Raw genomic sequence first — 288,358 nt, forward strand, 5'->3', positions numbered from 1 at the left:
CAGGTATGCTGATATTGTGTGTAACTTTCTGGATTTAATTCTCTCTCCAGATTCAAGGTGATGATTTCCCTATGACAAACAGTTCTGAGTTTAAGAAGTCATTGATTTTCAATTTGCTCAACTTTTTTTCTTGTTGTAAGGATGAGAGTAATGACTTCCATGATCTTCTCACATCAGAGCCGAAACCAGTTCATCTCAAATATGCTTTTCTGCCACTTTCTCTCCTTCTGGGACTCCCATTACATGTATATTGGTATTTTATGATTTTTTGATTAGTCTCTGAGTCTACATTATGTTTTCTTTAACCTAATTTCTATTTAGCTGGGATAATTTCTAGTTTTCTATCTTCAAAATAATCAATTCTTTTTCCTGCTGTCACAAAGCTGTTGAGTCCATCTGGTGAATTTTTCATTTTTTATTACATTTTTCAACTTAAAGATCCAAGTGGAAATTTTCATACTTTGTGCTTCTCTAGTTAGATCCCCTGTTTCCTGAGTCTTATTATCAAATTTTCCTTCAAAACTTTGAATATAATTTCTTTTAATTCTTTGGACGTATTTATAAGCTGCATTGAAGTTTTTGGCTGCTAAATCCTACATCTAGTTCTACTCAGAGTCAGTTTCATTGAGTACTCTTTTCCTCAAGTATGGGTAACATTTTCTCTCTCTCTCTTTTTTTTTTTTCCATATACTGTAATGTTTTGTTAAAAACTGGACATTTTAGGTGGAGGAAGTCAAGATGGCAGCGGAAGCAGACTCTGAACTCACCTCCTCCCGTGGACACAGCCAATTTACAACTACTCGTGGAAAAATTACCCCTGAAACAGAACTGAAAACTGGATAAGAGGAACTCCAGGAACATGGGACAATCCTAACTGAGGTAGAAGAGGCAGAGACTCCCTTCTGGAAAGGAAAAACACCGCCTTCACAAGCCGCAGCACCTCACGCCACCGGGAACAGCTCACAGGTACACAGCCTCCCTGGAGGCGCGGGGCCCTGAGCCGGGGAGCGCCCCCGCTGTGGGCATTTTGTGGACCCAGCACAATCGAGACCAGCGGCATAATATCTGACTGTGCCTGCTACTAAAGCATTGGCGAGTAACCCCAGAAAAGCTGGTTCACAAAGAAATTAAAACCAGCTCTTAAAGAGCCTGTGCGCAAACTCACCCATCTCAGAAAGCATCCTAAAATCACCAGAAAGAAAGGTACACAGTGCTGTGGTGAAAAGAGACTCACCTAATAGGCCCTGAGTGCATCTCAGTGAGAGGTGAGACCTCTCCAGGGACTGGGACATTGGCAGCGGCTATTGTTGTGGCCTGGTGTGGGCGTGCTGACACAGACGCCATTGGAGTGCTCCCTGAGGCCTGCTAGCCCAGGGTCTGCCCCACCCGCTAGGGCACCGATTTAATCCAGCTCAGCCAGGGCAGGCAGCCCACCCTAGAGACTGGCCCCACCCAACAACAAGCCCTCAGGCAACTTGTGGGCCTGCATAGATTGGTGACTGGATCCTCTGCAGCCTGGCAACTGAGCTGACTTTAGTGGGGCAGGGTGTGCACAAGGAGCAGGTGGAGAGTGTGGGGCGATGGTGGAGTGTGTGGGGCTCCTGCCGTGGAGAGACTGGGTCCACTTCGGGAGGTTGGGGTGCACACACGGGGCAGGACTGTGTTGACTGTGTGTGTGGACCTGTGGGTGGCAGGGCTTGTCAGCTGCAGAAGACTTGTGCTTCTCAAAAACCCACATAGGGAGTTTGCCCCACCTTCCAAAGCCTGAAACAATTGGGTGCTCCTGTGCCTGAGGCCAGCACCACCCAGCTGCAATCCTCAGAGAGCTGACAAGAGACCTAAAGGCTGGAGGCTTATAGCAATTGTAAGCCCCTGAGCCTAACAACCTGCCACGCTGAGGGCCTACTCACTTAAAAGAAATACTGCAACACGAATGTGGTATTAGAACTTGCAGCCAACTGTGCTGGGGCTCCCCACACCTGATAAAGAGACTGAAGGGCCCACAAGAACTAAAAGCAGCTGAGCATTACAATAGCTGGCCAGGAGCATAACTCGGCCTCCCTGGGCACCTACAGGGAGAGCAAACAGGCCTCAACAGAAGGACACACGTAGCCCACATAGGGGTCTCCCCTGGAACATTGAGAACTGAGGGAAGCACACTGGAAGCCTCCTAAGGCATCACTTATATAAGGTCACCTATCCAAGAGCAGGAGACGTAGCTGACCTACCTAATACGTAGACACAAGCACAGGGAAAGAGGCAAAATGAGGAGGCAAAGGAATATATTCCAAGTAAGGGAACAGGACAAAACCCCAGAAAAGTAACTAAGTGAAACAGAAATGAGCAACCTACCCAACAGAGAGTTCAAACAAAGAGTGTTAAGGATGCTCACTGATCTGGGGAGAAGAATAGATGAACTCAGTGAGAATGTCAACAAAGAAATGGAAGATATAAAAAAGAACCAATCAGAAATGAAGAATACAATACTGGAAATGAAACATTCATTAGAGGGACTCAAAAGCAGAGTAGAGGATACAGAAGAACGGATCTGTGAGCTGGACGAAAGACTAGAAGAAATTACCCAAGGTGAACAGGTAAAAGAGAAAAGAATTAAAAAGAGTGAGGACAGTCTAAGGGACCTCTGGGACAACATCAAGCGCACTAACATCGTGTTATAGGTGTCCTGGAAGGAGAAGAGTGAGACAAAGGGTCAGAGAATCTATTTCAAGAAATAATAGATGAAAACTTCCCTAACCTAAGGAAGGAAACAGACATCCAGGTACAGGAAGCACAGAGAGCCCCAAACAAGATAAACCCAAAGAGGCCCACACCGAGACACATCATAATCAAAATGTCCAGAATAAAGATAAAGAGAGAATCCTAAAAACCACAAGAGAAAGTCAAGTTACATACAAAGGAAACCCCATAAGGCTATCAGCTGACTTCTCAGCAGAAACCTTACAGGCTAGAAGAGAGTGGCTGCTAAAAGGAAAAAACTTACAGCCAAGAATACTCTACCCAGCAAGGTTATCATTCAAAATGGAAGGAGAGATAAAAAATTTCCCAGACAAGAAAAAATTAAAGGAGTTTGTTAACAAGAAACCAGTGCTACAAGAAATGTTAAGGGGACTGATTTAAGGGGAAAAGAGAAGACCACAAATAGGAAAAATTATCTATTTCCATGATAAGAGGGCAATGGATACAAATGCACAAAAAAGAGGTTAGATATAATATCAAAAACATAAAAGGAGGGAGGAGGGGAATTAAAGAGTAGAGCTTTCAGACAGAGGTCAAACTAAAGAGACCATCAATTCTGTATAGAAGAAGAAAGGAACAGAGAAGGACTACTAAAACACTGACAAAAAAAAAAAAGTTAAAAAATCGCAGTAAGTACATACTTATCAATAGCTACTTTAAACGTCAATGGACTAAATGCTCCAATTAAAAGGCATAGGGTGGCTGATTGGATAAAAAAACAAGACCCATATATATGCTGCATACAAGAGACACACTTCAGACCTAAAGACACTCACAAACTGAAAGTAAAGGGACGGAAAAAGATACTCCACGCAAATGGCAATGAAAAGAAAGCTGGGGTAGCAGTACTCATATCAGACAAAATAGACTTTAAAACAAAACTGTAAAAAGAGACAAAGAAGGGCATTACATAATGATCAAGGGAACAATCCAACAAGAGGATATAACACTTGTAAATAGCTACATACCCAATGTAGGTGCACCTAAATATATAAAGCAATTATTAACAGACATAAAAACAGAAATAGACAGTAACACAATAATAGCAGGGGACTTTAACACTCCACTTACACCAACGAATAGATCCTCCAAACAGAAGATCAATAAGGAAACATTGGCCTCAAGCGACACACTAGAACAGATGGACCTAGTAGATATATACAGAGCATTCCATCCAAAAACCAAAGAATACACGTTCTTTTCAAATGTACATGGAACATTCTCCAGGATTGATCACATATTAGGCCACAAAACGAGTCTCCATACATTTAAGAAGATTGAAATAATACCAAGCATCTTTTCTGACCACAACGGTATGAAACTGGAAATCAACTATAGGAAGAAAATCAGAAAAGTCACAAATACATGGAGATTAAACAAAATGCTACTGGGGCCAGCTCCGTGGCTTAGCGGTTAAGTGCCGTCCGCTCTGCTGCTGGCGGCCCGGGTTCGGATCCCAGGCGTGCACCGACGCATCGCTTCTCTGGCCATGCTGAGGCCGTGTCCCACATATAGCAACTAGAAGGCTGTGCAACTATGACATACAACTATCTACTGGGGCTTTGGGAGAAATAAATAAATAAATAAATAATAAAAAAAAAATGCTACTGAACAATGACTGGGTCAACGAAGAAATGAAAGAAGAAATCAAAATATACCTGGAGACAAATGAAAATGAAAATACGACATGCCAGAATTTATGGGATACAGCAAAAGCGGTTCTAAGAGGGAAGTTTATAGCAATACAGGCCTATCTCAACAAACAAGAAAAATCTGAAATAAACAATCTAACAATGCACCTAAAGGAACTGGAAAAAGAAGAACAAACCAAGCCCAAAATCAGTAGAAGAAGGGAAATAATAAAAATCAGAGCAGAAATAAATGAAATAGAGACCAAAAAAGCAATAGAAAAAATTAATAAAACCAAGAGCTGGTTCTTTGAAAAGATCAACAAAATTGACAAACCTTTAGCTAGACTCACCAAGAAAAAAAGAGTGAAGGCACAAATAAGTAAAATCAGAAATGAAAGAGGAGAAATTACAACAGACACCACAGAAATACAAAAGATTTAACAAAATACTATGAAAAGATATATGCCAACGAATTTGACAATCTGGAAGAAATGGATAAATTCTTAGAATCATACAACCTTTCAAAATTGGATCAAGAAGAAGTAGAGAATTTGAATAGACCAATCACCAGTAAGGAGATCGAAACAGTAATCACAAACCTCCCCAAAAATAAAAGTCCAGGACCAGTCGGCTTCCCTGGTGAATTCTACCAAACATTCAAAGAAGACTTAATACCTTTCCTTCTCAAACTTTTCCAAAAAATTGAGGAGCGGGGGAAGCTCCCTAACTCATTCTACGAAGCCGACAAAACCCTGATAGCAAAACCAGACAAGGACAACACAAAAAAGAAAATTACAGGCCAATATCACTGATGAACATCGATGCAAAAATCCTCAACAAAATACTAGCAAATCGCATACAACAATACATTAAAAAGATTATACACCATGATCAAGTGGGATTTATTCCAGGTATGCAGGGATGGTTGAACATTTGCAAATCAATCAATGTAATACATCACATTAATAAAATGAAGAATAAAAATCACACGATCATCTCAATAGATGCAGAAAAAGCATTTGACAAGATACAGCATCCATTTATGATAAAAACTCTGAATAAAATGGGTATAGAAGGAAAGTACCTCAACGTAATACAGGCCATATATGACAAACCCACAGCTAATATCATCCTCAATGGTGAAAAACTGAAAGTTATCCCTCTAAGAACAGGAACCAGACAAGGATGCCCACTGTCACCACTCCTATTTAACATAGTACTGGAAGTCCTAGCCAGAGCAATCAGGCGAGAGAAAGAAATAAAAGGGATCCAAATTGGAAAGGAAGAAGTGAAACTCTCACTATTTGCAGATGACCTGATTATATATATAGAAAACCCTAAAGAATCCACCAGAAAACTTTTAGAATTAATAAACAAATATGGTAAAATTGCAGGATACAAAATCAACATACAAAAATCAGTTGCATTTCTATACACTAACAACAAAGTAGCAGAAAAGAAATTAAGAATACCATCCCATTTACAATTGCAACAAAAAGAATAAAATACCTAGGAATAAACTTAACCAAAGAGGTTGAAAGATCTGTACACCGAAAACTATAAAACACTGCTGAAAGAAATTGAAGAAGACACAAAGAAATGGAAAGATATTCCGTGCTCTTGGATTGGAAGAATTAGCATAGTTAAGATGTCCATACTTCCTAAAGCAATCTATAGATTCAATGCAATCCCTATCAAAGTTCCAACAACACTTTTCACAGAAATAGAGCAAAGAATCCTAAAATTTATATGGAACAACAAAAGACCCCGAATAGCTAAAGGAATCCTGAGAAAAAAGAACAAAGCTGGAGGTATCACACTCCCTGATTTCAAAATATACTACAAAGCTATAGTAACCAAAACAGCATGGTACTGGCACAAAAACAGACACACAGATCAATGGAATAGAATTGAAAGCCCAGGGCCGGCCCCATGGCTTAGCGGTTAAGTGTGCGCGCTCCGCTGCTGGCGGCCTGGGTTCGGATCCCGGGCGCGCACCGCCGCACCGCTTCTCCGGCCATGCTGAGGCCGCGTCCCACATACAGCAACTGGAAGGTTGTGCAGCTGTGACATACAACTATCTACTGGGGCTTTGGGGGGAAAAATAAATAAATAAAATCTTTAAAAAAAAAAAAAAAAAAAGAAGAATTGAAAGCCCAGAAATCAACCCACATATCTATGGACAGCTAATCTTTGACAAAGAAGCCAAGAACATACAATGGGGAAAAGAAAGTCTCTTCAGCAAATGGTGTTGGGAAAACTGGATAGCCATATGCAAAAAAATGAAAGTAGACCCTTACCTTACACCATACACAAAAATTAACTCCAAATGGATTAAAGACTTGAATGTAAGACCTGAAACTATGAAACTTCTAGAAGAAAACATAGGCAGTACGCTCTTCGATATCGGTCTTAGCAACATATTTTCAAGCACCATGTCTGACCTGGCAAGAGAAACAATAGAAAAAATAAACAAATGGGACTACATCAAACTAAAAAGCTTCTGCACAGCAAAGGAAACCATCGACAAAATGAAAAGACAACCTAACAATTGGGAGAAGATATTTGCAAACCATACATCTGATAAGGGCTTAATCTCCAAAATATATGAAGAACTCATGCATCTCAACAACAAAAAAACTAACAACCCAATAAAAAAATGGGCAAATGACCTGAACAGACATTTCTCCAAAGAAGATATACAGATGGCCAACAGACACATGAAAAGATGTTCAAAATCATTAACTATCAGGGAAATGCAAATGAAAACTACAATGAGATATCACCTCACGCCTGTCAGAATGGCTATAATTAACAAGACAGGAAACAACATGTGTTGGAGAGGATGTGGAGAGAAGGGAACTCTCATACACTGCTGGTGGGAGTGCAAACTGGTGCAGCCACTATGGAAAACAGTATGGAGATTCCTCAAAAAATCAAGGATAGAACTACCATATGATCCAGCTATTCCACTGTTGGGCATTTATCCACAGAACTTGAAAACACCTATGCGTAAAGATACATGCACCCCTGTGTTCATTGCAGCATTATTCACAATAGCCAAGACTTGGAAGCAACCTACGTGCCCATCAAGGGATGAATGGATAAAGAAGATGTGGTATATACACACAATGGAATACTACTCAGCCATAAGAAACGATGAAATCCAGCCATTTGTGACAACATGGATGGACATTGAGGGTATAATGCAAAGTGAAATAAGTCAGAGGGAGAAGGTCAAATACCGTATGATTTCCTTCATTAAGTAGTAATAATAACAACAATAAACAAACACATAGAGACAGAGATTTGATTGGTGGTTACCAGAGGGGAAGGGGGGAGGAAGGAGGGCGAAAGGGATAATTCGGCGTATGTTTGTGGTGATGGGTTGTAATTAGTATTTGGGTGGTGAACATGATGTAATCTATGCAGAAATAGAAGTATAATGATGTACACCTGAAATTTATACAATGTTATAAACCAATGTTACTGCAATAAACAAAAAATTAAAAAAAAAAGAAAACTGGACATTTTAGATAATATATTAATTTTATATTCTGACTTGACTTTTCTGTGTTGTTGTTTTTGTTGTTTTGTTTTCTGTAACTTGCCTGGACTTAAACTGTAGAATTTATTTTGCCTGCAGTGTGTAGTTTCTTGTGTCTCTGCTCAGATTTTTTATCTTTTTGTTGTTTAGCCTGGTTTCCTAGGAGTCACCCCAGTATCTGCATAGCTTAATGATCAGCCAATGATTTGGGAATAGGTCGTGCTCAAATACCTTAAGCCCATAAATCTTCCTCCCTCTGCTGATTGATCTTTGTGTGGGTTGGAGAGCACATGCCATATTCAGCCAGTTCTCAAGTCTTCTTTGGCTTTTACTTTCAGTTCAACTCTCTTGGGTATGTCCCACACACGTGCATAGGTTGCCAGTCAGCCAGGGATACCTGAGGAGTTTATCATGTCTTCTATGACCTGCTCACTTCCAAGATCTGTTCACTGAGTTTATGGCTGGTTCACCTCTTGCTCCAACTAGGACCACAAACTTCGGCTAGTAGAGCTGTCAGTTTCCCATTTATTTCCTACTAACAATGTTGCCTGCTGTGGATTTTTGTGCTGGTCCTGAAATTGGGGCCATTTTCTCTGGCAGCAAAGCTATTGGTATGCCGGCCAGCCCCACACTGGCAACACTGCCATTATCACTGACCAAGCTGGAGGTGGGGGGTGAGTTTTAACCTCAGACAAGAAGGCTACATACTGTCTTTAGTTGAAGGACTAGCAATTTTTCATAAATAAATACTTAATTTGTCTGTGTTTGGTCAATTTTTTCAGAGTCCCAAAATGTTGGGTTTTGACAAATTTGACCAGTTTTATCCCTTTTTTGAGGGATATGGAGAAGATTTGTTGACCTGTTCACTCACTCCTTCATAGCTGTAGGGCCTTTATTGTTGGTTCTTTTTAGTAGGAAACTATACTTACAGACCGTCATCTTGTTTCTGGGAGAACTGGTTGCTATCAGTTTAGTTGCTGTTTGTATGTATGTATATGATAAAATATATCAAGTTCACACTGATCTTTCCAATTCAATTTAGGATTGCAGGGTTTTAAAAAGTGTAATCTTTTTGATCTTACATCTGTATGTTCTTTCTCCCATGCTAAAAGTCCTGGTTCTTAATAACACCAACATAATTATTCACTTTATCTCATAATATACATGTACCTGTCTCAGAAGAATACTAATGTGATCACAAATATGGTTACATAAAACAGTTTAAGTTTTTTTGCACTGGACTCTGTTTTATTATATAATGCTGATGCTGATTTTTTGCTGCTATATATTTGAATGGTATTTCCTACATGAGTCAGGATATATCTGCTTGTCCTGGAAAAAAATCTGTGTATTCTACCCTGCCAAATCCTTAAACATGCTGTGTTTTATATCCATGATTGATAATACAACACATTTCAATGAGATTCAGAGAGCTATTCCACTGTCCAGTTCTGCTGCACATTTTTATGACACCATAATTCTGCTCAAAACCTGATGCAGTTTACATTCCAACTTGATGTCAGATGTACTGATGTACTTTTAAAATATTGAATATTAAAGATTTTCAAAAGCAGCTGTAAAATTTGGTATTTTCTGCCATTTTATAGCTTCTTCCCATTTATGAGAGAGCCACATACTGTCGGGATATAGACCATGAAGAGTGTTCTGGATATATCATGTCTCTGTGATTCCAGGAAGGCAGGTCATAGAAAAATTTCTCCTTCACTGTATACACATGGCAGTGGTAAATGGAGGAACCTAGCTAGAGAATTTTACTCAAGAGTGCATTATATCTTGTATATTCTCTAAACCCAAAAGAATAAAAATAAATAATAAAAAACTTCCAAGTCCCCCCCCCACCACTTAATTTTTTTTAAATAATTAAGTTATTTTTCTTTAAAAAATCATTATGGAAAGTTCAATCATATCAGAAGTAGAAATAATTGTAAAATCCCCATGTACTCACCATTCAGCTTCATAAATTGTAAACTTATGACAATATTGTTTCATTAATACCTCCATTCACTTACCCCCATCAAGTATTTGTTTGAAGCAAACCCCAGAAATCAAATTATTTCTTCTATAAACATTTTCAGTGCATATTTACAAAAGATAATACTTTAAAAAGTTACTACAATTTCATTGTCACAAGTAAAAAAATAATGAAATTCTTAATGTCAAATACCTAGTCATTGTTCAAATTTCAAATTTTCTCATAAACATCACTTTTAAAAAACTTATATGACTTGTGTCTGAAAATGTTAATACTTTGTTTTGTTGAAGGAACCATGGCATTTGTTCTGCGGAGTTTTCCACAGTCTAGATTTTGATGGTTGCATACCCCATGATGTTACTTAACATGTTTATCTGGTCTCTGTATTTCCTATAAATTGGGGATTGAGTCTAGTGGTTTAAGCAGATCCAGGTAGGTTTTTTTTTGGCAACGCTACTTGACAAATGTTGCCATGTTTTTCCATTACTGTTCTTATCATCTGGTCAATGACTAGATCCATTAACTAAAAGTTGCAAAATGGGGCTTTCTAACTCTATTGTTTACACATCTAAAATTAAATATATAGATGTACAAATGGATATATTTTTGAAATACATCTATAGATAGAATTTTTAGAAACCGAATGGTAGAGTTTGTATAGGAAATGCAGGGTAAATGCAAAATGTTACATTTCAGAAAAAATGCATAAATATAAAATCACAGTCTGGAATGCTGTAGGAAAAGGCACCCAAGGCAATATCCCCAAATGGTTACTATTCTCCTCATACTTAAAAGTCCTTTGAGATCCTTTGTGTAAAAGATGTAATCACGTGTTCTCATATTTAAAAAACAATGTTTATATTTTTCTGTCCAAAAAGTTATGCATCTTTATTTCAGAAAATATAGATCGATATAAAGATTAGGGGAAATCATCTTTAATTCCATTGTCTGGAGAACACCACTGTCCAAGTGATTTCAAATGTGTCTTTTCTATTGCTTGGGGTTCCAGAATCTATTAAATAGTAAACAGTAATACCTGCACTGCAGAATGGAAACACAAATAATGTTAAAAAGTGCCTCACTGAGCTTTTTTTTTTGCATTTTTTTATTGTGGTAAAATACACACAGCATAAAATTTGCCATTGTAACCATTTTAAAGTATACAGTTCAGTTGCATTAAGCACATTCACAATGTTGTACAACCACCACCAGTATTTAAACTTGGAACTTTCTCATCATACTGAATGAAGACCTCGTGATAGGTCTACAACTTAGTGACTAGACCAAGAAAAGTTGAGTTGTGTACTTTAAGATAGTGAGTTTTAGAGTATATCAATTATGTCTCAAAGCTGTTTTTAAAAATGGAAGACAGCAGGAAACAAAATAGAAAAAATCCTTGACCTCATGGAGCTTGCATTCTGGTGATAATCATTAACAATTTGGAGGTACCAATAAAATTCTCTAATACCTTCAACAAAAATAAGATGGGGCAGATTGCTCTTAGGAGCTAAAGGATATGGACGTGTTGTTCTTGAAGACTTCCTTAGATTTATTGAATGTAACCTCAAATTTTTGGTATGTGACTTACAGTTCTCATGAAGAGATAGTCAAAGGCTTCAATGGAGGCAACCAATTTTGTATTTTCCTGCAGATGAACAAACCCCTAAATTACAAAAAAAACTACAAGATTAATCTAAAATAGATCAACATCCTACAGAGTGATGGAATTTTAGATTTGGAAGCAATCTTAAAGATGATAAAGGTCAACCTAATTATTTTACAAATAGGCAACTGACACTCATAGTAGATCAAGGATTTAGTCATAACCAACCAGGCACTATCTGAATCTATAAAGCAGTTATGCCTAAAGGCAGTGCTGTTATGTTTTATTTTTGCTTTTTTTCCCCCAGAAACATTGTCCGTTTGACAGCTTACTGAGTCAAATCCTCTATTTGTAAAATGTACTTGACTTTACTATCCTAGAATACATGGAGGTTGGGTTAATATTGCATATCAAACACTTCCAGTTTAGATTTTTTGGTGTCAATTCATAATAGTCAACAGCAAAACTACAGAAGAGGGAGATCCTGAATGAGAAAGCTTATGATTTATCTGGCTTATAGATGGCAGTCCCAGGGTTTGGTGGGCCCCAACATGCCCCTGAGGAAAAAACTCACTGTGAAAACTTTAGATTTTTGTCCAATTCTCTCAGTAAAACCTGGAGCTGTAGAGAGAGTGATGTCCCTGAGTGCGAACCTCTTCCTCTTGTTCTTAGAAGCTAGCTGGTGGCAGAGTTGAGGCAGATCTTCTAGATCCTAGTTGTGTGCACTTCTTGGCTTTGATGCTTTATGATAAATATCCTCCCCAATTGACCCTTTCTCATGCCTCAGTTAGTCTAATCTAGTGAACATGACTGGATGTTTGGCCAATTAAAACTCTTGCCAAGTCACAGTGTCCTATTTCTGAATGTAAATTTCTGAAGGTGAATTCTCATTCACCTTCCAAAGAGTAGATTGTGGATGGAGAGAAAGAAGAGTGAAGAGATCAGGCTGAATCTATCAATACTTAATGTGAGATGTCTCAAGTTCCAAAAGGACCACTGGGTGGCTTTCAGGGATATTCCCTGTCATTGTGGGTCACACAGAAGCTAAAAACAAATTTGCAATGGGTCAATTTGAACAGAAAGAAGTCTGCCAAAATTTTCATCTAGGGGCTGGCACTCTAGGGCAGAGGGATAAGAATATAAAGTTGTAATTGTTCCCATCACATGCAGAGTTGTACAACATACTGTTTAATGTGAGATTATGCAAATTCAGGAATGGAGAGGAAGGGGGAAAGTAGAGGCGGTGGTAAAGTGGGGGGTCCATAATTACCACTGGGAAGAGGCCAGTTCTTTTAGGGGGGTGCTATGTGGTATCTGAGTGGCTGGCATGATTTAAAGGGAACAATTCGGAGGTACCATATAATTTTTTTATCATCTAAGCATCATAACAGCTATGCGAGATAAGTAAGGCATATATTACCCTCGTTGTAGGTGAGATGGTCTAGAGATGGGGTGGTTAGCTTTCATAAGATCATCCATTTATTCATTCAGGAAGGTGAGTTGAAGTGGAACAAGAAGTCAGATCTATTTGTGAGCCAGTAGGCCTTTCTTCTATACCACATTGTCTGCTTCATCATGCCCATTATGGGGCCACCTTTCTTCTAAGGACTCTCATATCAGTAAGGAAAATCCTTTAGTCAAATATAATGCTTTTGCCTACTGTCTTTGCAGCAGAAACATCAGTCTGAGAATTTGCTTCAAGGCATCCATCACTCTGATGGTTAGAACATAAACATGATTTGGGGGAAAGGATTTGAGTTGCCTACAATAATTTGTGGTTAATGAATTGTCTTAAGGGTTTTATGTGTCCCTCTCCCACTCACTGCTTTGCATGGTAGTGGTCCCTTCCCCATTAAAAGGCTTTTCTCATTTGAACTGTTTTTATGAATAGAGGGCTCTTTCCTTTTTCACAGCCGATTTCCTTTCATTGTCTTTATTACAATTTAACAGGGAGACAAATGACACCACAAACAGAGATGAGGGAGACTGCTCCTGCCTTTCCTTTATGTGTTCTTATTAACCTTTGTTCATCCCCTAGCTCAGGGTTGGGGATATAGTCCTTTAGGGTGGGTCGTAAACGAACAGCCAGATCTGAAGCTCTATGGAAAAGCTCTCTAATGGGGCAGAGTAGTCCCTGAAACAATATTTGTTTTCTAAAGTTGTGTCTGAAGTTATGACAATGATAGCAATGGCAGTTATAATAATAAAAATTATAGCCCTAAGAATAGAGGTATATTGACAGAAGAAAACACTTATTTAGTATCCACTATATGCTAGGCATTCTAAATTTTTTTTATTATAAAAGTAATATAAATGTATTCGTACAATAAAAAGTTTAAAAGATAGGTATATAGAATAAAAGGTGAAAATTATCTTGATTTTCCTCTTCCGCCAAACACCAATGGCCTCATAAGAGGCTTCGTAACAATTTGATCTATATATACACACATATTTATATTATGTTCTGTTTTGACATAAACGGGTTCAAAACTCCAGTCCACATATTATTCGATGGGATTTTTTAATTTGACATGTTTCAAAAGGCTTACCATGGTCACTTTATACAAAATCTATCTCATTCGTCTTTTAGCATTTCCCTCTTGATAGAGACTTAACTATTGTGGTTGTTGTTATGGTTAAAGCTTCAGTGAACATACATTTGCCCATAGGATACACTTCTAGAGGTGGAATTCCTATGTTGAAGGGTCTGTGCATTTTATAGTTTGGTAGACACTGACAAATTTTCTTCTGGCAGCTGAACTGCTTCATGTACCCACCATATTGTGAGTGTGAGAGTGACTCGGGGCTCTTTGCATGTTACTTCTTTTAATCTTCAGAATACTCTGACAAAAAATAACTTTAATCCTTACTTTCATCAACTGAGAATAACAAGTTTCAGAAATGTTAAGTAAACTTGCCTGAGGTTACACAGCTACAATGTGGACGATGAGTTTTATTTATCACAAAGGCCCACGCTCGTTCCAGAGTCAGGACTTTTTACGCACAAAGTCTTTATCAAGCTTGCCATAGTTGGTATTATGTCTTGGAAGTCTCATCATTTCTGTGGTTCCATTTTGCTTTTCCATAAGGTGAAGTAGTTGGACCAGATGATTTAAGGGATGTGTTTGGCATTAAATTTAAAGTGTATTTTGGGGTGTATTTTATAAATAGTGGTGAGAGTATCATTTTGGCTAGATTTTGATCTTGTTTCTTCTACTTGGAGTTTCACTTTATAAAGGGGGAAAGGATTTGAACTCGGGTTAACCTTAATGATTAACCTTTGACAGTAATGCCAAATTGTTGTAAAGGCTACAGAACATTTATATAAAATTTCTGGCATGTAGTAGATGCCTTATGATAGTAGCTCCCTCACAGGCTTGTTGAGAAGAATGAAGGTCAAGGGCTTAGTAAGGTGATTGGCACACAACAACCATTTATTGCCTGTTAACATGATTATTGTTTAGGCTATTCACATCCTGTTGCTGTAATTGTGTCTGTATCAGGCTGTTCCTTCCTGCACACTTTTCTTAGCTATTTCTAGTCTGATGTGGGCTGGGAAATGGGTATAACCAATTTATTAGTATTCTGGAAAACTTTCACTTCTTGAGTAAGACATATATAATTTTTTTCACCGTACAAGTTTTCATCTTAACTGCTTCAAGTATCACCTCTGACTGTGTCAGTGACCTGAATGATAAACGTTATGTGATAGTTGACCACTGTATAAGTGCATTCCCAAGCACCTATACAGCCATAATCTCATGATATTTAGATGAAAATTTTTGTTGATTCTATGTATTGGAATATTATAGGTTGGTTGATAGGTGACTTTTAGGTATTAAGGTAGTTTAAATCAAAATTAAATTTCCCACCAATTTGCAAGTTCTCTCCAAAGCAGTGAAATGGGGTATACGAGACTTTTATAGCATGTGATAGTGAGGTAAAGTCTTCTAGACTGTGAAGGGCTAAACAACCTAATTTCTTCCCAGGAACACAAGATGTATGTATAATTAAGAGGGAAATGAACTTAGTGGTCCTTTTTACATAAGGGCAAAGAATTATGGGAATGTATAATATGCTTATAGTATCAAAGAGACATGTAGGGTGAATTAAATGCTATTGTAATTATTCCTTGTAGTTTAAAAATATAACTATAAGAAGTTATTTTCTATCTTCTCCACTAAAACAGAAGTAGAGACCACATCTGTCTTACTACTGTAGTGTATCCCTAGAACCCCACGTGGGCTCTGGCATGTAATAGATTCTCAATATATAATAATTAAAAAAAAAACTTGAATGAATGCATATTGATGATGCAATTAAAGTGTAAATAATTACAATCTGATCAATTGTTTACTCTGCAACAATTGTGTGAGAATGCACAAAGAATAAATTTTTTTTTGCTTTTTTCTGTCTTTTTCAGATGAACTGTTGACCTGTTCTTAATAGAGACTGATTATTTTGGGAAAATGGAGACATTACTTCAGTATAAATGTGTAAAGAGTAATAGTATTTAAACAGAGCAAGAAAACATGTACTCAAGTACACTAATGCTCCTCTCTGTTCTGATTTCTTTTACACATACATCACTTCCAAGAACTGGACCATGTATGAGGCACAGATGGAGAAGGAGAGAGAGTGGGTGAATGAGGTACTTCATAATTTTTTTTCTTTTTTTTTGGTGAGGAAGAGTGGCCCTGAGCTAACATCTGTTGCCAATCTTCCTCTTTTTGCTCGAGGAAGATTGTCCCTGCGCTAACATCTGTGCTAATCTTCCTCTATTTTGTATGTGGGTCACCGCCACAACATGGCTTGATGAGTGGTATAGGTCCGCGCCTAGGATCCGAACCCAGGCCGCCGAAGCAGAGTGCGCCAAACTTAACCACTACGCTACTGGGCTGGCCCCAGGTACTTTTTTACAATGAGTTTTTTTACAATGAGTATGAGTTTTCTCTTACAAAAGCAGTTACTAAGCATATGCATAAGGTTACTGAATTTCTTTTATGTGTGTGTGACAAGATGATAGCCATTGTCTTTGTTGTCCCATGCTTCCCATTTCTAGTTAAATTACTGAGATTTTTTGTTCTGCTCCAGGAAATGAGAGTATTTTGTGTCTTCTCCCTGAAAAATACCGTGCTCTCTGGACAGCCATAGTAAATGACTAACAGAAACGTGGGGACATCCTCTTCATTTTTGTCAGTTTTTGTTGTGTTTGGGTGGGAATGTTTGCAAATACACCAGCTCTTAACTGTTCTCATTAATGCTGATGAACAGAATGTGGGTAGGCAAACTCAGTAGCTAAACATTCACAGTGTGCTTTTTGGCTTTGAAACATGGTCAGACACGGCACCAGCCAGGCTGCCTCTCCTTCCTCCTCTCTCTCTCCACCTCCTTTCTTCTTCTCTGTAACCCCCTCTTTTGTTCCTCACTCTTCTAAACTTTTCATACCCCTTTTGTTGGTCATTTATTCCACAACCATTTGCTGAGCCCCAGCTCGTGTTAACCACTATGTCAGGGACTATGGCTATAACTGTGGTTTCTGGGCTTAAAAACCTCATAGTCCAATGAGGGAGATAATAGCTATGTGAATGTGTTTTATTAAAAACTTGTAAGAAATTGTAGAATCCCCAAGGAGGGATTGATCGTGCACTCTAGGGAGTAGGGAAAGGATTCATGTGATGGGAAGTAAGGCAATTAAGAGTGGACATCAGGGCCCTGTCATTTCCTGACCATTGCAAGCCGTGTGTTAGGACATTTAGGTTTAATTCCAGGTCTTTTGAAGAACTAAGTGAATTTAGGAAAGTAGAGCTTCAGCTTTCTTATCACTAACAAGTGGATAAGGATCTTCAGTGCTGTGAAGACAGAATAAAACAATGTTTGAGAAAGCTCTTTGACAAGCTTCGGTAATTATAAATGTTATCTTTTGCTGGCATGGAAATAGTCTGAGCCATTTCACTGAAGTTCCTTCTGAGACAGCTCTTTTCCTTACATCTCTCTGGAGGAATCCAGGCAAGACCAGAACCTTTCCTGAAAGACACAATCTAGTGACACACAGAATCTTGAATTCCAGTCCTTTGAAAAACTAGAAGTTTTCAAAATGGTGATAATGATGGCTTTACCTTACCATTGTGGAAAACTTAGAGCATTTCCAGGCGCTTATACAGCCATGATCTCATGATATTTAGATGAAAAAAATTTTTTTTACCATCTTTGCTTTATAGACAAGTCCGCTAAGGGACAAAAAAATAAGAGATTTCTTTGTGTTATGGCCAGAACTAGAATAATTGAATGTCAGAGTTCTAAAAGGAAAGAAATCTTAAAAATAAAAGTGTGACCATGTATGAGGGAATTGAGGCTGGGAGAGACTGAGTAACCTGTGCAGGGTCACATAGTGAATGAAAAAGCAGAGCTGAATCATGCTAGGCTGCATCTTCATTTTGAATTCGTCTTCAGTGGTCAAGCTCTTTAATATTAACTCTTCAATTCCCTGATGTATAGTTCCCCTTCCCACCCTACTCTATCAACTGATTGATAATCTAAAACTAATACTTAATTGTGTTAGGGAAATTATCTAGATGAAATAATCTACATTCTGCAGATGAGAAAACGATGGCTTTCCATCTATATATCTTCCCCCCTTTCACCAATTTGCCTGTTTTGTAAAAAAGTTGAATACTCTGCCCTGGACTTTACCTCGGCGTATCAGGAGTTGCTGCAGCCTTTGTGGACCTCAGACCTAGACCTTGGCTCCATCTTGAGCTCTGAGGACCTATGGAGGGCAGGGCATTGTCAGAGCTCCAAGTACTAACTGTGCCTGTGTCCCCAAACCAATCTCAGCCAATTGACCCCAAACCCTAGAACACCAGCAAACATGACAGGTGAAATCAAGTCCAATTAACTTTCTCTCCTTCAGATTCCTGAGCTGACTCTTAATAATACCAGTGTTGCTTAAGATGGCTTTTGGCACTGTGGTTGTGTTCTGAGATTCTTCTGCAGAGGTGGTAAATGGCTAGATCTTGGGTAGCTTTAGATCCTGGGGAATCAGATCTTTACCTGTCACTCCCCTGCTCCTAGCACAACTGGTTATAGATAACAGGAGACAGTGGTGGTTAATTTTATCTGTCAACTTGACTGGAATGCTCAGATAATCTGGTTAAATATTATTTCTGCATGTGCCTGTAAGGATGTTTCTGGAAGAGATTAGCATTTGAATTGGTGGACTGAGTAAAGCAGATGGCCCTCCCCAGTGTGGGTGGCGTCATCCAATTCCTGCCGTCATGCTGGGACTTGCACCATCTGTGCTCCTGGTTCTCATGTCTTTGAACTCAGACTGGAACTACACCACCAATTGTTGACTATTGATAAAGGATGTAATGTCAATAAAACAGAATGAAGATCATTAGTGTATCAGATGGCATGGCCTGTAGGCGGGGTGGACTTCATCCTGTGAGTTGGCCATAGAGTTGCTGCTTGCCGTTCTCTTCCCCAAGTCTGAACTCTCAATGAAACTGACAATACGGAATCTTCAATCAGTGAGGACCTTCTGCAAGCCTGGCCCTGATTATAATATTGCAGGTTGCAGGTTGGAGGTTATAAAGAAGAACCCAGTCCTAGCACCCAAGGTGCCTACAGTCTAGTTGGAGAGAAAAAGCAACATTAAAAAAGCCAGGAAAGTTTCCTGGAAGAGGTGACACCAGAATAGAGCCCTGGAATAGGCAGAAAGAAAGAGACATGGGATGGAGGGGAAGAACTAATTTTGTTTGAGAAGACATCAATGAGATAGTCAATGATTAGGAACAATGTGATATAAAACATGCCAGATAACCTTTGTGCATCATAACTAAAACACTTTCTAACAGCACTATCTTCCTCATTTTTTTTTCCTTTGGCTGACTAAACATTTTCATATAATCATGAAGAGATAATTTACAGAAGAGAAATAAATTATTAATGCATATGGAAAAAACACTCATTGGTAATTTAAAAAATCAAGAATAAACAACCAGGACTTTTTACCCATCAAATTGGCAAAGATTTAAATACCAATAAAATACACTGCTGGTGAAAAGTGCAGAAAGATAAACAATCCCACACAAGCCTGGTGGGAAACTTAGTACAATTACTGAGAAGCTATTTGACAACATGTATCAAAACCTTAACAACCTTTATATCTTTGAAGGTATATTTTAGAGAAATAGTATTTTTGTAAAAGTAAACAAAAATTTACATTTAAAAAGATTCATTGCAATGTTATAATGTTTTTAAATAGAGAAAATTAGAGAAAAAACCCTAATATTAATAGCTGATTAAATATGCTGTATATACTTAGAATATTAGATTTGTATTAAAATAAGATTGTAAAAGTAATGTACAGTAAAGCTACTGTGTATTGAAGATTTACCAGGTGCTATGCTAGGAACTTTGAATATAAGTCTTTTTTTAACTGTTAATAAAATAAATTGGTCCTTTATTGGATTTTACTATTGTTATAGAAGAAATTTTGAATTCTTAATTTGAACATAAGGACATTTTCCAAGCCAACCCAGACCTATCATCCTGACCTCCATATTTTTCTAATTTAGAAATGAGGAAAATGAGGCCCAGAAAATGTATGTGAATAATTTAAGGTCAAAGAACAAATCAAAGGCAAGGTTATGAGTGAAACCCCCAGATCTGATGCCAATTCAATGAACTTGTCATTCCACATGATCTTGAATAATTATATCCTGCCTTAAACATTTATTGAACATCTAATATGTGTCAGGTACTGGTCTAGGCAGGGGATAGGGACACAGTAAAACATAAGATCAAGCCTTTGCTCTCCAGGAGTTCACAACCCATGGAAGATGAACTCACCTTAATATAACTTTAAAAAATTAATAATTCAAACCATTGAACTGTATCAAATTAAATCCCTTTTGGATTGAAATAGAGTATCAACTGACAAAAATTTCTGACAGATGTGATAATGTGGTGGCAGAGAAGAGTTGATTATGAGCTCATCCTAAGTGGGTTAGCAGAGGCATCCCAGAATCATGGCTAACATTTATTCAGAACTCATAAAATCCTATGCACTCTATCAAATGCTCTATGTGGGTTAACATATTTAATCCTCACAGCAACCCCATGAAGGAAGTTGTTATTATTATACTATTACTTCTCATTTTGTAGATGATGAAATTGAGGTAATAAGAGACTAACTTGCCCAACCAGTGAACAGGAGCCAGGATTTGAGCTCAGGTGGTCTTACTCTATTGCCCGCATCTCACTATATCCAGGATGCAACACTTGAACCTGGAATTGAAGGATGTAGAGGAGAAACTCATTCTAGGCAGGGTCAATGGAGTTCAAAGGCTGGGAGGTTGAAGAGTGCTTAGTTCATCTGGGGAGCTTCCGAAATTTCACTGTGTGATGGGGTGGGGGTCATCCTCACTCAGGTGGGAGGTGGGTGCAAGGGATGCTCAGCTGTGAGGCCTGAGCCCTGAGCCCTAGCAGGCCACACTGAGGAGCGTGGCTTTTATGTGTCATGCAACTGGAAGCCATTGAAAGCTTAAGTAGGGAAGAAATATGATCAAGCTTGCCTTTTAGAACGATCATGTATTAATCAGTCAACAAAATGACCGAGATGGGTTCGGTTGGCTTCTAGACCTCTGACCCTCTGACCATGGTTCAGCCACACTCTTCCTCCAGCAAAAAGAAATTGCCCTCAAATGGAAACCACTGCTTATTGCTACAGGGGGTTAATAAAATCTCCTGAGGCCAAGAAAGCCAAATCACAATTTAAAAACCTTCCTTCCCAGCTGGCAGCTGCCGTGAGTGACTTGTGAGTGTGGGCGTCTGGCAGCACTGCCTTCACTGGCAGTATATTGCTTTGCCTCCCCCTCATAAACCTTTCTGTTTATTTTGTGGGAGGGTAAAGTGCCTGACAGACCTTATCCAGGAGGAAAATAAAGAAGCAGGAGACCTTAAATCTTCATCAAGTTCAAGAGACCTCTAAACTGAGACAACTCAGACTTGAAACTTGGAAAAGTGGAGACCTTCCCTGGGCATGCCTTTGGCTGCCCCCCACCTGGCTCTAGTACCCCCTTCCCACTTCCAGGACACCCTCTCCCTGTCTCATGTCTCATCTCTGTATCCTGCTTCCCAATGGATCAACGTTCTTATATTGCCAAAACTTTGCACTGCGTTTCCCTAGGGCAAGCCTGCCCTTTCCAGAACTGCCCACCTTTCAAAATTACTTCCTTACATTTCTAGTTACAGCTGTTAAACTCCTCCTGGGTCTGAGCTCAAATATGTGTTAGGGGGAGAGCAATTTAATTAAATAACATCCCGCTAAGGTATAAATAACTTATAGCCCCAACCCCATCCCTCCAATCATTCCCGGTGTGTTAGAAATGTAATGAAAGAAACGAATCTCTTATTGAATATAGCAATGTAGTAATAACAATAGCTTCCAGTGGAGGTCATATTTCAGGATCCCTTAAAACATGCTTCCTTTGCAGCCACCCCACTTCTGGCTAAGGCCAATCCGTTCACTGTGTACTCTGGTCTTTATTCAGCAGCTTTTGAAACATTTGCGCTCACTTCTTGCTTCTCAGCACCAGCTATTGTGCCTTTCCCTCTACTCGGGGCTCCCTGGCTTGATTTGCTACAAGCCTGAGCATGTTTGTTTTTGCTCTGAGGCTCACGTTCAGTCTCAGAGCGAGGAAGCAGGAAGGGCAGGCAGATGATTAGGCGAGAGAGGTGTCAGTGAGGAGGAATTAGCTACATCCAAAAGAGAAATGCACTTTGTTTTAAGCAATTATTAGCAATGATAGGAAGAAGTGGCGGCAGCAAATGGGAGACAAAATATCCAGCAAGTTCGTGGTGTAATGCAAAGTTTGAACGAGGAGATGGGGATGCTTTTTAATTCTGACCTTTTGTGAGTTACCTAATGTCTTTGAGTCTTCGTGTCATCGTCTGTAAAACAAGGGGGTTGGACCAGATATCTTCAGTTCCGTTTAGATCTAATCAGTAGTTACCAAGTCTTGGGCCTCATGTGGAGACTTGAGACCTGCGTGTTGTAACATTGACGTGCTTTACATACTGTTCTGTTGACCACTGATTTCTCTGCTGTAAGGTAGAAGAAAGGCCATCCCAACAGTGAGATAGAGTAGAAAAAACACCAAACTTGGAAGCAAGAGACTTTGTTTCTAACCCTGGCTTCTTCACTAAGAACAGCTGAACTTTGGCCTACTAATATAACCAAATTGCATCTCAGTTTCCTTGTCTATAAACTAGAGTTAGTAATTCCTCACTTGCTTTCTTTATAATATTGGAAACCACACAGTTACATAATTGCTAACTCTTTTTTTCAAAAATGGCCCTCGTGCTGAAAGTCATGCATAACCAGAACCTGTGTTACCTCATGGCTGCTGAGGAAGGTGGGGACAGATGGGGTAGGAGGATAGAGTTTCCTAAACTTGGGTTCAGTAGAACTTAGTACCCCAATTACACATAACTGGCTTTCTCTTTTGTAAGTCACACCATGGGAAATCATATGTTACATGCCCTGGACTATCAATCGACTGTGTCAACAGGAGGAGGATGGAGGTGAAGTTAATGGCATTAAAAAAAATTCAACCTATTCCAAGCACGGATGATCTTTGATCTTTTAGAGTTTCATCCATCAATGAAAAGATTCTCTTGGGCTACGTGGGTTTTCGTCTCTCCCTTGATAGAACACATGATTGACAAGCATATTTCCCCTCAGGGACCAAGGTGCTGATTACAGGCAGGAATGAAAGAGGCTCCACCTCAGCCCCCTTAGAGGGCAAAACCCCAAGAGAGACCAAGTTTGCTTTGCATGGTTGGGAATTGCTTACTGGGGCTTTGGCTTCCTTCAGGCTTCATGTTGCAAAGAGTTTGGATGTCATCTTGATGTTACAAAAGCCACTCAGGTCAGGCATCTCGTTGCCCGCATTTGCACTGTTTGCTCTCCGTGTTTACTCGTCTTGGCAGAAAATCATTTGTGATCTTATATTGCTATCTTTTCATGTGGGTGTGCCTAATATACTGAAAGAGCTTATAAGCTTTTTTGGATCAGGAACTCTGTTTTTATACCTCTTTATCCCTTGCATGTTAAGTTCTTGAATCAGTGCATAAACCCATTCCAGGTTTAAATTTTGTCTTTTTCTTTGTACTTCCAGTACAATTCAATATTGGACACAGAGTAAGCAATTTATGAACTCTTATTGTGGAAATTAATAAATATTTCTTGGATTTAACTGTAGCCCTTAATCTGTAAGATCATGGCTCACTAATAATTCAGTCAGCAGCAAATTGGGAATCTGATTTGAGAAGTGTAAACATATTGGGAATATAACATTCTTTACGTCCCTAACATTAGCCTCCCGTGAAGATGAGGTCATATTCCTTGGGAGACTCCAGGAAGGATAGAAAAAGGAAGTAACTGGAAAGTTAGGTTGGTGGTGGTGGAGACACGGCTTGTGGCCAACAACTCATTCAATACAAGGCACATTGAACTATAGCAATCTCAGATCCGTGCATTTGGTGCTTGGAAGATCTTTAGAAAAGACCTAGTTTAATTTTTTTTTATGGATAAGGACGTTGATGCCAAAGAACTTAGAGTGACCAATTTTGAAGAAATTGTTCTGGGAAGTAATTGTATTTTTAAAAAAGTAACACAATCCCATAGCTTAACAAAAATGGTTTTATGTGATCAACTTCAGTGTTTGAGTGGAGCACTTGAAGTCAAGTAACAGCAGAAACACAACAATATCTCTCTGTGTGGCACAGCCCTCCAACTATCTTCCAAAGATTCCTTTTTTATTTTTTTTAAACTTCTTATGATTTTTATTGGAATTGCTTTTCATCTATGTAAATTTTTTTATGAATTCTTTTTTTGAAATTGAGGTGTAATTGACACATTAGTTTCAGGTGTACAACATAATGATTTAATATTTGTATACATTGCAAAATGATCACCATAATAAGTCTAATTAACATCTGTCAACTTAGCTACAAAATTTTTTTCTTGTGATGAGAACTTTTAAGATCTCTCAGCAACTTTCAAATATATAGTACAGTGTTAACTATAGTCACCACACTGTACATTACATCCCCATGACTTATTTATTTTATAACTGGAATTTTGTACATTTTGACTCCTTTCACTCCCTTCTGGCAACTGACCAGTCTGTTCTCCATATCTATGAGCTCAGTTTTTTGGTTTGTTTTTTTTAGATTCCACATGTGAGATCACACAGATTTATCTTTCTCTTTCTGACTTATTTTACTTAGCATAATGCCTTTGAGGTCCATCCATGCTGTTGCAAATGGCAAAATTTTATGCTTGTTTTATGGCTGAATAATACTCCAGTATCAAAGATTCTTTCTTACCTTCCATGACATAGGATTGCTTCTGGAAGTGTATGCTGAGCTGGGGATATCATTTTCTAGCTGTCTTTGCATTTCCATGGGACCTGTGACTAGATCTGGACCATAGAATGTAGGTAAAAGTGATGTACACCACTTCCAGAACTGGATCCCTGAAAGTCTTTCTCACCATCCTCTATGATCTCTTTCCTCCACAGACTTACTCATCATCCTCTATGATCTCTTGCCTCCACAGACTTATTTCATCAAGGGTTACCATCACTAATAAACTGAAGTCAAGACAATTGTGAAATAAGGATCTAACCTCAGATGAAATTTACCTGTCAGATCAAATACCCTATAAGATAATATAGCCTTGTATATATCTATGTAGCTCAGAGAAATATTTTTTCATCTTGGCAAATATTGCCAAGATTGGCATTCAGATTGGCAAAAACTCACAAGTTTGATAATTTTTTTGGTATGACTGTGTAGAAATCATACATTTCTGTTGAGAGTGTTAAAAGGTGCACTACCTTATAAAGACCAGGAAATACTTATCAAAATTAGCGTCACTTAATCTTTTATTTATTTTATTTGGTGACGAAGCTTTGCCCTAAGCTAACACCTGCTGCCAATCCTCCTCTTTTTGCTGAGGAAGATTGGCCCTGAGCTAACATCTGTGCCCATCTTGCTCTATTTTATATGTGGGAAGCCTGCCACAGCATAGCTTGATAAGCAGTGTGTAGGTCTGCTCCCGGGATCCGAACCTGCAAACCCCAGGCCTCTGGAGTGGAGTGTGTGAACTTAACCACTACACCACTGGGCTGGCCCCATAGAGTCACTTAATCTTTGACTTAACCCACACCTGGAATTTACTCTTCAGGCACACCTGTGTATGTTTGAAATGACATGTGGACCGTTATCCATTTTAGCATCCTTTGTGATACCAACATGTGGAAACATTCCCAGTATCCATCAATAGAGGGATGGTTAAATAAAACATGATCCACACAGTGAAATACTACACAGATGAACAAAAGGACAAGGAAGGCCTCTATTTATGAAAATGGAAAGATCACCAAGACATTGGCAAGTGTGGAAAGCAAAGTTCAGAACAGTGTATATAGTGTGCTACCGCTTGTTTTAAAAAGTAGAAGAGATAAAATACATTTTCATATGTTCTCTCTCATTTGTATAAAGAAACCATGTAAGGGGAGTTGAGAATGGAGTAGACAGGAACAGAAGTGAGAAGATTTCTTAATCTGTACCTTATTATATTGTTATTTTAATCCAAGTGAAGGAATTGCCTATGAAAATACAATTAAATTAAAAACAGAAAAAATTATGGAGGCCATCCCTTATGGCTTCTACCAAAAAGGCGTAGAAGTAGGAGTTACTGGGTAATTAAAATTAAAGAACTGTTATTAAAGAAAAGTCGAACTTCACTTTGGAGTGATTGATCTAGAATAGCTATGTGTCTGTCAGCCCCCACTGGGTCAGCATATTGCAGTCATCGACTTTTGTTTTCAACTCTAATCATCTACTTGATTGAATGAAGATCTCCTGTTTTCTTTAGATCATTGGTGCCTTTCAAGACATGATGAACTTGTTTGTTGAACTTCCTGCCTTCCGTAGCTGCTGTTTATTAAGAGTCTCCTACGTGCCAGATGCTGTGGTAGGAGCTAGTGATACACAGACAATGAGACAGACCTCCTCTTTTAGAAGATTGTAATTAGAGAAGAGCGAGAGATAAATATCTTGGAATGGGCTGAATTGTGTCCTCCTCAAATCCATATGTTGAAGTCCTAACCCCTAGTCTCTCAGACTATGACTGTATTTAAAGAAAGGGCATTTAAATAGATAATTAAGGTTAAATGAGGTCACTGAGGTGGGTCCTAATCCAATATGACTGGTTTCCTTATAGGAAGAGGAGGTTGGGACACAGACATACAGGGAGGAAAGACCATGTGAGGATAAAGGGAGAAGACAGCCGTCTACAAGTCAAAGAAACAGACCTTAGAATGAAATCAACCCTACCTATACCTTGATCTTGGACTTCTAGCCTCCAGAATTGTGAGGAAATAAATCTCTGTTTAAGTCACCCAGTTTGTGGTACTTTGATATGGCAGCTCTAGCAAACTAATATATATCTATAAGACAGTTCATTTATAGCTGTGATGAGGAAGTTAGACCTGGGGATAGAGAAGCACAAAGTAAGGTCCTCAAATTTATCAGTTCACATAAGGCACAGAGGTTGCATCCGAGCAGAATCTATGAGGCAAATCTGTTACTATCCCTACTTTATAGATGAGGAAACTGAGGCACAGAACAGTTATGTAAATTGTCTAAGATTATACAACTAAGAAGTGCAGAGCCTGCATTCAAATCTAGGCAAATTTCTTCCACTCAGTGCTTTTGTAACTATTCTGACTCTGAGAGAAGTTATCAAGGGGAAATAATGAATGGGGAAAAGAATACGTAGAGCATTTGGGGAGCTACATGTATCTGGCTTGAACAGAAAGCATATGTTAGGTGGCAGCAAGTGGTGGTGGGGGTTTCCATACTGATTCTGGATTTTATCTGGAAATCAGTGGAGCCTCATTTTTGCATTTTAGAGTAGTAACTTAAGGGATTTATGCCCAAAGCATAAATGTTGAGCTCAATGAATTTTCACAAACTGACACACTTATGTAACTGGCATCTAGATCAAGAAACAAACCACTGCCAGCCCTGTAGAAGTCTCCTCCTGTCCTCTTCCTTCACTACCTTCTCCAGTGATAACTACTCTACCGACTTCCAAGAGCATAGACTAGTCCTACCTCATTTTGATCTTTTATATGAATGGAATCATGCAGAGTGTACTCTTTTGTATCTGTCTTCTTTTGCTCACTTTTATAAAATTGATCTTGATGTATATAGTCATACTGAGTTCATTCTCTTTGCTATATGGTATTTTAGGATGTATCTTCTGCTATTTACCCATTCTATTATTGGTTGGCATATGAGTGGTTTCTAGTTTGAGGATAATATAAATAATGCTGCTATGATCATTCTTATAAATATTATATAGTGAACATATGTACCTGGGAGTGAAATCATTGTATCATAGGGTATGTGTATATTCAGCTATAGTAGATATTGCCAAACACACATATATTTAATGGTAAAATATTGAAAGCTTTTCCCTGACAATGAGAATAGCTTTTATTCATTTTACTGGAGGTCCCAGGCAGTGTAAAAAGGCAAGAAAACAATTTAAAAAAGCTTGAGGATTGGAAAGAAAGAAATAAAACCATCATTTGTACAGGAGATAAAATTATGTGTGAAATCAAAATTTCAAACTACTAGATTAATAAGTGAATTTAGCAAGGTCTCTTAATTTATACTGATATAAAGTAAATATATCAAACTTGATTGTATTTCTATCTACTGGCAAAAATAAATGGAAGACAAAATTTCAAAAATGATAGCATTTTTATAGCTTCATAAAGCATCAACTAGGAATGGAATGACAGATAAGCAGTATCTCTGTAATGAAAATTACAAAACGTCATTAAAAAAATTAATAGAAGAATATACCATATTATTAGAGTCCAGTGTTGGAGGACTCAATACCATAAAGTTTATAGGTCAATTCTCAAATTCATCCATAGATTCAGTGCAATCCCAAACAAAATTTAGCAGGTTTTTTGTAGACTTTGACAAACAGACTCCACATGTATATGGAAAAGTAAAGAACCAAGAATAAAAGCTTTGTCGTTATTCTTTAAATTGGTACCACTGATTGGGACATAGTGTTTAACAACATAGAAAATTATTCTTTTCTCTCTAGAATTAATGCACTAACCTCTTTCTAATGCCTTCATTGTTACGATCTTTATTAACACAATGGCCATGAGAGACAAGCAGAGGAGAGAAATTTGTACCAATCAAAAGAGAGAACCAAGCCCAAGAGAGGCAAATATTTTCTTCAAAGTATAAGTCAGACAAAATTAGGATAAGTACTCTTTTTTACTTCAATCTCCCTTTTCTTAAACTCACACTGTATAAACCCCAAAAGAATTAATGTGTTTCTTTTTCTTTTGTGGGACATTCATGGTGACAGCAATCTACCAAATAACTTGATAGGATGGAAAACTTGACAACAATAAACCCCAGTCAGCCATGTGAATTTGAGCAGTATATATCAGAGCGGTTACACGAAGGCACCATTTTGGAAGAGCGAGAACACCATTTCTTGCTAAATACAACACTGCCTGTCTTTTCTCCAGCATTGAAGCATGTAGCTGTTTCCTTTGTTGAATACCAGAAGAAGTGGTCATCTTGCTTTTAGGGTCATATTGTAAAAGACATACCTGTTCTCACTAGATTTTCATCCAAGTGGTGAGAATTTCACAGTAAACTGTGAGAACTTAAGGAAACTGAGACCAGACGGAGAAAGAGCAGATTCATGGCTCCCACCTCAAACACACTCTGAGGTGTATGTCCACAGAGGGAACACAGAGCTGCGTGGATCACCCAAGCTATTTAAATTGTAAGTTCTTTTTCTCACTTTTTTTGTTTGTCAAACATATGTGGTTAAATTGCAGATGTTAAATGCCTGTGTGCCGAGATTTCACTGTATCTGATTACATAGTCTTTCTTTAACCCTTTCTACTGTATTGTGATTGCCAGCATCTCAATATCTCCTAACTACAGCAGATTAGAATTCCTTTTGGTTCATGATTTACATGGATAAGTATCCCATTTTTGGATCACAATGTAGTTATTTCCCCCAAATTCAAGAAAGCAAGCTGCTGGTAAGAAAAGGAAATAACTAATTCTATTTCTTTCATGAAAATAACAGGTTGCGTCCTTGTTAGTTAAACATTTTCAATAACTTGTCAACAAAATTACAGTATTTTTCGCCCTCATCCAACAGATTTTTACACACTACAGTTACAAACAAAGGCTCAGTTTCACCAGCAGAACTCATGCAGTCGTCGGCATATCTTTAAGTGTATTTTCCATTTTAGTCCTTAGATTTTTGAAAGATGCTAGTGCGTGTTCCATAAATCGCATCTTTTCTAATTACATTTCCACTAATTCTAACTTTACATAAAACAAGGAAGTTTCTAGACTCCTCATCTTCTTGGTTGCCTGGCATGTCCAGGAGAAACGGACTAAAGAGGAAACAGCTAATGGAGCTGAAAAGACAGAAGGAAGAAAGAAGAGAGACCCTATGTGAGAGGAAGAGAGAGAAAGTGAGTAAGAGAAGAGGTTGGATACAGCTCTTCCTCCTAGTTTGAGGAACAGAGGAATTGTAAAACTTAATTACTAGATGAGGACTTAAAGATCATTTACAATGATAAATAGATTGTATATTAACAATTAAAACCAAGTAAGATTTAAGGCTTCAAGTTTTTGAAATTACCCAAAGCAAAGAGTTGTATAACAGTTTCTTTCTGTGCTTTTTTTTGGCACTGTGTCAATGTTATATATTGACAAATGCACTTGATTCAAAGGACTGGAAATTTAACATCCTCTCATTTGCTGTTGCCTCAGTTAGGAATGATCCATTACTTCCAAGGAACGTCTTTCTCCACTTAGTGCCAAACATTCTTTCAATTATTTTATTCAGAGGGACATGAATCACCAAATTGGTTACTTGTGTATTTCTGTAGACTGCATAAAGGTTTTTATTGAACTCAACTATTTGGCAATTAATGTCGATGGATACTTCATTATACCTTTCAGATGAATTGATACATTTAAAAAAAAAATTGGAATTCAGCAAAACTGTCCCTGTCTTCAAAGTGCTTTCACTTTGAGTAATGAATCTATATATCATATTGATTTGTGAAATAGTTCTTCTTAATATATAATCACACTGAATAAAGTATGTATAAAATAAGTTTTCAAAGGGACATTTATTCAGAAATTTTTAATTATTTTATGGTGCATAGGAAAATAGTGTAATAAATGCATTAAAGTCTTTAAATCTACCATCTTAAAACTCGATGGGCATATCCAGTTATTCATCTATTCATTCATTGATTAAAGAAATATTTAATGAATATCTACTAGATGCCAGGCACTGTATTAGGTTCTAGTGAATAAAAATACCATCATGAGACTGATAGGACAGAATCACACACAGTAACTGCTCAGTCCAAAACCTTGGAAGGGCAGGAGTGTAGTTCCTTGTGGTCAAGAACAAAAAACCCTGACCTCATAGAGCTGGCAAGTGGGAAAATATGTCAGATGTGGTTGGAAAAAGGTTGGGGCCAGACGATTGCAAAACCTTGTAGGTCACGTTAAAGATTGTGGTCTTTGCCTAATGGCATTGGAAAGGGCTTGCAGGGTTTTATGTAGGTGATGATATAATTTTTTTCCAGTTTTATTGAGATATGATTGACATACATTATTATATAAGTTTAACCTGTACAGCATAATGGTTCAACTTACATATTACTGTGAATAAGTTTAGTTAGCATCCATCATCTCATATAGATAAAATAAAAAGAAAAATCAAAAAAAATTTTCCTTCTAGTGAGAACTCTTATAATCTACTCTTAACAACTTTCATATGTATCATACAGCAGCATTAACTATAGTCACCATGTTGTACATTACCTCCCTAGTATTTATCTGATAACTAGGAGTTTGTACCTTTTGACCACCTTCCTCCAGTTCCCCCTCCACCCACCTCCCACCTCTGGTAACCACAAATCTGATACGTTTTTCAATAAGGTTTTGTTTTTGTTTTTAGATTCTACATATAAGTGAGATCCTGCAATACTTGTCTTTCTCTGTCTGACTTATTTCCCTTAGCATAATGCCCTCAAGGTCCATCTGTGTTGTTGCAAATGGCAGGGTTTCCTTGTTTTTTTATGGCTGAATAATATTCCATTGTGTGTGTGTATATTTTCATCATCCATTTTTTTTTCAACACAGAACACTTCTTTATTATAGCAACATAAAAAACAAATATGACTTTAAACGTTCATAACCACACTAACCAGACATTATCATTATAACTGATGTTATTCAGCTCACTCAAATCTGGGTGAATAGCTTATAAAATTCTTGAAATTCATTGACCTTCATAAAAACATAGGATTGAAATGCATGTATGCGTTTTTGTTAAGAGTATGTAAGTTTTCAGTCTCCTGACTTTATGCATAGTTTCAGCATTTTCATACATCCTCGGGTTAACCAAACTCAAGGCCTTTTATTACTAAGAGAACCAGCAGAGTTAGATTTTCCAGTGGCAACAGCCTTAAAAGTTAATAACTGATAGGTCAAGGACAGATTTTTGACCTAGTTCCTTGTATGGTTAGAGCAAAAAGAACTTTCACCAGGCCATCCAGTCCAACCCCTCAAGACTGACAATGTCCTTCAAACAGCTCCTTTAAAAGCACTCTAAACAGCCATTTCCATTTTAATAGTCGGGTGTGGATTGTACCCTTCAAGCTGAAAGACTTCAGCCTTGAAGTCATCAATTTTCTCAACTTTTCGAAGGATTTTGAGCTTTGGGAAAGGCCTCGGTTCTCGCTGAAACTGCATTTTCAGTGGGTCAACGTGATTCAGGTAAATATGTGCATCTCCCAAAGTATGTACAAAGTCACCTGGCTTCAGGCCGGTGATGTGTGCGATCATGTAGGTGAGCAGGGCGTAGCTGGCAATGTTGAGGGGCACACCCATCATCTGTGGATGCATTTAGGTTGTTTACGTGTCTTGGCTATTGTAAATAATGCTGCTACGAACAAGGGGGTGAAGATATTTTTTTGAGTTAGTGTTTTAGTTTCCTTTGGATATATTCCCAGAAGTAGAATTGTTGGATCATATGGTAGTTCTATTTTTAATTTTTTGAGGAACCTCCACATTGTTTTTCTTAGTGGCTATACCAGTTTGCAATCCCACCAACACTGCACAAGGGTTCCCTTTTCTCCACATCCCTGCTAGCATTTGTCTCTTGTTTTTTTGATGATGGCCATTCTAACAGGTATGAGGTGATATCTTATTGAGGTTTTGATTTGCATCTCCCTAGTGACTAGTGATGTTGAGCATCATTTTATGTACCTCTTTACCATTCCTGTATCTTCTTTGGAAAAATGTCTATTCAGTTTCTTTGCCTATTTTTAAATTGGATTGTTTGTTTTTACTTTTGAGTTATGAGTTCTTCATATATTTTGGATGTTAACCCCTTATCAGACACATGGTTTGCAAATATTTTTTCCCATTCTGTAGGTTGTCTTTTCACTTTGTTTCTTTTCCAGTGCAGAAGCTTTTTAGTTTGACGTAGTCCAACTTGTTTATTTTTGCTTTTGATGCTTGTGCTTTAGTTCTCATATCCAAAAAATTATTGCCAAGATCCATGTCAAGGAGCTTTTTTCCTATGTTTTCTTCTAGAAGTTTCATGGTTTCAGGTCTTACATTTAAGTCTTTAAGCCATTTAGATTTCATTTTTGTGAGTGGCATAAGACAGGGATCTAGTTTCATTCTTTTACATGTGAATATCCAATTTTCCTAGCACCATTTATTGAAGAGACTGTCTCTTCTCCATTGAGTATTCTTGGCTCCCTTATCAAATATTAGTTGACTATTCTTGAGCTTATTTCTGGGCTCTCAGTTCTGTTCCATTGATCTATATGTCTGTCTTTATGCCAGTACCATACTGTTTTTATTACTATAGCTTTATAGTATAGCTTAAAATCAGGAAGTGTGATGCTTCCCGATTTGTTCTTCTTTCTCAAGATTGCTTTGGCTATTTGTGGTCTTTTGTCATTCCATATAAATTTTAGGATTGTTTCTTTAACTTCTGTAAAAAAAGAACACCATTGAATCTTGGTAGGGATTGCATTGAGTCTATAGAAGGCTTTTGGTAGTACTGACATTTTAACAATATTCTTCCAATCCATGAACACAAGATACCTTTCTATTTATTTGGGTCATCTTTGATTTCTTTCATCAACGTCTTATAGTTTTCAGAGTAGAGACTTTCACCTCCTTGGTTAAATTTATTCCTAAGTATTTTATTGTTTTTGATGCTATTGTAAATGGAATCATTTTCTTTTTTCCTTTTTCAGACAATTCACTGTTTGTGTATAGAAACACTACTGATTTTTGTATGTTAATTTTGTATCCTGCAACTTTACTGAATTCATTGATCTAACGGTTTTTTTGGTGGAGTCTTTAGGATTTTCTGTATGAGGTGACATAATGTTATGTTCATTTAGGAGAATAGATAGGAGGGACCTAAGGTTTTCCTGGGAATCGGCTGGTAGTTTATTTTAGTGGTCCAGGTGAGAGATGAGGGGAGGGTGTTTTGAACTAGAATGGTAGCTTTGGAGATGGAGGAAAAAGACATCCAGGAGAAAAATCAAGAAGGCTTAGTGACTGATTGGTTCTTGGGTAGGAGGAATGTGTCAAGGATCACTTATAGGTTTCTGCCTTAATGATTCTAACTTTCACTGCTGAGAAGTCTTTCGTGTGTCCATATGGGGAGATATGTAATCAGCATCACTTTATCCCTGGATAAGTTTTGTGGCTCACTGAATCACTAGTATAAATACACAGGCTAGGGCACAATATCAACAAAACTTGAGTTATGAGTTTTATTTGACCCTAAATGCTTCAGTTAACTTTACTGTCTTGACTAACCACAAATTCTATTCCTCATTCCAGCTTTCTCAAAAAGCATTTTGATCACAAACAGCCCTGGGAGAGAGCATGGAGCCGTTTCACGGCAGATGAGTCTTAAACAACTCAAAGTGTTTGTCCTACAAATAGAGATAATAAACTCTTTCAGGGAGACTCTTACCACAGTGGCTGGCATACCGTGGTTGCTAAATACTTATGGGTAGACATTGGATCTTTAACTTTGCCTTTACATATGAGGAATTTTTTACTTCCGTTTCAGGAGGAATTAGTATGTCTTGAATATCCTAAATGGAGAGGGTTTGAGGTGAATGCACATTATAGATTTTCCCTCTGTGCCCTCCTATGGACATTTAATAAAGTATCTCAAGTGAGAGGTCATATGGGAACTCAGTAACACAGCCAGGGGAAAGGAGGAAGAAACTTGGTATCATGAGATGCTCATAGAGTTTGGGAAAGGCCTGGATTGACTGTTCTCAGGGGCCAAGCCTACCAATAGAAAGTAGTCTGCTCTCTGATTGTGTGGTGCACTTGTAATTACTGAGGAAACCATTATTCTCCTAACTGGACTGTAAGCTCAGTGATGGAAAGAACCAGCTTCATCCCGCTCACACTCAAATCGCCAGAGCCCAGTCAAATGCCTGGCATGTGGTTGATGTTTAATAAATATTTTATGGGTGAACGAATAAAAGTGGTCCCAACTACAGTGCCCAAGATGAGGTGGAATTCAGCCGTTGGTCAGTGCTTGGGGTCCAATCAGTGCAGAAGAGCTACAAACTAAATTAGCAACCCATATTGCGGTGGTTGGAGTAATTTTGGGAAGTTACCTTCTTAGGTTGCAGGGACCCTTCCAGAATTAAATATGAAGATGAGGCTCTAGGAATAGATGTGAAGGGCTAGAAGGGTCTAACTAGCTACTGTGGTTCCAGCCATTGCCTGGGGTTTCAGGGAAGTACCCAAATTTTAGAAGGGGATGGCTATTACAGAGGCTGATATAGTAAATTACTGGTGTCCCCGGTCAAAACAATTGGAACAGTATATCGGATAGAACTGGGATTTCTGTGACTTAGAGGCTATGCCTCAAACACAAAGATATGTGTTTATTATGACACATTGGGGCTACACAGATGAACTAGGCACATTGTGGCTCTTGACATGTTCATGGTCTAGCATGGAGGGGACATGTTACAGCACTGACATCTTAAAGGTGTTCTCCCGGAAGTACACAGAATATCCAGTGGGCCACAAAAGAGAGTAGTCCACTCTACATAGGTTGAACAGGCATCGAGACATGGCTTTTCCAACTTAAGAAATGATCCTTAGGTTGACTGTTTAAGAACTTGTAAAAATGATGCGTCCTTTTTGTAGGAAGAAATGTGCAGAGAAGGTTATAAAAGTTATATGAAATCCACCCTCTCAGAGACAATCATTGTGAATATCATGGGGAATACCCTTCCAGACATCACTCTATAGATATATACACGTAGAAATACGTTTATACAATTCTGAAAGAGTCATACCATGAATAGTAATTGTTCTGAAAGCTGCTTTTTCAATGCCATTGAATTATTTTAATGTTAATGACTTGAGATAAACATCATCAATTTAAATTTAGTCATTTCACGTGTATATCATTATATACTTACCCATTCCCTACTGATACATATTTATTTCTAATTATTCCCTTTTGTAAGTAACACAGCAATGAATATACAAACAGTAGTGCATCCACCATTTTACATTAACAAAGGTTAAAAACATGACTCTCAAAGACTGAACGCATGACATGCTTATTTAACTCAATTATGAAAAAACCATCAGGATAGTAAAGCTGGTTCAATAGGCATTTGAGGAACACATATTTAGTAGGGAAAGGCATTCTGATGTAAATTCACTAATTTGGAGACAACATTCCAAGGCAATACAACTCTAATTTGGGGTTTATCTTATCTACCAGATAGAAGTCCACAACTTAACAAGTAACTTAATGCCTGAAATGTAATCAATAATAAATTCTACATCAAAATAGGAACATTATCTTAGAGAGTTAAATAATCTTTGGGAAGACTTATTAGACAGTGCTCTAATATATAATATTATAATGACTTGCCGTCCTTTTTCCTTATTTCCAAGTTTTGGATAATTTTTCTTAAGATATGTGTATTGCCAAACTTGGCTTCATTTTGAAAGCTGTGGATTTTGAAAGAGGAGAGAGAAGAGGCTGGATGGACAGGGGTGAGAAAGACTGAGGGTACCTAGAAGGGTGACAGATTTCTTTGGGCAACCTATGGAGAACAGTGTCATTACCTTTGTTGTAAATTGGCTGATATTTTATTTCCAACTAAGTTGTAAGCTCCTCAAGGGTATGGACTATGTCTTAAATTTCTCCTGTATTCTTCAGAGCACTTAGATGGGCCCATCAAAATTACCTAGTTGAACTGAAGAGAAGAGAATGCAAAACTAATTGAGAGCGTGCGTTTTAATGGAGGTTAGTGTGGTGTTGCCTCTCTACACACACTTATGAAATGTTGTAGAGGGCATTGGGCATACCAGGAACCTTGGAAAAGGAAAAACTTTCTTTTGAGAATGTTTTAGTCCTAAAAGAATGATGGCTGTATATGTGAGGGGTTAAATGCTGGGCTGTGAAATCCTGAGATGTAAGGCATCACTTTGCTACTGGCTTCCCAATCAATGCTTAACCTGGACCTTTCCTCACTTCCTGGAATATGGAGGTCACTTGTCAGCCTTTGATCTCCTGTTTCTCATTCCAATTTTTCCTTAAGCTTGGTTTCAAAAGAAGCGTCTGACCAGGTTGCTGGCGGGAGCTAACATTGCTTTTTTGAATTTCTGAGTTCCTGATTTCTGTCTGACAGCTGCTTTTCACATTACTGCTTAATCTGATTAAGTCTGCTCACTGGTGATGACCAGGATTTCATTATGCCTTTATCAATAGCATCCCTTCTACCGTGTTAAACAGGATATATTCTTTGTCTCAGTGCTTGTAATTTTTCCAATTGGGTAAATATTCACAAGAGAGTTTCTTGATTTTAGTAGCATTAGTGTTGCTCACTCAAGTGTTTTTCTTTTTGGGTTAAGACATTTAGGAAATGAATCAGTGAGTACAATAGGAGGGGAATGTCCCTGGTTTGTTACCTGCCTCTGTCTCCTGCTGAGGGCTCCAGTAGAGGGTTCAAGGAAAGTTTTCAGTAGGCGCAGCAATATCTTTGCTCTGAGTCAGTGATGGCATCATTGGTTTTCTTTTAACATTAAACATTTTATTGGGTAATTCCTCATGCCTAAGGGAGGATGTGTAACTCCTTTTAAATTAAAGGAAAATCACATGATGAAATTGACTTGCCTCATAGAGCCCTTCTCCTGAAACCACCTTGAAAGAGAAGAAGAATAAATGTTTTAAAGTTTATTTTAGGGCTTTATTAAGACAGAAAACATGCTTTATGGAAATGCCTTAGAGGTCAATATAGATTCTGGCCAATTTGCAATCCTGTCTCCATCTCTGGCCACACAGAGAAGCCTATTTATGAAGAGCATTTTCTGGGAGGCTCTATGAGCAAGGAAAACCCAGTTCCATCCTGTTTTGGACTGAGCAAGGCAAGACATTTTAGAACTACAAATAAAAAAAGAAATACAATATCAGAGATCAAGTAATTTGGGAGTTTTGGTTCAAACTATGTGACATGGGAAAATAAACTCTCAGAATTCCAGTGTCCTATTGTGAAAAATAGAGATGGAGGATTATATGATCTCAGGAAAAAATGGAATTGATTTGAGAGTCCTGGAAAAACTTCTGGCTCAGAATTCCTTTCTAAGCTACCGTCTAGAATTCTTGCATTAATGATTCCTTTCCTGGCTTAAATCCACTCTCCTATAAAACTGAATACCCTGTTGAAGGGTGTGGTATGAAGTTGTGAGTAGGCTTCCGTGTGAATAGACTTTTCAGTTCATTTATGCTGTCAAAGGTTCATAGATAACAGAAGTAAAACCAATGAATCACCGAAGTAATAATTAGTAAAAATTTATTGTGCACACACCATAAAGACAGTTTGCAAACTGGGAGCACTCAAACCAAAACGTGAAATGAGGCTCAGGGGTATATTGTTACAAAGCAGCTTATACAGTGAGAAAGCAGGGACTGTTTATTCTTCACAGTGATTGGTTTTAATATTAAATTTTTCAGTGGTTACCTCATATCAACCTTGGGAAACAGTTCAAATTCTGTTTATGATTTCCAGAGGCATAAACAAGAAATGACCCAGGTCAAGTTAGTCTTGCAAAATAAACTAAATTAAACTTTGTATGACTAAACTGGTTCTGTCTGCTCAGGGAACTTTCAAGGTTGGTCTCTGTTGGTTTTTGATTTTAACAATGCCAAAAAGTTGTTCAACAAAAGTAATTGAGCACCCTGAGGTGGGAGTGGGATGTGCAATGATGCGAAAGTAATGGAAAAGGAGGGAAAAACTCAACATTTCCTCTCTTCACAATTTGCATGAGTCTGAGAAGGCTTTCCCTGTCTCAAAGCATATGAGTCTTTTAAAGTCTGGTTTGGAATTATCCCATTTCCCCCTGCTTCTAGGGGCTCAGATTTTCTGTCCCACTGCTTCTATTTAGTTTTCCAACAGTATTGTTTAACTTGGTAAAGCACTTAGAATGCTGAATTTTACTCTTGAAGACACATTACAAAATACAGCCACAGGAGATTGCATTATAAGTGAAAACGATGGGAATAGCTCAGATTGAATCTATAATGTACTCAAGGTAGAGTCACGGGAGCCTCCCATCGCATTGTGCAAAGTGGAGGATGCACTGTTAATGTCTGTCGCCATAAGGTAATACTCCCAGGTAACTTGTAATGAGAGTCTCCACTCCTGCTATCAGGTCACACAGCAGAGCCAAGACCAGCCAAAAAGTGTGTAGCATGCTGGGTGCTATTATATCAGACTTCATTGCCTCAGGCACTTGAGGGGAGATAGAGAGATGTTTCCGGAGACATTTTATGAAGAATAAACTCAGGATGAGGAAAACAACGGAAATAGATTTTTTTTCTGGCAAGTTCTTTATTAATGTTTAGTATTTTCAGTATTAGCACAACAACTGTACTTTAGCTGGGAAGACAATCAGGGCATGTGTTTAATGAAATGCAGAAAAACCAAACCACCTCACAAGTTTATTGTTACTCATAAAAATTATGTTAAAACCACGTGTATGCAAAAGTGTTGCAGCAATAAAAATGAATAATAACATCTATGAAGAAATGGAATCTCTTATCGCAAAATGTACCTTTAAATGTTAGGATATTAGAGCTGGGTGGTTTTTTTTTTTTTTTTTTAACTGTTTTTTACCTTGTATTTTGAAACCCTTAGTGTCAGTGGTCAGAGAAAGCAGTAATATTTGATTTTTCTTGCATTTGAGACCAGCTATTTCTGTGAAGGAAGAGGTGGAGAAAGAAGGGGGGATACAGAAGAAAGAGGAAGAAAGGCAATCTATAAATATCCTACTTTTACTGATATTTACAGTTTTTCAAAAGACTTTCACAACTGTGTTATGTTAAAAGATAAACTGAGGCATATTAAAAAATAAGAGTTTATTTAAGCAAAAATTGATTGAATGGGGCAGCCCAGAACCAGAAGTGGTTAGGAGTGCTCCGCTAACAGGAGCTCAGGGAAAGACTTGATGGAGCAGAGGTGGAAGCAAAGTAAGGAAATTGTTGATTGTTACTTAAATCCTAGTTGGCTGTTTGTGACTGGTTGTCCTTAGCATTTTGATTTTGAAACCTTGAGGCATTTACAGGCTTAGATTTTGGTTTGCTTATGTGGCTGCCACAGTATTAGAGCCACATCAGTCTAATGACTTCCTTATTTAGTAATTTGACACAGCCCTGTTGATATTCCAGGGCCACAGACCTGCCTATATTTTGCATATCACCCTGCTTTCCAGAACTGGAGTAATCCCTCCTCCTAGACCCCCACACTGCCTAGGCCACTGTCCTCTGAGCTTTGAAGGGCATATGAAGATTGCTTGAATTGATTGAATCACGATTCACTGTTTCAGCTACTGCCTCTATACCCAAGCTTTCTTTCTCAAAAGTGGCAGCCTCCTAGGACCAGAGCACAAAATGTCTTCCCAAAATCCCCGAGATGTTTTAGACTCTTAGTTATATATGCAGAGAAACAACCATGCAAGGAGTCATGAAACCTAATCCAAGATTGTGTGATCTAGCATTTCCTTCGCAATTTATAGTAGTAATATTGTTAATAAGGATAAAAAATAAATAATTTACCTGCTCAGATTTAAGTGCCAGGAAGAGCACTTTAAGTGTCAAGACCTTTATATACATTATCTCTTTTAATTCATTATGACATCATGTATTAATATTATTTCTATGAGGAAATTAGGCTCAAAATGGAGATAAGACTAGAACCCGAGTCTCTTGGATTCTAAAGCTGTGCTCTTTACTTCAACAGAATAGATCCAAACATTTTCCCCACTATCAGCTAGTAAAATTTATCCACTGAATCTTCAGAGATGCCTTAGTCCCATTTCTCATTTTCATCTCTGAAAATGGCATTACTAAAACATTCCCTGAGACATGGTGACAAGGGAAGTAGTAGGGACTGGCAGTTAGGGAAGTTGTTCTTGAGGAAGTGGGACCAGAGCTATACTGGGTGTGGAGGGAGGGGTGAGGATTTGTGTGGAAAATAGGACAAGGGAAGGTGTTTCTGGTGGAGGCAGAAGGAAGCACAGATTTAGGGAAATCAGGCTGAGTGATGACAAAGAAGATGTGTTTGTCTCTTAAAACATTTTTTCTTGCATCTTGCAATGACGAAAATAATTTCGTTATCTTGGAATGAATATAAAGAGAAGTGTGCATGTCTTATTTACTTAGAGACCAAAGAAAACAAAATTTTAATAACCCATAAGTGAAGCATCAGCACAAAGAATAAGAAAAGATGCAGTTTTCTATGAAGTTTCTGATCTATTTAAAATGTATGACTTTTACTTTTTTCCTTTAGTCACAAATACCCACTTAAGTGAAGTCATTAACTAGCCAATGTTTGAAAATACTTTGAAGAGAAGGAGACAACTCATCAATGAATGGCATGATTATTTCTATTCTATTTCTCTTTTTTGGCGACTAGAAACTCTAGAATTAATTCATAACATCAATTGGAAATTACAGCTCAAGGAATAATGAATTTAAGGTGAAACAAGGGAAATCTATTTGAAGTGTCTTCATTATTTGTTTTCACTTTTTAATTAGCTTGCGTATATTTACAGTCCCTTTGGAAGATTGTGACTAATATATGAAAAACAGCCAGGCAATGATGTTACTTCAGAAAAGTAAAGATTAAGTAAAAGATTAACGAGTGTTTTTGATATAAAGGAACATAAGTCCCATTGGAAGATGATTTATAATTTGGTGAAAACATTTACTATAGATCAAAGCTGAAGTCTTTTTTTAAAAAATTCTAGGTTCTGTGTGACACAGAAGACAGCAGAGTTTAGTAGTAGTTATGGAGGGGAATGTAGGAAAAAAATATATCATCTGAAGAAAAGATGAAATTTTAGCTGTTTAGTCTAGAAAATGTAAGACTGGCAAAGAGAGACCTGAGAGCCATGATCCAATCTTTGAAAGATTATTATGTTAGTGAGGGTCATGTGTGGTTTTGCAAACTAAATGTTGAAAGTTACTGAAATTTTCTAACAATTAGAGCTGTCCAACAGTGGGACTTGTGCTTCACGAAGTCGAATGTTTCTCTTCAATGAAGTGTTCAGACACAGGCTGGACGACCATCTGGCAGGGTTGTCATAATGCTGAGTGCGCCTCCACTGCCAGTCACAGTGGGTGGATCTAGGAGGGTTGTGTTAGATGACTTGATAGTTCTTCAAAATGTGAGTTCTCAGATTTTGCATTGGCGATAGGATTCCATCAAGGAAGGGAAGAGTAGGGGCTGGATACACTGGACTCTCTGACAGTTTCTTTTCATCACTAAGATTTCTGTGGTTCCCAAGGACATTGGCAAAGAGGATAAAACTAAAGAATTCTAGAAGGAAATTCCATTATGTTAGGAAGATTATTTAATAGAAAGAGAATACATATTTACGACACCTTAATTTTCAGAGACATAACACTTCTAGAAACATACAAAGCAGGCTAAAGTTGTCTTTGGATCCTTCTGACCTGAGTTTATTTCTCTCTCCAAGTTTACCTTTTACCACAACCACAGATCCCCTGCCTAAGGTTATCCTGTATCCCACCAGGTCTGCCCAAGAACCAGATGACCTCAAATCCCAACTTCATTAACTGTGTTAGGCAGAATTCCAAGATGTAACCCGATATTTCCACCCCCAGGTTATTAAATTAAACTCTAATCAAGGTACTTCTGTAAAGGGCCTTTGCAGATGGAATTAGGTTATGAATCAGCTGACTTTAGGATAGAGATTATCCTGGGTTATCTAGATGGCCCCAATGAAATCACCTGAGTCCTCAAAAATGGAGCTTTCTCCCAGCAGAGGACATGCAGAGGAAGTCATAGAGATTTGTCAAAAGGGGAAATTAGAGAGATTCAAAACATTAGAGAGACTCTTCCCACTCCTCCTGACTTTGAAGATGGAGGAAGAGGCCCACAGGTCAAGGAATGTGAGCAGCCTCTAGACGTTAAGAATGACCCCTGGCAAGGAAACAAGACCTCGGTCCTATGATTGCATGGATTTGTGCCTACAACCTGAATGAACTTAGAGGAAGATTTGTTCACAGAGCCTCCAGAAAGCAATACAGCCCTATGAACAGCTTGATTTTAGCCTTGTGAAACCCAGAGCAGCAAAACAGCTGAACTTGAGTTATAGAACTGTGAGATAATAAGTGTTTGAATTTGCCCAATTGTGGTCATTTGTTACAGCAGCAACAGAAAACTAATACAGCAATAGAACAGTATTGCTGGTGGTCCTTCCTAATCTTCAGCAGAAAAACTTAAAAATTTTTTAATGTAATTCACATAATGAGTGAATTATATTAAACCTTTCAGGAGTGTTGGCTTTTTCAAAAAGAGGACCCATTAGTCAAAATGGTATTTCTAATGGTGGAGTGCACAGGACTGATATTTTGAGAAGTAGGTCCTTCCTGGAACTCCTTGCTTACTCAGGATACCAGGGATCTTAGTCCATGCCTTGGCATTCTTTATGCTTACATACTACCTTCACTTCTACCTCTACACATGTGGGTGTACACACACACACACACACACACACATATAAGCATACCAGGGAAAAATCAAAGATTCTGGACACCATATTCTTAAAGCCTACTGACTATCTAGTTCAATAAAGAAAATATACTTATTTACATAAGTATTCCCTTCAGAGTTATAGCCCTTACAATGGGCAAAACTTATTGATGAGAAATGTGTGTGTTCACTGGTTTTGTTGGAACCTTGTCTATAAGTCCTTAAATGGTTGGAATCTGAAATGTGATTATTAGCATGATGGCAGTGCATGTGTAGTACGTCACAGTCAATACTATTAATGTGAATTCTTTTGATTTGTTTTTCTCAAATCCTTCTATTTTAAGATTATCTAATTTTGTGGCCATAGTTCTGTGTGGAAACCTGTTGAACATTTTGACTGAATTAACCAATAAATTCAATAACCCATTAAATCAAAGTAAATAAATAAATGGCTAAATTTGTTGGATTAAGATGTTTAATGAACTGACACCTTTTTTGTTTTGTTTTTTATTGAAGTGTAATTGACATATTAGTTTCAGGTGTACAATATAATGATTTGATATTTGTGTATATTGAAAAATGATCACCACAATTTCCAGTTAACATCTATCATCATATGTAGTTACAAAATTGTTTTCTTGTGTTGAGAAGTTTTAGGATCTACTCTCCTAGCAACTTTCAAATATGCAATACGTAGTGTTAACTATAGTCACTATGCTGTACATTACATCCCCCTATTTTATTACTGGAACTTTGTACCTTTTGACCCTCTTCACCCATTTCACTTACCCCCCAACACCCCCTGCCTCTAGCAACCACCAATCTATTCTCTGTATTTGTGAGCTTGGTTTTTTTGTTTTTTAGATTGCACATATGTGAAATCATACAGTATTTGTCTTTCTCTGTCTGACTTATTTCACTTAGCATAATGCCCTCAAGGTCCATCCATATTGTTGCAAATGGCAGGATTTTCTTGGTTTTTTTTATGGCTGAATAATGTGCCATTGTGTGTGTATATATCAATATAGGTGTGTGTGTGTGTGTCTACACACCACAACGTCTTTGTCCATTCATCTATTGATGGACACTTAGGTTGTTTCCATATCTTGGCTGTTATAAATAATGCTGCAGTGAACATAAAGGTGCATGTATCTTTTCCAGTTAATGTTTTGTTTTCTTCAAATAAATACCCAGAAGTGGAATTGCTGAATCATATGGTAGTTCTATTTTGTTTTTTGCTGAGGAAGATTGGCCCTGAGGTAACATCCATGCCCATCTTCCTCTATTTTGTATGTGGGACGCTGCTACAGCATGGCTTGCTGAGTGATGTGTAGGTCCATGCCCAGGATCTGAAACTGTAAGCCCTGGGCTGCTGAAGCAGAGCACGTGAACTTAACCACTATGCCACGGGGCTGACCCAAAGATAGTTCTATTTTTAATTTTTTGGGGAACCACCGTACTTTACCATTTTAAATGGCCATTGCCATTTAAAGTAATAATTGATAGGTACATATTACTGCCATTTTGTTAATTTTCTGTTAGCTATTTTGTATGAACTGATACATTTTGAAAACTTAAACTGTACATACAATTTATTCAAAACAAAGAAATATCATTTGGAGACATAGTCTAAATGAACTATCATCCGCAATCTGTGAGGATGATAAGCCACCCTGACTTTCCATTATGTATCTTAGTCTAATTTAAGTCACATGACATATTAGTAGAATTAATATTAGTATTGTGACATATTAATAGAATTTGAGAGTTTCAATGTTTTTCTCAAAGTTGATAGCAAACCATAAATTTTTGAGTTCTTTTTTTTTGTTTTTTCTTTTTGAGAAAGATTGGCCCTGCACTAACATCTGTTGACAATCTCCGTCTTTTTCTTTTTTCTCTCCAAAGCCCCAGTACATAGTTGTGTATCATAGTTGTAGAGTTATAGCTCTTCTATGTGGGACACCACCTCAGCATGGCTTGATGAGTGGTGAGTAGGTCCACGCCCAGGATCTGAACCAACGAACCCCGGGCTGCCAAAGTAGAATGTGTGAACTTAACCATTACACCACCAGGCCGGCCCCTGGAGTTGTATGTATTGTATTAGGTGATAGAGGAGGACACTTATAGGTAGGGGTCACAATTCCTACTCTCCAGAATTTTTAGTGTACTGAGGTAGATGGTTTTATATTTAATGCAATATATGAAATGAAATAATCTCACCTTATTAAAATGTTTATCAAAAATTACATAATTTCAAAGGAAACTGCAGAGTGAAATACAAACTATATTCACCTCATGGTGGTAATATTTCAGCTGGTAAATGGAAATTTCCACCATGCTTGGTCAAAATGTATAGTTGATTCAACAACTTTGATGTGTTAACAAGGTCTTTGGGAATCAGCTCTTTGCTATTGAGAAGACAGTCATAACACAAGGCAGTATTAAGTGCTGTGAGATACACAGACAGTATACGCCCCGGAAGAACATTGATGGAATACATTGTGAGCAGAAATAAGGTTTTCTGAGGCGCTGATGTTCAGAAAGTTATCGGATAGACAATGAAGAAGCCAAGTTATTCCAGTGGGATCAGGGAAGAGAAGGGATGTTAGAATGTATAGGTGAGTTAGGAGGAGGTTTGGAGGCTAACCTGACCAGAGTAATTTTTGCCAGTTTATGGACCTCCTCTGTGACCTGAAAAATGGGTTTGACCTTTTCCTGTGCACAGGAGGCTATGACCTGTGTAATGTCACAATCCATTTATTTCTAGTCTTCCCTGCTCATCCTGCCCCTGCCCCACACCTCTCATTACTGCTAATCCTGAATATTGGTATGTAGTGGAAATCTAATTAAAATGAACTAGGACAGCCTCAAAGGAGAGATGCAGTCACAAAAGAGCTGTCACATCAGGGGTTATATGAAGGGGAAGGAGGTGTTCCTGCTAACCTCTGGTCGGCAGGAATGTTTTTGATGATGGTGAAAACTAAGTTTAAACCTTGACTCACTGTAGGTACAGAAGCACTTCACTTATGCTATAAGCTCTGTGTCCTTTTTACCTGAAATATCTGCAAACCACCCAACCATTACACTAATATCTGTGAAAGATGGTGACAATAGCAGAGTGATTCCTGCCTCATACCACAGGCAACTTGACCCTAAGCAGGGAGCAAGGGCTTCTGCCCACAGAGTGGGAATGGTCTGAAGGACAGATTAAGCCATAAACATTGAACGTTTCTGTGACAGGAAAACAAGATGATCTCTCGCAGCTTCCTATTCTACCTGGGGTGCCATGGTTGGTATTAAACAATATGAGATTAAGCTCTTGTCAGGCAAACTAATGAATTTTGGATTGATTTCTGTCTTCTGCAATGCTACTGACATTTTTGACGGCTATGATTTATAGGGCCTTCATTGGGTCTATTCATGAGAGGAGCTGTTTATTTTGGTTGATGGGCAAGGTTTCTAATGTTCCCAGTGGGAAATGCAGAGGGCCAACAGGATGGCTGTCTCGAAGGTGCTCTCTGGCTGTCTGGGGCAGGTCTGTTATAAATTTGTAATCAAGACCTCAGAACTAATGAGGGCAGGTTGGCTTGGAGATTGTTTTGGTGACATTTGACCAGTGGAATGCTCCTGGAAAATATATAAGTCTGCTGTTCAGCTACAGATCCTAAAGGTAAAATTTCTACTTTGTGTGATATTTTATTTGCTTTTTTTTTTTTTTTTTTAATGGCATTACAAGTACCTGCAGAGTGGGGCAAGAATTTTGGTCTCCCAAAATGGTGGTGGAAAAACAATGTAATTCAAAGACCAAAATTGGGGTCTATTTTATCTTTAAGAATCTTAGAGCTCATTGTAGAAAACTTTTCTAACAGGAAAGATTTGAAGGTTTGCAAATGTACTGGATGCTGTGGTCAGCCTCCTAGATTTCCCTTTAAGACCAAGACACTCATTCCCACAGTTCCTGGGAGTGATGGCTCCTGATAGCTCCCAGATGGGTCCGTTTCTGGAAATTGCCCTCTGTTGAAGGAAATTGCCTTGCCTAAGTTTGTGTCTCCTCCCTGGGTCAGTCTACATTCAATGACCGGTAAAGACTGGGGCAGAAAGGCCTCTTTCCTCAATTAAGGATATCTCTATTGGGCCATCCCAACTCCAGAGCTCCCTATGTGGTCGGCCAAAACCTTTGTTGCAAGTGCAACACGGTTCAACTCTCTCTGCCCAATCCAGTTTCTCTCACAGATGTTGTTCCTGAGACCACTCCTCAATCAACTTCCCAAATACAAATCTCAACTTAGTGTCTGTTTCCCAGAGACTCAGCCTACAACCAGGAGGTAATAATTGGGAGCGGTGGGTGTAATGGAAGAATATTATCAGAGGTTAGCTACAAATGTGGTTTCAGGGATAAGAAAGGGAAGGACATTAGGGATATCTTGGAGCTTCCAAACCTGGGGATCTGGGAAGATGTTGTTTCTTTAGGCTGAAGAGAATCTTCCTCTCATCACCTATTGAGGCACATAGCTCAAGAAGATTGCACAAGAAATCAGCCCCACACCATCTTTTCCACTAGCGAGTGCCTGGCTGCTGGCATTTCAGAGGTAGATTCAACCTATAATAATAAATAGAGAAGAGAAGAAGGTCATTGTTGAAGTGATAAGCAAAACAAAATAGGATAAACATGACCTTATACTTCAAATCTTTTGATAGTGTTCCTGAAGAGTGGAAATGGATGGAAAGATAGGATGTGTGATCAGAGTGGAATCAACAATAAAATCAATAGGCTGGGTGCATGCTGCTTGTATGTATTCGGGCGGCGATTATTGGGTAGCACAGGCAGTGGCAGCTTTCACGAACCAGGAACTAGCCTTCTGGAGATCCAGAGGGACATTCTCCATGTCTCTGGTGTATGTTAACAGAGTGACAATTTGTGTTAGGACTCTTCCCCTCAAATAATTCTTAGGAATTCCACATTATTGGTTTTTTCTTTAAATAAATACGCTAGGTCTTGATTTTGCTTCTTTTGCCTGAGCTCAGTGCAGTGTAGCTATTTTACTTTAATTTCTCTTTCTTATTATAATACTAAAAGATCATAATTCCAAGATGTTGACTGAAAATTCATCAGGAGGAAGAGCCTCAGGGCTGTAGAACAATAATCCACTGAAATGCCTTCTCTCAAAATGAATAGTCAACAAAAATAGTGGCTAAGATTTATTCAATAGTTGGAGAGTGATTTCCTTTATAATGAAGGGTTGGGCTTCCATTTCTAAAACATTAGGAAGTACATGTCCCTACCTAGAAGGGGCTTCCCATGTAGGCCAACAAGGGTAGCCTCTTGGGGGGGTGGTGTTCAGGGGTTCTGAAGAGGTTCCTTGTTCCCAAAGTTCTTTTGTTAGAGGTTAAGCTTGAATATGTCAGAACCTCAGTGACAGTAGCTTATATCAATGAATAAGATACATCATTCTGAAGAGCTGTTCTTTCTGAGGAGGCAGGAAAGATGAGCTGGATATGTAATACCTAAAAGGACAAAGAGAGGATCAGAGGTGTGAATGAAAAACTACATGGGGTGAGGGGGTGAGTGGGGCACAGTGTGAGGAAGAGAAAAGAAGACTTCAAAGATCAACATTAACTAGTGCACAATCTTATCTAACTAACCACCTATCGTCAAATGCCCGGGACTTCAATCAAATAGGCCTCTTTGAAGAGCGTTTTAGCTGCTCCTTTCTCTACCCTTAAGGGTCTGCATATACTTCTATGCTTGGGACATCTGACGTTCCCTGCTATTAAAATATTCTGTTTTCACCTTCTTCTTCCTTAAATCTTTCTCTAGGTTAGTCAACTTGAATCCATACTAATGAACCACGATAAAGGGCAATCTCTCCTCTTTTGGTATTGGCCTAAGTGAACACGTAAGCTGAGTCCTATCTGTAGTCAGAGTTGACTGGTGCCATGAGCAGCCCTGGTTCCCAAATATCTCCCCTGCCAGCTACTGTAATTGACACTCCTTGGGATGAAGATAGCAGTTTTAGGTCTTAGGGGGTGGGCCCACAAGTGGGTTGTGACTGAATATGATGTGTTGAAATTATGTTATCACTAAAATAACAATGCACCGGAGTTTACTAGTGATGTACTTTGTAACAAATTAGAGACGGCTCAAAATTATATCTTTAGAAGCATTATTTTACTCACCCTAACAAAGTGACTTGGGCTCCAGGAATGGTGCACCTGCCTTGGGACAGTCATATGAGAGTGAATATACTCAGTCAAGTAAGTACAGACAGAACATTTTAAAACCATATGATTAAAACACTATGCTATTTAAATGCCATGATGTCTCTTGGGAAGTGTTGTGCTTGATGCAGGTGTCAGCTACCTTTGTTAGTTAGAATGACAAAGCTCAGACACCTCTCCTTCTTGTGTGTCTGACAGGGCCCACAGTGGGATGAATCTGCCCTGTTGACTAAGTGGTCCCTCAGAACGCTCTAGCCAGTAACTTTTTCATTCAGGTGGTCAGGAGCAACGAGGAGAGTTCTCATGAACAAGTTGGCTAAGTCTTTTCAACCTGTAATGTGCATATGAATCACCTTTGGGTCATAGTAAAACATAGGCCTCAGACATACCAAATCAGAGCCTGAGAGTCTGTGTTTCTAAAAAGCTACCAGGTGATACTAAGGCTGCTGGATCACAAGCCACACTTTACCAGGCTACAAGCACAATAAGTAGTAAGTAAAATAAGTAATAAAGGGTTGCGTGTTCTCTTTGGCAGACATCTTGGAAATCACTGGCTCTTTCTATCACATTCACATAATTGGTTAATCAGATTACTCAGAGGTTCTCTCTTCCAGGTCTGAAGTCTCAGGAAGTAGCTTCCAGACTATTGATGAGAAGAAGGAGAGCATTCCCAAATAGGAAATAAACGGCATAATAAGAAAAAAGCACTGACTTAGGAATCATAAAACCTTGTCCTAGTTTCGGTTCTACCACTTACTAGCTGGGTGACCAAAAGCCAAGCCCTTAACCTGAGCTTCACTGAGTAACAAAGCCAGCCCAGCCTGTCTCCTACGAGCACTAATCAGGTAGTGGAGCGGACAGAGCCAAAAAAGTGTGAAGTGTTCTCATGAGTGTTTTGAGATAAGATCTAGTTAGGACAGACCTAGATGGGATACAGAAGTGGAAAGACCTAAGGAAGATGGCAGGAGTGGGGTGGGCAATTTGAAATTCCTTTGTGTCTTCCTGAATCTCATGAGTTTTTCTGTAAGATGGATGCGTTCTGCAGGCCAATCCATGCACAGTGGGAGGCATGATCAATGAATACAGTCAGGTTTCTATGCCACCCTTCAGAGAGGATGGCAGAAAGATAAACGCGGTTTATTTTCTGCAGCTCAGCATCTCGTTTGCATAACATGCAGATTGGAGAATGCAAAGGTAGGAAAATATTAAGTGGGGCAGAATATGCTAAAATAGGTCAAGGGAGATAATGAAAGAGTATTATTTTGTTCAGAAAATGCTGTTAAAATTAGACATGCCACAGACGACAAAATCAGCATGGTAAACATTTTTTTTTCAGCCACCAAGGGCTTTGATTATTCGATAGGGACTGACTAAAAATGTGCACCATGTATCGGGAAAGACGTGTGTTGTGCTGGTTTTGAGGGGAGAGGGTGCCTATGTCTTTAGTCAGGCCAGGTCCTTGGTAAAATGAACATGTAGGCAAGCTTTGCATCAGCCTCACTTTCTATAACTCCTTCTCCATTTCCTCCTACCCTTTCACAAGGACGTATTTCTCTTTCTTTAAATTAATTCACACTAAGATATTAATGGCATGACACATTACCTTTCCTAGCGATGTTTGTCTTACTTTCTAAAACTGTAAACCAATTTGCTTTTGCTATGATATTCACTAATATTCTGAGGTGAGTAATACTTATCCCAAAATACTAAGGGCAGACTCTCAGGTACTGTGTTGGGTAGTACATTGATTCTGCTGGTCTGAGGGTCCTTCATTCTCAGTGTTGTAAAATCACCCCTTGTGTCTTTCAAGGGGTGCTTGATGGGTGCTCTTGCCTTCACACACAAAAGAAAATCCCCGTCTGCCATCTTAATGGACCACAAAAGGGAAGGTTATGTAAAACTCTTGGACTTCATGTTCAAAAGACAGTTCTGTTGTATCAGTTCACAGTCTTCCCGTTGGTTTTCCTTTTATCTGCATGTATGTCCAGCCCCCTTCCCCTCCAGGAAGCCTGACAGCTGGACAGGTAGGAAAGGGTCCCATCAGACTCAATCTACATTTCAAATGAGACGAGGTTATAGTAAAGTTCAGTATAACACAATACACCAACAATATTTCCTGCAAATGGGATGGTCAGGAGGTAGTACATCCAATACCATGGTTCCCTGCTGAGTTTGTCTATTTTTAGCTTTTGCCCCATTTCCCTGGAAATGAATGAAGGTGACATCACCATGATTTCCTCACACTGAATCTTAGAGCTAGAGTGGGGCTGGCTGAAGCTTAAATCTTCCTGATGAGGCTGGGAGAGGGAGGATGTGGACTTGAATATCAGTTGGGGCTGAGGGACCCCCACTGGGGTTAGAGACTAAGAATACAAATGTGGCTAAATTCCAGGTTTATAGATGAGTAAGCAGAAATTAAATCATCAGCTGGAACAACACAGGTTTACTGTAGAACTGAATGTGCCTTGATGTACCCTTGATTGCTCTGAGGATAGTTACAATCCAGTAATAGGATAACTCAGGTAGAAGCATCTTAAGAGATAAGTGGTTTCCTCTGGAGGGATTTCTCCTTACCCAATGCAGTCATGAGAAGCAGAAAGATGGTCCCTGCTGGAGGAAGCATCCTTTGACTTCATTTCTTAGAGATGTGAACATTGCTTCCTGGTGGGACTTAGAGTCAAGAGGCAATAGCTCTGTGGTCATTTAGAGGAGCCTTGTACTATGTTGCTGTCCCAGATGCAAGTCTTAGGCCCCTTTTACACTTGGGCTTTTAAAAAATATTTTCCTCCCAAAGACATTCCTCCCAAAGACTAAAGCAAGCTATGAGTCAGCTTGCTTTAGAACTGAAAGAGAAAATTCACTTCTGCTATGCTTAAGCAATAATTATTATTTTTTCCTCTGAGGGAGGACTCAGGGAGATAAACAACTCCCAGAAAAATAAGGCTTAGAGACTGTGGGCCAAGGCTTCTATTGATTCACAATATATTTATCTCTTTCTTCCTCCCAAATAAAAAAAATGATAGTAATTATTTTTAAAAACGATTCTCTTTTTTAATCATTTAAAATTGCTACTTTCCACTCTACTGAAATAGTACTTGTTTTTATGGCCCTATTGTAACTTGTGGGGAGGAGGGAGATGGAGTAAGCAGCTGAGAAAGCCCACTTGCTCCCTGGGCAGCATCTCTAAGGCACAGAGCAGATTGGCTCACCTACCAAACCTTCAACCCGCGCTCTGGATTTTATGCAGAGTTCTGTGGTAGCAGACAAAGGATTTGAATCTGCTGAGTGTGTTAGATGCAGTAGGGGGAGAGTATTTTGGGAATAGATATTTTAGGTAAATAGCTTGGAAGACAATTGTATGAGCTGACCCTGAACTTGGTGTGCAGAAGGGGCAAGAGGGCTGGACTGGGATATGAAGACCTGGGTTTTGCCACTTCTTACCTTCTAACTTGTAAGTTTGGTTGGAAGTTCACTTAATTTCTTTGTATTTTGTTAAACTTTCAACAAATGATTATAATTCCTAATTTGTCTACCTCATTGTAGTGGTGTTTATCTTAAATGATACATATGCTAAGTAAAAATTGCTGTAAAATGTGTAGACTTGGGATCGTGGGACTTAGGGATTGGAATACTCCACAAAGTAAATGTTGGCCCCAAATATTTTTATACTTTACAATTTCCTTAAGTGGGAGACAAAGTAAACCAATGCTGAAATGCCTTCCTGAGGGAATTTGGAATTGACATTTGTTTGAATACAAAAAGAGAGAAGGGAGTCATCTGAAGTTGAAAACAGCTCTTGAGGTTTGTATGTTATATGCAGCTCTGCCAGCTCTTAAGTGTGGGGTTAGAAAGGAGCTACATCATGTTTGGGTCAAAATGGAGTAAACTGCCAAGTTGTCCATTAGAGGATAAGGTAATAGGTTGTAGTGGTTAAGCAAGTGACCTGGAGGGTCAGTAAGTCCACATTTTACTCATTATCTGGGCATAATGTTAGAATATTTACCTAATATGCAATGGGAATGAAATCACATAGTCCAAGAAAAGTGCTTAGCATATTGTCTGGCACATGAAATATATTTGATAAATGGCTTATGGAGATGGCTATCTTAATTTTGGAGGAAGAATATTGCTGACTTCATTGTATAATTTCAGAGGCATTGAAAAACCTGCTGATTCATGTAGTTTTCCTTTCAATAATTCCCAGTATTTTCCTCTACTCTCTTTTGTTATTCAGAAGCTTTCCATTCTCAGAGAATTAGATATCATTCTATCTACTGAGGTCAGGTTCTAAAGCTCTTTTGCTTACCACGGCACACTCAGCCCTTCAAAGTGTACTTGGCACATAGTCATGTTCAGTCAACTTGTGCTTAGTAACTTTATGGAAGCCGTGATCCATGCGGTCCAGTCTCAGAGTGGTGTCAGAGTTAAAGAGGTACCTAATCCCAAAATAACTGCAAAATAACTCAATGTCTTTACGTGCATTTCTCCAACACGTGGAAAAGGATGCAAAGTCCACAGTAATTCATCTTATAATGCTAATTTTTCCCTCAATTAGCTTCCCTCACAAAAGATAGCAACTCCTGTATTTTTCTCAAATTTCTCAAACTGAGCTTCCTTCATCCCTAATCTCTTTTCATCTACTTCTGTTTCTTTCCTACTTTGTACCATAAACCCCTAGCAGAGCTTGTCTGACAATGCAGAATCTTCCGTGGAGGGTGTGAGAGGTGAAAGAAACTGCAGATGCAAAGCTAAAACCTTCTTTAGTTGGCAGTGGGGGAAAGCTGGAAACATCTACATATTAACTTATTGCTGTTAGATTTGTTAACTGAATAGTTTGATTGAATGGAAAATCCTTTAATAAACTCCTTTGGTTTTATACCCCGGGAGCAACTGCCATCTGTGAAAATCACTTGAAAATTATTCACTGCTTTTTGATCTATTTTTGTCTATATATGCTATTTATATATTTTATCTTTACCTAACATTTGTGTTTTATATGTTTTATGCCCAACAAGTTAATAGGCATTTTTAGAGAATTGATTTCATGAGTAATACCTAGCATAGTGTTTTGTATACAGACCTTAAAAATATTTGTGGAGATGATTGGAAGGCCCTATCTAGAAGAAAAATTTTGTCTAAGAGGTATGATATTCTGAGCCATTATTGGCCATTATACTGATAAATTATTTTATAATATAAATTCAAGATACTTAGGAAGGGATGCATGAGGCTCAGGTCTTGGGGCAATAAGAAATGAAATAGGCTGGGGCATCAGTGAAGGGACAGACCTGGTTGGGAGTATGGCTGAAAGTTGAGCAGCAGGAGAGCCCTGGGCAGGAACTTGACGGAAGGAAGATAGTGCTAGTGAGGAAAAGAGGAACCCATTGGAGTAACGTAAATTGTATTAGATTGTACTATTATTCCAAACGATTTTCTCCTTCCCCCGCCCTGGTGAGCAAATAATAATTTCCCACTCAATTGCCTTTTTCATATGACTACTTTGGCCAATGAAATGTGAATGAAAATGGTATGTTTTACTTCTAAAAAACTTCAAAAGCCATTGTTGGATTTCTCTATTGGTCTTTTCTTTCTACTATAAGCCTAGCATGTTCCATGTGGGTGCTGCTCCTTCAGGCTGGGCTCAGGATGAAGATGTGGGTAGAGCTGAAGCTACCCAGCAAAACCTTAATAAATTTTTTTAAAATTTAGATTTTCTTTTTCTAGAGAGAAATTAGTGCCATGCATCACCCCATTGGTCTAAGTAAATTTGCTTTACAAAGATGGAACCAGAGATATACATAGCATTCTGCAACATCCAGGGATAATCTGGAATGACCCGTATTAAAGAGTAAGGAAAATAAAGTGTTGATTGAGTATCTATGATTAAAGAAAATTTTCTCATGAATTATGAAGATTTCTTTTGAAAGTATTCTACAAGTTATACATGGAAAGAACTATAAAGTATTATCTAATAGATTCTGAAATGGGAAGTGGTCAAAACAGTAAATTTTTGGGGTAATGATATAGTATCTTTCATCTCTGAACAATTTTGAATTTTAAGAATAATCAGGAAAAACTTCCTGCTTTTGAACCTGTATAGAGTTTTATATATGGTTTTCATTTTGAGAAAATCATATTTGTCTTTCACAAGCAGAAGATCCCCAGTCTGCACACGCAGATTATTCACCGGAAATCAGAACAGTAGCTGAGACTGGGGAGCTTGCCTTGTTGCAAGTAGTGGAAGGAGAGCCATTAGAATAGTTCCAGATCCAGACAATTGTCTGGACCTTGTGTAGTATTTCTGCTCCCAAGTTTCTTTGGGCTTTGGAGATATCTTCTGGGCCAGTAGAAGGAGCAATATCATTCAAACTAGCCCAAGTGGTCTCTGGCTGTGTCTCCACAAATGCAGACTTATTTTTATGTTCTCTGTTCATCTTGACTAATATAAACCAGGAGAAATAAAGCTTCTTGGTAGCATCTAATAATTACTACAATTTTAATTATAATGGCTAATATTCATGAAGCATTTTCCATGGGTCAATGTATAAGCCAGGATTCTTTTGGTTACAAGTGACAGAAAGCCCAACCCCAGTTAACTAAGCCGAAAGGGAAGTTTATTGCATCATGTAATCAAACATGAGTGAAACAGAAGAGTAGCTGGCTTTGAAAATAATTTGGACCAAAGACTGGAAGCCCAGCAGCACTCCCTTCCTCTCCCATTTCTGCTTCTCTCTGTATATTGTCTCTGTTTTTCCTACTGTAGACTGGCTTCTTCCACAGGATGTTTGGGGCCCATATTTCTCTAGCTAGGGATCAAAATTTTCAATATGCCTGAAACTTTCCCCATTTTAACGCTGAAAGTCTTGCATCCTGGGAAACCCCTCAAATCTAGGAAAAACCTGGACAACTGGTCACCAGAGGGGAGAGAGGCTCTTTCCTTAGGCTCTAGTTCTCTAGATACTCTAATTTGGTCTTGATTGGATCATGTGTCCACCCTTGAGGACAGTCACTGTGGCTAGGGAGGGAGGCACTATGATTAAATCAGCTTAGATTAGGTGCCACCTGGAGGGCACCAATCACTGAGGCAAGGGAGGCAGGTTGAGTAACATGATGGAATCTTCCATCTAGACACTTGCCAGGGAACAAGTGCTCGGCAAACCTACCATTCACTACCAAGTAGAGTTAGACACAATGCTAAGCACTGCATCTAATTTAGTCCTTACCAATCCTATGAAGAGAGTATTCTTATCTCATTTTTACAGATGCAAAGGCTGAGACTTCAAGAGGCACTGAGACCCACAAGTGAAATCTCAAATGCCCTCACAGTTCATTTCTGTTTGCCTGATTCTTTTAAGTCCCAAGTTCTAGTTTTTTTGTTTGGTTTTTGATCGTCTCTGACACTCCATTCCATGCTCATCTCTTTCTCTCTTTACTTCTATGATACTAATTTTTATTTTTAATTATATTTTTTTACTCACGTGCTTTCTTGCATTTAAGAATAGTGTTTCCTCACGAAGCTTCTGTTCTAAGTTCTTTGAGGGCAGATGCCACATGGCCCGCCTCTGTGAACATCCAGATGCTGGTCAATTTTCATCCAGTGCTTTACAGCATGACTCTGGATTTTTTTTTAACCTAGTACCCAATTTTTTTCAGGGGTGTGTTTGTGTGTGTGTTTGTACTTAGAATATTGTTGGAATTTAGCTACTTTTAAATTCAAATGATCTTTATTTTTAGCACTTGTTTTTGGATATGGTAAACCATCAAATATATTCCTAAATGTGTACAATTGCAGAAAAGGCCTGACATGATCATAAACATAGAGTCAGTACTACTTATTCTGAAGTCAAGTAAGTGAGAGGGTATAGTCCCAGCCAGGAATAAAGAGTGCACCTTAAGAAAGATATTTAAAGGCTACTTATAAATACTTAAGCAAATGATAAATCTGAAGACAATTTTCATGCTAAATATTTGCAGAAATTAGAACATTAAAGGAATATTTGTTGAAAAGTCATTTAGCAGAAAACTGATTTACAACTTGCTTACAATATTTTTTAGTGTCCTCTGAATTATTTTTAGATGACATATTTTGTTATTAAATCTAAAAAGCAACTGCTTTAAAATAGACTTGTGAAATTTGAAGATGCATAAAAAATATAGTAAGGATTGTCAATTACAAGTTGTTTCTTTGGGCCAGTCACTTCACTCCTCTGGGGCTGAACTTTATTTGCTGTAAGATGGCAGGGATGGAGTTGAGCCCAAGGATACTAGGGTTATGTCTTGCCACTCTAATAGTCTTTGGTCTTATCTTATTTGTATGATTGGATTCTATTTCTATCATATATTGATCAAAACCTTTATAAGAATATTAAGCCCTGTTTACTGCAATCAAAATGTTAAAAGAAAAAAAAGAGTTGGCAGTTTAGGCCTTGACTAAATGAAATTTATTGATTTTTATCAAATGTGAATTACAAATGGTCATACCTATAATTCAATTAAAAAGAAATGATAAATTCCATATTCTCATATAGATGAAGCCTAAAACAGAGGCAAAATTAATAAGATCAGATTCTGTGGGTAAGGACAACTTGATGGGTTTTTAGTTCCATGGTTCATAGTTCCCACCCATAATTAAGGATTGTGGGAATAATTCTTAAAGTATTAAACCTGATTCCTTGATTTATTCTGTCAAGAGATGTTTACCCGTATACAAGGTGCTGACTTATCTCCTTAGTTTTGTTGTACCCAGGATCTTTCTATATCTTACACAAGTTTAGTACAACATAGAAGAATTTCACTGTTCTTGGGAAGGTAGCTCATGAAATTCAGCATCTTTCATGACATAAATTTTAAGCCCTGCACTGAGTCTAGGGTAGTGCTAGGCCCATATGATATGTACTTCAATGTGGTTGAACCAGTTATCCTTTATCGCAATGTGTCAGGCCTGCCCCTATCATTTACAGCATCCAGGGAAGAATAAAACTGAAGGCTCATATTCCATGTGTCTAAATTCCAGTTATACGTCAAGCTAATGAATTGTTAATTCTAATACATTATATTCTCCCTCCTTGGCTAACACATCTTCATAATGATCTGGAAAGACAGGTTTGAGCTTAGATCCTTGAACACACCCCCTGGTCCAAGGCCATACTCTTTCCCTTCCCACTCAGGCCTCTGTTCTTCACTGTGAGAGACGTTACAAGGGCATAATTAAATGTCCCATTTCAAGCTTTACCTACAACCTTGCTACAGCTTCTCTGGACCCATCCCTTGGGCCCAGGGGTGTTCATACTAATGACTTGGTTCGACTTGGGAGGACAGGCCAAGGAAGAGGCCCATGCAGGGGATTTTGGGAGATGCAGGCTCCATATGGACATATCGCCTAGGGTTTCTATGGAGGGCATGGCTAGAGGAGGGTCAGTGTGACTGGAGAGGTGCCTCTGGTTCAGTTTAGACTCTAACACAAGGAACCCTATTAGAGGAAGCCAAAAGGAGAATTCATTTCAAATTGACTGGGAAGACTCAAGGACACAAATGTGCTGGATGTTGGGACTAAGGACAAAGCCACTTTTCTCTTGTTGCTGTGTCTCTGCTGCTTTAATCTGTTTCCCTGCTTACAGGCTTTTTCAGCTTCTCTAGTCAACACATCAGGAAATCTGGGCACAGACTGTTCCTAGCTGTGCATGTTTTAGTCTAGGCAACCAGAGAATGCTTTTCTTTCTCCTTCTAAAATTCTCGGGACAATGACATGGCTCTTCTTGGGTCAGGCTCCTTGTCCTTGACTAATCAGCTATGGACAGGGAAATTGGGTACTGCGATAACAGAGAATTGCATGGCAAATAATGAAGTTTCATGAGAAAAAAAATTCATGAAAAGTGCAATTTGAAAGTATAAAAAGTATATTTTATATTATAATTGCAAATAGGAGCTAATTCACAGAAGAAAAACAAAGATATTCAACAATCTTGTAAGATAAAACAATGAGCCTCCTTTGCTTTACGTTTGGCTTTGATATCACCATCATGAGGAAAGTCCTCTTTACATAAATATTTGAGGGCGTTCTCAAGGGATTTCCTTAATCTTTTGATATTTAAATCACACTCTTTTGAAGCACCTAGTCTGTCATCCTCAATTTCTATTTTTTCTTTGTTGTTAACTAGTCTAACTCTACTTCATTCTCATTTTTCAAGGGTTTGTGTGTGTTGTAAACAGTTTTCCATGATCACTTCCATGGACCTCATGAAATCTTGAATCTTCTACAAAATGTGTAATTTCAGTTTGCAGTCATTTTGCATTCCATATTCATGTTAATGCAGTGCAGATAAATGAAACACAACTGCCAGAGTTGTAGACCAGAAAGGATGGGAGAGATAGAGGCTAAGTTTAAGAACTATGAGGAGATATGGGCTAGTTGTTTAGATAGTTGACTTGTTAGTAAATATTTTTATGTTTTAAAGAATTTTGCTTTGCTGTGAAATGTCATAACAGTGGGTAATCAGATAATACATTTTCAGAAAACGAGAAGCCCTGAATAATGTAGTGAATAAGAGTGGAGTTTTGAGGGTGAGGTCTTACAGATTTGGGTGTGGCTCTGCCAATCATCCTGATTTTCTTCTGGGCAAGTAGCTTTTCCTCTCCAGTCTACAGCTTCCTATCTTTAAAATGAGGACAACAATATCTTTCTCATTGTGTAGCTGGAAGAACTACAAGAGCAAATTATGTGGTTCTGGTCTTTTTCAGTAAATGGAAGCTATTTGATTGAGACACAGTCTCTGTCCCCCAGGAGCTCCATTTTTTCAGGGGAGGAGGAATAGAAACATGTACAGTTAATTATTATACATCCAGGAAAGAGCAATGACAGGGATATACAATGGGCATTCAACAACACTAAGGAGCAGCAAGTCACCCAGGACAGGGGAGTCAGGTAATTCTTCCTGCTGGAGTCACATCTGAGCTGATTCCTAAGGCTCAGTGAGAGTTATGCAGACTAAAAAGTGAGGGGAGGTGCTAGTGAGAGGAGGGAGCCAGACCAAGCCCCATTATGAGCAAAGGCACAGGTGATAGATAGAACTGCACATTCAGACAACTGCTAGGTGGTCCATGTGGCTAGAGTCAGAGGCAAAGGCAGGGTGCTGCAAGATTTCTTTGTAATTCTGCTTCTGGGGAGAAATGAATTCCAAATTTCAAATATCCATACACAATCAAACTTGCAACTCAGCCACCTCATGAATTACAACCTCTTGTGTGACCATTCAACATCTTATTTACCCCAAAATATTGGACTCTTGGTATGCAGTCTGGTATGGTTAAGTAGAAGCATTCATAAATATATGTATAGACCTTTTTTCTTCCTGTGTAGATTACATCATGTTCACCACTCAAAGACTGATTACAATCCATGACCATACTGAATAGGCCTTTATAGTTTTCCAGGTACACTTGTATCATCAAATATGAGCTTCACCAAAACCTTGTCATGCAGGTGAGTTAACTATTAGCTTCATTTTACAGATTAGAAAGCTTAAACTTAGAAATATTAAGTGATTTCCCCAAGGATATATTAGGTGGTAGAGCTAAGACTGGATTCAGGTCTTTTGAGTACTGGTTAAGTGTCCTTCTCTCTTTCTCTATAACAAGAGTCAGCAAACATTTTTTGTAAAAGGCCAGATGGTATCTATTTTAGGCTTTGTGGGCTATATGGTCTCTGCCACAACTACTCACCTCTGCTGTTGCAGTATGAGAGCGGCCATAGACGACATAAAAACAAATGGGCATGGCTGTGTTCCAGTTAAATTTCCTTTACAAGGCAGGCTGTGGGCTAGATTTGGCCGTGGTTGTAGTTGGCCAACCCTTATTTTGTAACACGCTACAGACTTTTTCTTTAACAAATAGATGAAAATTTCAGGTATGTGAATCCATTACTTCTTAAAGAATATTCATCCCAGTGTCTACTCTCTGGATAGCACCTATTTTATTGTATGAGAATCTCACCTTTGGTGTCCCCTTTGACAATTGTTTTTTTTTTTTTTTTTGGTGAGGAGATCAGCCCTGTGCTAACATCTGACAATCCTCCTCTTTTTTTGCTGAGGAAGACTGTCCCTGGGCTAACATCCGTGCCCATCTTCCTCCACTTTATATGGGAGGCCACCACAGCGTGGCTTGCCAAGCAGTGCGTCGGTGCGAGCCTGGGATCTGAACTGGCGAACCCTGGGCCGCTGCAGCGGAGCGTGCGCACTTAACTGCTTGCACCACCAGGCCGGCGCCTGGTCTCCCCTTTGTAAAGGTGACCTACCTCTGGAATAGACAGGATTTTCCTCTCATCAGTTCCTGAGACAGTTTATACTGAAGCTGTCTCCTCTCTTCTCGTTAGTATCCTCATGATCTTTTGCAGCTGCCCCTAGCGCTCCCTACACCTTGCTGCTGATCATTGCTTAGAATTTGGAGGTTTCCATTCTCCCTATAGCTATTGCCATATTCACTTCCACAGGAAGAAGATAGAAACACTAGCCTTGGTTCCCCCATAACACTATTGACACAAGTCTGTCTTGGGCAACAGATTTTACTGAAGGTTTAGGAATAGCCAAAGGAAATTGCAGCATAGAAAAATAATTATTCCCAGAGAACAAGGAAAGAAGTACAAAGTCATCCCTCGCAGGGCTCAACTCACTGGCACATCTCAATTCTTGTCTCCTTCCCTGTCGTAATGTCTTCCTTCCTTCCTTGTCTTTTCTTCTAGAGTAACCCCTCTCCCCGGTCCTTTGTGATACAAACTGATCATATTGGGAAATCCCACTTCTCCTGTAGGAAAACCACTCATAGGGGCTGTTCTCACCATTGGGCCTATTCATTTCCTGCCTCCAGGACAGGCTGTGGGCAGAACACACCCCAGAGCCTGTGTTGTTCACACCTGGGCACATCCATGGCTCCTCCCTCCATCCCCCACGCTCAACGTCTAATCAGTCACTAGATTCTCTTGCATCTGCCTCAGAAATGTCTCTGGGATCTGTTGCAACTGCTTTACTTTAGCCTCCATTCTCTCTCACTTGGAATACCGTTTCCTCCTCACCAGTCTCCCTGCCATTATTCTTTCATCATTCCAGTCTTCCCCTCCCCCCGACCTGGGTCATAGTTCCTAGAAGCAAAAGTGGTTACATCACATTTGTTCAAAATTCTATTTATGATTCCTTTTACCTATGGGATAAAATACAAATTCCTTAGCTTCAGTCAAGGTCTTTCAAAAACTGGCTCCATCCTTCCTTCCATCTCCCAGCAATAATTGAAATAGGCCCTGCCTTCCTGCCGCACTGAATGTCTAATAGCTTCCCATTTGGGAGAGGCGTTTTCTCAACCTTATGCCTTTGAAAACACTGTTCCTATGCTGAAAACAATCTATGATCAATCTATTTTCTTCACCACCACAACTAAAGTGTAGCATAGATGCTGTTTAGTAACAACCTGGATATGATGGTGATATTAGGGGAGGTGTTCATGCCATCCCTTCCAAACACACCACACACACACTCTACGCACCACCGTCCCTCCCTCCTCCCCCCTCCCCCCCTCCTCCCGCTCTCTCCCTCTTCCTATCTCTCTCTGACAGATACACACACACACACATATATATATATCAGGTTTAACTAGAATATATTAACCATAACACATGATATTTAGAAGGAAAAATGGCTTATAGACATGATTTGTACAGATCGACTATTAACTCTCGCCACCTTCATTAAATAATTCCTCAACTCTATTTTAACTGCCTAGAAACAAATTATTTCCATTAGGAAAATGTTTTCTAATTACTCAGTCTGTGAAGTTGGTCACAAAAAAGGATTGTGTTGGCCGGGTGGTTTTCCTCCCTCTCTTCTTCACTCTTTCCCTTGTTTTCTTACTCCTTCCCTCCCTCCCTCCTCCCCTTCCTTCCTTTATTCCATCATTTTCTAGTTTCTCTCAGATGTACAGCATTGTTCTATGGGTTGTGAAGGATTCTAAAAAGAAGACATGGTCTTGAATTCAAGGTTGATATACTACTTCTGTGGTGCTCAGGTGCACAAAGATAACGAAAGAATGAAAAAAGCTGCTATATACATGATAGAATAGGGTGATAGAGGTTCAGAGATGAGAAAGAATACTTCTGAGGAGCAATCATGGAAGACGTGAGCTTGAAGCAAGAGGCTAGGGAATAAATAGTAGTTCCATCGGTGGAAAGGAAACAAGTGTGGTCATTCCAGGGAAGGTGCACCCCATGGAAAGCAAGTCAGCAACTCGGGGTGTATTTGGGGTATCAATTTAGTAATGTTTGGACAGAGAGGTAAATTTGAATCAATCTGAAATTTGTATTATAAAAAGTAGATGTGGAGTTCAATTTCTCCATACATCAACAGATCGAGAGACTGTTTTTCTTCCTTTTTAAAATTGTACTTACAGCTCATTCCTTAATCCAGTAGTAATGAGTAAAACTTTTCCTTTTGTCTTCCTTTGTTCATCAAGCCAGTCTTGGTTGAGTGCCCACATTTATCAAATGCTGTGCCAGGCTCCGTGCACTGAAGATCATGCATCAGACTTCAGTATTTATGAATTGTATGAGAGATTATAGATCAAGTCTCTAAACCTATATTTTACTCTATTTTCACATTTTGACAGCCTCCTAAATGAGAGCTTCCTATTCCCTCTATTATTAAGCTTACCACTGCATTGACGAAAGGTATGGAGAAGAAAAAGTCAAAACTTGGTTTAACTATGTTAGTCATACTAATTGAATCTATATGTGAACTTATTTAACATTTATTTTAACCATTCAGGATAGTGGTTGTTACAGTGTCACATTTATTTTGTTATAGGAGAGCACAGAAGTAAACTGACCTATTCAATCTCTCTAGAGTTTTGTACAAGGACATAGTCACCTGCTCCTAACTGAACTATATTAGTGGATCATTCCTTATATGAAGCCTAGCAACATTCAAAACAACTGCCCAGTTGTCCTCATCAGTGGACTGTGCAGTTTTCCCTGTGTTCACAGACACAATCTCAAGGTCATTGCCAAATCACCAAATGACTGTATACTGTTCAAAACAGTTCAATTACATTTCCCCAATTAAAAAAAAAAAAAGGCAAAATAATGATCTGGAAGTAATCGTGTGTCCTAGGAAATAGTATGTGGGGAAGATTGCAACAGAATATTTCAATTATTATCTTGTGCTGAGGAGGTTTGATCCAAGGTTAATCATCTTCTGCTTAGCTTCATCCTTCCACGTGGCTAAGTGCCTGTCTGGTGCTAGAAGACCAGAGAGAGCAGGGGACAAACGAGACTGGGATGATTGAGTGCCGGTCTCCTCTTGCTACTTTTTTCATTTATTTGTGGAATGGCACCTAACAGCATCTTTAATCAGAATGACTAAAAGTACTTTCCAAATAGCTGCATTATCCTTATTTTATAAACAGAAGGAGAGAGAGAGAGACAATTAAGTGACTTGCCCAAGGTCATAGAAGTGGCAAAAGAGCTGGAAACAGTCCTTGGAGAGCCCTGACTCCTTGCGAAACCTCAAACTGAGGGGCCTTCGTTTCAGATCCAGTGGCGGTCAGAGAGTCTCGGACTGGTTAGCTGCTAGCTAGCTTGTGAACTAGAGCACTTCACTGATGCTCTCTGCCTTTGGTTTTGAAAATTAACTGGGGACCAGATTTTCTCTTCTATTCATGGTAGCAATAAATTTCTATGTCATGGTTTCAGAAATGTTGAACTCTTAACTTTTGAAATAACGGTAATTTGGGCAGAACTCAACTGAAATTTACCTCTTCTGTTTTTGATAGAAGAATTTTCATGTAAATGACAATTCTAATTAAAGGAAAAAAACCCACTTGTTTTGAGCCTTTGGTGTCAACTACTTACATGTAAGTGGGTATGTTCAGCAGTCTCCTAGGAGGTCTAGTTGATGTCCTATTGATCATACATTTTTATCCTCTTGATACATTTTTATTGAATCTCTACTGTATTCAAAGCCCTGTGCTAGAAACTTCTGGAATACAGAAATGAATAAAATACAATACTTGCCCTCTAGGTGCTTACAACCAGTAGCAGAGGACCATAAGAAAACCACTTTGTAGAACCCAAGGCAAGAGTTTGTACACTGCTGTTGGGAATGGAAACTGGTGCAGCCTCTATGGATATTAATATGGAGATTTCTCAAAAAATTAAAAATAGAATTACCATATGATCCAGCTATTCCGCTTCTGAGTGTTTATCCAAAGAACATGAAAATACTAATTCAAAAAGATATATGCACCCCTATGTTCATAGTAGCATTATTCACAATAGCCAAGACTTGAAAGCAACCTAAGGGCCCATCAACAGATGAATGGGTAAAGATGTGGTATATATATGCAATGAAATACGACTTAGTCATAAAAAAGGATGAAATCTTGCCATTTGTGACAACTTGGATGGACAATTACTACATGACCTCACTCATATGTGAAAGATATACACAGAGATACGGAGAACAGATTGGTGCTTACCAGAGGGGAAGGAGGCAAAAGGGCTAAAGAGGCACATATGTATGGAGATGGATGGCAACTACACCTTTTCACTTTTGGAGGTGAACATGGTATAATCTATATAGAAGTTGAAATCTAATGATGGACATCTGAAATTTATGTAATGTTATAACCAATGTGACCTCATTTAAAAAAGAAAAGGACTAAATAGCAGTGAAATAAGGTAAAACAAGAGGATTGAGGCAATGCCCAGATGAAAGAGCATGGGATTTTGGAGTCAGGAAATTTGGGTTCGAATCCTGACTCTACTATTTTGGGGGGCAGTACGTAGCAGCTCACATAGCTTCTCTCATCCCTGGTTTTGTCATCTGCAAAGTGAAACTAATAATAATACCTGCATCACGCAATTAAATAATATAAGTATGGTGAACATTTTTATACCAGAAAAATTCATGTAAAAAAGGTATTAGGGCCTGAGATTGGGAAAAATCTAGGAGGGATGGCTTTTGAGTGGAGACTTAATCTGAACGTAATGTCAATATCTAGAAAAGAGGCAAGAAATAGCACATAGAAAAGCAACACAGAAATGAGCAAAGGCCTGGAGACCTTCAAGAATCTGGAGCATGGTAGATATAGCTGACACTTGGGGCAGAGAAGGTCAGAAAGCTGGGAAGTGTCAGTATGGATGGCACTAACATTGTGCTACAGAGTTGGCATCTATTCTACAGTTGTTGAGGCTACATGCATTTAAAATTAATTTTTCTTGGTTTTTTTCAAATATTCCATAATTCTGACCTCTGACTAGCTCAGATTGACCTCTTCTTTAGAATGAGTAAAAACCTGTGACATTTTATTATATTTGTTGTGACTGTAAAGTAATAAAATTAATTTTCATGTGTAGCCTGAGACTCCACTGACAACTTTAAAGTCACATTCAAAAGACACTATTTGTTATCCTTGTGTAGTTATTTACTTTGTGGGGTTTCCATTTCAATGGTTTATTTTTCTTGTATTTTCTAGGCCTGTTAGGACTAATTTACTGTGAGGATTTTGACTTCTTTGTCTCGTCTTTGCCGCATGTAAAGTGAAAAATGATGCATGTGTTTTTGGAGTGCTTTATGGTGAATGGAATTTTGACTTAGTATTCAAAAAGGTATTCTTTTAAAAATTTTCCATGAGGAGCTTAAAAATCTATCTAGAAACCCTCATGCATTACTAGTGGAAATGTCAAATGGTACAGCCACCTTGGAAAGCAGTTTGGCAGTTTCTTAAAATGTTAAGCATAAATTTATGATGATCCAGCAGTTCACAAGTATCTACCCAAGAGAAGTGAAAACATATGTCCACACAAAGACTCATACATAAATGTTCATGGCAGCATTATTCCTAACAGCCAAAAAGTGGAAACAATTCAAATGTCCGTTAACTCGTGAATGCATAAACAAAATATGGTATGTCCATACAAGGAAATATTATTCAGCAAATAAAAGAGTGAGAACCAATACATGCTACAGCGTAGATGACTCTCAAAAACGTTATGCTAAGTGAAAGCAGACAGAAAAGACCACATATTGTATTCCATTCATATGAAATTACCAGAGAAGGTGACTTTATAGAGATAAGAAGTGAATATGTGGTTGCCTAGGGTCTAGGGGTGTGACTGAGAGTTACTGCAAATGGTCATGAAGTTTCTCTTTTAGAGTGATGAAAATATTCTAAAATTAGGTTTGATAGTTGCACAACTCCCTATATCTACTAAAAATCCTTGAATGATACACTTAAAATGGATACGTTTGATATGTAAAATTTACCTCAATAAAACTGACAAAAAGCTATCTGGAAAGATGAGATATGTTTGAAGCAAAATATAAGGGAACATTAAAATTTACTGACATGCATATAGTACAGACCATAATTTAATACTGAAGAGATTAGAAAAGAAAGATAACACTTTTGATTGGGGTTTTAAAGAATTCTTTATGGAAAAAGTAGGTTTCTGAAGTGACTATGAAAGACTTTGCATTTGAGTTGAGTGTTGAAAGATAAATAGAATTTCTTATTCTATTTATCCTATAATGATAATAATAAAGATCCTTTAATAGTTTGACCCAAACTAAATTCCCTAAATACATATTTCTTTATTTCCTTTAGGGAACTTTAGTTTTGATGAGGATTCTCCACTCACTGTTTGTTAAACACGGTTTGATATGTCACCCTATCCCAGAATATTACTTTTCCTTTTAGAAGTCCTTTCATAGTAAGAATGGCAGCTTATTTCTTTGTGTTCCTCCACAAGGCACCTAGCTCAGGGCATGGCTTAGTTGATGCCCAATACAGATAGCCTTTGACTGCCTAACTGATTGATACCAAGCTGGGGGTGGTACAAGCAAGGGCATACTGATGGAGGTATTCTGGGATGATAAGCCTGGTGCTTGAGAAAGGGCCGGATAATTAATTAGGGCTTAATTGGGAGGCCCTTGAAAGCCAGGTAGGGGAGTTTGACAATTGATGTAGCTGGTTGGGGAGCAAAAGAGTGTCTGATGTAGGTGATATTTTGGAAGACAGACCTGTCAGCAGTGTGAGGGTTAGTTTGGTAGGGGAGAGCCTGGCCTCAATTAAGACATGATTTTTTTTCTTTTTATCACCCATTTAAAGCTCAGTTCACCTGTGCTGAGCATCTGGAGATTGTTTGCCTTACTTTAAATTCTACTTTCTGTAAATCATTTGATTCTGTATAGTTCTCTTTAGCACTGACTTGAGGCTGAGTTATTTTGAGAAGTTCCTCTTGAGCATGCTTTGGAACAAGGCAACAATTTTTTTCCATGAACTTTACTCCTGTTCTGCTATCATTGGTTTGAGAGGCAGCAAGAGAAAATAAAATTCTTTTAAAAATACTGACCCAGACTAGATACTGCTTTTAATTTTTTTAATAAGATATGCTGAAGTTGAAAGCTCCTTTGTTGCTGCAATACTTAATCACATGTGAGACCTTAATATCCTGTGTGCAATATTTGGACTTTTGCTGGCTAAAGGGGCAGGTTCCTCAGCATAGCAGCAACCCACAGATTCCCACTGTTAAGAGCAGCATTGTAACTTAGTGCTTTTCAGTCTGACTTGTAGCACATCTGACATCCCCAAAAGCAATGCCTTGAGCTCTGTGGGGCCCGAGGACCAGTGGGGAGTGTGATCTTGAAGTCCGTATCAATAACCATAGCACATAAGCTCACATCCAAGTGTACATTTTCCTTCATTCTCCGTATGAAATGGTGAGTTCAATACTGCTCCATTTTGAAGGGAATTGAAGTTCATAGAACAAAAGGGCTATTAATGCTACACAAATCACACTGACGTTGCAGCGGATAGCTCCCACAACTCCATCTGGAGCTCATAAAAATCCGGAAGCCGTCTGCTCCCTGAGACCAAAAAGTGGGAAGATGCCCATTGACCTCTTTCAAAGTGAAGAGAAAAAATGCTTCAAAACAAAAAGGATATAAAACAGCTTCCATACATATACTCCTCATCATTCAGTGAGAGCTGAATTTGAGATGGACTCAAATAGCCTATTGCAGAATTGGATTCAATTAAAATTCACAGCAATGACAAAGATACATGAGCAGACTTTTGAGGAGTGAAGGCACTTACATTGGTCGAACTTTTTTGCAAATCATTTGAACTGATATATTTGGTCAAACAGATTGACCATAGCTTTCTTCCCCTAGTGCAGTTTGGCAAAACCACAGAAATTGGGGCCAATTTCTCAAAATGAACTGTCATATAGGAGGATTCAGGTAGATCAGTTTGACCTACAGTATAGAGTAGTTCTTGAGACACTCAGGGTACCACTCACCCAACACTCTCTTGAATTAGTCAAAGAAAATTCTAGTGGTTTAGAATCCTGTTGAAAGGCCAGTTGTCATTTTAAAAATATATTGTCTGGTTGTGGTGCCAAGCAAATATCAAATCAGGTCTACACTAGTGCATCAAAAGCAATAATTGAGGGGTGAATATTGGGTGTGTAGGCTTCCAGTACAGAAATAATGTCCAGGGAAATTAAGCCTATGATACAATAGTTCATGTTAAATTTTACCTTGAGGGGATTACATGTACCTAGATGTCACACGGATTTCACTGGAGGATTAAAGAGGGAAGGTTCATGAAGCTCAACTGAGGAAGGGAAGAAATCAATAACTACTGAAACAAATGAGGTGTGTGGGAGTGTGGAGAGGTTTGATGGTTAGGAGACTGTTGTTCTAGAAAGGGCAGCACTACATTAATCAAACCTCAAGTAGCCTGGAAGACCCGTGAGAGAGCGGGTGTACAGAGCGATCACATGGTAGCAAAAATGTGGTGGGAACTGGGGTAATACAACCTCTGACCATCTACTTCACTGACAACTGAACATTTACCACAAATAATTCATCTCCTTGGTGTGAGCTTTGCCCTGTAATACTTCTATATAGGTAAAAATACGTCTGGGAGGGGTATGAATAGAAAGTTAGAACTCCAAGAGACTGTAGATATGATTTAGTCCAATGTTTCACTTCACAGAAGAGGAAACTGAGGTCCAGAGAGGTCAAGGGTCTATCTTATAGAAAGGTCACTGTGATTCCAGTACTAGAACTCACTTCTGGGCTTTGCTGTTCTATTGAATTCACTGTATATGGCACTGCATATTCACTAACCTTCAAATAATTGAACTTCTGATCCCCTTCCTGTGCAACTGGGGTTCTGATTCAAAGATCATTTCTTGAGATCCACATAAGAGGTTATTGACTCATGTTTCCAGTTACTGCTTAAAAATAACACAATCATTTGGGGAAAAAAATAGCACCAAGAGTTTTGCAGAGGGGTCTACTGTTGAGTTTGTTGTAATCCCTACTCTGGATGTTTCCCCCTTGCTTTAGAACTTCTTTGTAAAAGATTTAAGGACTTTCTGGCTTTTTTCTTTTTTTTTAATCTTCCTTTATCCTGGAAAAGAGTAGAGAGAATATTGGTACATAATGAGTGTTGAATGATGAGAAAAATGTGATTTTCTCCTAAAGTCATGGTTAGCAGCTGGTCACTCACTGAGTGATAATAGCAAAAGAAAACCAAAGCTAGCATCGATTGCCTATTTACCATGTGCCACACACTGTTCAAAACACCTTATTTGGTTCAACTTACTTTATCCTTACCCAACCTCTGTTGGAATCCTAGTAATTTGTTCAGCTCTTAAGGGTCACATCCAAGATTCTATCTCCAGCATTTTGCTTTCAGAACATAAGGTACTAACCACTGAACAATATAGACCGTTGCTAGAGAACATAGCCTATTTCTCTGCCCTTTCTTCTTGGGTGTTATTAGAGTTGCAGCTTTCAATGCTAAAAAATACTTTTGTGACCCAGATCTCTAATACTTTAGTATGAATTACTTATTAATTGCTATGCTCTGATGAAGGAGATACTTGGATAAAGGAGATCCTGGGGTTAGAGGCTTGACTAGGATAGGGTGATGTAAAAAAGTCAAGATTATCACAATGTCAAAAAATTTTCTTATGGCCAGTGGCACTGCCCTATTTTGTGATGAAGTAGCAGGTTACAGTGAGAAATCTTGGCTAAGCGGCTAGATACTCAGCTCTGCCACTTATGTGCTGTATGACCTTGGGCAAATTACCTTCTTTCTGGGGACCTCAGGTTTATTATCTGTGCAATCATCTTTATGTTTTCCTCTTGCTCTAACCATCTAGGAATTTCAAGGTTGTTTCTCCCACAGGACTAGTGTTCCGGGAAAATAGCATAGTTAACTCCATCTGTGGATGGCAGCATGGGCAAACTTGGACTCGCACTGCCATGCTTCAAGCGAGCTCTCCTTTCCTGTTTTTATGTTGAGTTATTTTGAATGGCAAAGCATCAGGACTGCCTGCAAGCCAGCTCATAAGTGGCAGGAAATCATTATGGTGCCTGGCATTACTCCTACCCATTCTCTTTGATTCCTTCCTTCTCCACTCTCGGTCATAAGGGATGGCATTTCCCCATTGGCCTACTTGGATAGAGAAAGTGTGGGGAGTGGAGCAAAGAGGTCACAGAGGTAGAATGAACTATTAGAGCTGTGCCCAGGCCTCTGCACAGCCAGAATTGATGACCTTGGGTTCCCACTTATGCACCTCTCCTTAAACAACTGGACAAAGAAAGGGGACTACTTTATAGCCGGGGAAGCTACATAACAAGGTGCTCCATGGGATAAAAGAGAAAAAAATCATTCTCAGCTTTCACATACATGAAAACCATCACTCACCTCCGAGCCTCACCACCAAAGACAAAAACATGTCCCACTTCCATACCTTGCGCTGTATGTTGGTTCTCCCTCTCCTACTTCTTCCCCTATTAATCTTTCTGTACATTTTAAATAAGTTCCACCAGTATAAGTATTAAAGCAAGAGAAACTATACTGTACAATTTGCTTTGGGCTGTGAGAGATGTCAGGACTGTGGAAGTAGATGAGGGATGTTGAGATGGACTTGGGTGAGGAGTTACCTGAAGATTGGAAGAGGAAGGGGAAGAAGGGAGGAACCGTAAACACACAGATCATGATCAAGACACCCCTATTTTAGGTAACTAGAGTCTCTCCTATTTTCCAAGAAGGGTATAGGGCCGAGGAAGTCACAAGAGTGTATTATTTTGGCTATCTTAAAGTTAAATCACCTGGTTGGGCTGAAAAATCTGCTTCCAACATGGTTTATTTGCATGTTTCACTGTCGAGATGTACAGAAATCAAAACTACAGAACCTCAGGTTTCTAGTCAATACAGATGGTGAGAATGAAACTTTGTCCCATTTCCCTCTCCTCTGTCTCTGTCATTTGATTCTTTTGGTATGGATACTTAGCACATGGAAGACGATCAATTGATGTTGGTTAAATTGACCTATATAATTCCCAAGAATGAGAATTTTAAGAAAAGATAGGTGCAACAAAAATAAAAAATATGAAGGTATCGTGCAAGAAGCCTCCCCTCCCCAACCTGTCTATACACAAACATAACACACCAGAAAGTCAACCAAAATTTCATGATGTATTTTGCAGTTTGGTGAAAGGATTGAGTGATTTGCAGTGAATTTTGACCAATTTGTAGAATTCCCAGACCTAATGCTGCTTTCCTCAGGCACTGCTGTTTGAAGGCAATGGGGGTGGAAATTTCCACACACATGAGCTCCCTGGCCAGCAGATGGCGATGTTTCTCAGTTTTACAAGAAGATGTCAGGCCAGAGGCCATTAGAGATGCAGGGTGTGTTTATCAGATGGCTGTTAAATCAGCTCAAAATCTGTAAAAGCAGGGCAGGCAGATCAGCTCTTATTTATTTATTTTCACTTAGAGTTGATGAATTCAGTAAAATTACATAGTGGGCAAATGAACACTGTGTGTGTGTTGGGGATGGGAGTGGAGGAAGACCTGAATCTGAGATGGTTGGGTAGCTTTGTTTTATCTCCCTCAGTTGCTTTTTAAAATGAGATTCATCTAGTGCTGCCTTCTGGCAGCCTGGATTTAGTCAATATGGGACCAAAGGGCACATTGACAGCATCTTTGTTCATTTTCTTTCCCATTTCTTCAGAAGTGGGCTCCTCCCCCAGCATTAGCCACTTTGGCCCCCAGCTCCTGGGATGGAAGCAGCATCTGTGTGGGGCTGGGTCAGGGAGCCAGAGCAAGGCTGTTCAGCACTGAAGCAAGGGGGAGGGAGAAGAAGGAGAGCACCCAGACGGCCTCTCCTGGGCTGCATCCTCAGCTACATGAGAGAATTGGAGACAGACCCACTCCTCCCTGCCCGAGACAGCAGCTATTGCACTGAGGGCCAGCTTCTGCCTAGGGTGAGACAGATCCATTTTAAGCACAGTGAGAGAAATCTGGGGAATAAATTGTTCTTAAAATATTGTTTGTTCTGTGTGCTGTCCCATTAAGGGAAATGGTACCACCTGGGATCCAGGACATTTGGGTTTTAGGCCTGGAGGTTTCACTATCCCACTGTAAGCTGTTGAACTTGTTTTTTCATCTGTAGTCTGAGCCCTTGAAGAATATCTTTCAACCATATTTAAATTATATTCTTAGGACCTAGCAACCCTGACTATACAGGGGAATTTTCAGATGCCAGGGCTTACTCTCCCCCAATTTAATCAGAATCTGAGGGATGGGGCCTCAGCATTCAGCTCTTTGACAAGCTGCCCAGGTGATTCTAATGTACAGCCAAGCTTGGGAACTGTTGCTCTTACTAGGGGTTCTCAAAGGGAGGTCCCAGGACCAGCAGCATCAGCCTCACTTGAGAACTTATTAGAAATGCACCTTATCAGCCATCCCCATCAGAATCAGAAACTCAAAGGGTGGAGTCAGAGATCCAATCTGTGGTTTAACAAATCCTGCAGGTGATTGTGCTACAAGCTGAGGTCTGAAACCCACTGTGGCACTTAGGAGGATGAGGCTTTCCAACACTTATGCAGTTAGATGGGGGCAGCGACGACTACTGGCAATGGGCTGTGAGCACAGGTGTCCATGTCATTTCTTAGCCTCGGCTGTTAACTGCTGGCATTTGACCTTCTATTTTCTTAACCACATAGGCTGTGGGATTCTAACAGACAGGAAGGCAGCACATCAGACCCTCTGTTAGCTTGGGTTCCTGAGTTGCAACATAGGTGTCTTGTGAATGAGAAAAAAAACACAAAACTTTGTTGCATTAAATGGCTGAAATTGTGTGGCTCTTTACTGCCTTATAGTCTACCCTACCTTAATCCTAACTGTATCCTTAATACAGTTATTAATGCTGTAGTCCCAACTATTTGGTTGGATTGGTGCTGATAGAGAAGTGAAAGAAATGGGATACGAGATAGTTACATTTAATGGGACTATGGGACTGTGGGAAAGGTCTTCAACGTAGGGGGTACACAGAGGCCTGGCAACTGGAAAGAACGTTGGGGCTGACCAGGAAGAGGAGGTGGAGTGTAAGCAGGACCCCCACTTTCAGAGTTTACAAACTTTATCCCTTTCACATTTCTGCTAAGAGGATATATCTGGGTCTAAAATATTAGGACAACTTGAGAAATGTTTCTGTATCTGGGTCTGAGTTGCACATGCTAGAAAAGGGACTGAAATTGAAAAAAAATTCAGCTTCATCTTCTGAGGTACCTAAATATCTATATTTGGTGTTATAGTATCCAAACATTGGGATCTGGATTTACATCCTTTCAAATTCTTCTTAAAGCTCTGGGTTGTCATGGTGGTACTAGGAATTTGGTGGTGTTCCTCTTCCACTGTAAGAGCCTAAATCTGGGAGGGCATTCTCCTTGTTTTAGACCCTTTCCAAGCAGACTACGTCATCTCTCAATGACAGAAACTACACAAAATTTGCATTCTTTCACTGAGGCAAGTGTCTTTGGGGTTGATCTCTGTATTTGTCTGCGTGGGATGACATAACAAAATAGGAAATACTGGGTGGCTATTTTTTCTGGAGGCTGGAAGTCCAAGATCAAGGTGCCAGCAGATTTGATTTCTCCTGAGGCCTTTCTCCTTGGCTTGCAAATTGTCGCCTTCTCTCTGTGTCCTCACGTGGCCTTTTCTCTGCGTGCATGGTCCTGGTTTCTCTTCCTCTTCTTATAAGGACACCAGTCCTATGGCATTAGGGCCTCACCCTTATGACCTCATTTAACCTTAATTATTTCCTTAAAGGCCCTCTCTTCAAAACAGTCACATTGGGGGTTAGGGCTTCAACATAGGAATTTTAGGGGCATACAGTTCCATTCATAACCATCTTTCTCCACAGTTGCTTTTTCCTTTATATATTTATACTCATCACTCTAGATCTTGCTTCACAGGTCTGGTGGTTATCTCTAATCCCCACTTCATATTCACTGACAGAAACTTTCCCAGAGCTCTCTTTTGTCATTTTTCCATTGATCTTTTTTGATTATTATTCTCTTGCCAACAGATTACATTATTGTTGTTATCAAAACCATCACCACCATCATTAATATTGTCATTGTAACCAACATTTATTGAGACTTTTCTATGTTGCTAGAGTCTGAGCTAAGTTGACTATACATTGATCAAGGCATCATCCATTTGACCTTCCTCTTCCCCCATCAGTTTGCTCATCTTCTCTACTTTGCAACTGTCTATCACTTTTTTATACTTCTGTGACATGGACATACTGCTCTGGTCATAAATGTTCTTTTGATCCTTTATGTGTATCTTGCTCATTCCCATCTTTGTCCGTTTACTGAAAATTACAGTGTTTTCCTTTTGCTTCATTAAGATATGGCTGTTAGTATCTTTGTTTATACACAATAAATTCTTGACTCTGATTCCTCCAGGGATCTCTCTTTGACTTAGTCCATCATTAAATTAGGAGAGCTCAACAAAAGCTGCTGTATGTCTGTGTATGAGTTTTTCCCTCTGGGGTTGGTGTTGAAGATCTCCCAAGAGTTGATCTGACTGGGTCATTAAGATGGATGAAATAACCATATTGACTGTTTAGTGGGCTGGTTATTTCAGTCATCTTAATGAGAGAATTAGATCAACCCTAAGGCACTCAAATCCTTATTTGATGATTGACCTAGAAGCAATCAATCTGCCCATGTTGCTCTATATGAATCCTCTGCTCCATTTAACTAGTCTCATTCTACACAACCCCTCTATCACACACACACACACACACACACACACACACACACACACGCATTCTCTCTCTCTGAGCTGTGGGGCAGTTGGTAGAGTCAATTCTGACTCTGTGCTTGACTAGCTGCAAGATCATTCCATTTAACTGCCCTAAGCATAAATTTCCTAACAATCCTGTGTAAAGAACAAATTTGGCCATTTTTGATATTCATAAACTGGAGATCTTAACAAGTCTTAAGGCTGCTTCCTGTCTTCATACCTTTGCTTGATCTGTGTCTCCTGTACGGATGCCCTCCCATATTTTCTGCATGTCCAAATTCTATCCCTGTGGCAGTGCCAGCTTCAGCCCTAGCTCCCTCTGAAGATTTGCCTGGCTCCTCCGTGACTGACTGTACATTATCTTTCTGTCTGACTGTGTGTTCCCTTACTGTCTTATCTGATATGTGGATATGGAGAATGCTAGAGCTGAGAAGGACTTTATATCTGCTCATGGTCCTGACCTTTCATTTTTCAAAAGAAAAAACCAGGCCACAGACTGATCAATGACTTGCCCAGGGGCACAGATCAGACAGCCTTAAACAGTGAGACTTTCTTTGGGCCCAAGAATTCAGTACTGGCTACTGCCTTTTCTAGTAATCTTCATTGGGTGTGCAGTGAGAGAGAGGTGACAGGAGGGTTTTCACTGAAGCAGTGTGCCATGCCAGGTCTCTTGAAGAGTGTTGTTATTTGTATTTTGGAGGAGAGGGAATAAATAATGACCCTCTCTTCCCTTCTACAGGTTCATGAACCAACTGAGAATGAGACATGGGAGTCAGATAGATGGATATTATTGGTAAAGCTAGATTGAAGAATGCAGTGCAGACTTATGGTCAAAACTGGATATCTTAACGGCTTTTCTCACATTACATCCTGGTATGATTCCCCCACCCCTCTAAACACACATTTGGTCTCTGTAAGGGAGAGTGTGGGCATGTAAAGCAAATGCTCTTCTGCAGCATCCTTGTCTCATCTCTGTGAATCCTGAGAGTGGGGACAGAAAGAGAAGGACCTCCCAACTCCTTGCTAGAAGGTAGATTTGAGCCATTGTCCTGTTGAGCTCAGCCCATGGTGGGTAGGAGCAGAACAAACACCTGTCCGGCATGCAGGCTGGCTTGTGAGAGATTTCAGGAGATATTGAGACTGCTCTACTCAGTTCCTTCTTCCTGACCTCACTTCTCAATCCCTTGGCAAGGAGTCACTGAGGTGGGATTCTCCTTATAATATTTCTGAAAGTGTAGAAGTTGTTAATTTGTGACTAAGCGAGAAACACTGGGGGAGGGGCAGCAGAGCACAGTTTCTCTGTGTTTTCCTTGCCTCGTCTGAGTTCTCTCTGCTGTGCTGTGTAGAAGTCAGCCTATTGTGCCTATTTCCTTGTTGCTTTGCATGCAATTTTGCAGCTCTGCAGTTCGAGGCATCTACCAAGGCAGGAAAATAATCTTGATTCTTCCGCAGATGTCTGACAATACTCTGCCCAGACTCAGAAGTGAGGTTTGAATGTCAATCTGTCTCTTTATTTAATGTTGAGGACTTTATAAAAGGTTTTATTTTTTTCAAGGATATTATAGAGAAGGAAAATTATATTTCCTGGAGGACATAGACTGATTCAGTTGCCTGCTTATCATAACCTAATTAACTTAAATGGAAGGACCAGATGGAAAGATCACCATGGATTCTGGGTTCTGGAACTCCGCTCTCTCCCTTATCAAGTCCCAGCTCTTGGTTACCAGAGTCCTTGTTTTGTAAAACCATAACTAATACTGCAAAACCAATATTTCCCACCTCATGTTGCATTCCTCCAGAGAGCATGTAGTTTTTTGTGTAAATGTCACAGAATGAGAATCACAGGAACCCTAGATCATCCCAGCAGTATTTATTGATCCAGTCACTGGCATAGGATTTTGGGTCTTTGATATTGAAGGCTATAAGGAAGATATCTATGAACTAATAGGTGTCATTCTTATCCTTACAACTTTTTTGGATAGCCAGGACAAACACTTTGGCGCAGCATTAGCTAGTGGAAAGAGCAGTGTCCTGTGAGGGATTGTTGTCAGGAGACCTGCATTCTATCATAGCTCCACCATGATCTTGCTCTGTAACCTCAGGAAAGCCACTTCATCTCTGGGCTTCATTAGATTATTTCTAAGTTCCCTTCCAGCTCTGAGTTCTATGGGTCTGAGGTCTCTGACTTTGGAGACATGGCCATATACCAAAGAAACAGGTATATATGTATATGAACACCGAAAGCAGCTGCATTTACAAATGGGATGGTAAAAAGGACAGATTAAGCCTAAGGAGACCAGGGTTGGGGGAAGGTCTTGGTTTAGTCTAGACTTTCATAGTAAATGTTTCTGTCTACCCTACCATGCCTTCCAGATGCCAACTAATTTACATTTCCTGTAGTCCTTAGGCTTATTGCAATACAAGAGCTGACATGCATGTGATACAGGTCAGCTGGCCTAATGATTCACAGGAGAGGAACATCTTGTACTAAAAAGTATAAACCAGAGTTAGGAGAGCGAGTTCCACAGCTGTCACTAAGTATATGCTTTTATTGCTTAGGAAAGACATAAATAGCAGCTACTTTTCCATGCTCTAGTGATCTATATCTGCTTTATGCTAAATATTTCATATTGGAAGACTGAACTGCTGAACTAGCCATGGCATTTAAATAAACCCCCTTATTGTATGTTTTACTGTGTTTAGGCACAGTGAGGTTAAGTGCTTTGCCCAATGTCAAACCTGTCATTCATGGCAGAGTCAAGTTCTAATCCAGTTCTCTACCCAGTACGCAAGTTTAGTCCTATTGTGCTTCTCTTCATGATTTGTCCACATCATCCACCCATTCATTCATCCATCTATCCATCTGTCTATCTAGATATACACATATATCTATGAGTATATATATTTGTATCTATATCTTGTTACATTGGATATTTTCTGAAACCTCTGTATAAGTATTATTCTCTATTATTTACTTAATGTTCACTCTGTGCCAGCCTGTGCTAGCGTTTTACATATATGTCATCGTGTAACACTGTTCTCAGAAGCACCTTATGAGAACACATTTTATTATTCCCCAGTAGAGCAGCTCAGATTCAAACTCCCATCTCCTAAATACAAAGTCCACACTCTTAGTCACTGTACTACATGACCTGTCATTCATTTATTCATTCACTTCAACAGATGTTTATTAAACACTTACTATATGTCAGGCATTGTGGGTCAACTGTAGGGAAAAAAAAAAAAAACAAATCAAGCATGTTCAACTTTACCAAGGCCTCCTTATTAGAGAACTTTTTACTGGGAATTCCAAACAAAGTTCAGCTTTGGTTGCTGGAGAGCCTGCAGTTAACAGCCACACTTTGAGTGTTTTAAGTATGAGGTTTAGGGGACTATATGGATATACAGAGGTTTATTTGCACTAATTTTTGGTGGAAGGCTATGTGGTTTATGTAGAAGCATTCAAGGCTCAGTTATTTCTGTCTTATAAGGACCTAGGATTGTGTCCACATGACCACAAATCATGGGATGACCAGTGAAATAGGAAAAGTTATTAAAAAGTGCGCATTTTATTAACCACAAAAAAATCCACTCATTCCACCTTTTCATCTCCCACATTTTGAAAAAACATTTTATTATAGAAGTTTAAAACATACCAAGATAGAATAATATAATGAACCTTTCTGCATGTATCACCTTGGGTCAAAATGCATCGACTTATGGACAATCCTGTTTCATCTATATCATGACCTGCTTCTTCTAGAAATCTTGTCTTCTCTTCTGTAAATATTTCATTATGCATCCCTAAAAGATAATAACTTTTAAAAAACATGACCACACTATTATCACATGTAAAAGAAGTTAAAATAGTTTAATATCACTTGATAGGCAGTCAGTATTCAAATTTCTAATAGTTTTATAAATATCATTTTCCCCTACTTATCTTTGAATTAGGATCCAAATAAACCCCATGCATTGTTATTGATACCTGTATCTCATGAGTGCCTTTTTACTTTACAAGTTCTCCTTCCATCTCTTTTTATTTTCTTTGCATATTGTTTGCAGAAGAAATTGGGTCATTTGTCCTGTAGAGTTTTCCACAGTCAAGATTTTGTTTGTTGCAACATGGTGATGTCACTTTAACACCTTCTTCCTCTTTTATTTCCTGAAATTGGTAGATGGATCTACAGGAGGCTTGACCAGATTCAGGTTCAGTTTGTTTTTTGGCAAATAAACTCATAGATGGTGATGTTTTCTTTCATCAGGAGACATTTACTCTCTGGTTATCTCTCTCTTTATGATATCAGCAGCCACCAAGGCTTATTGCCTTGATCCATTAATTCATTAGGGGTTTCACAATGATAATATTCTACATTCTCTTTTCATTTGTTACCTAGGTACTTCTATGAAGAGGAGCTTCTCCTTTTAACTGTTTGGTAGTCCAATGGTTCAGTTTGTATAGAAAATTCAGGATAGATGCTTAACTCTTTCCCTTTATTGACCAGTTTTCAAAATAATGATTTAAACCACTATCATCTATTTTAATGGGATTCTGATTAGTTTTTTGTTTGTTTGATTGGTTGTTTATGCTGAGGAAGATTTGCCCTGAGCTAACATCTGTTGCCGGTCTTCCTCTATTTTGTATGTGAGCCTCTGTCACAGCATGGTCACTGATAGACATGTGGTGTAGGTCCACGCTCGGGAACTGAACCTGGGCCGCTGAAGTGGAGCACACCAAACTTAACCACTAGGCCACCAGGGCTGGCCCCCAATTAGTTTTTTAAAAAATATATATCATTATGAGCTCATTGATTTAAATGCCTATGATGTTTTGATCCATTTCAGTTATCTTTATCAGTGATCAAAATGTCTTATTGCTGGCCAGTGAGAAACTCTGCAGTCAGTTCCTGTGTCCTTTTGACAAGACCCTATTTGTCTTTGATAACGATATTGTAATTTTTTATGACAAGTTTTTCTGGGTCCATCTTGTACATCTCTGGCTCTAGATCTAAACTTAACATCTTTCCTGGGATCCTTTGTCTCTTTAGTGGGGAATAGTATTTAGAGACCACAATCTAGGTATTAGAGGTACTCATTGGAAGAAGGTTGATTTTTATTCTTAGGCCTTTTCTGAGGACAGAGATGGAATATTTTAAAAATATAAAATGTAGCAATTCTAATTCAGAACTGTTGGGATTTTACAGAACTTCATTCATTTTACATCTGTAATCTCTTTTCTCCCATGCTAAGAATCCTTAACTTTCTCGCTCATTATACCAATCATTGTCTCAGCATAACGATATGATTGATTACTGGAAACAGTTTAAGATTTTTTTATTTTATAGCTTTTTTTGTCTTTAGGATATATCTCAATAGGGACATATGGCAAAAATACTGTGTTTTAAAATTCATTGGACTATTTCCCTTCTGTGTCATTATGATACCAACTGGATATACATTTTGGCTCATTTGTTTAATTGTGTTTTCAATTTTTAGGAGTTGCTTTTAAAATTTAAATTTGTTGTATTAATATGTAGAATATTTACATGATTCCAAAGTCAAATCAACAAAACAAAGTATGTTTGAAGAAGTTTGGCTTCTTTCTTTGCCCTTTCCACTGGATTCCCTTTGTATTTTGTAAGTAACCATTTCTTTTTAATACTAGGAATTTTAAAATTATGAACAGATTATATATAACATATATGTGTTACATCTATATTTTATATATATATATATTTGTATTTCACTCTTTCTTATATAAATTGAAGCATACTTTTCCCACCTTGGTTTCTTTATGTACAATATTCCCTGGATATCACTCCATAGTAGCACATAGAGATAATTCTCATTCCTTTTCACAGCAACATAATTCTCCATCATATAGCTGGCTGTTCCACAGTTTATTCAACCAGTCTCTTTTTGGTAGACATTTCCCTTATATCTAGTCTCTAGTCTCTTGCTACTACAAATAGACTGGAAATGAATATCTTGCATATATGTCTTTTTGTATTTTTACCAGTGAATTTTGGGATGCATTCCTGAAATTGGAATAGCTAGGTCAAAAGGTAGATGCACATTTTGCCACATTCTTTTCTGTCATCTTTGTGCTATTTTTGATCCCCACCAAAAATGTATGAGAGTGCTTGTTTCCCCACAGCCTTACCCACAAAGTATGCTGTCAACTTTGAATTTTTTCTAATCTATTACGTAGGAAATGACATCTCATTGTGGTTTCAATTTGCATTTCTCTTTTTGTGAGCAAAATTGAGCATCTTTTTATATGGCTAAGAGTCATTTGAATTTCTGTTTCTGTGGTTGTCTGTTCATTTCTCCAGCCCATTTTTCTAGGGGGTCATTGGGCTTTAGAAGCTATTAACATATCAGGAACATTAATCATTTCTCTGCTGTATAAGTTGTAACTATATTTTCCCAGATTATCATTTATCTTTTTGCCTTTTCACTGCCCTCATTTTTTTTTTTTTGAGGAAGATCAGCCCTGAGCTAACATCCATGTCAGTCCTCCTCTTTTTGCTGAGGAAGACCGGCCCTGAGCTCACGTCTATTGCCAATCCTCCTCCTTTTTTTTTTTCCCCCCTTTTTCTCCCCAAAGCCCCAGCAGACAGTTGCATGTCATAGTTGCACATCCCTCCAGTTGCCATATGCGGGACGCCGCCTCAGCACGGCTGGACAAGCGGCGCGTTCATGTGCACCTGGGACCTGAACCCGGGCCGCCAGCTGCGGAGCGCACGCACCCAAATGCTAAGCCACGGGGCTGGCCCCTTCACTGCCCTCATTTTATCCCTTGATTTTCAGAAACTAACCCACCTAACAGGTATGACCAGAACTACCTTCTTTATTTTCCAGGACCAAAATCATAATGATGATAACAATAAAGTGGATTAGTACAAAAATAGATTCTCAATTCCTTTTGAGTTCAGATTCAACAATATTATAATACTTTAGTTTTATTCTACCCCAATAGTTTAAAAACATCATAGGTTTAGTTAGGTTTAGTCAGAACTGCCTCATGAAAAACTCACTTAAACGTTTTTCTAGTTCAGCTAAAGGTATAGCTTACAGCATATTTATATTTATTGCAAGTTCAGTAAATAACACTTTTGGCTGGGTTCCATCTGTATCAGTGATGAGAAGAACACATTTGTATGGCTCTAACTGGTTACACCAGCCAACTCTTCTTGTCTCTGAGAAGTTTATCTATAAACTGGGAATCATGATCCTAAATCTACCAACCTTACAGGACTTTGTGCTCATTCAGTAACACCCAGATGAAAAAAGCTTTGAAAAGCATAAAGCATTTTAGGACTGAATCACAGCCTAATACTGGTGACCAGGATGAGCTCAAATATAGGAAAGAATTTGTCAGTATTGACTGAATAACTTAAAAATGATTGAGTTTCTCTCATGTGTCAGTAACTTTCTCAAACCTGTCTTACCCAGGTGATGTTCTCCTATCTCACGCAAACTTTTATTCTGCCAGTGTGCTTATATCCTGAATTTCCCTGAAAAAATAAGGAAAAAGAATGTGTGTGTGTCTGTGTGTACACGTCTGTCTCTGGTGGAGAGAATTTGGGCGTGAGTGGAATATTGGAAAAGGAGAACCTTCACCTGAATGACCCAATTTGGCTTTGAAGGCTGTTATAGGGCTCAAAGCTCTAGATCTCCCTGCTGAGATTCTAACAGAAGAAAGAGGGAGAGATGTCCAGAAAGATTTTCACTCAAAACATGAAGGAGAAAAGAAATGCCACAGGCTATCAAAGAAACGACTATTAATGTTGTCTTTCTCTAAAGCCCTACAAAAATTAAACTACTAAAATATAATTTTGATCTTTTCTCATCGCCTTTTATAGTTGTCTTGCTTATATGTGGATTTGTTCTGTTTCCACAACCATGTTTTAACATACCTCTTGACTACTATTCTCTGTTCCCCAGAACCCGTCAATTTGAACATGGGCCTTGGCTTTTCTTCCTTACACACTTTCCCTAATTAATTCAGTTCGCCTTAATACGTTTCTTTTACACAACTGAATTATATCATGGTTTTTAATTAAACTGTCTCTTGGTGGAATTCTTGACAGATCTGTGAATTAAGAGGCCAGAACTGGAGGAAACCGAGGAGGTTATCAAGTTTAAAACCTCATTTCACTCATGAGGAAACTGAAATCCATAGAGCTGCAGTCCTGTAAGTTTACACATATTTCTAGCTTGACAGAACTAGGAAAAGAATCAAGTCTGTTGATCCTAGCCCAGGGTTCCTTCCATTATACCACTTACCCTCAACTCTTGCTCTGACATAAACCTGCTGTGTGGCCTCAGGCAGTTCATGTGACCTCTCTTTGCCTTGGCTTTCTTGTTTAAAAAAAATAGGGCTAATATAAATTTCACTTCTTCCATCTCAGATATGCTTTGTCGATCAGAGGAGACATATGAATTCACATTTACATAACTGGACATAAAATAACATCACTTTGATATAATAAAACTCTGTCCAAAGATAATATATTGTTCTATTGAGATAGCCACGGACCAAGCTTATGTGGAGTTGATATTGGTTGACAATTATGATATTGGTAATGCAGCAAAGATGTCTGTGTATGTGTGATCCTGGCGCTAGCGAAGCAAGGGATAAAGCTTTAAAATTGGAATATGACGGCAAAATAAAAAAAACAGAATACAACCTAAACACCTCAAAATGATCCCCTAAGGACCTGAGGATATGTGTGAGTTAAGGAGATTCCATTAAGGAGAAGTACAGGGACTTGTAAAACAATAGCCAATATGTGGTGGATTAAACATCTGCTACAGGCATAAATCGAATCCCACTCAGAAACAGCCATATCCCCTCTAGAAATAACATTGTTCATAAGAACATAACATACAGTACAACCATGGTAAAGAGAAGACACATTAACCCATTAATTTAAAGAGTTTCAACTTCATTTTTATTTATATTTAAGCTTTTAATCCTGGAATAATTAGTCATTACTAGTATTTAATGACTGGCTTGTTAATTGTGTATCCCGGGATGGAGCTGAGAGCAGTTAACACTAACAAACTGGTCATTAACTACATTAATGATCAAATTCTCTGGGATTATGACTATTATAAGCTATAATTAACAGTTTATAACCATTATTTTTGCATTTTTTTCTTTTTAGTGAGAAAAAAAAAGAACTATTCTTGAACCTCAGACAGAAACAATGAATGCTGGTCTCTCTGGTATTTCTTCTATCAAGAAGAACAGCTTCTGAGGCAAGTCTTGTTTTCTTAATCATTGTTAGGGCTCCTCAAAGTAAATGCCTTTCTGGTTGCCTGAGTAAATAGTCTCTGTCTTCTCTTCATTAGAGCATCACGCAGGGCTTTCTCCTGGACAATACAACCTTCCAAGTGCTAGAAGGGTGTCTATCAATTCTTATTTGGGAAAAAGGAAAGAATTAAGGATGGTACTGCAGATTGCAAGCTTGGGCAGAATTTACCCCATGGAAAAGCTCCTGGGCCTCATGAAGGCTTGCAAAATTTGGGCTGTGTTAGTGAAGTTTGTCCTCTTCACAGGGCACCCTTTCTTCCCCATGTGAAGTATTTTATATCCTCTCATTCTCTCTTGCTCGTTTCAAAAGCCTTCTATCCAGAATGAAGCTAATGGACTTCAGCACAGGTGAATCACTGGAGCTTTTAAATCAGTGACAAAGTCTGAGTAGAAGGACTGGCTCCACCCCCTTGGCCTGGGAGACCAGCACTCACCCTGCTAGGGATGAGGGCAGTGTGGGTGGGAGGGTGTGGTTTTCTTCTGGAACATCATCCTCACAGGTTAGGAGCCCACTGCACACCGAGAACCTTTCTATTAACCCATCACAGTTATACCACCTAGTTATTTCTTTAGGCTCTTCTTAAAACAGTTTTTATCCTTGGCATACAGTGAAATGAGGGGGAATAAACTATTTATTTTTAAAAAGTCATGATCTTAGCTTTAAAAAAATCTTTATTGGAAAACAAGCATTAGTGTTATGGTTTTAAGTTTTTCTAGAGAAAAATCTTCCAGATAGAAAAATATTTCCAAGATAGGAATCAGATTAGAAATTTCCTATGAGAGCTGAAATTAAGATATAAAGTATATTATATAACTTATAAAAATATATAAAAAGATCACATTTAATGTAATATAACATAAAATATGTGTAACATATAAAAAATGTGTAATGAACCCTATACTTTATTTGACATTCAACACATATGTATGGACTGCCGACTCTGTCCCAGGCACCGCTCTGAGACTGTGGTTACAGCAATACACAGCACTGGCACCTCTCTCATGGTACAAGGTGGGGGATCAGTATGGACAAGCCATGATGAACGAGGAAGCTCTGGGCTTTGTGGGAGTGTCTTATGGGTATGGGAGTGTGGGGCGAACCTGGACTGGGGACCAGAGAAAGACTTCTGAGTTTTCAGCCAAGAGGTGGGCCAACTTTCTCTTTTGGTAAACACTCTTGAACCTTCAAGGAAGGCAGGGCCTCTACTAAGCAGCCCCGTCAGCAGTACTTTTCCAAAAGAAATAGATGGCTGGATGCTAGAAACAAGCTTAAAAGTGACTGCAGACATAAAAGGAGTGGTGGGGGTAGAAAAAGGGAAGAAAAAGATATATTTGAGTAACAAAACTGCTATACTCATATGGCCTGAAAATTAGAGCACAATTTTGAAATATTAGAAATTCAGATGGAAAGGTTTTCATACAATATACTTCTAGAAGAGGGGAGGTTCTTGTTGCTAGCCTCTTCTTAATGCCATCAGAGAAGAAACGTCTGATTAACATTGCATTGTATCATTCTTGGCCATGAGCTCATGGTAGGATAATGGGGACCCTGTTGAACTTCATACATTGCTAGGAATATAATGGTTGATAGAAAATGGCCAAAGTCTTTCTTGTGAGTCATATATTAGTAGAAGCCTCTCCTTCCTGGAATTCATTTTTTTAATTCGAAAAATTTTTAATAACTTCTGCACAAATTTTCACTACCATAGTTATGCCCCTATTAAGGCATGCTTCATAAAACTTTCTAGAGAACATTTTCCTTTAAAATAAGTATATGTGGTTTTTTGAGGGTCATGAAGGAGTGGTTTCTTTATGTTTTTCCCTCATGTCCTTGGATCTCACATGCTCTGACACCTAATTATCTGACTTCTGAAAACAGCTTTTATTTACTAGGCAGTAGAACAGTGAAAAGTCCAACTATGGTACCTAATTAAGAAAATCTTTTGCTTTGGTCAGCTGAAGGGAATGGAAAATTTATTTTTCCTCTATTATAGCTTCTTTTCATCAGTTTCTTGACAAGTGATATCATTAATCCGATGATATGTCTTTTTTTTGATATTGAGATGATAGACTGAATTTTAGAAACTTTTAAGAAAAGTACGTAATTGGATTTTTTTTACATTTCTCTAGTTTTATTCCCATATATTCTGTATTTCATGGCTTTGCTTTTTACTGCCTTCATTCTGAGTTAAATATACAGTCAGCTTTGTATGGAATTAATATTCAAGATGCTGGGATAATGTAAGCTGCTCCTAACAGTTGATCACAATTCATTTTAAATTAGTGAGTTCATTTAAATGAATTAATTGGGTCATTATTTATATATAGTTGATCCCAAATTTTATTCGAATAATGTAATAATAAAGTTGGCCCTGATAATTTTGGCATCTTTATAACGTAGGACAAGAGATGGCCCATTTTCTCTTTCCTCATATTGCAGCCTCATAATTTCTCCAATTACTGCTGCATAGGAAAATCAACATGGTGTTAAGTTGTTGGCAAATAAATGAGGGAAGTTGAGTTGTAGCATTGCACAGCCTAGAGACAATTGTCTTTTATCATGTGGCAAAGGGGTATGTATTGTTAGAGAGAGGGTGAGCCGAAAATATTAACCCCACCCAGCACACTCCTTTAAGAAAACTTGTGTTTCTCCTTGACTTGACCTCCATCAGCCTCCCTGATCACTCCAAGTTTTTACAGTTCCCCTTGGATCTGTATTCATAAGGCATTTACTATGTTATTCTTTATTTAGCCTACGTGGGTTGGTCTTTATTTTTCCCCAAATAAACTATTTAAAAGGAAATACTATTTAAAAATATTTTCTTGTATCTCTTACAGTCAGGCTCAGCTAAATGTAGGCTACGGTAATGGCCAAATAATCTAGTACTCAGCATGTGGTGGCAATGGCACAGGCTCTAGAGGCCCCTAGCTGTGTCAGGTTAACCTTTTAGTTGCTGGATTGTGAGAATGTCCTAGGGGTGCTTGGGTTGGGTCTGGAGTAGCCAAGGAGGACAGTCACTATTTTTCAATCAGTTTGGAAGAATTTCAATATCTTAGGTGGGCTTTTAACCCTAGATATGGGAAAGTATTGTTGCTAGAACTCAATGGCTCAGACTTTAGAAGCCTGTGACTAAAGTCATGTCTCCTTTTGGCATCCCATTCATTATGACACAATCCCCCATGTTGCAAGCCTGCAAAAGCTGAATTTTACCCTGTTCTTCTCCCCAAATGTCTTTGGACATGTCCAGGATAGCTGATGGGTTTGGTTCCACAGATCCTTCCAGGTCATGGTTGCTTACTGCAGCCAGCCGTTGGCTTCAGACTGCTTGCCATTCTTCTGTAGTCATTTCTGCCACTGGGAAAGCAGCTTTCCTTAGAAAGCTGCTACTCCCTCTGCACCTCTTTACTTAAGGTGTAGGCGAGGCCTTGCCTGTAATTCTACACAATAATGTCTGAGGACAGCTTCTAGTGCTTATAAGACTTTACAAAAAGAAACTGAAATGAAGAAACTATAATCTGGAAAATGATAGGATTCTTCCCAAAGTTCATTGACTGTGGACCTCCTCAGCAGAATCTCCAATGGTTCCCATTTCCTTATCTCTGGCTTGTTGTAGGGACCAACCATATCTAATAGTAGCTTTTGAACAGGATTATTCTCAAAAACTAGAACTCAATTCTCTAAAGCCCAGAGGGAGGAAAATATTTTTATTCTCCTCCAGTGCTGGCATATCTAGCTCCTTTACTGACCTCTTCCCACCAACCATAAGACCATTTCCTGCTTCTATAATTTCCTGAGTCAGGACAATTTAGTTCTGGATCACCCCACAAGTGGAATGTTAGAAATCCACTCCAGGTTGCCCTGAGCTCAGCCCTGTCAGCCCTTTTTTAAGCCTTTTCTCTCATTTGAAAGGAACAGAAGATGAGAACTGAATTACCTTCTGCATTATTGTCTCTCCCAATTTCCTATTAGCAAATACTGAGCAAGAGCAGATGTGTACACATCTCAGGAGACAACAATAACTTTTGGTATGGGGGAGTTTAAATCCTGATTTAGGGGGAGAACATAATAAGCAGATATGATGATTTGTATACTTTGGCAAAATTATGGCCATTTTACATCACCCTAATAAACAGGACATCTGAGTCTGAAGTGCCTGTATTCAGATTCCTTCATGGCCTTCAGTTCTCCAAAATCATAGGAAGAAAGTAATCTTAGATGGGAATAACTATAAGACCATCCATCAGAAAGACCTCTCTTGGAAAAACGGGCTGTTTATATCAGCTAAAATGGCTCTCTTTCCCAGCTTCTAAACCACATCTCCAACAAAAATAAGTTCCACTCTTTACTAGATATTTTATGACAATGATGAATTTGATTTATTATTAAAGAAAGCTAGAACTGTAGAGAAAATTATTAATAGAATTATTGTCTCCCTGAGTACATTTAGCCTGAAACTGTGGTGATGAGACACAGATGGCCCCTCCGAGTGAAAATGTCAGAGTCATGAAAGCTGTATAACCATGATGGGGATGGAGGGGCAGTTGTGAATGGGTAATATCAGGGTGTGTGTGTGTGTGTAGACAGTATGACAAGCCTGTGCTGTTTTACTGCTCAAGACATATTTTATCACATATATCAGGGGTTCCTATTCCTTAATTTCTTTAATTCCTTCCCCATCCCCTAGGCAGCAGGAACAGCTTTCTGAAGGCACTGCCATCGGGATATGGTGGGAATAAGGAATCATTGGTCAGCTTTGACTTTGTACAGCCCACAACAGAAACAACAGAATGGAAATCAAGATTTTCATTTGCAAGAAGCAGGATTTTTGAAATTTAAAAAATAAATATGTAGGTTTCATGTACACAGATTATATGTTTGACTGGACCTGAGAGAGCTGATGTAGCCACAACCTGTGAAATTCTTTCTCCAGAGAAATTTCAGGCTGGAACCACATCCAGTCAGCTTCTTTTCCTCCAATTTAGCCAAGAAGAAAACAGCCTGACCGAAAAAAAAAAAAAAAAAAAAGGCACAAGTCAAAATGACAGGCAAGGAATGAAAGAATCAGGCCAGTAGTGATGTATGAAATGTCCTACTTTTGATTTTCCTTGTAAGAAACACTTAAAATTGATTTTCAATATTTCCATCAATATTCTTAGCCACTATTGCCTATTTCCTCTGACAGGATGGATGTCCCATTTCAGTCTAGTATCCCTCCTCCTTTTTCCTTCCCTCCTTTCCCATGTAGTTAACACTGGCTGTCCTTTAAACAGTCTAGTAGCCTATTTACATATTAATCCAGCAACTGCAGAAGACGTCAGAACTCCCAAGGATGAGTTTAGCATTCACTGTAACACGGGCCTTTGAGTCTTAGACCGTGGTAAAATGTGAAGTGACATTTCACAGAAGGAGAAAGCTTCTGTTTTTACCTTAGTGTTTTAGAGATGGCCCTTAAGAGGAATTGTTACTGTGTCCCAGGGCTTCCCAGATGTGTCCTGGAATCCTGTCAGATTAGACACCCACCCACTGGAAACATTTCAAAAAGTCAGTCAACCACTCCCTGGGGCCTTCTTAATGCCTGGCTCCCCTGTCTGGGCTGGTTAACTCAGTTGGATTCAGTGTGTAGGACTAATTCAGTAGTCTAACTAGACCAGAGCCAAAGGTTTGATTTTCTTGTTTTTGTTTTTTTTTCTCAGAGAAAAACCATTTCCAATCCCTTATCAACTAATTTAAAAATACATACTATTGGCCTAAGGAGAACAAACTAACACAATGGAGATATAGGTGTACAAAATACCCATCGCCCCTCCCTTCTGGAATACAATGAGTATTTCAGCATGTGTGGTGGGTCAGGGCTGTCTTCGTATATAAGTGTTAGCTTCAATTTATTAGGATGGAGTTAGAAAAATTTGCAACAAGCTTTGACATGCTTCAGCTACTGCTGTGCAGTTGTCAATGGCTGTGTCGCTGAGCCGTCCATTGCAGTTCCGTGTTCCTGATCACTAAATGTGATTAGGAATGGTCAATCAGAATTCTCACAGGATAATGTCAGCCAAACCAGATTCTCCTCTGGGTGGCGCTGGTTGGGTCATCTGCTTCGGCAGGATTGCAGACTGTGGTGCGAGCCTTCTCTTACTTCATTAGCAGAAGGCTATTTCCTGTCCAGCAGGCCTTTCTAACTCTACCAGAGCATGACCTTGACTGCATCTACTTCTAGAGTCAAGCCTGCTGAAATGCCCCTCTGAAAGCCTTTAGACCTTGAGAAGTGCCACAATCTATAAATTAATGTTACCTCCTTCTTTAGTGAATGTAATATGGCATTTCTCCATGTTTTGAAATTTTCATCTGTGTCATGAATAATTTGATTCTAAACCTAGAGTGGGTACAACCCAAAACAATTAGCCAATTTCCTCCCATCATTTACCATGAAACCCTCATGAGAGGATGACAGGAAATACTTAATAAGTACTAACCTACACTGGCAAGGAGGGCTTTGCCACCTCAAGTTTATGTCCTCCTCTTACATTCCTCTCTGTGTACTAACACCACTGTACTTCTGACCTGGACTTATTGTTAGAGACCATTATGGCCAAGACTTGTGTCTCAGTGAGTGAGTTCACTTCTCTGGAAGCCAAGGTTATTTTTAAGAGCTCTTCACCCATCTGTTGGCTTTATATACCAAGAAAAACACATACACACACACAATAGGAGTGATGTCAAGCAAAACAATGAGTGTGATGTCACACATACCAATGGGAGTGATGTCACAAAAACAACTCTGTTCTGTAGTCATAAAACTTCAGGACACAACGAGGTCGCTTAATGATATTTGCAATCCGCCGTTAAGAGAATCAGTGAAAGGAGTGCTGATATCTTGTCCTGGGCAAGGGTGGGTCAGACTAGTGAGTCAAGGGTAAATACAGTAGCCTAGAGATCAGGAGTCTGCATTTGCCGAATCTTTCACACTTTTTTGTGCCTCACTTTTGTAACCTGACTGATACATATAATAATGAAAGAATCAGACAGGATGATGGACTCTTCAGGTCTCTTCCTTAAAATGGTTCAAAGTACCCTGTAGACATAAGGTACGATTATATTTGCCGCTTGCCTTATCAACAGGACCACCGGCAATGCCTATCTGATCTCATTGGCGCTTTGCTCTCAGCAAGTGCTCTTCTGCAAGGACAGTGACTTCTCGTGCTCCATTGCCCTGTGCGCCTTTTGAGGAAAAGGCTCCCATAGATTCTAGAGACACCAGCCTACCTTTCTCCATCTCCCATACTTTCATTAAAGGGAACAAGAGTTTCAAATAAAAGCCTCTACCCACTTCCTTCTGGAATACAATGAGTATTTCACTATGTGCGGTGGGGCGGGGCATCGTCTTCATATATAAGCATTAGCCTGTATATAAAGCCTTACACATAATTCCTAGGCGATCTATTTGATTAATTTAACAATTAATTTGATGTTTAGTTTAACCTAATTTCACTTGCTTAAATAATGTTGCAGAGAGGTGGCATAAAGTATGAAAAAATATGAAGTTGGAGTATGGAGGTAAAAAGAAAATGAGAAAACGGGGGGCTCTAACTTGCAGCATCTCTTTGCCAAAGCTTCTAAAGCTCCTGGAAAGCCTATCACATCTCCAGGGAATACTGAATTCATTTTAATGCTTCTAGTGACTTTAAAAAATGTCAATCAGCTCTGCAGTGGGACTAGTCTCTCGAGCTGTGCTGTCCAGTCAGATAGCTACTAACCACATGTGGCTGCTTAAATTAAAATTAGATAGAATTGAAAATTCATTTCCTTAGTGGCACTAGCAACATTTTAAGTGCTTGATAGACACACAAGGTTGGTGGGTTAGTGGCTACAGAATTGGACAGAAAATTCTATTGGACAGCGTTGTTCTAGAGAATTTGAGAATCAGAGCCTTCACTCAGATAATAAGTGCACATTAGATAAGTGCCCAATACTTTTCTGGAAATTTTTTTTTTGCTTGTGGTTGGAGTAAGCAACTGCTACTCAGATATTTGTGATTATAGAGCATGGCAAGGAAATGTTTTCTCATCAAATTGATAAGAGAAGTGGGAAAGGGAAGGATGTTGATATTAATGGAATGCATCTAATGTGTGTTAGACATTGTGCTAGGCATATTTAAAATCACCTCACACACAAAATCACCTCACTTATGACACAATGGAGCTATGAGAGGTTTTATAATTATTGCCATTTTTACAGATGGAGAGAAGGCCAGGGTCCTACAATTAATAAGTGGAAGAGAAGTAGTTCAGATTCAGCTTTGTCTGATACCAGAGTTAGTTCCCTAACCACCTTTTACACACACACACACACACACGTGCGTGCGCAGGTTATTCTGTGTTATTGGGAGTAATGTCACACACGACATGGGAGTGATGTCACACATAACAGTGGGAGTGATGTCTTACATAACAACAGGAGTGATGGCACACTTAACAATAAGAGGGATGTCATACACAATTGGAGTGATATCACACTGTATCATAGTGAAGTCACACACAATGGGAGTGATGTCAACTAAAACAATGAGTGTGATGTCATACATAACAATGGGAGTAATGTACACACAACATAGCAGTAATGTCATAAACATTGGGAGTGATATCACACGTAACAATGGGAGTGATGTCTCAATCACAGTGGGAGTGATGCCAAATACACACTATTGGTTTGCTGTCACACAATGGAAGTAATGTCACACATAACAATGGGAGTGATGTCACACAAAATAATTGGATTGATGTCACACAAAGTGGGAGTGATGTTACATACACCCAATAGGAGTGAGGTCACACAAACATTGGGAGTGATGTCAAAAACACACAATGGGAGTGATGTCACAAACAATGGGGGTGATGTCACATCCTATCAGAGTGATGTCACACAATGGGAGTGATGTAACCCATAACACTGAGTGTGATGTCACCCATAACAATGGGAATGATGTCACACACACAAAAAGGGAGTGATGTCACACATAATGGAGTGATGTCACACACAATGGTATTGATGTCACAGACACCATGGGAATGATGTCACACCCTATCGTGGTGATGTCACACACAATGGGAGTGATGTCACTCATAACAATGAGTGTGATATCACACATAATAATGGGAGTGATGTCAAACGCACACAATTGGAGTGATGTCACCTAAAAATGGGAGTAACGTCACACACAACATGGGAGTGATGACAACACACCATGTGCTTGTTTTCACACACAACGGGAGTGATATCACACATGACAAGGAGAGTGATATCCCACAAACAATGGGAGTGATGTCACACAACATTAGGAGTGATGTCACACAAATGGAAGTGACATATCCCATTGTGTGCATATGACATCACTCCCATTGTTATGTGTGACTTCACACTCTTTGTTATGGGTGACATCACTCCCACTGTGTTTGAAATCACTATGATAGGGTGTGACATCACTCCCATTGTTATGTATGACATCACACTCATGTTATGTGTGACATTACTCCCATTATGTGAGTGTGACATTATTCACATTGTGTGTGACATCACACCAATTGTGTCTGACACCGCTCCAAATTAGCATATGACATCACAACCATTGTTATATGTGACGTCGCTCTCAATGTTATGTATGGCATCACACCAATTGTGTGTGACATCACTCTGATAGTGTGTGTGACATAACTCCCATTGTGTGCATGTGACATCACTCCCATTGTTATGTGTGACACCACTCCCATTGTTATGTGTGATATCACTCCCATTGATGTGACATCACTACCGTTGTGTGTGTGACATCACTCAGATTGTTTGTGCTACATCACTCCCATTGTGTGGATGTGATATCACTCCCATTGTTTTTATGTCGTCACTCCCATTGTTTTGGGGACATCTTTACCATTGTCATATGTGACATCACACCCATTGTGTGTATGACATCACTCCAATTTTTGACATCATTTCCACTGTTATTTGTGACATCACTCACATTGAGTGTGATATCACTATGATAGGGTATGACATCACTCCCATTGTGTGACATCACTCAATTGTGTGTGACATCACTCCTCTTGTTAAGTGTGACATCATTCCCATTGGTATGTATGACATCACTCCAATTTTGTGACATTGCTTCCACTGTTATGTCTGACGTCACTCCCATTGTGTGTGACATCACTCCCATTAGTTTGTGTGACATCACTCCCAGTGTTATGTGTGACATTAATTCCATCGTGTGTGACATCAAACCAGTAGTGTGTATTTGGCAACACTCCCGTTGTGATTGAGATATCACTCCCATTGTTATGTGTGATATCACTCCCAATGTTTGTGACATCACTCCCATGTTGTGTGTGACATCACTCCCATTTTTATGGGTGACATCACTCCCATTGTTATGGAGATGGGTTCTTTCTTTAAATCTCATGAACTAACCTCTGCTAGCTGTAAACTTTTCTTCTGCAGCTTCCTCACCTCTCTCAGGCTTTATAGAATTGAAGAGAATTAGGGCCTTGCTCTGGATTAGGCTTGGTTTAAGGGAATGTTGTAGCTGGTTTGATCTTCTATCCAGACCACTAAAACTTTCTCCATATCAGCAATAAGGCTGTTTCACTTTCTTATCATTTATGTGTTCACTGGAGTAGTAATTTCCTTCAAGAATTTTTAATTTCCTTCAAGAATGTTTCCTTTTCATTCACAACTTGGCTGAATTTGGTGCAAGGGGCCTAGCTTTTGGCCTACTTCAGCTTTCAACATGCTTTCTTCACTAAGCTTAATCATTTCTAGCTTTTGACTTAAAGTGAGAGATATGCGACTCTTCCTTTCACGTGAACACTTAGAGGTCATTGTAGGGTTATTAATTGGCCTAATTTCAATACTGTTGTGTCTCAGGGAATAGGGAGGCCCAAAGAGAGGAAGAGAGACAAGGGAACAGCGGGTCGGTGGAACAGTCAGAACACACACCACATTTATCTGTTAAGTTTGCTGTCTTATATGGACATGGTTTGTGGCATCCCCAAATAATTACAATAGTAACATCAAAGATCACTGATCACACATCACCATAACAAAGATTATAATGAAAAAGATTGAAATATTGCAAGAATTACCAAAATGTGACACAGAGACACAAAGTGAGCACATGCTACTGAAAAAATGGCACGATAGACTTGCTCGATACAGGGTTGCCACAGACCTTCAATTTGTAAAAAACAATATCTGTGAAGTGCAATAAAGCACAATAAAATGAGGTATGTCTGTAATCTCAAAAATTCATCTTTATCTTTATTCAGTCTTGCCTCTTTCCTTCCTGTCTCACCTCCTCCATTTTCATAACCAGAACTATATTACACCTCCTGAGGCATTCTGTTCCTCAGTTAACTCCACCCTTGTGATTCCTCCACTTCTTTCGAGAGATGTTTTTTTCCTCCTTCAGCTAAAAAACAAATGCATGGTAGCGTGATATTCAAGACTTCCACAAACTAGACTCAGTCTGTTCAGCGAACCTCCTTTGCTGCTCTCTGCCCCACGTTGATTTCCATCTCTGTGAAGAGCCATTTGCCATTCATTGAATATACATGATTGTGCCACATCTGTGTGCCTTTGCCTTGATGGTATCTTCCAAGGGAATTTCCTTCCCTTGAACCCCCCACCCTTCTCTGAGAAGTCTTCCAATCTCCCTAGGCAGAGTGAATTGATTCTTCCTCTACACTACCATTATACTCTTCACATCAGTCTATTATATGAATCTTTGCATCCTATTATAACTGGAAATTTATGTTTCTATGGTCCCCATTTGATTTGAGCTACTCAATGTCAGAGTATTTTATCCATGTTGTGTGCCCATTCCCACCCTCACTACCTCTAAACTTCTAGTCAAGAGTTGGACACACACAATGAGCAAAATAATTGCTGAATTACTATGGAAAGAATAAAACAATTCATGAATGATTAATGACAGCATTTCAGTTATCATAAGGGGCAATGTAGGAGAGAATTTCTGGTTAGGCCACTGGACCTTCTGGGAAATTGCATCAACCAGTCGCTCTGCTATGTAATCACAATGGCTACAAGAGAAGTCAATTGCACAATAAATATGCTCTCTCCTTTTTAAATTAAAATCAAACAAGCTTGCACTTTGAATAACAAACTATAAAATTTAAGTTAAGTGCTGTAATTAAACAAACATTACAACAAAATTAATCTGAACTATGCAGAATATTTATTGGAATGTAGTGAATTGGGAATTAATATTGCTAGCAGGTCACATAGAGGAAAATAGGGCTCAGGAGTCTAAAAAATTACCATTTATCATATTTCAGGTTTATCCTCACCCAATCTGTGAGAGGAAGTAATAAATATAGGAAATTTAACATGAAATTAAGCACGTGGAAAACCATTTTCCAAGCAAGAAAGAATTGCATCATGGTTAAGATTATGATTTGACCAAGCTAGAAAACTATGTGACCATTTCTGACATTTGCATCTCCGTAACAAATGTAAATGTAATTAAATCCTATTTATTTACCTATGCTCAGAAATGATGATGGGCATAAAGAAATATATATATATATTTTAGTTCTTGGCCTTATGAAATTTACCAAGTCCCTAAATATAGTGGAGGGGCAAGACATGTGTTCTCTCTCAATTCCAGAAACTAATTAGTGATGAAAACGAGATCTCAGACTTAGGAGGCTAATAACCTTGTCTGTTTTGAAAAATTTAATATTCCTGTGTATTCCAACAGACTTTTTCTCCCCAGTTCAGTTTAAGAAACAACAGAATCATGCGTCATTAGGCTGGACAAGGAGATGATAAACAACATTGTTATGGTTCTGTGGTTGCTAGGTTGCTAAAGGCTCTAAAGTGATAACTCTCATTATTTGACATAGACAAGTTGCTAAATGAGTGTCAAGGCAATTGTTGATGCCTGAAGTGGTTGAAGCAACCTACAGCATATTCGCCATCACAAGAACTCTATTCTTCTCCAAGAGCGCAGTCTGTTTCACTGTACTCTCTGCTTGCAGATTTTCCTTATTCAAGCACATCCAGTTTTTTTCCTTTCAGTACCATTTTCATCATACCATTTCTCTGTCCAAGCAAAGGCACAAAATGTTTCCCAAAATACATAAAAATAAAGTTCAAACTACACAATATGCCTTTTAAGCAATAACGCAATCTATTCACAATCAGCTTTCCAATATTAAAGTCCCAACTCTCCCAAAACAACCCTGTAACCTGGACAGACTTATCTCTGATCACAGCATGTGTATTCAAACTTCCACCATTCCTAAGCCTCACATTTCCCATTTCTCTTACCATTCATTTCCCATGCAAGTCTTTCCCATGAAATTTTCTGGCTCTTCTTGATCTTCGTGATTATCCCATCCTCTTAACTGGATATCATGCATTCTCCAAAAGGCTTATAATACAGTAGATGGTCATGATTTTATATTTTGACTCCTGAAATGGAGTATAAGCATTTTAAAAAAGATACTTCACTGTACACTCCTTTTTGAAACTCCACACAATCTATCAGTGCATTTTACGTAGTAGGTCCCTAGTAATTCCCTATTTTAGCACCTAAGTTGGGTGAAATGTAAAGGACATCTTTCCTCAAAAGACATCTTCTCTGCTCTAGCCATGCCAGGCATTCTGGCCTTTATTTGAAGCATGGAAGCATTCTACTATTGGCAGATTTACTTTTTAAGAAGTTCTTCCTTATTTATACTAAGACAAATTCTGCTTTCCAGAACCTTCCAGCTAAGGGTCTTCATTCTCTTCTCTGAAGTGACACAAACTAAGTACAACTCATTTTAACTGATAGTACTGCATTTACCTAAAGCCAGTTACCATGTCTCTCTCTTAAGATGTTTTTCTTCCTAGTCAAATATTTGCCATTCTATGTATTATTCTTCATGTAAGATGGTTTTGAGATACCCTAGTCGTTCTTTAGGCCTCTTTCTGGACTCGAAGGTATTTATCAAATTTTCTCTTTAATGTGCTCATCAGACCAAAGCTTAATACTCTAAATGTCGTCCCACTAATGCATAGTTTAGCAGAAGAGCCAATTTAATTAATCCTGACGCTATATTCCTAGTCAAAAACACCTAAGTTTGTTATTTAACATCACATCGTAATCTCGACTCAAATTAAAGAAATATCTACAAATATTTTTCTCACAAATTACTATTTACTCAGGCGTTTACATCTTGAACTTGCATGGATATTTGTTGCTGTTGGTCTCCTCATCTTCTCGTAGCAAACTTTCAAAGGGGGACAAGATGTTAGGTTGGAATAATTTCTCTCTCTTAGAGAAAAGTTGCTGAAAAATACTGACATGATAGTAACAGGGTTTTCTCCTAATGAATTGTAATCTGTCCTCATGTATTTAAGAGACTACTAGTTGGAAAGGAAACTAAATTTATTCTGTGTATCTCCAGAGGATAAAATAAGTAAAGAGTTGGATTTAAATGACAGAAGTTTACTCTCAAACAATTAAAACTGTCCAACAACACGTATAGCCCCAAAGAGACTATCTCATCACTGATTGTGTTCAGGCAGAAGTTGACAGCCATCTCATTACTAAAATTTTCAAACTGGAGTGAAATCTGTCAGGTGGAGAGGGGTGTCAGCTGGAGGTCCCCAAGTGGAGTTTCCACAGCTCAGGATCATGGACTGCCAGAAGGTTTGAGGGTAATTTGGAACAGCTCAGGATCATGGACCGCCAGAAGGTTTGAGGGTAATTTGGAAGGATGTTCTCTACTCCACCAGAGAAAAGGCTACTGTGTACACAGTGTTTGATAAGCATTACAAATGGCTCTCAGTAACTTCCTTGACCTTGCTGAACTTTGCTTTTCTTGGCTCTGAAATAAGAAAAACCCACCTGGATAGTTACTATGCCCCTTTTTGAATAGAAGACTCTACCGTCTCCTTTTATGAGTACATTCAAGCCATCTCTTAAAGAATTTGTTCTGAATGTTGATGCATCTTGGTGTTAAATAAATCAATCTAAGGTTTCCAAGAGCTATGTTTTCCTCCATTGAGAAACAGGAGCAGATTTGGTCTCTTTTTTATTGTACCAGTGATTAAACAATGACGTAATTTGATCATCAGCTTCCATGAGAAAGGAAAATCAATTCTGGAGCAAATGAATGCCTAGCAAAACCGTAAACATTTGCCTTAATGCACCTTCCCTTAGCCACTCTGACACCATATTCCTGGACCAAATTGGCTCCACATCCGATTCAAGCTGAACCTGAACAGAAGCATCTTGAGGTGTGTGTGTGTCTGTGTCAATCACAACATTAAATCATCAGAAACCATGATCTCACATCCCCCTCCTCCCTCTCAGTTCAGATTTTGGATTTGTCAAGTGACTGACTAAGTGTTAACAACCAGCAGATGGACTAGAAGGGCAGATGGGGCTCTCAGGAAAGCAGCTAAGAAGTGATTAAAATCAACAAGGACTGCACTCATTATTCCTCCTTTCAAAAGATGCTATATTTTTCTACTGTTAAATCTGATTAAGATGGCAAAGCAGACAATAGAAGTAAGGCAATCCTTGTTATTCTCTTTTTAAGCAGTAACACTTTTATGGAAGCAAGGTTGTTGGGAAATATTTCAAATAGAATTCATCTGCTTAAATATTGATATCATGGCCTTCCTTGAGATTTTGGGATGCGTATTCAGATATTTTCAATTTTTATAAAATTTTCAGTCTGTCAACTCACTTCCAGCTATATTGGGTGCTACACCATAATCTTATCTAGTCAATCATTTGGCGTGTATGTATGAGTCAGGCCCTGTGCTAGGTGCTGGTGTTACAGTGAGCAGCTGTACAACCTCCCTCAAATCATGCACTCCACTTGCAGTGGTAACGAACACATCCACGTGACTATGCCATTCAGAACATTCAGTTTAGGATGTTGTACACTTACTTAACAGCACTGCTCTTTCCGATGTTTCTGGGTGACCTTTTTATGAAATGCTTTCAGAACCTGATTAGTAGCGCCCAAAGAAAACCTCATTATTTTGTAGGTAAACCTTCACCCAAAATAGTTTCCAAGTTTGATCATCAAACTTGATTATGAAAGATATTTGAGTGGTTATAGGACATATATTTCCATTATTGAGGATATTTAAAAGAATGTGTAATGGGAACTAAAGAACATATAAAAAAGGTGTTCTGGAAAACTTTAAGCACCTGTGGAAGGAAGAATAATACCCTCCCAAAGATGTCCATGTTCTAATATTCAGAATTTGTGAATATGTTACCTTACATGGAAAGGGGGACTTTGCAGATGTGATTAAGTTAAAGATTGTGAGATGGGCTGAGTATTCTTGATTATCGTAATGGGCCCAAGTGTAATCTCAGGAGTCACTGTAATAAGGAAGCACAGTCAGAGAAGGATATGTGATAATAGAAGCAGAAGTCAGAGATTTGAAGATGCTACACTGCTAGACTTGAAGATGGAGGAAGGGGCGACTACCAAAGAGGGTAGGTGGTCTCTAGAAGCTGGGAAAGGAAAAGATGATCTCCCACAGCCTCCAGAAGGAACACAACCCTGCTGACACCTTGATTTTAGGACTTCTGACCTCCAGAATTATAAGGTAATAAATTTGCATTGTTATAAGCCACCGAATCTGTGGTAAATTGTTACAGCAGCCAATGGGAAATTAAAAGAGCAACTACAATATTTAATTAATGATATCAGCATTGAAGTACACTTATCACCTATGAAACCAGTATGACAGTGATTTTGCCCTACATTCCAGCTTAGATTGAAGAGTAGAAGTCTCTTGTGTGCCGTGTTGATGATTCCCGAGGCTGCATCCTGATTAGTGGGAAAGTATGTAGCACTTCATTAATGATGGCTGCAATAGGAGTAGGGCTAAGAATGGTGATGTGTGTCTGTCACACATCTGCCATCTTCGGCTATTGAGAAGTGACAAATTAAATCATTCTTTCAGAAGCATAGGATGTTAGAACTGTAAGCTTGAGCTTCTTATTTAGCAGAAGAGGAATTAAAATTCAAGTTCAGTAGAAAAACTTTTCAAAGTCACTTAAGAAGTGACTGATGGAATCAGATCTAAAATTAAGGGTTTTTTACTTTTATCCGGAATTCTTCTTAATACATTTCAATGAGTTTTGGTAGCTCAATGGTTTGGGTAGAAATAATACTGATGAAAATAACTATGTTCCCTCCTCTCTTGATGACACCTGTCCCTCATAACCCAAGGCTGCAGTGTGCTCATGCTACTCTGTTAGGGTCTATCCACATTCACCCCTGCTGGAGAGTATCCAACTTGTATAAACATCCTTACACTTCTCTACTTCCACCCCATAACCACCTCATCTATTATCTCTATCAAATCTTAAGTCTCAACTAGCTGTCTCAAAAAAAAAAAAAAAGAAAAAAGGTACACAGCAACCTAATGAAGTAATTTATACCTAGAACTGGCTTACTCATTGAGTTTCTAATAATACTTTTGAGAATAATTAGCAATTTTTAAATATACTACAAAAACACAAGGTTTAAATCAAATGCTTGCATCTTTCATTTCATGCAACATGAGATCAGAAGTAATAATAACTGGTAATAAATAATAAATATTTGTTAGAAGTCTAACAGATGTTCTGCTAGGCACTGAGAATGCTACTTTGAACAAGAGAGGCAGAATTCATGTCCGTGAAGAACTCACAGATTTTGAGGACCCCCTCAAATCTCAGCAATTGATTTGCACATAGATTATCTCTGTTCCTTCTGCCAGGTTCTTGCTCTGGGGAATAGAGAAGCTTAGATACAGCTTGTGGAAAGAGAACAGCTCTTCAAGCAGTCAGTGGGAGTCCTATATCCCTTTCTAACCATTCTAGCCCTTTCATAGAGGAGAGAACCACCAGTTTCTTGGATGAATACAATTGTTTCACAGAGAAGTAAAATGGTAAGTCATTAGGCATTTGTAATCTGAAAACTGATTGCCTGAGTTTGAATCTTAGTTTCTCCCTTTCCATTTGAGAGATATTGAACAAATTACTTCACTTTTCTAAGTCTCAATTTTCTCATCTATAAACTGAGATGAATTATATTTGCTGTCTCATAAGATAAGGATTAAATGATATAATCCACGTAAAGAATATTAAGTAGTACAGTCACTAGTACACAGTAGATGCTGATAACTGGAAGCAATTAGTATTATGATTAATATTGTCATTAACATTAAAACCATTCTCCTCATCTACTTCGCTATGATATGATACCTTCAAAATAAAGCCTAGAGGAATATTAAAAGATCACATTATTTTGCTCAGTCTTGGTAAATATGGCAGCTACATTTTTTATCACAATTCTGCTTGCTTTCTTTCCTTGTTGGAAATGCCTAAATCCACTAAAATACTGGCATGTAAAATACTGGCAAGGACCTGTAGCCCAGTAAGATCTAAGAGCAATTCTGCTGAAGATTTCTTGGAAATATATTCCTCCCTGATAAATGGAGTGAAACATATGGAGATCTCCCCCCTGCCACACCCCTCCTCCCCCTGCTTCCTACCTGAATTGAACATTATTTTTTGAGGAGATGATGCTTGCATCAACCATCCTCTAACCATGAACCATGAAGGGAAAGTCAAAAGAACTTCCAAGAAGAGAAACAAGAAACCTGGTACAGTAGAGCTGCTAAATTAGCCAGTCAGAAAGCCACCACTTTGGGACTTTTTGCTATGAGAGATCTTGTCAATTGAATTCTATTATTTAAGCCACTTTTAGTGGAGTTTTTATTACCAGCAGTCAAATGTATTCTAATCTAGTAAAAATTATTGGATCATCTCTGTTCCCTCTGCCAGGCTCTTGCTCTTGGGAATAGAGAGGCTCAATCACACCTGTGGAAATACAACAGCTCTTCAAACTAGTCAGTGTGGACTTTATACCCCTCTCTGAATACTCCAACTACTCAGAGAGGGTTGGTTTTTATTCGACAACAAAATAGAGTACAAATATAAAATAAAAACAAATCCAAAATAAAATTGATGGATTTTATTCAGATTAAATCTAACAATCTAAACTTAAGAAAAGTACTGATTTTACCCTAGATACGTATGTTTTGAAAAATTTCACTCCAAATTATTAGCACTCAGTTACAGTACTGAAGAAAAACTTCATCACCTCGGGCATTATGCCCCACCTGTTTTCCTTACTTATGAAAAGCCTAAACATATAGGTTCTTGCTGCTATTAACCAACATAGCCTCTTTCAGCTGGTTGAAGCCCCCAGAATTTTAGATTTATTGTCTAAGTTGGCTTTAAACTTGCATGATAGCTCTGAGGAATTTATAGGGAATGCCTCAACGATCTTGTTGAGAAAGACTCTGAATGGAAGAGAGGCCTATGATGGGGCTAGGAGAAGGAAATGGAGTTATGTTGACCATTGATTTGCCCTTTCTGACCTAAGATAAAATTGACAACTGCTGAAGCCATAATCCCATAGTCCTGAAAATCTCCACCTAGAGAGAGTGGCCGATAGTACATTGACCTACCACAAATGACTCACTGAGAAATCAACATGACAACTCACCTGACTATGGATATTAGGTCTTTGCAGCATATTCTGGTAATAGTTTATGCAAAATATGTTATCGTAGGACAGTATCCTTTGTGCTGTCTCCAAATCTCAAATTTATATTAAGGATTTATTGTGTTCTAGACCTAAAATAACTCTGCAAGAGAATATGGAGAGATCGATGGAGAAATATCTAAATGGGGATGCATGGGTTCACCATATTTCTAATAGTAATGCAGCCAAAGTCATATCTGTAGTAAACCAAGGGACATAAGCTATTTCTAAATATAAGGTCATTATTCATGGGGTACATGTCAAGATGCCAATCTTGTTTTGAGGTCTTCATCTCCTGTCCACCATCTATTTATAGCTTACTCATGCACCAAGACCTAGAGAATGTCATGTCTTGCAAAAGCACTTCCTTAAAACTCCAGCCAACACCTATCTGCTTTGAACTTCTGTGTTCTTGATGGACATTTTACCCAATGACCTTTCTTGAATTGTCTTATATGGAAATATTTAAAATTGCAGATTCAATTTCTTTAATAGTTATATGAAGTCATATTTTTTTATTTCTTCTTACATTAATTTTATTAAATTGTACTATTAAAGAATTTTTTTTCATTTTATTAAAATGTTTAAATTTATTGACTTATAGTAGTTCATAAGAACTTTTTATTATATTTGTAATAAAAAATGCTTCTACACTAATATTGGTTATTTGTGTATTCTTTTTTTCTTGATCAGTGTCACCAGGGCTTTATCAAATTTATTGGTCTTTTGAAAGAACCATATTTGGCCTTATTGTCCCTCACTGTTTTATGTTTTCTGTTTCATTGATTTATGCTATCTTTATTATTTGTTTACTCCTACTTTCTTTGGCTTCACTTTGTTTTAACTCAACCCTCAACTACTCTCAGAAGATAAGTGGTCCCAACTATCAGGCTTTGCATTTTGGCCTGATAATTCTTTACTGTCTTGTTAGCTCTTCAATATCTTCAAGCAGATGTATTCAAATTTTAAAAGTCTTTAGCTTTTCTAATTGTCCTGAGGGAGCATTCGTACAAGTTATCTAATACACTATTACCAAAAGTGGAAGTCCTAATTATTTATTTTTTGACATTTTTTTGGATAATGTGTCATCTTATGTTTTTTCTGAAAACTCTCCCAGTGGCTCTTGGATAGAATTGAATTCTCCAGTTAAAACTTCATTAGTCAATAAAATAAAACCATCTAGAGGAAGCATAGAGTAGGGAGAAGGAACAAGTACCTTAAACAGGCTAACTCCTTTATTGGCTTGCCTCTGTTCTTATGGTCACCATTAGAGTTCAAGAGCGCATCTAAAATCCATTAGTAAATAAGTGCAAAGTGTGATGGAAGATATTGTATATGGAGTGGAATAACATTTCTAAATGTTCCCCACACCTTCCATACCCTTCCTTCAACGTTTCTTAAACTCCTCTTTTATACACCAGACCAAACTGTCAGACATGAGTCACCCACTGTACACTATAAACAAGAGCCAGAAATACTTGTACATTAAACAAACTAACTCTTGGCTTTAGTGTGAGAGGAAAAGCTTAGATGCATACTTGCTAGATAAAAAGACACCAAGACTGAAGTGAGGACAAAGGAGCCTGGTTATATGGATAGCAGAGGGTGGGATTGAGAAATCTCTCTTAGTCAGCTTGGGCTACTATAACAATATACCATAGACTAGTATAAACATAGGCTTAAACAATAGACATATATTTCTAACAGTTTTGGAGACTGGGAAGTCCAAAATCAAGGTGGCAGTCATTTCAGTTCCTGGTGAGGACTCTCTTCCTGGATGTAGATGGCTGTTGTCCTCACATAGAGAGAAACAGAGAGCACCTTCTGCTGCCTCTTTTTATAAGAGAACTAATCCCCTCATGGAAGCTCCACCCTCATGACCTCATCTAAACCTAATTACTTGCCAAAGGACCCACCCTAAAATACCATCAAATTGGGGGTTAGGGCTTCAACACAGAGTTTTGAGGGGACACAAACATTCAGTCCATAATAGAAACTTTGAGATATGCTGGACCAAGAACCACCAGAGCAAAGGAGCTTCATGGAAAGCTGGGTCAGCATGAATGGTCTCTTCCATTAGCATCTGGTGGGACTGCCTGGTTGCCCTGGGTTAGCATGTTGTTTGCTGCATTTGAAATAGTTTTGTCTGCACTATATGATTCTGCCTTACCGTGGAGCAGTGCATGTCCCATTGTTTACTATGGGCATTTATAAGACTTACCCCCTCCCTCACAACAGAAGATAGAGGTCTTGCATCCTTTGAGAGGTATTGCTGGCATTAATGTAAAACCTTACCCCTGACCAAATTATGCCACCAAAACTAATTTGTAGAAATTTGCAGTGGTAGCAGCAAAACATACTGCTTCCATTCTATATATATAAAATGCATACTTGAATGATTATATATGCATACTCTTGTGTTCATAACTCATGGTTTTTGCCCTTGCAGAATTGATGGTATAGTTCAGGAGGGAAGACACACATACACACACACATGCATGCACACAATGGCAGAGAAAGGTCATTGGGTAAAATGTCCATCAAGAGCACAGAAGTTCAGAGCAGATAGGTGTGGGCTGGAGGTCTAACGAAGCTGTTTTTGCAAGACATAATATTCTCTAAGTCTTGGAGCATGAGTAGGTTATAAATAAATAGGGGACAGAAGACGAATAGCTCAGAACAAGATTGGCATCTTGACATGTACCTCATGAGCAATGACCTTTTATTCAGAAATAACTTATGTCCTTTGGTTCACTAAAGATATGACTTTGGCTGCTTCACTATTAGAAATAGGATGAACTCATGCATTTCAGTTTAGAGCTTTCTTTACCAGCAAGATGTCTTTACAAGCAAATTCTCCCAAACATTTAAGGTAGGAAAAATGCTGATAATATACAAATTATTCAAGAGAATAGGAAAAGTAGGAACACTTCCCAATAATTTAAGAAATTCTGTATCATCTCCCCATAAGTAGAAGATAAAAACCACAACAAACAAACATGTAGAGACAGATTGGATTGGTGGTTATCAGAGAGGAAGGAGGGAGGGAGGAGGGCGAAAGGGATGATTAGGCACATGTGTGTGGTGATGGATTGTAATTAGTATTTTGGTGGTGAACATGATGTAATCTATGCAAGAATAGAGGTATAATGATGTACACCTGAAATTTACACAATGTTACAAACCAATGTGACGGCAATAGAATAAAAAAAGAGAGAAAATCTGCATAACTTTCATAAAAAGTTTGATAAGTAAACCAAGAAAAAGAATACCAGCCAATCTGATACAGGAATATAAATGCAAAACTCCTAATCTAAATATTAGCAAAATGAATTCTGTAATGGATAATTACCAAAACAAACAAGGTGGGTTCATTCCAAGAATGCAAGGTTAGTTAAGCATTTAAAAATTAATCAGTATAATTCACCACATTAACAAATTTAATGAGAAAAACCATACCATTATCTCAATAGATGCAGAAAAATCTTTGATATAATTAAACACCCATTTGTGATTTTGAAAGCAAATTATGGATAGAAGAAAACTTCCTTAATTTGATAAAAGGTATTTATAATAAATCTATAGTAAATACCACAGTGAATGGTAAAATAGCGAAAGCTTTCCTCTTGAAATCAAGAACCATGCGAGAATGACCACTAACACTTTTCTATTCAATATGGGCTGGAGGGTCTAGGCAGGAGACTAAGGCAAAAGAAAAATAAATTCTATAAGGATTGGAAAGTTTAGTAAGTGCTGTTGATGCTTTGTCTATACCACCTCACTTTTACACTTCAGTACACATCAGCCATCTACCAGCACCTTCATTCCTTTGCTCAGAGGGCTTTCTTGTACTCTTGGAGTCACTTCTTCTGCCCCCATGGCAGGCTAGAAGTGATTTGTCCCTGGGAATTAACTCACCTCTGGGAGTATCCCTCAACCACAGATGCATAAGACTTTAAAAAACAAAAAACAAAACTTTTCTTACTCCTTGAATGTGATAACTCTAATGCACATTTTCTACATGATTCATGAATTCTCCAGTGTGGTTAACCTTTCAAGGTAATTTGCTTGATAGGGAACTCTTTATCAGCTGTCTTGTTTCACTTTTTTACTCCCCTACCGGTGTTTCCTGGGATCAACTCCCAAATAAACCACTTGCATTGAATCCTTGTCTTAGGGTCTGCTTATTGGGGGATCTAAACTTCTAGACAAGGTGAATAAATCTGTCATTATTTGTAGTTGATATGACTGTGGATATAGAAAATCCAAAAGATATACAGATAAATTATAATTAATAATTGAGTTTAACAAGGTTGATGGATATAAGATCAATAAACAATTATTGTTTGCATTTATAAATGAAATTTTAGAACAGATAGAACAGCAACACATCATGGGAATGAATCTATTAAATGGGTGTAAGGCCTCACAAGTATAAAATAATTTGAAGTAAAACAAATGAAAACCTGAATAAATGGAGATATATTCTATGATCATAAATTTGAAAATATTTTTATGTGAAACTTGTCAAGCTGATTCTGAAATTTACATGGCAATGTTAAGGGCTAAGAATAGCTAAGACACTACTGAGGAAGAACAGGATAGAAGGACTTACTTTACCAGGTAGCAAGAATTACCATAAAACTACAGTAGTTGAGACAGTGTGATATAAGCACAAAGATAGAAAATTAACAGATAAAATAGAAAGCCCAGAAAGAGACCCACACCTAAATAAGCAATTGATTTATGACAAAGGTGCTACTGTGAATAAGGCTGTCCCTTTCAATAAATGGTTCTGGGTCAATTAGATAACCAAGCAAAAAAAAACTAATAAAACTCGACCCCAACCTCATACCATACAAAAAGTTATCTATATGTGAAATGCCAAAACAATGTGGCTTCTATAAGAGAACATCTTCATGATCTCAGGGTGGCAAAAGATGTCTTGAATAGGGCATAATATCATCTATTAACTATAAAAGGAAAGTACTGACACATTGTACTACATTAAAATTAAAATTTCTATTCATCAAAAGATACCTTTAAAAAAGTTAAAAGGTATCCATACAGTGGGAGAATACATATTTGCAACACATATATCTAAAGAAATGTTTATATCTAGAATATAAAAATAACTGCTATAAATAGATAAGAAAAATAAGAATCAATAGAAAAATAGTCAAGAGACTTGAATAAAGCCTCTCTCCCAGTGGTCAATATATGGATGAAAAGGTGTTCAACTTCCTCCATAATCAGGAAACTATCCACTGGGGGTAGTTACATTGCAAGAATGTGCCTCCATGACCAGCAGGTATAAGAAGCACCAGCTGAAACCCCATTTTGGGCTCCCTGATCCAAAATATTCCATGCACACATTGATGGTTCAAGAGAGAAAGTGTGTCCAGTAAGGTCCTGCTTTGGTAAGACAAATGGGGCCTGTATCTGGCCCCTCTGGATGCCTTGCTAGGAGACAGCCTTTGGCTGTGATGCACAGCCTTACTTTGATGCCACAGTGATGTTGTACCCTTTTCTCTAACAAACTGTATTTGCAAGCATTGTCATTTTGGGTCCTATGAGAGTTTTAGTAATTGAACTCTGTCTAATGGCCACTATTAGTGCATGAGTTCACATGAGGTAAGTAGAGAAATTGAGAGGAAACATTAAGAAACTTTATTTGACCAAATAATTTTATATCTTTTGAAGGGGTCAAAAGGTATAAACTTCCAGTTATAAAATAAATAAGCCCTGAGGATGTAATGTACAGCATGATGATTATAGTTAATAATACTATATTACATATTTGAAAGTTGTTAAGAGAGTAGATCTTAAAAGTTCTCATCACAAGAAAAAATTTAACTGTGTATGGTAACGGATATTAAATAGACTTATTGTGATCATTTCACAATTTATAGAAATATTGAATCATGATGTACATCTGAAACTAATATATATGTCAATTATACCTCAATAAAAAACAACAACAACAAAAAGAAAACACTAAATTCCTTCCCACCTAAAAGTAAATTAAATAAATAAAATTTAAAAGTTGGATGTTGATTTTGTTTTTGTTTTGTATTTTTCTTTTATTTTTCTGCAAATTCATTTTTACTGGTTTTCCAAAAGTATACATTTTTGTAAAACTATATCTTTTCCTTTCCCTTTTAGTATTTCATTTTAATTGTAATTTTTAAACTGATGGATTAGGGAAAAAAACTGGTCCTGTACCTCAGAGAGTTTGAGAAACACTGTTTTGTTTTTTTTTTTAATCACTTATTTATTTATTTATTTTCCCCCCAAAGCCCCAGTAGACAGTTGTATGTCATAGCCGCACATCCTTCCAGTTGCTGCATGTGGGACACGGCCTCAGCATAGCCGGAGAAGCAGTGCGTTGGTGCACGCCCAGGATCCGAACCCGGGCCGCCAGCAGGAGCGCGCGCACTTAACCGCTAAGCCACGGGGCCGGCCTGAGAAACACTGTTTTACATGAATGTTCACTTTGTAATAAATCATCCCGTGGTGCATCTTTGTTCTTCACGCTTTTAAATATGTTATATTACATAACAGAGGTTTATAACAAAAACAAAACAATTCCATGAGACTTGTTTTGCTCTCTTCTATGAATCTTTTTCCAAATCTCCATACCATTGGCTTGCTCTGTATTCTCTCACATTCTAGTATAGCTTCCACCATCCTGGGCCATAATTATTTGTTCATCTGGGTGTTACTACAATCGACTCTGAGCTGGATTTCAGTGTATGGCTTAGTACCTGACACACAGTATATACTCAGTAAATATTTGCTGAATAAACACAAGTTTTTTGGTCAATGTTTGTTATAAACACTTTAGCATCTACATGACAGCCCCTCATTTTTTTCATTAGACCTGTCTAAACTTGTCATCAAATTTACTGAGCATCTAGTATCTAGCATGTGCAGAGATACAATGCAGTATCACGACAAGCATTTAGCTAGGCTTCAGAAAGTATATTTATACCCAGTTACAAATACATAATATGTTTCATGTCTCTCTTCAGCCAAAATAACCTCAACTAGAATTTGGACATAACTTGGCTCCCCTACCAGAAATGAGAAACTTGATAGGAAAGTAGCTTCACAAGTTTTAGGTATCACCCAAGCAAGGCACAGGTGTGAAGCCATGGTGTGATGCAAGTTAGGAATCTAGGGGTCACAAGAAACTACAGCATGGCTTTACTTTGTGTCAGACAATCTGTAGTTATCAGCACCTTTATTTTTTTTTTATAATTTTATTTATTTATTTTTTTCCCCCAAAGCCCCAGTAGATAGTTGTATGTGATAGCTGCACATCCTTCTAGTTGCTGTATGTGGGACACGGCCTCAGCATGGCTGGAGAAGCGGTGCGTCGGTGTGCGCCCGGGATCCGAACCCGGGCCGCCAGCAGTAGAGCGAGCGCCCTTAACCACTAAGCCACGGGGCCGGCCCTCAGCACCTTTAATATGAAAGTCCTGTGCCAGATAATGGGAACATGATGATATAGAGGTTAATAGTCTAGTTGACGCAGACCTCTGAAGACCCCTTCCTCTTTCTCACCAAAACCTCCTGAAAGCCTTTTGCTCAAATAATACCAAATCCATGAATTTTGCCATAATTCTCCATTTATACATGAAATCGTCTCTGGCTTTCTAATTAAATAGCATGCATTATTCCCCTGCAAATATTTAAAAATCCTATAAATCTGAAAAATCTTTCAGTTTCAGCTGCTTAGACTTCCAGGTCACATCCTGAGCCCTCCCTCTCCACCAGGGCTCTCCTTGTTATGCCTGCTGGGTACCGGGGGCATTATCGACAGTGCTATATTGGTGTTAAATGTGATGCAGACCTGCTTCCTGATGGATTGAGGCCGAGAGAGAAAATACCAAAAGTCTGAAGCTCACCACATAAATCAGAAACTACTTCAAGTTGTGACCATGATAAATAGATCCGAAAATATCTACCAGGAAAAGTTTAGACGAGTCTTGAGGCACTGTGTTATACCTGAATTAAAAGACAGCTTTGCTAAAAATGAACTTTTCTCCAGGGCAGTATGCCTGTTGTTTTATGTTTGAAAATGAAGTGTCGCAAAAACCCTATAAGGCATTAGAGAGATCTTGCAGTTGAAATCCAAGATGCATTTTGCTGAGGAGTGGCCATCATATTAGGTAGATAGGACAGAGGGGTTATTTTTCATAGATCCAACAGATGGTTTTAAAGGCCCCGAGCGTTACTTAATTTCTTGCTTTCATGGACTGTACAAATTTTCTTTTACCTTTTCATTTTGACTGATATCCCTTCTCTGTCAGATTCTGAAAATAGCCCATTAAAGATTATTACTCAGTATTGTTCAATATCTGAGAAGTTAAATATTTTATTCTTTGAGGTTATTATTTGAAAGTGCTATACAATATCCGTGGAATGGTTCTGATGACCTAAAATTATGGTGGCAAGTGTGTTAACTGAAATGACAGAATATTTGGATTTCACTGTGTCACAAAATCATAGATCTATTCCTGCATTGATATTATTTTGAACTCATTTCATATTTTGATCACAAATTGGTCTCTTTTTTAGTCAAGCTGAATTCATTTTGCTCCTCAAATTACTGATTTTGAGTTTGTGGATGAACCTGGTAAGTTGAGATGGTTCTACAGATAACAGCCTCCAGAGAACAAAATAGTCCCTTCCACTACAATAATCTAGAGAAAGACTGTTTGTTGTGTTAGAAAACCCACATCAGGACTGGAAATAGTCTCCTACCAAACTTAAAGAGTATCCTTAACTTCCTTATTTGTTAATAATAGTATAACAGTAATAGAAACAACCAACATAGGCATTCAGCTATACTCTTAATTATCATGCAATAGTGACTGAGCTTCCTGGTTTATAAAAGAGGAACAATGCTCTCTTGAATCCATTTAAAATAAGGTTGGTGACTAAATAGAAACTCTATCCACTTTACAGTAGTATGGCAACATAGCTAAATATCTCTGGAGTCAAAATAGGGCACTCTACCATGTGAACATGGGCAAGTTACTTTCTTCAACTTAGTAACCCTCAGTTTTCTTTTCTGCATTGTGGATGCAAATAATCTATAATCAATCTATAAATCAAAATTGGGGTGAGTTTATTATGAGCCAACTTTTGAGGACCGTATAGCCCAGGGCCTTCCTTCCCCAAGGAAGGAAGGACACCAAAAGAGTGGGGTGTACAGAGCCGTTATATACCATAAAAGAGCATGTATCACATGTGATTGCAATGTCACAATGACAATAGTCACAAGATTGCCCTGTCATATTGCCCTGTCAGCATAGCTACTGATGGACACAGCAGGTAGCAGGTTTGCTGTCTCAATGGGTGTGGCAGGTAGCAGGTCTGTTGTTTCAAGTTGGGTGGTCACAGGATGAGCATAGCAATCAAAGCCTAGCCTAGGGAGAAACTCTTATCCTTAAGGAAATGCCAATGTGGGGGAAGTTGCATCCTTATCTTAAGGGCATTTACTCTTCTATTTGGGACATGGTAAAGCAGATGCACAATGCATGTTAAAAGGCGACAGGCCCTTTTGGAAAAACAAACTCAGGCTGAATTAGTTTTACACCAAATGGGCTCCTCATATGCTCCAATATAGCCTATTGCTTGCCATTTAGTTATCAGGATAATGGATATATACATAGTACCTATTTCATATGGTTTTAGGAGTCAAATAAAATAATGTATATAAAATGCTGATACAATTCCTTATATAATGTAAGAGCTCAGAAAATAGCAAATTACATTAACATTATTGTTATTATTATAAACTGATGTATGTTACAGCAGTAGAAAAAAGGTAAAAGGATTATACATGAATAATCAAGGTGAATACTCAACAGTAACATAATTGAAAGCTATCACCCATTCCCTCCAGTGCTAGTTCCTGATACCAAAGATATTGAGAAGAATGTATCATTCTGTAGTTGGGAAAACGCCAAAGCAAATCCCAGAAGAAGTCAAGTAGCTTGGGGGTGGGTGCAAGAGAAAACCTTCCTGCCTGTTAGGCGTGAATTGCGTTGGAGCCAAAGGAGGTAACAAAAAGTCACACTGAGAAACATTTAATAAAATGAAACTTTACCCAAGTGATATAAATATTGCTTAAATAACTCATAGCCTTTTAATATTTAGCTATAACTTTATTGGGGAGTAATAGAGCATCAAGGCAAGGAAATGCCCAAATTTGTGAGGATCGCCTTGAATTCAAGATGCACTATTCTAGAGGGGAAGCTGTATCTTGACTGGGTGAATTACAGAGCACACAACTCCTGTTCTAAGAAAGGCCTGTGCAGATTCAGGTAATGTGAAGCAATTATCTAAATTCACTTGAAAATCATTGGAAAATTCAAGTCTTTTTGAAACATGAACACTTCAAAGTTGTTTAATTTTGTTTATTATTTATCTGTACTTGGAGAAACCATCCTATTCTCCCAACACCACCACCACCACCACCTCACCATCTTCACAGTCATATTGGATTTTGAAAAGCAAAGCCTCAAAAAGCCCTGGGCCACTAACGATTTGAGCTCTATTTTAATTGACTATTACCTCTCTTTGAAAGGCCATTTGAGAGCAACTGTGAAGAAAAGAAGGGAATGTTTTGAGAAAGGAAAGAATAAGTTAATTTGGCCATGGGGTGGAATACGTGCTATTCTTGAATGGAAAAGCCCAGAAGTCCAGAAATCAATCCAGGAAAGTTTTCCTGGAGTAGAGTCTATAGTCTGGAAAGTGCCTGGACAAGTAGACTGAGTAGAGAGCATGTATGAAGGACGTGTTTTAAATACCCAGGGAAGAGATCAAACTGAAGAGAACTTGCTAGCCAGTATTGCCATTTTTGCTTAAGTGGGAATCAGTGCCTCCACCCAGAAACTCTCCCACTCAGCTGAGAGTCTCATTTTGTTCCAAGTCAGAACAGTGTCAACTCAGTTGAATTGTTTCTCACCACCTCATTTGACCACCTAATGAGGATGCTTCCCCACAAAGCCCCAAAGTTGCGTGTTAGGTTGTTGGGGAAATATAATTAAAAACAAAATCTCCCAACCCAGAAAATCTCTCCCGAAAGGTGATAGAGAAAAAAAAGTGTAATTATTGAATAAGCGTAAAACCAGAATACGATGCACATCACAGGCAATGCACTAAGAGATTGCAAAGACAGAAAGAAATCTTACCTTTTTACATAGCCAGGCAGATACAACCCACTACCTGCGTGTTCTCTAGATAAACAGTAACTAGTCCTCCAGTAAGAGGACTCAGCAGCACTGGTTATTACATATAGCTTATCCTAAATTTACTTGGTAATTGGGGTGACCATCCATATTAGTTAATTGGTTTTACACAAAGGAAAAATAAATTTCTCACATTTTTGTAAATGGGAGGTAGTTTTGTAACTTGGAGCCAGGCACCCACTGATGTTAGGCTCCTACCCTCCCACCTCAACTGGGAAGTAGGGAAGCTATCTCCCTTTATGTTTACATCTCAAAGAGATGGCTCTCAGGTCCTTAAGAAAGCCATTCCTGGGTCATAAAGCTGGCAAGAGGCTTTTTTAGTTTCTAGAAAGATTTACATACCTTCCAAAGAGACAAAGAAAGAACTTACATGTTTTCTAAAGTAAATGCTCTTAACAAAAGGGACAAGGGAGAGAAGTCTCCTTATATTCAACAGGGGGAATTAAGCTTTTCATTTTTAATTTTGTTTATACGAGGATCTCTAGACCTTAACGCAATGGTGGAGAGGCGTTCCCGGGCTAGCTCACAGGTGAAAGGAGTGGGCATGGCAGAGCTCTCCCACTTGATAACACATGTTCTGACTATTCCAGAGAAGAGAAAAGTGCCTGTAATATTTGTTCATTAAAATGTTGTTGAAAAAATAATAAAAAGAAAGCCTGACATGTAGCTTAAATAAAAATATACATGTATAATGCATTTAATGCGCAATGCCATTGTCTGGGTCATTAAGAAAATGATAATGATGTGATTATTCTTCTCTTGCTGGCCAACATGCCTTTTTCTCACGTCATGGATTCTCAAACACTTCTTTCCTGCCTGTATTGGATTCAGAGACTCTTTTTTGTCCCCCACCAGCACATGGGAATTATAACTCTATCCCACAGCACCTCAAGTTAGTTATGAAAACCAAATGAAAGCAAAGATGGGAAAGTGATTCTAAAGTTGAAGGGAAGTATTACTATTCCTAGAAATGAAATGGCTTGTGATAATTCAAAGAATGGTCACTCTAAAAGATAAATTAGGCTTTTGAATACATTATACAGACATGTATTTAAGCTGAACATCGAAATAGGTGCTGTTGCCCAAGAACATTGAATAAATAGGCTTGTAAGAGGCAGGCTGGGAGAAAGCTGGAGAAGCATTTCCTCTTGTAATACATCTCTCTCTCCCTCATGGATAATACATAAAACAACAATAATTGTTTACATCTTGGTGTCTGGCCTTGGAAAACTTTGTGTTTACTATCTTTCATAAGCACTTATAATCATCAAAGAAGGCAGTCCCTCACATGTTGTTGTGGGGGCTCTGGTTATCATCCAAATCATCTATATCTTAAGATAAAGCTGAATTTTTCTCACATCATTCTCTCTGCCTGACCTAGAATTCAAATATTTGATTCTGTTCTTTCATAGCAGTTCTTACAATCAAGTCACAAACCTGACCTGAGAAATTTATTTAAAAAGAGCAATTTGCAAGATATGTCCTAGAATAAGTAAATACAACCCAACTCCCACATCTGCCCTGTTTCTATCTAAGATTCTGGGTAATTAAATTTATGTTTAGAATGGTGATCCTAAAGTTTTGAAAGGTCTTCAGATTATTACTCATGCTGTCAATGATATTCAACAGAATTTCAGTGGATGTTGATTTCATTGTACCCCATTTCTTTGGAAACTGATCATCTAAGTATAAAATAAAATTCTGATTAAGCAGAATATTCGCTTCATTGGAATGTTCTTTTTCCTAAATGCATTCCTGGAGAAATGGGTTTGCTATTCATAATGTTTTTTGTTACATCAAAAAATTATATAGATGTTGTTGGTTAGGCTTTTCAGCAAACTGATGTCTGGGCACCATACGGGTGGATCTGATAGGTCCCTAGAACCCACACACCACACACAAATACTCAAATGCTGTGATTTATATAAGGACAGTCAATCAGTTTGCCTGTTACTTACAAATTGTAAAGATACCTATACGTCAGCCGCTAAGAAAAACTTAAATATTTTTCCTACTGATTCATTACACCAAATGTCGACAAAGAAGAATGCCATATTGTCTCCCAAATGTTTTAATGAAAATAATCAAGAGAAAATATATCTACGTTATTCCTAAAATATATTCCGGTGATAAAGAGTGTGTAAGTTTGTAAACACACCAGCAGTCATCCAGTTTCTAACAGATGGTGGATACCGGGCTTACTTAGCTCAATTTTAATAATAAGCTCCTTGAGAACAGCAAGGCTGGGCTTCACAAAAGAGCAGTTGGCAGTTAGCAAGGATTGAAGGATTCAGTGTGTGTTCAAGGTTGGCCCAAATGGGTCTTCCAGAGCATTTCTGCATGAATGGCTTTGTGGATTCCCACTGGACCTTATCCCACAGACAAACTGTAATGTTTCACATGGTCCATCGTGTTCCGAATGCACAAACAATGCCCTGGGAATAAAAGTCCTCTTGTGACAAACGCCCTTTCCAACTTGTGTTTCAAAGAGAAAGAAAAAAATTAAATGCATTCCACTGAATATTGCATTCATTCCTATGTTAACACAAGTCTGCTCAGAAGGTAAAGGCATCTGTCTTAATTCAGGAAGAGCTCCTCCCAAGAGGGAATTCAGGCTTCATGTTTGTTTTTAAGTAAATTAATCAGATATCAGTTATCAATTGTGCTACTTCCATTTTACTCTTGATGCTCAGTCTAAACACGAACTTGAGCAGATTTGCCATGTCTAATGTCAGTGGGACAATTATGGAGAAATCTCTGTAAGGTTCATGGTGAAACCTGGGAATGCTACAGCCATAGATGCCAGCAGCCACTCAAGACCAGGTAACATGGGTACATGACAGAACAGGAAGAACTCAACACCTATTTTACACGTCTTTACAGCATCCTAACAAGAACGTGCAGGACACTCATTGAAGGGTAAATAAAGCCCAGGATAGAAGACATAGAAAGATTATCCAGTTGCTTCCAGGGAACTTAATGTCCATTGCTGGCAAAATTCTAGGGCTGGTTATTAAACATGTAGAATTTAAACTGGAAGAACCAACATAAATTAATTAAGAAACATCAGGCAAAACTCAGACTAGCCGAGACTAACACACTGCCATTCAGTGCCCAAGAATGGCGGTGTGTTCTCTGAATTAAAAGCCTTTTGTCTCCATGAGAACTGCATCTGAATCCTAGCTCAGCCACATACTAGATGGCTGACTCTACAAGTTGTTAGCTTCTCTGAGTCTCAGTTTTTTCATATGTGACATTGCTATAGTAACTGTAATTGTGTTCAGGATTAATATTTCAATGAGTTATGACTGTAAAGAGTATGACACTATATCCTTTCACTATGTGGGAATAATTATTATTAATATGCAAAACAGTTCAAAAAAGGAGAGTCTAGAGTTAGGAATAATTGTGAAGGAATTTAAGGAAACCTTAAACCATCGGGGGGCCTGATTAACATTTATACAAAGTCATTCTCAGTCGAGGAAAGAAGGGATGGTGACTCACTCTGTTATTCCTACTTCACAGAAGGGCTATTTAGACACAAAGGGTTTTCTTAGCTCAGCTATTCCACGAGGTAGGGTGCTATTTGCCTTTGCCTGCTCTGAAATTACAATCATTCTATAATATCTTGACCTATACGATGAACCCATTATTTAAAATGCCACTTAAATGTCATTACTAAATAATCTCTCTAGCTATAAAACCTGACGAATCTGGGAACAAACAAGAAAAAACAATAGAAACGACTGATAAATTTTAAGCCAAGAGTAGAGAGTCTAAGATTGAGGGTTTTTCCCCTGTAACCAATAATCCATTTTACTAGGATTGTTCTGTGAGAGCTGCTTTCCAAAAAAGTATCAAGGTAAAAAATCTATAAAAGTAGCTTGGCTGTGTTTATTTCTCTCATTATCGGTAGAAAAATGCTCAGTTCAGAAAATCATGGGCTTGTAGTGGCTTGCTATTAAATCCAGTTTTATCCGCTGATAATAGTTTCCTCTGCTTAAAATAGGGGAGAGCTTTGGTGATCATGGTTACACCATATAAATATTGAGGCCACGTGCTGTCCCCTGCTGTCATTCAGGAGTTCAGTTGTTCACAGCTCACCTATTTGCAACATCTGATTGCCTCAATTACCAGCAAACAGTAATTCCCTGAACACGAATGTTCTTCCACTAACTTCTGAAGGAAGGAACTTGCTAAGAAGCTCCACCCAATCTATCAATCATAATGAGCCAGATCTCTTTTCAAAGGCATTCCTGCAGTGAGAACTCATTCAAGCATCAAAGCACACTTCTCATTGCAAAGTTATTTTTACCCTTGTAGACCTGAAAGTTCAAGGATTAAATTTGATTCCCAGATGGTACTAAAATGTAAAAGTCCAGACTGTTTCATGAATTGTAGAGAAACTCTTAGATGGGGGATAATATATAACATATTAGGAGACCCTCAAACGAGTCAAGAGAATCTGAAAAAATCATTGAGATGCTCTCAAGGGTGGGAATCCAAGTACTGATTACAGAGCAAGTGGCTGATGTTCATAGTAGAACTGCCTCTGTCCCCCTAAAGATGGTGAGGAGTATTTGCATCTTCCTTGAGTAAAAGAATACAAGAGATAAACTACCCATGGTAGAAAAGTCACACAAACAGGCTGCACCCTGGGTGTCGGTTATCTCTAGAGTGTTCTTTTCTCAGTGCAGAGAGAAGGCATGGTGTGGAGAACCAGTCACACCTGCTGGGGGAAGGGAAGCATCCTGAGTATGTCAGGTCTGGAGAGGTACCTGTGGAACAGAAAAGAAGCTACTCCCAACAAGGCCGATCCCCCAGTTCAGGGGCAAAAAGTAGATATGCCGGGCTCTCCTTAACTCTGCCCATTACCTAGGCCTGTCCCCCCTAACCAGGTCTGTCACCTAGGCCTGTCCATGCTAACCTGGCCTGTCACCTAGGCCTGTAGCCATGGCAAAGCACCAGTGCCAACCATCAGAAAAAAGACCCTCTATATTGATGGGGTTCTGGATACACTACCCCAAAATATGGCTCCTTAATATATTGACTATTTCAAGCCGAAGGAATTTGAGAAATGGTATGTGCAGGAAGGACTTTCTGAGCTTCCCCTGAAGTAAGTCACAAAATCCTCCTGTGAGAGGTGCCCTCACTCCCCATACCTGGAGAAAAGGAACATCCTTATCTCCCAAGACAAAGAGACTCAGAGAGGAAGCAGAAGGAACAGGCTTTGCTAAGTGTCCCCTAGTTTATTACACTTAGCTCATACTCTTTGCCCTATCATATCTTTCCACAACTTTACACTCTTTGTCAAACCTAACATGAAAACACTGACTTAACCATTTCTTTGGGTCTTCATTTCATTATGAAGACTCTTGGGTCACATAAAACTTCCGTTAAATGAATTTGTATGCTTTTCATCTGTAAATGTCTTGGTCAGTTTAGTTTTCAGACCTGATCAGGGACCCTAAGAGGGTCAGGGTCAGGGTCAGGGAAAACTTTTTCCTCTCCTTCACTCTCAACTCCCCAGCCCATGTGACCACTCCCTGCCTTCTACTCTAACCCTTATCACTGCTTGTAGTTTCCTAGCTAACCAGGCTGCTTCATGACTCCACATCTTGAGTTACACTGGTTTCCCCAACTCTACCACCTTGGCATACCTTTACCATGCTTCTTCCCTTGGCAAATGTCTACTGATTTTTTTAGGCTTCCATGCAAACATTATCTCCAGAAAGCCTTTACTGACATCTCCCTGCCCCTGCACACTGGGGCTGGACCTCCATTCATCCTTATCACTGCCACATTAGTTTAGTTGTATGCCTCTCCTTTGACACCATGGGCTCTTTGAGGGAAGGCAGGGACTGTACGTTATCAACTAGTACCTCCAGTGTCTGGCATATGAGAAGGTATGAAAATTGAATAGTCTGTTACTTGCACCACATTAAGTGGCCAGGGAAGCATTTGTCTTACGTATCAGTGGGATCTGAACTGTTTTGATTGTCACAATAGTTTCCAAAAGCACATGTCCTCTAGAGCCCAATATTGTAGACTCAATCAAGGAGCTCCCAAGAAAAACAGATGATTTTTCCCAGTGAGACTGAAGTCAGTGCAGATGGAACCAAGGAGTTGAATCTGTCCTGGCACTGGAGCTATAAAACATGTAAAGAAATTTTAGTGAAATGGGGGGTCTAAGGATCCAAATTAGAATATGGGTCCTAATCATCCTAGAAGAAAAGTCTTAAAACCTTGAGAGCCAGGCTCACAAAAATCCAAAGTGCAGTGATCAGGAAAATGAAAACCCAAATTGGCAAGTCCACATAGACATTTGATTTAAGTCAAGGCCCCCCAAGGGTCCTTCTGGATAAATCAAACAACAGAATCAGTCAACATCATTCTATCTTTGATATAAACCCAAATGGACTGGGACCTGGCCTCAAGAAGGAAACACACAGACTCTCTCGCTCTCTCTCTCTCTCTCTCTCTCTCTCACACACACACACACACACACACACACACACACACACACACACTCATACATATTTATATACTCTTCTTCAGGAAACAGGGGACTGAAAAATATAACTCAATCCAGGCTTAAAAAAAGAATAGATTAGGTTAACCAATACGCTAGCTAACAAGAACCACCACCAGGAACCACAAATGTTACTAACACTGACATCAATTCAAGGCCAGAAACTTGATCTTACAACCACTGATGACCCACAAAGCCAGGCTCAGTAACCACTCTTGCCAACAAACAGAATCCTCCTGTAACCTCCTTCCTTAAGCTACTCCTTTCTAAATCAGTTTCAAGAATGCATATAATTGATAGAACTTGTGCTTTTGCTGCCATGATGGCTGGGGTGCAAGTTCCTCTCTTCTTCTGTGGGAAGAGGGACTGGTAAGGCTGCATATTCCCAAAGCAGAGTGAGGGTGTTTTAAAAGTTCTAGAAGCCAGAATATATGACACATAAGACAAATATCCACTGCACATACCTAACTTACATATTCTTCAAAGCTACCTAATGAGGAAGGTATTACCCTCGAAACTTTCCAGATGAAAAAAGTGAAGCACAGCAGGGCAGGAACTTTCTCAAGGTTATAGAGCTGGTAAGTGGCCGGTAAAAGAATCCAGTTCTTTTCACTGCGGACCTCATAGTTCTCCATGTGGTGTGTGCTATCTCCCATGGGGAAGGCCCAGAGGCTGAACTGAAAAGTGATCATAGAGAGGAGAAATCAAAGAGAATGCCAGAAAGATCACGCCCTGTCTTCCCTAAACTCCCGAGAGATCCAGGAAGCCAAGCATCCACCTACCTTAGAGCCATAGCATCATGTAACTCCTCAGTTATGCAGCAACTTTGTGGCTGCCTGAACAGTGGGCATTCACATGAGCACTCCCTTCCACCACACACATCCTTATGTATTTTTCCTTTCATATTTTTGGACAGACATTTAAAAATGCAGAAGGATGAAATGTTTTTTTCTCTACAGAGGGGGAGGGATGTGTGGATTAAAATCGTCTATTGAATTTTTTCAAAATATAGAGCTATCCTCATCTTCCTTGTCTGAGATTCTGAAGTCTCCTGTTATGGGCTGAATGTTTGTGTCCTCCACAAATTCTTATGTTGAAACCGTACCCCTTAATGTGATGATATTGAGAGAAGAGGTCTATGAGAGGTAATTAGTATTAGGCAAGGTCATGAGGGTAGAGCCTTCATTAATGGGATTAGTGCCCTTATAAGATCAGGTGAAAGCTTGCTTTCTCTCTCTGCTCTTCGCATGTGAGGATACAACAACAAGACAGCCATCTATAAGGCAGGAAGTGGGCCCTCACCAGACACTGGATCTGCCAGTGCTTTAATCTTGGACTTCCCAGTCTCCAGAACTGTGAGAAATAAACATTTGCTGTTTAAGCCACTCAGTCTATGGTATTTGTTACTGCACAAAACTTGGGTTCTCTTGCCCAGTGCACATAAAGAGCCAATTATTACAGCATCAGCTTTTGGGAAAAAGAAAATGGTTTTATTGCTAGATTCATCTGCAACGATACAAGAGGCAGATTCTCTCAGATCTGTCTCCCTGATCCAGGGCTTCAGGAAAAATTTATGGGATGAAGGGCAGGGTGGTCTGAAGTGTGGAGACAGATGAATGGAGGTAAGATGTGAGGTAATTGATGATCTGTGCAAGTGTAGTCAAGCTTCATATCTCTTCACAGGACGCCTGTTCACAAAATGGTGGTGTTCGTATGATCTGAGGGTGGAGTTTTCAGCCCCTTGACATCAAAAGGGTCACTTATTGGGCATTTGCACAGGCCCAGTTGATGGGTTGGTGGTCTCAACTGGCCTGAATTGGACAAGGTTACATTTTTGTTACAGCAGCTCAAACTAAGCCCCTTTCTCTCTACCCAATTAACCACCTAACTTAATTACATACATATGTTGCCTGCCTGTTTTCTGCTTGTCTGTCTATCAGCTTTCAATGGTAACAGCCTGAGCTAAGAGTTGGGAGATCTGATTTCAGTCCTGTCTGCCTGACTTCAGGAGGGTTACTACCCTTCTCTGTCTCAGGCTCCTCAATAAGCAGAAGGGAGTGGTGGATAAAGGATGATGATCTCTACTCATTCTATCCTTAACATTCTATCATTTGTTTCCTATCTTGGCTAACTCACAGAGCCATTGGGAGGAACACATGAGATAATGCATTTGGAAGTGCTATGAATAACATAGCATCTGAGCAATGTAACGTTATTTAAATTTGCAACCAGTTAGTCCATTTTGTTTTTAATTCCCAGAACATCATGGGCCTAGCCAAGCACTCTCACGCCCCCAGTAACTATATTAGATGTTGATGATGGGAAAAATTCGAGAGATGAGAACACAGGTGAAGTAGAGAGGGCATGTTCGGAAAAGCCCCGTGATTTGAGCTCTTCTATTCCAGTTCTCTAGAGATGATAATTGGGCTTCCAGCTCCAGTAGGGGCAATCCTTCTTGTGAGATTTGAAATAAAACTTCAATGCTAGGAGAAAAATCACATTTGTGTCTTTCGTTTCAAATGCCCAGCTCTGAGTCTATCCCACACTTTAGAACTTATGGAGAATGATAAGAGGGGGCATATAATTCATTTCACCAACAGTGACAATGTGGGCCCTCATCTTAATCATCAGGATTGACAGGGTTTTTTTTCCTGGTAACACATCATCAGGCCCTTTTGCCTGTGCTCGTTTTACACTAGATTAAGCCCCACCATCCTTCATGCTGCATTACATCCACACCTTCACAGAGAGAAAACCCAATTTCTTTTGGATCATTTGCACACTTTGCGTTGAGAGTACCCAGTTATTTTCCAAGGCAAACTCTGTAAATATTTGGGGACTGATTCTGTTATGTGTCAATTACGAATTCCATTTGAGCAACGCTGACATTTCTAAAACTTGGGAAACCTACTAACACTTTTCCAAGAAAACAAATCACTCTAAACAAAAAATGTTCCTGTAATGAAGAGTTCATAGCCCCCAAATACACATAACTACTTTTTTTCTTGTTCACCCTAATACAAAGGCATAAAGCAGGGCATGTGGCTCTCTGAACAATTCCTATATGTAGGAACAGTTTTGAACAAAATTGTGAATTAAGAAAAGATAAACTGTTTTAACCAGAGGTGACTCTTTTCCTTACCTTTTTGGATCCTCCTACTCCCATCCCTCACTGCCAGTACTCTGCAAGCAACAAGCCTCAAGCTATGGGAAGATCCATCTGTGTTGTGGATAGAAGAGTCTCTAACTCATGCACATATGTATTTTAAAAGGCAATCGCCAAAAGATGCAAGTGCTTAGGTCAAAGGAATCAATAACTAAGGGTGAATTTTCAGGGGTCAACTGGTGAAGAACTTTCGTAGGTATGGAGGACTTCCTGCTGCCCTTCAGATTGCTCTTGATCAGCAATCGTTTCTTCTTCATCATTAGCCCCATGTTCTGTCCAATGGTAACAAGAATTGGGCATAGTTCCCTTGGGGAACCTGGATCTAACTAGAGGCGCGATAGTAGCAAGAGTCTTTGGGCTGAGGCCAACATTAATCTCTTGGAATAAGTTGCTTCTCCAAGGTTGTAAGTAGTGGAAAAAAGTTTAAAAGTTCAGATTAGACACTGAAGTTCATGTTTTTTCTACTATACTGCATGCCCTCACATGAATGACAGAGAAACATCTTATCAATGTTATGTGATTCACCATTAGTTGCCCTTTAATTGACTCATAAATCTTAGACTTCCCTCACAGAAACTTGTAAATTCCTGGAAAGAAGGACACTGTCTTACCCTTTCCTTCTGTCTTTCCCTACAAGGCATGGTAGAGACTGACATGAAGGCAAAAGAACACTCACAAGTAAGCACGGAGGGGAATCCAATATGGATGAAATAGCTACGGAATGTGTAGGTATGGGGTGCAGGAGCTAAGTAAAGGAATTATGAGTCAGTTTAAGGAAAATGACTGTCAAATGTGGGTTTGAATAGGGTTGTGAAAGACAGAAGAGACATGAATTGGTGAAAAGAGGGAAGGAGGTGATTATAGGCACAGAAATGACCTTGAGAACCACAAAGAGGAAGGGGGGAGTAGATGCAGAGATTCACATGGTCACTAGCTTCACAGAGGCGTCATCAGGGCTGAGGGGGATGGGTTTACCTTGATTCCAGCTCCAAAGAAAATGAGATACATTAGAATGACGTGAAACATTTTGTGAAACATTCTTGTATTTGAGTGGATCCCGTCGAGCCGTTCAGAATAGAGTGTGTTTCTTTCTTTTTTTTTTTTTTTGTGAGGAAGATCAGCCCAGAGCTAACACCCATCCATGCAAGTCCTCCTCTTTTTGTTGAGGAAGACCGGCTCTGAGCTAACATCTATTGCCAATCCTCCTCCTTTTTTTCCGCAAAGCCCCAGCAGATAGCTGTATGTCACAGTTGCACATCCTTCTAGTTGCTGTATGTGGGACACGGCCTCAGCATGGCCGGTCAAGCGGTGCGTCAGTGTGCTCCTGGGATCCGAACCCGGGCCGCCAGTAGCAGAGCGCACGCGCTTAACCGCTAAGCCACTGGCCGGCCCCTAATGTGTTTCTTGGTAAACTTTTCTATCCACCTGTTAGAAGGGACTCTGAGAGCATCTGCTAACTATGCATGATGTGTTGTCACGCCACACAGAATGTCACCATCAAGAACAAATGGCATCAGCTGCCGCCACGCTGTGGCATTCCATTTTACAAAATGATATGTCGCTATTAAGCGGCGAGGGATATTGATTCCTCAGTATGTTTCCTGCCTGCTCAATTGCTTTGGTTACAACAACATCGCTACATGTTAAAGACACTGAGGAGACACAGGTTTTTCGCTGGGTCCCCAATAATGTGGGACTTTCTCTTTGCCCTGGTGAATAATCAGATCCCAACACCCATCTTGATTCTGTTCTCTTGAAAGGAACCTGGGTTTTTTTTTTCTTTTCGTCAAGAGGTTTAAAAGGAGAGAAAGCTCCTTGTACGGAGTTGGGATGGCCATGTGTGCAGGGCATGGTCTGGAAGTCAGACCAGCAGGGTTGAGTCCCAGCCTTGCTACTGATCACTGAGCTACCTCAGAGGTCACACCACCTCTCTGATCTTCAATTCCTCCCTCTGTAAAGGGAAAGGATTGCACCAAATTACTTCTAAGATCTTCTTGAGCACTAAAAATATATTTTCTAGCGCCCTAGAGGACTTTTTCTTTTTCATTCTATACATATTTATTTAGTGCCTAATATGTGCCAAGCAGTGTTCTAAACCCAGGGGATAGTGCAATTTAAAAAAAAAAAAAACTGGGTCAGGCCCCATGGTTGAGTGGTTAAAGTTCTGTGCTCAACTTCAGCGGCCTGGGTTTGCAGTTTCAGATGCTGGGTGCGACCTATTGCACACACCAGCCATGCTGTGGCAGTCTCCCATGTACAAAAAAGTAGAGGAAGATTGGCACAGATGCAAGCTCAGGGCTAATCTTCCCCAAGTGAAAAAAAAAAGAGGAGGATTGGGGCCAGCCCAGTGGTGTAGTGGTTAAGTTCATGCACTCTGCTTGGGTGGCCCAGAGTTCACGGGTTCGGACGCCAGGTGTGGACCTACACACTGCTCATTAAGCCATGCTGTGGCAATGTCCCAAAGACAAAATAGAGGAAGAGTGGCACAGATGTTAGCTCAGCAACTAACTATCTTCCTCAAGCAAAAAGAGGAAGTTTGGCAACAGATGTTAGCTCAGGGCCAATCTTCCTCACCAAAAAAAAAAAAAAAAAAACCACCAAAAGAATAAAAAAAAAAAGCCTTACTCTCCCCTTCTGGAGCATAGCTTCTAATAGACAGACATAGATAATAAAAAAAATAAGTAAATATATATTATGTCAAATGGTGGTTAAGTACTGTGAAGAGAAATTAAGTAGGGTAAATGGGATACAGTGTGGGATTGTGGGAGTAGGGGTGGGGTGGGAGGTGGGATGCTAATTTATTTGGCGTAGCCAGGAATGTATTGCCTGATAAGGTCACATCAGAGCAAAGAACAGAGTGAAGGGAGAAAGGAAACCACACAGGTATCTGGAGGAAGAATATTCTACGTGGAAGGAGCTGCAAGAGCAAAGGCCCTGAGGCAAGAAGGTGCTTGAGGTGTAGTAGGAGTCTGTTCCCAGGTGCTCTGGCTTGGAGGGACATCCAGACGCTCATCCGGATGTTGCTGTGTGCCTTGACTTGCCTTCTGCTACTGATGTTGGATCAACACAGACTTGAGTAATGTTCCGGGCAGCATTGGGAACATTCTGGAAAATGCCTACCGTTGAGTATATGGAAAGTCCACCGTTGCCTCCTCTGACACTGGTGCACATGTGAAGAGGAGAAATCTTCCAGGGGTACATAGGAAGCTGTAATTTTCCCTCAAGTAAATCAGTTCTCCTCTTTACAAATAGTAAACATTATGAGAGCTTTTCTTTTCTTTTTTTTTTTTTGTGAGGAAGATCAGCCCTGAGCTAACATCCATGCTAATCCTCCTCTTTTTGCTGAGGAAGACTGGCTCTGAGCCAACATCTATTGCCAATCCTCCTCCTTTTTTTTTTTTCCCCGAAGCCCCAGTAGATAGTTGTATGTCATAGCTGCACATCTTTCTAGTTGCTGTATGTGGGACGCGGCCTCAGCACGGCCAGACAAGCGGTGCCTTGGTGTGTGCCCAGGATCCGAACCCGGGCTGCCAGTAGCAGAGAGTGTGCACTTAACCGCTAAGCCATGGGGCCAGCACTTTTCTTTTTTTTTTTTTCCTGAAAAAGGCAAAGTCGACACTTAGGTATTTATATTTGAGAGAAAAAGCTAAAAGCAAAATCTGCTTTGTGAAAGTGGAAATGGTCCTCTGCCTAAATGTCTGCTACGAAAAGAGCATTTGTAATTACAGCCACACAATCACCTTGTCGACACTTAATAGCTTAATAAGATTTTTAATGAGTGTCTTAGAAAATGAGAAACCCCACTGTATAAAATGGGCCCATAAAATGTTACGCAGCTGTGCTGTGGCCTCAAACTAATTGCAAAGAGACCCCATGCAGTACCCTGTAATATTAAATGCCAAGTCTAGGAGACTGTAGGATTTGGGCTACACTTGCCTGCAAGCATCCTTAGGAAAGACTTCACATGCCTCCAGACACAACCCTGCAAACAGGGAGACTGGGTGGCTGACCACATGAGGAATCCTGAAAAATCCAATCTCTTGTTTATATCTCTCCTGATTACCTCAACTTATACTCACGGTCCTCTCCTCGGAATTCCTACATTTTGAAAATCATTAATTTATTTAACATTTCGTTTTAGAATTTACCTGTCACTGCTGTTGGGAAAAAGATACAAAGAACAACACTTTATCTTTTCCCTTTGGGTATTTACCGTCTACCAGTGTCTATACATAAGGCAACATGAGGTTAAGTGTCGTGAGCCTTGCCAACCAATTGCTGTAGCAATTTAGAAATAGGGGGAAGAATTGCTTTTGTATGTAATCAGGAAAGGCTTCGTGGAGGTGGCAACATTTTTGATGAGACTTGAGATGAAGATTCTCCAGAAAAATGAGAGGGAAGGTGTTGGCATGTTGGCAGAACGTGAGTTATCTATGATCAGAGGAATAAACTGAGTACAAAGCGGTACCAGGTAAAGGCTAGAAACTGTGGAGAGAATCAGGTAATATAGACCCTTGAATTAAAAGTGTTAAGAATTTGGACTTTGAACTATGGGTAACTGGGTAGCCTTTGAAAGCTTTTCGACAGAAGTTACATGAAGACTCGTATCATGGCAGCATACATATATTTTAAAGTAAAAGGAAACTGTAAATGGAGTCTACCGACTTCAGAAAATCAGCACTTAAACTAGAGTGGTAACAACAGGATGCCAGAGAACGGAGATTAAAAACAACTGAGCTGTAGCAGCCATTCTAGCAAAACATTCAAGTGTTTGCCAATTGTTTTGTGTAAAATAGTCTGGGTCAGGAATTGTTTCTTAATTTTTCCTTTAACTCCCACATCTAGCACAGAATTGGTCACAAAACTGAAGCTCCATAAATAACCTGGATTGGGTAACAGGAAAAGCACCTGTCTTGTACTTAGCCTCTTCTACTAGCAATAACAGAGAGCATTCCTGGGTCCACTGAGTCAGAGAATGGGCTAGAGCTACAGCCTCGTCTGCTGCATCAAGAGTCACAGCTAGAAAATTCCCTCCATGAAAACTCCAAAATATTGGCACACGCAGATGAAAAAAGCACTTCAACAGTCATGATCCTGCTTCCTCCTCTGTGAGGAGGCAGAATGCCAGGATCCCTTGCAGCACAGAAGCCTTCTGAATTAAATTTCAGAGCAAGCTATGTGCCCCGCTCATGACTATGGTCACAGAATGCCAGATAAGAAGTGGAAACATTCATTTAACATCAGCCTCTTTAGCCTACTCTAGCATTTCTCAAAGAGAACTACATGGTCCTATTAAGAACTCGCAGAGTACCAGTGCTCTGCAAACTCCACAGGGAAAATGGGGCTCATTCACAGGACTGAGCAACCTCAGTAAACTGAGAGGGTGTTGTCATCCCACGTTAGCGTCTCCTCCGTAATGACTGCGAGTATATGGGGTGGAGATGCGGGCGTATAAGGTCTTCGTGCTTCTAGTACATTACAATCTATATACCATGAACAGCCTTGAGTGAGGAAGAATTTCGTCTCTAAGTGGTTGAAAACAGTATTTTAGGCCATGTTTGTGAATATGATTCTAGTCTAGGTTCCCTTGAGAATATGCAACAATCACACTTCACATTCATTCCGTCTTTGAGCTTCAGAATTCTCCTGAAGTACAATTTATAAACCCATTTTACAGATTCTCTTGACAGAATGAAACAAAAACATTGCTTAAGGTCTAAGTAAAAATTTCTGTGAAAGACTGGGCTACACTGATGGAAATTTTGAAGACTGACAAAATCCAGTGTTCTCAGGCATATGAGAAATGAGTGATATTATAAATGGATACAACTTTTTAGGAGGCGAATTAATATTATTTATCAAAATTACTTATGAACTTATCATTTGATCCTGAAATTCTGCTTCTAGAAATCTATCCTACCAAAATACTTACACATGTACACAAAGACATATCTGTGAAAATGTCTATTATTGTGTTGTTTGCCACACAGGAAAAAATGGTGGCAAGCCCAATGCTACATCATGTTTCATTCATACTATGGAATACCATATAGACATTAAAAAACCAGATGATTTTAACTTTTTATTGTGTATGCCTCTCTGTAGCTTGAATTTTTTTATAATGAGTATGTATTCACATATTAATTTAATTTTATAAATGTTTTAATATAAAAAAAAACTGGGATAGAATCCACAACTCTGGACTCACTGCCAATGCTTATGCCACGGTGCTATAATTTGTAAAGGGCTTTATTTTTTCTGGTTTTATTGAGATATAACTGAAAAATAACATTGTGTACACAAGGTATACACAAGTAGTTAACACGTCTGCCATCTCAAATACTGAGCATTTTTGGGGGGTGTGTAGTGAGAACATTTAAGGTTTACTTTCAACAAATTTCAAGTATACATTACAGTATTGTTAGCTATAGTCACCACGCTGTACATTAGATGCCCAGAACTTACTCATCTTATAACTGCAAGTTTGTACCCTTTGACCAACATCTCCCATTTCCCTTACCCTCCAGCTCCTGGTAACCACCCATCTACTGTTTCTATGAGTTTGGCTTTTTTAGATTCCACATATAAGTGAGATCATGCAATATTTGTCTTTCTCTGACTTATTTCACTTAGCATAGGCTTTTTAGATTGACATATCAAACAATTTAGTTCTCCTAGGATCTGCAAGTCACATAAAGTTCAATTTTAGAGTTTTCTGGGGCAAATGTGTTATAAAACTCACAGGAGTGTGTTTATAACAGTTTTTCCCATAGGAAGTCTGACAGTGCTGTACCGAACTTGATGTTACTGGCAGAGAACAAATAAATTGGGAATCAAGAGATAACAGGTGGGGCTAATGCAGATTTCTTTTTTTTTTTAAACAGTTTTATTCATTTATTTATTTATTTATTTTTGTGAGGAAGATCAGCCCTGAGCTAACATCCATGCTAAGCCTCCTCTTTTTGCTGAGGAAGACCGGCTCTGAGCTAACATCTATTGCCAATCCTCCTCCTTTTTTTCCCCAAAGCCCCAGTGGATAGTTGTATGTCATAGTTGTACATCCTTCTAGTTGCTGTATGTGGGACACGGCCTCAGCATGGCCGGAGAAGCTGTGCCTCGGTGCGCGCCCGGGATCTGAACCCGGGCCGCCAGTAGCGGAGCATGCGCACTTAACAGCTAAGCCACGGGGCGGCCCTAATGCAGATTTCTTATTGGCCTAATAATTACTCTAGTCTCTCCGTTCTGCCATCATCTCTTCTATGAAGTCTAATTTAGAACTCATATTCACTCATTCATTGATATATTTGAGTGCCTATTATACACTAAGCTTCAGAAGAATAAGATATTGTCCTTTTTGTCTTTTTTTTCAGGGAAGATAGAAAAGGACACAGACTTATAAGCAGCTATTCAATGAGGGCAATAATAGGGGCCCACATGGTTCCTTTCGTGGTCTTTCCATTATGGCCCACAAACTAATTTAAATTATATATTGACAGTACATACCTGTAAGAAGCTAAAGGAGATGTAGTTGAATGAGAAGCTGGCCTGTGGAATCAGAAGTTGGGTACACCAGACAATTTCCAATGATGTGACATTAGACTAGCTATTTAATTTCTCTGAAACTCAATTTCCTTATTATTATGAGTAAACATCCTGCCTCCCACACTGATTTTTCAGGGAAAATAGTTGATACAATGTATATGAAAGCACTGCATAAACTACAAAGGAGTATATCAAAAAATGATTTATTTTAAATTAATTTTCTTGCTGTGGTTTAGAGGGCTTTGTGGAAAAGTCCTCAAGTTGTGCACGTTTCCGCTTTTTCAGCCGTGACATATTTTAAGGATGCCACCTCTGGGTCAAGGGTGCAGTAGAAATAACGTTTCTGAGAATGGAGTACTATGAGTAGAATTATGAAGTATGAAATGACTTATGTTATGAGCCAAAATCTATTATATGCAAGTAGGTGTATGCGTCTCTGAAATAAAGATCACCTCTATAAAGTACCAAAATGATGACACAAGAAGATATTAACCAAAATGTTAAGCTGAGATCAGACCCCAAAACAAAATTACCTGTGATATCAAGTATAAACCACCTGTAAAACCAAGGAACCCAGAGCTCCAAAAAGGATAAGGAGGAGGCTGCGAGGACAGGTGATAGAAGGAAAGACCCTGGTCAGGGTTTGACAGCTGGGAGTGATGATTCATGCTCATAGTTACTGCTTTACACAGCAGTCAACACTCAGATGAAGGGAGAAAGTTCCAGCAAGCCACTCACATCAGACACCACAAGATAGAATTTCTCTCTTTCTGAGCCCCAAAAAGCCTACTCGGAACTGCCTGTTATATCATCTATAAAGGAAGATGGCCTTTCAATCCAATAATCAGCATTACACGTGACCTGCCGCCACCTCCTCCCCTCAATTTCTGCTGCCCTGTTCTAGGTGAAAGGAACAGACAACCTTCTAAAGAACGCTCCTTCTGTCCCCTGCTCCTGGAACCTAGGAGTTCCTAGAGGAAAAACTGTCCATATTAAGAAAATTGAAAATAAAAATAAAATAAAATAAAAACCTGAACTAATACTTTGAAATCCGAACCTCAGATATTTGCAAAACTGAGACGTGACGCATTTCCTTTGTACCACCTTGAGAAAGGTGCCTTCAGAGGTCAGAGGAAGCTCCATCAGTGGTCTCACCTTCATGGTGCCTGCTGCCCCATCGGCACCTCTAGAGGTCTCCTTCCCCTATTTTCCCGGATGGGGTGCAGGGACCCTCCCCAGAGAAGCACATCCTTTTTCTTCAAAACCTGGAATCAATCCTGATTATTCTTCAGTTTACCTCAAAGGCCCGAGACTCACACAAATTAAACACAAATCCCCCATCTGCTACATGAATTTGGTTTTATCTACATGCTTTGTATTGTTTTATTATGCTTATTTTCTAGTTTTGCTTTTCTTTTTTTTTTTTTAAGCGTAGAAATTTGGAAGAAACGATCATTTGACTCTCCTGATAAGAAAGAAGTTTACCACAACCCTGATAGTTTTCAAGTCAGGCTTAACGAAGATCAGAAGCCACTGCCCAAGGACTGTCTCTTCTCGGAAGAACAGACGGTGAAAGCAGATTTCCACTTACCATGTGATGCACCAGAGGCTGGGACAAGGTGCTGGGTTTGGTACTTGGGGAGAATGAGCAGGCATGTGCTTCAGGGCTGAGAGTGAGGTGCTCAGCAGCTGTCACTTTCTTTTCTCCCTAAGAAGACTCTCGGCAGCCTGAGGTAACAGCTCAGTCTTGGAAGAAGAGGCGTCACACTGGAGTGACTGTTGTCTCTTCAAAGAGTGAGACTATTGAATTTGTCTGACGCTTAAATCTAGGAGACACTACTGACCTAGTCTGAAGTGTTTATAGAGTGATGTTGCCTGCAAAAGGGATGAGGCAGAGTACAGGAGTGGAAGAACATCCCCCAGTCTCTATCTTTAAATGCAGCCTTCTAAAAGCCACCATGGACTAGCAACAAAAGTCAGTTATGAAGCATAAGCTTGGCTGTGGAGTTGACTAAATAGAATAGACGGTCAGGATAGGTCTCAAACTGCAATGAAAGGTAGTTGTAAGTACCACAGACTCAGCCATCGAAGGGGACAAATCATGGCCCCCAAAAGCTTCTAGATGCCAATATGAAGACTCCACATTGCTGGCTCTTCAAGTAGGTCCCGCCACCTAGAATGGCCAATTCCAGAGTCTCAAGGAAGGAGGGATGCTTGCCTACAAGTCAGCTCCCTCTTGCTTTACTTATGCCTGAGTTTCCTTTGTCGAGGGAGCCAAGCCATTTCTTCCTGAATTAGAGATACTGCTGAAATGGCAATTGAGCTGGGGGCTAGAAACACAGGAGACTAAATGCAGCCTCCAAGTACATGACTGGTGTCACCGTTTGCTGAGCGATAGATTTTTAAGGAGGGAATGAGGGAAGTATGAGGACAATGAGGATCTGAATTGGTGAAGGAAGGAGTCTGGCACACCAGAAATATATCCCACCTAATCAAATCTTGCATTCGATTTGACACAATTTTATTGAGGACTTTTGTGTTGAAGTTCATGAGAGATGTTGTTCTCTTTTCGCTTCACATGGTTTTTTATTTTTTTGTGCTATCTTTGTCTGGTTTTGTTATCAGGGTAATACTGGTCTCATAAAATGAGTAAAGTATTCCCTCTTTAATTTTCTGGAAGAGATTATATAAAATTCATGTTACTTCTTTATTGAATATTTGATAAATTCTCCATTGAAACCATATGGGCCTAGGGATTTCTTTTAGGGTAGCTGTTTAATTACAAATTCAATTCCCTTAACAGTTGTAGGGCTATTCAAAATATCTGTTTCATATTGGGTGGATCAAAGTAGTCTGTATTTTTTGAGGAATTGATAGATTTCATCTAAGTCATCAAATATTTGTAGAGATGGTCATAGTAATCTTATTATCCTTTTGATGTCTTTGGGGTCTGTAGTTATGTCCTCTGTTTCGTTCCTGATATTGGTAATTTACGTATTTTCTCTTTTGTCAGTCTTGCTACAGATTTGTCAATTTTATTGATCTTTTCAAAGAACTAACTCCTCGTGTCACTGGTTTTTCTCTATGGTTTTTCTGTTTTCAATTTCATTGATTTCTGCTCTTATCATCTCCTTCTTCTTGCTTTGGATTTATTTATTTTACTCTCCTTATTCTAGATTCTTGAGGTGGATGCTTAAATTACTGAGATATCTCTCCTTTTATCTAATGTAAGCATTTAAGGCTAAAAATTTTCCTCTCAGCCCCGTTTTAGCTGTGTCCCACAAATTTTGATAAGTTGTATTTGCATTTTCATTCAGCTTAATATACTTTTTATTTCCCTTGAAACTTTATTTGACCCATGGATTATTGGGAAATGTGTTTAGTTCCCAAGTGTTGAGATTTTCCTGATACCTTGTGTTACTGATTTCTAGTTTCATTCCATTTTGGTCAGAGAACACATTGTGTATGATTTTAATACTTTAAAATTTGTTGACATTTGTTTTATAGTCCAGGATGTGGTCTATGATCTGTGGACACTTTTTTCTCACTGGGTGGAGTGCTCATAAGTGTTAATTAGATCATTTTGGTTGATGATGCTATGGAGTTCTTCCATATCCTTGCTGATTTTCTGCCTAGTTATGTTCTATCAATTGTTGATAGAGAAGTGTTGAAGTACAACTACTATAATTGTGGATTTGTTTATTTCTTTCAGTTTTGGGGTTTTTTTAACGTATTTTTGGACTCTGGTGAAAACATGTTTAGGATTGCTCTGTCGTGTTAGTGGATCATCTGCTTTATCAAATACTAATATAGCTATTCCTACTTTGTTTTTATTAATGCTTGCATAATGTATATTTTTCCATCCTTTTACATTCAACCTGCCCATATCCTATACTTGAAGTGAGATTCTTGTAGACAGCATATAGTTGGGTGATGTTTCCTTAATCCACTCTGTCAATGTCTGTCTTTTAGTTGATGTACACACATACATCACTTAACTATGGGGATATGTTCTGAGAGACACATTAGGTGATTTTGTCATTGTGCGAACATCATAGTGTGCACTTACATAAACCTAGATGGTATAGACTACTACACACCTAGGCTATGTGGTACTAATTTTATGGGACCACTGTCACATATGTGGTCCATCATTGACCAAAACATCATTATGCAGCACATGACTGAAATTTTATCATTTATCTTTAATGCATGATACATCCTTGGCTAGGAGGGGTAAATGTGCTTTATTACCGGTCCCCATACTGTCTCTGCTGACACCACAGGGTGGAAGTGGAGGTGGCCTCATTACTGCTGGGGCATGGTGAAAGTTTTGACTCTCCACTAGGCCTCCCCTGACATCATGCCATCCCAGCAAGTTGATGATATGACTGAATGCTTGTATCCCCCCAAAATCCATATATTGAAGCCCTAACTCCCAATGTGATGGCATTTGGAAATGGGGCCTTGGAAATGTAATTAGGTCAAGAGCATGGGGACCTGGTCTGTTGGAATTAGTGTCCTTATATGAAAAGACACTAGAGAGCTTATTTTCTCTCTCCCCTCCATGTGAGGACACAGCAAGAAGGTGGCCCTCTGCAAGCCAGGAAGAGAGCTCTCACCAGAATCCAACCATGATGGCACGCTGACCTCAGACTTCCAGCCTTGAGAACTGTGGGAAATAAGTTTCTTCTGTATAAGTACCCAGCCTATAGTATTTTGTTACATAAGCCCAAGCAGACTAAGGCTATGGGAGAAGGGTCCTTCATTGTCATCCTGGTCCTTAAGCTAGAGAGAGCAGGCTTTCACTAGGGTGTTTTTTTGGTCTGCACCCTTTGAGATACAGTTGTCCCTCAATATCTGTGGGTAATTGGTTCCAGGACTCTCTGTGGATACTAAAATCTGCAGATGCTCAAGTCCCTTAGTCAGCCCCCCATATCCACAGGTTCTGAATTCAGATTTTGTTCAAATTTTGTTCTGAATTGGAACCCATGGTTATGGAGGGCTGATTGTATATGAAATCCCAAAAAGAAAGCCCAGGGAACTCACCACTTTGTCATTCTTTGAGTCTCAATTTCACTAGTTAGTCTACCTTCTTCTCTCCACTTTCAAGAGTTTTTTATTTTTTTTAATGTTTCTTGTATATATAATGTCCAGGATTTTTAATCATACTGGGAGGAATAGAGAAAAGTATGTCTACTCCATCTTCCCTAATGGGGAAGTCCTGTGATGGCTAACTTTTAAAGGAACTAAAGTAACTTTGTCATTATCAAAGGTGTTGAATCTAAATCCCAGAAAATTATGATCCCATTGTACTCTGACATAGTCACACTGTATCCGAAATGCTAGATTCCATTTTTATCACATCTTTTAAATGAACTTTAATCATTAATGTACAAAAAAAGAAGTACAAGTATTACCCTAAATAGTATCACTTTAGAAAATCTTGTCATGTGGGGAATGGTTGAGAGACCTCGATCTAGTTGATGCATTGGACTGGCTGCCATGTAGTAGAGTAGGTTTGTTATTTATGAATTCTGAGGGACAAATAAGGTTAAAGGGTGCTAGCTAAATGAAACAGTTCAGTCTCAAGAAAAAGGACGTAATAATAATAATAATAGTTAACCCTGAGTATTTTATGCAGCCAAAGTGACAAATGCTTTACGTGAAGCATCTCACTTGGTCCCTACCACTACTCTGTGAGGTGGGAACTGTAGAGTCTCCATCCTTGGAGGGGAAGGACTAAAGTTTAAGGAAGTTGACTGGCTTATCCACACCCACACAACTAGTATGTAGTGGAGTCAGGATTCAAATCCATGTCTGTCTGGCTCCAAAGACAAGGTCATTAACCACTCTAATCTACTGCCTCTCAGACAGAGCTTCTGAGCCATCAAACAGGCTGCATCCAGACTCTGTAAAAAACTCTGCTACTGCAGAAATAAGTCTTTCTTGGTGAGCTATGGCCTGACATCTTATGGTAAAAGGATCTTTTATTACCTTGTTCATAAGAAAAGGCTTGACTAGCTACATACTTCTCTTCTTCGCATCTCAGCCATTTAATCATTTGAAATTGAGTCTGTACACACATCTGAGATGTGCTGGCCTTTCTTTCCCTCATGTCCCAGCTGGTTTATTTGAGAACTGAATTTCTCAAGCTGTGCGTGACAAGCACAGGGAAGCTCCTCACTACCAGGAAATTAGAGCAAACTGTTGATTGTTTTTTTTTTTTTGCTGTTTTCCCTTTTACATCTTTCTTGTTCTGATCTCTTTGAAGACTGTATTAATCTACGTGCATTTTACACTGAATGTTTTTCATCTTGTTCTGAAGGGAAGATTTTCCAAATGGAAAAGGGAGTTTTAATCATGGCAAATTTTGTTCAACTCCTGCCTCAATAGCAGATCTTTTTAATCCAGTCTTAGGTCCATACAAATCATATAAATGCGAATCTGATACTTCACACACACACAATGGTAGTGATGTCACACCAATGGGAGTGATGTCACATATAACAATGGGAATGATGTCACAGAATGGGAGTGATGTCATACATAACGAAATTGAGCCTGAAGATGTGACTGAATTGCCACAATCTCATGATAAAGTTTTAATGGATGATGAGCTGCTTCTTATAGACAAGCAAAGAAAGTGGTTTCTTGATGGAATGCACTCCTGGTGAAGATTCTATGAAGATTGTCGAAATGACAACAAGGGATTTAGAATATTACGTAAACTTAGTTGATAAGGCAGTGACAGGATCTGAGAGGATTGACTCCAATTTTGAAAGAAGATCTACCGTGGGTAAAATGCTATCAAACAACATTGCAGGCTACAGAGAAATCGTTCCTGGAAGGAACAGTCAATCGATGTGGCAAACCTCATTGTTGTCTTATTTTAAGAAATTGGCACAGCCACCCCAACCTTCAGCAAGTGTCACCCTGATCAGTCAGCAACTGATCAACATTGAGGCAAGACCCTCCACAAGCAAAAAGATTACGACTCACTGAAGGTTTAGCTGATGGTTAGCATTTTTTTAGCAATAAATTATTTTATTTTTTAAGGTAAGTACACAGTTTTTTTTTAGACATAATGCTATTGCACACTTAATAGACTACAGTATAGTGTAAACATAACTTTTATATGCACTAGGAAACTAAAAAATTCGTGTGACTCACCTTATTGCAATATTCCCTTTATTGCTGTGGTCTGGAACTGAACCTGCAATGTCTCAGAGGTATGTCTGTATAATAGAGAGAGATTATTATTTAGAAATTTGTTTTCATGCTCTTTAGCAGCACTCTATCAAAAGGCAAATCCTCTTTGGGTATAATGGGAAGCTCTTTTCAACTAATATCTTAACAGGGATTCACTTAGGAGCAGCTCAGAGCAAGGCTCTTGAGAATGGTGATGGGGTTAACTGCCTGGAGCAGAAAGGGTGACGGGGAACTAGGGCCGAGGATGTGGCAGACAAGAGAGGGCCCTGAAACGAAAATTTGGAGGACTTGAAGGATAAAATTCATTTCTTAAAAATCTTTTAAGAGCTGGTTCTAGTCCATAAGATGCAACATTGCCTACCAAGTGCTTAGGATCCTGATTGCCCCTTAAGCCCCACTGGGTGGTAGGAAGCCCAAGAAGATGTTTAGGCACTGAGAGACTTTAATATGCCCAGCTTGCCTGAACTGTATCTTCTACTGATACTGGGTATTTAAAGGGTTATACTACGATTGGGGAAGCCATTGCAGAAATATTTTGGGTTTTGATGCAACTTGGATTGTTATAGAACTATGAGCAAACAGGACTTAAGAGACTCCAGGTGCCTCTACATCTTATTGTGAATCCTGGGACTTCATGGAAAGGAAGAAAAATCCTCACTTACTAAACATTAGATTTTGTATGGTATCAAGAGGGAGGAACAGTTAGTATGACTAGGATAATTGTGGTGAATTTTTTTCCTGAGGAAGATTTGCCCTGAGCCATCATCTGTGCCAATCTTCCTCTATTTTGTATGTGGGTCATCGCCACAGCATAGCTGACGAGTGGTGTAGGTCTCCACCAGGATCTGAACACATGAACCTGGGCTGCAGAAGCAGAGTGCACCAAACTTAACCACTAACCCATGGGGCTGGCCCCTAGTGTGGTGCTCTACATTTTACATGAGGTCTGAATTGAGATCCTAGTTTTGTCAACTGCAGCCCTTTAATTTTTTTTGAAGTAGTAAGAACCGAATAAGATAACATATCTGAAAAACCTATGCAAACATCAAAAAGTTGTCCATATATAACACAGTGGTAACATCGTTTTTGTTTGTGAGACACTGAAATATCATGTGCGACGTCTAACACGTATGTGCTAGAAATTGTCAATCTCAGATTTAAAAACAAGAAAAATTCATATTCCATATTTTAAAAACCAAGTTTATTTTTATTATAAAAGTAATGCCTGCTTATTACAGAGAATTTACTACATAAAAAATAGAGCAAAAAAGTCATGTTTCTGTCACTCAAAGCCAACACATTCAGATGTGTTTTTCTTGAGAGATTTCCTGTGAAAATGTGTACTTGTTTGTTTTACATAGTTTTGATCATACTTTATATAATGTTGAAGTCTGACTTTTCCTTTTACATTGTAACATAAGGGTAGCCTCATGTTGTTTTAACCTTAAAGAAAGATCATTTTTAGTAACTTCATAAAATTTCAACCATTGAATATGTCATAGTCTGTTTATAAGTCTCACGAGAAATTTAATGGTCTGTGATTTTTGCCATTATAACTTGCTCTTACGTTAGAGTATTTTAATTTATTTTATGTTAGGGTGTATGTGACTTTACAAGAACAAAACTCAGAATGAGGTGGATAATTATGGGAAGTGTATGAAAAATGAGGCTTAGTAAAAATACTTTTGTCCTTGTTATCTTGATAGCGTAGAAGAATTTCTCTTATTAAATGAAATTATCTAGACCAGGGATCCACAAACTTTGCAAAGGGCCAGAAAGTAAATATTTTAGGCTTTGCAGGTCATATGGCCTCTGAATAAAAGTAGCCATAAACAGTATGTAAATGAATAGGTGTGGCTGTGTTCCAATAAAACTTTATTTATAAAAATAGACATTGGGCTGAATTTGTCCCCTGGGCAGTAGTTTTTTGGACCCCTGCTCCTGATTATGGTCTCAGTTATCTATATTTTGAATGTGCTATATAGCACTCAAAATGTGGACTTCAACGAGACAGATGTATTGTTTAAAGGCATAACTATGGCAAGGTACTTAGAGTGACAGCCTTGTTAGGCATTTTCCCTAGAGGAGTGCATATTAGAGGTAGGGGCATTCTTCCCATATTTATTTTATATAAGTACCTAAATAGCCATTTTTAAGTGCTGGGTAAAGTTCTAAGTGCTTTAAATATATTAATTCAAAGAAACTTTCGTAAAACTGTGATTTGTCCAGTGTTGTCAGGTTTACTCATCTATTCTCTTTGATTCCTTGAAAATCCTCCCTCCTCTGCTTCATTACTCCAGTATACTTACTTTCTCCTTTTTTTCCCAAACCCAGGTTGTTGTTAGAGAAGATGTCATAGGTCATTTACACCAACTGTAGTGGTAAGAAGCATCAAGAAATAGTATCTTGTGGCATACTTTCCCACTAACAAGAGATTTGGAACAATCTCTCTTTGTCCCTGATTCTCATCTATAAAATGGAGGACTTGATTAGATGAATGGTTTTTATTACTCACCGCAAATCAGAATCACTTTGGAGGTTTATAAAATATCTTTACTTCTTACATATCTTTAGGGCCGGGATCTGGGTATCTATGCTTACCAAGCTTGATAGAGTCTCATGAAGTGGTCCCAGTGGTGCTCAACCTTGCTCCATGTTGCAATCATCTGAGAAGCTTTCTAGAGACTGATACTTTAGTCACACCTCTAGAGATTTCCATTTCATTGGTCTGGGTGCCAGCATTTTTAAAGCTTCCCAGGTGATTCCACTGTGCAGCCACAGAGCTATACTGAAGCTAGTCATCTGACTAGTGTTTGCAGATTGGTTTGGAAGAAGGTCAAAATATTTTCTTTTCCTCATTACTAAGAATCTGTGAATTCACACTATTAACTCAACACACTACAGTGGAATATAGCATTTATATCATGAATAACAGTGGTTATCAAAGGTCATGTTCAAGTTATTGTTGCTTCTGATCATACCCAAACTTACCCAAATGACTTTGAGAATATTGTGTAACTTTTCAGGGCTTTAATAAATCACTCTGAAAAATATTTGGAGCCTAATAGAATCCATGATTTAACTTGAGACCTTCTCATGAAAATTAAATTTAAGTGTAGCATATTAAATAACTATATTTTTAGAACAACTCAAGTAATGTCCTAAGACCATATTGAGGAGCAGAGTCTGCTTCCGTTTGTTTGAAACTGAATTCAGTTAGAAGATCTGGGTTTGTGCGTTTGAAGCTGGAAGATTCGATGATCAATCTGTCAAAAAACTAATTTATATCCTATATTGTAAAAGGCAATATTCTGTGCTGTGGAGGATACCAAACTGAAATCTCTGTCTTTGAGTAATTTATAATCTTACTTGATGATAAAACTTAAACATGAAACATAAGGCAGTAAATGCCAAGTGCCAACTGATGTGGGAATCCAGAGCAGCAAAGCTGATCTGTGTACGAGTGGTAACTAGAGATTGCTTAGATAGAACAGTGCTAACTTACACAGTGCAGGCCACCTTTCTAAGAACACCTGGAATGTTTGTTATAATGCAGAGTCCTAGGACACATCCAGTCCTACTCAGTCTCTCTGGGCTGGGGCATGGGAATCTGCCTTTTATACAGAGTTTTCAAGTGTTTAGTATGTACAGAAAGCTTGAGTACTGTGGATGCAGTAGATGCAGTATGAGATAGGCCTTGTAAGATGGGTTGGAGTTAGGTAATAGTTGTTAGCATTTATTGAATGCTAGACATTGTTTCTGATGGTTTAAGTGTATTACCTCATTTAATCCCCACCACACAAAAAAACTGAGTTAGGCACTTTTATTATTACTCCCATTTGACAGATGAGGAAACTGAGGCACAGGGAACTTCAGCAGCTTGCTCAAGGTCACACAGCTAGTAAGTGGCAGAGTCAAGATCTGGGGACAGGCAGTCTGACCCCAGACCCTGTACTCTAACCCACTTTTTCTCTAAGCAAGAAGGAAAAAGAGCACGTTAATCCTGAAAAACTCATCAATCCATAGGAGCACATGGATGAATTACATATAAACAAAATTTGTGAATGGCCTGGAAAGTAAGTAATTTTATTGAAGTTTTTGTTAAAAGCAGGAGAGAATTTGGGTCCAGGTCCCTAGTGAGTTCAGCTCACCTGGGGTGCCACTGAGGGATGGAGGAACCATGGTAGGGAGGTTGTAGTTCAAGGCCCTGATCCAGTGTTAAGGCTTCCCAGGGACATAGAGGTTAGCAGGTCTGCCCCAAAGGGTCCTGTGTCCAAGGAATATTTGACAAGACTACAAATTATCCAGAGGCTGCGGCTACCTATATGACTAGCTTACAGTGGAAACCCAGATGTAAGCACCAAACAAGAACAATTTAGTTAGCCACCCTTCCCTCTCTCTTTAGAGGCTGGGATCAGGTAAATTTATGGTGAAGAAAATGCAGTTTTCTTCAGAGGGTAGAAAGTCAATGTTTGGAAGATATTTTTAGCTTGAACAAGTTTTATATTTTTGTCGGTATTTTGGGAGCCATCACGGGAAACAATGAGGGGCTGGTACAGGCAGGGCAGAAACAGTCTTAAAGATGGTAAGTGGGGCAGAGCGGCAGCTGGTGGCAGAAGAGGTGCTGGGACTTTGCCAGCTAGATCAGCACTGCCTTCTTCCTGCACCGTGTAGCAGCCTGCAGCACTGGCCACATAAGTAATTTCTCAACAGGCAAATGCACCAGAGGTGAGACAGAACCAGTCAGCCTTGGCAATGTAGTGGGCACATTAAAACCTCCTTTAACTCATTGGTTGCAGAGACCCTTCCTTCTTCTTGGATATTACCACTGGCCTCTCAAATAAACTCTTCTCAACATTGAAGAAAAAAGCTGTTATTAAGTCCATATTAAACTTGAAGCGCATCAAAGAGAAATTAGATAACATGACCTTTGGCATTGCTGCTTCCTTCATCTCATCTACACAGGACTCATCGATAGATGCTATCTGTAGCCATCTATTGTTTTAAAATGTAGGTTTTATTGTTATTCTAGTATGGCAAGACCAACAGATCAAGAGACTATTGCTATTGAAAAGATAGTTTGTCACTCAGTTTCCAAGAGGAGGGGGCACACAACACCGTGTAGGGTCATCCAAGGAGGCACCAGGGTGAGTCAGGAGGCAGAGGGAAACAGAGGAAACATGGGAAGAGCCTTCATTGTGGTTTTGAGGGAAGGAAAGGGCAACTGACTTAATGGATAATTTCAGCAGGCTCTAGGACACACAGCATGTTCCTAGTTGCCTGATGCCTGGTCCTAGGGTGATTAGGGCAGGGCGATATTGGTCTGGAGTGTAAGAGCCCCGTAGAGGAGGATGGGGGTGGGCTCTGGATTAGTTAGTTTGCATATGAAAGGCATTCTCCTTGTGCAAGTTGTTTACCCTCTCTAGAATCAGCTAGCCCTGGAAGGAGCCATCTTTCCTGGATCAGCAGGGCTCCAGATGTCAAAACATCAGAAAATACAGAAAATAAAAAGTCATGATGAATGCATATATGGTGGGTGTTTTATTTTAGAACCTAATATCAACAATAAAATTATTTGTTGAGCACGACTGAACCTATGAACACCACTGTAGAACTTGGCTTTTTGCGTGGATTTGAATCAATTTATGGAAAGGATGATTTGTCTTGTGTGCTGATATGAGTGAGAAGGCATAGCTGACCACTCACTATCCACATTTCAATGGAACCGTGTTGCTCTTTCCTTCTCTTTGCATACAGTACAGTTGGAAGAACTTGGATAAACTCCAGACATCTAATTTCATCCTGCTATATGCTCCAAGTTGTCACTGTGAGTTTCTTGATCATAAACATTTATTTTGAATACTAGAGCACTGATGCAGTATGGTTTGTTTTGCTCACTATGCATTTTACTAATTTCATAAACTAATTTTAAAGTCCTATAGAATTATTAAGATCGGAAAGAGCCCCTTAATTTTTTTTATGTATAATACTCTTTTGTATTATAAGAGAAAAATTAATTGGCCAGGATGCTATTCATAAATTTGTGAGTCCTCTAGTGTCTGAGGACATGTACTTTGAGAACATTAAGTATCTACTATCCATAGGTTTTACTACCAAGTTACCTTAAGAGTCATTTTGTAAAACAGACTATGAACATTGTAATGTGGGGTTCCTTTTTAGAAATCCTAATTTAAATTGTATTACAAAAGAAATATATACTTTTTGTAGAAAATATTGACAAATAAAACAAACCCCAAAGATAATTACTTCTAAAAATTTGAAATCTATAGTTTCAGATATAAAATATTTTTATGGAATACTGAATCAAACCATGGGTGCCTACTATTTGTAACTTGGATATTTCATTTAATAAGTTGTAAATATATTTTCATATCTAAAAATAGTTACTACATGATAATGGCTAATATCCCATTATATGTTTACACTAAGATTTACTTAAGCAATCCCCTATTTTATGGTGTTTAAATTATTAAATATGTTATTAATTTCCTTAGGTTAAATTATTATAACCAGGAATGATGAGTCAAAGAAAATTCATGTTTTCAATTTAATACATACGGCAAAAATAACTCTTAGAGAAATTGCTATAGTTTACATACTTTTCACAAGCATCAATTTGATAAGCAAGAGGTTTTTGGTTGTTTTTGTTTACATTTCTTCCATTACTTATAAGTGCTACCATTTTTTGCATGTAACTATTGTTAGTTTGTATTAATTTTTTGGTATAATACTCGTCTATGTCTTTGCCCCTTTGTCTTTTGGTGGGTTTATAGATTTTTTCTTTTATTTCCTAGAACTCACTGTATTTATAACACACTAATTGTAACAGTCCTTTTGATGCCTTGCATCACATACCCTTGACCTATCTCTGATTTCAGCCATAGCTGTGGACCACAGTTCCGTACAAGGTCAGATTCTCGGACTTGCACATCATGTCTGTCTGCCTTCTGTTCTAGGTAATTCTTTAAAGTGTTGCAGCCTACCTGGATGGAGGAGTTAATCCTCACCCAATTGGGGATGGGAGGCAGTGGAGCAATGCTCCAGTCTCCCTACACTGGATGGTTAATTCCAGGAAGCATGTTGTATGCATCTCAGAGGTCCCAGCGGCTACCATGGCCTTTGGCAGTGATCTTGATAATGTACCTTTCTTTTGTTTCCTCTTCCTTTCCTGTTTCACTCTTTCTTACTCCCTCACTCCTACTTCCTGGCATCACCTTCTACATAAGCTACCCACACTCAAGTCCTTGTCCCAGGCTTTGCTAGAGGAATTCAAATAAAGACATCAACTCTCTCTTCATGTAGTCTCTGGCAGTCATTTTAAATTTCTCTCCAGGTGGGCCAAGAGAATTGTCTTTTATCTAAATTGTTTTTTCATATCTGTTGATATTTTTTCTCTAGGTCTCCACCTGTTCTTGTTCTATGCCAAGTATATTAGTTTCCTCTTGTTGATGTAACAAATTGCCAAAAATTTAGTGGTTTGAAACAACAGAAATTTCTTATCTTATAATTCTGGAGGTCAGAAGTCCAAAATAGATCTTATTGGGCTAAAATACAAGTGTTGGCAGAGCTGTATTTCTTTCTGGAGGCTCTAGGGGGAAATCCATTCCCTGCCTCTTTCATCTTGTAGAAGCCACCTGCATTCCTTGGCTGATGGCCCCTAACTCCATGTTTAAAGCCAATGTTAGGTTGTTAGTGCTGTCAGGTTGATGCCAACTCCTACCGACCCCATGTACAGCAGGGCAGAACCCTGCCCGGTCTTTTTGTGCCATCCTCTCACCTTCTGGTGCTCTATCAATCAGACAATGCTCCACTGCTATTCATAGAGTTTTCATGGCCAATTTTTTTGGGTGGTCAGCAGGTCCTTCTTCTAGTCTGTCTAGTCTGGAAGCTCTGCTAAAACCTGTCCACCATGAGACCCTGCTGGTATTGGGAATACCAGTGGCATAGCTTTCAGCATCATAGCAACACACAGCCACGACAGTATGACAACCAACAGACGGGTGGTGTGGTTCCCTGACTGGAAGCCAATAGCATAACATTTTCTAACCTTTAATTTTGACTCTGCTCCCTCCTTCTTTTAAGGACCCTTGTGATTACATTGATCACACCCATACAATCCAGAATAATTTCCCTATCTCAAGACCCTTAATTTAACCACAGCTGCAAAGTCTCTTTTGTCATGTAAAGTGACATATTCAGAGGTTCTGGGCATCAGGATGTGGACATCTTTGAGGAGCCGTTATTGTGACTTCCATACAAAGGTATGCTGAAATTTTAATTTTTGGTATCAAATTTGAGATTAAAATTTGTGATTAATTCCTAATTTGTGAATCTATAATTGCCAAAATTTACTCTGTGAATGGAGTTCTTTCCAGTGATATTCTTAGAGATCCCTTGATCATTTCAACATGCTCAGCAAAGTGCCTGTCTCTAGTTGTGGAGAAAGTGCTCATCTCTTTACGTGGGACCTACCCTACAGCCCAGCTCTGTGCTGGGTGCCAGGTCCTCTGCAAGAGTCAGCATTTAGTTCTCTTTTACATTCTGTGGCAGTGGGAGTGTTTAAAATTCACCCCTTTGGAGGGAAAATTAACATCTTCATTAGGGTCTAAAGTGGCAAGGCATGCTCCATGGGTGGAGTAGTAGATGCTGTGATGCTTTGTGAAAAACACCATTGAACATCCTTCCTGAACACTTCATCTCAGGTTTTTCAGCTTAAATATTTCATATCCATGTCAGGTGCACTTTAATGATGGGCTAGGGTGGGGTTTGAGTATCACTCGCTGACTTAGCTTCCTGAAGAAAGTTAGTTACTAATTTTATAAGGTAGAATCATGTTTTGCCTTAAGCAGTACAATAGGCTTAGTCTGTGGAAAATTCAAATCAGTAACAAAGTTAGGTGGGCTGGAGTCTTAGGGAAAAAATCTTTGGAGTCAAAGATAAGTTTGAAGTCTAGCTCTTCAAAGTCCAGCTCTCCACTGGCTGTGTGTCCTTGGGTAATGTACTAACCTCTCTGAACCTTACTTTTCTCATCTAGTAATTAGAGATATAAAATAATTTGTTTCTTAGGGAAGGAGCAATTAGGGAATTCATGAAATAGCATATGAAATATGTAGTCCATCATCTGACATATTGTGTGGGCTCAGCAAATAGTTGCCATTTTGGAATAGTTACTCAGCAATTCTCTCCTTTTCTTTCAACACCATAAATTCTTCCTTCTCTACTGCATCATTTAAACTAGCATACAAAATGACATTATTTCTCTCATCTAAAAACTCTCACTTAAGTCCCACTTTCCCCTTAAGATACCACCCATTACCATCTCCTTTTCCCATTCATGCTAACATTCTTTTTCCATTTTCTGTCTTCAATTGTTCTTCTCTCTCTATTTCTCCATTATTGATGTATAATTTATGTATCATAAAATTCACCCCATTTCACGTGTACAACTCAATGATTGTAGTGAATAAATGTTCTTGGAATGATGCTTTTGAATGATGTAGAGGACTCTCTTGTTGCCTTCCCAAATCATGTCAGATCCCTTTTAACAGATCTGGGAGCCCACCTCCCAGCTTCAGTGATATTTACTACTAACAGCTGGCACCTGCAACCTTGAGAGTTACCCTTGCGTACTGAAGACACCTTGCTTCTATGGAGAACAGGAAGCACTTGAGAATTCATGTCACCACTCCAACCCTGAAACCAGCAGTGAGCTATTGTGGGAGTGCCAAGGCCAAGCTCCTTCATCTCAAGGTGGGACAAACTGTGAGATGTGATTTACACTCCGGAGCTGCCTGTGGGATCAGACTGAGGTTGAGATGTGCTTGACTTCTTCCTCTCCCTTATCCTGGTTCCCCCACTCCTTTACTGCTTTCTCCTGGGAACACTTACTTAATAAATCTCTTCCACTTAAACCCTTAGCTCTGGGTTGGCTTCTGAGAGAACCTGACCTCGACAGATGGCCAAATGTCAGAACTTGTGACAGCCATAGGCAGGATTTATGTGATAGGAGTGGAAGGAGCAGGCAGTCATCACAGCAGGCCTGGAAGCAAAGAAAGAATCTGAATCAATGTGGCATCCTGGAGTGGGAGACATTTAGGGAGAGATGGGAAGACCAGGGGTGGCGGGCAGTGTGAACAGTTCCTCTGAACACGGATTAAAACCAACAACCACTGGCCCTGCATGTCATCCAGGTCCACTTTCTCTCCCTAGACCCCTCATTTCTATCTCCAGGGCCGGGATCTGTTAGTGCATGTCTAGGTCACTGATGTAAGGTGCTCTGCTCTTACCTACCTGGATACAATTGGGTCTTCTCCAAGGGCCACATTTTGGCAATATGGGGGGAGGGGCCTTGTTCTTAGGTCTTCTTCCTTAAAGTCCTCTTCTCTCCCTCAAGGCCTGTACTTCCTGACCGTGGCCTAAAGAGTTGCCTGGTTTCACATAACTTAAGAGTAATCAGTGAGATCTTTAGTTCAACCTTGTATTACATGAGACAGTACACACAATGGAAGATGAAGAGCCCTGTGGGAGAAGCTCACCCATGAGGGAGGTGGGGAAAAAGTATATACCCACACAGCAGGTCAGGCCCTGCCCATCTCCATCACTCATGAGGATATCCTGATTATAACTCAGTGAAGGTCAGGTAGGGCTAAGGTAGTTAGCAGGTTTTATTTAACATGGTGGGAAAGCATATGCCTTTAAAACATTGCCAATGACATTGGATGGGTAGATATTTAAGGGATTAAAATTCAGTTTTATAGAACACTTATTCATGGTGAAGAACTAATTTTATTATGATTTTCACCATTTTCTGTCTGTTGAGTTGTACCCAAAAGTATATTAACAAGAGCTGGCCCTTTAAGGACTTTATATTTTTGATTCTCTGCACTATTCTATTTGCATTTGATAATTGTTCAGTACATCCTTATTGTTAGTCTGCCTGTGTATAAGTAGCATCTTATGTTCATAAATTGTCAATCTTTAGAGGCAGGGCTCTGTCTGCCAAGTCTCTCACTTTGCCAGTTAATAATCATTTGTAAGGATTTATCAGCAACATTTTCAATAGTGGCCGATACTTGTTATCTTACACTGACACCCCCGTTTTTTGTAAAATCCCTCATTTCTCATGAATTATTTGGCTATTTAGTGGGAGAAGAGGGTCAGATATAGCTCAGTGGTACTGACAGTGTCATTGTACTATCCAGGCCATTCCGTTTACTGTTTAAAAAGAGGCTACATGGGTGCAAGGGTGGGGGTGTGTCAGTGGCAAGGCACAGGGAGACAGGGAGCAGGCGATAAATGATACATCAGTGCTGGATTAAATCACAGCCACCGGTTTCAATCAAGAAAACCAACCTGACACCAGCCAAGTGACTGGGCAGCATCTTCCCTGCTATTTTCCTGCTGTGCCTTCAGATTTCAGAGCAGTAGCTGCTCCAGCTCTGCCGGCTGCCGGGAGACAGGACAAACTCTCGCCTCTGTGGCCAGGGCCCAAGACATCTCCTTGACAGACTAGGGCTTTGCGGTGATGAGCGAAGGGTCTTCTAAGCTCCAAACCTTCTTTCTGTAACACAACATCTTTCTGGAGCCTATAGAGGGTATTGTGAAGGGGCAGAAATGCCCGACAAGGTCAGGACCAAGGGGAGGGAGGGAGCGCGTCTTGTCATTGCCACTGTACAAATAAAGAGCCCTGAAATGCCGCTGTTCTCGTTAGTGGTGCACGGAATCAGAAGCCGCCCAGCTGCTTCCTCATGAGCCTCAGCGCTGCCCTCCTCAAATGACAGGGTTATTTGTTTTGTTGTGTCGCTTGTCTGTGAAAGGCTGCACTTCTCTCTGCCCCATCATATCCATTCTCTCTTTTTACATTGTTTTTGTCCTTCTTTCTTCTTGGCAATCGTTCCCCACGTGCTCTGGACTCTGAATGGTGCTAGGGAAGGAACATAAGTAAGATAGAGCAGAAATAGAACTCTGTTTTTGACACTCAGAGAAAAATGGAGGAGGGGAGTTTATATCTTTGATACCTCCTCTGTTGCATACTAGGCCAACATTTTACCTATGTTAACTCACCTAGTCTTCATAACAGTTAATATTATATTCCCCATATATATATATATATTATATTATGGGCAAATAAACCATGGTAAGTACTTTGTCCATGACCCTACAACCCCAGGTCTTTTTGATTGCTAAGCCCCTTCTTACCTACTATTTCCTGCCATCACCTATGCTCGTATTTCATACAGTCTCATGTAGAGGGATTTCCTGCCTAATGCTCAGGCAGCTGTGTGCTGGGAAACTTCAACTGCGTTGTACTGAGCAGCAGATGGACCTAGGATTAGAAGACTTGGGTTGAATTCCAACTCTGGCACTTTTTAACTGTGTGACACTGGTTAACACAAAACAAGATAAATCTGAAAGCAGTGGGTGCATGTAAGATAATCGGTAATTGAAAACAGTTTGTTTCTGTGTTGCCTTGGGTAAGTCAGTTAGCATCCTTAGTTTCAGCGCCATCACCTAGAAAGTGAGGCTTGTTCTACTCCTGAGCAAACTGAGAGTCAGAGATGCTTGCATACTTAGCCCTTGGCCTTCAGCAAGACCATAGAGTGAGAAAAAGTGAATGTTGACTTCTCAATCTTCCTCTTTGATGGTGACATGCTCCTAAAGGCTCAAAGATCTCGTGTCGTCTTTCTTGTCTTTCTTTTCTTTTACAGAAATTTAGTTTTAGCTCTTTAATTCCCACTGAAGTTTGACTTCTTCCAAGGATTATGCATTTGAACAAGGGTTATTGTAAGGAAAGACGTTAGTCTTTAACAGGCAGTGGGGAAGATGCTCTTAGGAGCTGCAGGCCCTTCTTTGTTTCCCTGAATTATTCCAGGGGATTTAATACCATGTGTAAGATTGAATCTTAATGGTCACTATTTTGGCATCAGGCTGAGAAGCATTGTGAGCTGGATAACGACGGTACCTAACCCTTTTGGTGCTCACTGTGTGCTGGGCTTTGTTCTCGTGCATCACGCGTGTTACCTCATTTAATTTTCAGACATTCCCATGCGATGGGTACCAATATTTATTCCCGTTTTTCAGAAGATGAAACTGAAGAATGGATAGGTTAAGTAAGTGGCTTAAAGTCACGGAGCTAGTTAGGGATGGAGGCAAGACTTGATCCAAGTAGCCCCAGTGTGTGCTGTTCACATGCTGCTCCTCTGTCTCAGGATAAATCATTGTATTGCAGTTTTTTATTTTTGTCATCAACAGATAATGGAGATAGGAACATTGAAGAAAGGGATACTTAAAAGTGAGTAATTTCCCTTTAAAGAAACTTGTAATATAGTATTAAATGCTCCCTTTGTTCATCATCCATTTCAGAGTATTAAGAATAATACAGTTCTGCAGTCTTTTATCCATGATACCAAAATACCCAAATCTCCAAAACTCAAAAATTTTTGTCTGTTTGCAGCAAAATGGTTTGACAACCTAACCTGATCTGAACTCGAATGAGACTATTTGTAGTTCTTATACCCCTTAGTGTGAACATGTATATTTTGCTAAAGAAAATCTATGTTTGATTATGAGTTACTGCTCCAAATCCAATGGTATATTACATAATATATAGTATATGCACAGTATTGTCTAAAATTTACAAAATCAGAGTTTGAAATATAAGTGGCCCAAGGAGTTCAGAAAAGGATCAGTTTATCTGTGTAAGATAGCATTAATAATACTGGCTAAAGGAGCTCACTGCTGTCTGTGTGTGGCTGAGGAGGTTATAGTGTATTTTGTCCTTGCCTGCAATGGAGTGGCCTGGCTTGGAATCACTGATCAAATCATATTAGAAAATGATGCTTACTCTATCGTAGCATAGTTCCTGCCATACTACAGTTCACAGCAACCTTCATGGAGCTGCTGAAACGGCAGGTTGAAAATGTTGGTAGCATCTGTAGTAAAACTGGGAGCATTCTCTGAGAGTTTCCCTTTCTTTGTATGCACAAAGTCATGTGTAAATCATTTGTTCTAGAAATTTACTAGGGGTGGATGTCCAACTCAAGAATGTATAATTTGGACTTTTCCTTTTTGAAAATTGGTACCTTTACCTCTGAGTTATTTCCTCTCTCCTGTTTCTATCTATCCTTATCCTCTCCTTGCCTCTTACTCTTTTCTGCCTCCTCCTTCCCTCTTTCTACAATCTTGGAGGATGGGAAGAGATGCCCTGCTTTATGGGAGCCAGATAAAACCTGGAACCCAGAGGTAAGAGAGAGTCTAATTCCAAGACAGACCAGGGACGGCAGGTAGGAGATGAAGGACCCGGAATGAAAGAGAGCATCACCCTTGCCCACACTCCCTTCTCAGTGTCCTGTCTTTTGAGCTAATTCACTAATTCCTCCCCAGCAGAATGGAGACATAGACCTGGAATGGCAGAGGCAGAGGTTTATTAGAGATTGGGTATAAGCACAGGGATTTTGGCAACTACATGATTGAGGAAATCACGGGTGAAGAAAGTTTCTGAGTTTCCACAGAGAAAGAAGGATCCTGGCCTGAAGACAGAAAATTGAGCACCATGCTTCTCTGAAATCCTTCAGAGTGGTGCTCTCGAGGAGGGGTATTCAGCCTCTCTTCCACTGCTCTTCTTTATTCCCGACGCATGCATCTCCCCAGAGATTCCCTCTCTATATACTTGCAGTTTCTTAATAGGTCCTTGTATACTTGCTTCAACCACGTTGTGAGTTAGGGTCCATATGCATTGCTTCACGCACAGGCAAGCATGCAGACGTGTATATACAAGTCCTGATTTTTATATCAAGCTAGTACAAAGCAGGGGCCATTGTTAGGCGAATATATCTGGATTATGAGCCCAAATATGTTTATTCTGTGTAAGTGTGGTGAAAAAGAGTGGATATGTTATTTTGTGAGTACCCGTGGGTCTAATGGCCTCTTGGCTCCATGTGTGGGTCTTCATTTTGATAAGTACAACTTCTACTCACGCATCATGGTTTGACAAATGAGTTCAGATGAATGTGATAAGGAGACAGACAATGCCATAACTTTCTAGGTGCAGAGTGGCTTTCATTATCATATGCAGTGACTTGGAAACACGGGTCCCAGGCTCTTACCTGAACCAACAATACCAGAAAAGACTTATCTTCGTCATTTTGCAGTTATATAGTAGTTAACAAAGTTTCTTTCCTTCTTTCACCTTCATTTGTAAAATGGAAAGATTATGCTATTTGAGCTCTAAAAATCTGTTTTGCTTATTCTAATATTCTAAAAGGGCTTGGAACCAGATCTATCAGTCATCTGGCAAAACTAGAATAAATCTCTTGCCAACATCTTCATCGCTATGGTGACCATATACCTTGATTTGCCTGGACCAGTCCTGATTGATATCTGCTGTGCTAGAATAATTATTGAGTCCCTTTTACATTCCAAGGGGCCTCAGTTTAAATGATAATTTACATGGTCATCCTACCGATAGCAAACATTGTTTCTAGTCAGATTCTCTTTGTATTCCTCACAAATGTTCTCTAAATAAGTGCAAGTTGTGGATGCTTTACTGAGTCCTATATGCAATTTGGTTCCCTTTTCCTTCTGCCCTGACAGGTGATAAATAAGTAAAACAAATGGCCTCTCAGGAGCTGTTGTCAACTTTGCTCCTATCCAGCCCCAATTTGAGGTGTTTTTTTGTTCCTGTCCCCATCACTCAGACCTTGAAAGCTGATAGATTTCTGATTTCCCCCTTGAAACATGACATGATGAATAAGACTGCATGCTTTACTGCAAGGGCCAGGAGAGAGAACTATAAAAAGGGATTGTCTTGTACAAAGGGACATTATTTAACAGGGTTGGTCTTTTGCATGGGGAGAAGTAGCAATGTTCATATAATATGGTTTTAGGAATTCAGGAAATTTTCTTCCTCACAGTTCTGATGGTTGGATAGTGTTTAACATTTCCTGAACTAAGGACAAAACGTTTACTTCTGCAATAAGAGAACTGGTTTAAATTATAAACAATTCTAGGGGGCAGAATTCAGTGACATCCAAACTGAATGTTTACCCACAGCAACTTAGGACCCATAAGTAGAAATAGAGTGTTCATATCTGGGGAGGTGACAGTTTCTCTGTGCTCTGAGCTGGTTAGGGACATACCTGAAGTACTGTGACCAATTCTAGCTGTCTCATAAGTACTAAAAATGCCCAGCACCAATTTGTTACTGTTTACAATATCATCTCTTTGTTAAGGTGTGTTTTAGTTTTCTAGTTTTACTAGTTAGGTTGGTTCCCTCTCATCACCTAGCAGATCTCAGCATACTGAGGACCAGGGAGTTTTGAAGAAGCATTGATGGAGAGGGGAGATTAGGAAAAGGATGAGAATGTTAGTTTGAAACTTGAAGAAAGAGGGTTGCCTTAGTTATGCTCTAGTGACAGAATTCGGTCATCTGGGAGCAACAGTAGTAGAGCCTAATCCAGTCCACAGAATCTCCCACTATTGCCTTGGTATATCTTGAATCTATCCACTTTTCTCTCTATTCTATTGCCTCAATGTTAATAGTAAATTTATTGTGCATTTTACATGTAATAGCATTTAATTCTCATAAAAAAACCTAGGAGGGAAATCCTATCCACATTTTATACATTATGAAAGTGAAGCTTGGACAGATTAAGTAACTTGCCCAAGATCATACAGCTAGTATGCAGGAGAGCCAGAATTCATACCCACACTTACACATTCCAAGCCCACACTCTTTGTTTTCCTTTTATTATTATTTTTTTCGGTTACCTTTTTATTTTTATCTAATTTCAGACTTAAAGAAAAATTGCAAGAAAAAAAATCGTGTATGCTCTTCACCCAGATTTTCCACTGCATTCCTAAAAGTGAGGACAAGGTCTGGTACATAGTAAGAGTTCCATATAAATTTGGTAAATGAAGTATGTGCTATCCACATAGAGGCATCGATTGATTTAAATACTTCTACGTTGGAAATGCCCAGGTTTAGTCTCTTTTTATTATTATCTTGAAATAACCATGTAGTTGTTATGAGTAGTTCCAGAAATATTTAAAAAATGTAACTTTTTTATCAGGAAATAGAGGGAAATCTGATGTTGTGTATTTTCAATAATAAGGCAACAGGAATTTAGCTTAAACAGGCTTTTAACTTTAAAGAGATATTGATATTTTAAGTGACAGATCTTTGAGGAAACAATTTGTGGTTCTAAGATGAGATTTATAATGGAAATGACTTCTCTCTCTTTTAAACATAGTTGAAGATACCACTTTGGCTGTCATTGATATTAGATCCCCAGAATTATTGTTAGAAGGATCCTAGTACTATTTTTGAATCAATAGCACCTTGATTAACAGTATAATATTCTAAGCAACATCAGTGTCCAAAAATCATTGTGAGCTCTCTAGTTGAGTAATTTTTTCCCTGATAAAATAGTTATCAAGCTACGTTCATTCTCTAAGACCCATTTGTTCATTCAATGTGCTACCTTGCCCAGCATGATGCCACAATTACTGTCAGTTCACCTTAAAACTGGTAGAAAGTGAGGATGGTAGGTTTGTACTACACTTAAAAAGGCGTGTTAAGAAACATCTTATTCCAGCACTATCACTTTCTAAGGATTTTTAATTTTCTTCTAGACTAATTTTTAATAAACTAGCAATCCACAGATGAGAAATAAAACCCATATGAGAGGTGATTAAAATATAATGGAACATTATTCATTTTAAGAAGTATCTTGAATTCCCATGGCAAATTACCAAATTTTATAGTTTTAAAACAGGGAAATGGAGATGAAGTGAGTAAAGAAAAATTTGCATTGGTGATGAAATTTATACATATGCATAATACCCATAAGAAAGACAATTACTGCAGCTTTATTCATTGGCCAGTAGGCATTTGTCTGATAGGAATTTAGGTTCTGTGAGAAACCTGGCTCATTAGCCAAATGCCATCTGATGATGACAGTTTAAGGATTAGGAGTGTGCTGAGGCAGTTGTTTCCAGGTGTTGTGACTGGGGTCTTTGTCTTTAAGAGAATTTTAATTATTCTCCCTAATTTGAGATTTAGGCCTTCAAAGGAAGCCGCTAAGCAAAGATGGGAGGTTAGTATGGATTCTACTCAGTTCCTATGTTTAGAATTTCTGTTACCTTCAGACACTTTGTAAAAATTGTGGCATAACAGTATGTGGTGTGCATGGTAAATTACGTAAAGTACGCTAATATTATGAGAATTTTTATACACGCATGTATCTACTACCCAGAAGATATGGAACATTTCCAGTGCCCCAGAAGGCTCTTTAATGTTCCTTTCCAGTTGGTAGCCCTCTCATCCCACCCCACACACCTGCCCCGTAAACATTACTCTGGCTTCTTTCATATAATGGAATCAGACATTACACATCCTTTATGTCTAGCTTCTTTCATTCAACATACTATCTGTAAAAGTCATCCATGTTGTTGAATGTATTAGTCAAATTTTTTCCCTGTATAATATTCCATTGTATGGAAATACTACCATTTATTTGTCCATTTTCTTATTGATTGACATTTGGATTACTGCCAGTTTTTGGTTACTATAACTCAAGCTATTACGAACATTATTGTACATGTCTTTTGGTGGCCATTTGTGTTCATTTCTCTTGGGGATATATCTAGGAGTGGAATTTCTATGTCAAAGGATAAGTTAATGTTTAGTTTAGTAGATACTGCCAAACAGTCTTCCAACTTGGTTATACCATTTTACATTTTTGTAGGCACTATGTGAGAGTTCCAGTTACTTCAGTCCCTGCTGACATTTGGTATTTTTAATCATTTTAATTTTAACCACTTTAGTGTGTCTGTAGTGGTTTTTTTGGCGGGGGGATTTTCGGGTTTGGATTTTCACTTGGTCTGTGACTCTCTCCTCTTCATCCTCAGATTTTGGATCTTGTTTTGCTATCTTCATATCTGGTCTTGGCCACTGTCTTTGATGTTGTTTATTCCAATGTGCTCCAGTGTGTGTTTGTCTGGAATTGCATTCTACCTACAACACCACCATGGTTTTAATTTTATTACTTTATTCCTAGGCACTAAAAGCTTTTAGTTATTTGGATATAACTCAAAAATAAGATATACAATAACCATAAAAATGGTCACTGTTCACTTCTTTATTTAAGTCGTATAGTAAACATAGAATAATATATATAGAGAAAAAATACCTAGAGAAAAAAATTGTGCTACTCCATGCCAATAACACCTGCTCTCGAAACTTCCAAGTTGAGATCACTGGCAAGAGTTAGGCTGATACTGTTTGTATAGAGCTGAATAGAAAAGGAGATGGTCCTTAAATGATGGCTAGGCTTTGTGTCAGTGATCTGAAGTCTCATCTCAATGAGAGGAGATGGGATTCACTTGGTATTTTCAGTTCTTGTAGCCAAGTTAGAAAAAAAATATAGAAATGACAGTAAAAACTAAGTTACCCAGGACACACAAAGAATAGGAAATTTTGCCAGTTGTAGCTCACGGAGAATCAAGAATCTAAACCAGATTAGCACATTTCTGTCAAACTTTCTTGTTGGGCATTGTCTTTGTGTCCAGATTTGTTTTATGTCTCAGTTAGGAGAACCTATTGAATGTGATTGATTTTGTCTCTGCAGACTGGAGATCTTAAAGAGCCTTGGCGACATCTTAACGGCCGAGAATTCTCAGTGTTCTGTACTAAAGATAGAGATAGAATATGAGGAGTTCGCACTGAATCTATAATGACTCAAGGATTTGCACTGGATTTTTGAAACAAAATTGCTCCATTTGATTTGCTTGCCTTCTGCTTTTTTCTCTTAGCCCATTGAATTGAAGAAAATACTAAGTTTGTCAGCTCTGGTTATTTCAGTTCCATTTAATTGAGGCTTTGCCATCACTTGCTAATAAATGTACTTTCTCAAGGTGGGAGACAGATTAAAAAAACAGAGAAGAAAATCATAAAATCATGCATGAATGCACAAAATTATTTTATCTTGACTCACTGAAGTCCACTTTATTAGATAAAAGCAACACGTTCTGAACTTGTCTTGTCCTGGGATTGAAAGAATTGGCTTGACCAAGGAAGTATATTGTGGAGAAAATAACACGAGATTTGAACTCCAAAGGACACAGTCTAAATTCCAGACTAAGAGTGATATTGGGCATGACATTAACTTTTTTTGTGAACAAGTTTCTTCATCCTAAAAATGGGAAATAGTAATAATAACAAAGATTATTATGATAATGAAATTAGAAGATATACATAAAAGAGATGTGTGACCTATGAAACCTTATGACAACAGGAGATATCATTATCCAGGGTATAAAATGGAGGGAAACATGGAGTGTATGAGGGAGTGGTATGGGATGTGGTGGGGGCAGTGTCCTTACTGTGCTCATTTGACTGATCATATGTATGGAGGTGAGATGACATATCTGTAAGTAATTAGTGAATTACTCAAAGTCTCCTTGAACTGTTTGATAGGAAGCAGCTGGGCTCACCTTCCCACTTTTCATCCTAATTGCTTTGGTTATAATAAAGAAACTGAAATTCACCTGTGTAGGGTGTTATATCTGATTTGGGAAACATTATCTTTAAGTTATCTGATTAAGCATAATTTGGGTGAGAAAAACTGTCCCTTAGTGACTTGTTCCAAGGGCTGGGAGAAGCCCCTCGGTTATGCTTATAGCCTGAAACAGATGAAGATCTGAGCTGTGCAGATTTCTGGGAGAGGAGAGAGGAAGATTTGGTGCACTGGAAAAATGCTGGCCAGAAAATCTGGAAATCTGGATTTAAGCAAGAAGGAAGTAGGTGACCTTGGCAAAGAGGCCTCTCTTCTTTGGACCTCATTCTTGTGTGTGAAATAAGAGAGTGGTCCTCACAGTCTCCATCCTTGTCTACTTCTCCATCACACAGTGCCCTTATGATGTGTTATTGCCCTCTATTAAAATCTACCAGGAAAGAATTTAAAGCCATCCACTCTAAGGAGTAAATAACTGATGGGGCATCCACCGTAAAGAGTATGGGATTTTAAGCTAAAGGAATGAAGCGTCAGCTGTAGAATTCCAGGCATTAATCAAAAGTGGGGAAATTATTTTGGAAGCAAAAAGGAACTTTCTGGTAGCCTACAATCATCACTTGGCGGTAGTTACTTTCTTCCCCATGCTGTCATCTGGCACAAGCAGGAAGATAAATATGGGAGAAGCAATGAGCCTGGGTAATCACAGTGTGCAGGCCCTGAATGAATGCCAAAAAAGGCAGGTGAGCATTAGGGGAAAAGAACTCATCTTTCTGCCCTGCTTGTCCAGTTGGTCCCCCAACTCTCTGTATGGGTTCCAGGTTGCTTTACTTAGTCTAAATATCCCATTTTTGAAGCTCAGTGTATTCTGTAATTACATAAAATTGTACAATTCTAAAAGAGAAGAGGCTTGACTAAGTATGTTTAGTCTGGACCACTTGCGAGCTTGCTAGAGATGCAGAATCTCAGGCCCACTTCAGACCCACCGAATCAGAATCTGCATTTTAATAAGATCCGCAGGTAATTTGTATGCACACGAAAGTTTGAGAAGCACTGAATTCATATATCGGGACATTTATTCCCTAGTAATTAAAATCCCTGGTGAGTGTCACCAAAGGCCCTTTCCCCTAATTTAAGTGGCTCTTCTTGCAATGCTGTTTTCATCCTCTGGCTACTAATATACTGTTGTCAGATCCCCCAGGCCCACTCTGAATCGCTGTGGAGTCCAGCTATACATATTTAGTTCTTTTAATGTTTGCTCATAAATCAAGTCCTACATCCCCTTAATCAATCCAGCAACTCTCCGCTGAATTTGCAGCAATTTGTCAACATCTTTTCTATATCTGAGAAGCTATAGGCCTGAATGTAATTTTCTATGAGGGGACACAGGTATTATTTACAGGATTTAAAAGTCCTTTAAGATATGTGATCAAGGCTAATAATCAAACAAAGTGAAGGCAGAGTATGTGCAAAGACTAAACAATCAATTAGAAACCCATTTGATAGTAGCATCATCATGATCATTATTGTCATAAACTACAATGCAAAGATAGATAGCTCTTAAACTCTTACCATATGCAGACTAGGCGCTAAGGATAGGAAGAGGTATAAGACAGAATCCTATTTCACGGAGAGGTGTGAGTCTAGTTGGAGAGATTGGTTTGCAATAAAATAAGTAATAGAAAGCTACAAAAGAGTATATACCATGTGTGAAATAAGTGGTTGAGACCCAGTGGAAGGAGAGGGCTTACTGCAGACCAGGGCTCTTAGGAAACATTTCAAAGAGACCTTAAAAACATGGAAAAATCTAGATTAGTAGAGAAAAGTAGAAAGGACATTCTGGGAAGAGTAAATAAAATAAAAGTGTGATTCTAAACAAACAAAACTTTGACTTTTTTCTTTATAGACTCACCACCCACCGTGCGCTAATAAATGTTTCTCTCTCTACATTTTCCGTATCCTCCAAATGTTCTTTAGTAATCATACGTTACTTTAAAAAAGATAAAATAAAGGATATCTTATGAAGCAGAAGGAAAAAAACATATTTTTTTTAAATCATACTATCTTTTTTCATCCAAAAAAAGGAAGAACTCAGCAAAACAGTGTGCACTGAGAAAAAACAAGTTCTTCTTAGCTGCCCTTCTCTCCCTTTTAATCTGGCTGCAGGGAGGAAGAAGAACAACACAAGTGGCCTCCAACAACATTTTCTAGTGAAAAATTTTAAATAAGACTCAGACCTGAATTCTACAGTTGGTCCTGCTGGACCAAGTTGTATACAACTTTGGGTGTCACATACTCTCTCATATGCCAAATGGGGATAGTATTACCATCACCCTATACTTTATAAGGGCCTTATTGAATGATAAGACTTTTCCATGGGACTTCCAACACCCTGATTTAAATCTGTGATATATTATTATCAAATGACCATATAATTTATTGTTCAAATCCAGACACTTTTGAAGATGAAAGAGGCCTGCGTTAATATTCACACCAGAACAGCTGGTATCAACTGGGAGTGTCCTGGCCCATCAAGCTGTCTGGTCACCCCAGCTAGTGCAGACCAGACCATCACCAGAATGCTGTTTTTGAGGAAAGAGGAGGAATTCTTTGTCTACATAGGAACAGATTGTGAGGCTGAGAATTTTATTCTCCAGTTTAAGCAGTTCTGTTCAGAAGCCATGTTTTGCATGAAGGACACGTTAGTGTGTGGAATGGGAGATGGGGATTTGCTGGATGTAATGATTTTCCGGTCTCTCCCTCTCACCTCTGCTCTCACAGATTGAGTTAGAACTGCTCTCAAGGCTACAGAAGAAATTGATGCATATTCTAATTCCTAATGCCTGCAGGGCAATAACTCAGGCCAATTCCTTTAGCTACAATAACAAGGTTTATTTTATGGCAGTTTGAAGTCTGGTTGGGGCCTCAGTAGGAGAGCATGTCCCTGACTGAAATAGGCTAAACATCTGCTAAGTTCTCCCCAACTTTCTCCTTACTCTACTTTATTGTTATTACCCTCAGGAGGCCACTAAGCAGGAGTTCATGGGAGGAAGAATGGAAGTGACATTTGTATCGTTATTCAGTACATTTAGGCAGTTTATTATCTAGGAATTCATTCCCCCCCAACCCCTAAGGAACTTAATATGAAATAATATTAACTCATTAAGCACATAATGTGAGGCTGCATTAATTAATATAGTGTTCTGCTCTCCTGCAAACTGTAGTCCAACTGTGTTGCTTTTACTGAGATTGAACATGGAGGTGGGTGCTACAGTGTGAGAGGGAACGTGGTGGTCCAGAGGGTGAGTAGGCATATGAGATGCCTAAAAACAGCCTTGTTCAAGGTAAAGAAGAAGGGAAAGGTGGAAGTTATCTTCTAGAATTGAAAAGTCTGCTATGGGGAAAACGAGTGCATTTGTATTAGTGACGATCCAGAAGACTGAATGAAAGCAACATACAACATAACTTCCTGACAAGTAGACCTGAGGCCAGCCTATGCATATGGGAGGTATTTCAGAAGAAGCTGGTTATTAGGAGTGGAGGGGCTTCACACTGGGTAAGTGCAGATCTGTAAGGAAACACTAAATCTAGGATTCTGTGGTGGTCTGTAATTTGTAGACTAACCTGAAGTTATCTAGTTCTCCTCAGCTGGAAACACATTTGAACCTATAGCAATTCCTTGTTCTAGCTATTAAGTTACTATTCTTAACATATGAACCTCTACTCTGTACAGCAAAACTTCATCTTTTATATTCAACAGTGATCTCTTTCAAATTTCAAGAACATTTTTTCTCATATAATTGTAGTGAAGTTTTTTGGTTGCTTCCCAAACAACCTCTGTTCTTCCTGACAGAGATCTGATTTTCCTCAGGTTTCTGTCTCTCCTTTATACAGCTATGATCCTCAAGAAAAGCTAAGTCTACTCTCAGTTTCAAAGATGGACTCTGATTAGTTAAGCTAATCATGGTGATCTCTTGCCAGTCATTGGTCTAGGAATGCACATATAATTCAGTTCTGGCCTGTGAGACTCAAGGAGAAATAGGTTGGAGTTCTTGCAAAGATTCTTGCTCTTATGAGAAAGGAAAAAAGAGTCAGTTTTTCCCTCTTTCTCAGAAAGCAAATGAGGAAGCTTACCTCAGTGACTGCTAGAATCCATCACAAGGCTGTGTACGAGGAAATCCAGCCTGAAGAGAGCTCATCGTGAGAGGAGGAAAGAATAACAAAAATGGAGCCAGAGTCCCATTCAGACCAAGCCAGAAAGCCATCTTTCTCTGAACTTCCAGGAAGTCAATAATGTTCCTATTTAAACTAATTTGAGTTGGATTTCTAGTGCTTGCATCTAAAAGCATCCTAACTGATACCCTAATCCTGTAGGAGTTGATGACCAGGGACTTCATTCACTTCCCATCTTTACTTGTTATTACTATTTTACTTTTATTTTAGACTGACATGAAAGTTAACAAAAATAGTGAAGTTTTCATAAAATCCTCACACAGTTTTCCCTCAAGTTAACATCTTACATAACCATAGTATAATTATTAAAACCGGGAAAGTAACTTTGATACAATACTATGAACTAAACTACAGAACTCATTTGAATTCCATCAGTTTGTCCACTAATGTTTGTTTTTTTTGGCTCCTGGATTCTACCCAAGATCCCATATTGCATATAGTTATATTTTCTCCTCAGTTTCTTCCAGTCTGTAACATTTCCTTGGTCCTTCTTTGTCTTTCAATATCTTGACACTTTTGGAAAGTGCTGATCAGTTATTTTTCATGATCATTGGTTACAGCTCTAATCAGCTCCGGTTCTCAACTAAAGAATCTTGTCATTTTTGGTGTATTCACAAATGTAAGTTATGCAGTGTTCTTGGCTTTGATAGTAGACTCTTCTGGAAACATTGTCCTTTACAAAAGGGCTGGCAATCAACATTGCACAAGAATTCACTTAGAGGGGCCGGCCCAGTGGTGTAGTGGTTAAGTTCGCACACTCTGCTTCAGTGGCCCAGAGTTCGCAGGTTCAGATCCCGGGCATGGACATATGCACCGCACATCAAGCCATGCTGTGGCAAGCATCCCACGTACAAAATAGAGGAAGATGGACACAGATGTTAGCTCAGGTCCAATCTTCCTCACACATACACACAAAAAAAGAATTCACTGAGGAATGTCCTCTAGTGTTATAGACAAAAGGGATGCTGTCATAATTATTTTTTTAATCTTATTTCCAATCGTCTTTTTGAAGGTTTTCAGTATTTTGTTGGACTTTAGGCTACAAAAATGATATCCAGCAAATACATATTAAACATTTACTATGAGCACGGAATTGTACTCATTGTGACGGACACAGAGTTGGTATGACATAGCTCCTGCTCTCAAGAAAAACAAAACATTGGGCTTTAGCTTCAGAGGACAGTTGATAGTGGTCCTTAGGTCTCCTTTACTAGCTGTGGCCAAAAGTCTATATTCTGTTACTTTTAACAAGCCTGAGGTGTATCTGGGCCAGTTGCTTAGGAAAGATATATGAAGGAGGTCTGGAAGGGGAAAGGGTATCTTTCAGTTCATTCTAGAAAAAAATATAAAAGAGAACAAGTATGTCTTGTTCTCCAAGGAAGATTTGCCTATCATGGAAAATTTAAGCAGACAAAAATTTCTCCGTATAAACTCTCCAAGTCTTGAAAATTCGGTGTCTGGTATCTGGGCTGTCAGATTCTCTTCAATGACTGTTTACTATGAGTCATCTCCAAACCGTTGAAATAAATGTGAAATCAACTTTGTTATAGCCTTTGGAAAAGCAAGGTATTAGTAAAATATTCCTTGCAGTAATGTTGAGCATTCTAATTATTTATAATTAAAATGAACACGCTACTTTCCTAGAAACAATTGTCAGTCTCTGAGGCTCAAAAAATATGTAGTTGGAAAAATTATAATTTGTTCTGAAAAGCTAAAATGTGTGAAGCTTAATCTGTAATGCCTTGTAGCCAATGAAGCTGTGTTGGGTTGCTGCCATTGATTAAATGTAGTAGCAGAGCTGGTGCATTTAATCAATCATAAAAGCCACTTTAATGCATTGTATCACTCCAAAGCTGGAGCGATTAGAGCAGTTGCACTGCAAGCCGGAATGCAAAATGTGGAACAAGAAAGGAAAGGAAAAAAGAATGACTTCCTTCCATGTCTAGGTCTTCATGTCTCAAAATGAGCGAAAAGGATAAAGTGTTGTATGCATCATGTGGATATGACACAGCTGCATAGATATGACAAACCAACCATCATTTGCAATGTGTAAAGCTATGCCCGCACATAAGTTAAGTTAGTATAAACAAATGTAGTTTGAGATAGAAAATAATGGATTTTTGAAGAATAGTGAATATTTTGTAGTGTGTCATTTCTCTTGAAAGTTACTTAATTCCTGCCCAAATGAGAATTTCTAATGTCACTCATGCCACAACTACAGCAAGGGAAATAAGCTATTGCCAGAAGAAGGCAGAAGAGGAGAAAGAGGCACAGAGAACAGAAGGAAGAGGAGGAGGAGAAAGAACTGAGGTGCTAAGTTACTGGTATTTCAGATTTGCTATAAAAAACTGGTCAGCCCTGTGAATCACCATGTGGCATGGAATGATCTGGGACCAAGAGAAGTAATGATGACATGGAATCTGATAAAAGAAGATACAGAGATTGTCTATTTCGATAGGTGGTTGGGGGTTTTTCTTGGTCCATTCTGAGGAATAATTATAGTTAATGCCATAGCCACACAGTACGCATCAATTATAATTTGTATTACTTATGTATACAACATATGTGTCTGTGTGTGTGTATCTTCAGTTAAGAATTAATTGGTGTGTTTATATCATAGTGTATGTTCAATTAATTCCTTTGTCATCTTTGTAAAGTTTTGACATAAAAGAACCATTAAAGTGCTTACTGAGGAGGCATTTCTGAAAGAGCTGGATCCAAATGACATTTGAGGTTGAAACTATGGATCCCAGAACTGGCAGAATAGGCAAATATTACCCCAGACAGCGGTTCCTTCTTGTATCATTCTGTGGCATTTACTGCCAAAATGTTTACCCATCTGTAGAACCAAACTCAAGGAGAATCTGACTTCTCATTGCTTACACAAAGCCTTTTCCTTACCTCCAGTTGGTGCTCAATGTTCTCCTTCTTGCACACCTTTTTGCTTTAATGTCTTGGGATATATATAGTTCCTGATTATTTTTTTAAACCACTTTCTTGATGTGTGATTGACATACAAAAAGCTGTACATATTTAATGTATACAACTTGATGAGTTTGGACATAAGTATACGTCTGTGAAACCATCACTGCAATCTGTGCCATAAATATATCCATCACCTCCAAAAGTTCTCTATTATTTTTCATGGATGCTAGTTTTGATTGCACAATGATAGTCATACAGTAAGAACCGTATAAATACTTTAAAAATATCAATTTATCAGGTTTGAAGTTTGGAGCTGGTACTGAGCATGATAAATGGCCACTGTCTTCCAGGAATTGATAATGTTATTGAGAAGGCAATGTTAATGCACATGACATTACGTGATGTAAACATCTTGTGTAAGAAAGCATATAAGTGTAAATTGTGGGATATAATTAAGAGCTGAGACAAGTTCAAAGGAAAATGCAGTCAGTGAGGCCTACAGCGGTCAAAGTAAATTTCAGGGAGAAGGTGGGATTAAACCTGTGCCATCAAGAGGGATTTGATTAATTGAAATAAACGGAAAGATTGATTACAGAATCCATAGAGGCATCATGAGCTAAAGAAGCTACCCAAAGTTTCCTGTGAAACAATAGAGGGAATAGAGATTTTTAGGGGTGATTGGGAACATTTGAGAAGGCAATGCCCTGAGCATAATAGCCCTAGAGGCCATTCTTTTCCGAAAAAGTTTCAAAGTGAGTATTCATGGTATAGTGTCTGTTAACACATTTCTGTTGATGACACAGGGTATCGATGCTGAGGAAAATCCCAAGAGAATGGTGACAGGGAGGACAGTTTTTTTAGAACAAATTAAGGAGTGGCTCTGAAAGCAAAAAGTGTTAAAACAGTGTGGATCATGGGGTTGGGCAAGGAGAAGGATTCAGGATATGGAAGACTGACATCCCTTACTCAATACTTTATAGCACTTTCTCGCTGTCCACATGCGTGGTGGAGACAGCTGTTTGTCTCCCAGTTTCTATCCTCTATCTTTTCCTTTTAGAATTAGAACCTCTAAATTATAGCTGGATGTATGGCTGCCCAAAACATAGACTAAATTTCCAGACTTCCTTACATGTAGGTGCAGACATTTGTCTAACTTTTGGCCAGTGAGATATGAGCAAATTCATATGTTGAGTTTCCAGGTCATGCCCTTAAAAGAGAGTGGGCATGACCTCTATGTCCTCTTGTTTCCCTTTCCTGTGGGGTGGAATGTGGATGTGATAATGAGCTATTTTGGACCATGAGGATGAGGCAGCACCCTAGAAAGGGCAGAGCCACAAGACGGAAGGAGTCAGGGTCTCCAACTCTTATTGTCACCATGCCAAGTCTGGACTAACAGATTTCTATGTAAGAGGGAAATACACTACTCTGTGACTTAAGCCACTATATTTTGGGAATATCTCTCACTTTGTGGCTGTTGCCAAGAGGTCCATATTTTGGCGTGTACTTACTAAAGACTTATTGATTGCTTGAGTAAATTAGGGAAAGATGCAAATTACAGAAAGAATATGCATGCATAGCATGTGATCTGATCACATTTTCTTGTGAAAAACTTGGTTTTGTTCTTGGCCTCAGACATAATTCTCTCTGCAGGAAGGATGGCAGCTTCATGGCTCCATCTATATTTTTACCCTATTTATTCATGTTGATAGTGGAGTAAAGTATCATAAATATATGGCTTGCTGTTTCAGAGTGTTTTGTGTCACTGCCACAGTTACTAGAGGAATACAGCTGCTTATTTTATAATCCTTACTTTGGAAGTTATTTTGAAAAGGGATATTAAAACATGGAGGCACATAAGAAGGGTTATCATGTCTCTACTTTGAACCTTCAAAAGACTAGGAGACGAGAAGTAATCATTTGCCAGCAGCTGTTGTGTGGAGTCATTCATGTCAGCCAGGTCATCACAAACACTGACACACAGGCTTGTTCTCTGTTGGGTTTCATAATTTTATTTTCCTTGACTTCATTAACACCAAATAATTGATGAGTGCTACATTTTAAAAGGTGCAGGTGTTGAAATCAGAGAAGTACAGGGCTGGGTGATGTTCTTAAGGGAACAAATACTTTCAAAAACTACTCAGTGTTAGCTCCTGCTTTATTTCCTCTGCTTCTCCCACTCGCTAATTCCAGAGTCATTTCTGACTGAAGCAAGATATTAGCAACCTTGCAACAGCATCCTTCCAGTTCAGAGGGGAAAGGATTCATGATAGCCCCGGAATCTGAAGAAGAGAAACGTGGTCTCTCTCAAATTGTAAAACCATAGCCTCTGAGCCAATCAGAAATGGAGAATGTCAAAGAGGGCAGTCCCTGGGTCATCAAACTTTATCAGAAGCAAGAGCAATGGCTATAAAAATAGTGTAATATTAACAAAATCAAAATTCTCAGAGAACAATATTTTTCTTCTCAACTTCTTCTCACTGAGCAAATAAATGCACTTTTGCTTCCATTTATTCTGTCATCTTTTTTTCCTTTTCTATCTTCCATTATTCCCCCTTCCTCTGGCTGAAGAAATAGCACTAGCAAGATCATATGGGGCTAATAAGGTGTGAGGAAATGCAGATTCAGTGACTCTGGAGCCCCGTGGGATGGGGAAGATAGACAAGCATGTCTTGGGAGCTGCCATTGTTTCTGCCTCAGAAGCAGCCCTGCTCAGTCTCCACACCAGCAAGGTGCCAGTAAAGATTCAGTGACATGCAAGTATATCAAGCAGATTTCCTAATTTATGTCTGTGGGATTTGCAAACTCCAATGTAATGTATTCTAAAATTTTTGCATCCTTTCAACAAGATATATTGAATTTCAGGTCCCTGGCTGTGATTGATCCCAGTGCTGGGGTAATATGTTACAGTGTCGCACAGTATCTGACAGGCCTTTATTATGGATTTTAAAAGGCTAGCATCCTTGGGTGAAAATCCTCAAAGGTCATTCCTGGAAAAAGAATGTAGGTTTGAAAGTGGGTGTGACTTAGAGAGCTGTTTCCACTCCCACTGTGGGCAATACCAAATACACGATGTTGGCCTCAGCTGTCTGCATCAAGGTAGAGGGTACCTGTTTAGAGAGAACTGCCCTAATCCAAGGTCATCAGATTTATTCCTGAGTGGGAGACAGTGGGGATTTTCTTATCCCTGTTCTATAGCTTTAGAGTGCTTATAACCTAGGCTAGCTTATTCCAAATAAATATCCTTGGAGCCAGGTGGACCCTAGAGGAGTGTTGATATGCCATGTCACCATAGGCATCCCTTTGAAAAATTGGGACGTCAGCAAAACCTAAATTTTGCCTGTCTTTCCACCCAAATTCCTTACTCTCTCAAGTCTCTAACTAATGGCCCAATCTTAGAAATATCTGCAAAGGATGCTGGTAATAACATGACTTGTGACTACTAACAGAGGTTTAATCAATGTCTTGAGGATTAAAAGCCCCAAACCTCAAAGGAATAAAACTGTAAGGATGGAATGAATGCCTATTTGGTTAATGTTTTGGGAGAAAAACTGGGACACGGGCCGCATAAATCAAATTGTTGACAGGCTTACGTCCAGCCTGGCTGACCCATTTCCTGCCCTGAGTAAAGGAAACAAAACACTGACAGCAGATCAGGAGTGCCAGCTGCATGTGTTAAAATAAGTTCTCTTGGGTGAATATCTTAGGCCCTTTCTCAGACTAGCTGAATCACCTCAGGAATATTATTTCCTCAATGGTCCAAAGAGGAGGTTAAGGTGGATGATTTCATTTAGCAGCTTAAAGTCAATCTCTTTTGTCTCGGATAAATCAGTGAGAGAATGAGAATGATGGTAAATGTAGAAGCCCTGGTGAACTTTCCCTGGTGTAAGCCCATCCCTGTGAGAGAAAAAGATGTCTTACTCGAGAATAGTTACAGGGAAATGTTGCCCTGAATTGATGACATTTCCTCTGACTACGTTGGCAGAGCGGATTCTAACTTTACTCATTGCATACAGTTTTGTGGAACTGTTGCAAAGTGTTATTATTTGCAACAGATGGCATTCAGGTATGTGGCAAAATCATCCTATTTTATTTGGGCATCAATCAAATTTTAGGAGGGTGAAATGAAATGATTTGGAACAAATAAGATATTTCTCCCCACTCCATCAAGTATCATTTTTTAAAAATAAAGTTATTTGCCGAAAATATACTTATCTAAAGTCATAGACTACCATGAGGAAACTTTTCAATTTATACATTTTCAGCTTCAATAAGGAAGAACTGGCACAAAGCTAAGCAGCGCTATAATCATTGTTTAGCCTGGAAGCAGGGAACACCAGAGCCTAGAGCTGCTCATTTTGGGGTAAAGTAAAGGAAACCTCCTCTTCCTCTGTGGTATGATTTGAGAGGTGAAGATAAGGCCCGTCGTGGACCAAGAGAATTTGTGAGTTACAGGATGTTAAGATTGCAAGGATCAGATTAGGATGCCAAGTCTCCTGCCCCACCGGACTACCCCGGTGTGGCATCTGGAGTAGATCCCAGTATGCTCTTGGAGATCAATTACAAATCAAACCTAGATGTTGACTTATCAATTTTAACATTTTACATGCACAAGAAGTCTTGGGATGTACATATGGGAATTGATCCCAAGGGTGTTAGAACAGGGAGGGAGTAACATTTTAGATCAGGTTGAATTTGTCAATTTTGGTCTGCATACAAGAGATTCTGGATTTAATGTGATAGGTCAAAGTAGCTCAAGTAACTGGAAGTGGATTTAATTATTTTTTTTGATTGTTGACTAAAACTCAACTCAGCAGTAACCTATACCAAAAGAAGTGAAAATGCCAGAAATGCCTTGGTTTAATGTAAAGCAAGGAATCCAAAGTCTTAGGAAGACATGGGATTTTGGAGCGGATTTATCATGCTTGACTGGTTGGTTCTTTCAAAACATGTCCTGCAAGAGAGCCTAGATGATGCTCACTTTATCTCCCATTAAAAAATACTTCGATGAGGGAAGCACTAGAGACTTTAAAAAGTACTTCACTGCCCTCTCTAGGCTGAGATAAAGGTGGGAAATGCAATCATTTAAACGGCTTCCTGATTTGAATGAGAATGTTGGATACCCAGAGTAGCAGAGTCAAAGTATTGGTTATTAATGTACAAAAGCAAGATGAGCATGTTACCACTGAAGGCAGCAGGGCAAAAGTGGTAATCATAATAATTTGATCTACATGGACTTTTGGCAACGGCTAATTGATGGTGAGTCTCCTAGACTTGAAATAGGTTGGCATTCCATTAGAATCCTACTTTATTTGTACACCTGAAAAAAAAATTATCTCAGGGATTAATGAATAGAAGCCTGACTTGAATCAACACTATAGACAGTTGCAGCCCTTCAACTGCCTTATAAACCTGACCTAGCACCATTTGGGTGAAGGGACAGTTGGGCATGCTTAAAGAAGGATCCTGTGTATAACTTTCCATGTATTTACTATAAATCGTCCTCCTAGCTTCCTCAAAACTACCTGTGGCAAATTCAAGGTTAATTATGTCCTTACTATGAAATACCTAGTCTTTGGAATGATTGGACTTTGGCTTCATGAAAACACTACTCTCTGGTAGCTCAGAACGGTACTGTGGTCCAGAGGTCAGAGTTGCGACTTATGAATATTTGGTGGTAAAGAGAATTTAGGCCTGACCTTGTGTTAGAGTGGGCCCAGTAAGTTCACAAACCCAACATGTGGTCACTGATGTATAAATGGAAAAGATACATACTCAGCAACAGGTAGGATTCCCATGTTAGCCTCCTGACTTGTGGAGTGATAACTATTAAAAGCCAAGTGGAATTCCTTGGAACTAAAAGAAATATTATATCACTAGAAAAACTGCAGGGATTAGTCCATCTTTATAGGTTTGAAAGATTCAAAGATAGTTATTTCTGTTTTATCATACTTAACTTTCCTGTGAGATCTGTGCAGCGACAGAAGTATCTCAGGTAATGACAGTGGATTATGATTTTAAGTGTAATTAAATAATGGCTCCAATTGCAGTTACTGTTCCAGATGTGTTATCTTGATTAACAGCAGATTACCCCAGCTTGTTGCTTCTGTTCTTTAACTCTTTAGCTTGAAACTTTTGTCCACTCCCCCCTCCCAATAAACAGAGAACACCAGAAATAGTTTATTTTCACCTGGAAAGAATATTAATGTACCATTACCAACTTGATCTGGGCTACGTCAATGGCTATATGACTTACTGTATTCCTCAGGAACTTTCTTCATCACATAATTTCTCAAGACAACATGCTAGTCTACCAAACTGATGACATTATGCTGATAGGACCAGATAAGCAGGAAGTAGCGGGTGCCCTAAATAGTTCAATGAGATACATGTATGCTCACTACCTCTGTGAAGATGTTGGAGATGTATCCTTGAGGATATATCTTCCAAAGAGAAATGCAAGTTGCAGCACATGGTATTCTCTCTCATTAAGAAAGAATCATGATGTTTAACGGATCTATTTTGATTTTGAAGACAACATATGCCACATTTTAGGGTATTATCCCATAGTGCTTATAATCTTGAGCAAGAGAAGGGTCTACAGTGACCCAACTTGTAATATAAGCAGTGTTGCTTTTTGGATCTCATGACCCAGAGAATCCAATGATGTGAAAACACCTGAGGCAGATTAGGATGCTCTATGGACTTTGTCACAAACTGAATAGGAAATCACAGTTGAGGTCTCTAGAGTTTTGGAGCAAAGCCAAGGCCTCTTCAGAAACAAGTCATTTCCTTTTTTGAGAAATAGTTTTTAGCTTACTAATGGACCCTAAGAGATAAGGAATCAAGGGACATCAGGTTACACTTGACTTAAACTGCTTATCTTAAACTGGGTGCAGTCTAACCTACCGTGTCATAAAGACAAATGAGACCAACAGCATTTTATCAGCAAATTGTACTATTACCTAGGATATTGGGCATAGGGAGGTCATGATGGCACAAAAGAAGCTTCTGGAAATGATGCCCCACATACCAATCTGCCTGAGTGGTGGGGATGGTGCCATAAGAAATAGCTCTCTCTCTCCTTTAGCTCTGGTTTTCTCTGGGATGGGAAACAGAGAACTTGAGGAGGAGCTATTAAGATCAGTTTGCCATAAACCATACCCATCAGGGGAGGGAGGATACCTGGATCTATGGTTTTTAGGAAATGGGTGATGTGCCATTTTTTAAATGCATTTAGACATCTGAGGAACTGAGCCTAAAGAAAGGTTAAGTGAATTGCTCAAGGTGTTAGGGAATGGTACAGCTGACACTAAAGTTCTAGGACTCTCGTTCCTCATCCAACATGCTTTCCATGATAATTCTGCTTCCATTGGCCTTTAACTCTCATTTCTTGAAGCACTCTTAGAGGATACCTTTACACAGTACTAAAAACTGTTATAAAAGTCCCCTATTCTCTCTCATTTTCCAGGGAGTTTATTTGTCAATCCCAAAATAACCTTCCTGCCCTGCATCCCACTTTGTCACTGCTCCATCTTGCTTCTCATGCATCAGTAGTTTGTTTTCAGATCAGGCTACTTTTCTCCTAGAAATTTGCTAGTCTAATTTCATCATCATCACTCTTTCTCTTTTCTCTTGCCAACTTTTGGCGTATTGATTTCTGATCATTATTTAATTTACAGCATAAAATTCCAGAAATCAGAGGATTTTGGAACTGAAGGAAGATGCAAAGAAATATTGAGCAGACAAAACCTGAATGAGAAGACTATGAGACTATATCCTGAGGCAACAGTCCTTCACATATCTGAAGACAGCTCTCATTTTCCTTTGACTCTTCTTTCCTCAGGCCAAACTGGCTCAGTCCTTCCAAAGAGTCATCGTAGGGCCAAGTTTTGCTTTATTTTTATTAATCTATTAGCCCTCTTGTGGGTGGACACCCATTTTTCACGTGAACAAGTTCACCAATGATGCTATCATCAGCACGGAAAAAGCAAGATTATGCTTTCCCATACTCTAATCACTATATTTCTATTGAGTGCCCAGCTTTATGCTTTTTTTTTCTTTTTCAGTAATGTTACACTTTATCTCTCTGTTTTGTTCAGCTTAAACCTCTAATGCCTTCTTACCTTATATCTCCCTTTAGCATTCTTGAGTTGTTTTGAATTTCTGCTGCCTAATACTCTTATCATCCATAGTTTTGCTTTAACCTATGGGGTATACTCTTTATTATGGCTAGTGGTAAACCCTCCCTACTCTGTCCTCTCCTGCAATTCCAGAATTATAGCAGGACCGCTGACTTATAAGCCTGAATGTGGCCTGATCTGCTATCCATGCTTATATGATTCTGCTTTGCATCTCCTCTATATGCACAATATCTGCAATCTTGCTTTACACCTATAACTTGGTACTGACATATCTTTATTTTAGTTTTCCTGAGAAGACATTTAGTTCCTCCTGGTCCCTTCTGAACACTCTCAAAGAGAATTCCCTGCCTTCTCCACCCCATGACTTTCGGAGAGTTATTTCGACATTTTGACAGCTCTTATGTTGGTAGTGTTTCTTTTATTTCTCCCTTTGACTTAGGTAGAACTCTGCAGAGCATTGGAGACCCCTGAATCAATGGCCCAGATCTTAATTTTTCACTAACTTTGACAACTGTCTCATATTTTCGCCTTCTTCATCTGGGCCAGAGCTAACCTGCTGCCCCTTTTGCTGGAACATGGGGGACCTTGGTATCCCGCAAGCTGACAGGGTGAGAGATAGTGAAAACAGTCTTGCCTAATGGGGATATTGTCAGATGCAATCAGCCCCACTAGAGGTGCATTTGCTCAGAGAAGTCTAGTCCTAAATGCTCCTCCGGCTGCTGCCTTCCAGTCCCACAGCTGTGCCCCGGCTGCCCCAGGCTGGCAGTGGGGCTAGCAGAGCATGGCTGTTATGGCTACCTAAAGATAATTCAGAGAAAAAGTCCAGTCATTTAGCAGAGGATATTATACCTACAGACTTGGAAGCATTCTGAAGAAATGTAGATAAGATTCAAGGCAATTCTTCAGCTCTACTTGAGGGATGGAGCCAAGAAAAAAATACCTGACTCAAACATCTTGAATGCATATTGTTAACTTTAAAAACCACGAGTTGTTGGGCCGGCCCCGCGGCTTAGGGGTTAAGTGCGCGCGCTCTGCTGCTGGCGGCCCGGGTTCGGATCCCGGGCACGCACCGACACACTGCTTCTCTGGCCATGCTGAGGCCGCATCCCACATACAGCAACTAGAGGGATGTGCAGCTGTGACATACAGCTATCTACTGGGGCTTTGGGGGGAAAAAAAAGGAGGAGGATTGGCAATGGATGTTAGCTCAGAGCCGGTCTTCCTCAGCAAAAAGAGGAGGATTAGCATGGATGTTAGCTCAGGGATGATCTTCCTCACAAAAAATAAATAAATAAATAAATAAATAAAAAACAAACAAACAATAAAACCATGAGTTGTTGGGAGCTACTGTTTCTTTTTTTTTTTAAAGCCAACATTTTTCCCTCTATAAAACCTTCCTCCCCCACACCCCCAAACTGACATCATGGTTGCCAGTTGTATGCATTGTGGAAGGGAAAAATGAGAAAGTAAACATATTTTACTATAATTAAGAAAGTGTATATCTTTTACTGTATCACTCATATGGTGTCTGGTCAGAGAGGGCAAGTTCCATAACCAGTTAACACAAGAGAATAGTAGACACTGCCTCAGGGCCTGGACTGACTCGGACTCCCAAATGTTGCCTTTCTTCAAGACCCAGTTCAAATTCTACCTCATCTTTGAAGCTTCTCCCCATTGGTTCAACCAGCAGGAATCTCTCCCCCTCTGAGCTGGCCAGAGCACGCACATTGTCTGATAGTTTTGGAAGCGGCAGCTTGTTGTGCTGTCATGTGCTTCTAGTACTGAATTTGCCCTAAGTGCCTGTGTGGCTTTAGGGAAATCAATTAGCCTGCCCCAGTATATGTATTCTAGTCTCTCTAAGAGAAACGATAACATTACCCCACCCATCCGATAGGTTGGGTTTTGTCATGATTCACTGGTCTTATGTCAGATGAATCACTTCTGAAGTGTGAAGAATTCAGGGAAATCAGTCATGATTTTTGTGGTGTCAAATGGTTTCTAAATGTGGACATTATTTCTTCCCACCCATGCTGAGAAGTAGTTTGAGAGCAAGGATTGAATATTGAGTCTCGTGTTTCCCCAACAAGGTAAAGCTGTGAACATAGTAGAAAATTAATAAATATGTATTGGAAGTGAGAGAGGAGGCATTCTTCCCTTGAAAAATTACCAAAATGCTGAATTATAGTCACCATCTTTCCTAAAAAGGAGTGAGCAGAGTAAATGGTGATTTATTTTGCAGTGTTGTAACTTTAAAGCCCATATGTTGCGGAATCTGTGAATCACAGCTCCTTATACCTGCAATATCAACTCTTGAAAGAGGGACCATAAAATAATGGGACTAGTTAAACAAACTTGCCCAAGTTTTCCATATCTAAATACTTCAAAACCTTTACCTCAGACAGCTACTCCGTTATTCTAGAAACCATTGCTGAACGTATCCAAGTCCTAGTGAAATCCAAAACAAGACCACAACAACAAAAAGCTCAGCGATGGTTATCTGCTCAAACGTCTTCAATGTCCACCTGTCACTAAATTCATCAGTCTGCCAATCAGGGCCCCGCCCAGGCTGGCTTCAACCCACATCCCCTCTCTTACTCTTCACTCAAGAGTTTTAGCATCATGAAGTTAACTCTAGAACTGAGGGAAATGTAGGAGCAAAACCTAGCTCTACCTCTCACTTTTCCATGGCCTTGGAAGAAGGGTCTCATGTATTGAGTCTCAATTCTCACGTATATGAAATGGAGATACGGCTATTTTCCTGTTTCAGAATTTTAAGGATTAAATAAAGTAATATATGATATATGAAGAGTGACACATTTGAAAAACACAGTTGGCTCCTAACAAGTGCCAGGTCTCTTTCTTTTGGATTCCTTATACAAACCCCTCACTTCTGCCATACTCACTGGTCCTGGTGTTTGGAATGTCTACCCCATTTCTCTCTGTTTACCAGTTCTACTCAACTTTCAAATACCATTTAAATTAGACTTGCTGGACAAAGCCTTTACTGTCCAGAGAGGCCTCTTTTGTTTCCTATATCTCTTCAGTGCTTGTAAGACTAATCATTTATGTGCCCTTTACTGATCCATATTGGTAAGTAAAACTTGTTTTCCTTTCCCCCACAAGATTGTAAGTTATCTAAGAGAAATGGATTCTTTAAATACTTTTATATTTCCTGTACTCTCTAGTAAGATATCATGCCTATAGGAGGCAGTGCAGTATAGAGGAAAGAGAAAAAGCTTTGACACGGGACAGACCTGGTTTCTAGATACAAAGTCCCTGAAAGATGATGTGTTTGTAGAGGCAGACAGATAGGTAGATGGATGTCCTGTTTCCCCTATTAAGTATGTCTGTCTATTAAGTATAAATATGCAGTTTTCTTTATGTATATAGGTAAGATTGGATATAGGAAGTTATGAGTAAATCAAAAAGTTGCGATAAAAGTCAAAACTGAATGAAGAATAGGAAGTACTAGGCTGCACCAGTTAGTCCTTCAGAATAAACGAGATGTTATGTAAGATGATGGATCACTGAGAATCCCAAGAAGAAAATTGACTGCAGACTTTCTCTCTTGTATCTCCTGGGTAGGTTTCATCCTGTCCTACTCTCACTTCACAGGTCAAATTCCACGCCCAAAATATGTTCCAAATCTGTCTGCTTTTCTCCATTTCCACAGCCATCACTCTACATGAAGCCACTGCTCACTATCGCCAAGATAGTGAGCTGGATTGTAGAGTTTCTTGTCTCGTCTCTCTCTATTTCTGTTTATTTCCTCCTTAGAATCCATTCTCTACAGAGGATCCAGAGTAACTCTTTAGAAATATAAATCAAATCCTGTCACTACCCTGCTAAAATGCCTGATGACTCCCCTTTGGAATAATATTTTAATACTAGTGTACAAATCTGTTTTTTACCAAAAGATAGTCCTATGCATGCATACCTGACAGATACTTCTCTAGTAGAACAGGATTCAATGCTGTTAATTTGCAACATATCCAGGGTGCCAGTGGGAAGCAAGTCAATACCGGAATTTGTATTAAAAAAGAAGTGACATTCAAGGGCTGGCCCCGTGGCCTAGTGGTTAAGTTCGGCACACACCACTTTGGCGGCCCAGGTTGTGTTCCTGGTGCAGAACTACACCACTCGTTGGTGGCCATGCAGTGGCAGTGACCCACATACAAAATAGAGGAAGATTGGCATAGGTGTTAGCTCAGGGCGAATCTTCCTCAAGCAAAAAGAGGAAGATAGGCAACAGATGTTAGTTCAGGATGAATCTTCCTCAGCCAAAAAATAAAAAAAAGAAGTGACATTCAATATGGTGGAAATTTTTGTTTTAACATAGGCCATATGAAGATAGTGACCAAACCAGAATGCCAAAAATAATTCCTCAAGCAGCCCTTCAACCTAGCTTTTCTACCTTAAGTCCTTCCCACTCTATCCCAATGAAACCTTCAACTGTGACTATGAAGAAAGCAGCTGAGTTTTTGTTTATGTCTCTAAAAGGCAAGAATGGAAAAGTAATGCAGTATAGTGAAACTTTCAGGTGAATATGTGTTGTTTGTATTATCTCGGTTATACAAAGCTTCCTGTTAATTTCACAGAAGACAGGAAATCTGTGAAAGCTGAGACCTTTTGGTTTTCTGAACTTATAAAATGCCTTTATTTAGGCCTAAATGACCCCGATAAACATGCTCGTGGCACCAGTTGGGATTGTGTGCATACTTGTCCCCTGCTCCCACTTTCCAAACACCAAAAATCCTTCCTCGATGGAAATCCGGAGTTTCTTGGGAGCTCAGCGACCCAACTGTCCTACCAGATCACTTTCTAAGGCCTCCATGTCATTCACATTTGAAAGTGGCTTCTCTTCTAGCCAGAAACTGCAACTTGGAATGTCAACACTTAATATTTTATGGATGCTTATTATAATAAATAATGACGGAAAAAATACAAGCAGAGAGCGACCCTCCGAGGACCACAGGGTATAAATAATCAACTTGGTTTACAGAAGGAGAGAAAAATGGAAGTGCCAGGTTGGATATGAAAAGAGAAGAGGAGTACTTAATGAAAAGTGATCATAAGACCAGAATCACCAACTATATATTACTGAATGAATCCAACATAGCCTAACTAACTGTGTATATCTTTTTAAAGTAGTATAATTAAGAAATGAAGCATGAAAATAATGTAGAACTGTCACTGTCACTGTTGGAAATAATCTTCCTTTTTTTTTAATTTACAGAACACTTTTGCACAATTTGTTTTGTAAAGTTGACCAAATCATATCAAAGCAAGGCATAGCAATAAATATTTTGAGCTCCTACTGTGTTGCTTGTTCTTGGATAGACTAGGCAATAAATAAAAGAATAAACATTTTTCTTTGCTTTCTAGGAGTTTGCTCCCTTGGAGAGGAAATAGTGTATAAAGCAAGGCAGGATAGCATCAAATACTGGAGTTTTCAAAATAGGCTTCAAATGTTCTAGCATCTGACATTTGTTGGGGGTCATATTTATCTCAAAAGAAGGTGAATATGATTCAAGGTCTTGGAAAAATACTGAGATAGGAAGGATGTTATCTATGGGGTTCATCAAAACATCCCTGTCCACGTCTCTTCAAAGAATGGTACAATATGACCCCTACAGCCCTGGGCCCAGGCTCCTAAAAGGATCGCACAGTTCCTTTCCACCATTTGCATCTCAAAGTATCCTTCCTGAAATATGTTGGTATGGAAGATGCATGCAATCATCTGATAAAAAAAAAAAATTACAGATGTTTTTCATTCTCAGTGGCTTTTTAAAAAAGAATATCAACTGAAGAATCTTTTCAGCCTACCTCCAACAATATTACCTACTGTATCTAACTCTAATGGGAACCCAAGATACGGTGTGAATGAAAACTTGATCTAGTACATTATCTTTCTTGTCTTTATGTCCCTTGTTCAAAAAGGAAGGGATTTGTACTAAATGTCTAAATTCCCTTCCTAATCAAAATATCTCTTTTTAAAATCTCGTATTTGGGAACATCTTTAAATGTCTTAATTTTTTTTTCGTCTATTGATATATTTTATGGTTATGTATATTCTCATCCGTCTGTGTCTCTCAGATATAAAATTATGAAAGATTGGCAGACACCAAGTGTGATATTCAACTAACCATTCAGTGTTCAAAATGATGCTAAGACATAAATCCAAATTCAAAACTCCAAGGGACTTTGTGTCTTGTTAAATGGATAATATAATTGAATTAATCTATTTTACATATGTACATATATCTTATGACTCTTAATTGCCTATATAAGGACATTAACAATGTAAAAACTCTGAATCAATTCATTATTAAATGTTTGGCTCCCCATCTCCAATTGCCTGGACATCTGTCTTCTTAATCATCTCCCATTTTTTTAGCATACACTCATTCCCCTACAGTTTTCTTTTCACTTAACCACATCGTGATCTACCAGTCTTTCAAGCTAAAAACCTCTGGTTTACTTTGGCCATTTACTTTCTCGTCTAGTGTCATCAAATCCCACTGATTTTAGTTCAGATATGTGTCCTCAGTTAAATCTCCTACATTCATAGGTAGATTCCACTGCTAAGTAGTTCTAGACTTTGGTAAATTGCTTAACTTCTCAGTTCCTTGGTTTTCTCACCTCTAAAATAGAGAGAATTGTAGTGTCTTTCTCACTGGATTAGGATGAGGACTAGATGAGATAATGTAATAATATGCTTTAGCAATGTCCCTAGTATGTATTAAAGTAAATGCTAGCTATAGTAGTTATATTATCATCATTTGCTGGACTATTTAAAATACCTTCTTTTACTATCTCCTTTGCATTAGTGTTTGAATTGCAACTTTTCTTCCAGAAGGAAACCAGAATTATCTTTGCAAAATCAGGTTCTAATCATGCTGCTATGATTTAGAAGCCTTCAGTGGTTCCCATTATGTGTAGAGTAAAGTCTAGACTCTTTATCAAGATGTGCAGACCAATGAAAACTTATTGAAACTATTGTTCTAGCTTTATCTCCAGGTACTAGTCAACTATACACTAAAGATCAAACTGACTTGGAGGACACACAGGCAGGCAAGACCCATGTGCCCCACACCCTGTGCTGTGACTTTACTGAGTCCTGATGTGCTTTCTTGACTCTTTGCTTTTTGCTCATTCTTCCTTATGCTTGGGACATCCACTTGTTTCCTTTATATGTCTAGTGAATGTGAATTCATCCTTCCAAGACCTGCTCAGGTGACCTCTTCGTTTTGAAGCCTCTCCTTTGATCCAAGTTCACATAATCATTGGCTTATTAGCATTCCCACAGCACTTTGTGTATGTTTCTAATGTGGCATTGAACACACTGAAATGTTCTTAGTTGTTTATTTATGAACACTCTCTCCCTCCACCACTGGGCATTATAAACTCATTGAAAACCATGGGCTTGGCTGGGAGTGAGGTGGAGTCTGGATATAGGCTATGTACTGTTCCAGGTAGTTTTCTTATGCTGTCCTGTTTAATCGTTACAATGAGGCTATAAGGATTAATGAGCCCGAAGTAACTTTAGGAGGTTAAGTTACTTGTCACAATTATAAAGTATAAAAACGCAACATAACTCTTAACTAGGGAGACAATTGTTCTTTAAAAATCACTGAATGTATTGTACAGATGAATAGAAAAGTCTATTATTTTAGTAATGAAAATTTTGGGTGTTTTAATTTTTTTCCAGCTTTATTGAGATATAATTGACATGCCATCTATAGATTCAATAAATCTCTATAAAAATTCCAATGGCATTTTTCACAGAAGTAGAAAAAAAAATCTAAATTCATATGGAACCACAAAGACTCTGAATAACCAGAGCAATCCTGAGAAAGAAGAACAAAGCTGGAGGCATCACAATTCCTGATTTCAAACTGTATTACAAAGCTACAGTCATCAAAACAGTATGGTACTGGTGTAAACACAGACACTTAGAGCAATGGAACAGAATGAAGAGCCCAGAAAAACCCTCAGTATATGATCAATTAATATTTGACAAGGGAGCCAGGAGTGCTCAAAGGGGAAAGGATAGTCTCTTCAATAAACGATGTTGGAAAAAATGGATATAAATGTCTTTTGGGTGATTCACATCACTATTTGTTGCCATCAAGAGTTGCCCCTTTTGTCCTGATGATGAAATCTCATTTTTAGAGTAATCTCTACAAGGCAACGCTTTTCAATATCATCCTCAGAGGTCCAGGATTGCTTTGTGGGGAGGATTTACAGCTCTTTTGTCATTAATCCCCTTTAACCAGAGAAGCTACAGTTTTGTTAGTCTTTTAGATTCAGGTGCCTTGGGGTTTAAAAAACAAACTATGCAGCTTAAAATGGTTAAAATTCACTGATTTACAGCATCTTTAAAATTTACACCTTGTCATATTCCCCAAATAATATCTCACCCAAATCCACCCACCAATAAGCAGTAGCTCAATTTTTAATTTAGTTCAAATTTAGTGTATGTCATGCCAAACTATTGTGAAAAGCAAAGAATGTAAAGTCAAAGGGTTGCGGGACGAAGAACTTTCCTGAATTCCAATTTCACCACAAGCTGGCCTTGGGGCTCTGAAAACAGTATCTGCAGGTAGAGAGGAAGGAGGCTCATTCATCCAGACTCCAATTTTGACTTTTGGAGAAATCACATCACAAATCCAGTGGCTTGCTCTCAGGTGGGGCCACAACTGAATGCAACCTTTGTAGCTTTCACAGTGGGGAGGACCTACACTCTGCGTCTGTTTTCACCTACCTTGCCACGGAGAGTCTTTCTTCTTAATAAAACCGAATGAGTGTGCGATTTCCCATCTTCTGTCTGAGGCAGCTCAGGAAGGAATTTTTTCCTGTCCAGATGGCTGAGCTGCCCCGCAGACAGTGTCACTAGGAAAGGTCACCTGCTGATATGCTGCCAAGCAGCCAGTTCTTCAGGGCAAAATGTGTTTGGCCCCTCCTCAGGGGCAGAGGCATTAAAGTGAAATGTTACAGATGTGAGAGGATGGCAGCATGTTGGGCTTGCGAAAGAGCTCAGGCTGGGGACGAAAATGCTGCCTATTGTGACAGAGTCTATTTCCTAAGTGAAAGGAGTTTTTAAGGACAAAAAGAAAAGGAAATTAGAGTCGAACTTTCCCTGCCTCTATAACCCGACCCCATCCTACTTGTCCAACGTTATTATTCCTAATGTGTATTCTCATCTTTGGTCTCTGTCTTGAGAGTTTGTATACATTCCTGTTTGAAAGGCCCCCTTCCTTCCATCCTTTCTATCCATAAGATGGGGAGTGGATATTTGTGCCTTGACGTTGTTGTTGTTTTGTTTTTGCTTTCAAAGCCAAGGTTATTGATTTGTTCTGATTTTCAACTTCTACCTTCTACAGGTCTTTCCTTTATTAGTACTATTATTTATGTTTTAATGTGAGTGTTTATGGAGTCATATGGCCTAGGAGAGATAGAACTAGCTGGTTCATGAGATTCATATCTTAGGACCTACTAAATCATGCTGCAATGAACATGGCAATGCATATATCTTTTTGAGTTATTGTTTTCATTTTCTTTGGATAAAATACCTAGAAGTGGAATTGCTGAATCATATGGTAGTTCTGTTTTTAATTTTGTGAGGAACCTCCATACTGTTTTCCATAGTGATTGCACCCATTTACACTCCTGCCAATAGTGCACAAGTGTTCCCCTTTCCCCACATCTTTGCCAACACTTGTTTCTTGTCTTTTTGATAATAGGCATTCTAACAGGTGTGAGGTGATATCTCATTGTGGTTTTGATTTGCATTTCCCTGATGATTAATCATGCAGAGCATTGTTTCATGTACCTGTTGGCCATCTGTCTGTTTTCTTTGGAAAAAAAAGTCTATTCAGATCCTCTGCTCATTTTGTAATAAGATTGTTTATTTTTTTTGCTGTTGGGTTGTATGTTCTTTATTTTAGATATTAGCCTGTTATCAGATATATGAAAATCCTCCCATTCAGTAGGTCGTTTTTCATTTTATTGATGGTTTCCTTTGCAATGCAGAAATCTTTTTAGTTTGATGTAGTCCCATTTGTTGGTTTTTGTTTTTGTAGAATTGAGCTGATTTTCTAATAATAGAAATGGTTAAATGTCTATTAAGGTAGCCTCAGTCTTCCACCTAGGTCTTTTTGCAATCAATACCTTAAATTTGTAAACAGAATGGTTGGGATTTGCCAAAATGGAGCAAAAGTGGAGAGAGGGGTATAGTGATGAATCTGAACCATACTTGGTTAGAGTCCCAACGGTAGACATTCAGAGAAAGTCCCCATAGATAAATAGTGAGTACCAAGGATTTTGAGGAGCATGTAGCATGGGGTCCATCAGAATGATTGGTGTTGCCAGCAGGATGTCCTTGGAAGAAGGTGTGGTAACAAAGCTAGGGCCACTTCCAAAGAAGTAAGTGTACATGTAGGACTTCATGTTAAGTATATATATCCAGGGTCATGAGACAGAGGCACTATTGCTAGGACTGAATTATAAGAAGGATAGTCATCAAGTTAGAAGTTCCCACGTATTCTCTATTTATTTGTATGCTGGCATGGTACAGTCCTAGAGAAGTCACTGTACAGTGGCATGTTCAATCCCACGGAAAAGATAAAGATTACTATTAGGCTTTGGTCAAACCAGTTTTTCCAAAACTTATCTTTAACCATGGATGCCGTGTGTGTGTGTGTGTGTGTGTTTGTATATATGTGATATACATATTAACAGCTCATTGAATTAGTTTGCAACTGAGTATACTTTGGAAATGCTGGTCTAGAAGTGCTAAATTTCAACTGCCTTGTGGCCTGGACCTAAAAGTCTAGCCCCTTAAGGGGGCCAGAATGGCTTCAGCTATGGAGATTGCAGTGCTCAAGGGGCAAGGGGCTAAGGAGACTGTTACATGACTTGAGTAAATATATACATGCGGAAGTGAGTATAAGGTCTTGACATACACTGAGGAGAAGATATAAGGTAAGTGAAGGGTGATGGGGAGAAGACAATGTTTTCTACTGACAGACTGAGTGGGTACACCTAGCAGTTGCAGTCGGGTGCTATAGGAAAGAGGAACCATGATTCTGAGCATTGAACGATAAGTATAAAATTATATCAAAGGATAACCCACCTGCAGTGCCACATAGCATGGACTGGAGGAATGGAAGGTGGAAGATTGGGCAGTCAAATGCTACACTATTGAACTAACAAAGCGTGGGATGATTAAATCTGAACTTGGGTGATCATCATATGGTGAATGGAACTGAGTGCTAGAAGGAATGAATATAAGACAAGATATGGTATCTATCATTACAGTTGAAGGAAAAGGAGAAATTAAAGATGATTTTGAATTTAAAGCCCCACTGATGGGAGAACGGTGGGAGTTTTCTAACAGGAATAATACTGCTCAATAGGCTACCAGGGCTGGAAATATCATATGTAATGAATAAAAGAGTGGGGAAGAAATCATATTTCTGTAAGAAGGTCAGCAGAGATAAATAAGAATCTTATTAAACAAGTTCAGGATCATAAACATAATTAAATATGTGTGCCATCTATATAAAAGTCACATGTAAACGATGTTGATACAACGATAAATGTTACCTATTGGTTTAGATTATTCAAGTTTTTTTTTCTATTACAAATTATTTGTGTTGACTATATGTCTATATCATGGAGTGATAACTCTAGTCAGCTTCTTCTTTTGTATTTTAAAGTAAATATCCTTCTCTTTTACACCTTGGTAACAGCCAAAGATGAAATTTGGAACTTGTTTTCAGATACTTCCTTGTACTTTTTGGGGGTATGGTTTCAAACATGTTAAAGAATGCATCATCTTATACATCTTTAAACAATTAGTGATTTTTCATAAATTTACATCCTACTTACACAATTAATAAACTGAAAACTTATGACTATAACAAATTATATTTCCCAAAATATTCAAACATTGGTTGAGAACTTAATTAAAATTTCCATAATTTAATACATCATATTCTCTTAAATGCTTTAAACTGCTTAAAAGATTAAAAACTGATAGATAATTTACTTGAAAACCAATTTCAGAAATGCTAATGGAATTGTAGCCATTTCATTTATTTGTCAGAGTTTTGACAAGAGAGGATCTGCTAGATGGTTGACAGTTCTTCTCTAGTGAGATATGTGGGGGCTTCCCAGGTATTGGCCAGAAAATCTGCACTCCAGGTCTTCTCCACATTTATAGTAGGCTCCTGAGGATATGTTAAGTGAAACTTGTGCTATAAGAAGTCCTCAAAGTGGTAGTGCTATAAAAAGTCCTCAAAGTGGTATGAAGATTAAAAAAAAAATTTTGAATTTAGCGAAATAATTGAGTAGTCAAGAATTAACTTTTTCATGACTGCTAAGTATCTGATTATTTACAGATATTCAGATATTCAATTGTTTTGCTACAAGTAAATGGTCATTTGCCTGATGCACAGTTATATAAAAACATAATTGAGTATGTTTGCCTTCATTAGAATGGATCTATTATTACAAATTATATAAATTGAGAATGGTAGGTTAGATAATAAATAAAAGCCATCCTTTCAGCAGATACATGGTTAAAATGATTCAGGGTTGAAGTTCAATATATATTCTGGCTCTCCTTACAACTTCCTGTAAGACTTTTGGTGTGAAACTTCAACACTCTGAGTCTCAATTCCTTGTCTATAAAATGGGATAATCGTCAATGCCCTACATGGTGGTGAAGGTGATTAAATTAGATAATAAATGTAATAGTACATGTGCAATGTAAGTTAATGTTACCATCTTATGCTTTGAGTAGCTAACTTGTACTAAGAATGATCAGGTAAATAATCACAGCAGCTGAGATTTCATTACTCCCAGTTCAACAAGAACTTGAAATGAAGAAGAGTTAATACTTAGAACTGTTTAATGTAATATAAAGTGACTTCTATGGAGGCAGAACGGTCAGAAGTGTATCATTTATTCTTCCTATTGCTTTCCTAGATGTCATACACTTTCTAAGATAGTACCTTTCCGAAGACTGTGAGTTTCTTTGTATCTGAGGTCCTCTATAGAAATAAGAGGATTCTGGATGAAGAGAAACAATTCTGCTATAAGAAACTTCTCAAATCAAGACTAAACAAAAACACATTGAAATTTCCTGCGGAGTAAGTTAATAGATACAGTTCAAATATAAGTGCCTGCTCTTACATTTCTATGACTCTTCACACCATGCTGAAAAATTGGAATGAAAATCCTCACCCATCTTGGTGATTTCCTAGTGCCCTTGGGATGGTGTCTTTCAAAAGTAGGGGAAAGATTGACGTCCTTTCTGAGATGTGCTCTTGTTTTCAGGAATAAAAGTGTTGTGATGGTGAGTTACTACAAAGTCCTTATTCATTTGTCAGTTTGAGGTTTCTTAAAATTAATTGTCATTTTAAGCATTTAAATACTTCAGTTTGGAAAAGAGAAGATGTGTGTGGGACTCAATGATGAGTGTGCTACAAAGCTTTCCTCCCATATACCTGGTGTTCTTCCCTCCAATCATGCTGTCTACTCAGCTGAGGATGTGCTGCTGCACAGGTTCAGGTAACCATGGAAGTAGCGGGGAAAAATTGTGTAGAGTCCTAGAAGGCCTTGTAAGAACTTCCACTTTTTCCTTGAGTGGCATGAGGAATCATTGGTTGGTTTTGAGTAGAGGACTGACATGATCTTGATTTAAAATGGTAACTTTGACTACAAGGAGATGAACAGATGGTGAAGGACAAGGTTAGAAATAGAGACTAGTTGGGAAAATATTGCATTAGCCCAGTTGAGTGATGATGGTGATTGGAGTTGATACACAGTGGTGAGACTCTGGATATATTTTGGTGGGAAGGCCAAAGGATTAACGGACAGATTGGGTGTGAGAACAAGTTGAGGATTAAGGATGATTAAAAATATTTTTGGACTGAGAAAACTAAAATGAATGGGATTACTATTTACTGATAAGACAAAGAGGAGGACTTGGGAGGAGGATGACAAGTGTTTGGATTTAAACATGTTAAGTTTGAAATGACTCTCACATATCCAAGTAATGTTGTCCAGTATGCAGTTGGATATATGAATCTGTAATTCAGAGGGTAAGTGGTATAAGGAGGACAGATGAGGATGGGTGGGATCCCATTTTATATGGAGACTTCAGAGAAGACCTTTCTGTTAATGTAACATTTAAGAAGATACTTGAAGAAAAAGACTAATAACTGTGACTATTAATCTGCAAGTTTTCAGGATATATATGGTATTTTGTGACCACTTGGCTGGATGAGATTGCCTAGGCAGTTAGTGTAGGCAGACAAACAAGAGATCCAAGGACTGAGCTGTGGGTTTCTCCCATATTTAGAAGTTGGGAAAATTAGGAGAAAGCAACAGAGGAATTCGAGAAGAAGCAACCAGTACGAGGTAAAACAAGAGAGAGCCACATCTTAGAAACAAAGTGAGGAAAACATTTCAAGAAAGAAGAAATGAAGCACCATGACAAAGCTACAGAGAAGTTATGTAAGATGAGAACTGAAAATGAAATTTAGCAACAGAAAGATTATTGGTGAACTTGACTGTGAAGTGGTGGGGATGAAATTCAGACTGAGAACATTTCAAGAGAAAATCAAGAAGAGGAAATAAAAACAGTATAGACAACTTTTAAGGAGTTTTACTATAAAGGGGATGAGGACTCAGGCATTAGGAGAGGGATGTAAGATCAAGAGAAGGTTTCATAAAATAGTGTCATATCAAGCATGTTGGATTACTGATGTGGATGATTCAGTAGGGGGCTACACATTGTTAAGGTAGTAGAAAGAGGGAGTGATTTCAGGAGTTAAGTCCCTGAGCATCTGAGTTGGCCTAAGCTAGGAAGCTTGCACAGTCTTCTCATTGTTTCTTCAAGGCAGAGTACTTGCATGCAGATGTAGGCAGGCTTGTGGATTTCATGGTGGGCATGAGTGGAAGTTCTCTTCTGATTGTTTCAGTTCCTCCCCCCATGAAATAAGGTCATTCGCTGACACTGAGATGTGGAAAAACTGTTGGAGGGATAGAAGAAAGAAAAATATGTTAAACGATTTTTTAGGAAAAGGAGTCAGTTCTTAACTTTACCAGACTCTTGATCTTTTAGGCATCTCAGTATAGCATACAATAGCTTGCCGGCCCAGGGAAAGATTCCTCTTTTTCTCTTTGGCTACTGTGATATAAGGAATCACTTTCTCTTACATAAGTCTGTATCAGGGCTAGAACGAGAGACGTGGATACCCTTGGTAGACTAGTAATTTGGTGTCTTTTCAAAATGATATTTTTAAGTAGTGAAGGTGAGGAGGAACATATCTTAATGCACCATAGAAATTGACTTCAAGGTAGCCGCCTGGCTGGTTCACTCCTTAACTGGACTCTGATCCAAATGGTCCCTCATAGTGAGAGCTGGTTGAGGTAGCATATGAGGACAGGAGAGGTGAAAGGAGCAGTGGGCCAGAAATCAAAAGGTGTGGATTCTGACCTGGGCCCTGTTGCCACCCACCTCTTCTACTTGTAACTTGTGAGCACGTTACTTGTTCTTTATGCACAGTACTGTCTCATCTAGAGTTGGATTAGATAATCTTTAATATAATTCTAAATTCTAAAATAGGAAAGTAATTTCATTATCAATCATGTGCATATTACCTAAAGATATGTAGTTATAGGAAGAGGGAAAAGAACACATTGCAGAACAATGTTGAGCATCTTTTATATCTGACACAAAAGCTGAGATCATCTTACCATCTGGTGCCTGCCCAGAACACCCCTGACACATTAGCTCATTTAGCAGCTACAGAGCCTTTAGGTAAACTTCAGGTGTCAATTGCCAATCCCTTCTGAGATCTATCTAGGAGGAATGGAAGAGAGAAAAATCTCTCCTGTCCCTAGGTTTTTCTTGCCTGGAAGGCCAGTTTTAATCTTAATTTCTCTGTGTTTGCCAGATACAGTGCTCTCTGGTTTCTCTGACTGTCCATAGAATTATGTGTGGACACAGACATGCATCTGTTTCTTGTCCCCTTAGACAAGAAGGGGACTGCTTGACTGCTCCAGAGAGCAGGTAAGGGGCCAAAGAAGGCTTGCATCCCACCCCTGGCCAAGTTGGTAGAAATATTGGTTTTAACTTCTCCATGACTCAGATGTGGTATGACCTGTACTTTGTAAGCCTCCTGAGGACAGCCATATGTTAGCTTTGTAACGTACAGAAGATTCATAATGCTTACTCCATAAAGATGTTATGTTGAATTGGACTGAATTTATTATAATCCATGAAGTCCCTTAGGCCTGGGCAGGTTCTAGTTAAGAAGCAATAATAACATAGATGACTTTCCCAGACCCTAGCACAAGTAAATATCAACTAATGTGTGCCAATTGACCTGTTAAAATGTGGCTCAGTGGCAGAAACTCTATGTATTAATTGGCTCAAAATAAATGTTCTACCTCATAGTCCAAATAAAGATTCTGTGTTAATGTGCCCTTTTTCTTATGCCCTATCCTGCTCAAAATCATATGATTCTTGAACAATACATTTTAGCAAATAAGTGAATTGACCATCTTCAATTGTTTTGGCATTCATGAGGATGTTGGTAAGGGGGGTGGGGGTGAGGGAACAGCTAATTCCTTAGTGATTATTCTGCAAATGAACATTGGCTAAGTTACAACAGAATTAATGTAAAATTAAATATTACAGTAAGGCTATTATCAAAAGAGGTCACAGTGATGAATGGCCCGTTTAAATGAGACCACCAGAAGGAATTAGAGCTGGAACTTATTAATCCCAGTCAGTTTGCAAGACTCCGTTTTTACGCAAACTATATTTCAGGTTGATAAATCAGTATGACGTTCTTTGTGACAGGAGCCAAATTTCTTTTCCATTCTTTATTTTATTTCCATGTGGTTAGGGCCACAACTAGATGGATACAGCTTAGAGAGAACAACCGGTGATGGGCAGCAATGATTAAGACTGGAGTGGCAGATGATCGTTTGGTTCGTATTGCTGGACCTCTGGTCTGATTTCCTTTTTTTTTAAGATGACAGCCAGTGAGTTTAGGCCTGCCAATAATTGTAGAATTATTTATGTGTTGATTGTGTTGGCAACTTGTGCTATCCTTGCTCCTGCTGCTTTTTCTTAGAAATCTAGTTGTATTTCTGAGATATTTTTTTCTCTTTGGAAAAGTCCTGGTGTCACTAATGTATTTTTTCTCTCCCTAAATTAAGAGAAATCCAATGAAATATTTCTGGAAAAATCTATGTGCTTTATGGAGAGCTTCAGAAGACACAATTGTGAACCTAAAGCAGATAAATTCTATTATTTGCCCGATAGAAAACTGCTCCAGAACATGAGGACGGAAAGGAATGATGGATAACACAGCTGGGAGCCAGGGCAGCTAGTTTAGCCCTATGCTAACCAGCTCTCTGACCTTGGACAAATCACTAAAATTAAAACATATAGCACAGCACATTGTGCATGATAGGCTCTCAATGAATATTTAGTATTCGATGGAGTGAATTTAACTTCTCTGATCCCACACTTCCTTCTAAATTAGGCAGCATATTTTCCATGGATGGAAAAGTATAACTGCTATTGACCCGTTTGCCTTAGAAAATAGTCCTGCTTGCTCTCAATGGTCTGAACAAATGTTCTGGATGAACAACTTCCTGGCTTAATTCAATATTGTTCAGTGTTTTAAAGTTTTTGAAAATGCTTTCATCTCTCTAATAATTAGATATTTCTTGCAGATTAGGAAGAGTGGGCATTTTTATTTGTCTGATGAGGAAGCACAGGGCAGAGATTAGTGGCTTCTCCAAAGTGACACAGTTGATCAGCACACTCACTGGGCTAGAACTCAGATCGCCCATGCCTGGGACCGTGTTCTATCCTATACCACTACTAACTTGCACAACAACTTAGAAGGTGATACTATTTCCAGAATAAATGAGCGACCAATGAGAATTACCCTTCAGATTCGAAGACCATGAACACCTAGAGGGGGTTGAAATTAGGATCTGCTATGTTATCCCTTACCATCATTTTTGCTTGACAGCACTCTTTGTCATTTACAATACCACTAACTGACCTCTTGAGCGCAAATGGGTTTGAGAGGGAAAGAAATTGGCTTGGTCCCCAGAAGTATCACATTGTGGTTGTGACATGACCCAGTTATGTCGTGAGCAGCAAGTCTCACAGAGGGAAATAGCCTGGAGCCTGGCCAGGGCAGTAGAGAAGCCACATGGTTGGTGAGTACTGGATGCTCTCACTGCAGCAGGAAGCAGCCTCCTAGCTGTGTACCATCTTGGGAGATTGCGATATTGCCAAAGTTAAGGGCAGGGCCTGCTTGTACGTATAGGAAGTGACTCTCTGAGGACTAAATATACATGACATCCATCTGATATGGGTACCTGAGCTTTTTTTTCATTGAGGGACAAAGACTTTTGATTCTATAGCTGGAGGTTAGGCTTAAAGTGCAAGACTTCTGGTCAGAGAACATGTTGAGTGTATACTCATTCATTTCAGGCAACTTACATGCCTGATTGCACTTCAGAAGAAAGGTGGAAATTGGGATTCCCATGCAAACAAACACACACGTGCATCCATCCAACTCCCCCCCCCACACACACACATACTTCTACATATTCTCTTGACTTTTCTTGCATTGTTTCCTCTGCCTAGAATCTTACCATGGCTAATTTCTAGTCATTTCTCAACAAACGGCTCAAATCCTACACACCTTGTGAAGCCTTCTCTGGTTCCCTGATCTGTTGTTTGGGTTGGGTTTATCCTCCTCCTCTGGACTCCTACAATACTCCACATGTGCTTCTACCATGGCATATATTACCCTATATTTTCATGTACTATTCCTCTTAGGCATGCTTATAAGACATACCACTATGGGGAACATCATTTTACTTTTAGGTTTTAAACATTTGTAGTGGGTTAAATTTACAAATGTGAAAACCTGGTTCTGAGAATGACATTTTTAAGGTTAATGATAAAGAGACACAAGACATCTGTATATGAATTAATTGATATAAGTTTTTTGTTCTACCTTTATTTCAGAATAGGATTTTTATAGCATTGTTCTAGGTGTTGATGAGCTTCAGGTCCAAGTGTTATCTTGCTACTCTGAGCCATTTGCATGATATAAGGAAAATGTCTCACCCTAAAAGAACTTGTGAAGACTCCTCAGTGGGATAGAAGGATCCACTAAAACTAAGAGCAAAGTTTCCTTCTTTCTCTGGCCAGTCACTGCATGGCTCCCTTCAGAGATTTATCCAGATTTCCAGATGGCCTGTAGGAGCAAGACTTAATTAGAAATATTCAGAATATAGCTATTGCAGTGATATGTGCAGGGAAGAAACGGCTACTGAGATGCCTATAGATGGGGTAGATATTCCACTGAAAGGCAAAGAAAAGGAGTGGTCACAGGAAGAGAGGAGAGATAAGCCCATCCTCCTGTAGAAGCCATTATCCTGTCCCTTGGCAGTTGTTCCTATGAAACCCACTATCCTAGTGGCCATCTTCTCCCTAAAGCTGGATCTATGTCCCACAGGTACATGAGTTTGGCTGTCTTATGTCTGAGTACCAACTCCTTCCCTAATTGTGATTCTGAAATTCCTAGGAGTTTGGACTCCTGACCACGTCATCGATGCTAAAGTAACTAGTCATAATAGATTCTCCAAGACTTCTGACTTTACTCCAAACCTAGCTATTCCACTAGCCAACTCATCACACTACCCACCCTCACTCTTCTCTGGATAGTTAGGCACTCTTATCTATACTCCACACATTGGTATGCTTCTAGACTGAATGTGTGAAAGGAGCCCCTTGGCTCAAATGCCGTAACCAAAACAAGTCCCATTTTTGGTAGTCATGTCACTTGACTGTCCACATGCATAGATCTTGGAAGCTCTGAGTTTTCTCTCACCTCCTTAACTGAGCTTCTGATCTGTGCCTTAGCCCGCCCTTCTGGACATCCCATCTGGCCTATCAACATACAGAATTTTTTATTATAAACCAATCTAAGTTCTGTAACAACCAGTAAAAGAGAGAGAAAGAGAATTGGTGATGATACTGGCTCAAGACAAGGTTGACATAAGGGAAGCCATATTGTAGAAAAGAAACCCTTGTAACTTTGAATGACCTCTGACCAACTAACCCAGCTGGATATGCACCCTCCAGGAGATCTAACTGCTCTGTAGATTTTACAACCCCTGCTTGTGCATATACCTCCCAGCTGTGAAAAGATGATAACTGTTCTTTAGAGATCCTTAGGAATGTGATGACCCTCGAATAGAGAATCTATGCTGATAGCCATCATTAATGAATACTGACAGATCTGGTGTGGCAACTCCCAGTCTGTAACATCAGAGGGTCAACATTCCTAACCCCCTCCCCTGTAACCCACAAGCCTATATAACTGCTGTAAGATTTTGTGTCCCCTTACGATGGTTCTTTTGGACATAGTCGGCCATCTTCCCTCTTGCTAGCAAACTGTAATAAACTGCCCTTTCTCTGCCACTATCTTGCCTCTTGATGAGAGGCTTTTGTCTCGCAGTGAGCTGTTGGTGCCCTTTGTGTAGTAACAGTGAGAAGGATGGGTCTCACAGTATGGAAACTAATTTTGAACCAACAATGGATATTCCCTTGATTCTGAAAAGCACACTTGTTTTCTATGATTTTATGTTTCTGAAATCAATGAATCCTGTAATTAATAACTACATTTAATGCATAAAAATATTTTTTTTTCCTGAAAAACTTTTCCTGAATAAGTGTTGGATTCTAAGAATGAGGGAGTATGATATGCCTGCAAATATTTTGGTTACATTGATTTGCTAGCCCTAAGGACATCAGAGTATTTTTGTACAGCTGGGAAAACTGAAATGAGTAGAGACTAAGAAAATCAGGGGTCAGTTGGGAGCCTGGGGCTGAGTTTTCATTTTGACCTCCAATTCTTTTGTAACTATTTGCTCTGAGCATCTGGGCCTCCTTTCTGGAGGAGCATCTTGCATGCCCCAGGCTGCTGCTTTGTGTTCCAGGTTGAAGTTAGTGGAAGCTGTGTCTGAATTCAATATCCTGCTTTCTTATGGTGAACTGAGACTTTCCAAGCACAGCTAAGGGAGCAACAGCTATTATATTATTTGCATTTTTTTTCACACTTCCTATGCGCCAGAGGAAGTACTTCACATACATTTTATAATCTGATTCTCACAACCAATCTATGAAGTAGTGACTATGATTTTTTTAATTTTACAAATAGGGCAGCAGGCTTAGAGATCTAGAGATGCTCAGTCAATTACCTACCTTTGCATAAGAAATTTAAGTATATTGGTCAATCTGTGAAGTGCATCTTCTTAAATGGTCATTATCCTGACTCTCAATAGATTTTACACCACCTTAATTGGATATTAAGATGAATATATTCTCAATAACTCTTATATATGCATACTATGTATATTATTTATCAGCGACTTTATTGCGAACAGGTTGAGATCTGGATCCAGGAAGAGAGGCTACACCAGCATCTGGGGGAGGGGGAGGAAATTTTTGAGAAAGGGAAAGGGTTCATGCCAGAGAGCTTGTGACCTTTGGTACTGGCTCACAAGCAGTTGTGTGCACAGAGAAGAGAGGGAAGCCATTATAATGCCTAAAACAGAGGAACAGGGAGGGATTCTGGGATGTCATCTGATACTTTTCCTGTCTTCAGACAGCTCCAGATGTAAGCTATTCTGAAAGCATTTATGTGGAATTTGAAATGAAAATGTAGCTGCTTAGGCTTTAATAGAAGACAAACAAAATGCAGGAGCCTGTGGGTCGATCCTGAACAAGGTATCTTTTTTTAATGCATCACACCAGGGGGTAAGCACATATTTGAAAGGGCTTAGAATGCACACAAAGGCTCTGTACTTTGACCTTGACTGATGCCGGGGAATGCAAATCCCCATAGCAAGAAATCTGTAGCCAAATCTATAAGTAAAGTAAAAGGAAAATGAGAAATAAATGAGCCCCATTTTGGTATTTTTGTAACAGAACTCTCAGATTGATGAGAGGAAAACCACTCGAATTCATCCTGGAATGCTGAGATCCATAAATATGTACAAAACGGAAAAGCCATTCTTCCTAACATTTCATTGTGAGCTGCTTGTCCATGGGGTTGAGTGAAAGAAAATGTGTTTTAGGAGAAAAAAAAGCTCACCATTCTAGGATCTTAGTTCTGCAATGCTTTAATTCCTTCTCACAGTGACAAACAGAGGCCACAGCTGATGCTTTTGAAGTTAAGTTTAATCTAAGAAAAGATTCGTAAGCTTTTAAGAAGACCTCTGGATGGAAAAGCTGTATCAGGAATTTTTTTTTTATCTTCTGAACTTCGCTGCACAAAGGATTTGGAGACAAGGGAAGTGGAGGGCATTATTAACTGGAGAAAAAGTGATGACTTTCCTTTTTTGTTCATTCTTAATAAATTATGTGCTATCAGCTAAAATAAATGGTGCTCGGTTTTCATAACTGGTTCACACTTCATGTTAACTCTTTTTTGTTGTTCCTCAGCTCCACGTGAGCCAGGTTCTTTATGAAGGTTGACTTTTATTTCCATGAGGTAATCTACAATTCTAGGTAAAGAAGATTATGCCCTTAAACCAAGGATGAGAAAACGGATATAGGTGACATGCTTTTTCTCTGGTATAATTATAATTGACACTGGATTGCGACTTTTGGGGGAGATTTTGCCCAGTTGTGTTGGTAAGTGTTTAACGATTAGCTTTCTAGGAAAAACAAAAACACAAAAACAAAACCTTGATTACTGTGTTTGTCAATTTCCATGTATAAATACTCTCAGCAATGCTAATTTCAACTTACCATTCCTTTAACTGGCTCAAATTCCTGAAATTTAACCACTTGTCAGCCATATGAGTTGACTTTGACACATCACTGACTTTACCTCTTTTAATTAGCCTTTCCTTTCAAAAGTTTGTCAGTCAAAATTGGGATAGCCATTCTAATAAGCAGTAGCCACTGCCACCACCATCACTACTACCATTAACAAGTCAGGACTGGGGTCAGCCTGGTGGTGTAGTAGTTAAGTTCATGTGCTCTGCTTCAGTGGCCTGTGGTTTGCAGTTTCAGATGCTGGGCGTGGACCTACGCACTGCTTGTCAAGCCATGCTGTGGTGGCGTCCCACATACAAATAGAGGAAGATGGGCACAGATGTTAGCTCAGGCCAATCTTCCTCACCAAAAAAAAAAAGTCAAGACTAAATATTGAGCCCTGCAACACATTACTAGGGACCATACCCCAGATTTACTGTTCATGTCCATTTGAGGTCCACAGAGAAGAGAGTGTACAGTCATGCACCGCATAATGACATTTCAGTTAATGATAGACTGCATATACAACAGTGGTCCCATAAGATTAGTACCATAGAGCATCGGTACATAGTAGGCTGTACCATCTAGGTTTGTGTAAGTACACTCCATGATATTTGCACAAGGATGAAACTGCCTAGCGATGCATTTCTCTGAACATATCCCCATCATTAAGTGACGCATGATTGCATTAAAATTATAAGCCAATTCTCACTCCTGGATGGCTGTGAATGGTATTCAACTTATTTCCTTCCTGTTCATGAGTTTGTCAAAGAAGAAAAAAATATCCAATCAACTTTCATTTAAACAGAAGTGATTTATTGCTTTTACCCAAACATTTGTGTATTTTGGCAGGAATATTAAATGTGTCCATCATTATACAATTCCAGCCCCTGAGTGTCTTATACTGCCTGAAATGCTCTGTCATACTTTCTGGCTGTCACTGATGCCTCTCATTCCTGGTCAGCAGCCTAAAAGAACACAAGGTTCAGAGTCAGCTTGAGGCAACCTGTAGATTTTGGCTATGACCTTTCAGACCTCAGTCAGTCTTTATTATTTGGTTTGTTTAGGAATGAAGCTGACACTCTCAATGGCTACTCACTCAGTAGTCAGCCAGGGCAAATAATATTGATGCTCTTCTAATTGCTAGGTAGTGTAGAGGGAGTGATGAAGTCTGCTCGTGGCTGGACTTGGGGCAGCTTGGGAAAATGGGTACCATTGGGAATGGTGGCTGCTTGGTCAGTCTCAGCACCATAGCAGGCAGAGAAACATTTAGGGAGAAATTGGAGAGTTAAGATCGCATATGTCAGCCAAGGATAATGTAGTTGAGACAAAAACTGCATCTCTAATCCTAACTGTTAACTAATACTTTCCCATTATCTCTTAGCTTGGACCCAGGGTTATTTCCTGCTGACAGAGCCAAAATACCAGGGTATGTATAAGCAGAGCGTACATATATCATCCTGATAGGGTGACAAACATCTCAGTTTGTCTGGGATTTTCCCAGTTTTAAAACTGAAGGCATCATGTACTGGAAACCTCCTCAGTCCCAGCCAAACTGGCAGTTGGTCTCCCTACAGCCTGAGCATCCAGAAGATAACACTCTCATAAGTTTGTGTGTGTGTACATGTAAACTTATTGAATCAGGTCTTCCAAACTCTGTACTATGTATCCATTAATTAACATTTTGGAGTGTAGAAATGTTTAACAAGATATTCTCTATCTGGTTATGCTATCATTAAGTCCAGGTAATTTCATCCTGTCCACAAAGAAGTCATGAGATGCTGGCTTTCCTGAAACCAGGATATATTGAAATCAGGCCAATATTGGTTTGGGCATTTTAAAAGACACATGAAAAATAACAAAATGTCATAAAATGGCATTTTTTGGAATTGTGATAGAAACATATTAAATTCTCTGTTCAATAAAATGCAGAATTTGCCTTTTCATTTTTCATCACTTTTTCATTTTATTATCAGTTTGATGATAGTTCAAAGGACATGTAACTGCAACTTAGATGGATCTGGTCTTGGATTTTCTATCTTCTACTTGCCCAAGCTTTTACCCCCTTAAGGTTCCATTTCCTCTGTAAAACCATCCCTTGCAGAGGGCTTATAATATTTTAGTGAGACAGTATCTGTAAAGAATCTGATCCATAGTAGATGCTCAATAAATATTAGTTTACTTCCCTGCATTTTTTTTTTTTTTAAACAACACTATTTTGGCCATATCCAGTGTTCTAAGTCTCCCTCTCACAAATAGCTCATAATGATTGACAGTGGTTTTGTAATCACACGGGTCAGCAATTGCTATGGGAGATACTCTTATAACAAAGGACAGCAATTCATTGGGCTAAGCTTCTATTCCCACAATGCTAACACACAATGTGCCAATGAACAAATGTGTCTGGCTATTGTCTAATGTAAGGCTAAAGATGGATCTCAGTGCTTAATATAAACGAAAATATATCTACTAGAGCTATTAACAAAACTTTGATGAGGATAATGAATTCTTTCTTTCATGTTCATCCTACACCGTTCTTGAAAATTTTTTAGATACCTGTGCACCTTAACAAATTGACTCTAATCACGGTAAGCTGCCAGCCCTGATTGATTAGTCCTTGGCTGACTTGACTGAAGTTAGCCTTAAATTAACTCTCGGCGTAAATATAGAGCCAGCAGTGGAAATTAGTGTGGGATGCTAAACATAAAGAAGATTTTGAAGGTCTATTTAAGTTTATACAAACCTCTCGTTTTACAGATGAAAAAAATAAGTGTCAGAAGCGTTGATGTCAAAATCACATAGAAAATTAGCAACAGTTAAGATAAAGATCAAGACTTGACATCCTGGTCAAGACTCTCCACCACATAGCCCATTTTAAGAGAAAGATTCAGAGAGGGGCTTGAAAGCCATGTCAAAGGATATACTGATTTTTTTTAGAGAAAAGATATTTTATTAGGTGTCTATTTATTTAAAAATTATTAAACATAGGGGCTGGCCCCATGGCGTAGCAGTTAAGCGCGCACACTCCGCTGCTGGCTGCCCGGGTTCGGATCCCAGGTGTGCACCGATGCACCGCTTGCCAGGCCCAGGCCATGCTATGGCGGTGTCCCACATAAAGTGGAGGAAGATTGGCACGGATGTTAGGTCAGGGCCAGTCTTCCTCAGCAAAAAGAGGAGGATCGGCAGATGTTAGCTCAGGGCTGATCTTCCTCACACACACACACACAAAAATTATTAAATATAGGGACACTGATTAGCAGGGTGGAGGGAAAGCTCTCACATTGCAGCTTGAACAATTCCATTGAAAGTTTACTCTGCTAATTGGTTTTCAGGGGCAGTTGTCCTGGTCTATTGGCTGCTCACTCCTGTAGATGGCACTACTGTGTGATGGATATCTGCTCTTGTCTCTTGAGCTGTTACATTAATTGCCTGCTGTTGATAACTGTTTATCCAAACACATCCCAAGAAATAAGAGGAATGGCCTGTTGAGGACCATCAGGATAAGAGCCCTTTCCCAATGAGAACCAAGAGGATCTCAGCTCAGAAGTCATCTGTCATTATCTCAAAAAGTGGCTCTGTCATGAATATTGCTCTTGGATTTATTACTAACAGCCAGAAGAATATTTTTACAAATTTAATTAGTAAAGGAGGTTGTGCCACATCTCCTCAATGATAGGTATGGTGAAGTTGCAATGAGACCTGAGAAAATATAGAGAAATGACAAAAGATTCATTACTGAAGCACTCAATAGGAAAAATGGTAAAATAGACCAATCTGGACCTGAGAAATGGTCAGGCATTGTTTTTGTCTTCAGCTCTTTTTATTTTCTTCAGGTACGGACCTCCAGGGGTGATTTTAAATGTACTATTGCTGAAGGATCTCAGAGGCTTATATAAGTTTAGGATTTGTATAATCAGAAATGTCAAGCCCAGACAAGATGAAAAGGAGGGCTGTCTGCTTAGAATAGGCTCAGGAGATCAAGGCTTAAAGGACATAGTAGAAGGGTCTTTAGGTTTCCCATTAGTTATGGAGTATTTACTACGTGCCACACACTTTGCGAGGCATAGGGTTGGGATGGCATATCAGTTAGCTCTTACTGTTAAGCCATCCCAAAACTCAGTAGGTTTAAACATCAATTATTTACTATAGTTTGTGAAAAAACAAAATTCAACTGAGAAAATTTGAAGACCTAATTGACTTTGTTAAGAGATTTATGACTTGGGCAACATAGCATCTAGTGAGCAGAGAGATACTCTGAGGAGTTACACAAAACTGAAGGTTTTTATGGAAAGGAGAATGGGCCAAGGAAGTGATTAACAAAAGAAAGGAAGGATTATTTTGGGCCAGGATGTCTTCTCTTTGGGAAGAAGAGAATGGCAAGGGTTTTACCATGCAGATTGCTGCTTCTTCCTCTGGGGGATGGAGAGAGCCCATGTGACAGATTACCTCACTGGTACTGACCAGAAAATTCCAGACTGGTTGATTAAGATTTCATTTCTGGGGAAAGTCAAAACTGCAATTAGGTTAGTTTTAAATCTAGGTTTGGTATTATGGGCTTTAGCATAAGCGACACCATTTTGGGCCCGTGGTTTTCTCTTTAACAAGCTCATGTGTCTTCAGGTCACAAGGAGGTTGGTTGGTCTTGGCTGGGGTCAGGTGACCAGCTCTTCTTCAAGGCATGGCCTTGTCTGGGCTCAGCTCCATGCTAAACTCTTGGATCAGGCCCCCTCTATGTATATTCATTGGTGGGCCCAAGTTGAGGGTGCAGCGACTACCGGAAGCAAGCTCTTCTCATGATGCCAGATGCACAAGAGAGCAAGCAGAAAAACACAAGATCTCTTAATGCCTAGGCTTGGAACATGCACACGTCACCTCTATCTCATTTTATTGGCCAAAGCAATAATTTTGGCTAAGCCCGAAGTCAAAGTGTTTAGTTCTAACATTATGGAAAGAACTGCAAAGTCACATGACAAAGTTGCGGGGACAGAGACGAAGAGCTGTTGCCAATCATGCCACCTGCCACAGATAAGTTGAAGATACATAGATAAGTTGAAGATAACATTGCAGTACCTATCTGAAAGGAAATCATAATCTAGCAAGAGAAAGAGAAAAGCATACAAGTAATTATCATATAAATTGTCTTCTACTTCTTCCTTCTCCTTCTTCACTTTTCCTTTTTTTTTTTTTTTTTCTGTTTGCTATTAATTTTGGAAATCTAAGTATGGGAAATAAGCTGACTTGGGATCCTAATTGATTACTCCAAATTCCCCTTTCTCCATATGGCCAGTATACATACAAGCTACTTAAGCGAGCAAATAGTTGAAAAGGAGCTTTAAGTCAAGATATCTGTCTTTAAGGGTCACATGTGATGTGTTATAGAAGTGTTTTCCTCCCTAATCATGCCATGAAAATCTCGTATTCTGCAGAAACGTGACAACATATAGTGGGGCAGTAATTATGGAGGTCTGTCTCAACTGGCCTCTTCCCCAGAAGACATTGAGATGATTAGGACAAGGATCCCATTGTGTCCTAGATAGTAACACATGTATGGTCTTATGGCTCCCTTCAGAGGGTTGAGCTGCTTTGGAATTTATAGCAGGAAGATATCACAAACCTCTTTACTAGCCAACATAAAAATGGAGCTGACATCTGTGAGGAAGGAGTGTGTGCTTAACTATATGTAGTAATACAGTAACACAGGAGTTTTTCCTGTTCAAAGTCTGTTCACTACTTGCCAGTTACCAATGTCTAATAAATCCTTCTATAGAGCAAGAGCTGGCAAACTATGACCAACGGGCTATATGGTGCAATGCCTGTTTTGTAAACATAGGTTTTTTTTTTTTTTAATTTTTTGCTAAGGAAGATTCACCTTGAGCTAACATCTGTGCCAATCTTCCCCTATTTTTGTATGTGGGTCATTGGCCACAGCATGGCCTGATGAGTGGTGTAAGGTCTGCGTCCGGGATCTGAACCCATGAACCCAGGGCAGCTGAAGTGGAGCATGCCGGACTTAACCACTACGCCACAGGGCCAGACTCGTAAACATAATTTTAACAGCACACAGCTACACCCATTCATTTACTTATTGTCTATGGCTACTCTTGGGCTACAATAGCAGAGCTGAGTACTTATGACAGAAACTATATAGCCTGCGAAACCAAAAATATTTACTTTCTGAACATTTATAGACAAAGTTTGTTGACCTCTGTGTTAGAAACACATTCCTTTGGGCTAAACTTTATTATCCAGTTGAAACATAGATACTGGTAGAGGATTTTGATTACTTATTGGTTGGGGAGACTGTAGGAAATACACTCTTAGGACAGGATGAGGCACAAAAGGTTGCTGCTTATTTTTAATATGATTTGACTTTTCCCTTACTATACATTCAAATATGATATTCCCCACCCTTTCCTTTTTGTGCCCAATTACTTCTTGATACCACCATTATTTTTCAAGCAATTCAACAGGTCAAGGGTCTTCAAAATAAATTGTTTTCATATGGAAGTGGTAAGACATAGAGCCGAGCTTCTTATGAATTTCAGCAATGCCCTTCACAGTGATGAAAACTTGTGCAAATTACTTAATTCCTCTGAGGGCCAGTTTTCTTATATTGTTGTCAATTTCATTTTGCTGTTGAAATTGTTCTCAGTATTAAATACGATAACATAAGAGCTAAGTAAAGAAATAACTTGATGAAGAATAAGAAAATATATAACAGAATTGAGAAGAAAGAATATTGAAACACATACACATGAAAAGTAACTAACCGTAAAGCTTAGAGTTGAAAAATACAATCACTAAAATGAGAAAATCCTCTTAATTGAATATTATGTTAACACTAAAAAATGAGTTAGAGTCAGAGGTATAAGCATATACAAATTTTTTAAAAAATATAATACTGAGAGAAAAAAAGAAAGAAAAAAATCTCAGACAATTATTTGTATAAAGCTTGACAACAAGCAACATTATTGTATATTTTTATCAACTCATACATATACAGTATATATGATATTTTCTTAATATCTGAGTCAATGGCAAAATGCTATTATTTCTTAATGTTTTCCTCAAACATTTTGTTGAGTTGGTTAGTGTTGGAAGAATGGATTGTTTATGAATTGGAAAGACCACTGAACTGAGTGTGCAGAGACTTGAGGATTTGTCTCAGTTCTGTCATCAGTGAGGAGATGAGAGATAGTGCTTGGTAGTTATTATGATCCTTAAGTGCTTTACTATTCATAAAGAATTCCTCAGATTATCTCATTTAATCCCTACAACAGCCAGACGAGATGGATATAATTTGCTCATTGATTGGTAGGGAAGCTGAGGCTTAGCTATACTTTGTACTCAGGATCTAAGGTTGCCAGATTTAGCAAATATTAATAAAGGAGGCTCAGTTAAATATGAATGCCAGATAAACAAAATTTTTTTTTAAGATAAGGGTGTCCCATGTAGCGTTTTATCTGGCAACCCTATAAGTATCACACAACTACAAACAGAAGAAGTAGGCCTATAATATTAACTCTTGATTTCAGGTCCAATGTTCTCTCCACTTTATCAGAACTGTGTCTTCAGTTATCCGTTCAATGTTTATTCTTTAATATAACAAATATTTATTGAGTGCATAGTTTTAACTAGAGGAGTGGCATGATCTTATTTAACCCCAGGAAAGTCACTCAGGTGACTGAATGAAGAACGGATTGGAGGAGAACAAGACAAGGCTGGGAAACCAATGAGGAGGCTTAAGTTGGGTGGATGTAGGTACAGCTCACTACGAAAGGGAATCTAGGAAGCAGATTAGGCTTTTCTGGGGGGCTTAGGCCATAATAAGCATAGATTTTAGATGTGCTGAACTCTTAGCGCATAGAATACTTATATAGGGAAATCCAGGAGATGGTTTAAGTAATGGGTCTGAAGATTAAGGTAAAGACTTCATTTAGAGAGATAGATTCAGGAGAGAAGTCAAGATGGCAGCATAAGCAGACTCTAAACTCACCTTCTCCAGTGTACACAGCCAATTTACAACTACTCGTGGAAAAATTACCCCTGAGACAGAACTGAAAACTGGATAAGAGGAACTCCTACAATAAATGACAAACCTAATTGAGGTGGAAGAGGCAGAAATTCCCTTCTGGAGAGGAAAAACACCGCCTTCACAAGCTGCAGTGCCTCACGGCTGCCCGGGAGCAGCCCCCAGGTATGCAGCCTCCCTGGAGGAGCAGGGCCCTGAGCTGGGAGCGCCCCCACTGTGGGCATTTTGTGGACCCAGCACAATTGAGATGAGTGGCATAATATCTGACTTTGCCTGCTACTAAAACATTGGGGAGTACCCCCAGAAAAGCTGGTTCACAAAGAAATTAAAACCGGCTCTTAAAGGGCCTATGTGCAAACTCACCCATTTCAGAAAGCAACCTAAAACCACCAGGAAGAAAGGTGCACAGTGCTTTGGTGAAAAGAGACTCACCTGATAGGCCCTGAGTGCATCTCGGTGAGAGGTGAGACCTCTCCAGGGACTGAGACATTGGCGGTGGCCATTGTTGTAGCCTGGTGTGGGCGTGCTGACACAGACGCCATTGGAGTTCTCCCTAGGGCCGCTAGCCCAGGCCTGCCCCACCCACTAGAGTGCTGATTTAATCCAGCTCAGCCAGGGCAGGCAGCCCACTCTAGAGACTGGCCCCACCCAACAGCAAGCCCTCAGGCAACTTGTGGGTTTGCATAGATTGGTGACTGGATTCTCTGCAGCCTGGCAACTGAGCCGACTTCAGTGGGGCAGGGCTTGCACAAGGAGCAGGTGGAGAGTGTGGGGTGGTGGTGGAGTGTGTGGCGGTCCTGCTGTGGAGAGAGTGGGTCCACTTCAGGAGGTCGGGGCATGCACACGGGGCAGGACTGTGTTGACTGTTTGTGTGGACCTGTGGGTGGCAGGGCTTGTCAGCTGCAAAAGACTTGTGCTTCTCAAAGACCCACATAGGGGGTGTGCCCCACCTTCCAATGCCTGAAACAATTGGGTGCTCCCGTGACTGAGGTCAGCCCCACACAGCTGCACTCCTCAGAGAGCTGACAAGAGACCTAAAGGCTAGAGACTTATAGCAATTGTAAGCCCCTGAGCCTAACAACCTGCCACGCTAGGGGCCTACTCACTTAAAAGAAATACTACAACACAAATGTGGTATTAGAACTTGCAGCCAACTGTGCTGGGGCTCCCCACATCTGATAAAGAGACTGAAGGGCTCACAACAACTACAAGCAGCTGAGCATTACAACAGCTGGCCAGGAGCATAACTCGGCCTCCCTGGGCACCTACAGGGAGAGCAAACAGGCCACAACAGAAGGACACACATAGCACACATAGGGGTCGCCCCTGGAACATTGAGAACTGAGGGAAGCACACTGCGAGCCTCCTAAGACATCACTTATATAAGATCACCTATCCAAGAGCAGGAGACGTAGCTGACCTACCTAATACGTAGACACAAGCACAGGGAAAGAGGCAAAATGAGGAAGCAAAGGAATACATTCCAAGTAAGGGAACAGGACAAAACCCCAGAAAAGGAACTAAGTGAAACAGAAATGAGCAACCTACCCAACAGAGAGTTCAAACAAAGAGTGTTAAGGATGCTCACTGATGTGGGGAGAAGAATAAATGAACTCAGTGAGAATGTCAACAAAGAAATGGAAGATATAAAAAAGAACCAATCAGAAATGAAGAATACAATACTGGAAATGAAAAATTCACTAGAGGGACTCAAAAGCAGAGTAGAGGATACAGAAGAACGGATCTGTGAGCTGCACGAAAGACTAGAAGAAATTACCCAAGGTGAACAGGTAAAAGAAAAAAGAATTAAAAGAGTGAGGACAGTCTAAGGGACATCTGGGACAACATCAAGTGCACTAACATCCGTGTTATAGGTGTCCTGGAAGGAGAAGAGCGAGACAAAGGGGTAGAGAATCTATTTCAAGAAATAATAGATGAAAATTTCCCTAACCTAAGGAAGGAAACAGACATCAAGGTACAGGAAGCACAGAGAGCCCCAAACAAGATAAACCCAAAGAGGCCCACACCAAGACACATCATGATCAAAATGTCCAGAAATAAAGATAAAGAGAGAATCCTAAAACCCAAAAGAGAAAGACAAGTTACATACAAAGGAAACCCGATAAGGCTATCAGCTGGCTTCTCAGCAGAAACCTTACAGGCTAGAAGAGAGTGGCACGATATATTTAAAATGCTAAAAGGAAAAAACTTACAGCCAAGAATACTCTACCCAGCAAGGTTATCATTCAAAATGGAAGGAGACATCAAAAATTTCCCAGACAAGCCAAAATTAAGGAGTTTGTCACGAAGAAACCAGTGCTACAAGAAATGTTAAAGGGACTGATTTAAGGGGAAAAGAGAAGACCACAAATAGGAAAAATTATCTATTTCCATGATAAGAAGGCAATGGATACAAATGCACAAAAAAGAGGTTAGATATGTTACCAAAAACATAAAATGAGGGAGGAGGGGAGTTAAAGAGTAGAGCTTTCAGACAGAGTTCAAACTAAAGAGACCATCAATTCTGTATAGAAGGAGAAAGGAACAGAGAAGCACTACTAAAACAGTGAGGGGAAAAAAAGTTAAAAAATGGCAGTAAGTACATACTTATCAATAGCTACTTTAAATGTCAATGAACTAAATGCTCCAATTAAAAAGCATAAGGTGGCTGATTGGCTCAAAAAACAAGACCCATATATATGCTGCATACAAGAGACACACTTCAGACCTAAAGACACTCACAAACTGAAAGTGAAGGGATGGAAAAAGATACTCCATACAAATGGCAACGAAAAGAAAGCTGGGGTAGCAGTACTCATATCAGACAAAATAGACTTTAAAACAAAAACTATAAAAGAGACAAAGAAGGGCGTTATATAATGATCAAGGGAACAATCCAACAAGAGGATATAACACGTGTAAATATCTATGCACCCAATGTAGGTGCACCTAAATATATAAAGCAATTATTAACAGACATAAAAAGAGAAATAGACAGTAACACAATAATAGTAGGAGACTTTAACACTCCACTTACACCAAGGGATAGATCATCCAAGCAGAAGATCAATAAGGAAACATTGGCCTTAAATGACACACTAGAACAGATGGACCTAGTACATATATACAGAGCATTCCATCCAAAAACTGAAGAATACACATTCTTTTCAAAGGCACATGGAACATTCTCCAGGATTGATCACATATTAGGCCACAAAGCAAGTCTCCATAAATTTAAGAAGATTGAAATAATACCAAGCATCTTTTCTGACCACAATGGTATGAAACTAGAAATCAACTATAGGGAGAAAATCAGAGAAGCCACAAATACGTGGAGATTAAACAAAATGCTACTGAACAACGACTGGGTCAACAAAGAAATCAAAGGAGAAATCAAAAAATACCTGGAGACAAATGAAAATGAAAATACGACATGCCAGAATTTATGGGATACAGCAAAAGCGGTTCTAAGAGGGAAGTTCATAGCAATACAGGCCTATCTCAACAAACAAGAAAAATCTCAAATAAACAATCTAACAATTCACCTAAAGGAACTGGAAAAAGAAGAACAAACCAAACCCAAAATCAGTAGAAGAAGGGAAATAATAAAAATCAGAGCAGAAATAAATGAAATAGAGACTAAAAAACAATAGAAAAATTAATAAAACCAAGAGCTGGTTCTTTGAAAAGATAAACAAAATCGACAAACCTTTAGCTAGACTCACCAAGAAAAAAAGAGAGAAGACACAAATAAGTAAAACCAGAAATGAAAGAGGAGAAGTTACAACAGACACCTCAGAAATACAAAAGATTATAAGAGAATACTATGAAAAGCTATATGCCAAACAATTCGACAACCTGAAAGAAATGGATAAATTCTTAGAATCATACAACCTTCCAAAACTGGATCAAGAAGAAGTAGAGAATTTGAATAGACCAATCACCAGTAAGGAGATCGAAACAGTAATCACAAACCCCCCCAAAAATAAAAGTCCAGGACCAGACAGTTTCCCTGGTGAATTCTACCAAACATTCAAAGAAGACTCAATACCTATCCTTCTCAAACTCTTCCAAAAAATTGAGGAGGGGGGGAAGCTCCCTAACTCATTCTATGAAGCCGACATTACCCTGATACAAAAACCAGACAAGGACAACACAAAAAAAGAAAATTACAGGCCAATATCACTGATGAACATCGATGCAAAAATCCTCAACAAAATACTAGCAAATCGCATACAACAATATGTTAAAAAGATTATACACCATGATCAAGTGGGATTTATTCCAGGTATGCAGGGATGGTTCAACATTCGCAAATCAATCAACGTAATACACCACATTAATAAAATGAAGAATAAAAATCACTTGATCATCTCAATAGATGCAGAGAAAGCATTTGACAAGATCCAGCATCCATTTATGATGAAAACTCTGAATAAAATGGGGATAGAAGGAAAGTACCTCAGCGTAATAAAGGCCATATATGACAAACCCACAGCTAATATCATCCTCAATGGTGAAAAACTGAAACCTATCCCTCTAAGAACAGGAACCAGACGAGGATGCCCACTGTCACCACTCCTATTTAACATAGTACTGGAAGTCCTAGCCAGAGCAATCAGGCAAGAGAAAGAAATAAAAGGAATCCAAATTGGAAAGGAAGAAGTGAAACTGTCACTATTTGCAGATGACATGATTTTATATATAGAAAACCCTAAAGAATCCACCAGAAAACTTTTGGAAGTAATAAACGAATATGGTAAAGTTGCAGGATACAAAATCAACATACAAAAATCAGTTGCATTTCTATACACTAACAATGAAGTAGCAGAAAGAGAAATTAAGAATACAATCTCATTTACAATTGCAACAAAAAGAATAAAATACGTACGAATAAACTTAACCAAAAAGGTGAAAGATCTGTACACCAAAAACTATAAAACATTGCTGAAAGAAATTCAAGAAGACACAAAGAAATGGAAAGATATTCCGTGCTCTTGGGTTGGAAGAATTAGCATAGTTAAGATGTCCATACTTCCTAAAGCACTCTATAGATTCAATGCAATCCCTATCAAAGTTCCAACAATATTTTTCACAGAAATAGAACAAAGAATCCTAAAATTTATATGGAACAACAAAAGACCCTGAATGGCTAAAGGAATCCTGAGAAAAAAGAACAAAGCTGGAGGTATCACACTCCCTGATTTCAAAATATACTACAAAGCTATAGTAACCAAAACAGCATGGTATTGGCACAAAAACAGACACACAGATCAATGGAATAGAATCAAAAGCCCAAAAATAAACCCACACATCTATGGACAGCTAATCTTTGACAAAGGAGCCAAGAACATACAATGGGGTAAAGAAAGTCTCTTCAACAAATGGTGTTGGGAAAACTGGATAGCCACGTGCAAAAAAAATGAAAGTAGACCCTTACCTTACACCATACACAAAAATTAACTCCAAATGGATTAAAGACTTGAATGTAAGACCTGAAACTATGAAACATCTAGAAGAAAACATAGGCAGTACGCTCTTCAACATCGGTCTTAACAACATATTTTCAAGCACCATGTCTGACCGGGCAAGAGAAACAATAGGAAAAATAAACAAATGGGACTACATCAAACTAAAAAGCTTCTGCACAGCAAAGGAAACCATCAACAAAACGAAAAGACAACCTAACAATTGGGAGAAGATATTTGCAAACCATATATCTGATAAGGGGTTAATCTCCAACATATATAAATAACTCATGCATCTCAACACCAAAAAAACTACCAACCCAATTAAAAAATGGGTAAAAGACCTGAACAGACATTTCTCCAAAGAAGATATACAGATGGCCAACAGACACATGAAAAGATGTTCAAACTCATTAACTATCAGGGAAATGCAAATCAAAACTACAATGAGATATCACCTCACGCCCGTCAGAATGGCTATAATTAACAAGACAGGAAACAACATGTGCTGGAGAGGATGTGGAGAGAAGGGAACTCTCATACACTGCTGGTGGGGGTGCAAACTGGTGCAGCCACTATGGAAAACAGTATGGAGATTCCCCAAAAAATCAAGGATAGAACTACCATATGATCCAGCTATTCCACTCCTGGGTATTTATCCAAAGAACTTGAAAACACCAGTGAGTAAAGATACATGCACCCCTGTGTTCATTGCAGCATTATTCACAATAGCCAAGACTTGGAAGCAACCTACGTGCCCATCAAGGGATGAATGGATAAAGAAGATGTGGTATATATACACAATGGAATACTACTCAGCCATAAGAAACGATGAAATCCAGCCATTTGTGACAACATGGATGGACATTGAGGGTATTATGCAAAGTGAAATAAGTCAGAGGGAGAAGGTCAAATACCATATGATTTCCTTCATTAAGTAGTAGATAACAACAACAATAAACAAACACATAGAGACAGAGATTGGATTGGTGGTTACCAGAGGGGAAGCAGGCAGGGAGGAGGGCAAAAGGGATAATTCGGCAAAAGGGATAATTGTGTGGCGATGGTTTGTAATTAGTATTTTGGTGGTGAACATGATGTAATCTATGCAGAAATAGAAGTATAATGATGTACACCTGAAATTTATACAATTTTATAAACCAATGTTACTGCAATAAACAAAAAATAAAAAAAATAAAAAAATAAAATAAATGTGATTGCCATGTCAAAAAAAAAAAAAGAGAGATAGATTCAGCAGTCATTGACATTTGGATAGTACCTTATTCCTGCCATGTCTGACATCTTGTATATTAGGATAAATTACCTTGTCCTAGCTCTCAAGGAACTTGTTTATAGTCCAGTGAAGGAAACAAATGAAGGGCAAGAAGACAATCCTCTACCCACTCTGGTCCCTTTCTAGTTGGGCTAGAAATTAAATTGACATGAGAACGAAGAGAAGGAGAAAATCAAACAAAACTTTATAACATGTATACATGGGAGAGACCAGGGAGACTGAGTAACTTGACAAAATGGCAGAGGTTCTCCTCTTAAATACTATCTTCAGCTAAAGACAAAGGGGGATACTGGGGGTGGGGGGAGTCCGTTATGGGAGAATACCAAAAAAGCACAGTAAACAAAAGTAAGATTATTATGCAGCTTAGCCTTCTGCATTGATAAGTTTCTAGAGATGAGGTCATCCTCCCTTCTTCCTGGTACAGAGAGGGAGATATCTTTACAAATGGAGATTTCCCTTACAAATGTAAATGTTTCTAAACAGAACTTTGAAAAGAATGGGCTTAGCAAGCATTCTCCCAGTCTATCCATACCCAGAGTTGCCTATAGTGATGGCCTTCCCTGAGGACAGGCCTTCTATCTTAAATCCTTTTAGGTAGTTAGTGGGTTGCGGGGGACAAGGGCAGGTCAAAGTGTCTTTTAGAAAATAATCAAGGTAAAGAGACATATTTTGAGGTGGCCAATTCTGATCCCCCAAACAAACAAATAAAAAGCCAGCTAAAATACAGTGACATGAACAACACTGAAAGAATACTTAATGCTCTCTGGGATCCAGAGAAAGAAATGACCTCTAATTTGAGACTAAAGAGGGGGGTGGGAATTTGCTCAATGCACAGTGGTGGGAGAACAGTGCAAGCAGAAGGTCCAGAGCTGGTAAAGACATGGAGGTAAGAAATAAAGCACAGTACTTAGAGGAAGCTCATTGTGGATGGAGCGTAGAAGGTATAAGGTGAGTAAAATGACACAAACTGAAGAAATAACCAGGGGGTACATCGTGAAGAGTGTTGTTAGCCCTATAAAGGACTTGGGACTTTTTTTTTCGGGGCAATCATTAAGTGATTTTTATCAGGGAAATGACATGATCAGATTTAGGTCTCAGATCACCCCAGGCTGTGTGAGAATGAGACTAGAGGGAAAAAAGCAGAATTGGGAGAGACTAGACAAGAGGCTGTTGCAATAATCCAGGCAGGAGATGATGATGACTTGAAATAAACATTGAGAGTTACTTAGGGGATACTATCAGTGGAATAGGAGAATGAATTGAGATGGAGAGCAAAGAAGCAGCATAATTCAAATCTAAAACATAGAAACATAATTTGAATCTGAAAGTCAGGTGGCTTGGGCAACCAGAAAATGATGGGGTCATCCCTGAGATAGTGATAACAAATATTAGAAGAGGACCACATTTGAGGAGAAGAGAGAAAGATGTGGTTTTGAACACACTGAGGTTAGGTATCTGTGAGAGTCAAATGGAGCCAACTGGGTACTTGGAACTTAGAACTTGGTACTTGGTACTTGGAACTTAGTAAAGAGGCATAGGATGAAGTAAAGACTTGGGAATTATTACTAAGCTTTAGATTTTTTTTTAAAGTCACAAAAGTAAATGACATCTACATGAAGGGCACGTAAAGTGAGAAAAAGAGAGGTCCTCAGGAAAAACTCTGAGAAATCGCAATATTGTGGGTACAGGTAGAGAAAAATAACCTGGAATGGAGGTGGAAGAGTCATCTAAGTAGGAAGAAAATGAGAAGAATGATGTGATAAAAGGAAAACAGGACAAAATTTACAAAATTACAGTAAGAAGTTTGAAGTAATTAGTAAAGGAGAGTTTGATAGAGAGTCAAAGAAAGAAAAACAGGAGGAAATAAACAGAACAATAATTGGGGTCAAAACCCATAAATTCTCAATGAAGTCAAAATAAATCGAGAGAAGTAACTATGTGAGTGATAGAAGGGTAAACATTGTGGTCAGGGTGGGAATTTTTACATATTTACACATTCAAAAATTAGACAAATAATGTTTAAATAAGTTCTTACTGAAAGTAATCCAGTGGATACAGAACTACAGAGGGTAGAATACTGAAGTGTTTCCTCATCTTTTCTGTCATCCATCCCTTTCCCACGGTAACCACTCTCAGCAGTTTGTTGTTTATTCTTTTGGAAATTTTTTCATGCATTTACATATATGTACATGGCTGCACGTAATTCATTTTTACGAAAATGGATCGTAATATTCTGATTGACATTTTTCAATTAACAATATGTCTTGGTGAACTTCCATGTTAGTACATTTATATCTACCTCATTTGTTTAAACAATTGCATGATATTTCATATTATACAATTATAATAATTTACCTAACTATTTTCCTATTATTGGGCAATTGAGTTACTTGAGAGTTGAATTTTAAATCAAACATTTCAGAAGTGGAACAGCAGTGAGCAGTGACAAAGTCCAGGGCGAGGGCATAGGAGTGGATGGCAGGATTAGAGCTGGGGAGACCTTGGTGATAGAAATGCAAGGGGGAGTATTGGTTGTGAGATGCCTTAAAACCGGGGGTCCTGAGGGCATCCAGGGCGAAGGCAGGATTGAGGATGTGTTGAAGGATGGTGAGATCTGAGTTAAGGGCTTCAATGAATAAGGGTGAAGGACCAGAAGCATGGTAGATACCAAGCAGTGGAAATTATATTATTAGGTGGAAAGAGCCACAAGAGATCTTATTTGTTTCTTTTCTTTTCTTCTTTTTTTTCCAGGCCTAAGCAGAGATGTTCTGGAAGGAGCACTAGAGACTTCATCTTAGAATTAGAGTCAGGGATGATGAAGGAGAAAGAGAAATTTCTATTGAGATGCATTTATCACACGTAGTGTCCTCCAGGTCCTGCTAGGTATCTGTCAAAACCTAGGAGGGGCAGAACAATTCATGAGAGATTTGGATGGTGGAGTTTATAATGAAGGAAAGGATTCAGAGTCCTCAAAAGAATTTCTTGTGATTAGGCAGCAGTGGGGATTTGCGTCCTGAAGAGGAGGCCCCAAGTATGGGGTTTAAAGAGGCAAGATACGAGTAGGGATATTGCAAGTGTGAAGTGGTAGATTTAGATGGCCTCCTGATTTCCCCAATAATTAGTTCTTCCAGGACCCAAGGAAGTGGTGGGAGTAAGAGGATTCAGGCCTCTCGGGAGTTATTCATGAGCTGAAGTGAAGGGTGCTGCTGAGAAAACTCTGGTCACAGTAAAGAGGCTCACAATGGAAACCAGTCCCTGGAACTATTATCAAGTACTAGAAAGAGCCCTTCTCTCCAGGGGGTGGTGGTGATGTGGAGAGCACTGTTTCCACATGAGGATCATCTCTGCAAGTGAGTCCCTTATCTAGGCTCAATTCCCTCATCTTCAAAATAAGTGGTTATTCTAAATTATCTCTTAAGTCAAAATCTATAATTCCAAGTGTTATACCTCTATTTCATATAATTTTCTTTTCCTTCTAGGAAAATTATACTGTTAGTAAGACTGGCATCAGCAAGTAGTTCTCTGGTGGTTCTGGGTTTCTTAGGAGTTTATATGAGGAGTGACATTTATTTAAATGGATTTGTTTCTTTGCTGTTCCTATTCCGTGCTGGCTAGACAGCTCTCCTTGGGGTCTCTCATCTATTTCTATGCCATCCCATTCATCACTCAGAAAATCATTAATTTGCCTGTGTAGGGTTACCTCCTGAGGTTTCTTTTTTCTGAGTCAATAGAGCTGAGAGCTAATGTACATTTCACAAATATTGCTGGGAAGGGGCTTGGGGCATGAGTTGGAAAGACATTCCTCTTCCACTAAAGGATGTACCATAATAATTCATTTCTTTTATATGAGTCTCAAAGAGGGGAACTCTCAGGTTAAATGTCAGACTATTGAAAACATACCTGTGCATCTTAAGTCAGATAGAGCTGTATTCAGATCCGCTCAAGTCATATGCAGTTATTGAGCACCTATTTTGTGCCTGGTACTATGCTGGGCTATGTGGGAGAAAGGAAGAAACATGAAACATGGTTTTGCTCTTGAAGTAATTAAAATTAATTGAGGAGACCAAAAATAAGCATATAAACAGATAAATAAATACAAAAATAAATATTGCTTGATAATGAAAGCAAAGATGTTGCAAAGCAGACCTTGATTAATGGACAAATGAATTATACAGACAGGAATTTCCAAAGATTTTGAAAGGAAAATGAGATATTTCAGGCTATAATAAACATAGAGGACTGAGGGAAAACGCTCATTTGGTCTTAGATCTTAGTGTCTTAAGTGTATGTCTTAAAGTGTATGTAGGATTTGATTATATGGACAGAACTAAGAAGGCAGCATATAAGATGACTGAGAATGATCTGAACAAGCACGTGAGGGTGGCAAAATGCATGGCATATCTATAGTAACGGAAAAATGAATGTGAACATTAGGAGTCAGAGCCGGATGATGGAAGTAATAATAGAAGCTAAGCTTGAGGAGTTTGGACTATTCTACAGGTGAAGTCTTTGCTCAGGACAGGGGGACACAGTTAGGACTCTGATATATGGAGACATTTTAAGTGGCAATAAAGAAAGAGGAGAGTGTGAAAACATGGAGACCAGAAGAATGCAGCAAAGCCTAAATGATGGGTTTGAACAGATGCAGTGCAGTAGGAATAGGCAAGAGAAACCTGGGGAAGAAGAGAATTGGCTGATTCACAGGTGCCAGGACTCTTCCTGTTCCCCACACACATTTTTCTCAGGCCATTGCACCAGTCGATCCCTCAGCCTGTCATGCTCTACTCCCATAGCATTGCAGAGTTGGCTTTGTTGTCTTTCATGCTCTCAAAAAGCTCTCTTTCTATAAATGCTTCAGGAACTTTCTATCATATTAAAATACCTTATTGTCATTGTAAACCTTTTTGCTATCCCAAAGTATCTTCCTCATCATTCATTCACTCATTTATTTGCTTGCTTATAATCTGACTCGTTTGATAAAATGTAAACTCTGCAAGCAGAGGCCTTGGCTACAATGTTCCTAGCTGTAATCTGCAGCACACAGGATAATGGCACATCCTAGATGCTCAATAAATGCTTGTTGATGAAAGAATGGCAGTGAGAGAAGGATGCAATGGCGTAAGCATAATTTCTGGAGTCTGTTGTCCACATTATTTCATGTATAAGGCATGATAATGAGTTTATGCTTAAGGGATTGACAATTGAAGTTTTGGTGCCAGTGACTAGCAGAAAATGTTACTCCCAGGAAATTAAATGTTGTGTCAAAGAACAGATATGGGAATCTTTGTTCTCTTATCCTATGTGCCCGTAGGACTGATTGGGAATTCCTTTAAATCCATTAAAAGTGTTTCCTGCAGGTTCCAATATACCAGTAATATCTCCAAGGTCTCCTTCCTCCCAGTGCTAACATTCTATGAGTTTAAGTTATTGAATTCATAATCCAAATCAATATTCTTTTCATACGAGTGCTGAGCTAGGGTAGCCACACACTTATTCCACTGAAATTTCCAATATCTAAAATATTTATGAATGTTACCATAGGGGCCAATATTCATAGACTGTTTCAATAACCACATAATTAAATATATCTCATAACTTTATCCACTTGGTTTTTCTTTAAAGTTTTATGATAGAAACCACTAATTTTTAAAAATGAGCATTGAGATAGTTGCTAAGGTTAAATCAGATCTCTTCTATATAATCAGATTCTGTGCAGTGAAAAGTCAGAAATGTAAACTGAACTTTATGTTAAACTACTCATTTGTGATTAACCAAGAATTGACTGAATTGAGATAAAAGTCTGAGATGCATTTATATCTCTCATGCAGGGTAAAAATAATATCTATATCCCTCTGTGCAGGATAAAAATAGTATTTTGAATAGAAGGTATCTGAAGCATTTCAGCAAATTTCTATTTCATTCTGCTGAACAGATCCTTATTTGGAAGGATTAGAGTTAAGGGACATCCACATCTCCCAAGGGGAAGTAAAGAGCATAGGTTATCCTGTCTCTGCAACAGGTGGAATGGATTCCTTCCATGAGGATGGGAGAGGAGGAACAGCATGAGTAAATGACTCCAGGTGACTAGTAGTGATAAAAATGGCCATTTTATCTAAGCAGTACTCATTTATGCTTAGGTAGAAGAGCCAGAAACCTAATTTTGATTGCAAATGGATATGGTCTCCTGCTCCAAAAAGGCTTTGTTCCTATTCCCCAACTACTGTTAGAAATATTTTTAGCAGCAGTCTAAGCATGTCATGATGATGTTACAAAGAGGTCTTAACAAGTCTTTTTAAACTGTGTAACTGTGACTTCAATTCTCACAAAGCCATAGATGAGTGGTCTGAAGGTCTCCTTTGGGAGCACTGATGAGCACTTCATGGGGAAGAAGGCTGAAGTAGCCCAGCAGGAAGAGAATGTGGAAAAAGCTACCCGGGGCTTCCAAAAAGAGCTGTGGTTAACTTCACAATTTTGCTCCCAAACCTTGTTCAAAAGGTTTCACTTTCTTCTGAAAAGCAACTCTGGAAACCAAAGAAAATGACTATAGCAGTGGTTCTGTTCTCTTTTACAAAGTCCTGCAGTCCAGCTTGAGAAGATTCCCTTGATCTAGAAACAAGTTAGATAAAAATCCCACAGGGTAAAGCTATTGTGATGTGATTATGGGCTTTCTCTCCTAAAAGTACCAGCCGCCACAACATTGTACAATAGCACAATTAGCCCAGCTCTTGTGGCCGCATCCAGACATGTCTCAATCAACTTAGTATTAACTATTACTATTGGGGGAGGAATCGGAGTTCTTTAGAAAATGAGGGCTCACCAGCCTATTTAACACAGATGTGTAGAGAGCTACAAGGCAAGAGAAGTTTATGCCTTGACCCTATTATATCATCTTCTGAATGTTTATCAATAACTGATAAATTTTCTCTCAGTGACAAAGCTAGGATTTTTCTCTTTCACATGACATCAAAGGAGCTTGACCCTAATATTTCCTGTGGAGCTCTGGCTTGGAGTCTCTAAAAGGTGAAGAGAACATCTTGGAGACTTTATTTAAGGATTGTTCCTTGGCCCCTTCCTTCAGAGAAGCCATGATTCCTTAGCTTATTCTATCAGTCATTTGCAAGGGGCGTACCATCCAGTCCAATGAACTATTACTAAATGGTGCTAAGTAAATGCTAGTTGATCATGATGGTAATTATGGTGATGGACTTACTTAATTCAAAAAGAAATATATATTTTTCAATTTATATTCAGCCTTGAGCAAAGGTCTTCCTTGACAATGAAGGTGTCACATATTTCTCCACATTCTATAAAAGAATGCTTTCACTTTCCCATTTTCTATATAAAACTTCTGGAACAAGATTATATCACCAATGCTTACATTTAGTTTTAATTAGCAATCACTTCTGAGTTGCACAATGAAATACTTCCTTAAAAGAAAAGGAAAAATTTATTAGTCTGTCAGTCTTGGTGCAAAAATAATTTTTTTTTTCTAACAGCCCAGAATAGAGAAGTATGCTGAAATATAGATTTTTAACTTTTTATCCAAGCCATAAATCTCTTCTCAATCTCTAGGATTCTTAAACTTTAGCGTGTGCTGGGTGTACTCTCGAATGCTCAGTCACTGTTATTCTCCTTCAAGCTCTCAACTCACAAATGAGATAAACGATTTTCATGTGTGGTTGAGAAATTTCGTTTGATTGGCTGGAGTTGTGCAGGCTAGAAATAACTCTGCAAAGTAGTCTGGTAAATGATTCTAAAACTTGGGCAGAGAGGGGAACACGAGGTTACATAGTGGGGTGTCTGGCAGTGATGAACAAAGGAAGGATGGCGCATAGATACATTTTATCCTAGAAAAATAATCTAAAGTGAATTTACTAAAAATAAGTTCAATGTTTACTCAAAAATATCTTATAACAAACTAGGAGAAGTAGAAAAGTCTATGCTTGTAGTTAAAGGGTAGAAAATTAGGACTATAATTTTCATCTCCATCTAGTCAGCCTGCATAATAGGCAGAGCTATCCCCAGTTCATTCATTCATTGGACAACTATTGAGCATTAACTGTGTGTCAGGCTTTTAGGTAAGATCTGCTATTTCAAGGGAGAATCAAACACTGTCCTTATCTGCAAGGAGCTCCCAACTTGAAGGAGAGGAGGTACCTAACTATACACTTAGGGTCATGAGATGAGTGAGCGAGTGGTTTGTAAAGACCCTCAAGAAGTACAAGGAATAAAAGCAACAAGCTGTAAGGTGGGGTGCCAAGTGTCAAGGGCAAGCACAGAGAAGATCATAATTGAAGTGAGGGGTGAGTAGGAGTTTATCAAGAATAGTGGGAAGGCCATTCCAGAGCATGACAGGTGCACAGGCACCAAGCTGCAGGGATGATTCAGGAAGCTGCGGGAAGTCCCCTCTGATTCCAGTAGGTGTCATTTTGAGGGCAGGGATGGGTTTTGTGGTTAGAAAGGTTAGTCAGGCAGCAAGTCATGGAAGACTTTTCTTATAAGGCATTTGGATTTGAACATGATGCAATTCTCAACTGAATCAAGTATGAGAGCTCTTCTTAAAATCACATTTATTTTTGCAGACTCACACATGATAAAATAATTACTAAATAAGAAAATATCTAGGCTGGCCCCGTCGCGTAGTGGTTAAGTGCGCGTGCTCCACTTGGGCAGCCTAAGGTTTGCAGGTTCAGATCCCAGGTGCGCACTGATGCATCGCATGTCAAACCATGCTGTGGTGGTGTCCCATATAAAGTGGAGGAAAATGGGCATGGATATTAGCCTAGGATCAACCTTCCTTAGCAAGAAGAGGAGGGTTGGCATCAGATGTTAGCTCAGGGCTGATCTTCCTCACAAAAAAAAAAAAAAAAGAAAATATCTAATGACACAAAGCTATAATTTGTTCAGCAATGCACTTACAGGAATTTGTACTTAATCACTACCAACATATTAATCGAACACTTGCGTTGTGCCATTCACTGTGCTGGGAAAGGGAGATAGATGCACAGATCAGTAGAGACAATTCCTGTTCTTAAGTTGCTTAGTGTTCACTGAGGGAACCAACAGTTAACAAACCAGAACAACACACTGTGATAATTTCAATAATGGAGGCCCCTATCGGTACAAGAGGAATTAAAAAGATAAGAGGATTCTAGGCTTTCTTGAAGATGTCAGGGAAAGCATCACAGAACAAGGCTTAATTTACCTTTCAAATAAAGAGTAGGAATTTTCCAGAAAGAAGCGTTTCTGTGAAGGAGAGTAAAGGGCGTTCCAGGGGGAGAGAATAACTTGTTCAAAGGCTTAGAAATAGGGAAAAGCAAAATATGAACTTACTGGATTAACAAGGAGGTCAAAGGGCTAAAAAATTATGATTGGGAAGACCTCCTTTTATCTCATTTGGAAAATGGAAATGAAAATAGTGAGTTCTCCAACTGTGTAAGGGGTGGGCAGATCCTTGACCACCCAGTTTGGTGTTAGGACTCGTGGGCATTAAAACTTTTAATTAGAATGTCTAGTTATTACTGGAATCTACAGTAATTCTCTGCTTGGTTGAAATATCACAGTTAAAACAATAGAGGAAGCAGCTTTGCAGAATTAAACAATATTATGAAAATGGAAATAAAACTGAAATTATATACGCTACTAATTTGAAAATGCAGATCAGAGAAAAATATCAAAATGGTAATATCTGCGTTTTAAAAGTGCTATTTATCACTACTTTGCAACCTACTATTATTGGACTATTACCTCGATGATTAAACTTTTCAATTACATGTTGCATTGTATTAGGCTTTATACAATCATTAATTAGTTCACTCACATAAAACCCCGTGAGGAAGCAGAGGGATTTTATTACCCGCTGTTTCACAGATGAGAAAACAAAGGCAACAAGGTTAAGTGTCTTCCTGAATTCCTCCTATCATGTGTGAGGTCGACAGGATGGGAGTTGGACCCCTGCATTACCAGCCTGGCATGGCTTCCTCCGTTCTGCTCCCAGCCTCAACTCTCTACTAATTGAGAATGGGTGTCCCTGGTGTTCTTGAAAATTAATGATATTCAGAGCTACAAGATGTATCTGTCGCAGCCTATGTTTGTTTACTTGTGGCAATTAGTGACCATCTGCTCTGGAGGTGACAGTATCAGGCCCTCTTTGTTTGGAAATATTGACTTCTAGGAAGGAGAAAGTTTCAAAGGCCCAGGCTCTTAGGCAAGGAGAGCCGATGAATGAATAGGACCTCAGGTCTTCTGGAGAGATGGGGGAGGCTGCACGTCAGATACCAGAGGAAGGAAGCAAACTGAGTTGCTTAGTCTCTACTCTGTTGCCTCACCTTTCCCTCCATCCTCTCTCTTCAAACATTCTTCTCTTTCCTAGTCAGAGTTCCCATCTGACTACTCAAGAGGCTGCTGAAGAGGCAGTGTGATCTCCTGGACCTCGGCATTCTACCCAAACGACTGAGTGTGGAAGGGTTTAGAGGACGGGCCTGTCTCCACACATGTTGTGCACCAAGGGGCTGACTGTGGCGTGGGAATGGCATGGAGGAGCCAAGTGAGAGGACCAGAGAAGGGACAGTATGCGAGAAAGGAGTTGCCTGGTGACAAGGAATGTCACTAGAGACTGCTTTGGGGGAATGTTCTGCATCTTCTGGGATGATGAACTTGTCACTTGGCCTCTGTCAGATGTTTTCATTCCTTTCAAGGAGGGCTAGCTAGCCTGGAAAATACAAGGAAGTACATCTTTAAAAAAAAAGATATGTATATATTTTTTAGCTTTATTGAGGTATAATTGATATACAAAAAATTGTACACATTTAATGTATACATCTTAATGAGTTTAGACATGCATACACTTGTGATACCATCACCACAACCAAGGTATTAAACATATCCATCACCTCCAAAAATTTCCTTGAGTATTTTTTTTGTAAGAACACTTAACATGAGATGTATCCTCTTAACATATTTTAAAGTGTACAATACTGTAGCGTTAACTCTAGGTACAATGTTGTACAGCAGATCTCAAGAACTTATTCATCTTGTGTAATAGAAACTATATACTCAAATATTTAAACTGCATGGCTGATTTGCAAGATAACTAAACAAATCCCCAGGACTCCTGGCTCTGTTTCCTGGGACACCCTGCAACCTGACAAGTGACTCAGGTGAAGCTGTGCTTCTCAGGACTCACTCTGCATCTCAGGCCAAAATCTTGTCCTGGCCACTTGGGGTTATACATTTCTCTCTATTGTAAGAATTTCTTCTTTTATTCTCAGGCCTGTCTGTCTTTGCCTCTATGCCTAGGGTCTTCTGTTTTTAGCCTGATCTCTCATTTACTGAGAGATCTGTCAATGACATGCTGATCTGACATGAGTACTGACATGCAAAACATACCTGTCAAGTGCTCGCATCATTATTGGTGCTGCTGTTCCAATGCCCCTTTCTCCATTTGTTTTCGGAAACCAGCACCAAGGAGATCATTGGCCTCAAGTCTAATGTTGTAGAAACTCTGAAGTCAGTACCTCCCTTTCCTTCATCCTTCCCAAGACATGTGCATTTGTAAAGATGATGGCTATGACTGACACATGAGGTGATTTCCCAAGGGGAGGATTCAGAATTGTTGATGATTTCTGATGGCCTTGGGAGTGATGTGCTGGAGCTGGCCTCCATCGGCTTGCAAAGCCGATTGTGCTCACCTCTCTCCCCTTCCATGTCCAGCAATGTTGGTAATTTGAGGTTGGCTGTGGTGGGCATATTTAGACAATGGAAGTTGGCAAGCCTTATACAATCAGGGCTTCTTGTTTGAAGAGCCAGTTTACCAGCACACCGTTACTGCTGCTGATGGCCTGCTGTGTGGGCTATTAAAGGTATTCTTGCCTGATCCCCTCTTCATATCTCAGGATTCAAAGCTGTAAAATGTTCAGTGTGTTGAACTCTGGTGCTCATAATGTCCCTGGCCTGAGTTTTACTGGAAGAAGGTTGCAGAGTGAGCTCAAGGATCACAGCCTAATCTGAGTCACATTTCGGGTTGCTGGCATGTTCTGGAGAAAAGAGCTCAGGCTTGGAGCCAGGACCCCCTTGGGTTTGTCTCTGTTCTCTTACTAATCCTCTATGCAGCATAGGGCAATTATTTTATGCTCGGCTTTCTTATCTGTTAGATAAGGACAATAATTTTCTTTCACATGGCTCTTACTAACTTGTTCTGAGAAACAAATGAAGTAGAGTTTTGTAAATGAGAGGGTTGTATTTGGCCAGGATGAAGAGCATGGGCTTGGGAACGAGATGGATTTGGTTCAACACCTGGGTTTGCCCTTTGATGACCCACCTGACCAGCTCCATCAATTCTAAGATTCAGCTAATGACACTAAATAATCAAGGTGGTTGTAATGATTAAACGAAATAACCTTTTAAAAAATGCCTAGGATTCAATAAATGGTTGCTACTATTATTACTAATGCTTTGAACATGCTATACAAACTCAAAGGCATTATTATTATTTTATTTCAGCATATGGAACATCTGTCATGATCACTTTGTTAGCACCTGGTTTAGAATAAATGTTCAATAATTTTTTAAAGAATTTGTGAAATTCAGTAGGGTTATTTTCAGTACAGTTCAAGTTCAGATGATTGACTTACCTGACTAACCACATTCCTTAGGGACAAAAGAGTTTTTGCTTCAGATAAAACATTTTTGGCAAAGTGACTGAAAGTTGTCCTTCAAAAATCTAAAGAACCAGGGTAAGTGAGGTAGGCTAGTAATAAATTGCCTTGATAGATGTAAGGGTAAGACATTATAGATTTTATCCTGGGGACTTGAGAGTTGTCATAAAAATGGCACTTACATTCTAATTTCTTGGGGATTGTTTGTAAGATTCTTGTAAGTGTTCCCTTGGGAATCAACCTATTCACATTCAGGTGGAGTACAGGAATGTGCTTAGTTGATTCCTCTTAGAAATGTAAATCCAGTCAAGAGTTACACATTTGGAAAGGAAAGCAGCACCCCTTCTCCATTACCCCCAGCACAGAAAGCAAATGGGGATTTGATGGTTATTGTGTGTGTACTACTGGGGAAGCAGCAAAGCCTGTTCATGCTGAGAAAAATATTTCACTTATCAGGGTCATTAATTCCATTCCTTTAGGTTAATGCCGTACTCCTGATGAGAAAGTAATTGTGAAATGCTTACTAGGCTGCCACACAGAAGGCTCTCATTCACTGTATGAACTATGGAGAGACACTGAGTATTCCTTTGGAGTGGTAGAAATGCTAAGTGGAATAAGCCTGGGCTTTGAGGGCCTGTAGAACACTGGACAACCTTGGGCTAGTTTCTTAGCTTTTCTGAGTCTCAGTTGTCATATTTGAAATATAAGGAAGACATTTGCTACTTTCTGGGATAATGATAAGCATTAAAGTTGCTCACATATGGGCAATAGGGTGCCAGGCACAGATTCTAAACCAATGTAAATCTTCTCCCAAATCCTGAAGATATTGAATATTAACCCCTGTTAAAGAAAACAAAAATTCAATGACATTAAAGTGTGGTAAGGAAGACTTTATTCACGGGGAGGAGGGGGACTATTGCAATGGGTGTAGGGACCACTGTGATGGAATTTTGTAGTAGGAGAAGAGATCAGGCTCAACTCCAAATACTACATGGACAGGTGAGTATTTATAGACAAGGAACAGGATGGGGATCAGTGCATGGAAAATGACTGAGAGGAAACAACAAGGGTAAGGAAGAATTCTGGCTAAACTGACCTGACAGGATTCTTGTTGAAGGCAGGACAAGGTGATCAGACATCACCATGGGGTGGAGGGAGAAGAACTAGGAACCTGATCAGACATGGAGGGTGGAGAGTTCTGGTTAAACTGACTTAGCAGGATTCTTGCTACATTGGACCAGGTGGAGATGAACACAGAAGTCCTAAAGTCAGGCCTCATTGGAAAAAAGTTCTGGGGAGCCTGAGTCTGATCAATGAGAGTGTAGGCGAGGAAGAACTATCCCTCTACCCTCTAGGTTCTTCTGGCTGGTCTAAGAATTAAATAGACCTGAGACAGAATAGCAGGAAAAAAATCAAAAAAGTTTAATAGCATGTATACATGGGAGAAACTCAGGAAAACTGAGTAACTCGCCAAAATGGCCAAAGCCACCAACTTAAATACCATCTTTAGTTAAAGACAAAGGAGAATGTCGGGGGTAGTGATTTGGGATGTTAGAGGGGAGGACAGCAATTCACATGGAGATGGAAAAGCAAATGTTTGGTAAACAAATGTTTGCCATGCCTTGCAAAAACAGTGGGACATGGGGAGGACTTTGATTAAATAGGCCTTGATAGGTGCCTTCCTGTCTACCACATCTAGTTCACATTATACTGTAGTTATCTTAAAGTCTTAGCTCCTTCCTGTAACAGGCCTTCTATCTTAAATTCTTTTAGGCAGTTAGAGGGAAGGTCAAAGTTTCTTTTAGAGTCTTTTGTTCTTAAAAATAATCAAACCAAAGAGACACATTTTGGAGTGGCAAATTCTGATTCCCCACAACAAAATCTTTGTCACCCCAGAAGGTATATTTGTTTCTGATTGCCAAGGTAATAGCAGATTCTGACAAGGGAGGACAGAGGTAAAGAAAGACCCAGAGCTAAGTGCGTTGCCCTGAGAGGTCACCATGAGGCAAGGCTTGCACTTCTAAGTGGCCTGCTTGTGGCGGGAGTGGGTACAGCACAAGAGAGAGGAGCCTGGAGGAGTCTAGGGCAAGCCTCCCCTTCTTTACAATTTTGCCTGGGCCAAGTTAAGAAACTTGGAGACCTCCTGCCCCTGGAACTGCTACAAAATTTCTTAGAATTTTGGAACTTTACCTGGATTATTTTTTTTTAAGAAGTGGCCCTACCTTAACCACTTACCAGAGGAAATAAATCTTCTAACAGTTCTATTCCCCAAATTGAACATAAAGGGAAAGAGTGGTACTTTGCAAAAGGTTCCCAGGAAAATACAATTGTTGTTTAAAAAAAATAGGCAAGACCAGCCAGACGGATAAAGATGTATGGGTTAATTGCCGAATCTGTGTCTTACCTGCATCTTTTATGTGGCAGATATGAATGCTTTATAGGTAATGAGGTCCTCAGAGGAGAGTTATGGCCTAATGGCCTGACATTTGTAAGGCTGTAAAATGTAGGGGAAGATTTAACAAGCAGGATGAGCTGCCCTTCTGCATATTAACACAATTATGCACCTATGCACAGGTCTAGGAGTAAATAGTGTATTTATAGCATTAGGATTCTCCAAAGGGTATTAAGCAGACATTGCAATTTGCATTTTAATTTTCTTACAAGAAAACATTTCTATTTGTCTTGAAACTTCTGAGAGCTCTAAGCCCTTTTTGGCTGCTCCAGTAGTCTCTGCCTTTGTGCTGTGTTTTGCAGCAGAGCTGGCAGAACTGATGGTACACTCAGGTTCTGACTCCTACTATGGGGGATGGAGGCTGGGGTGGAGGTTGGTACAAACTTTCTAACATGGAGATGCTGCTACACTGGGAGGCCAGAGGTTCTGGAAAACCATGAGTTGTTGACACAGACCTTCATGTTGCTGACTATCAGTTTGTCTGTAACATTTGGAAGTTCCTTGCCTAAATTCCTTCCCTAAAACCTTTGGAGAACCTAAAAGTCTGTTAGAATAGCCTAACTCTTGAAATATTTGTATTTAAAGTGTGAGAAAAAAGTAACATTGTGAGGTCACTAGCAGAAATGAAATAGGGTAGAGAAACAGTTAAAAGATGGAAAACAACATTTCAACATTGGTCTTCTCGTTGAACCATGTTTTTCTGTCAAGAACCCGTAGTCTCTTCCTTACCTGTGGTAGGCTTCTGAATTGCAGAAGCTTAGATGCCTATTCTTATTTTCTGAAGGCTTCCAAGTTAGAGTCCCCCGCCTCCTAGCAAGGCTACCAGGGCCCTGGGGGACTTGGAGAAGTTGGAACTATTTGGTTTGTTTCTGATTTGGGTGCATCAAACTAAAGGGAATTAATGTAAAGTTGAGTTCAGAGCTCTCTATGCTTTTGCTTATATAGTCCTACTTTTCAGAGTGTCCTCCTTATTCTAGTCCCCAGATTTCTACCTTTTCTTAGATGCTCAAAAAGACTAATATCCGTGTGGCTTGTCGCGACAACCCCAAGTGATGCTGATCTCCCTTGCTGAGCTGCCATAGCACAGGGAAGCAGGTATTCTTCATCTTATTGTACTTGAATTCAGCACCTCTCAACTGTAGTGTACCAATGCATCACTTGAGGATCCTGGTAAAATGTAGATTTTGGTTCTAACGTCGGGAGTGGGATCTGAGATTCTGCATTTCTGACAACCTCTTGGGGGATATATATGCTGCTGGTCTAGAATCTAATTGATTTGTGTGTGCTGGTCTTGACTGCCCAACCATGCATGCAATGGGCATGACTATAAAAACCTGGTCCTGTACTGCCGGTATGGCATCTTGATGAGCAAGTGAGGAGGGGGCATAAGCGCCCTTGATGGTGGAGTCAGGAGGGAAGATGGTCAGGTGCTTGAATGTTAAGGCACATAGTTAAGAACTGTGAAGGTTCAGAGATTTTATTCTACTTGCAAGCTAACAAATTAGTCTGCCACAAGTTCATGAATCTTGCGGAAGGCACAAAACTCCTGAGTCAGAGACAAAGGACAGTTTATTACTCACAGCAATAACAGTAGCCAGAGTATCATCATTTGTGATGGTTTTCCAAGCCCCAATTCCCACAGGGCATTGCAGCAAGGACCAAGTGACCCCTGCATATGCAGTGGGCTGCATTACAGGAAAGAGGCCTCCAGCTTAGGAAATGACAATTATTTAAAAAGGAGCTGAAAGCAAACCTTCTCAACCTTGACCCTTGAGACAGACATTATGTCTGTCATCCTGCACAGCAAACATGTCTGCCTTCTGCCCCAAGAGGTAGATTCTCTATCTTCCAAAGATTTTTGCTATTCAGGCATCCTTGAAAAGATAGGCTGGATCAAAAGCCATCAGTGCCTCTGCTCACAAGATATGCAGAAATGTGAGACCCATGGAGAATTGTGTTCCAACACACGGGTGAACATATAGGTGGATTGGGTGATACTTGATGTATGAGTTTTCTACAGCTGCCATAACAAATTAACACAAACTGAGTGGCTTAAAACAATAGAAATTTATTCTTTCACAGTTCTAGAGGCTGGACGTCCAAAATCCAGGTGTTAGCAAGGTCATGCTCCCTCTGAAGGCTCTAGGGAAGAATTCTCCCTTCCCTCTTCTTAGCTTCTGGTGGCTCCCAGCAATTCTTGTCATCCTTGTCATTCCTCATAGCTACATCACTCTAATTTCTGCTTCTTTTGTCACATGACCTTCTTCTCTGTGTGTCTGTGTCTCTGTGTCTCTAAATATCCCTCTCCTTATAGGGACACTAGTCATTGGAGTTAGGGCCCAGTGTAATCCAGTATGAACTTTTCTTAGCTTGATTACATCTGCGAAGACCCTATTTCCAAAGAAAGTTCCATTCACAGATATCTGGGATTAGGATTTCAATATATCCTTTTGGGAGATCCAATTCAACCCAAAACATTTGGTAATAAAAAGAAATTTGCCATCTACTTCCAGTATGAAAAATAAAAGCTGTGAAACATGCCCAGACTAATACTTAGCATTGTGCAGCAGCAGCCAATTTTGGAGGAGATGGATGCGTAGCTTACTAAACCCTATGCTGTTTCAGCTGGCATTTTCTTTGTTAGAGAACAGTCGCTTAAGGTCTGAGAAAACCAGGGTGAAATAATTCTGTCCCTGCTAAATCTGAACTTCATTCCCAATCTTCACTGTCTTTATTTTTTCCACTTAAATAGAAATCCTTTCACCCAACGACTACCCTCTTCAACTCCTACCCATTCTCTTCTCATATTTTATTAGGGATTTAAATTTCTGGATCTCCTCACCCCCTCAGGAGTAGTTTGCCGTTGAAAACCTTATTTCTTATGAAAGGAAAGACTGTCCTTCCTCAAAAAGAAGTATAGATATTAGTTATTAGTGAACAGATTAGGAAGGCATTTTGAAATAAGAAGCTTGTCCTGACGCTCTTATCATCATCAAGGATGCCAGATCCGATTAAAGAACATTTCTTTGTGCATGGATACCACACTCAGAGTTATGTAACTAGACTTTCTATTTTGCCTGAGTGTCTGAGACCTTAGCTTTTTTCCCATCCTGCATCTGCTTAAGATAAGACCCAGGGAATGCAATGGAAGGAGGGCAAAGCCATAGACAATCCCATAGTTAGGTGCTTCTAGATCCCTCTTATTTCTCAAGACAGCTTTTTTTCACCTATAGAACAGTCCCTGTTCCACTCATGGGGTACAACTGGGACAATGGATGAGCAAATATCCATTGGATGAGCAAGATCATGGAATAGAGAGCTGCCTTATTTGCCCTCAAGAATCTGATGAGAGGGATGGTGCAGGGGAGAGCAACACATCCTCTTAAAAGTCCATGAAAGCAAAGGCCATTCTGACAAAAGTTCCATATAACAAAGCTGTGTCTTTGTTTCAGAGCATAAGCCTGTACTGGAAATCTGCTGATCTGGTTATAATTTACTACAATGAAAATCCACATGATAGATGATCAGAGGGTTTTATTCTTGGTCCAGCCCATGAAGCAGTCACTGTCTATAGCACAAATCTGGTGCTCTTGGCACTGTTTCACAAGAGGAGTAAAAGATTCTTTGGCTCTCCACCCCTCTCTTTTTTTAGCTATCATCTTCATTCTTCTTAACCCCTCACAAACCCAGCAGAAAATTTGTCCAAATCCACTAATACCCATTCCCCAAATTGGACTCCTAATAAGCTAAATTTCACTGGAATAATTTACATTTTTATTTAGAGCCCACCCACTCGCTCACATAGAAGCACAAACATAGATTTACTTTTTACTTCTTTGCTTTGGGAAGCTCCCACTATTGGTCAGGCACCGTATTAAACACTGAAGATAAAAACGTGAATATTGGTCCCTGTATCTTGGGAACTCAGCTGTGTGTGTGGATGGGGTAAGGTGCATAGTATGAGGAGGGAAGATGGAGAGATGACACATGAGTAGAATTAAATAAATGAGCACGCATAATAGGGAACATTTATTGTGTACTAAATGTGCCAAGCAGAGCTTCTGGAAGAAATAGAGGACTGAAATGAGTTATGAAAAGTACTTCACATGTAACCAGGTCAAGCTGTGAAATGGAGTTTTAGGAAACAGCACATGCGAAGGGCAGGAAGTTATATCCTGAGGCTAGCAAGTGGTTCAGCTTGGCCATCAGTAGACACTCAATTTATCAATTGATGTTTAGAGAGGCCCTCATTCTAGTCCAATTCCAGTTTAATGAAAGAATGTGAATGCCCAGTGGGGTTCATTAAAATGGGAGTGAAATATGTTGCATGCAAAAATGTGAATGTACGTTACTATAGGTTGCAGCACGTTCACATATATAAAAATAATGGAAAGAAAAACCTGGTCTTCTGTGATGAGCTATGTCACTCCCTCCCATTTAACGTGATTAAAGACTACATTTAATAGTTCCACAGAGCTTTCTGTGCTGATCCATATCTCCTGGGTAGCAACCATTTCCTTTTATTCTACGTATTATGGTACAAGACAAAACAGAAATATAATATCAGTTACAGAAAAGTCTGAAAGAAAAATAAAGTCATGCAGTGCTATGATTCTTTGAATTCAGAACTGCGAGGCATGTTTTACACACGTGTTTCTCTTTTATTTCTTTGTTGCTATGAGGGGTCGCTGCATCTCCAGTTAACAAAGGGAATCACTTGGGTGCTGTCTGTTGGCAGCGCTATGCTCTTCCTCTAGGTTCAAGATTGGATGGTCAGCAGCAATGTCAGCAGCTAACACTGTCTGTGTCTCTTAGTTTCCAGACAGTCGGAATGAACTTCAAGGGTGTGTGTGTGGTGAGGGGGTGAGGGCAGAGAATCCTAAAGGCTTATTACCAAATGAACCTGAAGATGAGGTGTGCGTGGGTTTAAGCCTGTGTACAATGAGTCAGCCAGCCTTAGACCTGCTAGATGGAAAAAAGATAGAATGGGAGTGGTGGCATGAAGGATGATGGGATTCTCTAGAGAAGTACTTCAATGGTTAAAATAAAATACTCTCCTCATAAATGAGAGAAAGGACCACCTAATGTGTAGATATGTCTACTTTTGCGGGCGGGGAGTGGTAATTGATTTTGCTTTTTATGTTTGGAAAGTTTCAGAAGAAAATCGTTTTCTGAGACACGTATGTATAAGTATTCAATAGGCAAGTCCAAATTTTCAATTCAGTTTCATGCAAAATTCTATGCGTGTGTTAAACTTGTGTCCTTCATTATGCTGATGGAGATACAAGAGGAGAAGTTGCTGAGCTCACAGTCTTGTTGGGGAAAATGAGCACACTCAGGCAGGTGTATATTTGACAGAATGATCAGTAAAATTCAGTTCAGTGTTCCACCAATAAATTAGTATTCATTAAGCATTTACTAAGTGTGAGGTATGTGCAAAAGAGCATGGTCTTTGTCACTTTCCACCTGGGTTGTTTGAGATCTTTGAGCCTACATTTCTTCATTTGCAAAATAAGGATGATAGAAAGCATTTCATCACATACCAGTGTGAAGACATGTAGCAGCTGGTTCAACACACGGTACAAAAAGGTCACTTAATAAATACTGGAATTTTTTCCCTTGCCCTGTGACTAAGTCTCTACATGGAAATCTAGACTTCCAGGGGCCAAATTTCTTGACCTGAGCTCCAGACTCCCTGGGAACAGGTTTCCAGTAGCTATGACTCCACTGCTTTGGAATCTCATATTAGTAGGGTCCCTGATCACTGCCCTGCTCCAGCTTCCATAGAAAAGTCATATTAAATCTTAAGTCAGTTGAGGGTTTCTATTAACTGTAGGGAAACCACACTTCCATAATGCTTATCATTACCCCCTGACTGATCTCCTAATTTCAGATAAATGTCTACACTCAAGTCCCCTTTCTCACTTTTTAATCTACTTCCAGCCTACCCGTCCCCTAAATGACCCCCAACACTCCTGATCCAGGTTTTCTCTAGTCTGATTTGGTAACTGTCAATTTCGGTTTCCAGATGTTAAAAATGTTTAACTGGGAAATACACTAAACCAATAGATAGACAATGATCATTTGAGCTCCTTTGTCAAGTTTGTGATAGGCATTCTGCAGGGGAGGGATCAGTGGGGAATGGATGTAACTTCCAGAGTCAACATTTGCCTTCAGTTCTTGACATGCGCATCAGGAAAGTCCTGATCCACAGTCTCCATCATTCCACTTTATTTCCTTCTTTCAAGACACCCACATCTAGAAGATGCTCCTGAATAATGCTGTTTCATTTTGCTCATCTTTTCAACCCTAATGTCAGGAATTCAATGACTTGTCTTTTTCTATCTTTTTTTATATTCAAAGATGAGTTTATTACTGGTGCACAATCGGATCATGCATGTGTGTGTGTAACTTGTCAGATAATGGTACTAGTAATACTGTCATTTGTTTATGAAACACTGAATTTTTTTCGATATGTTTATGCCTCCACTATCTCATCTGATTCTTACAATGCCTTTAAGAATGGGCACATCAGTTAGAATTGTATTCAACTACAGATAAGGAGGCAGCAACTCAGACAGGTGAAATTATTTGACAAAGGTCACACAACTAGCTTAGCTAGACTCAGAGTCTGGATTCCAGATCTGCTCATTCCAAATTTAGTCTTTTTTTCCCACAATTCATTTATTTATTAAAATAATTTTCAATGAGGTTTTAGTAGATAGATCAACTTCTTTGAGGATGCTCATGTTTTAATGAAGACCTTGGATGCTTTAAACCAGGGGAGTCATTTCACTTATAAAGTGTTCCAGGTGCCATAAACACCCTCACATGGGATGATGATGATAGAAGTTTCTGTCCTCATACACTTGGTCTGTTGCCTATGCCACTACCAGACCTGCTTATAATCTCAGCCAATTTCAATCATGTGTTCACAGATATTCCATAAAAAGGGTATACTATGTGCTAGATTTGTAGGCAGGATTTCAGTTAATCTTCGTAAGTAATTTATATGCATGATTTTAGTTAAACTTAAAGTAACTGTGAGGCCTGTTAGTATCTCCATTTTTAAAGTGAGAACACTAAGACTGAGAGATGTAAATTAAGCAGACATCAAGCAGCTGACCGATTAATTTTCACATCCAAGTCTGACTTAATAAATGCATGTAAATGTTTGTTACACTTCTGACCAATTCTGGTCTCAGTCATTCGCCAGCAGCGCAGAACTAGGGTACACTGCTTGAGGCTGTTTCAGAATCATATTTATCCCACCTTCTGCTGACATTCCCTATATCTTCCTGATGTCTTTCTCTATTGTCACTTGGAGAAGACATATCAGGAGGGTAGTCCCTGTGCTGGGAGCTCCTATTTCAGAAATGCTAAATAATAACCTTGTCTCGTGGGACTGGCCTGATCCACTCTGTGGTGGTAGGCCCACATACCTCAGCCCTACTTTCCTGGTCCCAAAGCGGAACATTAAGCACCTGGAACCCTTTAACGTCTGCTCTACTTTACATCGAAGTCAGACCGTTAGCCACAGCTGGGTGGTTCTTTTTGACAGCAAATCCTGCAACTAACATTATGCCTCCCAAATACTCCCAGCTTTTGTTATGTTTAAACTCATATTTTTTTTATGTGGAAGAGTGACATTCTCATGGCAGAGTCTGTCTCCAGCTCCACCGAAGCATAGCAACCTTTAGATAGAGGACAGGACTTCCAGGGATTGCTCAGCTGTGGTGCTCAATTAGTCTTCCAACATTTTTTTCCCCCTGTTTTCCCCTAACACACTGTCAAACACGTCAAACACAGAGCAGTTTTTTGATGTGGACACTGGCTCATTAGGCCCCAGCTGAGATCATTAAATTGTTTCTTTAAGGCTGATGAAAAGGGCAGATTTATGCTTCCTTTGATCGAGCTGGTCTTAAATTTCCTCCCTATTGTGAGACGGATAGTTGGTGATGAATCAGTGATATTTCAGACTCTACTGGGAGCAGACTGGCTGCTCATAGGATTGAGGTTTCTGGGATAAAACAGCAAACAAGGAACCACTGAATGAACACACACGTTTCTGATATTGCCTCCTGTGCAGGCACCCATCTTAATGGCATTACTTTGCCCTTTAAAGACAGAGTTTTTCAACCTTGGCACTATTGACATTTGGGGCCAGGTAATTCTTTGTTGTGGGGGGATGTTAGATGTGCACTGTAGGATGTTAGAAACATCTCTGGCCTCAATTTACTAGATACGAATGGCAGACCCTCTAAGTTGTGGCAACTAAAAATGTCCCCAGACATTGCCAAATGTACCTTGAGGGCAAAATCACTCCCAGATGGAAAATAATGCTTTAAGATATCCCAGGAGTTTGGTTCCCTCAAGTCAACTCTCCAGAGAGAATCCAAGTAAGAATCTGAGTTATAAGATGGTTGGCATGAAAGCATTTGATGGTTGTCATTAATATGGCCAGATAGGCAAAACTGTGAATTAGGGACAAGTGTGTTTGCAATGGCTTCCAAATTCTGTTTTGTTTACTTCTCTTTCCACTCCTAAACCTCTACCCTGCTAGCTGATACTTAGTGCTCATCTGCTGTCTGGTAGCAGCAAGAATCCCCAACTATAGTTTGGACCAAAGTTGGATCTCCTGGTGACTCTGAACATTCTCTTGGCTTTACTTTTCTTCCCCTAATACCTATGAAACTTTACTTTTATGTGTTCTGTTCTCCAAGACTCCTGCTGGCTAGAGAAACAATGAACATACTCCTAATCTTGTATGAATAATTGTTCATGGCTGAATGAGCAAACTCTCCCATATTACCGTTCCAAAAAGTCCTCAAATCACACCTCTACCTAACTATGAGACTAGCCTTGGTTCTCACAGTTCAGAATTGGGATGCCCTTGAGCAGAGATAGGTTCTTCGCTTATGATCCTATAAGACAGTGCAATGTTCTTCAAACTGTGTTATGTAATATCTGTAAATTTTTAAAAATGTGTGACCCTCAATATATGTATTACTTGTAAAATAAATAAGTATACTTTAAAATTATATTAAGTATTAATAAATGTTAAATTTTCTAATTTTTAGGCACTTTTTATAAATTGAAATCACCATATTTTCTTTCTACATCTCCCTCAAAGTCATCTTATTACTCCGAGGCTGTTTGGACCCCTACCCTGGAAATCACCTTAGTCCTCCATGGATGAGATTCAAGGGACCTCAAACCCGCTGAAACTGTACACACAAGTTTGTGATCCTAGGAACATGTGGCACTTTTTTTCAGAGAGACCCATAGCATTCACACATTTTGAAAACCATTTAATCCAAAAGATGTTAAGGCCCCTATGATGGTCCTTGAGAGTGATCAAGCTTTCATGCAGTGAGCTGTGGTATAATCTGTGCCTTTTTATAAGGGTGCAAGGATACCAAGCAGCCTTCTCTTCAAACACCGGTCCTCCTTGGCCCCCTGGCCCTGCTTCATGGGAGTTTTCTCAGCTTTCACCATCCCTCTGTGATGATCATGAGCTAAATTTTTGGATTTTAATTTTGCAAATATACGATCACCCTGACTTAGAGCTAGAAGGGAGGTTAGAGATCCTCTGGTCTTCCTTTCTGTTTTGAGAGATAATAACAGTAGAGCAGCCAGCCCTAGTAGTCTAGGGGTTCAGATTCGTTGCTCTCACCACCACAGCTGGCGTTCATTTCCCGGTCAGGGAACCACACCAACCATCTGTTGGTTGTCATACTGTGACGGCTGCACGTTGCTGTGATGCTGAAAGCTATGCCACCGGTATTTCAAATACCAGCAGAGTCACCCATGGTAGACAGGTTTCAGTGGAGTTTTCAGACTCAGACAGACTAGGAAGAAGGACTTGGCCACTCACTTCTGAAAAAATTGGTCATGAAAATCCTATGAATAAGCAGTGGGGCATTGTCTGCTATAGCACAGAGGCAGGGTTCCGCTCTGCTGTATACAGGGTTGATAGGAGTCAGAATCGACTGGATGGCACTAAGAAGAAGAAGTAGAGCACCCAAGATCATCCAAGTCTTCCCCCTGTGAGCCACACTGCTGTTCGCTGAAGATTATTTTTATAGCTGCTTCACTGTACAGCAGTTTTAATATAAAAAAAAACAAGAAAATTACAACAAATCAAGAACCTCCAGTGTGCAAATATTAAGAAACATTTAACACATTTCTAGAATTCATCTTTAATGTCACCCACATCTAAAGAGCTGGACAGAGTCACTGAAACAGCATCTTCATTAAAATGGATGCAAATCTTTGAGGAGAAACAAACTGAAATGGTGAGTAAACCTCTGGTGTTTTGAAGAACTGAGAAGACCCTTGTTTCTCTCAGTCTGTGATGGGGCTGTTTTCAGGATGTCACCGGGAGTGTGTGCATGCGTGTGTGGGCACACACACATGCACTGATGCACCAGAACTCTTTTTAAGTTAAAAAAAATGAGGAACAGTATAACTACCAGTGCCTTTTCCCAGACACTGTCATTTTATAATCGTATGACCTGGAGCAGAGAGCATTTTTGCTTGCTTCTGAGGCATGTTGCTCATGTCTAGTGTTTCAACCTCCCAAAGCTGGGAGGCTGTGGTTGTTGCCATATCTGCTCCTCCCCTGGGTCAGGAAAATGGAGGATGACGTGTGTGATCATGCATCACTGCTGTGCTATGATTCATTCTGGCCAGAGGACTATTGCCCCACGTGGGCAGTATGCTTCCTGTGGTCCGAAGGTCCGCTCCTGCTTCCCTCCTTCTTTAGAGCACTGCTCATGCTTAGGTCAACTGAAGGGCCCTTATGGGCAGCATTTTTCTTGTTGTGCTCCCAGGGGCCTCCTTCAGGGCTGATAAAGCCATGATAATCATCTGTTGTGCACATGGGGACTCTGAGGGAGCCTGTCCAAGCAAAGTTGGAAAACTCCTGATTTAGTCCACCACTCTCATTACCCAGAGAGGGAGAGTGACTTGTCTCTGGTCACTTCCTATGGTCACTCCTCTGGAGTCACAGGGAATTCAAGTTCTGCTTCTCATCAAGTCTTTATTCTATTAAGCCCCACAGCCTTCCTCTGTGTTCTCCTATTTTAAATATGAAACAAGCAAGTGGGGGTATATCGCAGATGTTCAATCCTGAGTCCCATAATGTGAAGACATGGAGTGGACTTGACTCTGGCCCTCAGCCTGGAGCCAACCCGGCAAAGGCTAACAGGACTTAGAGTGAAGCCAAGCTTCAGCAAATCTCAAGATCCATGAGCAAGAGACAAATGCCTATTGTCATAAGCCGTTGAATTTTTTTGTGTGTGCAACATAGCTTCAACAAAAGCTGACTAGTATAAGCACTTACTATGTGTCAGACACTGTTCTCCAGAGTGGAGATACGGTATTGAACAAAGCAATCCAAGTTTCTCTCCCAGGGAGATTATATTCTCTGTCCATCTCTCATCTCTATTTGTGTGTGTGTGTGTGTGTGTGTGTGGTATATGTTCATAAGTGAGTGTTTTCTGTATAATGTATGGATATAAATGTGTTCACATGCCTGAAGACATGCAAGAAAGCCTGCTCACCCACATATCAGGAGCAGTTGACTGAGGTGGGTGGAGGGAAAACCACAACTAACCCAGAATAATTTTCTAAGCAGGTCAGCCAACCTCCAAAGCAGGTGCCCTTCCCTCTGTACCGCCCAGCTTCCCACTGCTGGCTTTTCATGCTCTTCTGACTTAGGAGGCCTCTTAGGGAAATTCCCAGGGCAGAGAACTGATAAAGATTTTCCCATTTAAAATGTTCTAGAAATGGTCCTTCCTTCTCCACATGACAGCAAGAACAGCAGTGTCCACTTGCAGTCAAGAAGAGCAGGAAGTTTCCATCTGGAAATGCTCCCCAGTCGGCTGCCTCACTTGTAGCAGCCTGGGTATACCACTCTTCATGTTTCTTTACCACATCGAAAAAAAACCTTTGCCTTAGACAAGTGTCTCAACCTAATAAGGTCTTAATACACAGATGGAGACTTTTGTTCCCAGGAAGCTGGTAAATGTGCGTAATTGTGTGTTCCTGAGAACAGGTCATGCAATTTCCCTCTACGGATCAAGCAGGTTGTAGCCTACTTGTCTTAATTTACGCAGTTTCAGAATTGCCACATCACCCTTGGCAGTGCAATCATTTGTGCCCTTATAGAAAACACCTGGGCTGACTGGTAACAATTATGTAAATGCTGTTTCTATAGCTAGAATTATCTTTCTCACACTTCAATATACTCAAAACACACACAGATATGTCTTTATCTCTGTAGAGCATCCTATATTTTTCAACCATTTTTACATATATTACCTCATTTCATCTTCATAGCAGCTTTGTCAAGTAGGTTGAACAGGGTTTATTTTGCAATTCATTTATGAGCCCAGAAAGTTCCAGTAGCTGGCCAAAGGTGACACAGCTGTAGAGCATGATCTTCGAATAGAAACCTGTTTTCCAATCCTATTGTCTGATATTCTTATCCTTGTAAAATGCTTACCAACCACCTCCTCTTCCATTTTATGACTATATGAGGACTAACATTTTTAAAAACCACAGTTTCCTAAAAGAAAGAGAGAATTGCTGTTTTCTAGGTAAAGTGCGCTTCTGAACAGCCTTTCTTGTAAGGAATAGGAAGAAAGAGCTTGATCAGGGTTTAAAATAAGAAAACAGAAAGCGTAGAACGCCAGCCTGGAGGGTGGCAGCCCAGTCTTACATTTTTATAGTGTTGCCTCATCTAGAACCTGACACAGAGTGAATACTTACCATGTTTTTGCTGAGTGAGTGAGTACATAAACATATGAGTAAGTTTTCTAATCTAACAACACATTGTGGTCACCACATCCAATCCAAGACTTGTGGGATACACACCTAAGAAAAATAAGGTGCTATTCAAAATAGGGCAAACACCCTTTTATAGAAAAACAAATACTTCCAAGGACTAATTCCAACCAGCCTCTCTACTTCCTCACACTCTCTCCCAAGCGCCCAACAACCTGTTGAATTGCCTGTTGAAGAAGTCAATGGTGACTTTTTCCGTCTTTGGAGTCTCTTTCATCTGCCTTCTCCTCTCTAGCCATATTGCCACCACTCTAGTCCATTCCTCAAGACACATCTGACCTACTGCTGTGGCATGACTTAGCTACACAGCCCGCCAGAGCTTGTGAGCTGCTGCTCCCCAGTGATGAAGGTCATACTTTAGTATCTGTTCAGTGGAACTAGAATGGCAGCATAATGTTTTTTGCCTATTCTTAACCCATTTGCAAAACATTGTTCAGTCTACAGGTGATGCTTTTCTGCATTTGCTGACCCTACCTTGGAGATTGAGTCCACCAGAGCAAATGGGAGGGAGAGTGAGTCAGAATGCTCAGATATCAGCTCACTTTCCCCCATTTACTAGACACTGGTCTGTGTGCAGCCAATGAGCCTTCCAGACTTGGCTTCTTGAGGAAAACTGAAAGTCAGGTTTGTGGTATAAGAGAAAGTATTTCAACCTTTTTAAAAATCTAAAACTCTATTTAAATGTAAAATAAATTTACTATCTATTGAACATCAACGTATATAGCAGGCAATTTTGGTTTTTAAATCTATGATCCTTATAAAATCCTAAAATGAGTCTTCCATTTTACAGGTGAGGAAACAGAGCTCTAGAATATTTGGCTATAGCAGTCATGGTCTTCCCTTTATTGAAAATATAATTCTACTCAGGAACTTCAGTATCTCACCATTGAACAGTTGATCCAAGCCAAACTTCCTGGTTTAACATTCCAGACCCTCACATCAAAGGTCAAAAGCTTCCATGCCTGACTTCTGAACATTTCATGACTTTTTTCCTGACTCCCTAATATGTACCCTTGGCTCTAGCTACTATAATTTCTTTATTATGCCTTCCCCCTCCCAGTTAAATCCAAAAATATTATAAGCTTCTGCCTAAGAATTACCTTCTTCCTTAGGATAATGCCTAGTCTGGTCTTTTACTCATAACAAAAGTGCCAAGGGAACTCAGCTAATTCACACTAACATACTGTTGTTTAAATCGTTTCTTAGAATTGCCCTCTGTTTGTTTTGTGTTTATTCACATTTTCCAAAATAAACTGTAAACTCTGAAATGTAGGGAAAATAACTGATTTTATTTTTTCAAGAGCTTTCTCAACACTTTGCAGAAAACTCCCAATTTTAGACAGGCTTGCTCAATGAATTATTTATCTGAACACATCTTGAAAGGTAGATTTTCCTCAGAAAGTTACCATCTTCGACTGTTATTTGATGGCACCTACTTGCTCCCTCAAGCTGTTGAATAGTAACACTCTGTAAAATATTCCACATTCAAAACCCTTTTTTATGTAATGCTTAAGTCGAGCTCACAGTCACCTTGTAAAGCACTTACTATTATCTCTGTTTTGCAGATGAAGAAGCTGAAGGCTACTGGCTAAAAGGAGTACCCAGGGTTAAACAGAGAGAGAGGGAATCAACTGAAACAGAGGTCTTCTCATTCCCAGTCCAGAGTGCTTCCCTCTACCCATGACACCGTTCTACCTTCCATCGTATTCTACCCAGTAAGGAGCTCTCTCCCTTTGCACATTTACATCATGGCTTTCTGTAAGGATGGCAACAATCGTATGCACATTAGCATAATAAAGTGATTTACAGTCACATTTCAGAGTCCACAAATTTTCTAGTGAGAAAGGCCTATTGAATTTGGAATTTATGATTTTGATGAGTGAAACCATTCTACCCTTTTGTGTGAACAGGGTTACAAGGAATGTTTTCTGACAAGCTGGTTGAGGCACGGTAACCTGGCAGCGCTCCTGTGTCTTTGGCCAGTTATGGCTTTTAGACCCGAAGCCATCCTTTTGTGTCCTGGCCCTTCTTTCGTTCCTTTATTAAGGTGCAGCTTACCTGTGAGGATGTATTATCATTCCTTTAAGCCCATCTATCAGCTCACTGAAGTGCAGTCAAAGGCTTTTCTTACTCACGTGTAGTATATTCACAGGCCATCAGTGGAACCACTGGAAAATTACAGGCCTCAATAAAATCCACATGTCCCTGAATTCAGCCCATGAACTACAGTTTTCAATTTGCTTCACCCATTATTTCTTCCAGATGTGCTCAGGGTTATGAGATTTGATCACATTATACATTTAAAATTTTCCTGCTGACCCCATCCTTACCAGAAGTGTCAAAAATAAAGTGTTTTCAAGTGCCATTTAATACTAACAGGATCTGCGAAGTAATAGGAAAAGCTTTTTTTTATATACATGTAGATTCAAAGCTTATGTTGTTTTTGTGGTGGGGGAGTAAGGTGAAATTTATGACAATACTGTTCTGGAACAACGTTTTCTGAGTATCTAAGTTAATCAGGTTAAGGATTCTGGAAATTTGATTTTAACCAGGTGTTAGTCCAATGTAAGCAAATATACATATATCAATTAAATATATCTAAAATGTAAATATATTTGTTTTAAAAATATTTCCTTAGATCTATCCAATAGAAATATAATATGAGGGGCCAGCCCCGTGGGGTAGCGGTTAAGTGCGTGAGCTCCGCTGCGGCGGCTCAGGGTTGCCAGTTCGGATCCCGGGCGCGCACCAATGCACCACTTGTCAGGCCATGCTGTGGCGGTGTCCCATATCAAGTAGAGGAAGATAGGCATGGATGTTAGCCCAGGGCCAGTTTCCTCAGCAAAAAGAGGAGGATTGCCATGGATGTTAGCTCAGGGCTGATCTTCCTCACACACACACAAAAAAGAAATATAATGTGAGCCATACATGTAATGTTACATTTTCTAGTAGCCACATTTTACGAAGGTAAAAAGCAATTGTAATGAATTTTAATAATATATTTAACCGAATATATCTAAAATATCATTTTAACATGTAATCAGTATAAAGATATTGAAATATTTTACATTATTTTTTAATGTCTTCAAAATATAGCATGTATTTTACCTTTAAAACACATCTCAGTTTGGAGTAGCCATCTCAGTGGTATGTTGGAGCTAGTTCACACTGGATTGCTTCAGCCAGTTGTTAAATTTTCAGAAGTTCATGAGCCAGTTGATTGGTAGATTAAAATTGGCCATTGTGGGAACATTTATTCCACAGTGATTGTCAACCTCGACAATGTTTTTTTTTGGGGGGAGAAGCTGATTGTTAAACATTTACCAGCACAGCACCACTCAAAAGCCACTGTGGCGGGTGGCTACCATATTGGACAATGCCTCCCTAGACAATAACAATAATTAAATATTTGTTAGACATGTTCCTTAAGTATGTTTAGAACTCTCTTTAATTTGTTCTAAGTATGGTGGCAGGATGGTGCTTTCCACAGTGGTCACCACTTGGAAAAATACCAAGAGAGAGGAAGAACAATAACCAGTGGCTGAGCATCTATTAGTTTTGAAACACCACAGCCAAAGCATAACTGCCCCCCTGTTCTATACAGTTCTGGGTTTGGGCTTGGAGAAAGGATTGCTTCTCTAATCTTTAAGAACATGTCTAGTTGTGAATGCTGGCATTAGTGAATATGCTTTCACCAGGGAAAGGGATTCACATAAAAACATGAGCAAGATATGAACTTTCTTATAGATATCATAAGTAACAGTTTTGTTTTGTTTTATGAGAAAATAGAGATTTTGTTTTAAAATATTAGTTTATATATTTAAACCTCATTAAGGGTTATTAAGTGTTGTTTAGTAAAAAGCACGTAATTCATTAGGTTTTTAAGATTATCTAATATACTTCTAATACATTCAATTTAAATAATTAAATCTAATTTTAGTGGAGGAGGATCACAGGGCAGACATTCTAGGATGTTTTATTATAAAAGTCTCTGATGTCTATAACAAATATATACTCTTCCATAAAAACAATAATAGTTTGCTTTTATTAGGTACGTAACTATGTGCCAGGCACTTTAAATATTTATTACAACTGATTTACACAATGATCCTAAATGGTGGATATTATACAGATGCTAAAGAATAGGAAACTGAAGCTCAGGAAAGTTAGTGGGTTAAAAATCAGCCATCTGGTAATAGCAGACCTGAACAGTTGAATTAACGTCTTTTTTATTTCAAAGTCTGTGGACTTTTCTCTAGTTCATACTGACTCCCTAGAACTTCAACTCAAGTTTACTGGATTTTACTTGGTGTTTTTCTTACTGGGAAGACGGGGCTAAAGGAAGGCTGGAAGTATCATGACCTTAGAAACAATAAAGTCTCTTCAGTTCAAATGGTGAGGGTGGTCGAGAGCTGAGGAAAGTAACAAGCTCAAATTCGTCTACCAGAGTATAAGCCTTATCTTGTTCATCTGCCACGCCCAATAAATATACCAGTGCTAGTATGCTATGTGTACTAAACACGCCTACATAGAACAAATGTGTGCTCTCATAAAACAAAACGAAAAACAGTAATAACAACAACAAATAACTCTTATTCTCCAGGAATGATAATGGAAGCTGGCATTTCCTGAGCACTTGCCCTGGGCTGGGCACTGTTCTAGGTACTTCCCTTGTATTGACTCATTTAATCCTCACAACAGTTGCATAAGGTAGGTACAATTAATATTCCTATTTTATAGACAAAGAAGGCTGAGGCACATGGAGGATAAGAAACTTTCCCATGCTACAAATAAGTAGGAGAACTGGAGTTGAAACACGAGCAATCTGGAAGCACAATGCAGACTTAGCCACTGCAACATGTCTGCTCATTGACTATGTGGCAGACAAGTTACAGACGCCTCAAATTTTAAATAACAATAAATGATGAACATATTGCTCCAAAATGACTATGAAAAAGAGATGTGTATAGTACCATAAATCAGTTTAATATTAATTTGCCAAATTAGAAATAAGAAATTATTGTGGAGGGAGAAATTGCAACCTATTCTTAAAATGTGGGAGATGGAGGAGTTGAGATTTAAACAGGCCATTAAAGGATAAGTGGGATTTCCATAAACAGAAAAAGTGAAAGCATATGCTATCCAGAGAGAACACTATGAGCAAATACATGAAGAACAAGTCTAAGTCAATATATAGAACTGCAAATTTGGGAAATGTGAGAGTGGTCAAGAGCAGGGGAAAGGTAGTTACAAGTGAGAACAGGCTTAAGTCTGTCTCCTGTGCAGTGGAGATTCAGTTTTCCACACATTATAGACTCCTATTCACGGAACCTCCATCGCAGGCACTGTAAGGATATTAACACCTTCCCGGAGGTGTTAATAGTCTAGTGTGCTATAAGACCGATGACTATAATATATCGTAGAGGAAGATAAGTGGCCCATGAAGCAAAGTGTCATGGAGGGAAGGAAGAATATGGGGGTTGAACGAGGGAGATGTGTATTCTATTGAAGATGGTAGGAAAGGCTTCACAGGTTATGCTGTGTTCAGAGAATAGTATTCAGTTTGTTTAGAGCATCATAAATTATGTGATGAGGAACAGTGGGAAGTCAGACTGGAAAGGTCAGTTGAGGTCACAGTGTGGAGAATGTTGAATGCCAGGTGTGAGGAATGGATACTCCATCAATAGCAACTGTTCAGTAGGCAGCCCTGAAGGGTTTTAAGCTTCAGAGCTAGAATTACATTTCCACTTCAGGAAAATAAATTTGACAGTTATGAGTGGGATAAAGTATAGTAAAGGGTGTCGTAGGCTGGAATTCATGTTGGTGGTTATTGTAGAAGGTTGAGGTAGAGATAATGACTTTCTGAGATGGGATAGTGGCAGTAATATGGAAAGAAGAGGATGTATGAAAGTGCTTTGGATACTAAGAGAAACATGTTCTGAGTATAATGAGGAAAAACCCAAGATTTGAGAGAGGAAATGGCAAGACTAAAATTGTATGACTTACCAATTCTGTAGCTCTCCCCTGCATCCATTAAAAGGTGCTGAGATTCAAAGAAAACAGGAATGGTGAAAATTTAAGAATTTAGGGCTAGCTGATAGTATCTGTAAGATTAGCCTTTTGACTGAGTGAAAAGAAATTTGATTACTTATGGCATAGAAGTGGGGACAGGGAAAGGCATCCTCCTAGGATATAGTGTAAGAATAAATTAAACAATTCATTTCTTAAAAGGTGATATCACTATATGCACTAGCAGAAATATTACAAAAAATTAGACTCCTTTTTTTCTTGATCTAATCTAGACATAGAAGTATTTTTAAGCATAGACTATATGTCTAGATAAACTAGATATGTGTACTTCTCAAATTATCTGTGATGAGGAGCCCTTTCTTTTTAAAAAAATTACCTACCCATCACTGACCAATGCTATAAATTTCTATAGAAATAAAAAGAATAAAAAACTGACATATATAACATGATAGAGGTGCTAATTATTGCTACAATGGCAATCATATTACAATATATAAATGTATCAAAGTAACATATTGTACACCTTAAATTCACACAATGTTATATGCCAAATATATTTCAATAAGAAACTGACCTATAAACACAGATCCTAATTTTTTTAATTATTTTATTCCACAAATATAAGATTACTCTATTGAATCACTATAAGCAATTCTAAATGCCTGCTCTCAATTTCTGAGCTTATCTTGTTGTACCAGTAACAAACAGCCCAGGCACCTGCACCTTTCTGCACTGCCTATGCTTCAAGTACCTCTGGTCTGGAGGATCATTTCTACAATGTGATTTCAAAGATTTCAGGAAGGTCCAGAGGTTCTCTTCTCTCTCTTTCTAATCCTCTTGGTTCTGCCTCACCTATCTCCTGCATATTTGGGGGGAATACTTAAAATTATACTTTTTGTCATCTATGTTTTTTGCTTAAGGATTAAGTGAAAATACACATACCTTTGCAATAACACATACTTTGTGCTGTCCTCATATATACCTTACTGAGGAGAAGTGAAATTAATGAGTTGATAGAAAGAAAACAAAACAATGCCATTACTCTACACAAACCCACTGCCCAAGCCTGTGTTGCTTGTTTACCATCTACTAAATTATCTTTCAGCCTTTTCTTTCTTATGCCATTTTTATTTAGCAAGCTCCTCATTCTTCCCCACTTCCTAGAATTTTATCCTCCTTCAATGCCTAAATCAAGGCCTGGTTCCTTCATTAACGTATCCTGGACCATTGCAGCCTATAGTCATTTCACCTTTCTCTGACGTTTTTGGATTAATTGACTGTACTTTCACTAGGTATTATTTATAATTTATTGTCTAGTGCCTTTTCTTGCTTGATATCATTTTCTCTATTTTAAAAATGTTTTATATATTACCTACACTCATTTGTCTTGTTTTCGTGTTACATACATAGAGACAGACAGAGAAACAGTATCAAGAATAAATCATGCACCTTTATAACACTTGGTGAGAAAAAGAACACAGATAGTATCTAAGGAGTCCACTGTATGCATCCCTAATTGCATCCTCCTACCTCTACCCCAGAGGTAACTGTGATGCTGACTTTTGTGATAATTATTCTTTGATCTTCTGGACACTTTTTCTATCTGTGAAAATATTTACAAATGAATTCTTAAATACATACAAATGTATAAACACATGCACTTCAGTATTATGTATATATTTTCAAATATATATACAGAGATGTATATATATATATTCCTGATATTATATAAATATACATAGATATATATGTATATATATTTATATATAATACAGTTTTGCCTGTTATGAACATAATATAAATGGAATCATGCTGTATGTATTGTTTTTTCTTCAACATTATGTTTATTATATTCATCCTTGTTGATTTCAGTGGCTTAGATCATTCATTGTCACTGCTGTGTAGAATTTCTTTGCATGAATACATCACAATTTCTTATCTATTATACTGTGGATATGTAGGGCCTGGGCCTTGTTTGCTCAGCAAGAGGCCACAAGGCCATTGCAACCACGTGTCCTTCTCCCCCACTTCTGGGCAGGATACTAACCTTCTGGGCAGGACGCCCAGCTGCTGGGATTTGTAACAACCCTGAGCCTGGCCAGCCCAGATCTTACCTTATCTCACTCAAAGAATGTCACATGTATCTTAAAGGAACACAGAGCCCTTCCACGTGAGCTACTGTTCCTGGGAACGCTGGTCATACCAGGAGCAGCACCTCTGGGCAAGCATAAAGCCTTTGTGCCCCTGCCTATATAAGAGATGCCTACCTCACCTGCGGTTGTGGGCGCACACTTCCATCTAGCCGGCCACCACTGGACGTTCCCTCTAAGTAACTCCCGATAAATCAATATGTCTCGTTTGCTGTCTCTGGGTCTTTTCTTCGGTCTCTCCACAACCTATCCTGCATTGCTCACCCAACTGGGCATGCAGCCAGACAGGATGGATTTTGTTTCCAAATTTTTGCTGCTGTGAACAATGATTCTGTAGACCCACATGCAATTTCTCCTGATACACATGTGTAGTAATGATTCTATAGCATATACACAGAGGCAGGATTGCTGGATTGCAGGGTATGGGCACGTGCCACCTTACTAGGCAACACCAAACTTTTACCACATTGGTTGTACCAATTTATACATCTTCCAGTGGTGCATGACAGTTCACATAGATCCATATGGGAGCTATCATTTGTGATAAATATGACTAATGTCCATCAATATTTCCTGGTCACCTCTTTTTTCAGGAAGAACAAGGCTCCCTTGCCTCTTTGAAGTTAGCCAAAAGCATGTGACTTAGTTTGTCCTTGCTTTGAACAATATCGTTCATTTCTGGGTAGAATTAGTTAAGACCGCTTAAGTAATTCTCCATGTTCTTTTCCTGCTGCAGCAAGTCCAGATGGCAGTGTCATAAAATAGTGAAACTCCTTTTAGCCCTGTCCCCAAGTTATTGTCATGTGCAGAATCCCCTGTCAGCCTCCTGTGTTAGACTTAGCACATGATTGAGAAATAATCTTTCTTGTTTGAAGCCAGAGGATTGTTTTTTTAATTACGGCTTAGCCTAGACCATCCTGGCTTAACATTCATTGTAATGTCAGCCTTTGTCATTTTTGACAGCCTGCTAATTGTGTAATGCTATCTCACTGAGGGTTTAATTTGCATTTCTCTGATTATTGTGAGTTGATGTTTTTTCATATATTAATGTTTATTTGGGTTTCTTCCTTTGTAAATTGTCTTCAACAACTTTGTTCCTACTTTTCCATTAGCTTGTTTGCCTTTTTTCTGATTTATAAGGTGTCTTAATATGTTACAAATAACATTCTTTGTCAGTTACGTGCTTTCATTTTTGTTTTTTCACTCTATGGTGTGTTTTGAAGTATAGAGAGTCTTAACTTTGACATTGATGAATTAATCTTTGCCTTGGTGATTAGTGTATTTTGTGTCTTGTATAACGAACCTTTCTCTACCCCAAGATATTCTCATCCATTCTCTTCTGAAGTTTTGTCTTTTAGGTTGAAATCTTAAGGCACTCATAATTGAATTTTATATTTGTGAGAAACAATGATCTAAATTTATTCTATTCCACAAAAAGAAGCAAATGTCCCCGCACCATTTATTATATAGTCTATCCTTTCTCCATGCATCTGCATTGCATCCTCTGTCATAAAGCCCATCCATGTCTATATTTTACAACAGTCTGTTTATGGACTCTTCATATGGTTCCATTGATCTACCTGTCTGTCCATCAATTCCACACTGCCTTATTTACCATAGCTTTATAATAAGTCTTGTTATCTAATAACATGAGTCTCCCATCCTCAATCTGTTTCTTCTAAATGTTGTAGCTATTCTTTATCTTTGTCTTTGCAAATACTTTTTGAATCATTTTGTCCAGTTCCACAATAAAATCTGTTGGACTTTAGACTGGGGTTATGTTGAAATTATAGATCAACTTGGGAGAGGACTGACATCATTATAGTATTTAGTCTCCTAATCCAGGATCCAGGAACATAGAATCTCCCTCCATTTATTTAGGCCTCCTTTAGTATCTTTTAATTAGGTATCATAATTTTCTCCATATGAGGCTTGCAAACCATTTGGTAGATCTGTTTCCAGGTACTTCATTTTTTTTTAATATTTTTATGTGTGTGTGTGAGGAGGATTAGCCCTGAGCTAACGTCCGATGCCAATCCTCTTCTTTTTGCTGAGGAAGATTGGCCCTGGGCTAACATCCGTGCCCATCTTCCTCTACTTTATATGGGACGCTGCCACAGCATGGCTTGACAAGCAGTGCATCGGTGCATGCCAGGGATCAGAACCTGTGAACCCCAGGCCGCCGAAGCGGAGCGCGCAAACTTAACTGCTACGCCACCCGGCCAGCCTCTCACATTTTTGATGCTATTGTAAAGTAGCTTTTAGATTTGTTTTTCATTTTATAATTATTTTTTTGGCATATAGCTATATAATTTATTTTCTTCTGGAATAATTTTATATCCAGCAGTCTTGTTAAACTCTCTTACTAATGCCGATATTTTATCTAGTTTCTTTTGGGTTTTTTAATAAAATAAACATGTTACCAATGATTGTTTTTTGTCCTTTCCAAATTTTATATATTTTATTTTCATTTTTTAAGAAAACAATACTATGCTGGCTAAATAGAAGTGGTGATAACAGGCATATGAAATTTCCCTGAAAGGAAGTGCTTCTAATGCAGCAACATTAATTATTATACTTGCTTTAAGATTGCTTTTTTTCTTTTTCTTTTTCTTTTTTTTCGGATACTTCTGTCAGATTAAAGAAATTTCCTTCTTTTTGTAGTTGGCCAAGATTTCTTTCTAATCATGAACATACGTTGAATTTTATTAGATGTTTCTCCAATATTTATTGAAAATATCCTATATTCATTTTTCTTTAATCACGTATGCAGTGACTCATATTAATTTCTAATGTTAAATCAATCTTTAATTATTATGATAACCCAATTTGGTCATAATTTTTATCCTTTTTGTATGTTGTTATATTCAGTTTACTAATATGTTGCCTTAGATAATTGTAGCTATGTTCATGAGACACATTGGGCTATCATTTTTCATTCATATAATCCCCCTGCCAGATTTTAATACAAAGATAATTCTAGACCAGTAGCACACAACTGGGGCTGATTTTTTCCTCTCAGGGAACATCTGGCAACATATGAAGACATTTTTGGTCGTCATAACTGGTAGGGGGATGCTGTTGACATCTAGTGGGTAGAAGTCAGGGATGATGCTAAATATCCTTTAGTATACAGGAAAGCATGCCACAACAAAGAATTGGCCAACAATGTTAATAGCACTGAGGTTGAGAAACTGTTCTAGCCTCATAAAATTGTATAATATATCTAAAATTGGAAGTACTTGTTTCCTTAATGTATGGTAGAACTCACCAGTGAAGATCTTAGGGCTCAGGATTTCTTTGTGGGAATATTTTTTACACTATGTTTCTTTAATGGTTATAGAATTAGTCGGGTTTTCTAATTCTTTTGGGGGGAGTTTTAGTAAAATCATGTTTTCCTGATAATTAGTTTATTTCATCTAATATTTAAAATTTACTGCCTAAAGTTGTTTATAATATACCTTATAAACTTTTTATTTTCTTATAAACTTTTTGATGCCTACAACATCAATTGTGGTGTCTCCTTTTTTATTTCCCAAGTTTTTTTATGTGTGACTTTTATGCTTTTTTGTTTCCTTTGGCCAATTTCACTGAGGTTTCTCTGTTTTATAAGTTTTTTCAAACAGCCAACTTTGGTTTTGTTTATTCTTCCTTTGCATAATTTTCCATTTTATTAATTTTTGCACTTACATTTATTGTTTTCTTTTTGCTACTCTTTTTAGGTTTCTTTTGATCTTTTTTTCTTAAGTTCTTAAGATAGTTCATTCAATTTAGCTTTTTATATTTTCTAATATAGTCATGCACTGCATAAGGATGTTTCAGTCAATGACGGACCACATCTGACAGTGGTCCCCTAAGTTTAGTACCATATAGCCCAGGTCTGTGGTAGGCGTACCATCTATGTTTGAGTAGGTATACTCTATGACATTTACATGACAACAAAATTGCCTAACACCACGTTTCTCGGAACGTATTTCTGTCGTTAAGTGACACACGACTATATAAGTATATGACTACAGATTTCCCTCTAGATTTTGTTATAGCTGCGTACTGTCAATGTTTGTAACTATTCAATGTGAGCTTGGAAATAACTATGTACTCTGCAAGTATTGTGTGGAACAGTCTATATATCAGTAGGTGCAGTGTATTAATCATATTATGAAAGTATTCTACATTGTTAATTCTTTTCGTACTGAGTTACTGAGAGATGTGTTATAATCTCATTATAATTGTGAATTATCTTTTTGTTTTGGAAGATATGTCAATTTTATATATGCACATTGAGACTACATTATTAGTTATTTATTAAGTTTAAAGTTATGTTTTACTGATGAATTTAACCTTTTAATTTTATGAAGTACCTATGTCCAGTGAACATTTTGCTTAAAAATATATTTCATCTAATATTAAATTAACTATATTACATTTCTCTTGGTAGGGAAAATCTTCCTATCCTTTTACCTTCAATGTCTATAGCATTAGGTTTTACATTTATTATCAACCACGGGTTTGGGAAATGCCCTTAAAGTAAAAGAAGACTTTAGTGCTCCCTTTAATTTTTTGAGAGCTTCTTTTTCTTTCATTTCTCTTAAGAATTTCTTATCTCTTGTGGTGTCTTGGATGCATTTAAGAAATAATATGTGTTTACATTTGTATGTATAATCTAGGATTTTTGTTGTTTCAGTGGCAGGATTGATACAAGTCTCTAGACCACCATATTAGCAATATCTCTCCCGTTGTACTAAAAACAGTTTTTTAAATGAGTAAGTCTTATGTTTTTAAATATTCATCTATAATGCCTAGCATAATATCGTACAAGTAATTAATAGTCAATATACATTTTTAAATAAATGAACTATTTTTATTTCCTCTCCTTCTTATGGTGAGTAAAATATGCCTTCAACAGGAAAATTTTATGACTTTGGGATAACCTATTCTCACCTCCACATGATGCTTGAATGACCTCTGTACTGTTTGTATCATGTGATCTTATAACTTCTGTTTCTCTTTGTGATTAACTTCAGTGATTGTAACTCTCTCCCTGTCTTGGGGTCCAAATTTATTTTTAGTTCTATTTGTTGAGAAATTCTATCTTATGTTGAGCTGAAGAACCCTAGTAAGAAAGATGTAATCTACATACATATTAGCACTTCAAAGCAATGTATAAATGAGATTAGTAAGGTAAAAACTAAGTGTTGAGGCCAGAGGAGGTCCATTCTGGCTGTGTTGTTTAAGGAAGGCATAGTTGAGTTGCTGGTCCGGTGGCACAGTAGTTAAGTGCGCAGGCTCCGCTTCACAGCCCAGGGTTCACAGGTTCGGATCCCAGGCATGCACCAACGCACCGCTTGTCAAGCCATGCTGTGGCGGCATCCCATATAAAGTAGAGGAAGATGGGCATGGATGTTAGCCCAGGGCCAGTCTTCCTCAGCAAAAAATAAGAGGATTGGCATCAGATGTTAGCTCAGGTTTAGTTCTCCTCACGAAAAAAAAAAAAAAAGGAAGGCATAGTGGAAAGAAGCATGAAGTTTGCTGCTTAAAGATGAAAAGACTTCGGTAGACAAGAGAGGTGCAGAAAGAGAGAGTCAATGAGTGAAAACAACAAAAGAAAGAGTATGGGGTAGAAAAAACAAAGTAGTGTGTTACCTGCATTTGGAAAATTACAAATAGCACGAAAAATTTTGTGTGAGGTAAAGTTGGAAACATAGTTGAATCAACCCCATGGAGGATCTTGAAAGTTTCCAATTTTTCCAATATTAACTGTCTTTTGGTGTATAAAATAGATTAGATCATCGAGAGTCTGAAAGCAGGAAAACATATTGGGTAACAGTTATAAAAATCTGCGCTTGAGTGGTAACGAACTGGAGCAAGGCATTTGTAATGAGAATGAAAGTAAAAGAATGGATTCAGGACACACTGTGATGGAGGACATGTCTTGAGTCCTGATCAGATGTGAAAAGGATAAAGAGAAAAAGCATCAAAATTAAACTCTAGGATTTTTCAAGAGAGTAACTAGGAACATGTTGTTTCAGAACTAGAGAACAGAAACTTGGAAATATTTTGAGAATGGAAATGATGAATTAAACTTTTAGATATGCTGAGTTCAAGACACATAGATGAGAATGTCCATTTCTTCTATAATTGGACATATGAGATGGAATCCATGAGAGTGGTAAGATTAAGAGGAAATGCTTGGAAATCATCTGCATAGGCATGATGATAGATGAAGCCAAAGAGCAATGAGACAATCTATGTGGAGTTACTTGACATTAAAAATGTGTATATTTTAGTAGCATGTCCATCTGTGTCTGGAAATTCTGAAGAGCAAAAAGTTCTTCATGGATTTTGTTGACTCTCCACTGGTCAGTTGGAAGCCTTTGATGTGGGGAATTGTGCTGACAAGTATTTGGAAGCAAAGGGTATATTAAGGATCCCCAAGATCATTAGACTTTCATCTTGTGGGCTCACTCAAGTCTGTTCAATATAGCCTCCTGTTGGCATAATTGGTTTTCTGGGGACTTGTTACATTGCACACTTTAGCACTTTTCTAGCAATGCTCTTAATTCCTTTTCAGCTCTTCTGCCTTAAGGATCTGTTGAAAGAACTAAAACCTCAGGAACTCCTTCTACTTTTTTTCTTTGAAGCTAAGACTGGAGCCAGACCACAGCACTCAGCTGCAATGGTTCTTCTCTGACTTCACTAAGCCCTAATAGTATATAGTGCCTCTCAAAGAGCAGGCAAGTGTAACACCTTTGCACCACTCTGAATGAAGGAGAGGAAAGGCAGAAGAGCAACAGGAAGGAAAACAATCTTGATACTTTTATTCTTCTCACCAAAGGACAATATTTTCCAGGAGAATAACTTAATTGTATGTCTTTGGTGGCTTTGTTCTTGACAGATAGTCAAGATAGAGATGATAGAGTTAAAGACTTAAAGAGAAAGAGATTGACTATGTATTGAGCAAATAGCAATGTTGAGAGGGGATGCGATGGTTGACACTGTGGGTCAGTGGTTGACAAAATTATCTGCCTATGGTAGTAATTTTTGTAGCTCTTTAAATAATAAGCACATGGACCACACCTCTGGAGAGTCTAACTCAATAAATGTATATACGTTTAAAATATAGAGAGAATAAACCAAGCAACCTAACAAACAAAAACTTCCCAGGTGATTCTGAGGGCCCCTGCTAACTTATATAGCATCTTTGTGGAATTATGGAGAGATACACCTCCCTGCCTCCCCAGGACAGATCCAAGCATCTGCCAAGATGCAGGACTTGGTGAGTGCAGTTTGACTGGATTTCAAGCCCAATCAAAGCCCATTTCCTCCTTGACTGGGTAGCTTTGTACAGTGTACACACCGCACAACTAAGAGTATCAGCCCTGCTCATGGACATTTAGAGGTTGGATCTGCTTATGCGAAGTCATTGGATGTTAAGAAGTCTCAAATATAAAGATCTTCTGTGTCTTCCCAAATATCAGCCACCGTTCTGGGAATAAATTCCCATTAGAAGTGGAAAATGCCTTTTTCTGTGTCATTGTGCACCGTTTCTCCTAATCTGTCTTCATCTTTTCTCATGGACTAGCTCCTCTCACGCATTAGTCTGACTATTCCAGTTGCTAGTCTATAGCTCACGGTCTCCTCAGACACCACCTGGGAAATGCTCTCTCACTCCCGCCAGCCATTTATCCTGAGATTAACCTCTCTCAACAGATAAAGAGGAGTTCCTTGGCCTTATTTAAATGGACTTGCAAAACCAATTTATCATATTTTATTTAGTTTGTAGGACATCATCAATGGACTCACAACACTATGTTGTCCCATTACTTCGTCAAGTGCCTGCAAGCTCAGCAGGAATTGTGCTCTAAAGTGATTGACTAACACTGCCAGGATGAAACAAAAGAAGAGTGGGCACTTTTACCAGTTTAGGCAGTGATACACTGCTGTGCCTGAAGGAGATAAAGAGGGCCTGTGCACCAACCAGGGAGTTATGTTGCTTAGTCTTGGAACATCTTTAAGCAGATATTAGAAAAAGAATTACCTTATATTTGCAAGTAAATGACAATGCTTACATTTGCTTCTAAGCAAGGCTACCATCTCTGTGAGAGAATATAGAGACCTGTGTCATGTCATGAGACTTGCTTGAGTTTTTCCAAGTCTTCCCATATTTTCTCCCATTAAGGCCTGAAATTCTGCCTTATTGATTAATTCCTGAATCATAATCCCTAGCTCATTTTCCATGTGAAAAAACTAAGGTTCAGAAGAATGAAGTTGCCTGAGACCACACAGCTATTTGTCCGCAAAGCTAAGGCAGAACTCCTGAATTCTAGTTCTACGTGCTTTTATTATGTCATATTGCATTTGGGTTAACCACTTCTCTTGCCAATATTCTATTTCACAATCAAATAATTTCAAGAGAGACCACACAGTAAGTTCTTAACACTCCAGTGTGAGTGAGTTATAAGCCACCAGATAAGAAGAAATCAGGGTAAGATATTATTGGAGCCTAAGAAATGGAGAGAAATGGAAAGCAATAAAGGAAAAGGAAGGTTAAGGAAAGAAAAGTTAAAAGAGAAGCTTTGGAGTGACAGAGGGAATTTTTGGTCAACTTAATTTTTTTGCCTTGGGCCAGGATTGTTTTATAGAATATACAGCGTTGTTCATTTAATTGCTTGCTTCCCAAGACCAGTGTATTATCATTGTGTTTATTATCGGTGAAGCTCTGTGTGACCAGTTCATTTTATTCCTATCCCTTTTATTATGAAGAAGACAAACAATTGTGCTATCATCCAAGAAGGCAGTGCCATCTGCGAAAGTGTTCTGCTCCCATGGGTAAGGTCTTGGTGCTCTTTTTAAAAGAGTTTTAAATCAGAGGAGACTGCCACCCATCACAAAGAGAAATTCTTTATTTCCTTGATTCCCCACTACCTTTTTTTAACATGCCACCACAATCATCATAGAGCTGAAGGAAGTCAGGCGTGAAATGGTGTTCTATTTAGTTTAATGGTTAACAGACAGTTTCAACGGCTGCATTCAGCACATTAGCCCCGTGCTGAAAGACTTGATAATTTTTAATAAGGTGAAAAACTATTTGGTGTATAACATTGTATGGCAGAAGTATCCTTGACCCTCTTTTTCTCTTCATTGTCACAAAATAATTGGAGAGTGATGCTTCATAATAGTGCTTTTCTGGTTTTTGCTTACACAAAGCAAGTGGCCCTGTGGAGTTCAAAAAGAGAATTAAAATTGCAAAATTTCCCACAGATTTTGAAAAGATCTTAGCAGTCCTCTAGTCCAAGTCGTTTTATTTGTCAGTTAAAGAAATGAAGCCCGGAAAAAGTCAAGTGACTCCAGTAACTCAGCTGGTTCATGCACAGCTCCTTTCTTTCTGTCCTTCCCTCATTTCTTCTGTGTCTCTTTCCCTTTCTCCATCCCCTCCTCTTTTCCTCCATTCTTCTTATATTTTTTCCTTCTTTCCTTCCTTTTTCCTTCCCTCTCCCCTTCCTGTGTATCTTAGTGTCATGAGGAGATTATTTTTTATATCTCTCTCTTTCAAACCCAAACTTGTAAAAATAATTTTTATTCAATATAAAAGACTACTTCTCCCCACATCCACACAGTGGGTATTTTCCCGAAACATAAAATGTCTTTTTCTTGGAAAAAAAGGAAAAGTAGTGTGTAATACCTGATCTCCTCTCACTTTCTTCTTAGTATATTTCCTAGTCCTAATAATCTAACTTTTACCTTCAAAGCCCTCTGTGCAACATATCTCCATTTAAGTATTCATTAATTTACTAGGTGAAGAAATAGTTTTATCTAAAATCATATTAAAACTTCATCTTCCATCTCATAGGATTTAGGAATTAAAGATGCCCAGAAAGGTCATAGTAATTATTGATCCTTTTAACCAAAACATGAAGTATCTTGCAAATATGGATAATTATATTTATTTTCCAGAGTTTTCTCATATTATTATCTCATGCGAGCCTTACAACTACCCTCTGCAGTAATAGGAAGATTATGTGATTATCTCAATTTTATAAATGGGAAAACAGATTTCTGAGACTTTACATGACTTGGTCAAGGTGACATAGCTCATTAGTATTAGAGCCATAACTAAAATCCAGATTTTCTAACACCCAGCTCTGTGTTTTTTCTCACTGTTCCACACCGTTTCCACTCATCAGAGCAATTACTGTTTGGATGTATATCTAAGTTGGCAGATATGCCAGGAAAACTGGACTGAGCAATAGTTGTAGGGTGAGTGAGACTTGAAAAAACATAGCAGAGGAGAGCAAGGGAAGGTAGAATTGGCACATTTTCCTGCAAGTCCATGTAGCGATAGTGGCGGGGTGCCAAAGTGGGCAGAGAACACCTGGTTCATGAAAAATAGACTCGTCATTGTTAGGAAACTGCAGTCTGGATCAGCCCTGAAAGCTGAGTTCCAGGTCTGAGGTAAGCACCAAGGACAGCTCCAAAACAAGCTAAGCTCCAAGGCAAAAGTCACACAGGATACAGAGAAACTGATCTGATAGGAGGAAAATAGTGACTGGAACAAATAAAATTATACAATAGGACTGAAAAATTGGATCTTTCTGCTTTTTGGTCTTAAAGAAATAGTCTATCTAAATAAATTTTTTCTTTTTTCCTGCTGAGGAAGATTCACCCTGAACTAACATCTGTTGCCAATCTTCCTCCTTTTTTCCTTTTTTTCTCCCCAAAGCCCCAGTAGATAGTTGTAGGTCATAACTGTACATCCTTCTAGTTGCTCTATCGTGGGATGCTGCCTCAGCATGGCTTGATGAGCGGTGCGTAGGTCTGCGCCCAGTATCTGAACTGGCGAACCCCAGGCCGCCGAAGCGGAGCACACAAACTTAACCACTATGCCACTGGGACAGCCCCCAACCAATCTTCCTCTTTTTGCTTGAGGAAGATTCACCCTGAGCTAACATCTGTGCCAGTCATCCTCTATTTTGTATGTGGGTTGCCACCACAGCATGGCCACCGACGAGTGGTGGAAGTCCATGCCCCGGATCTGAACCTGGGCCACTGATGTGGAGTGTGCCAAATTTAACCACTAGGCCACAGGGCCAGCCCCTAAATTTTCTTTTTTAAAAAAATATTTGTAGAATTTATTCTCTCCTTTTGCATAACCCAAATGCATCATTGACGTGCCCGCAAGGGTGCAGTAAGTTCAGTGCCATGATATCCTTGCATTCTCCATTACTATATTCTTCTCATTGTAGGGCTATCTGTCAGGAACTGGTATGTGGAGCAAGATCTCCTATCTTGGGGTTTAATAAATATATACCTGATTTTTGCATTGACATCTTATAGGCTAGCATCTTATGGATGTAAAATTTGCTCCAAGACCAACGGCATGTCATGTTACTGCTTAAGACGCTAATGACATTTCGCTTTACTTGGAGGGCCCATTTAACAAGATGAGCCAAAGGACAAGGTTTGAGTACCCACTGTCTCAGGAGCTATTTCTCTAAGTTTATGTGACTGACTTTTATTGATCACAAAATAATTTATTTTTCCAAAAGGTACGATCCTTTTTAAAGTAGCTATCATGGGCAATTGTAAAACAATCCAAACAATATTCCTATTTTTGGAACTGTTTTGTATACTTTTTAAAATTTACTATAGTGCTTTATAGGAATATGAACTAGAATAAATGGCCCCCCAAAATATTTATTGATCAATCATGCATACCATGGGATTATGATTACAGAAATGGAAAATAGAAATATTCCCCTCAAAGAACTGTGGACACTCAACTAATTCCTGTTCATCTCCTTTGGTATAAGTCAAGGACACGCAGTTTCTGGTCCAAGCTGTTCCATGAATTAACTGAGTAGCTTTAGGCAAGTGTCTTAACCACTCTGTTTCTCCACCTAAAAGATTGGATTACATGACCTTTCTGTTTCCTGCCAGCTACATCAGTCTGTGTTTCTATGATGTGCATGATGCCAAATCCAGCATCAGGTTCTCTTAGGCAAGATGTGATCTATTTCTTTGAAAGATTGTCTAGGCTTACAGATTTGATGGAAAACTACCTATTCCCTGGGAACTGCCTATGATGGTTAGGTCATTATCTAATGTGCAGATGCAGAATGAACTAATAAGTTCTCAAAATATAAAAGAACTTTAAAAGGTACTTTGTTTTAGTTATATTATGAGCAATAAGGCACATTTGCGAATTTCAATTCCAGCGAGTAGAATGAAGTCTGCAAATAAACGGCTAGTTGTCTATATTTGTCTTCAATTGCGACTTCAGGAAAGAGCATTGCCAAGCCACAAGCCTTGAATGACGTAAGTGGTCAAGAAAGGAGGGGCGGAGGGCAGAGAAAACCAAAATGAATAAGCATGAGAGAGTAGTTGGAGAGTTATAAATATCCAGAAGAATTATTAAAACAAATGACACAGACACAACTTTAAACAATCATAGGGGGATTCAAATAAATATAAACAAAAGTAAACATAAAGACGAGAACAACTTTTCTGAGAGTTCATGCATTTTTTTGACTTAAAAGGTAATTGAGGCTGAACATCAGAAAATGGAATATAACTTGGATATCAGCAGAGTTCACCATATCCAATGAGGATGAAAAACAACCAGCCCAATTCACTCCCATATCGATGGGTGTCTCATGTCCTTTCTAAGACTTTCGTAAAACCCCAGGGTCTTGCAATTTTCTAAGCATTTCTGGCCTCAACTCTTTCCTTCATCCAAGCTTGGACCTCATTATGGCTTCTTTTCCGTAGTGATTCTATTTCCTATGCTCTATGCTGACCCAACATTGAACTTGGTATCTTGATGTGACTGTCCACCACAGCACTCTGTGAAATGGCTGTGAATGTACAAAATATTTGGGATAATGTAGGGTGTTTACAGCAACAAAAACAACCTATAATTGAATCTTGGATGCCCTTGTTGTGGTGCTTTTGGGTCACCCCACCATTTGGAATTCTTTTCTGGTCTCCTCCAGTATAAATTAAGCTCTCTTACTTTTAGGCAAGACTTCTCCCTACTCAATTCCCCTTCCTCTAACTAGCTCCACTGAGAGTGTGCTCTATATTTATCAAGAATGCAAATTGTACCCTTCATGAGGTCAGTGGTCAGGTTTCCCAATATCAAAAAAAGCCTGGTGCTGTGTTTAGAGAAGTTGATCAATAACAGTATTAGCTGAGTAAATAAAATAATATCCCAGACTGTTAAGTCTGGGAAATGATTCTTGAGTTTACCTCTTACATACAATATCCACAATTACACATTGTTATCAGACCATGAAACTATTACAGTGCTTATTGTCTGAGTGTTTCCCCTCCCATCACACACACATCTTCTATCTAGAGATGTCTTTAAGCCTGGAGACTTCAATACTGAAATGAAACACTAAACAAAAAGCACACGGATGGGAAATGTTACCTATCTGCAGAGAACATGGTAGTGATTTAAAAGCATAAATTTCTGTCAAATAAATCTTAGGCCGAAGTAGCTAAAGTACTTTTGCATCCTTTGAAGGAAGGCTATATGTCAGGGATGCCACTGACAGCAAAAGTAAATATATGAAACTATCTACCAGTATCACTAAATTATTGTTTGATTTTTTTAAAATGGGCTTTGATGTTGTATTATTTCTTAACACACCATCGGATCACAAATTATTTTGAATCTCTGAATCCAAATTTGCAAATTTCTTGGAGTTATCAGACTGCTGTGCTGATTAAATGAGAAATCTGAGCATTTGCATGCATAAAAATTCCTAGGGCCATACTCAATCAGAGGGAAGAGTTAAGAGAATAACATGACCAAGGGCTATGGTTGGGAATATCACTAAAAAAGTGGATATGCTGAGGCTAGGAAAAGGAAAAAGATAAAAACCATGCATGGGAAGCTAGGCATCTCAGAGAGGGAAAGGTTTAAGTGCTGTGATCCCAGTGTGGAGTCACAAGTTTGGGGCCTGGGCAATGATGAAAACAAGTGAGCAGGAATCAGAGAGTGGAGGATGAAAGGAGGGGGGAGGAAGTGTAAGGTGAAGGATGGCGGGGGGATCCTGGAGGGTGGATATGATTCTGAATGAGAATGTAATTACCATGTAAGTGTTTATAGCACCTCCTCCTCAAAAGAATTTTGAGTCTCTAATTTTTCACCTAGGTTCCCTTACTTCTCATGTCATTCCCTCCAACTGTTGCCAACACGCCCTCCTTGCCCCACTTATCTTACTGAGGAGAGTTCTCTGTGCCAGACTGAATCTTTGGACTTTAGAAAAGAATTTCCGGAAGAGGGCGAATTGGAGGGAAGAAGCTGGAGGGAAAGGTAAGATGTATGGAAAGGCTTGACGCACATAATGAAGAACTAAAAAGGAGGAGAAAATTTAGCAAGCTGAGTGTGGAGGAAGACTTTAGTTTTGGGCTTTGTTTTCTTTAGCATTTCATTTTGTTTTGTTCCAGGAGGTTTAAAGAAAGTTGTTAGAGCACCAGTTGCAGAATGTGAGGAAGGTAGACTTAAGAGTCCAAGGAATTTTAATAAGTCCTGCCCATGGATTGTATATTTAAACCATCTTCATTCTTCTTAGGAAATAGAAGCAAAAATGTTGAGTATTTTGAAATGACTTGGTTGGTTGGATTGTGTTTCTTGGTCTAAGAAGAGGTATAACCACATATGTCTCGGCTCTATCCAGATTGCATTCTGAGTAGAGTGTCAGATTTTTGGTACATGGCACTTAGTTTGTTCAGTTGGAAAGACTAAGAAGGGGTGACCAACTCTGAAGACCTTCTTCAGTTGGGCTATGAAGTGATTAAAAAACATATAAGAGCTTTAGGCTACCATGTTTTACCTGCGAAAGCCAGGAGCCTTAAGTAAAAACAGGACTTAGAATAGAACAGCTGGGCTGCTTGTCTCTTGACACACCTGGAGTAGCTAGCGTCCTTTAACTCTGATGTTGATGCCTGTGGTCTTAGTGTTTAAGGAACACTTAGAGTAAGAAATGTGAGAGGCATAAATCTGTGCTATTTCCTGTGGAGCTGGGACCAGGCTTTCATTCCGCAGAGAGAGAACAGAGCTAAATCAATTAAAATGATTAATATGGACTGGGGATAAGGTTTTATATTCTAGCAGATGCTCTTTAAATTTGTCTACTTATATACCAGGATGGTTCATTTCTCGTAAAGAAGGTATTTCAAAATTATAATCACCTTTATATTTGCCTAACTTTATACATTATCAAATTATAGATTTTTGTGCCAATTATTCTTCAAAATTACTACCCAGATATGAGAAATTAAAAATCGTAAGATTTAAGCTACCCTAAATGATCAAAAATCACCATTTTGTAGCTGTAACTGGGATTTGAGAAGAATCTCATAGGTAAACCACCAATTTTTAAGGGGCTATTGAATTGTGTCAATTGCTGTATCATCTAATGGACATTGCATTTGCCATGTAATTTTTTCCCATCTTTCTCTGCTTTCTTCTTTTCATCTTTTTTTTTTTTTTAGCATTGCTATGAAATATATACATAAAACACAATTTTCGTGTCACATTTCTTTTGACAAATATTTAACAAGTCTCCCTTCCTCATTGCCTATGGGATAACAATCTGACCCATTACTTTGGCTTTTGAAACTCTACAGAACATTGTTCCATTTTAAATAACACCTTTTTATGGGTTCCATTAATAAAGTTGATACAAGCCCGCAAGAAAGCTTACTCGAAGAACCTATTAGAAATGATTTAATCTTTTATCCTAAGGAGAAATATAATTCCATACCTCAATTTTCAAGTTCCCTCCTGATTGCTTCCTGCCTATATCCCTCCAGCCTCATCTGTCAGCCTTGACCCTACTTCCCATACTTTGTCTGGTGCTTGGAACTTACCATGTTCTCTCTTACGTCTGGACTATTACTTAGGCTGATTCCTCTGCCTGGAACATTTTACGCCAAACTTCCATGTTAACTCTCTTGTTTTAGCAACCTCCTACCCATCTTTTAGGTATTATTAAACTGACTTCCTCTTTTACTGGAAAGCTTTTCTGGGATTTTCTTAAGCTTGGATAGGCGCTCATTACTATGTGTTGCCATATCATTCTGCCCTGCCTTTATCAGACATAGATATTGTCACACTTCATTGTTCCCAGTTATCTGCCTTCCCATAGACTATAAAAAGCTAGGATCATGTTCATCTCATTCATCATTGTATTCCACTGGCTGCTATAGTTTCTGTATTACAGCATATGAATAAACAGAATTTGAAAATTGAGGCTATGAAAGGTGAAGTTTTTGTTGAGAGCAGAAAGAGGCAACAAAAAGCAATGGGATAATGCGAATTATAGTACCAAAAAGCCATTTTTCAAATATTGTGTCTGAGTAGAAAGTGTGGTCATGAACAAGTTGCTGAAACCAAGGAGGCTGGGCCAGGAAGTTTTCTACTCTTCCTCTCAATGCAAAATGGGCCTTACATTTCCTCTAGATTCTTTGGATCACTGTCACATTATGACTGCAGATTCCAGCTTCATTCCTTTGTTTATTTTGTTTTCATAATTTTTTATTTTTAGTTTCCTTTATCTATCTGAATCCTAGTTTCAAAGCCACTTTCAATTTCAGTTCTTACTGAAAACCTCCTCTGACATAGTCATCTTCCCCCTCCCAAACTTAAACTGCTGTTCCAGTACTTATTTTATTGTTGACGTTATTATTATCGCCAATTTGATGCTAAACTCCTCCAGGGCAGGAATAGTGCTTTGTTCACTTTTGGGGCCCCCCTCAAATTACCACAGATGCTGTCTAAGCACATGTCTGGTACGCAATAAACAAACACCCTACTGGACTGTTCAATTTTTCTTGGAGAAAGCATTCCATTTGGCAGGAGCAATTTTGCAAGCAAAGAATGCGTAGATAAAAAAGTAACAATCTCTTTAAAAACAATTATATATTTTCATATTAATTACATGATTTGTTAGTTTATTCTCTACTTTGTTTCAATAGGATGTGAGGTGGATAAGAAAGTATGGTAAAGTCAAAAGAACATTGGATTCTAATCAAAAGATTTGGTTGAGAGTCTGAGCTATGTGAGTGCAGACAGGTCATGTGAGCACTCCGGGCTTCAGTTCTCTCATTTGCAAAATAAGGGGCTTGGATCAAAGAATTTTGTTATCTCCTCCAGCTAGAACAATTCTGCAAATGTCTCTGTGCTGTGCAAAGAAAGAGCTTCACACTTTTAACAACATATGTACACAACTTTCTACCAAGAATCTCAATGTTTATCCACGGAGAGTCAAAAAGAAAAAAAAAAAATCTATTGATAGCAGAATACTCTTGTCCAAAAGCTTCAATGTATTTATAATAATGGGTATATTTATTATCCTATAGAGATAGTGTCAATACTAATGGATTTGGGAAACACTTAGTAATGTCAAAAGATCAATGTCACCTACCACAGAAACTCCCCTCAGCACAATGTAAAAAAAAACTCAATTACCAAAACTCCTAATATTATCAAGTGTCTGCAACTTGAATTGAATTTTACTTTACTGCTCCAGTGAGTTCTACAAAAACATGCTGTGCTTGGCTAACCCCTGGACACATAGTCACACCTATTTAATGTGGATGAGTTTGTGAATGCCACTTTCCAAAGTGGGTTGAGGGAAAAGCTTTCAGAAAGACAAGTCACAGTAAATGCATCCTTGAAGATTAATTGTCACTCAGATCTTTTCAGCTTTCAAATATACAATTGCATTAAGCATAAATTAACTACCTTGAGGCTGCATAATGGACACTGGGTAGAGGACTTTCACCTTTATGTCTTTGGTTTGAATCTATCCCCAGCTTAAGATTGACTGGAAGTCATTATCCTTTGTCAACTGTTCGGTGACTTATGAAATGAGTTATTGGTCTTAGTTAAGTTCCTAGCGTAGCCAAAAAACACCTTCACAATTGATGATCATCGGGAGCTGCTGGAACTCAAGAATGAGGGTCAGAGATTGAATTGGTCATGGAAATTGAATTAGCATCACTCTGGTCCACCTTCTAAACATGCATTGAGGCTTAGAGTTTTGCCCTTCTCTGGAAGAGAATGATTTAAGTCTCTAGGGTTGCTGACTGGACATCTTTCATCAGTGTAACATGATAGAGATAATTTATAGCTTTTTCTTCTACCTAGGGCAGCACAATTATCCCCAATTTCTTTCGTCACATAAAGAGGGTTTAGTCATCTGCAAGAAAGGTTTTTTTTTAAATCTCACAAAGTACAGAAAAAACACAGATTCCATAGCCTTTCTCGTCATTGTTGTTTCTATAGTGCAAGAACATGTTGGTATCCGGTTGTTATTTCTATCTGTCTAGAAATAACATGGTTTAGTAGAAAGCATCCTTTCATAAAGGTTTTTGTTGCCTGAGTTTTCTTTCCTGCTCTGCATCTGTCTATAAAACACTGAATACAGTTTGAGGCCTTAGTTTCCCCACATGTAAGGTGAAGGACATTAGACTGAATTACTCGAACCAAACTCTCCTCTGACTTTATTGGATTCTAGGACTGACAAGTTTTTCATTTCTTGAAAGGTCTTGTGGTAGTCCTGGCACTATCCGGAAGCCTGAGGCTTTTCTAGAAAGGGAATAGTTTTTTAATCAGTGACTGTTTGATGGAGGGTAGCTTCATTTGGAAGTCATTAGCTAAGGAACATAGAAAATTTCACATCTAATGAAGAGTAGGAATTATTGACAGTGACAGAAGAAAACAGGTAAATAAAAACTAGAATTTGAGTTCAAGTGAGTAAGAGAAGCCTTGTATAATATCCCAGGAGGGTGGGAATGTAATTCGCAGGGACTGGAAGAATCAGAGAGGCCAAGAGTAGAGACAAAGCTGAGTTTGAAAGAGTCAGAGGCTAACGATTGGTGTCTGGGAGTTGAGGGAGTCATTATGTGATAAGGCCTCGCCCTCCTCCTTCTTTCCCCTTCTCTCCTGTCTTTCTTCCTGTGTTCTTTCCTTCTCCTCCCTCTCCCCTCCCACTCTTCACTTGTTTTTTCTTCCTGGGTGACTTCCTTGATCATAATCAATTTGAAACTTATCTTTATTTGGATGACTTTCAGATTAATTTCTTCAGATCAGTTCCTCCTCTCACTTCTAAACTCACATATGAAACTAATGACATGATGCCTCTCCTTGGCTTTCTCATAGGCAATTAAAATTTAACATGTTCAAATAGAATTCTAAATCTCTCCGTAACTTCTTTCTTAGTCTTTTCACCTCAGTAAATAACACCATCATAAACTAATTTTTTAAAACCCAAAGAATCATCCTTGATTCTTGCTCTTTCCATCACTCAGCATGTATAATCTACTCTCTAGCTCAGTTGATATAATTGGATTTTCCTTTTGCTCTTCATCTCTACTGCCACCATTTTAGGCTGGACATTTACCATCTCTTACCCAATTTACAGGAGAGCTTCTTTTCTCTCTGATTCTAATTAGCCCTCTCTCCTCTCTTGAATCCTCTCTCCACATAGTGGTGTAGGTGATCTTTTTGAAAATTTAAGTTAGAAAAAACCACTTATCTTCTTTTTTTTCTTCTATTTTTGTTGAGGAAGATTAGCCCCGAGCTAACATCTGTTGCCAATCTACCTCTTTTTTTTTTTTTTCTTTGCTTGAGGAAGATTAGCCCTGAGCAAACATCTATGCCAATCTTCCTCCACTTTATACGTGGGTCATTGCCACAGCAGTGGCTGACGAGTGGTATAGGTCTGCACCCAGGATCCGAACCCAAGAATGAGGGCCACCAAAGTGGAGTGTGCCAAACTTAACTGCTATGCCGTGGGGCATGCCCCCAGCACTTTCCTTCTTCAAACTTTCCATAACTTCCCATTTTCATTTAAAAATATACAAATTACTTACCATGATCTATGTTCCCTGAATGCTCTAGACTTCTCTCCAATATAGGCATACCTCATTTGATTGTGCTTTGCAGATATAGTGTTTTTTTACAAGAACACCCACCAGCAAAAAGACTATGACTCACTGAAGGCTAAGAGGATGGTTAGCATTTTTCTTAGCAATAAAGTATTTTTAAATTAAAGTATGTATTGTTTTTTTAGACATAATGCTATTGCACACTTAGTAGACTACAGTATAGTGTAAATATAACTTTTATATGCACTGGGAAACCAAAAAATTTGCATGACTCACTTTATTGTGATACTAGCTTTATTGTGGTAGTCTGGAACTAAACCAGCGATATCTCCAAGGTATGCTTGCATTGATTTATTTAACTGTGGTAGGTAGACTAATGGCCCCCCCTCAAAATGTCCACGTCCCAATCCTTAAAATCTGTGAATTTGTTAACTTACACAGCAAGGAGTACTTTGCAGATGTAATGAAGTTAAAGATTTTGAGATGGGAAGATTATCCTGGTTTATCTGGGTTTGTTCAATGTAACCATAGGAGTCCTTAAAGTAGGGAGACAGGAGAGTCAGAATCAGAGAAGGAGACGTGATGAAGGAAGCAGAAGTAGGAATAGTAGCCTCTAGAAGCTGTAAAAGGCAAGGAAATGGCTCCTTCCCTAGAGCTTCCAATAGGAATACAGCTCTGATGACACCTTCATTTTAGTCCAGTGATACCCATTTGAAACTTTTGACCTCCAGAACTGTAATCTGTGGTGTTCATCAACTATGCCCTAACTACATGTCTTCTTTCCATTTTTAGAACACAACATGCTCTACAATTCCTCAGGGTCTTTGCACAGGCTATTTGTCTGGCCTTGTACGATGTTACCTATGTAACTGTAGGGCTAGTTCCTTCTTACATCATTTTAAATGACATCTTAGGAAGGTCTTTCCCAACTTCCTTTTTCAGTCTTTTTCCATTTCCTTTTTGTTTTTCTTAAATAGGATATATTATTCCTAGCAGTTGTTTTATTTATCTGTGTACTACTTGGATTTTTGTTTTGTAGTTTTTTTGTTGTTTTCTTTTCCTTGGTCTATCAATGTAGAACCTAAGCTCCATAACAGAAAACACTATATCTATCATGTTTAGCATCATATCTTTAGAGTATTTTCTGGCACATAGCAAAGACTAAATAAATATTCAATGCCTGCTTGACAGATTGAATGAATGAATAAGGGAATGCAGCACATTAGGAGGAGAATCTAGCTCTAGGAAAGATGATAGATACTAACCAAGGATCCTCAGCCACTAGAAGGTTCTGAGCTTAACTTTGGTGCCACAGTGGAGATTAGGCCTTAAGGAAGACAACAGAGAAAAGTGAGTGATGTGAGACATGAGGGAAGAAGTCCAATCCAGTGAACTGGGCAAACATAAGTAGGGTTGGTCAGTATAGATGCTGTTCTGAACTTGAAATTCTGACAGGAGTTTTCCCCTGAATACAAGATCCCTGATCTGGAGAGGTCTAGAGGCAACACAGGAACTCAACAAGTAGACCAAAGTATGACCCCCAGGATCAGGTAAAAATAAATATAAGTGGAAAAGATGGCAGGGACCATCACTCTCTTGCCCAACTTGGAATCCTGAAAGTTTGGCTTAATGCCAGGCACTTAAGACATGCTTAATAAAAATCGGTAAGACATATGATTGTCAAATGAATGAATGATTAATCTACATATGTAAAGTAATTACCTTAATGCTTTGCATATTAGACACTGGATTTCCCTCCCCTTCTCTCTCCCTTTTATGAATTGTAGCAAATGATGGAGCTGATGCTGCTTCCTACTGGTCAAATATGGCTGTGGGATGGTTAGGGAACTGGCAGATCCCTCTGTGTGGAAGCTGGGAAAGACAAGGATGGGAAATGAGGCAAGATCAGCAGCAGTGAGTAGAATCCCTAAAGAGAATATTAATATTGTCAGTGCTCCAGTGACATTTCTTCAGGACTTTCTCAATAAAGTGAGTTAGATTAAGCATTATATAATTATCTTAAGAAATTAGCTTTAATCAAATATTCAATTCTGTAATTTCCTTGTCCCCTGATCTCTCTGTTCCTTCCTAATCCTTTTGGCACTAAATCCTATTTTATACTAGATTGATATCTGTTGAATCAATTTCGTGAGCTATCTAAATGACATTTACTCTAAAAGAGAAATAACAGGTGTTAATACCTTAGTATATTAGTTTTCTAGGGCTGTCAGAACAGAATCACAAACTGGGTGGCTTAAAACAACAGAAGCATTTTCTCACAGTTCTGGAGACTAGAAGTCTGAAATCAAGATGGTGGCAATGCCATGCTCCCTCTGAAAAGTCTAGGAAATAATCCTTCTTTCCTCTTCCTAGCTTCTGGTGGTTGCCAGCAATCCTTGGCATTCCTTGGCCTATAGGTGCACAACTCCAGTCTTTGCTTCTGTCTTCACCTCTATGTGTTTCTCTATCCAAATTTCCCTCTTCTTAAAAGACCACCCACTCTAATCCAATATGACCTCATCACAACATTACTACATCTGCAAGGACCCTATTTCCAACTAAGGTTACTGTGTTATTATGATTTATATAATAAGTATATATTTGGTCTTCATCCCTGTTTCTGGCACAGACCTCCTAAAACCCTTGGGATTTCCAAAGTGATAAGAGTGATTAAAGCTCTTTTTTTATGTTAACGAGGTGACTTTAGGAATGCTTCTAGGTCACCTAAGAATGGGGGGCTGGTTGCCAGGGGAACCAATCAAGAATAGAGGGATGGAACTTTCAGTTCCACTCCCTGATTTCTGAGGAAGGGAGAGGGGCTAGAGGTTGAATCAGTCACCAATGGCCAATGCTTTAATCAATCATGCCTATGTAACAATGCCTACATAAAAACCCAGAAGGATAGAGTTCAGAGGAACTTCCAGGTTGGGGAACCAGAATGCTTCCACATGCCATTGTACCAGGCCCCAAACTCCACGAGGCCATAAGCTCCTTTGTTCAAGACCTTGCCCTCTGTATCTCTTCATCTGGCTGTTGATTTGTATCCTTTAATATCTTTTGTAATAAATCAGTAATCTAGTGAGTAAACAGGTTTCCTGCGTTCTGTGGGCCACTCTAGCAATTTAATTGAACCCAAGCAGGGGGTTGTGGGAACATCCAATCTGTAGTCAATGAGTCAGAAGCACAGGTAACAACCTAGGCTTTCAACAGGCATCTGAAGCAGAGGGCAGTCTTGTGAGACTGAAACCTTAATCTGTGGAATCCGATGCTACCTCCAGGTAGGTAGCATTGAAACTGGCAAACAGTTAGCCATTGATGATTAAGTAGCTAGGAACTAAAGTTTTTTTCCTTTTTGCACTTACTGATTGTAGCTTTTAGTCATTCCCCCACCCATTGTTAACTGTGCTGTTTAGGCAATATGCTATCTGACTCCCACTATAGATAACATCTATAGATGTTCCTATAGATAACATCTCCCTGGAGCCTAGGTCACCATAGTAATGGACGTTGAGCTGTTTTTCAGAAATTAGAGCCCCTTGTCCACTTCAGGCCGGCTGAGACCACCAACCTATCAACTGGGCCCACACAGATGTCTGATAAGCGACCTTTTGACGTCCAGAGGCTAAAAATTCCACCCTTGGGTCATGCCAATGCCGCCATTTTGTGAACATGCATCCTATGAAGAGGCATGAAGTCTGACTACACTTGTGCACATCATCCATTACCTCTCCTCTCCTCACCTCCAACCATCTGTCTCCACATTTTAGACCACCTTGTCCCTACCCCATAAATATCCCTGAGTCCCTATTTTCGGGGAGGCGGATTTGAGACTTGTTCTCCCATTTTCTTCACTTGGCTGTCTTGTGATTAAACCTCTGTCTACTGCAATCTTATTGTCTCAGTGTTTGGCTTTCTGGGCAGTGGGCAAAAACGAACCTGGTTCGGTAACAGTGTCAGAATTGTGTTGAATTGTAGGACATCCAGCCGGTATCCAGGGAATTACTTGGTGGTGTGAGGGAATTCCCCCTCCCACCCCCACCTCACACACACACTGGAATTTGTGACCAGAACTTTTAGTCACATTTGTAGGTTCTGGCTGGACATGAATTTTGGGGGGACACTATTAAACCCAGTAAATGTAGTTAGAAAGAAAAGTATTGTGAAATAGACCCAGGCTAAGGACCTTGTTGAGGAAGGCCTGGGTAATCTTGAACAATGAGTAGTTTTGTTTCACAGATACTTTTTCACAAGGGACTATGTCTTAATCATTTTTACATTCTCCATTCTTAGGAATGATTTTATACACAGTGGGTATTTATTGAATAATGAAGAAAAAATTTTGAACAAATGGATACTACTACTGACCTTCTTGGCTGCCCACTTCCACAGCTCTCCAGTACCACTGATGGAGCTATGTATCCACTCAGGGGCTGGGGTGGGAAGCTGGATTCAGATGCCTCGGTCTTCTAGGACTGCCAGACTATTCCTGACATGTCTGTCACCTGGTTGATATGTTCATGTCTCCTTTTGGTACTTGAATTTTGAATCAGCACTTTGAGAAATCAAGCCTGCTATATGAGGGACCATCTGTTCAACAACGTTACTGAAAGACTGGTCCTTAAATGAACTTTTTGAAAATAATATTTGTGTAGACAATCTACTTAAAATAAGAGATGATTGATACAAATAGCTATTCTTCAATTGATAACCACTGTTTGGCTAAATTCAACTGTTTCGTTTTTAAAAAATGTGTAGATAGTATAAATCCAAACTTTAAAACAAATTAACTTGTAGAGAGAGAGACAGTACTAACAACGTGTTACATTTGCATGACACTTTCTAATTATCTCATTTGATCACTACAAGAGAGGCAAGACGTGCATAATTTTCTTCACTTGACCTGAAAGGAAACTGAGGCTCAGAGAGGTTAAGTAACCATATTAAAGATAACAAGGAAATAATGCAGTATGAAGACTTCATGTCTTCATATCCTGGACCCCTGATCTTTCCAGAATACTGCCCTATTTCTCATTGCCTGGAATATCTGAATGGTTAAACTGTAAGGTTATTTTGGCAATGTCTACTCAGCCTAAACAGCTTATAGCTCACATTTGCATTTAACTTGGTCATATTCTGGATTTTGTTTAGGGACTACTAAATTTTTTTTTCCTCATGTTAAGTTAGTTTTAACATTATTTTCTTTTTTCAAGGTCTTATGTTATCACATCACAAATGAAAGCTTAAAATTAAAGAGGAGGAAAGCCTGTGTACTTGAATGAAAAGTACCAGATCGATAGGCTGACAGCTTGAGTTTAATTAAGGCCTGTGTGATTTGGGGTGAGCTGCTGCCCTCCTAGGGAGCTTAGGTGAACTGAGCCACTGTAGGCTTCTGCATTGGTTGACCCTGTGATATTTCAGCATCTGAATGTGAGTGAAGGGGAAAGACCTAGTGGGAGGAATTTGGAAGTGAATTGGTAATTCTGGTGGCATTGCCAATTAGACTTTGCCCAGAACATGAGAAACTTTGGGCCTATTGATATTTGCCATGACACTAGATGTTTGGCACAGTATTGATTCTGAATGTCAAGCCCTTTGTTTATGTGCCGTTTCTCTGTGATAAGCAGATTACCACAGAATACTAATTGAACCCTTTAAACACACACAAACACACACACACTCCTGTTTGCACAACATCAACAAACAGCAGTTTAAGTGCACATTTAACTGGAGCCCATTCCCAACCTTAACAGAAGCAAGTTAGCATTAAGTGTTGCTAGATAGTTTGTGGTTAGCAAGGAATGAAATATTTTTAAAAGATGAATTGCTTTCCACCAAAATATATAATTTACTACTGTAAAATAAAGTTACATGGTTCAAAACAGTACCCAAGACAATTAATAACCAGGTTAGAAACAATGATGAAAGAGAATACTAACATCAAAAAGGGAAAATATTAATTATTTCCTCACGCACTGGAGGAAAAAAAATGAAATGTAATTGATAAGTTAGCACAGTTGAAAAAAACAAGGTTTGGGGGAAAATTTCTAAGTTGATAAAAATATTTCATAAATGTCATTTCAAATAGTTGAAAGACTATTTATTGATAAATATGTAGAAAAGACACGTAAGTTGATTAATGTTAGTCTGTGTTGTTATAAAATCATTCTTAATAATCTATAATTGATGATTTGACATCTTGGAAGCATGGGCCTAACTAATGACAGAGTTGTTTACATCCATACCATCCCTGTGTTTTTATGGGTGCACAAAAATCATAGTAAGAACTCTCATCACAAACCTCAACATCTGTGTTTTCCTTCCTGCCCAGCACGGGTGTCCCCACCCAACAATTTCCCACCACGATAGTAACGGCTCTCACCCATGCTCTCTCCTCACTCCTCTGCCTCCTGGCTAACTCTGGTGTTTCTTCTTGTGGCTTTGCATGGTGTGGTGTGCCTCCTCCTCTTGGGAATTGTAAGTAATAAACTCTTCTCTCAAAAGCATTGACCTTGGCATGTCATCACTCAGTCATACCTATAAATTAAATCCCAGGTATATTTAAAACAGTTGTTTTGAGAGTTCAATTCTAAATGATTCAATTATAAGCTTGTTTATCTTCTTTGGGATATATATGTATGTGGATAGATCAATAGACAAATAGGTTAAATCATCTTATCAGATACTTCCAGAAGTTTGGTTTAAAGTTAGCAAGGAAATCTTTAACCCCAGCCCACTTGAGAAATGCAAAGTCTTTACATCAATGAACCAGAAATATCTGATCGATATTAGACCAATATATTTTATGATTTAATAAATTAGGTGAGAAGTTCTGCCAGGTCGACGGATTATATGTGAGGTCTTTATTAGCCCCAGTCTCCTCTGATTCTGACATGATAATCAAGATCAGAATGGCCTATAATAGGAAATGAGTTCTTCATTTAGCACCAGCCTGCTTTGTCATTCAGGTAGATTGCTCCATGTTTTTCCTAAACATGGAATCACAAAGAAGCCTTAGGCTATCGGAAAGCAGAACATGCTGGCTTACTATTGTGCAAAGACAAAAATATTCACCTGGAAACATATTCTACGACCAAAAATCACACCATCAATATTATTATCTCTGTTTGTTTGAGATCTATTGCCATAAACTACGCTTTGAAGTTTTCAGTTCCTCAAAGCTGAGTCAACACTCTTGAAAATCTTCAGTGGATTTGATATAAAAACTACCAATGCAGACATTTCATGGAAGAAAAATGCCTTATTGTTATGATCAGTGGAGCATCATCCAGAAGAGTGATGTGGATGAGTTTTACCACTAGAGCACTAAATTCACCCCTGAAATAATAACACAGAAAACTGTGAGCCGATATTGAGTGTTAAGGATGTCCTTTTATGTTTCCTCATGAAGATGAGGATTAACCATGGCTTGCCGAGCATTTACAGGATAATCTTGTTTTTAACTTCAAAAGGCACGTTAAATGTGATAAAGCCAGATAGCCCAGCACTCTTATTTGCAATGTTATCTCTTTTGGTGCATACATGCAGCTGAGGCACTTATGCTGCTGGGGCACTTTAATAGGTCACACTATCAGAAAAAGAAGATAAAGTTTTAAAGACTGTATTGGGGCTTGCTAAGTGTAATCCAATATAGTGGGTCTGATCCTGTCAAAAGTATGAGACCCTCGAAGTTGTCGGGCAGTCTGTGGAGTGAGCCCCCCCTGAACTCACTTGCCTCTGGTTCTGTGTGATTATAAAACCCACAGGGCAGGGCCATTCAGTCCAGTATCACCGAGAAGGTGCCAACAATACTGTCAATGGAATGATGTGTTTCCTTCAGCTCTAAAGACTGAGAGATGCTATTAAATGAACCTCCTAATTAGCTATTTTAAAAACAGCTACTTGGACTGAATATAGTTTTGTTGATTTAAAAAAGAAAAAAAGAATTTGTATGTAGTTCCAGCTGTCAGGAAAATATGTCATTTGGATGTCATAAATATCTGGGACATGACTCAGAGAAAATAGAACCCTTCCTCTCAGCTTCTTCATCACTCTCAGTAGTGGATACAATTCCAAATTCATGAATTCAGTTTGCGAGAAATATGGCTTTTATTTATTTTCTTATATCAATTTAATTTCCAAACCTGACTTGCTGAGGTTGGTGGAAAATTTTATGTTAGGTCATTTGAGTTTTATGCCCCACAGCCTTGCCACAGGTTGTGCCAAGGTCCCACGTTTGTAGGCAGAGCTAATGTTCCAGGGAGGCCCATCTGGTCATGGGCCTTTTTGTCCATGCTGGTAATTGTGGAGATGGCTGTTCGCTTAGCTTCCATGGATCCTTAAGTCTTGAATCACCACTCTTTCTGTGCCTTGAAATAGATTCGCCATTTTGGGATCTGGGATTTGCTTTACTCCAAGCACTCAGAGGCTTCCAAGTCCATCCTTCCTTCCACAGGACATTGCCAGAGATTAGAGAGCAGGAACCGGCTTCATCAGAAATCTAGGATCCTGTACCTTCAATTCTCCTCAGAAGTCACCCTCCTCTCCTCAAATTCAACTTTAGTGATCATCAAATCTAATGGCTCATGGGGCCAAAATTCATGAGATTATTAAGTTAGAAGTCCAAGAATCCTCTAAAATGGTCTCTGTCCAGGACACTTAGGATAATCTACTCAATGAGTGTGGAGTTTTCTGAGAAATGAAACATAAGGAGGGAAGTATCTTCCCAACAGATTCTGCCTTTCACCCAATGACAAATCTCGACTACAAGCCCACCTGATATCCCCACAGGTCAAGGGATGAGAGAACCTGAACCTGTTGTGTGGAGGAGTGGATTTGGGGAATTAGAATAAAAACAACATTGGCAGTAGAAAGGCAGCCTACCACACTCTCCATGACAAAACCACCCCCTCTGACCCAGGAATGCAACTTTGGAGTTACATTTAACTTCCCAGATGACTTCCTGCCAGTTTCCTCCTGGAGCTCCCTCTTCCCATTTTTTATCATCTTTCTCTCTCCCCTCGCCCCCATAACCTCATACTATTTCAATTCCTTATTGAATTGAAGGTCTTGGAATAGAAACTCCTTGAAATCAGTGGTCTGGGTATGCAACCCAAATCCAAGTTCATGATGGTTGCCTTGAGGCAGGGATGTTTTCTTTTTTCAGCCTGTGGCAGTCCCAGTGCAGGTCATTTTTATTGAATGAATGAGTTCTACCACTACTCAAGCCGTCATGTTGAGCCAGTGGGGGCTCATGATTTTATGCATCACTTTTGACATGTCTTTGTAAGGTTCATCTCTTTCAGTTCGCATAAATCCAATTTCTTGAGGGCAGTCTCTTTAATGAAAGGCCACAATTCCTAAAGTCCAGCTGGGAATGTGATAGTCCTCCTACAGCAGCTGGGCTCTAATTGCCGCACGTAAACAAACATTGTCTGGAATAGAGCCATCTTATAACTGTGGATGCTATTCATTTCCAAAACTGCTTATGGTCATTTATTACTACTGACAGAAATCTGTAGCTGGCTGGAGTTGGCAGTTATGTCCCTATGCAAGCAGCATTTCAAACTGGCTGTGTGCTTTTGGGAAAACAAACAGCATAAACTTACGGCTTTTGTGCCTCGATCTAATTCCCGTGTCCTACAGGAAGTCTTCCCATGTCACAATATGATCCATTTGCTGTGCATATAACAATTCGTACAGAGTTGTGTATTATTGTCATATGCTGCTATTTAGATTTTTACACATCTATGTCACGCATCTTTAAGGGATAAATGAGGTCCTTTAGGGAACCAACTGTTTCATATTTGAATTATTCAAAGGCATAAGCACAAAAATTTGACATTGTTGAATGTCTAGAAATAAATAATCACTGAATGGTATAAGAGGTCATCCGGTCCAAACCCCTGAGTTGACAATGAGAAATAAACAGTGGTAGAGCCCAAAGAGGAAAATAATTTACTTGGTTTGCTGGACCTCCACATTTTTTCCTTTCTAGAAGTCAAAGATAACCGGCCCCTATTCGCATGCTCAGCCCCACCATGCACAGTAATATTACCCCTGTTGCAGATTGGAAGACGTTTAAGGGAAATTATGGCACCAAATTCATTAATTTAACAGCTCAGTCTTAACCTAGACTCATTCTAATCTTACATCTAGATTTTTAGTATTTACAGTTTTCTATGCTTCTTGGGCTAAGCCTGCTAATGTGTATGCTCAATTTCATAACCAATTACTAATTTATTTTCCTTTATAACTCTAGATATTATTTTCAGGGGATATTTACTATGTGCCATGTGCTGTTTCCAGTGCTTTATGTGTGTTTCTTTCTTTGATCTTCTCAACTACCCTGTGAGGTAGATACTATGACCCCATTTTATAGTTGACAACACTGAGGCAGAAAGAAGTTATATTTTTCCCAAGGTCACACAGCCAGTAAGTAGCTGAGCCAGAATTCAAAGCCAGCAGCCTGACTCCAGAGCCCGTGCTCATAAACACCCTATCTGTGACTTTGACTTGATTTAAAGAAATGGCATTAGTGGTCATCTCAATGGACATAATTGGACACTATCCTACTGGTGGAGTGAGGGTACAGGTGGCAAGAATGTCAGTCATGAAGGACTTAGCCAAGGTTGGTTCCAAGGCTAATCCTCAAATGAATGGGAATGTTTTCTTAGAAAGATGAAAAAAAGCAAAGTCTGATGGTCAAGCATGAATCACAGTACAAGTCAGAGGATAATGGTCAGTGTTAGAAGAAATGGTTCCTGCATTAAATCTGAGGCTTTGGTGCAATCTGCAAATACGACATCAGGAATAGGATTTGAAGTAGTGATGAGCAAGTAATGAAGGAAGCTCTAAGAGGGTGGATGGAATGGGACTCACAGATGAGGCAGGACAAACACAGGGAAAAAGATGAAAAAACTAGTAGGAGACTGTGATGTTATGATTTATAATAAGAAATATATATTTGGTCTTTGTCCTTTTCCTGGCACAGAGCTCCTAAAACCCCTGGAATTCCCTGTGAGAGAGCAGATAAAGGTGTCTTTTGTTATGTTCGTGAGGTGACTTTTGGAAAGCACCTGAGGATGGGAGCTGGTTGCCAGTGGAACCAACCATATGATTAGAGGGTTGGAATTTTCATTCCCACCCCTAGACCTAGAGGGAGAGGAGAGGGGCTAGAGATTGAGTTCAGTGACCAAAGGCGAATGATATAATCAATCATGCCTGTGTAATGAAGCCTCCATAAAAATCTATAACAGGTTTTGGAGAGCTTCCAGGTTGGTGAACATGTGCAGATTCTGGGAAAGTGGCTTGCCTGGAGAAGGGCATGTAAGCTCCACGTCCTTTCCCACATACCATGCCCTATACATCTCTTCTACCTGGCTCTTTCTGAATTATATTATTTTATAATAAACTGGTAAGCTAGTAAGTAAATGTTTCTCTGAGTTCTGTGAGCTAGTCTAGCAAGTTAATTGGACCCAACAGAGGGTCATAGGAACCTCTGATTTATAGCCAGTTGATCAGAAGCACAGGTAACAACCCGGACTTGAAGTTGGCATCTGAATTGGGAGCAGTCTTGTAAAACTGAGTCCTTAACCTGTGGGATCTGACGCTATCTCCAGGTAAATAGTGCCAGAATTGAGTGGAATTGTAGAACTCCCAGCTGGTGTCTGAGAATTGCTTGGTGGTGTGGGGAAAAAAACCACACACTGGAATTGGGGCAGAATTGTTAGAGACACAAGAAAGTCTAGTCAGGGACACAGCGTGTTGGCAGACATACGTAGAATGACCAGCAGAAATTCTGCAAGCAAGAAACAAACCTTATACACATGGCTGGTTTCTAGAACTAATTCTAATCCTTTCTGGCCACGAGATGGGAGCCAGCAAAAACAAAGTAGGGAGGGGGTAAGATAACAGGACAAGACAAAAGACAGGCTTAGGATCTTCACGCATCTGTTTTCTCTCTAGAATATTTTCCCCTCTGGCTCTTTCCCGTCCTCCAAAGAGGCCTCGTTTGACCCCCAATCCATAATAGTTATCTCTGTCCCTGTTTGTCTTTCTCACGACACCTGGTTCTTTTCCTTTGTGTAACCTCTCGCAATGTGTATATACTCGTTTATGCTTATTTATTTATTGCCTGTCTCCTCAACTCAAATATAAACTTTGTGAAGTTAGCGTCCATTTCTGTTTTGTTCACAATTGAATACTCAGAACCTGTTCATAAATATGCATTGAATGAATAAATGAATAAACAGGGCTCAGGCACGGGGATAAAAGAGATTAGCCCATTTAATATAATGAATCTGGAGCTGAGGAGGAGACGTTGGAGAATAGAAAAGATCACTTATGTTGAATTACCACATTACCATTATTTAGCACTGATGAGCTCCCCAAGTTCTCTGGTACTGGATATTATAGATACATAATGAAGATAGAAGACAGACATGTTTGCAAAGTCCCTTTCAAAATGTCATCAGTGGAAGGAGTTTTGTGATATAAGCTACCTGGAAATTCTTTGCTGTTACATAGACTGTTCACCAGAAGTGGACATATATTTACCTAGTATTTTCAGTGAAACATCTTTGCAAGCACAGAAATAAAATTTTAACGGCTTAGCTCATTCCACTTATGTATGTGTAACATGCCATTTAAGAATATCATATTCTTTCTATCTGCTAGCCAGATAGAACCCACACATACTACAGTCTCTCCCTCTCCTCCCCAGTGGCCCTGATCTTTTTCATTAAAGAAAAATCACTCTTAGAGGGTTCTGCTGAGGATGTGTGATTACAGATGATGCCAAGGAGCGCCATGGGAGCCTCTAATGGGGAAGACACAAGACAAAGCAAAAAGACGGTCATTTTTCCAAGAGATGGGCCCCCTGCCATGAGGAAGCTCTTTAGGTTGCCTCTCCGTTTGTGTTTTTATTTGATTTTTAATAAAGAATATTAAGACTGTGAGCTGCCTGTCCCCCGACAAACCCCCAATCACAGACTTACATTTGAGAGGCTAGAGGGAGGGAATGATAGCCCCATGGAGAGAGTGGAGCTAAGAACACAGTGTGTAATGGATTTTCACCTCTGCTCTGGAGGCAGAGTGAAAACAAAGTGTCTCTTATTAAAGAGTTACCCGCTATATGGGGTCTCATTAGAGGTCTAGGACTGCAATTGGTAGGCCTGTGCAGATCCTATTTATCTATTATTGATGCCTGCCTTCACCTTCTTCCTTCTCAGTAACTTTCTTCTTTAGCCAATCCCAAACCCCAGCCTCTTTTCATTAGACAAGGGCCAGGGCTTGAAACAAAGGCTGTGTCAAAAGAAATAACCAGTATGCGCTCAGACTCATTCTGTCACTTTTTTAAATGAAAGTAATGACTTAGTAGCATTTGGATGGATCACTTATCTACTTTCAGATTTTGGTGAGACATTGATGTGATAACGTCTGAATTTTACTATTTGTATTTCAATCCAGTTCTTGCCTTTACGAAACCACACTGAAGAGATGACAGAGGTGATGATCAAACTTTTTGATGGTTCTGGAGTTGTACACATGTCTCTCATTCTCCCTCCCCCTTCCATTCCCCTTAAAAAGAACTGTCTGGTCCAAGAACGAGTGGCCAAACCTTGTAGGGCACTTTCCTAGGGAAAGGGCACTCCTCTCAAGCCCTTGCCCAGACTTTGCCCGGCCATCTTCCCATCTACAAGCCACTTGATAAGCGATACTTGTAATTTCATTAATCAAAACTTCCCTATTTTGTTTGTGTGGATTATCCACTGAAAGCTGCCCTTGGCTGTCCACGTCTTAATGTAAATGAATTCCTAATGCTTTGCCAAAAGCAGCTCTCAGAATGAACAGAAAGGATAGGGTCTGCAGACACTGACCACCACAGGAAGGTGGAGAGGACGGCAGCCCAAGCAAAACTCAGAGATGAGACGGATAGAGGTCTGAGAGGCTGTCAGTGCCAACAAGGATCTTGGCTTAATTCACAATTTTGCCGAAGACCCACTCTTCCTTTATTCTAAAATTCAAATTGGGAAATTACCACCAGAACTGTTTGTCTAGTGCTCTTGGTAGAAAAATATATACAGATATTGTTCCATGACTGATGCTGGATAGCATGGAGCCAAAGCAGAAAGGAGACAGTGAAGGACACAGCAGGAGATCCATTATAGGATGATATATAGTGTGACATTTAGATTTTGTTTTTAAATAGATTTACAATGCTCCATGTATTTTTTTCCCTTCTCACTACCACATTTTTTTTTCCCCAAATATGCTCACACATTCTCCTCCAGCTTGATCTCCCTAACTGTTAAGGTGTGTCCATAAGAACCAGAGAGTATTTTTTTTTTTTTTTTATAGTCCATGATGAATGAAGTTTAGGAGCAGATGCCAGAGAAGTGACTGGAAAATCAGGTTTTGAATCGGTCCAGTCTCCCTGCAGCACCCTCAGGCTGCCTTCTCTTTCATACTCGGTGGCTACAACAACCCCCACCTCTTTCCCAGTGCCAGCCCTTCCTCCTCAGAGCAGTGGAGCCTGAGAGATTGTACTCCTTAGAAGGAAGATGGAGTTCATTCTTTGAGCCAAGAGTTGGTGTAAAAGCCTGTTATAAAATGACACAGGGAAAATTACTCTGAAGTCATTGATCAGTTTTCACAAAAGTGTATTTAATGGGTGAAAAAGAAAATATCACTTGATAATGTAAATGTTGAAGAAAGAACACTGGATGAGGAGCCAGCATCATAAGTGGGCTACTAACTAGCAGCCTAGTCTTGGGATAGTCACTTATTGGTGGGGGAGTGGGCAGGCTCATGTTATGTCTTGAAGATGTAGAATATAAATGTCCTTTAATGTCACTTCTGTTTTTGTGTGATTTCATAAGTTCTCATTGTAAAATAAAATTTGTTTTGTAGGTTCTACCAACATTCCAAAACCTGGCACCCATTCTCTCTCATCCTCCTGCATGCTTGTTGTGGGATAAATTCTCTGCAACTTCCTAGCTGTTGTAGTTAGAAGTCACTCCAACAATGAAATCCTACCAAGGAAAAGCTGTTAACTTAAATAACTACTTCTCATTAGGATATTTCATTGTATTAGGATTTTAAAAAGTGGTTCCGAGGAGTGATTTTTGAGACGGTGATAAATAATTGAATAGTTATTTCTGATCAGAGACCATTTCCCATTAAATCACACCTACTTCACTTCCTGCTAAAGCCAATCATACTTAAATGACTCAGCTAAATTCAGCCCATGCCTCCATTTAGCCTGGGCTTCGTTTCCTCATTCATTTGTTTAAATGCTTTTATTGATTACTCACCCACGGTGTTTCTGGTTATGTGCCTGGTGCCCAGGAGGGAAGACACAGTTCCTGTCCTTAAGGAAACTGCAGCTTTCCCACAATTAGCCTCCTCTGAAAGTGAAGGGGAGATTCACTGTTTTCTCACTTGACGTCTTTGCTCCTCAGAGTTATCAGGAAAGGATGATGGAGAGTGGAGAGAAGATTCCCCTGAGAGAAAACGAAAAAGAAAGGGAATCTAGAGTCAATAAAACATTTTTTATCGAGTGTGTACATTTACTGGTGGTTCGCCCTGCCTGTTAATTGTGAATTAACAGATGGTAACATTGGTGAAAGGCACAGCTGGAACACTGTCCTTGGCTTTCTGCAAGATAGAGCTTGATCAAGTACTGGCTTGAGTGGCATTACCTAAACTCAGAGAAGCTCTTGGGTGAAGGTGAGGCTTGAAGAGTCAGATTAACATCAGGCCAAAAGGAAAGTATTCCAGGCGGGCTGATGACATCATCGAATGTGGGATTAAATGTTGCACAAATGTGGGATGAGCAGTATGGCTAGTGATCTTCTGCATCTTGGGAGTGGAGAACTCAAACTTCTGCAAGGATCAGGCAGGTCCATATAAATGATTGAAGAGCAGAGGGTGAGAACTACACGCTGATTGCCTCATACCAGAATTTGGGCCCAGCATGAAAGAAGTGTTCTCTTGGCCCAGAGAATTTAGAACATTGCCTTTTGTCTTTGTGTATGTGTACTTTTCCAATTTTAAATGTTGACCATGTAGTTATGTTTTTAAATTCTTGTGGTGCAAACGGAAGACATCTGCTGGGTGGATCTTTTCTAAACACTACCGGTTTGCCTTTGTGCCTCTTCAAGTAGGTATTAAGATTAGATTGATAGTCTTCTTAACGATTTTTTCAAGAGATATTTTAAGAATATGGAAGGGGGGTGAGCAACTCCAAGCAGAGAGACAAATTAGAATTATGCTACTTGGAACCTATTTATATAGTGATAAAACAGAAGGGCAGAAAAGAAAACCTTGAGAAAAAAGAGTCTGATTGAAGATTCACATTACATGTATTGTGTATGTTATTTCCACCATTCACAGTAATTAGCTTTGAGGTAGAAAATAGAGACAATAAGAAGACTATTTGGATATGTTAAAGGGCTTTTTCTCCCTTTACTTTTCTAGAAAATACCAAGTAATTTTAAGGTCTCAATAACTCTTGTTTATGCATTTCAGAACAGTGACCTCTTGGGAAAAATAACATTTATTTGGGTGAAGTTGTAAAATGCACAATTTGTATCTGAAAACCAAAACTTGACAGCAAGTTATTTGTATCTTTTTTTTTTAATCAAATATTTCTAAAGGGAAAAAAAGAGCATTTCTCATTTTTATAGCTAGAAACAGGGTATCACATAACTAGGATAGAGCTTTTCAATTGTGAAAAATGATGCCAAGAATGACTGGAAAAGATAAATTCTCCACACACACTCACAAAATGTTACAACTTTCATGCCATGTATATCTATTCTTCTAAGATGGCCTTAAGCTACAAGAAAATATATGTTTTCCCACAGAGGATAGGGTCCAGACGGCTCAAGTTAAATATCAGTTTTCGCTTTCTACAAGGTCCCATAGTTATGAGTATTCGCCATAATGCC

The sequence above is a fragment of the Ceratotherium simum genome, chromosome 14 (genome assembly GCF_057802395.1).
Source record: "Ceratotherium simum simum isolate JZ-2026a chromosome 14, ASM5780239v1, whole genome shotgun sequence".
Classification (NCBI taxonomy): Eukaryota; Metazoa; Chordata; class Mammalia; order Perissodactyla; family Rhinocerotidae; genus Ceratotherium; species Ceratotherium simum.